General features: G+C 46.3%; 1 protein-coding gene and 2 long non-coding RNA genes across 9 annotated transcripts; 1 reads left to right on the plus strand and 2 right to left on the minus strand.

The window, feature by feature from the left end:
- Positions 1 to 14,093: 14,093 nt before the first annotated feature.
- On the minus strand, positions 14,094 to 76,806 carry Lamtor3 (Late endosomal/lysosomal adaptor, MAPK and MTOR activator 3). 4 transcript variants are annotated; one of them, XM_065438303.2, is made up of 7 exons: positions 76,608 to 76,786; positions 55,146 to 55,180; positions 52,708 to 52,766; positions 49,496 to 49,629; positions 41,758 to 41,821; positions 35,752 to 35,838; positions 14,094 to 14,212 (listed from the first exon to the last, which is right to left on the minus strand). In XM_065438303.2, the coding sequence occupies exons 1-6, from the start codon at positions 76,680 to 76,682 to the stop codon at positions 35,765 to 35,767; spliced, it is 441 nt and encodes a 146-aa protein (XP_065294375.1). In that variant the 5' UTR covers positions 76,683 to 76,786; the 3' UTR covers positions 14,094 to 14,212; positions 35,752 to 35,764. The 4 variants fall into 4 exon arrangements, with proteins under 4 accessions (XP_065294375.1, XP_065294378.1, XP_065294377.1 ...); XM_065438306.1 differs by lacking the exon at positions 76,608 to 76,786 and adding an exon at positions 55,443 to 55,517; XM_065438305.1 differs by lacking the exon at positions 76,608 to 76,786 and adding an exon at positions 55,377 to 55,453.
- Positions 72,007 to 133,652, plus strand: LOC135906717 (uncharacterized). 4 transcript variants are annotated; one of them, XR_010565814.1, is made up of 6 exons: positions 72,007 to 72,196; positions 72,269 to 72,467; positions 98,424 to 98,503; positions 111,611 to 111,709; positions 131,394 to 131,690; positions 132,610 to 133,652. It is a non-coding gene; the product is annotated as an uncharacterized lncRNA (long non-coding RNA). The 4 variants fall into 4 exon arrangements; XR_011507393.1 differs by having other exon boundaries at positions 72,007 to 72,184; XR_010565816.1 differs by lacking the exon at positions 131,394 to 131,690.
- Positions 133,653 to 170,178: 36,526 nt separating this feature from the next.
- LOC135906734 (uncharacterized) lies at positions 170,179 to 182,644 on the minus strand. Its single transcript, XR_010565822.1, has 4 exons — positions 182,312 to 182,644; positions 179,032 to 179,175; positions 173,412 to 173,567; positions 170,179 to 171,042 (listed from the first exon to the last, which is right to left on the minus strand). It is a non-coding gene; the product is annotated as an uncharacterized lncRNA (long non-coding RNA).
- Positions 182,645 to 288,358: the final 105,714 nt, after the last annotated feature.

Genomic DNA, 288,358 nt, shown 5'->3' on the forward strand with positions numbered 1-288,358 from the left:
AGGGATCACCTTCATGGAACACGAAATGATCGCAAAAGCGCCATCGAACACTGCACGGTGGAAGTAATCACGGGCAAGAGGAGGAAGGAGAGCACTTTCCTGGTGAACGTCTACAGCAATCCGTCCCACGGACAACAGAAATTCAAGGCACTCTTCCACAAAGCGAGTTCAGTCGCGGGGAGCAATACGCTCGTAGTGTGCGGAGACTTTAACGCTCCGAGCCAAGACTGGGGCTACCACAGAACGATGGTCAAGGGGAGAGAGCTCATGCAAAACGCCACTGACGTGGGACTGAACCTAATCACGGATCCGGCCTTTCCCACCAGGATCGGCACATCGGTTACGAGAGACACCACTCCGGACCTTACCTTCGTCAAAACCGGCGGAGGATCGAGAGAAGCAAAATGGAGGAACCCGGGCCAAGAGCTGGGCAGCGATCACTACATCGTGGAGGTCGTCGTACCGCTCGAACGCCAAGGCAACAGCGGCATAAGGAAGCATCGCATTACGGACTGGGACGCCTTTCGAAAGGCGTTACCCGCGGCGCAACTGGACATTACGGACATCGAGCAATGGGCGGCCAACGTCGTTGAGACGATGGAAGGAGCCACCAAAGAGCTGGAGACGGACGAACGGATAGACAAGATGGACAGTCGACTGGCCCACCTGATAGAAGCCAATCAGTCCATAAAGGCGAGGTGGCAGAAGCGACGAACCAACCGAAGTCTAAGGAAGAAGATCGCCGAGCTCAACAGGCAGATCGAGGTCCACTGCAGGGTGCTATGCACCCAACAGTGGAACGAGGCCTGCAACAAAGCCGACAGACAGATGCACAAGGGCAAGACGTGGAACATGCTGCGGCACCTCCACGATGAAACCAAGACCATGGATGAAATGAAAGTCGATGCCGCAGGTGGGGAACGATCCCACAACCTTCGCATTTCGCGAAGGTTGTGGGATCGTTCCCCACCTGCGGCAAGTTGTTTTTTCATCCACTTTCATTTCCATTAATTTATAGTTTTTTTTATTTCATTTCATAATGTTTCATAGTTTATATTTATATTTCATATTTCATATTTTATTTCATAACGAGGGTCCTAAATCCGGCAACATTGATGTCTTCAGGTAGCATGTGTGGGTTTATTGACCGGTTGCCTTCACCCAAAAAGATCCCGTTCTCGTGACGCCTGCGGTAGAAAGGATGTTCCACATCCGCCGCCAAGGTCTGTGAGTGGTGGCGCTGGCTAACACTCCCAGGTTTCGACTAGCAAACATAAACACCCTAGAAAGTGGATGGGGAAACGGAGCCGCCGTAGCTCAATCGGTAGAGCATCGCACGCGAAATGCGAAGGTTATGGGATCGTTCCCCACCTGCAGCAAGTAGTTTTTTTCATCCACTTTCATTTGCATTAATTTATCGTTTCTTTATTTCATTTATTAAGCCCAAGTAATTTCCCCTATGTGCTCTTTGGTGTCACTGTTTGTTGGCTGCTTAAGATATGACTCTCTCTCTCTCTCTCTTCTATATATATATATATATATATATATATATATATATATATATATATATATATATATATATATATATATATATATTCGCATGCTAAATGACCTCATTGGACCACACCGTTCGGTCAAGGTAAATGCATGTGCACATGCGGAAAAATAACAGCACAAGCAATGAGCCAGATCATTGACGTTCCCATAGAAGAAACAAAGATTTTGGTCTTTTCTTGCCTATGCACTATAGCTGACTAGACCCCCGGATGGTGAGGCTGACACATACGGTACTACCTGTAAGTAGCGAACGTAATTATATTGCAGCTGGGTACGTATTTCAAGAGAGGAGGAGATGCTTGAAGCAGGAGAACCTGGACAACGTGCTATTTCTGCACAAGAACATGTAGATCTTTGTCTTTTGCTGGCCTTCACACAGTCCTATTCTTGTGGCATCGTTTTCGGGTGCAATCTTCTTGTGCCACTGCGTTCATTTTAAGCGCATGTTTTATCTTTACTTCATAAAAAAGGGAGGAACATTTTATCTGCGATAGCCTGATGCATGGTGTGTGACCGCTTCATCATATAATTTATATTGTACGCCATGATTAAGTCTCATGTCGAAGTCAGAATATCAACAATTGACATTTCGTCTGATTTTGCTTGCTGTTCACCATATATAACCTTAAGCTTATTTATATTCTGCAACAAATTATTAATCAAGAGGCTCTTTTAAGAATTTGTAATCATCATTGTTTCCAACGTGAAATGTAGACAAGAGCATTAAACAGCATGCGCTAGTTTGGCTTCTATCCGCTATTTCATGTTAGTTGTACACTTTATTTAAAAAAAAAAAACATTTCGCTATGCTTTACTGCAATGACTTTTCATGTACCGCATAAGCAACATTTCATTTGTACTCTGGCCTATTACGTGAGAAAACCACAATATAATTACGAAGCACGCCGTAGTGGGGAACGGGTTCATTTCGACCACCTGGAGTTCTTTAACGTGAACCTAAATCTAAGTACACAGGGCGTTTTGCACTTCGCTGCCATTGAAATGCGGCCGCCGTGGTCGGGAATCGAAGCCGCGTCCTAGAACTTAGCAATACAACAGGTTAACCGCTAAGCTACCACCGCGGGTACAGCAACATTTCAATGCATGTACACCGGTGAGCAAAAGTATGCGGACCAGGGATTGCGCGATAAAAGTCATTTTCTCCCCTGTCTGTGAATGCAACTTGAAATTAAAAATTGCTGTCTAAACTTGGCCGTACGAATTTTCTAGTGCACTCGTCAGTTTCCGTTAATAAACGTTAATTACAATGAAATTATGTTTTAGCGGCGGCCCTGTGGTCCGTATGCTTTTGCTCACGGGTGTACACGGTGGACCTTTTTGAAAACGAACACACGAGCACGTGGCCTGCGCTCAGTGGTGGTAAAGTCCCTGAATAAAACTAAAAGGTAAGCGACATGCTTTTACCTTGCCGCCGCCGCGAGGAGCATGCGAGGAGGCAGGAGAGAAGGTCTGCGTCTCCCAACTGGTTGAGTGCCGTCACGCGGTATTTTTTGCACCATTTTCTATATTTTTTCTTCTTTTCCGCGTCTCGGCGCACTCACCACCATGACTGTTGGCCGTCGAGTTCCCGCGGCGAGGCTCTCGCAAGGGATTTCGGATATTTTGGCTAAGTTTCGTGGCTAACCACGGCATTGAAGAACTCAGTTTTGTTTTGTTTTATGTAAGCGATTAACTTTAAGATTACTGGAGGTGCAAACGGAGCTTTTTTCTTTGTTGACGGGGTATGGAGCTCAGGCATGGGTAAGCTTATACACGGGTGCTATTCGCGGTGCTCGTTCAGAGTTGTTTTCTTGATCGCACTATCGTCAACAGGTGTATGAAGCTATGGAGTGCGTAGGCTGTGTTCTGTCACATATCGTGCTAGAAACGTAACACGTGTTATTGTTGTAGTACTGAGAGTGCGTAGCTTTGTCAGTACATGCTTTTGTTAGGTGCTGCAAGCATATTTTGCGAGGACAAGGTTTTCACTACTAGTGCAAATGATTTTGACTATTGCGAGTAGGCTTTCTCCACTTTGTCGACTAGGCAGGATAAAGTCGTGCACGAGTTTGTTGGCTCATCTTGGATTGGAACTGCGCAAGGGGGGAAAGCGCTCATTGATGGAAACCATTTCCATGTGTAACTTTCGCGCTTGCATACGCTTTGTTCACAAATGAAGTACAGGTCCCACTGTGATGTTTGCGCTTGAGAGCCAGCGGCACCAGTTTGTCATAAAAGCGTAGGGTCAGTTTCATTGCACAGAGAGATAGATGCCAGCGACATGACGAAACGACGAGAATAGCTGAGGAGCTCCGAGTTGATCGCGCGCGTTTCTACATGACGCTCACGTTATACAGGCGAATGTGTCACGCGCCTTGCGTTCGGTCATCATGTTACTAAGATGATCAAATCATGAAGCTGCATAAGTTGGCCACACCGCAGTCGATAGGGTACATGCAAGTACACACGTACGCACTTCGAGCAGCGCAAGTGCATCCGAGTAGTTGAATCCACAGCTCCATAGCGCTGCATATACGCGAGTGCATCGCCTTTGGCGTGTACCGGTGAAACCCTCATCGCAGCACTTTCACGCCGGGCAAGTGTCTTTAGAAAGCCAAATAAAGAATCTGATCAATGCACGAGAAATAACTCGCGAACCGGTTTGATCTGTGCAAGACACGACAGTGTTTTTGCTACCTGTTCGAGATAGCGCGCGTACCTTCGACTTACATTCACTGTTGTAGATTTTGAAAATGATTCTGCGGCATTTAAGACAATTCAAACGCGACGCGAAATAACGCGACGCGCATGCAAGCTGCCGTGCGCCGCCCCCTTCAAAAGCCGCGAAAGCTGCACAACAGCTGCAAGTAGCACCATCTACAACTTTCATCGCTCCTCTGTGCAGCCAGCCGGCTCCCGCCCTTCAAACTGCCTCCTTGTAGCCACCGTGGCGTGGGTGACACGTGGGTGGAATTCACAACCGCCGCCGCATACCGACCATACCGGTGGCGTCATCGGTGAACAGACGATGCGCGCAAATCCGGCGCCATATCGTAGTGGTCGTCGCCGCAGAGCCCTTCTAGCACGGTACTGCGCTTTTCTTCTCACGCTTTCCCAATACCCTCCTCCTCCTTATTCCGCCTCATAGATCCGCTGCACCCTCTTCCTCCGCTTTCCTATCGCCCTCTCTTCACTATCGCAGTGTTTCATTCCCCGCTGTGCTCCACGTTCGCTCTTTCATCCTTCGCTGTGCTCGTTCGCTCGGTTACGCCGACGGACGCCGACGCTCGCTGCAGGAACGGGCGCCTAAGAGCTGAACTCCGAAAGAGAGGAACCTTAAACGGCAACCTATTCTCCGCAGTTTTCTTTTTTTTTTTTTGCAAATGGAATCGATTTAGACGATAGAGTAGCTTGAACAGCACTTGGTTTGAAGAATTATTTTAGAAGAACCGTGGCCAATGACGAATGTCTGCGGTATTATGCTACGTAGTCGGCACCACCGCGCGTTATCTACAGCCCAAGCGAACAGTTTCTTCCTCACTAGTCAGTGCGATAGCTAGAGCAGTGGAAATCTCCAAATTACAGATTACATATGGCGATCGAGCACAGACAACTGACGAAGAACGAGGAGAATGCAGCAGATGCGCTGACAATCGAAGTTTTTTTTTTCGCACCGCACACAGCGAATTATGTAAGAGCAAATGGGGGTAGCTTATTGTAACTGGGCTTTTATGTCGAAAGGAAAGAAAGAAGGACTAACATCGCGTGTCACCATCGCTGCGTGCCACGGCAAGAAAACTTAAGTAGCGACACATACTTCTTTGTCTCGTTTTATTTTTTATAATAGGATGTCGTCGACCTAAGTAATCACGGTATGAAGCATCAGTTTCTCGAGACGACCACAAATAGTTACATAACCTTTTAATGTGGGCATTTCAACACGCCTGCCAAGTGTGGCACGGCATCGGATGAAGTTCCTAGATGCTTGCTTCTTAAAAAAAAAAAAAAACAAGGCATCGCACAACGCACGGCATCGCATAAGCATTTAAAAACGCTGGCACAGGGCGTGCAACAAGATGCCCAATACGTCACGAAAACCGGGAGCCCTAGTCACGTGGACCTTGGTACACTGCACTCCCATGGGGAACCAGCGCTGGAGTTTCGAACTAGAGTTAGACTACATTTTCGAACTAGAGTTTTCGACTAGAGTTAGGCTTCCTAAATGGAGCCTATTGGCGACTCCAACTAAATGCTCGCCCCCTAGCGGCGGCGCCAAGAAACAGTTCGTCCAGGTTCAATCTTTAAGCGGTATAGGGCCTCTCACCACGGCATGCACTAGGCAGGGTGTCTACCAAGGTGACATTTTCAAATTCCTTGAGTTTTTCAGGTTTTCCCAGAGTGCCTTCGCAAAATTCCCTGAGTGACACAGAACTTTGCTTTATCTCAAGACGGGCTGACACCATGTCGCCCGATGCTGTCACCCTTTAGTAAGCATGTTAAAAAATTTAAAAAACGCCTTAATCCAGTTTGAATAATAAGGAGTAATGTTTACTTTATTCAAAATAAATAATTAAAGGGAAGAGTTAGTAAAATGCACGGCAAATAATATATCTTTGAAAAAAAAAATGGTAAAGCCCATTGCAAATCGAGTCGAACATTTTGAAATACGAATAAAAAAAACACAGAAGCAAACATTTTCGAAATGAGCTATATTTATCAACTGATAGCAAGCTCATTGGTATTAGGCCCGAACTTTTTCACAAGCGAGATTCCTTCAGCAGCTGGAAAGTCAACCTCAACTGTCTTGATATACTCCCAGCTCACGCACAGTGCCTCAGTGTTGCGTTTCACTGCTTTAAAGAGTTTATACTGGTTTGGGTGAGGGTCACCTGCACCTCGCCCTCAGCCAACGCTTTCCTTTTTAAGTTCAAGCTTCTTCAAAGAGGCGGCGGCGCAGTTGCTTTCCCGATCATTCCTCAGTGCGACGGTCCTTTCTGTTCTCGTCCTCGTTCTACCGCGCGTTCGCCCCACGGACCATTTGAAGCACCTTCTTGATCAGTTGTACGTCAACGTCCGATTTTTCCGACTCCCTAGGCGCCGCTAAAGCTTCCCAAAAATCGGGCAGTCCGAAAAAATGAATGCATGTCTTTTATTGCCCTTAACGGCTCAAATCGCCACAGGCACGTCTGAAAAAGCTCTGAATGCCCATTCGGTATATCGGTGCTCGTACTGTGACAGGAGACGGTGGGTGCGCGCGTGTATAATTAGAGAATACGTACTGTGTGCCGTGACAATTGACCCTTCCCACGCTTGTTAAGCTTCACCGCAATACTTCACGTAGGCTTCAGCACGTAACAATGCTATGCTGAGGCGAAGCTGCCTTTCGGGAACAGGCATTATGCAACGCGCCGTGCTTTCTAAGTTTCGAAGCCAACCGCGAGGAGTACAGAGGCGAAGTCGGTGCCATTGCTGACAGCGGCGAATTATTTCAACGAAAAACGCCGCACCCAACGGCAACAACCTTAGCAGCGAACGTCGAAGGTAGGCCTCGCGCTGCCAGCGGATCTGCGTGCGCGAGCGCCGGTTCGAGGCAGCGAGATAAAACGGCGGTGTTGGTTTTGATTAATGCCATTTCGGACATGCGGTCACGGCAAAAGGTCCGGAAAATCGGACGGCGAAGGGTTTTTGCGTCCGAAATTTCAGACGTTCTTATACATTGACTCTATGGGGTAAGTGGTGGTGCCGCGAAGCCATCCGCATTATCGGGCATGTCCCAAAAATCGGGCGTCCGGAAAATCGGTCGTTGACTGTGCACTGGCAACTCCTCCATCCGACGGCACGGCTTCAAAGACAATTCGTGACGATTCCTCTGTTACGCAAGCCAGCATTACCGCAGCTTTCATTCCCTTTCTATAAAATGACAGCTAACTTTCCCTGATAGAAGCACAAATTTCCTGAGTTTCCCTGGGTATTTCCAGACTATTCAAAATCCCTGAGAATTCCCGGTTTTTCCGGTTTTCCCGGTTGGTAGACACCCTGCGCGGCACGTTATAGGGAACTCCAGGTGGTCAAAATTATTTTCAAGTCCCTCACTACGCATAATAATCAGATACTGGTTATGGCTCGTAAAGCCACAGAATTTATTCTTTTTAATAAGTGAAAAGCGGAAGCACGATTATTTGGGACCAGGACTTACGGAGCCGCCATCTGTCGGGAGCGCCTTCCTTGCGTAGTATGCGCGATCACGCGGCGCGCTCCTCACGTTTCGCTTACGCTGCTCAATAAAAACACCACGCGGCAGCCCTCCTGGACATTTCTGCATGTACTCTCAAAACGAGAGAAGTTTTTTACTGTCGAAATAATATTCTTGGGCAAACTGAATGCACAGAATCGTTTACAGACGCTATCCATTTACCGAATGCGTACAGTGAACACCACTGCGCGCGGTCGCCGCGATGGAGTCTCCCGAACTGGTTTCTTGCGTGAAAAGTAGGCAAACGCTGAGAGAAAACTATGTGAAACATGTTCTTATAGTGGGCTGTCTGTATAACTAAATGGAGCATAACAGAATGAAGCCTCAATGCAGCGATCACACGGGTTCGCAGCGACCGACTGCGCGTCTGCATGCACGTCCGTGCACAATGTTTCACTTTCGCTGCGAGCTCGTTGTCGCACCGTGCCGCGAGCTTTAGGCCGCAGAATATGAGTATTTGACAGTACACGACCAAACATTGTTGCGTGGACGCTATCAGAACTGTTCGAAAGTAATTTCGCTATAGAGACTTCGACGCCTACGGCGACTGTGATGTGCCGTCGCGATGATTCGATCTTTTTTTTTTTCTAAATTCTTGGACGTTTCAAAATTATTTCTCAAGCTGCTCTGCACTGTATGTTTATCAATCTTCTCAGAGTGCGATTTCGCACTGCTTCTTTTCCGTAACCTACTGCATTAATTCATAACACTGACATGACCATATGCCATGCCTTTTTTAATGTGCTTCTTACAGCTCGCTTTCCATTCCAGTGAACTTGCCAGTATCTAGCATCAACAAGTTCATAGACCAAACCGTCATGATATTAGCCGGGCAGCGGGCGCGAGCCAACGTCCCAGTGCGCGTTTTCTGCTACTCACCAAACATCGCAGTACCGGCGCCGTAGCAGAAATCTTCCTCGCGGCTGTGCTTGCTGCATACCTGAGTTGTAGCCGATGGCTGTCTGCCGGTTCCCAGTTTCGCGAGCCAAACTTCACGCAGCTTCTTGTCCTGCGGCTACGTGTGAATAGGGCTGTCACCGAGCTCCGTTGCGTACGTCCGGCAACTGCGGCACCAAGTAGTAGCCTACCATGCTGCCCGCCTCCAAAGGCAGCGACTACCTATTATAGTGCTTTCAAATGTTGTCAAGCTGACACCCAAGGCGGGAAAGCCTCACCACTTAATCAGAACCGCAGCGCAGGTGGGACTTTAAACTTTAGTTTTCAGCTCGCATCGGCGCTTCCGAAGCAGCCGACGCGGCCGCTGTGCCGACGTGATACCTCATGCCACGTCACGCCGACGGTGGCGCCAGCTTTTCCAATGGTGGAGCTCGCCCCCAATACTGCCTAAATAGTTTGTTGAAAAACACATTTGCCTTAGTTCTGTATGTAAAAACCCATAATGAGCACAGCAATTTGAGAAAGAAGAACACAGCGACACATCTCACTAAAAGAAAGGGGATGTTTATTGCCAAAATATACGGCGCGATCTTTTTTATGTATCCTGGAATTTTTAAAAATCGCATGTTGCAGATAACATAATTCTAGTCATTGAGATGGATTACTCAAATAGGTAGACATTACTTGCACGAGAATTTAAAAAAATATTAACTTCCTAATTAATTACTTATTTAGGGCACATATTGCAATTTACGAACTGTAGCTGGCGAGTTTGCAAGGCGTATCCACTTCGAATGAATTTCCCTATACTGACACCAGATTGGATATGTACATCATCAAACTCGCCATCAAAATGCACTGTTCTGCTTACTTTCTTCCTTAATTTCAAGTGGATACGTTTTGCAATCTAACAGGCTACAATATGTAAATCGCAATGTGCCGCATTGTAATTATGAACTTAATTAACGAATTTTTGTTAATTTTTGAATACGCGTTTTGATTTCGCATGTTATTGTTCGCCTCTTCGAATATAGCAGTTAAAGGACAAGAAGGACCGTGATGTAGTTAAAGGCAGCTCACCAGCACGTTCAGGCTGTCTGAAACCACAGGAGATCATGCACACAAACGTGAGAGCATTGACAAAGCAAAGCTCAAGTTTATATACCCATTATAAACATCAAAACAGATCAGCTCAAGTTTACACCTGCGGCGGTTTTACTCCCATATACCATATCTTCACATCTGGCTGATACAGTCAGTACGAATGCTGAGCCGCAGTAAGACAAAACTCCTCAAGAGCGTTTTCCTAACATTAGGATGCTCATTGCATGGGATTGTCGGAAATGACACATTGAGTTTGAGCACGCTTCTCCTCACCTTGATTAAATTATTTAGATGACAAATGCTTGGTCCGGGCGAAAATTTTCTAGAGACCGTTTCACACGAATACACAAATTTAAGAATCATGGCTTAGGTGGCCAAGGTTGTTGCCAGCTTTAATTCTTTTGCTGCGTTCTGGGTTGCTGGCAAATATAAGACATGGGTGTCGTTTTTTCGTTGAGCTGGAGCACAAAGCGCACAGCGAACGGGCATGACGGAGTATTAATAGCGATAAAATAGTCAAGCCCCTTTTATCTCATGTCGCGAGCCCAAAAAGTCAACTTAGCGAACAAATGCCACTGCCGCTCGATATATAACAACAACAACAACAAAAAGGTCCAGCGGCCGTGCACGTAAACAGCATCGTTGAAATCACAGCCCCATCAGCTTACACTTGGACCAGTAGTAGTACTATAGAGGGGCTTTGGTTGAAATAAACACTAGGAAACACGACCGCGCCGCACGGACCAATTATATTGTGTATGTATTTGTGCGGCCGCTGCATAGCTCCGACACAATACGGCGGAGGTGCGGCGCGGGCCTGGTCAAAAGTTGGAGGAAGGAAAATGCTAGGAGGGAGCATCGCGCGATCGAAGCTAGACCTGCTGGCCCAACATGTGATCGCACGTCAAAAAGCGCGGTTACTTTGTGTTCCCGTTCTGCAGGCAGAGCAACGGCTGGACAGCTGAACAAGCGCGCACCGAATAGAACCTACTGGCATAGCTATTGGGAACCAAACGTTTCTGCAGATATCGGTTCTTGCTCCGTGATCTCGACGCAAGAGGTCATGTGTTGGGACACCTCTGAGCAAACGTATGGGCTTCACGGACCGTTCGCTGACGTATTACTCTCTCCTAACCTTTTCCTTCCTCCATGGGTCAAAGAATACAGTTAATATAACCAACTATAGTAACTCTATGGGTCAAAGGGTGTCACCACCCTGAACGGCGGGAGGCGGCACCGATATCGAGGCACCCTTAACGGGCCCCTTACCAGGTCTGGCCATATTGAGCTGACAAGCGCAGAGCATACAATGCGCGCTAACGATCGTGTTTGACAAAAATTACATCGCTACGCGCCGCGGAACGGTCAGAAATTTCAATCCGACCGCTGTTTTCCCTTTCCCTCGCGGCGACGGCGCTCCAAGCTGTACGGTGACGTAGCCGTGTCCCTGCGCCTACGTAGTCGTGGCCGCAGTGTGACGTCGCTCGTGGTGACACGTGACTTCGAGAATTATTCAAGGCAACATCTGTTGTGTGATCTGTTGCTTGAATTGACGAATTGAAGTTTAGAGAAATAAACACACAAACGGAATAACAGCGTGTTCTTGTTTTAATTCGCACCGAAGCAAAAGAGTTGTACTTCCGCTTCGTCTGCTTGTTCCCACGGTCATGCCGTCACGTGCACAGGTACGGAAACTATGCCATTTTCTACCTTGTTCCAGCCCGTGACCATGCTCTGCGATCCGCTTGTTTTGCCTCAGTAATCGTGTAGCACTGAATTATACCGTTAGTCATGTGTCCTTGTGCACAGCACGCAAAATCGTGCGCTGTGCGAAAGGAGACATCACAACAGCTAGCGCGCAAACGCCGTCAGCGAAAGTGGGCAGCGCAAAAAAAAGAAAGAGAAAGAAAAGGAAAGAAAAAAAGCGAGGAGAAAAAGAATGAAGGCGGGGCCCGTAAAGTATGCGTCACGATCCTCGAGGTCCGGTATGGGAGAACGCCGGGAAGGAATTTCACTTGTGGAGGCTAGACAGGGCGAGTGGAGAGAGTGTCTCGCTATGCAGTGGAGCTCGCCTTGTGAAATCATGGGTTCGCGGCACTGAAATATTTTCATCTCGGCTATTAATGAGCCGATTTGATATTTTTTTTTTTGCAGCAGAAGGCTCCCTGGAGGGCACTTAGCAACTTCCAGCGGATAACCAAAATTTGTTATGGGGCCTGGTGAAGGGGCCCTTTAAAGCCCTATACGGAGGGGCTTTAGCTGAAACGGAACGCCAGTACACCAGGTGTTGCGTGAGGGTAGAGGCCATCACTGTGACACTACGCCACCCCCTCTCTCGGAAGCCTGTGTTATCGGCGCGTTCCTTGTCCGCGCAAGCTTCCGCGTCATGGCAAATCAAAACGCGCCCGCTTGCACGCGAGTTCATAAGTGGAATGACCGCTCAGCAGACTTCAGTTGTGCTTTTAAAGTGATCACAACTCATAAGTGCTTAGGTATTCTCGGATTATTTTGATGGGACCTCCAGAGGGAGAGCTGTCTTTTAAATGTATATTCAAAAACATCAAGTAGTCCACCTGACATCAAGCCTAGCGAAAATCTTTAGCCTGAATCATCTGCAAAATCTTGCCCTAGGAGTGCGTGAACACAACTTGTGTACCTGAATAGCCCGACACCAGAAGACAGCATCAATGATTGCATAGAATTTGAGTCAATGGAAAAATTATAAATTCTGGGGTTTTACCTGCCAAAACCACGATTGAGGCACGCCGTAGTGGGGCTCCGGATTAATTTTGACTGCCTGGGGTTCTTTAAGGTACACACAAAGCATGGTGCATGGGTGTTTCTGCATTTCACTCCCATCATAATGAGGCCGCCATGGCCAGGATTGATCCTGCAACCTTGCGCCTAGCAGCTCAAAACCAAAGTCACTGTCGCCACTATGGCGGGCGAGTCGAGGGAAAGAAGGAACTTTTGGGGAGATTTCCTAGGCAGAATGAGACTCAATGCCAAGCCAAGCTGTTCTGTTCCAGAGAACAGCTTCCGGTGGAATTATTCCTAAATTTTCAGGGCTAGAAAGGAGTGTGCATAAATGGGAGGAGGTGCAAGCTGCTTTTGTGCCACCACAGTAAAACCAATGATAAAACTACGACGTGGTGCACTTGCTTTGACAACAAGGGCATATTCTGTGTGCAAACCCAGGCATCCATGGGGAGACTAGGCAAGGAACTTAATGCAGCTTTTAACGAAGGCTGTTCTGGATCACTGAAAATAAAATATTACCAAGAATGGCCTTCCATAAAAGGTCGGATACTGTGTCCTGTGACAAATGGTGCATGGCGAGGTAGCCTTTCTCAGCAAGAAACCATGGAGATGTAGCACAACTGACGAACTGATTGAAATAATGTGTGGCACAAATGTTTATAGTACTCGCAACGTGACAAAGAAATAGTTTCACACGATTTACATTGATGCAGTTCATTTTAGCCTTGAGTAAATCTGGACCCTTTATTTTTTTCCGATTCTTACACCAAGAGGAAAAAAAGCTAAATGTATATTTATTTTTTTCAATTTCTTTTTTGCAGGCCCTCGCATATATATATCTCCAATACACTTGGGGTAAACTTTGGGTGACATGTGCTGTTCATCTTGCATGCACTGCAATTATTGCCCAAGAAAGGCCTGCAGCCCTGGCTTTATTTTTTGGGATTCACCTACGACAGTGTTTCATGCGAAGAAGCCTTGTATTCAAGGTCCAATGGTATTAGAAGCAGGCAGTGTGTGCCTTTTCGGGCAACAATTATTGCAGTTTGCCTCCTACTTTGTTTATTGTTGTTGTGAAGTCACCTGCACAGATCAAAACACTCTTTTCTAATGTACACATCATTGAGAAATATTGTAGAGCAAGTGCTAAATATTATAGAAAACTTGCTTTTCTTGGCATTTCTCAACAGCCTCAGTGTATGCTGGCCTAGCAGGGAACAATGCTGAGTCCAAGCCTTCGACACTACACTGACAAGCAATATTAGCTCTGCAGTACAAAATGCGTTGTGCGTGGTTCACCACAGTGGCCATAGCTAATCCGGAAGTCTTTCAAAAGTGCAACTAGAAGTCTATAAAAATTCTCTACCTATGATTGCTTTACCACCAAGTCCAAGCTTGATCTATCGTTGATAGGTTTCAAGTACCCATGATGGAAAGTAGTTTTCCTTTCACATAACACAGTCATGCCCTAACACCATTGCACCTTCCTCCAGGAGAGAAGAAATGAAACAAGGCACAGCCCTTTTTAAATTCTAAAAACTTCTGCACAAGATATTTATTAGCAATAGAGCATAATAAATGGCAATAAAGCCATAATGGTGCAGCCAATCCAAACTGACACCGAAGAGTGCAGCATTGTGCCTGAAATAAAGCAGAATGAAAAAAAGAGACACCAATTACAAGTGGGAACAATGTCGAATGTGATTTGTACAAAAGAGCCAGTACACAGACCATGACTAATCGAAAAACATGTTAGAGGTTGCATACACATCACAAAAGCTACATGTCTCAGAAAATGTATTAAAACTTCCTTAAACATATGGGAAATGAGGTAATTAAGTCATTTCATCAGGAATGCTCATACGCCATGGCACACATTTTAAAATCACAACGTAGTAATTAGGTAACTAATAATTTTCTGACCGAATTAGTCAGTCAATAGATGCTAAAGCGCCATTTACCAGGTCCCACTGAAAATTTTGGTTATACACTAGAAGTTAAGCACCATCCAGGGACCATTCTACCACAAGAATTTTTAAAGATGTTTACTAGTACTGGTGTAGACCAAAATTGAAATGTTGCAGAACTCATGGTGCAACAAGGCAAGCTGCCCTCCCTAAACAGCACAGGCTGTTCCACTGCATCAACAAGTGCCTGCAAGCAGCATTCCTATCCTGCCTTCTCCCATATTACAGCTGAGGGTCGATGTGACACATGTCCGAACCTCCCAATTTTTCTTTCCCCTCTTCTGTGCGCTACATTCCAAGCGGTGGTTTTGCAAATGTCGCATTTCATGGGGATCCCCACATTCATGTTGCTGCTGGCTATTAGTGCATTGCACAGTGTTTGCATGATGTGGAAATGACTGCTGCATTATTATTACTGACGGTGGAGAGAGTGGTTCCTCCAAGAGGAAGGGCGTGCACCCTTTTGCTTGGATCTTCAGCTGTTTTCATGGCATCTATTGGTTTATTACTTTGCAAACACGATTATCACCATACAATTTATGCACATTTCAAATTCAATTCAAATTCTTTATTTTTCCATGAAAAGACAATAAAAGTGTCCAGTACTGTTTGGACCCATAGCCGTAGGCTAGTTATGGGTCCAAGAAATGAAATTCTATAATGCAGACACTTCGTCACATAAACAATAAAAACTTGGAAAAGTGAAGAGGGGGATATATACATAATACATATGACAAAAAGAAAGCATAACAAGAAACAGTTGATTCAATTCAAGAACATTGTGCATGTTATATTATAATAATATAATGAGATGCAAACAGCAGATAGATGTCTTAACATTTTTAATGCATGCGCTGAAAGAATTTTGTAGCTGTAAGTGCAAAATTTTCCGCGTATTTTATTTCTTGTGGAAGAGTGTTCCATATCTGAACACCAATGAAAGAAAGCCGTCGTTCTCCATAAATGTTGTGCGTGGGAGGTAGATTAAAGCTGCCTAATAATACATTTCTTGTAGTACGCGATGAAGTATGGAAGAGGGACATATGGAAGGGGTGGTTGTTTCTTACGATACTGTTTACGACAGTTGCTGTTTTTAGGAGGCGTAGTGAATCGAAGGGTAATATCCATAGATCGTGGAATAATGGGTTGCTGGGGTGATCCTGCTTAGATTGCGTTATGATTCGTAATGATCGTTTCTGCAATTTTCTGATTGGTTGGAGATAACTACTGTAGGTCCATCCCCATGATTTCAGACAATATGAGAGATGACTGTGGATAAAGGAGAAATATAAAATACGTAATGTGCTTGTGTCAAAAAAGTCACGTGCTTGAAGCAGTTTATAACACCCCGATGCCACCTTCGCCCCAACTGCTAATAAATGGTCTTGCCAGTGCAAGTTTCTATCAAAGATTACGCCAAGATATTTAAAACACAGAGTATATTCTAGTAGAGAGTTGTCAATACTAATGTTTACACAGTTGGCATCTACTTGTTTTTTGCGGGAGTGAAATATAGTATATTTTGTTTTCTTGACATTTACAGTAAGCTTGTTGGCTGAAAACCATTTAGAGACGTTTGCCAAATCTACGTTTGCTTTGGACTATATGTCCTCGATGCTATTGCCTGTAATTATTATAGCAGTGTCTGCACACATCCGCATTTCCGAATTTTAAGATACGTGGAAGGTCAAAAACGTATCTAGAAGAAAGCATAGGTCCCAAAACAGATCCTTGGGGCACGCCTGCATAAATACGTTGTGGTGACGAGACATTATTTATGACAACTATCTGATGACGTTCATTGAAGTAACAAGAAAACAAATCGAAAATCCGTTCCTGAAAACCGTAGTGCTTTAGCTTGTACAAAAGGATGGAATGGTTGACCATATCGAAAGCCTTCTTTAAATCTAGAAAGACTACAGCTACAAGTTTGTTGTCATTTAAAGCACAGTTTATAATGTGGGCTAAAGACTGCACCGCTGATGAGGTTGAATGGTTTGGCCGAAAACCATGTTGCTGTGGGCAAATTATGCTGTATTTGTGTGTAAAGCTTTTGACTCGATTCGCAAGGATTTTCTCGAAAAGTACATTAATGGCGCTGAGCACGGTATGGGTCGGTAACTAGAAGGGCTTGAGCGATCGCCGTCCTTGTATATTGGGACAGCTCTGGCTGTTTTTAGTGACGTTGGGTACGTGGCGGTTTCAAGTGAGTGATTGAAGACGTGGCATAATATTGGACCCAGAATACCAATATTTTCTTTTAATACATATGTACTGTAATTTCATCTATACCTGCAGCTTTATTACTATCTATGGTTGCTAATGTTGAGTGTATCTAGTTAAGTTCAATGTCATCTATACGAAAGTTGGGAGTGGGCTTGGTAACAAAGAGTTTATATCTGTATTATTTACATTGGTACCTGAAGAAATTCCAACAGTAGTGAAATACGAATTAAAGCTGTTTACAACATTCTGATCAACCACATCTGGAAACGTTTGTTTGTGTGGCTTGCCTATAACACTATTCGCGATTTCCCACAGTTTTTTAGAGTTACCGGAGTTCTGTTCGATTAAACGTGTATTCTTTTTTTTGCGTATGCATAACTGCCACAGATTTATTGCGTACCTTTTTGTACTGACCCAAGTAATAGCTGTTATCTTTATGCTGTTTCCATTTATTATACCAAAAGTCCTTCTGCTGCAATACTGCTAAAATCTGCTCTGTCATCCAGGGTGAGACAGGCAACTTATATGAGCGAACAGATGTTTTAATACTGCTGCTAGTTTTAATGCAAGTCAGGATGTCGATTAGATTGGAGTATTGTATGTCAACGTCATCGTGGTATATATGTAGTACTAGTGTCGATTAACTGGATATTCGATCTCAGCAAAGCGTAGTCAATCCTCGTAGTTACTTTGGCGTGCGTTAATTTCGGTTTTATGACATCTGTGACCGTTACATAGGTGGGGAGATGGTCTGAGATGGGTTGGTTGCATACACCGGCATTAAGATTCGAGGTTATATTAGTTAAAACATGATCAATGACAGTTGCAGATGTACTTGTTATTCTAGTGGGGACAGTGATCAGGTTTTGAATATTAAAGGACTCTAGTAGATACGTGTAGTCACTATAGTTTGTATGACTGGTGTCTGTTAACGTCACCACTAATTATAACCGGACCTTTGTGTCGTGACACTAGAGTGAAAAATATAGATTCAAGTTTTTGAAGAAATAAAGCTACAGGTGAACTAAGTGTTCGACACACGACACCTATGATAACAGAGTTGTCTAGTCTGATAAATAAGGCTTTGATATCAGATGTGCTGCAGGAGACATTGGGCAATGCTGAGTAGGTGTGACTGTTATGAACAAAAAGGGCTACACCACCACGGCGCGAAAGTGAATCATGTGGATGAGAAATTGTGACGTAACCAGGAATAACAACATCTTCACCTTTTCTGAGCCAAGTTTGAGATATTGCAATGACATCATAATGTTTTTGGTACTGAAGAAGATAAGCGAGAAGAAAGTTCAAGTTCCTTCTTAAACTGCGTATATTGCTGTGGAATATGTGCAAGCTACTATTGTCCATCTTCATGAATGCCATGTTTCTGCGAAGAGGTAGCTACGGCTAGGAATCAGTTACTAGACAATTTTTGAAAGATCATCTTCACATGTCATATGGACGACTTTCGAATTGTCTGCTTTCCTCACCAGGATTTTACCATTTGAAACCCAGGCAAATTTCCAGCCTTTTTCTTTTTTCAATTGGATAGTCTTGCCTAGCAAGATTTTGTTTTCGGGGCAGAAGTGGTCATTCACAAAGATCGGGTCGTTGTCCTCAAAGCCAAACATCTTTGTGTTCAATCGGTTTTTCTTGGCTGCTTTAAAGAATTTGTCCCGCACACACCTTGAGTTGAACTTCACAATTATATTTGGAAGCCCTGATCTTTTAACCGGAACTCTATGCGCAACATCTATGTCGCAAGCAGAGAGATCCAATTTCAGGCACTTGGCCACCTTCTGGACTGTGTCGTTTAAGTTCTCGTTCTCTGTCTCTGGCACTCCTTTTAGTTCAATGTTGTTGCGCCTACTGTATTGCTTCAATTCAACAAGATCCTTTTTTAAGTCCCCCAGGCTTTTCCTTAGCCTCTGGCAGTCTCCTTCACTGTCTTCCCTCCACTTCTTCACCTCAGTGAGCTCCTGGCATAAAGTCCGGATTTCGCTTTTGAACTCATCGAAGCTCTTACTGTTGAACTCAACGGATTGTTTCATGGTCATTGCGTCAGTCCTAAGTTCGGCTACGGCCTCAATAAACTTTGCTGTCAGTTCAATGAACAGCTTTCAATGTGCAAGTTCAATGTGCAAGTTGAAGCATGTTGCTTAACCCATGCTGTGTGAACTTTTTTTTTCTTCAGGAAACCACCAAAATTTTCAGTATCTTTTTTTAAGGACCGAATCATTGCCAACAGTTTGTTATTTGCAATACTAACAGTTCAATTGATATTTTCTGTTGTCTGTTTTCTAAATCGTTTCATGTTTTTGAGCTGCAGGTAGGCATGGCCATTGAAACTCTGTATAAAGCTTGACATTTCTTGGAACAAAAGTAAAGTATGATTTTGCTGTCCTCCATGCAACACACCACTTCTGATGCTATGAGAAAAATAACTTTCAAAAGTACAGGCAGCAAAGTGTTTTTTTGTTAAAACGTGTCTATGTGAGAGAGGCTGCCACAGGCTCAAACTCTTCTTCACAATCATCAATACTAAGTTGAAGCTCCAAACAAGAATCTCTAAATCCACCCAAGTCTAATTGTTTACTTCAAGTGAAGAAACATCCAAAAACACCATAATTCCAACACTGAAAAAGGTGGCCATCATCACTACAGCCACCCAACTCCACACTGCCATTTTTTAAAACCCATGGGAGCCAGTCTTTCGCTGTGCTTCTGCAAACTGTGCACATAAAAAAACAGTTTTCTGGGAAGTTGGAATCGAATAATAGTACAGCACTCATCCAAAATCATGCTATGACTGCCGCTCATCTGTAACACTTGGCAAATGAAAGGAAATCCCTGGAGGAGTTAGATTTACCAATGGCGAGAACGCATGGACAAGAAACAATCATCCTGAGCACAGGAAGGGCAGAAGAAATCATAACCGCACCCAGACATATAAAAAGTCAAGAGCACCAATTTCTGTGGAAAAATGATGAAACAATGTATGAATAGGTTTACTCAATTGTAGTGCTCAGCTATGTCAGTCGATTGGATACCAAAAAGATAGCAATGCTTGCTGGACCAGTCTCACAGGCCATGCTCCCCGTCACTTTGCAAGATTAAATATGGCAATTTAGATGTGGTAAAACTGTTTTGCAATTCGGATCATCTCTGCACTTGCTGCTGCCATGCCTATGATGACTAAGTCTGCATATGCCAGTGGTTGCAGCTCTTCACGTCCCATCTTAAGCTGCCCTGATTTAAAACCATTCCAGCTGTCCTTTCAGAGAAGCAGAGCTCAATCAATCTGATGACTAAGTCTGCATATGCCAGTGGTTGCAGCTCTTCACGTCCCATCTTAAGCTGCCCTGATTTAAAACCATTCCAGCTGTCCTTTCAGAGAAGCAGAGCTCAATCAATCTAGTCATCAACAGTCAAATTTCAACATGTCATAGCAATATCAATAGGAAAGTGTGACCAACTTGGATTAAAGCTTTCGTGAGGTCAAGCTGGAGCCTGGCTAATAACCACTGCCAATTCGCAAGCTGTTCTCAGTGGTGCAAGTTGGTATTGATGGGACAGCCTTCAAAGTGATGCATCTGGTATGGGTCAACAACACTTCTCCAGACTGCCTCAGCTGCCTCAAGACAACATGTCGAGGATGTGGAGATGAATGTTGTAATCTGCAGGTACGGCTGGCTGATCTGAAATTAGTTATTTCAGGGAGCCTTCCCCTCAAGGTTGGTTTGGTTAACGAGGTTACTGCTGTGCGTGGACAGGGGAGGAGCTCCCTCTTCAGAATGTCCCCATAGATGGCTGCCAGAATTGGATAATTCTTCACAGAATGTTTGATAGAATCCAGTCATGCCATCAGAGTCGGAGCACTTGTTCTTGCATAGTCTTTGTACAAACTGGGATGCAATTCATAGAACAAGTAACGCTGAACAATTCCTTGAAAAATTTAAGTATATGTACGAGATGCGTAAAAGAAATTGAAAAATTTGTAAGCTATGGAAATGCCTGAGCTATGCAATGAAATTAAAAGAAAGAACCAGTTACATTGGAGTCTTATGGCTTCTAGTAGTCCAGACGACCTAATGTTTTTAAACAATACACAAACTAAAGAGCTCCTGTTAGCAAGAAAAAAATGCTATTAACTTGGTGAACATTTGTCACTTTGACAGTATATAGGGTGTGTCCGGAAAGTAATGCAATGATTTTTTTTTCTGGCGCTGCTACTGGACGTACCACGATTGGATTGGTTGGGTTAGGTGGGGGGACTCTTAGCTTTTCATCACTGCCTAGCGCAGTCTGCTCCAAGCTCTGGCAGCATCAGAACTGTTGTTTCCGTGAACCTCCTGATAGTGCCCTGTCACGACGTGGGATGGCATCTGCACGCGAACAACGGCATGCGATCAAGTTCTGGCATTTAAAGGGGGCCGAGAATATGTGGACGATGAATCCCGCTCTGGATGGCCATCAACGAGCAAAAGTGATGAAAATGTGTCTCGTGTTCGTGATCTTCTTAACAAAGACTGTCAAATGAGCATGCCGTATGATAGCACAGACTAAATATCCCGAAAACCACCGTGCGCGACATCGTAGGCAACAATTTGAACATGCAGAAAGTGTGCGCCAAGCTGGTCCCCAAACTGTTGGCTGATAACCACAAGAACAACCGAGTGGTGATCGTGAGCGAACGTTTGGAATGCGTGCAAACTGAACCTTAGTTTTTAGACAGTGTCATTACCAGCGACGAAACATGGGTATTTGAGTTTGATCCTGAGACGAAGCGCCAAAGTTCCGAATGGCACACTTCGGAGTCCCCTCATCCCAAGAAGGCAAGAATGAGCAAGTCGAACGTGAAAACAATGCTAATTGCTTTTTTTTGACGCCAAGGGTGTGGTTTACAAAGAACTCGTACCCCAAGGGCAGAGAGTCAACGCTGCATACTACGTGATGTGCTCGAGAGGTTGAGAAAAAGGGTCCTCCGAGCGCGAAAGGATATCGCAGATACCTGGCAGTTGCACCATGACAACCTCCTAGCCACACTTCTCTGCACTTACGTGAGTTCCTAGCTAAGCACAATTGGGTGACGCTGCCCCAACCCCTCTATAGTCCCTGACCTGGCTCCGGTGGACTTCTTTCGCTTCCCAGGAATCAAGAGCGCCCTGAAAGGAGTCATTTTTGGGACCATCGAAGCCATCTATACCGCCGTGACACAAGGCTCTAAAAGAGGTGCCTGCCGAGGCCTTCCAAGATGCGTACAGTGCATGGCACAGTTGTTGGTAAAAATGTGCAGATGCCAGAAAAGACTACTTCGAAGAATTCTAAATGTTTGTAACAATATTTTTCTAGAGATAAAATTGCATTACTTTCCCGACACACCCTGTATATCTATCTATCTAGCTGCCCATGTCTTGGTGCTCTCATGGTCGTTTCGTTAACTTGGTATGTACCAAAATAGGCATAGTATGACAAGAGTGTATGATGAACATAAATAACAGGTCATGACATGAATGTCATGGCATGCATGTCACGTAGGTCATGAAACAACTGCCTAGGTCCTGGTGCTCTCATGGCTGTTTTGTTAACTTGGTAGGCTCTCGGCACACTGCTTCGCATAGCATTGATTCCCACAGGGCGTGGGATCTGCCAGTTTATTTTTTTTTTTAATTTTAGAACAGGACGACACAAGGTGGTCTGGAAGAGCTTGAATACTTTACTGAATACCGATCACACATAGAGGGGCACAGTCTGATTATCAATGGTAAGCAGCTTTCCAGTGCTCAGTTGGCCAACGCTTTCAACAAATGTCTGATGAATGTGGTTATTGACACAGCCTTGTCCAATGTATTGTATATTTATAACAAATTGAGAAATCTTTCACTCTGTGACATCAAGTGAGATTTTGTCAATAATTCGAATCTTCAATAATAGCACTAGTAGTGACATCAATGGCCCATTAAATTTGTTGCTGGTATTTTAGCACCAATTCGTGTTCAGACATAAAATTCCTATTTAGCTACATCTGTTTTTTTTTCTTTTTTTGGAGTAAAATGCAGATTGCAAAGGCAGTAATGTTGTACAAGAAGAGAAATTACAATGAATTAGGAAATTATAGACCTGTATCTGTACCGAACAATTTTTTCAAACGCCTTTGACAAGGTAATGCACATCAGGATATCAAATTTTGTTGAAAAATAGGAAATGTATTTATACAACACAAGACATGGGAATGTTTGTGTTCCAAACCATGGCGGCGGATGTGGAACATCCTTTTTGGTGCAGGTGTCACGAGTACGCACTCCTGACACCTGCGACAGAAAGGATGTTCCACATCTTCTGCCAGGGTTTGCGAGTGGTGGCGCTGGCTCACTCCCATGGTTAATTATAGTACTAAAACATAAATACCCTTGAAAGTGGGTAGGAAAAAGGCGCCGCGGCAGCTCAATTGGTAAGAGCATTGCAAGTGTAATGCGAAGACATGGGTTCGTAACCCACCTGGGGCGAGTTCTAATTTCATCCTCTTTCACTGCCATTAATTTATCCTTTAATTCAATTAGTAAGTACAAGTAATTTCCTCTATGTTGTCCTTGGCATCTGTTTGTTGGCTTCTTATGATACAATGATGGAAGCACTTTTATGATTAGGTCATTATTTCTTGTTTTATAGCAGAATGAACTACGGTGTTTTGAATGTGGCCATGCAGTAGTCACCAAAAAGACAAATGACGAAAACTAATATAATTATTCTTAAAAACTGCTCTCCATGTGGTGTGCTCCATGCTGCAAAAAGGAACATTCTTCTATCTGTGATAAGTACTGATGTATCACAATAGAAGGCTTGCTGGGTGTGCAAAATTAGTATTTCGAGAAAAATGAAGACAATCACCCACCATATAGTTTTAAAGTTAGTATATTATGGTTGAACTATTGACATACGAGATAAGAAACTTGGCAGATCAAAAGAATAATAGTACAGAATTCGAAAAAACTATTTTGCAAAGTTCGATCATTTTTGGTAATTTTTAGGCCTAAAGATCCATGTCTACCCTTAAAGGTCTCTTGAGGTTCACAGTAGTATTTTGGTAGGACCAAGCCACACTTTGTGGAGAAGGTGTTGCACCCTGTTTGTATGCTGCAGAAGTGCTCATGGGTGGTTGAGTTTTGACAACAGAATTTATAGTTATGCCCTGGCTGACACACTGTGATTATGGGCATCAACTTGCAGCAGTGTGGTGCAACCATTGACTGACACATGGGGAACGTTTTTTGGAACATTTCTGGAAACAATGTTGTAGCTGCATTGATTGCTGTGTGTGTTTTGGTCATATGTCTCTGCTAGGGTGACCACCTTCCTACTGGCAAAATGCGGGACATGCTGACCGGGGAGGGGGATTGACACAGCGTGATGAGAAATTAACTACAAGAATTTATTTTTTAACTTCTGGAGAGAAATTTTCTCTCGCAACGTTTTGCCATCCCTGAAGCAGAGAATAGAGTAACCGATCAGGTTGAGGTTCAAATACGTATCTGCGTAAACAAGACTATATTATAAATCACTGTAGTATGCTCCAACGTGAAACAAAGTTACTAATATCAACATAAAAATTTAGAAACCCACAAAATAGTCACTCACAAAACAGCTGTCACTTAGTTTTCATACGTTACTGATTAAGAGCCAGGGAAGTGCTCGACGCTGCAATTGTTTAACTTTCTTGAACTCATATTTCTTGTCAGATCGAACCGCCTCTAAAATGGCGGTCTGATCGCATGTGGTAGGTTTGCTCAAAGTTTGCCTTTACCAATACTTTAGCCTTGCTCAGGTCTACGCTGCATCAGCTTTGTTCACTGCTCCAAGCTCCTGTCACGATAGAAAAAATTCACTCCGCAAAAGCATTACAGTCGCCGACCGATTTTCCGGACTCCGAAAATTCGGACATGCCCGATTATTCGGTCAGCCTCGCGGCACCGCCATTTTCCCCATAGACCATAATGTATAACAACTGCCGAAAGTTCGGACACCTTGCAACCTCTCGTCTGATTTTTCGGACATTCCTTGAGTCAACTCGGTCGAGAGCACCATGCACCGACTCTGACCGGTGCATCGTTCCACTTGCTGAACGCCATTTTTGTTTTGAACAGAGCTTCCTTGCTGCCCCACGAAGTGGCCCTACTGGAAATCCCCGCTCATCATCATCGTTTCTGCCTGGTTAGATAGAGTGGCCCTGCAGCAGTTCCGGTTTCAGCTTAGTAAGCCATGTCAAGACAATCCAGCAGCTGATTTGTTTCTTCGCTGACGCTGCGAGCAGGCCGCGTTTTTCGTTTGTGCGACTGGTGTCGGCACGGTGGTGTTTGCTTTGTGTGCTGTGTCGAGGTTTCGGTGAGCCAACGCGGCATACGCAAACATCGCGTCGAAGGTCTAATGGCGCCGACAGTGCCCGCGCAGACTGCGCTGGGGAATGCCGGCAAGCGGGTGCCGGGAGGCCTAAGACTTGTCGCCTTCCGATGTGCTCCCTACTGACGCGGAAAATGTTCTACCGAGACCTGCGCAGTGGTTGCATTGCGATTTCCGGGCACCGTCTCATTTGACAGTTTCATAGGTGCTGACACTGCTGTATTGACATGCGCAGAACTCGACGACGGCAAGATCATTCGTCAGGTTTCTGCTGCACCGCCGGAGATGATGCACCATGCGCTACGCTGCCGTCGCATGCGGAGCATGTACAAGCAGTGACTGTGCTTTCAGCCGCTAATAGTGACCGTACGACCCTCTCCGAGATTCAGGCTCATCTGACTGCGCGTAAACGGAACAGTGTGCAACGGCGCATTCACGATTTCTTCCAAGCCTACTGCCGAGCCCGAATAAGTGCATGGAAATAAAGGATTTCTTTTTTTTTTCTTAATCTGCTTTTTCGGACACCTGTTTATTCAGACATTTTCGCAGACCCCGTGAGGTCCGAATAAACGGTCGGCGACTGTAGTCACTGGAATGCTCAGCACAGCTGACAGCACTACAGTCATATTTGGAAAAGCAGCACATTTGAGCAAGCTGCTCCACTTGTTCTCTAAACATTCTTTTCATTTTGCTGCGACTAGCTGCTTGATTACTGGCTGCACACAGCACAATTGATCATACAGCTCGTCCATGTTGATGGCCGATGTCAACTGGAATGCTGCAACAATTTTCGCAAGGTCACTGACAGTTAGTTTGCGCTGCAAGTCCAAGCACTGAGGTTGCTTCATTAAAGATGCGACGTTGCGCGCGCATGTTCAACCAGGGGCCCACTTCGGGGGAGACGGCGGGATGGCATGTGCAGCTGGCTCCAGAAGCAGTCGTCGCTGCCGTGAACCACACGGCTAGCTTTTTTGGAAGCTTGGAGTGCTTGCAGCTAACACATCCTCAAACAGGGTGGCCAGACACAGCTGAACTCGGGGCACTGTTAGCCAATAATAAAGTGTGCAATGTGGGACATTCTCGAAGATTTTCACATCTCTTGCGGGACGGGACGCAGGACAATAACCCTCAATGTGAGACAGTCCCGTGAGTTACAGGACGTGTGGTCACCCTAGTCTCAGCACAGTTCCCAGTGCTTTTGATGCTTCTGTAGGGCCTATGCACTGTATGAAGAATGTTTTTGTTCTTCATTGTGTCGTGTCATTCACTGATGGGGATGCTGGTTTATGGACAGCAAACCACTTGGCAGAACCTACGCTGCTTTCCCTTTCAGACAACTTGAGTCTTGTCTACTTTGAGAATACAGTGGAACCCCGTTCATACGTTTCTCACTGGACCGGGGGGAAAAAACGTAACAGCCGGGAAAACGCAACAGTGAGGAAAGCTCCGAAAATGAATGAAAAAAGTGCAGCTTCAACTATAGACAATTTATTTCCACAAAGTATGCTGAGGATTTAAAAAAAGTCCAGAATGGTGGCTTGCAGTTTTTTTCGCTCGCTAGAAATCACCACATGTTTCTCAATAGCCTGGAAGGCCGCATTGCTGTCAGCGTAGATGTGAGGTGCGACGTACCTGCGGAGGAGGTCCAGAGCCGCGACAGCTTCTCCAAAGCTAGGATTTGGCAACACCCCGGCATCATGCGGCTCGTGCTCGTCGCCGTCACCGCGTCACGGCAATGGCAACGGACGAAGGAATATCCGCGGGAAATTTTGCCCTCTTTGGCGTAATCATGCTAACGTGCTAACGATTGTTTAGTATTGCTGCGGAGCGCGCGCGCCCGAGCAGCTCGGTTGCGCACAGCTCGGCGTGGGAGAAATGTAAACAAGAGAGGAGAGCTGGCCCAATAGGTGGAGCTACGCCACGAGCAACGCCAACTTCCGGTTTCACTTTAGCTCCACAAAGAGTGACGTCAGGGCTTCTCCCGAGTTTTGTTCCTCCGTGAGTCGACCCGTCCAACAACCATGCGGTGACCGTAATCGCAGTGATGATAGTGAGAGCATTTTTCACGAATGGCCACTTAAGCTGCCTCTCCAACTGGCGTGCGGCTTGCAGCCATTTCCATAGCCAAGCCCGGCTGAGCCCAGCCAAAACTCGTCAAAAGCCAAAATGGCGGTTGGAGCGCGTTGCCTACTTTCGCCCAGGCGGGTTCGCGGTGCTAAGTTGCGACGTATCATGCGGCAACGTTTTCACAGCTACTACGTAACAGCGGGGTTCCTTATACGTTGGATCCTATGGAGGCTATGCCGGGACCGAATGAAAACGACGTAGCAGCCGGGAAAACGCAGCAGTGAGGAACGTAACAGCGGGGTTCTACTGTACACATCTTAATCAGTAGCTGCACCAGCAGGCTTATTGTGTGAACCTGCTGAGCTCTGCCGCACACACACAAAGCTTGTCTTTGGTGAACAAGGCAGTTTCAGTAAATTTTTTTTTAAAGGACCCTTCACTTCAGGGGTACTACTGTATTCACTCGAATCTAACGTGCACCTTTTTTCCGATAAAATGGGTCCAAAAATTGCATGCATGTTAGAATCGAGTACGACCCTAAATCCACATTACCATATCGCCATCAGCATTAAAAAAATGGTCACCTCGTACACGCTTCTAGGCTAGCTGCTGCAGCTTCCTCCATGTGCATACCTCCATGCTGTACGTGTAACCAGGCGCTAGTGTAACCTAGTCTACTGCCTGTCTTCCCGTTTTCTGCATTTATTGAATCAGCACAGAAGCGCCAACTGCGAAGACACGCCAAGTCCACCATGATGCCACATTTAAAAGGAAAGTTATCATGTGCGCAGAGACGGATGGAAATCGGGCTGCATCACGGGCGCTAGGAGTTCCCGAAACTTGCGTGCGGGACTGGCGCAAACAGAAGGAGAATATTTTCGCCAGCAAAGCAACAAGGAAAGGTTTCAGTGGACCGAAGCTGGGCCGCTTCGCCAAAATAGAAGAGCTGCTCGCGGAATACGTGCAAGAGTAGCGAGCGGCACAGCTGCCTGTGACGACCGATCTGCTCAAAGTACAGGCGATGCAGTTAGCCCTACAGAAAGGGCTAAGGTGGAGTGACTTCAAAGTGAGCAGGTGCTGGCTATCAAATTTTATAAAAAGAAAAGGCTTTTCTGTTCGAAGGCGGACAGGGATATGCCAAAAATTACCCGAGAATATGAAGAGAAATTGCACAGTTTTCAGCAGTACGTTTTGAAGTTGCACCGTAGAAACGGCTACCACTTCGGACAGATTGGAAATGCCAATCAGACGCTGCTCTACTTTAACATGCCTGCCACCACAACCATTGAAAAGAAGGGGGCGAAGCAAGTGCGTGTTTTGCCTTCCGGCCACGAAAAAATTAGTCACCGCAATGCTTTGTTGCACTGCGGATTTGCACAAGCTGCTGCCGTATCTTATCTTCAGATGGGAGACGCTCCCGAAAGGAATCTTGTTTCCGAGTGCCGTGATTGTGCGTGCAAATGAAAAAGGTTGGATGACCACGGATTTGGTCGTTGACTGCATTGATAACGTTTGCCGGAAGAGACCCGGCGGCAGTTTGGGCCTGCATGGGATGCTTGTGCTCGACGCGTTCAGGGGCCACCTTGACCAGCACATCAAGGACAAGCTGGCTGCATGCAACACCGACCTTGTCGTGATAACCGGCAGCATGACATCGCAGCTAAAGCCGCTCTATGTTTGTTTGAACAAGCCAGAGAAAGATAGAATTCGGGCGCTCTACACCGAATGGCTTGTCAGTGGCTACCACAAATTCACGCCCACCAATAAAATGAAGTGTGCCTCACTGCAGGATTTTGCTGGATGGGTGAAAGATGCATGGTCCATGATCCCGTCTGCCATGGTCAACAAGGCCTTTAAAAAGTGCGGGATTTCCAATGCCATAGATGGCACTGAGGATGAAATGCTTTGGTCTGTTGACAGCAATAAGGTATAAGGGGTGGGTACAAAATTCGACATTAAACATGACCAAGTAATATTATATATATATATATATTCCAGTATATGCACACACATATTTGCTCACATATGTGTATACAGGGTGTCCCAGTTAATTTAGACCAAGATATTAAAAATACCCAAGAGCTCTAGAGAAATCGTACCGACTGCATAGTAGCTGTAGTCATATGTACTTACGGCCAGTATTTTTTTCATCACGAAGCATTACTTAATCATTTTTAATTAGTGAACTCTTTAATTATTGCTTGAATCATAAACACATCAATTACAAAGTTGTAGGGCACCTCAAATAACCTCCGAATCAAACATTTGTTTAGTGCTCAGCTTTGCCTCGGTTTTTCCAAGAGAAAACAAAAGCGTACAAAAATCCAACATATGAAATAGACGCGCTCGCGCGCCGCTACTCAAGCGCTCCCAAGCGAATAGCCACGGATACACGACTTCACTAGCGGCGGCAGCTCGATGCAGAGCTTCACGCTATGCGATAGTCGCAGCATCAAGAGAGCATGCCACTGACGCATTGATAAGCGTAGCGGAGCCTCGTACGATGTGGCGATAAGAGAATGCAGCTGTATATCTTTCAATGGTTGCTCGTAGGCACTTGAGTAGCGGCATGCAAGTGCGCATCTATTTTGTATCTTGCGCATTTTGCAGGCTTTTGTTTTTTCTTGGAAAAAACAACCAAAGCCACTTCAGCACGAAATAAATGCTCGATTCGGAGGTTATTTAAGGTGCCCTACAACATTGTAATGAATATGTTTGCGATGCAAGCAATAATTAAAAAGTTAAAAAATTAAAATAAATTAACTAATTAATACTTTGTGATGAAAAAAAAAATACTGGCTGTAAGTACATACGACTGTCACTACTATGCAGTCGGTGCGATTTCTCTAAAGCTCTTGGGTTTCTTAAAATCTTGGTCCAAGTTAACTGGGACACCCTGTATACATACGCACATATAAATACACATAACATATATAACGAAAATTCAAGTACAACTTAGTTGGAGAACGTCAGTGACGTGTTGCAAAAATATGGGTGGGCGGGTTATGTCGACAACGGCAGGAGGGAGGCAGTTCCAGTTTGCCGCCATGCAAAGAAAAAAATGAAGCTAAAAATGATGTTCGTGAATGCAGTCGTGAAACATGGTGTGCATGGCTGATCAGGTATGGTATGCGTGATGCAGGCATGATATAGGGCACTCGATGAAGAGTAGAACTGTAAAAACTTGTGGTAAAGACAGAGGGAAGCGATGTGCCAGCTTATAACGAGGTCTCGATGCCCAGATAGTAATTTTATGCGACTAGGAGCATTCTGCAAATGACATTTTTGGAAGTCTAAGGTTTTATTAGAAGCTGATATGATGTTATGCACATGCGTATGTCAGATCAGGTTATTTGACATAGTGACGCCGAGGTATGTATAAGTGTCAGTTGACTCCAGAGACAAATTTTTACCATATTTACTTGATTCTAACGCGCCCTCGATTGTAATGTGCTCCCGTTTTCTGCGACCAAAGAAAAAAGGGGGGAACGAAATGCTCTCGATTGTAACACGCACCCGCTGACGTGACCTAAAATAAAGAAAGGTCCTTTACAGTACCGCACACCTCGTTCTTTCATGCAGAAATACAACTTTCTCTCATTAGGAAAAAACAGATTTACTCCCAATGTACTAAGTCGAGATTAAAAAAGAAAGTCACAGTTTCGCCAGAAAGGCGAAGCATCGATTACGATAGCAAATTAGTAAACAGCTATATGGAAAGTAAGGACAGTAGTTTTATCGGCTATATAAACTTTTAAACATTCGCTTACTAGCTAAATTAACAAGTGTGGTGTCACGCGCGCACGAGCAAACATGAACACGTCTCATTTAATGACCGCAAAAACTTTTTATCAAAATGCTGAAGCGAGGAAGTGCGGTAGCAGGAGCGAGGGAATTGACCTTTGTGTGGCCTCTCGCTTCAACGCAAACTAAGTGACGAGAACACAGTGTGGTGTGCCTAGATGCGCAGACTCTTGTCTCCGTCGCAGATTGCTTTCAAGATAGGGGCTACGCGGCCGCGCTGTATGTAGCAGCCGCTGGTGTCTAATGCCTCTCCTGTTTCTGCCAGTTCCACAACTTTCGGGAACTCCGAATGCCCGTGATGTGGCCATATTTCTGCCCGTTTCCGCACACGTGATCGCTTTCCTTTTAATTGCAGCATCAGATTGAACTCTGCATGTCTTTGCAGTCAGCACTTCCATGCTGATAGAGCAAATGCAGAAAACGGTAAGACGGATGGTGCACTAAACTAAGCCAAAGAAAGCATTGCCTAAGCACACGTACTGCAGCACATGGAGGAAGCTACGGCAGTTAGGCTCGAAGCGCGTACAAGGTGGCCATTTTGAAATGCCGACGGTGATATAGTAACGCAGATTTTGGGTCATATTCGATTCTAACATGCATGTAATTTTGGGATCCGTTTTATCGGAAAGAAAGTGCGCATTAGATTCGAGTAAATATGGTAATTGTGTACGGAAACTAGTGAATTATGGCTGCTGGTGAAAAGCATGCTTTTACATTTGTTAACGTTTAATGTCATTAACCAAGTGGCACACCATTCTGAAATATTTGCAAGGTCACTCGGTAGGGTTATCTGATCGGAAGTGTTTAGCGCAGCACGGTAGATAACACAGTCATCGCCAAACATACGTACATTGCAGAATACATGCAAAGGTAAGTTGTTGATATAGATTAAAGATGGGAGCGGACCAAGAACCAATCCCTGAGGAACGCCTGACATTACTGGAACCAGAGTGGCTAAGTGATTATAACAATATATTGTGATCAATTAGCGAGAAATTCTGTAGCTCATGTTAAGACAGTAGGATGTAAATTTATACTGAAGAATTTTGCAAGCAATTGTTGGTGAGGAACTTTATCAAAGGCTTTAACATAATCAAGAAAGATTGCATCAGTCTGTAGGTTACCATCCAGGTTGGTGTGGATATCGCGTACGAAAACTGAAAGCTGTGTTTCATATGACAACTCCTTGAGGAAGCCATATTGTGAAAGATAAAAAAAGTTATTCCTGTAAAGCAAATTTATTATATGGGAGTAGATAACATACTCCATGATTTTATAGGACGTGCTTGTTAAAGGGACACTAAAGGTTACTATCAAGTAACGTTAAAGTGATATAGCAATGCTCTAGAACGTCTAAGGCGTCAATATAGTCGTGAACAGAGCTTTAGTAACCAAGAAATTGAGGTAAATGCATGACACGATTTGAGAGCCCCCAGCAACATTCCAGCACTAGCCCGATGACGAAAGCACACATAATTTACGTCACTAGTACTCAACTACTCGTATTAAAAAGATCATTTCATAAGGTTATAAGACAGAAGAAAAGACTACTTGCATACTTCTGTTCGATCCTAAGAAATAACATTTTGACGTTACCCTTCAGTAATATGGGTGGTCGAAAGGTTTCGTTTTCGCTCGATTCTGCGTGCTCGACTGTTTGTACAAAAGAAATGCTAAAATAAATTGACTCGACTTGACTTGAGTTGACTTGACTCTGCGCTGCGCGCACTTTGTAGTTTCAGTTATGCTGCGCTGGTTCTGCTGGCTCGTGAAACTTGCAATTGGAACAAGCAGTGAGAATGCCACGTCCATGTGATGTCGTGGGATGCGTGAACGGTCCGCGGAACTTGGCCAAGCGCAGTTGCAGCGGCGAATCCAACGTTACTTATCACTGTGTGACAATGAGTAAACCTCTCCGTTCAAAGCGGTCAAGTGCCGTACCTCTGCCACAGCGCATTGGCAAAGAGCCGAAAAATCACATAGTGTGCTCGCTGCACTTTCGTCCAGAGGATTACGAGTTCAACGCCGACTTACTGAAGTCGTGTGAAGTGACTTTCAAAGCAATGCCTTCCCGTAGCGCTGTTCCGTCAGTCTTGCCTGCATTCTTTGAAGCGCAAGAACTGCAGGTCGAAGACCTGAGTGCGGCATTTGGTGAGTGTGGCATTTGGTTTTCAAGAAGGAAAAGCTACAAATGTGCGAATATGTACAGCCATGACATACAGTTGCCGTCGTGGTAGTACGCAACGAGGCTGGCCGCACGAGCCCTCAGCAGCAGGTCACATTCATCAGTGCTTAAATCGCTGAAGTCGAGCCTAGCATCGCGAGCCAATGTGTCGTTGGCAGGGTCGTCCATTGCAATGAGCGTCAAAGTTGGGGCTCCACACGCGAGGAGACCGGTTTGCAAGGCTGTGGCAAGAAGCATAGCACGTCCTACGGGAGATGCGCTACAGGCATGGTGTACGAAATTCCCCTTGAGTGCGGCAAGTCCTATATTGGACAGACTGGACGCTGCATAAATGAACGAGCCAGGGAACACAAACTACATCTAATGAAAGATGGCGTGGCACATTTGCCTGCGCACTGCAAGGCCTGCATGTGGACACCACGGTTTTCTGAGATTAGGATTCTTGGCAGAAGTAGATTTCAAACAGCACGCGAGCTGATGGAAGCTTACTATACAAAAAAGAAAGGTACAACTTGCATTAGCGATACATCTATCGTGCTCTATAAATCGGAAACTAGATGGTTTGACCCCTAGGTGACGTAGATCTATGAACAGCCAGCGCATGCGTGTGTGTATATATATATTCATGGGTCACAGCCCAAAATTAAATCAGTTGGAAGTGCCGCCCATGTTGTCTTTATGTGTCTTCCTTTTGTGGGTATTCAAATGCGGCAAAAACATGTCTTTTAGCAAGCACCAACTAGGCCAACAAGCAGTTCTGTTGCTACAACATGCACTTGGTGTGTGCGAGCCAGGCCCCGGTATAAAAAAGGACTACTCCAGTGTGCGTGGAAGTCTCCTAGTGCTGGTAGCGAGTCTTTGGCCAATGATCCTGAGGCCATGCACAAGCTTACTTCCAGTCATTTGGACACTGTGTGGACATTCCATGTACTCAAGAGTGCTTTTATTAGCCCCAAATACGATAATCAGTTGAGTTCTTCATTTCCAGCTGTACACAATGTCAGTACCGCCAACCATCCAAATACTGCTCCATTGGGACTTCAGCCCGTGCTGCCTTCCACTAAGCCTCCACAAAGACTGCATATGCTCCTGGCAGAAACAGCATGACAAGCTGCTAGCTACGAATCAGACACACCGCACCTTCTCAGGGTCGAAGACTGGAAAGTTTGCTCGTATGAAAGAAGTCCTCAAATATGTTAGGAACCTGCAAAAGGAAGGCTGTGCCATTTCACATGAAATGATCAGGACGCATGCATGAGCCACAGAGAGAAAGCATGGCACTGCCTGCATGGATTTTAAAGCAAGCCATGGATGGACCACATGGTTCATGCAGTGACACGGCTGGCTGGCTGCCTTCTTGGTATGGGGAGAAGATCCTCGCTTTTCACAGATTTGTGATATGCCCGTGGCAAGACAGAGAGTTTATCTTCTTGCAAATCAGAAACACCGATCAGGCACTGATACACTTCGGCATGTTGATGAGCGGGACAGTTGAGGGAAGAGGAGCACAGAGTGCGCTTGTCAAAACAACAGGTGCCGAAAATCAGTGCTTCACCATGATACTTGCGATAACAGAAGACAGCCCAGAAGCTGCCATGGTACGTTATCTTCAAGAGGAAGACTATATTGTAGGCAAAGTTCCCAACGGCCATACACGTGAGAGCCCAAGGAAAAAGTTGGATGTCTACTGATTTAATCGCCAATTGGGTCTGGACTGTCTGGTAAGGACGACCTGGCACCGTGCTTCACCCATCTCTCCTTGTGCTTGACAGTTTTCGCAGCCACCTGGAAGAAAATGTAAGCTGGACACTAGAGGAACTGTGCACCAAGACTGCCATCACTCCAGATGGGTTCACTTTGGTGCAGCAGCCCCTGGATGTGTGTGTGTGAAAAAGCCTTACAAGGACAACGCGTGACGCTTGTACCTGGACTGGATGGTCCAGGGAGGGCATGCTCTGAACACCTACCAGCAAGAGCAAAGGATTGTCCAGCGAGCTAGCGCGTTTCTGGATTTTGGATGCATTGCGCTTACTTTTATTTGACTCGACTGCAAAAAGCTTCTAAGAGACTGGTATCACAAATGCTCTGGACGGCAGCAAGGATAAGCTGTTGTGGGACAACAATATGGAAGCGGTAGCCAGTGACCTGAACAAAATGTCTTGCGATTCTAATGCGGAGTGGCATCCAATTGTGACGTGGAATAAAAACGCTGTCACGGTTTGCAAATAGTGGACATGTATTTTGCAGCAAAGGTAAGTTATCTAATGCATTTTTAAAATCATTACTGTATTAATTTTCAATTTTTCCTGTTTTGAAAAACTTCCCATAAAGTTTACCCCGTACAGAAACGCACCCTCCCACTTCCGTTTGAGGAAAAAAACTGTGTTCATTACAGGAATATATTTAGTATACTTATTCCCGAAATTTCCACTGTGGACAATACATCAACTGCAGCATGGTTGAGAACATAACTACTCAGATCACAGTGAAAACAGCTTTGTTTTTTAGAGTGCTACTTGAGAAGTTTGGAAACTTACCTGTTTATATGGGTTAAGAAGCTTCAACAACACTCCTTAGGGTTTGCGAAACTGTGTTCAGCTCCTCTTCAAGGTTCAGTATCATGCCTAAAGAAAAAAAGACACAAATATATTACATACAGTATTCAAGTAGGCTGCATACACAAATATATACATTACCCTGCTCTACAATGCTACATGTGTTAGAGAGAAACCATTAGAGAGAAATGTCAAATTATGCATACACCATACAAACAGGAAAATGCTGCACCCAACCATTCTAAGCCCTCTTCTAATCTCTCGAGAATTGTATTAAAGAGAAAAATAAAATTGCTGAATTTACAGACAATCGGATAGTACTAAGCATTTTACCCAGTTCAAAGGTTCCATTCTACTACCGTTACAGCAAGAGCCAAACACCTTACTAATGAAGTGCATTGGACTTCCAAAATCCTTTTGGGCTAACGGGCACAGTAATACGAAAACAAGCGACATTATATTAGTGTCTGATAAAGGAGAGCTGCGAGTAGTGTTGATGGAAGATGGTGCGATATGTACATCATGTCATTGGCAAGTTCAGACAGCTTGAAATGCAAACTTTGCCAGGCTCACTGATGCACTGGCTGGCAGATACAGCAGGAACAACTCTTGCAGAAAGGCTGCATTAACGAAAGCTCCTGTGCCATCACGTCAGAGGTAAAGGAGAAATTATGAAAGGTGTCTTGTCCTCTAGCTCCTTGATATTGAGGAGCTGCTGCGTGTGCCGATGCATAGGTGGCATGAGGTGCCGTAGAAGAGCCTCTTTGAGCACTGCATATGGAGTATCACTCAGCGATGTAAAGAGGATGCCATTGAACGTAGCCTGTAGTGAAAGTGCTTCAGGCTGGTACTCATAGTTGCGAACTTCCCAGGTGCGATTTAGGCAAAATTTGTTCTCAGCTTGGAAAAAAAAAAGAAGAGCTGTGTCTTCGATCCACCACGGTGGTAGCATGATGCAAGTGGTAGCACCAACAGCACTCACGGGAGGCCTAATAAAATTTAATTAAATTGTGCGGTTTTACATGCCAAAACCATGATCTGACTCACGGGAGGCCTCAAATGAGTTATGTAAGCAAAGGTAGTTGCATCTGCAGGCTTCCGAGAATTCATGGCCACTTGTGCTAGACACCATACCTTTGGTAACTGTGGGCTACTGGAATAGTTATAAAATATACGACTTCATTTTAAAGGTTCCCTGAAATGGTTTTTGCCTTATGCATAGACACAGACACTATCTATAAAAGAATGCTTTCTCAAACAAGCACGAGTGGTTAAACGTCTCATGGCAGCAGCTGAGGGAAACTGAATAAAGAAACGAAGACTCGAGAGCGACAGGTTTCAGGTTCAGGTTGGCCACCTCCGCATTCTTCAGAGTTGCGTCCACATCCATAACGCTTTGCCTCGTCGCATTTCGGGAACATTTTCCAGAGAAGAGGCCCTCCAACGTGGTCGCTGACACTAAGGAGTAGGTTGTGTTCAACAAGGAATCCCGTAAACAAGCACTCAACACGTATGACACTGTTGTCGCAGTTGTTCTGGAGAAAGTTCACTAAGTTGTCTTGCTGCTCAGCAGTGCGAACATAGCTTTGATGCTTCGCCGTAGAAACGTGCAGTTTGAAGTCGCCTTCGCCACCGTGAGGCACCCTGACGTCGCGTCCACACGTCGTACAAAATGCGAAATGTTCTTTTCTTGATGTCAAAAAACACCTACATTCAGAAGTGTAAGATCGCAAGAACTTCTGCAAATACCTTTTCTTGGGCTCTGATAGCGCCATGGCATCAAACACATGAGGTTTCTAACTTTACATGGTGCACCGCACACACGGCGTAGCCAACACTAATCATACACACAAACAGCAGTAACAATGCACCATGGAGGAAGGCATGCGTGAAATGCAAGTGCTATATTGGCTCTGGCTTTTATCGGCTTACTAGGCATCGCAGTCGGCTGCTTAGTCTATAACATGACATAGGAACATGGTGTTAAGCAGTTTCTTTTACCGCAGAATAGACAAATGTTTATGGTGCCACGGATGCTCATCGTTACATAAGAGTACATATTGTTTAACTGGTAATGTAATCCGTGGTTCGACTGGAATTTCCTTGCGATTAAAATGTTATTTCTGTCCTCTCTTCCTAGTTTTTTGCAACCCGGTTATAACAATTACTGCTTATAACAATGAAATTTTCTTGGTACTTGAATACACTGTTCTAAGCGGGTTTGACAGTATTAAGTCCTTTTTGTGTTTTCGATCACGAATATTGGCACTGCAAAATCATACTAAACAGGAACGTATTGAGGTTGTACAGCACAACCAATGCAAAATTTAGGCAAGGTGCACAATGTAAATGCACACTACTTACACAACAAGTGCACTTCAGTGGTTCAGCACGCTACGATATCTTTAGCACAAAATCTGTACAAGACTAATATGGAGCCTTAATACGGTAAAACCTCGTTAAACCATTGTTGGATGGAGCTCAGAAAGTGCATACTAAATGGTAGTACCACTTAACTGAAATATCATGAGATCGCCTACTTACCTGCCAAAAACACAGCTCAGAGAGAGTGCGATGAAAGGGCAAAAACATGCAGTGCTTATTCACTTCGCGCAACAAAAGTCTCGTTATTTTCGTTTGATGCTACTGCAGCCTAGCAGCGACGACAGCAGCGCCAAACTTACTGAAGCTGCGAGAGAGCTTGTAAGCCAGCCCCCTCTTCTCGGCAAACACTCGCGTGGCAGATTCCTCGTTGCTATTGCATATTCTTCGTGCACAGGCATGGCAGCGCTGGAGAAATCGCAGGGTGCCTTTTTCATTGCAGGGTGCTGTTCTCGTCGTGATGATTGCATTCATGAGGCTTATGTAACGCGAAGCTTCTGCCACTGTCAGGCCTGAATCGTCCATGCTGTCGCTTTCTGCGTCTTCTTCATCACTGTTGTTAGGTGACACCTCGGCAGCAGAGGCAACGATGGCCGAAAGTTAAACCTCGCAGCCGACATCTTTTCACGGTTGCAGCAGCATTGCCGACCAATTTCTCCTTTGTGTTTCAAATGCCACACGCCGTAGTCAACGATAGATCCCTGTCATGTGCGAGCGGCGACTTCTTCTTGCCCCGTTCGATAGCATGGACGATGTCCAATTTTTCTTGCTGAGCAGCTGCTGCTTTTTATCCAAGCTTCGGCATGACGTGAGTGCTTGCTTAATGGAGGAAGGCAAGCATAGGAGAGGCCCTGGCCAGCACGGACATGTTGGAGAAAGTGTAGCGGAAGTCACATGCTATTTTTCGCAAGGGAAGCACTGGGGCTGCAACCCCAAATGTCAACGTTGCCATAGCAAGCGCGCTCCTGAAGCTCCCGCTGCTGCTCTCTGCCTGTGGAAAGTGCGGCAAGGTATTCGAGAACCTAGTCTTTCTCGCAGCACATTCTCTTCGCAAGACAAGCCGACTTTGGAGCGTAGTGTGTAAGCTTGAAAGTTGCATTTAGGATCTATGAGTGAAAGTGTGAGCCAGCAACAGAGACACTCAAGTAATCACGGCACAGGTCTTCGTCGTCTTCTTCAACATGCCATGTGAAAGCACAGGAGCATGTCTGCTTCACTATAACTGTTACAGAAGTTTTGTAGGCTTTGCTCTGACACGCATCAGCAGCACACACTTTCGAGGCGAAAAGGGAGATGGCACACCAACATGGCTGCATTTCCGGCTTCAAAAACGTGACGTCAGGGCCTCTCCCATTTTATTTCTTTCCTCCATGCCTTGCTTGCATGATGCCAAAATGATGTTGACATTGATGTGGCTTCATGCGCAAATGCACAGGGCACTTGGAGACCTTTGTCTCGTTCTCTAAGGCCTATAGTTCTGACGGGCTGCCTGATGGGGACGACGCACCCCCATGATTGTGCGACAAAAAGTGGAAACACTACGTGTTAACTGATACGTACGCAATAAACTGGTATGGTTTATGCGGATACAAAACGCATTATGTTCAATGGCGGCCGAGTCGGCGATTTGAGTTTACTACTTCTAAAATGATACTACTGGTTAAGCGAGCACGGTTTAACGAGGTTTTACTGTACCTGTAAAACTATCAAACAGCCCCACTTGCCATTTTGTGGAATTACTTCCGCATAAAACACAACGTGCTATTTTATACAATACAAGTCCCCTAGCTGAAACATAGGCACAAGGTTCCCCATGTGTGAATGCTGTTGAGGACAACAGGTTTATTGCAGCATGTTCACTATACTGTTTGTACTGCTTTCTCGGCACAAATTTACAGAACTATAGGCATTTTCTTAACCCACAGTTTTATTGCTTCCCACAGTCAGTACTGCAACATATTCACATAAATATGACATATAAAGTAAGAGAGACATTTTTGCGACTAGTTCTGCAGTTCAGATACGGACTACTGAGTTTGTATTTTACTGAAGTAAGTTAACTTGAAAACAGAACTGACATTTTTTTTCCAAATTCTAGTTAACTCTTTCGCTACCACTAAAGAATGTGCCCGATCTCAGTGCTTTTATATTTTAGCATTTCATTTTAAGATGTAGCAGTTGCAACATATTCTGTGATACATATAACATTATAGCCTGACCACTGGTGTTTTTAATGGATGTACAGCAGTAATAATTGCTGGGACAATTTTTCTCAATTCTAATGTGAAACTTTACAGAAGTACCTCAAGAACATGAAAGCAATAATTTGCTATTTTTAGCATACGTACTAAGAGTAAAAAAAAACATTAACTATACAAAATATACGCCTGGCTCCTAGAGTTCCCAACTTTTGTAAGTGAGATCACAAAAAAAAAAAGTTATTGTGAAGATTCGTTAGCGTCACTACTAGCCATAGTGATGCCCATGCTGGGCGGAAGGCAGCAGCTTTGCAAATGTAAAAACAGCTAAGTTGCTTTTGTACGGGGAGTATGTTTTTACTCATTGCAGCATGCATCTGGTCCATTTTTTAGTGCATCCTTTGGGCTTACAAAGCAATGGCTGTCATGTCACGGAGCATGCAGAAGCCTCCTACTATTCGATTTTGGTATTCGATCAGCTTTCCTCTGCAGGTAAGATGGTCTAATGTCCATTTTACAGGCTCCGGAGCCTCCACGTGCTTTGTTCAGTTCTCGTACAATGCTGTACAGTAATGTGGTCTGTTACACAACATTGTAGAGTAATGAATCACTTGCACAGGCTGTGTTCGAGATGTAACAGATTAGACTGCTAGTCAAGCTTTGGTCGAAGGTCGGTCTGAAATCGACTGCATGCTCTTGTGCGAGTGAAAACGCCATACGATGGGAAGAATTGCTCATACTAATAATTTGTACATAACTGTCAAAACGCTGATGCATAAAAGCAACCCACGGTGGTAAAAGTAAAGTTGAACTTGATACCAGACAAACACAATTATGAAAATAACACATGCTCATGAGCATCTACCACTGTTTGAGACCTCTTTAAAACCACCTACACATCGGATCGGAAAATTAACAACCCATGGGAAGCTTCTGTGCCTTCACTATTGCTGTCAATTAAAAATTATGTTGCCAAGTCAACCAAAGCACAAATTCTTTGTCTTTTTATTGAAGAAACGCTAGGAGCACTGCAGGCTAGTTTCGACGATACCTCCAGTCGAAGTTTTATTTTTCAAGACTCCCTAAGATGCCAAAAAAGTCAAATCTGACAAATATGCAGTTAAAGTTGAGTCATCATTTCAGACAGTTCATGATGTTGCTAGTATAGAATTCCAATGAAAATTTCTAACGTATAGAAAAACTGTTGATCAAATTGATCAATTTGTATAAGTGTGGTAATGAAATAGTTAACTATGTTGAATAGATGTGATGCTAATTAACTGAAACTCAAGAGTGACAAAAAAAAAAGAACAAGCTCTTAGAGGAGCCCAAAAGAAACAGCCTTTACAGTGAAGCTGGATCCCATTAGAATGCACTGACAAAGTAGACCGATGACATGCACACCTACCAGTGTTTGCTGAACTGCTTGCAACCAGTGTGATGGTAACAGGATGCCTGTTGAAACTCACCACCTGCACAGCAAAAGTAAGAATGGTGAGCTCTTCTTTTCATGCACAGCTATTTCTGGTGACAGTTTTTTGTTCACCAGACAATTGCCCAATGCAGGGCTCAAATTGCAACTTTAATGGATATATCTTAAAAAAACAGTCCCAGAAAAATGTGTTAGAAACAACAAGCTCTACAGAAGAAGGAAAACAAAGAGGCTTGACAAGCAAAGGCAAGTTTGTGCCACCACAATGTCTATAGAATGAGCAAATCCTCAAACTAAACTCTATCTTACGTTATATTTTCTCAGCTTTAATGCTAGCAGAAAAAAAGTCTCACGGCAACAGCATAGGTGGAGCTGCTTTAACACTGGTAAAGGAGATACACAATTAATGTGCGCACCACTACCCCTAGCGACCTTGTGTTGTCTACTTGATGTGCAGCTCTCCAATGTTTTAATACTGCCACAGGAGCATCAACAGGCACGTCAGTCTGCGCCATGTCAGAGTGCACCTGTGAAAGTTGCGAGGGTAGGTGCATGCATACAGAGCATCTTACCGTCCAAGCATCATCTGCTAGGCTAGACCACTGAACCCGGCCTAGCCCCCTGCTGTTTATCAGCTCATCCACCATTGGCAACTGCTTAATGTAACTACTGTATGAACAGGAACACGTGCGCATATTTCGGTTTGTGTTGGAAGCGGACAAGCAGTTGGAGATATCTTGAGCTTAAAACAGCCTAGCACAGGATGCACAGCGCTTGCATAACAAGCACAATTATATGGTTCAGCATACTATGAACTACACATATAAAGCAAAAAAAACTTGGAAATGCTATGCAACACCTATACAAAATATATTTACATGTAAGAATAAGCAATAATACAGCATTTAAAGAGGGGGCATTAAAGGTGATTGCACCCTCAATGTACACCGACACTTGTCTCACATGAGGGAAAAAAAAAAGAGTACAATGCTTTGCCATGCCATACCGATATTCGGATGCCTGTGTACATCAGGCAGTCAATCTGGCACTACAGTACAGCAAAACGCTTTGATGCAGGCATGTTGGACACTGTATCGGACATTCAATTATACAGTGCATCTCATACTTTTGTCACACACCAGGCATCCGATCCAGCACTACAGCACAGCAAATCACCTCAAATCCAGCTGGCATTGCGGTGCATTGGATGCTATTTCGGACACATTCCGTGAAGTCTCCTACTTCACGGCAGCTACCTTGGGGTGCTACAGGGCTGTTAACTCGAGGGAAATTTTCCAGAGTAAGGTAACTTTCAGGTCTATGTGGGAATAAGTCAAATCTTGCTAGTTTGATGAAAATTTCAAGCTCTGTATTTAGCTGGAATTTTATACGCAATTTATATTTTTCGAGATAACACTGAATATCAGCGGTATTGGCTACATATGGGTTATTCCCTCCAGCCATTTGGCCGTTTGTTGTGCTATCATCAGGCAACACTGAAGCACTACTGAAACAACTTTTTTCTGCTAGAATTTGCAATATCAGCATAGTGGTACGGCTCCCACCGCCGTTCCTGCTTACAGCATTGACAGCTTGATGCAAAAGGTGTGCACAATAAAAGAACACCTGACTCGTGAGAGTTTCCATCTCCCAGTAACACTTCACCTCGCTAGATATGCTTTGGCCACGGTCTTAAACCGCAGAATTTTGCTAAATTTACATGAGGCATAAAGGCTACATAACAATGTTTCTCATCATAAAAAATGGAAGTGATGAAGAAAACAACGAATATTTAGTACAATTATTTTGGCAAGTGAGGGAAGCTTCAGCAGAAATGGGGAAATTTAAGGCGTTCGGTAGGGAAATTTTAACTTTCCATGTTGGCAGCCCTGGGTGATCATTATACATTAAGCAGGTCTAATGGTTAGAGCATTGTGCTGCTGTGCTACACAGCAGAGGTTCAATTTTACTGGTGGTCATGCATTTATTTTTATTACAGAGGTCCTAGGTGAGGTGAGACAGGAACCTACCCACCCACCTGCCTACCCACCCAACCCACCCACCCACCTGCCTACCTACCTACTTACCGCAATGTGCCTGAAATGAAGCAAAGAATACTTTGCATTAAAAACGAGTGTGTTTGAGGACATCCATGGCTGCAAAGTTTTCTAAGGGCAGTCAAAGAAAGGTGCATTCACACCACCCATTGAACGCAGTCAGGTAACGGACCCAAGGAGTGACTCGTGGTGACTGGTGTTCACAATGGCCCTGCCCCTTGCCACCCTGAAATGTCTTCGAGCACAGTTCCACTCACGCCAGAATTTGTCTTCATGATTAAGCAGCATAAAAGCCGGGACTCCAAGAGCAACATCAATTCGCCACAAATAGGCAAAACTTTCTCCCACTGAAACCAGTGGACCACAGGCAGATTTAAGTCTTCTATCATGCACACACTTGCCTCTTACTGCTTTTCACTTGTGTTATTCTCACCCTCTCATCACCTATTTTGATGAAAATCTTGCTTAGAGCTACTTTAAATGCATAGCGGCATTGTCAGCTGTGATTTAAGAGTCGCTGTCACAACAAAATGAGAATAAAAAGCAGCTGGCAGTGGCATGCAAAAAAAAGAGTGTTGGCCCATTCTGACATCCTGCTCTTATGCCGCTGATTGGCTCAGTATTCTTGCAACTCATATGTGTAGATGAAAAATTGAGCGGCGAGTGACTGATCCAAAATTGGTTGCTTTTTGACTAAAGCGACCATTTGCAAACCAAACTGGTTGTATGAGATTCGCTATTGTGAATGCACCCCAAAAGTATAAACTTTTTAAAAGGTGCACACACAGTGCACACAGGCTCTCAACTAGTCCATGTGGGGACATTTTCATAAGGAAAATTCAGAGATGATGCTGGCATGTAGGAATTTGGACTCTGTGATGTTACACGGGGTTTCAAATAGACAAATTTAATATTACTTAGCTACAGCAACATGTTTCCTCTTGGTGTAACTTGAAATGTGTACCACAATGCATTTCAACGTGTGCACACATAAGCTAGTGCAGCTAAGATCACGAATATTTTAAGTGACGGTGCATACGGTATAATGCATTCATGGTGTGGTGTGCATCGTCCAATACTTTGTACTGCACACATCGTCACATAAATTAAATTGTTTGTCTTATTAGTAATATGATACCTAACAAGCTTAAAATTCATCATCATCATCATCAGCCTATGTTATGTCCACTGCAGGAAGAAGGCCTCTCCCTGCGATCTCCAATTACCCCTGTCCTACGCCAACCAATTCCAACTAGCCCTGCAAATTTCTTAATTTCATCACCCCACCTAGTCTTCTGCCATCCTCGACTGTGCTTCCCTTCTCTAGGCACCCATTCTGTAACCCTAATGGTCCACTGGTTATCTAACCCATGCATTACATGACCTGCCCAGCTCCATTTCTTTCTCTTAATGTCAATTAGAATATTGGCTATCCCTGTTTGCTCTCTGATCCACACCGCTTTCTTCCTGTCTCTTAATGTCATGCCTAACATTCTTTGTTCCATCGCTTTTTGCACGGTCCTTAAATTGTTTTCAAGCTTCTCTGTCAGTCTCCAAGTTTCTGCCTCATATGTCAACACCGGTAGAATGCATAGATTGTACACTTCTCTTTTTAATGATAATGGTAAGCTTCCAGTCAGGATCTGACTATGTCTGCTAAATGCGCTCCAACCCATTTTTATTCTGTAAATTTCCTGTACCTAGGTAAACATACTCCTTCATAGACTCTAGAGGCTTACTGGTGATCCTGAACTCTTGTTTCCTTGCCCGGCTATTGATCATTATCTTTGTATACTGCATATTAATCTTCCACCCCATTCTTACACTCTCTCTGTTAAGGTCCTCAATCATTTGTTGTAACTCGTCCCCAGTGTTGCTGAACAAGACAATGTCACCTGCAAATGGAAGGTTGCCAAAATATTCACCATTGATCCTTACTCCTAAGCCTTCCCAGTTTAACAGCTAGAATACTTAATCCAAGCACGCAGTAAATACCGTAGCATTGGAAAGATTGTGTCTCCTTGTCTGACCACTTTCTTTATAGGTATCTTCCTACTTTTCTTGAGGATAATTAGGGTAGCTATGGAATCTCTGTAGAAACTTTCCAAGATATTTACGTAAGCACTCTGTACTCCTTCATTATGTAATGCCTCTATGACTGCTGGTATCTCTACTGAATCAAATGCCTTTTCGTAATCTATGAAAGCCATATAGAGAGGCTCATTGTACTATGCGGATTTCTCGATTACCTCATTGATGACATGGACGTGATCCATTGTAGAGTACCCCTTCCTGAAACCAGCCTGTTCCTTGGTTGACTGAAGTCCAGTGTTGCCCTTATTCTATTGGAGATTATCTTGGTGAATATTTTATGCAATACTGGAAGTAAGCTAATCGGCCTATAATTTTTCATTCTTTAACGTAAGCTTAAAATTATTTAACACCAACTTCTTCACTTACTATCAAATATGTAAGAAGTTGTGTTGCAACTAATTAGCAGAAGTGCAATGCCATTAGCTGCAAGAAACACTAACAATCTGATGAGCAAGAAGAATCAGGGGAACCGTGGGGCTCAATTTTTGTTTACTACTAACCTCCATATGAAGCCAACAGATAATGAAGTTAAACCAGGCAAATTCAATGGACATCTTGGAATCTATGTGAACCGAAGCTTTCATGAAGCACTTAATCAAACCCTACAACTCTGCCTATTTCACTTGTGTGTCTTTGGCGCAATGGAAACTGGCGTGTGCACATGTGCTCTTGCGCACTTGCACTACGCAATATGACACACAGTGCGATCACCTCAAAGAGCTAGTTGGCTATGTTTGACTGCGGCCTAATGGCTAGAGCATCTGGCTACTGTTCTAATGGTACCAAGGATCGAACCTCCATCGGGCAGGCAATGCAATTTTTTTTTAGTACGAGCTATTCGGCAAGACAGCGGCAGCACCCAAAAGTCACGGTCAGGAAAGTCTGGGACGGTTCGCAAAGAAAGCTTCATTTTAAAAGAATTTCCTTGGCTTTATTGCCTGTTGGCCTCAACCACTGTTATCAACAGATAAATTAACATATTGTTACGGGGAGAAGAGAGGCTTCAGCTATATTTAAGGGTGTTTACAACACGCCCACAGGCACACAAGAAAGCAGTCCGCCAGACATCAGAGAGAGTCATCATCTTCTGTACTGTCCTCAGCTTAGTCACTGGCAGTGCTTGGTATCATGACCCCTGGAGGCAAAGGTGCCGTCCTAGTGCTTGCTAGATCATCCAAGTGGTATCGCTTGGGGCGGGTGAGTAATTAATAAATTATGGGGTTTTACGGGCTAAAGCCACTTTTTGATTATGAGGCACGCTGTTGTGGGGGACTCCGGAAATTTGGACCACCTGGGGTTCTTTAACGTGCACCTAAATCTAAGTACACGGGTGTTTTCGCATTTCACCCCCATCGAATCCTGCCGTGGCCGGGATTCGATACCATGACCTCGTGCTTAGCAGCACAACACCATCTGCCATCTGCAATCTCCCAGTACATGGAGTGAAGGTCTATCGAAGAAAATATTTTGCACCATGTAAACAAACGAGGGTGCCGTCTATCCACAGCAGCTAAAAGCTAAACCACTGCAACAGGCTAGCAACACATAGAAATAGAAATTTAACTTCTAGGGCTTTTAAGTGCCAAAACCCCAATATGATTATGAGATACATCATAGTGGGGGGACTCCGGATTAATTTTCACCACCTGGGTTTTCTTAACGTGCAACCAATGCATGGAACATAGGCATTTTTTGCATTTCACCCCTATGAAAATGCGGCCGACACAGCCAGGATTTGATCTCATGCCCTTGGGCTTAGCAGTACAGCATCAAAGTTACTGGGCCACCACAGCAGGCAAGAAAACAGACTCCTCGTGTTAACACCAGAGACAGATGAATGCCAATGCATTTGGGAGATCCTATCATCCGATGAACTCCTACAAGAAATTCGCATTGAATGGACTGCTACTTCTCTGCTGCAGCAGTGATCCCCTGCTCTTCAGGCACACCACCTTCTCGCTAGGCTTCTTGGCAAAACTCAATTCACACCATGCATGCCTCTTATAGCGAGCGCAGAGAAAGATGCATTCACTGGTATGCCCAGCACGGCCTATCAAGTGCAGAGGATAACACATTTGGGGCCACAAGCAGCGCAACTGCATGAAGAAGATGGTGCAATTGGTGCACACCTGGCACAGCATGGCTCCACAACAATACAATTGCCTTACCTCACTTCCTCTGCTCCTTCCAACTACGGCACCAGTGATGTGGCCCGACACTGGCATTATTGCCCGTTTCCTTTTCTCTTGTGCTGTTTTCCTCCTCTACCTTTATTTTATTATTAGGCACTTCAAGTTGCTTTGTTCTTCTGGCTTTACATATTGCATTAACATCAAGATCTGAATGCATTGAAAAACTGCAAGACAAACATTAGTTAAGCTGAAATACAACCTCATAACGAAACGTGATATAATAAAGTAATGGAGATAGCTAAGTAAATATGCAATTCACCTTGAAATACATATTGAGTTTCATGTACAATCTAAAACGTTGTTTTAACAAAGTAAAATTGTCCTGCAAATGAATATAATGAATGAGTCCTGTCTCCCAAGCCAGAACGCTTTCTGCATGGTTTGACACTCCTTCGGCATGGCCACATCAAACTTCCCACATTGAATACACTGTCAAACAAAACTGGTCTTTCTCAACACCATGCGCACACAGTGGCTCACTATCAACATGGCTTCCAAGATCAGGTGGCGTGCGGTGTCTCATACAGATAGTGATCTGATGGCGTCTCGTGCCACTCAATCTTAGAGGCCATGCCATCACCATTGCACTTCTCTCTCACTGCAGCATGCCGGGCATGTTGGCGCAGCAAGGTTTATTAGCTGCTGACTACATGGAGAGTGATGGACATGGAGCAAAGAAGGCTTTCCTTCATGCCGATGGAGATTGTGCTGAAGCTCATTGTTCACAAAGCGAGGCGCAGGCATAAGCAACATCAGCAGATGACCTGCTGCAGTGTCGGCATGCCACGCTATGTTGTGTGCCATTTGCTGTTCAACCATGATGGACTTCATGGTGCAGCATGCTGTCTCTTCAACCACATTGCCATTTCACCGGTTTCAAAATAATGGTAACTAGCCAAATGGAAAGCGGAAGACTAATGCAATGCAACAGGGACCACATTTTCAGACAATTACTTTTGGGGATCCTTCTATTTTTGCGAGATTTCTAGTGACTAGCACCGCCTGTTTTGACTGCCATGGAAGGCAATGTTAGTGGCACTGTGATAGGAGAGCACACCTGGCATTATATCAAGAATGCTATATCTAGAAGATGCGGAGGTCTTTGCTGTTGTTTTATTAAAATTTCATCACATATGTAGTTGCGTAGAGGTTCAGTGGGCTGCAAAGCTGTCTCCTTTCTTTGCATGTTTAAAGTTGTCTGCCCAATTGGGCATATAGAGTATCACAGGGCAATTTGGATGTAACTAATGCAACTCTGAAAGTTACATCTAAATTAGATTTGAAGGTAATTTCAGCTCCCCCTTCGACTTCATTATGACGACGTTCGAGTGTAGTGAGAGTAAAAATTGGCGATTCAGGACGGGTACATACCTGATAGTTGCCATAAGAGGAAATCATCTTGTTGCATTTGCCCAGGCCCAGCTTGTTGCCTTGAGACATGGCCATGCCCACTGTTGCAAGAAAGCCAGGCCTCAAGGCATGCTCAGGTGCTCCATCTGTCGCAGCTGCACATTCAACCATGCATAGTGTAAGTTAAGCACATGACATGTCTAGCTGGAGGCTAATGCTAAGGCCACCTTGCCAGGGTATACAAGAGTAATGCACTGCAGTTGCCTCACTAATTTCACATGTGTATTACCATATTTACTGAATGCTATCATCACTTAGATTACCAACACATTCATGTTTCATAATAAAGGTTTGGGTCTAATGTCTCTAATCTGCACAGTGGGCTATGAGTGCCACATATTCCGATAAAGTTTTATTCATTCAGCGAACTTAATTTACACTGCTACTTTGTCAACATACATCACCATAAAGATGTGACTCAACATGCTCAGATATATTGACCAGTGGCTTCATGCCACTAAAATGTCATATTTCAAAGTAGCATAAGTTGCAATAAATGTCAGTGGCATCACTTTTGCAATATCTGCGCCATCACCCCCCTAAACCGCTGCCCGAAAACTCAACTTTTTCCAAAACATTTACTTCGATATTTACTCTTCTGAACTCAACCATGCACTTCAAGCAACTTCGAACAAGTTGCTGGTGTTGGCAATGGCTACGAGGTTACTAGTTCACTGAAAATCAGTGCAGCTTCATTTATGTGAATGTCATTTGAACCATGGAAATGGAAACCAAACTAAATGCTTCTCCGCTGTGAAATTTTGCCATGAAATAAACTTAACCGAGTCTGGTTTAGCACAAGTAAATGGCAAACTTGTCTACACTGACTTGTCTCGGCACTATATTGAAACCAGCTAGTGGCCCATGACAACTCTTTTTCTTAAACAACAACGGCAGTGCTGTGCTGGTCCCTTTGAAGGAGGGTTGCATTAGTGTTAAATGCTTTGGTGATGACATGGGCATCTCCTTTGAAACAGAGCAGTGGCACTTGCCATCAAGGCAGAAAGCTGGGCTAGTTGGTGTGACATCATTATTCAAAAGACTAGTGCAAATAACAGGGACACAGATGGAGGAAGCGACAGGCACTTGCCAGCAAGCTCACTCTACAAACCTTTTTAATAAATTTAAATCCTTAAACATCCTTGTGCTCTAAGCCACATTATCCACTCCAGAAAACATGCTTCATAGCGAGTTATTGCTTCCTTTGTGCTACCCATCTTCTGGTCTTTTCTACTAGTCTCCACGGCCAGTTTCATTCATATTTTCCCAACTGCCCTTAAAACCTAGTGCCTCAGTCAAGCTTACTACTTCCAGATCTATGCCTAGATGGATACTCTGACATTCTAACAGAATAAGCTCCATAGATTGTGCACTATTACCACATGTTATGCACAGGCCGTCTTCATCTGAAAATTTTCTCCCCATAACTATGCATTCTCAAATAACCTGAACTGGCTTGACACAGCAGGGCACTGCTTTTTGAATTATCATAGAACTTCTCCCTTCAGATTTCTGTTTTTGCTGTTGGGCATTAACTCATTGCTGGCTTCCTCTCCATTGCTCCTATCCAATAAACTGCTCCTGCATCTCTGACTTTACATTTAACATCCTTTTTTCTGCCTGCCTGCTGTTCACCTCGTTAGCATAATATTTAGTGGATAGTGTCCATGTTCTTTTTCTCCACTGTACCGTAAGTAAATGATTTTTTCTGTATGGTTACTTAAATAACCTTGCCATTTATCAATTTCTGTTCAGGTTCCACAGTTGTTTTTTGAAGCGAATTTCCCACTGAGCTTCTTGCACTTCAACGGAAGCCCAGCCCATGTGTGCCTGTACTGCTTCATCTGTGGTTTTCCCTTGCATCCACAGTGGTAGCCTTCTGATGGCTCTCCGATTAATCTCCAGTTCTGTCTGCACTTCATATTTTAAGTGCCACACTGGGTCAACAAACATAAGCTCAGGAACCATTACACCTTTCCATGCAACTCGTATTGCTTTATATTTGCTGAATTCCCATGATGCTCTGTATTTCCATATTGCCATGTTTCAGTTGCCTTTTGCATTGATTACTTCATGTTTATGTAATAATTCCCTCTTTGATTCATACTCCTAGGTGTTTGTACTCAACTACCCTTGGTACCTAAAAATATTCTCTGGATTGTGATCAGCTGATCAGTCCTGTCATAAGCACCATGAAGCCAAATCTATTTACACAAAATTTAAATTCCAGTTTTGCCCTCCTTTCCACATATATCACCTAGAAGCTGCACAACTCTCCAGTTACCAGCTAGTAGAACACTGTAATACGCATGCATTAAGCCTGGACAATGTTGCTTCACCACCCTCCATACCACCTCATTTAGATGAAGATTAAAACCTAACTTACTTGCCTCTAGCTTCCTTTCTATGTTTCCCTATATTAGAAAGAGGAGTAGTGATAATGGAAAACGTTGGCACAGACCCTTGTAGATCTATACCACTGTGTCATTAGTTAGCCAACACGGCACCCATGAGCACTCCCAAGCAACGTATCGGTATCACTGACAACAAAGCCAACTTGTCGACCTTGCTAGTTGTCAAGTTACTAGTCTTCCACAACATAGTTTTGGGACAGTGTGTGAACAAGGTGTTTGTGCAGACATGACAAGGGGGCAACATTTCAGAAACCTTGCCACATTTTGGCATCACTGGTCATTTCTTGAGTGCACATGTGAAAGACTGAACACGTAATCCCCATTACCTCACCACAAGTGCAAGAGCAGTAGATATACAACACCACAAGAGTTTTAACGACTTTCTTGTAGTCACTTTGCATGCAGACATGAAAATGATTATTTATTTAAACAATTAGCTTTGCAAATGCTTTTATCTGCCTTTACACCCTTCTCCAGCAGGTCATATACCGGGGCACTAAGCTTTCTACATCTCCCACAAAAAATGATACTGCAAATCACCACCACCAACTCCAACAAAAGCATACAACAGCATGATAACGTCACCCCGACAACAAAAAACATGCAGAGATACAGCACATGCCTACTACTTGTGAGATAGTACTTTCGATGGAAAATATCTCCGTTTGTATGGAAAAAACTTGGTTGCTGTAGAATTCCGCGAGTTAAGTTTACCAATCCCCGTGGAGATGTGGGGCTGTCATAGCTTTAAGGCATTACCTTTGATTAGAGGCACACCGTCTCGGTCTGTGAATACAATAGCCTGGAGACCTTGGACCCTAAATATGAAGAAAGAAAAAAGATGGATAAGTGCTACTTATTGTTTTACCAGAAAACACAGACAAGAGGCTCAAGTTTTGTATGCTTGATATATCTTTATCTCGAAGATGACAAGCATTGTTTTCATATTCCAAGCCTGTAGAAAGGAAGGAAGGAAGGAATGAAGGAAAGGGAAAAGTAGGAGGCAGGGAGGTTAACCAGAATAATGTCCGGTTAGCTACCTTACACCGAGGGAATGGGAAAGGGGAAAACAAAGATGACAGGAAGAAAGAGGAGGGAAGGAAAGAAGGAAAGCAGCGGTGAGTTCACTGACGCGTGTGGTCTAATAAAAATTGCACTAATAGTCACAGACGTTCACACAAGCCCGTCATCCTCAAGAAGCACAAAAGCGGCTTCACAGCTTTATGGGCCGACGAGCGATGGGGGCGGTATTCCAGCAGCACCTGCACGGAAAGTGGCCGATTGTCCAGTTTTGGAGAGCGTTAGCAAGTTCTTGTCTTTCTGGAGCATATTGTGGACAGTGGCATAGCAGGTGGTCTATATTTTCTTCAGTGCCACAGACCTCGCATGCTGCGCTGTCGGTCACTCCAATTAATGTAGAGTATGCCTTTGTAAAGGCAACTCGTAACCAAAGGCGACAGAAGTGTTGCTTCACGTCGAGGAAGTTCGAGTGGAGGTCGGAGTTGTAGTGAGGGGTTTAATCAATGCAGTCGTGCAAGTCTTAAGTTTGGCGAGTTCCACTCAGTCAGTGAGAGACTGTGTGCCAGGTGTCGAAGCTGCCGTACAGCGTCTGTCCTCAAAAGCGAAATTGGAACGCTGTGCTCTTCTTGATGTGCTGTGCAGGCAGCGTTTTTGGTGGAATCATTGCCACTGATTCTACAATGGCCAGGTACCCATTGAAAAACAACCTCGTGACCTTTTTGTTGGACGTGATGGTGAAGTTTCACGATTTCGTATGTCAGCTGTTCGTGACATCCGCGTTGGAGAACTGGCTGCGTGCACTGTACTGCCGCTTTTGAGTCGGAGAATACAGCCCATTTTCTAGGTCTTTCAAAATCAATTAATTCCAGTGCACGACGCAGAGCTATTAGTTCTGCCGCCGTTGAGGTCGTGACATGCGATGTCTTGAACCGCAGCGTTATTCCTCGCATTGGTACAACCACCGCACCACCAGAACTGGAAGACGTAGTCAATCGATCGGTATAGATGTGCACGTGGTTGCTGTAATTTTCATGCAAACGGAGTAAGCTCAGCTGTTTTCGAGCAGGGGATGGTAGATCTGACTTCTGTAGTCCTGGAATCATTATATGTACTTGTGGACGGCTCAAACACCACGGAGGAAACACTGGCTTGGCTGCAGGTGCGTACCCTGAAGGAAACGACGCACAATGTGCATAAATGTCAAGCAGGGCCTTTCAGCAGTGAGGCTCGCCAGGTGGCAGGAAGGGGTCCTAGCATAATGTCTCAGATGCATACGCATTGTCTCAACTGTAATGTGCGTTGTGATTGGGTAATCCTGCGCAATGGCAATGATTTCAGCCACTAAAGCACTGCGTGGTAAGCCAAGACATCTTAAGGGCTTGGGCTTGAATGCTCTGAATAATACGCAGGTTAGTCTTGCAGGTGTTGCATATTGCAGGCAGGCTGTACCACAGGAATCCAACTAACAATGCCATATACAGCTGTAACATAGCGTGTATAGATACTCCCCAACTTTTTCCTGCAAGGAACCTGAACAGGTGACAGATAGCAGTCAGCCGCTTTTTCACGTAATTCACGCGCGGAGTCCAAGACAGGTCTCTTGTCAATTACGACTCCCAAGAACCTGCGACTTCTGCTGTATGGCACAAGTTGTCCGTTAATTGATATGCCGTAAACAGATATTGGCTTCCTCGTGAATACTACCATTGCGCACTTTCCGCATGAAATTTCAAATCCTTGCTGACGAACGTAGCAAGATGATGACTTGTGACATTACAGCCTATAATGTCACAAGTTACGTCGACGAAAAGAACCATGGCACAGAAGTGACATTCTGTCGCCTATGGCCCGTGTCTGTTTACGTGTATCGCACGCTAAAAAATGTTCTCATGCAAAAGGCTGGCTAGCCGTAATTTTGAACTCCAGTGTCGTCTGCTCTCTATTGTCTCGTCTTTTCTGTGTTGCTCAAATCGAAATATCTCAGTAACAACAAGTAAAATCTTGATTTTGCTGAAAAATTAAAAATAATGAGTCTTACTACACGTGTCACGACACGACAATCTCATTATTTGTCCTTGGTTCTGTAAACACCATTACCTCAATTCACCGATGTTTACACCCGTTTACCAGCACAAGAACATGCACACGCAAACAGAACAGCAGAAAAGTTTGCGTACCTGGATATCAGTTGAATGAGGTGCTTCTTCAACTCCTGCAACGGCACAGAAAAGTCGTAAGGGTCTGGGTAAAAATACACTCGTGACATTTGATGGGCGGATGCATCGCAGCAGCGACAGCGCAGCGCAGGAACTAAGGAGTGCTAAAAACAATCAGTGATTCTAAAGCAATTATAATTGGCCCACGCATTTAAGCTACATGCAGCTCTCTGTACATTCCAGCTCACGCACCGTTGGCTCCCAAATTAACAACCTTATTAAAACCATACATCAGGAGTTAAAAATCATATGACTTACATCGGCCATCGTGTTTACATCGGATAGAATCCGGCGCGCCACCGCTCAGAAATGACTCATACTAGCCGCTAAAGAAATTGCACAACAATATCAACTAAATATTAATTTTAATTTAAAGACATGCATAAAAAAAAGCTAGCTTTATTTTACTATGCTGTAATAGTAAAAGTACTTACAAAACCATTCTTTAAAAAAAGTGTAACTTACCACGTCACTAAGAAATAATAAATGCATTAATAAATTATTAGCTGTTATTTTACATTCAATACATTGGTGCTGCCAACTTATGTGATGTAATGTGACGATATTTAACTATTTATTTTGTACTGCCTACCCCGAAGACCGGTACGGCGGTAGATTTGAAATAACAATCACTCGTCGTTTGCGTCTTCTGTTTACTTTCTATGGTGTCGCCTTTAACCCGGCCAACGGCCAGAAGCCACCGTGTCATGTGGTTTCTGCAGTAAGCCCAAAACGCTCATGCTAATGATGAAGGCAATACGGGACGCCAGCTTTTCGCACCGAAAGCGAGACATAACTGCACTGCAAGTTTCCCTCGAGATTCGAACGGCCGTGTTTTAGTGCATGCTCAGTCATTGTGCTGAGCCTGGATTCTGTAAATTATCAGATTCATCTCAATACATAGCCTTATAGCCCATAAGGCAACGTATTGATAACTTACAGAAGCCACGCTCAGCACAATTAAGCACGTACTATAACACATGGCCGTTTGAATCTCGATGGAAACTTGCAATGTGTTTTCATCAAAACGATCATGTCTAAAGGCTTTGAATGAGCTCTAGCAGAGACGCAGCGATGTCGGGAAGTTTCGCAGAAAGCATAGAATCAGCAATGTCGTTTCGTCAATAAAGAGAATGCGAGAGAGGAAGAGAAAGTAATGTACAGAGGAAAATAATGACAGGCCAACTGTTTGTGTACTAGCGGACGACTGACTTTATGTAGCAAATTAATGAAGGGAAAGCTACGGAGACAAAGCATGCGCAATTAGGAGCGCTCCTGAAAATAGTCCCACATTCACACCCGCGTTAGTTTTAGCAGGGGAAGAGACACCATTAACATCTTTACAATAGCAAAATAAAACAAAATACACCACTGAGGGTAAAATTTGACTTGTTTTTCTGTTTTTCTCTTGCTCGTTTGTCGTTTGGGAAAATGCGTAACCGTCGCACGTGGAGGCTACGCTAATTCCCCCAGTTCCTGTTCCAAGAAACCAAACGCCCAAAAGCACTGTTAGCGCAGTCTAACACTGCCGAAATACTTGGCGCAGTAAAACATGGGCAAAAGATCCACTCCAGTAACTTTCCCTTCATTGCCACAGAAACTTAGCCGCGAGTATAGCATTCCTATGTGCACGAGCTTTTCCATTGCCTAAAACAAAGTGGCCGAAAAATTTGGCTCCACGGTCGTGTTCCCCACACCTCGGCCTGGGGGGGGGGGGGAGGGAGCGGGGACAGAGTGGGCCTAATAGCTAATATGGCCACATCAGCAAACAAGCCTATACGAAGAGTCATGCCGCGAAGTTCGTAGGATGTTCACAAACAGGTCTATTACTGTAACTTGACTGAAAAATGACAGCTGCGTCAGTTCCTTGTCTGTTTCATATTCTGAAAAAGAGCTCGGATACCTCTGCAGTTCCAAGCTGCCGTGCTCGCGTTGTTGGTTTGGCGCCTTGAACTCGAATCTTCGAAAATTTCAATTAAATAAGAAAAGAAAACGCCTTCTCCCTCCTACGCAACATTTTCTCTGTCTTTCCGGCGCCACTTCGACATCTTCATGCAATTGCTATCCTCTCCCTCCCCCTTTATTTTTCACACACACTTGGTCTCCAGGGCTTACTCAGACGGATATGGCTCTGAGTCCTAGTGAATTGACTCATTAGTTAGCCGACCTATGTCTATGGTAACTCTCCCGTTTTATCTGAGGCGAAAATAAAAATAATTATAATGACTGTGAGTAGGAAGGCGGTTTTGTTCGGCAAGTCATTTTTTATCGGCAGTGCACATCAGCACTTGCGTATAGTAAGAGTAAGTTAACTTCCTAAGCTCAACGGTTCATGTTGCTATTGGCAATTGAAGCACGCCATTGCCATAGAAGACATACCCATTTACTAGGAATGCAGAGACAAATACGGAAAGTGCGTTACCATATATGATTTCTGTTTTGCCTGGGTTGCCACGCGGCACAATGTCGGAATGAAATTAAATATAAGCATGGAGGCCTGTTTCATGTAGATATAGCGAAAGCAACCTATAAAATGAGCCACCGTTCATAGTCTTCAGGTTGGTCACTTCTCAACTTCACACTCTCGCGGACTTTCTTTGTCCCAGGACACTCCCAAAGTAAATGGAGGGCATCAGCTGCCGATGTAGAAAGGGACCACTTCGGACGCTGGACTTCGTCTACACATGGTTGACCACAAGTGCAAGTTATGGCTGCTGAATGGGGGGGGGGGGGGGGGGGAAACCCGGCCCGAAGTCTCCGGAGACAGACTTCCTCCACCCGAGCAAGACTGTGGGAAATGGAGCCCACATACGGGGAGATGAGGGCATACGTGTTCAACCGTACGATAGATTTTTGGGCAATGAGGACATGACGGGGGTCAGAGGGAAGTGAACAAGGCAGTACAGGTGACGCATTTGAATGCAGATGCATTCATTGCATCTGCATTGAATGCAGATGCAGAATACAGATGCATTTGAAATGAATTTCCAGGATGACACCAGTTTCGAGATATCGTTTCCCAAAGTGTGGGACGAAATAGAAGGGCGTTCCAATTAGTTTTGCGCTTCAATGCCTAAAAGAGCGTCTTGTTAAAAAATTAAGTGGAACGACAGTGCATTCTTACGGCAAGTTTTATGGCGCATATCTGCAAACTGGTGTCACTGTGGAAATTCATTCTAAGCGGATACGAATTATATATATATATATATATATATATATATATATATATATATATATATATATATATATATATATATATATATATATATATATATATATATATATATATATATATATATGCTCGTGTACCGTGCTTTGCGTGCGCGTTAAGAAACTCCAAGTAGTCAAAACTAATCCACAGAGTGTTTCACTATGCGCCGTCAATCATAACCCAGTGTGCAGGTGTTCAGGACGCTAGATCCCGCAAATATTTTTTTAAGACAGTCGGCGCGGTACTATAGCTTTGTCGTATATGAGAGCAGCGTTACTTGACTGATGACGTCATCTACGTATGCTGACTACAGTTATCGTGTTACCTGCTGGTGCAAAAGATCGAAGCTCATGTGAACCAGAGTTGATTAAGTTTAACAGGAAAACGACCCAGACACGGTTAAATGTAGTCGTACGGTTGCACGTCTGACAGTCATGCAAGTATACGGCAAAGATCGAATGTGTTATGGGAAAAGTATAGCCATTTAGGATTTTTTTTTTTCCGTGAGCAGTCTTCGCGCAGTATGATTAAAGTTTTTAGGGAATTTAAGACTGCGCAGCATAGAAGTGCCGAAAAGGAGGGGCCGCTTGGACACTGCATTCCCACCCCACAGCGACCACCTCATTTGTTTTGACTGCCATCAAACGTACGTGGCGTACTTGGAGTGATGAACGGCTATAAATTTCAGCTGTCCGTGGCCGGCAGAGGATGGGATGATCACGCAGGGCGCGCTCGTCAAGGGCGATCATAAATTATTTTATTTTATTATTTTTTTGCTACTCACATACGACAACGCAAGGCCCAGCGCTCCTGTTAATCGATAGAAAAGAGAAGAAAAAAAAAAGAAAGAAAAGCAGGCAAGCTATAGCCACGAGTGCGCTAAAAGAAACAAACAGTCCTCATGAGAAATTCACGTCGTACACACGCGCGTGTACACAGAAGAGTATACGGGCTACGGACTGTAGCACACGCACACTGGTTCCGCCGGGGTTCGCCGGCGGGGCTGCTTCGCTCGAGCTCCCCAGAGACCTGCGAATACGGATGCCCGAGCCTATCTTTGTAAACGCAACCTTTTCACCGCCCAATGAAGTGAATGCTTTACGAATCGTGCTGTTCCTGCAATCTAAGGGCACGTACAAGTGGTATTCCTCGTCCAGTTCCCCCGAACAGTTAGTGTAGTCTTCTTTTATTTATTTATTGTTTGGTACTGAGGGTTGAAAATGTAGCGTTCGAATGAACGCCCTGCCTGAAAGCCACCTCAACTGGAACTTTGTTGCGAAATACTTTGAGCCTCGTGTATGGGTCTCCTGCCTACCAAGCAGGCAACAGCACGCGGGAGCGCCGCGGTGGTGTTGGCGCTGGCGAAAGGTTGTAGCACAGAGAAGGTGCCTCAGAAGTGTGCACTATTTCTTCTTTTATTATTCTTTTTGCCTGCTTCTTGCGAGGAAACTGAATGTTTCCTTTTTTTTCTTCTGCACGAATTCCCGCCACACTCTATTATGCCCTGAAGTTTGCGGCTGCGATCAGGGAGCAGATTTTCTCTTTCTTTGAAAAAAAAAAAAAAGTCGATTTAAAGCGCGGTACGTACACGTCCGCAAAATCGGCCTTTTCGCTGCCTCGGCAAGCGCGGTATAGTGAAACATAAGTTCGAGAATCCTAACGTTCTGTGTACTTTACGTCGGAGGCGCTTGCGCAGCCACTGGGGCTTTCAACGCAGCCAGATGCTATACACGCGCGCTCAATGGGGTGCCCGGGTCAAGAAAACGTTGCCGCTTTTCTAGGTCTTGCCGAAATCACCGAGCATGTGCTTCCAAGGCTTGACGCGTTTGTTTATGCGCGCGCTCCCACTGAACCGTCCGGCTATAGGCTCTATGCCGCGACGCACCCTCCTAACTGGCCGTCAGTCTTATCAAGTGATGCAACAACTTTGCACACCCATTTGCGGCCCCTAAAGGCGATGCCAGTTTCTCGTTCTTCTGTGTCATTTCTGCAGTTCTTGTTCTTTTTCAAACCGGAGGACTGCAAGAAGTTCAGGCAGGCTGAAAGTGGCAGTGCTCATGATTATTTGGACGCCCATGCAGCGACCGTTTTTACTAAACCGAGAGATGTATAGCGCTGTCGATCGCTAGCGTCTGTCACCAGATAGCGTTACAATGAGTGTTAGTTCGCACTGAAGCGATGTATACCGACTATACGTGCGCGCGTACAAAAAGTCGCGTGCGTGGAAAGTACATACTCACGACTATATACCATGCCAAATACGAATGAATAAAGTACGTAAACGTCTACCCAGAGTGACAATGAACGAGAAACGTGTACATGGGGAGGCAGCTGCAAACAGTAGCTCAAACTTTATGGCCCTCCTCCCGAAAATAAGATTGCCTTGTCGCCGCTGCGTGACGTCACCGCCCGAAACTATCTGTGCAAGCTTTAAGCGCACACGCCGGGCTATTAGCTAATGGTACGTATATTTGAGTGATCGTTTGAGAGCGCTCCGGCAGGGCGTCGAAGGTCGTAAAGAAACACCCCTAAAGCGGTATTACGAGAACAACTGGGTATGGTAGTGAAAATATGGCTTAATTATTGTCGGTGGATCCCGCTTAAGCTAAACAGTAACGCTTATATAGCGTATATACTCGAAGATAGGTCGAACACAACTGTAAGGAGACCCCTATGTATTGAACTCACCGATAAATAAAAAATAATCATTTGAATATAGATCGACCTATATCTTTTAATAAAAACGAAATACATTGAGCATGACAAACCTTTACTTACCGTAAGCTCAATTACTAAATCTCGGTATACATAGTCGATGCCGTGGCGATTGCCAGAGAAGTCATCCTCATCGGACGCTTCGCAGGCGTCCACGGCACCCCAAACGACGTCGTCCTCGGTGCCGTCGAGTGTGTTGGATATGCAGCATTTATTAAAGTCAGTCTGGGTAATCTCCAGACTGGCTTTACGGCGGGCGTGACAAAGGAACTCCTCGAGATAGTTCGGTACGTTTGCTAGCTTTGTTCGCGAATAAAGGTCGAGATTCGTTGGTGCGAATGAAGGATATTGGGAATGTTCACTTCTGTTGCGTCGTTTGTTTAAAATGCAACAGTGTGCTCCCGCAGATCTTCGTTGGCCTCAGCGTAAGCAAACAGTGTTTGATACTGAAAAAGGGGGATGTGCTGGGATTGCTTTTTCGTATCCCACACGCCACGTCAAGTGAGAGACACAGCGAGCGGCGTCAGCAAATAGTATACGTATGTCATTGATGATGCTAAATTGTGATTTGATGTGTAAACAAGGCCAGTCGCGAGATGATCAGGTGATGTGCTTGGAAGCGTATACAAGACGAGTCCCGAGATGATCATGCGATGTTGTACTTGGATGTGTTTATTGAAGTGAAACTCTCTTTGCCTCTTCCTTTGACTTTTACACTGCGTCGCGGGGTTGTTTTCAGAAGGAGCGTCGCAGAGAGGAAAGGTGACGGGAGAAACTCGTTTGGACGTTTCTATCGCATCGCATCTACACAATGCCCTCTGGAGCTCCCTGGGCGTCGTCACATTAGCCTCTTGATAGCTGTAATTATCCGTGACCACCCCAGAAAAAGCATTGCAAGAACTGTAGCGCTTACCCTTCTACTAACGTGCTAGTACAGATGGAGGTAGATAGAGTGGTAGAGAGGGAGCAGGGAGAAGGAGCCGATAATGGGTAGAACCGATCCTACCGACGCAGTCGCGAAACGAGTCACTCTACGTTCACATACATGGGGGAGGGAAAATGCGACACGACAGCCAGTTGCGGGCGAACTGGATAAATTTAAGTTCAAGCGTACGGTACAGTACGTTCCTTCTAATGCTGAAAAATAAACAGCATGCAGACTTGTCAAGCGGACAACTGACGCAGGGCGTGCAAACGCAAAGCCGCATTAAAGGGACACTAAAGGTTACTATGAAGTCAAGTGATAAAGCAATGCTCTAGAACGTTTAAGGCGTCAATATAATCGCGAACAGAGTTTTAGTAACCAAGAAATTGACGTAAATGCATAACATGATTTGAGGCCCCCCAACGACATTCCAGCACTTGCCCGATGACGAAGGCACTCCTCATAATTTATGTCACTCGTACTCAACTACTCGTATTAAAAAGATCATTTCATTAGGTTATAAGACAGAAGAAAATGCTACATGTCTACTTCTGTTCAAATCTAAGAAAAATAACACTTTGACGTTACCCTTTAGTAGTATGGGTGATCGAAAGATTTTGTTTCCGCTCGACTCTGCGCGCTCGACTCTGCGCCGCGCGCGCTTTGGAGTTTCAGTTGTTTCGTTATCGCGTCGTGCTGCGCTGGTTCTGCTGGCTCGCGAAACCTGCATTTGGAACAAGCGACGAGAATGCCATGTCCATGTGATGTCGTGGGATGCGCGAACGGTCCGCGGAACTTGGTCAAGGGCAGTTGCAGCGGCGAATCCAACGTTACTTATCCCTGTGTGCCAACGAGTGAACCTCTCCTCTCCGTAGCTCTGCCACAGCGCGATGGCAAAGAGCCGAAAAATCACATGGTGTGCTCGTTGCACTTTCGTCCAGAGGATTACGAGTTCAACGCTCACTTACTGAACTTGTGTGGAGTGCCTTTCAAAGCAATGCTTTCTCGTAGCGCTGTTCCGTCGGTCTTGCCTGCGTTCTCCTAAGCGCAAGAACAACTGCAGGTCGAAGACCTGAGTGCGGCATTTGGTGAGTGCGGCATTTGGTTTTCACGAAGGAAAAGCTACAAATGTGCGAATATGTACAGCCATGACACACAGTTGCCGTCGTGCCATGTGAGAAAATGACAATGATCAGCGCTCTCAGAGGTTACGAACAACGGCGCAAAACAAAGCCTCAAGTAAACACGTCTGCCTGTGTCTTCTGTGCACTAGGCGGACAAACAGCAGGGGTGTACGCAAGGTACATCGAATCACCACTCTCCGATTGGATTAAACGTTGAAGAAATTAAACGTCCGCCGTCAACATCACCGCTAATTATCCTAAATCAAAGCAAACAGCACAAAAAGCTTCGCTTACCTCGATTGCCACAGTGCGTGGGACCCGCATAATTTATTTATTTATTAATTATACATACTCTCAAGGCCCGTAGGCGCTACAGGAAATAGTGGAAAAAGGAATGCAGAGCAATGAAATACAGGATTAACAGATGGCATGGCAAACGGCAGCCTTGAAACTTGAAGCATCCGGAAAAGTGGCGTCCCATGCAGAAATGTATAGTTCCAGTCAGTGCACGCGCAAAGTTAAAACGAGTCATCGTACGCGCATACACGGCGAGTCACGAGATGGAGACGTGATGTTGTGCTGGGAAGTGTATACGTAGAACACGACACGAAAATAAACCGGGGGAGCTTCTTGTGTCACTCAAGTTCACGGCATTTGGACTTCATCCTGGGAGAACGCCAGATGTGCTCCTATAGGCGTGGTTCTAGGATGGAGTCCAAACGCTGTGAAATTGGGTGACAGAAGCCGCCCAGGTTTATTCTCGCGTCGTTTTATATACACTTCTAAGTACATCACCGGATCATCTCGCGTCTCGACATGTATACACATCGAAGCATAACAGCATGATCAAGGACAGACGTAGCTGTCGACGCTCGCTGTGTCCCTCACGTGGCGTGGTACGTGAGATGTGACAGAGCAATCCCAGCCTCTAGGTCAGCCTGCAGAGCAGTGTTTCCTATTGATCGACGTGTCATAGAGAACATCCCCATAGATTGTTTCGTAATGGAAATATAGTGTACACCGAGTTGGGACGTCGGAAAAATTCTTACATGTTATTTTATTTTAAAAAAAATAGAAAGGAACGAGGTTTCTTTGCAGGAGTTTGTAAATGCACGAGCCAACTCTACCGCATACATGCATTGGCCTTCATGGAATGGAGCTATACTGAGGTATCAACTAATGCGTCGAATTATATCTTAAGATACAAATAGCGAGCATCGTAACTGTTACAGTTAGCCCACTAGCATCTGGCATCTCAAATACTTTTCCGTCTCAGTATCTGTACCACGAGACAACCTGAAGGTATCTTTTCTCAGGCCTGGATCCTTCAGTGCACTTTCCTAGCGCGTGAGTCACCGCGCTGCACGTTACGTCACAGGAATACGTTGTCGCTGAAAGTGATCGATTGAGAATAGGGCCGCAGCGGTGCAGCCTTTTCCCACGGTCGACTGCGCGTCTGCTCTCATGCGCGCGGAGTTGCATGCGCCAAGTCTACTCAAAGCCAATGCCTGGCAAGATGAAAAGGGCGCGGCATTAACGCTCAGCGCTCTCAGAAGCATTGGGCTTTCCACAAGCGGAGGTAGGAGGGAGATTGTACAGAACCAAAGGGGACAGTACGTCTGTGCGCTGAAAACGGCGGTAAGAAAGAAAGAAAGAAAGAAAGAAAGAAAGAAAGAAAGAAAGAAAGAAAGAAAGAAAGAAAGAGAGCGAAGGAGCGTCTAGACCGATGACCGAGATGGTGCAACAATTCTCGCACGGCTGACTGATGCTGTGCTTCAGCTATCTTAGGAGGGCTACGATGTAGCGAGAGAGCGCGCACGCTGAGCTTGCAACTTTGCTCTAATTGGACGTTCTGTAGCAAGCTTTGCAGAGAACCGCTTTGCGCGCCATCCAGGGTGCGTCTCGCACGTGCGGTGGCGACTGATGAACACGGGGAAAATAAAGAGAGAAACAAGAGCAGATTAGATTGGAGCACGGTCACAGAGAAAGGCTCTATGGCACGGTCATTACACGGGGAAGCAGAAGAGCGCGAATTGTCGAGCGCACTTGGCACAGCGGCAGCTGCCGAGTAAACTGCACGCAGGAACCTTCGCACAAGTTGGTCGTGCTCTGAGGGAAGAGAGTCCGAGGTGGAGTTGCAGCGGCAGTTGTGCGTTGCCGTGCAAATGCGCCCGTAGGGTTGGCGGTTGTCATTTGCACGTATCGTCAGCACAAAGTGAAACGCGACCGGGAAAAAAAATGGGACTCGCGCTCGCACGTGATTACCCAGGAAGGGCACTATCGCATCCCTGTGAAGCTAGTAGGTAAACGTGCTGCAGTCGCAAAGCTCTGCGTTTGATCGGAAACACGTCAATATCTCACTCACTGGCGGCTGTGAGAACGAAAGGTGTGTTCTGACTTATTTTCAGTCGGCCGTTCAACCTGTGGTCATAGCATGTTTTCCGTCTATATATGTGTTGCCGGTGTGCTGGCGGGTTCTATTTTACCAACGTTAAGTATTAACACGCCTTTAATGAAAACGTTTATAGGTTTATTCACGCCAAGGATGCCTACCGTTTCGTGCCCTGAAAACAACCCTGCACGCTAACAAAAAAGTTCCCAAGTAGCGAACATAAAATGAGCATAGAACACTCATGGCAGCTACAGAGTCCTTTTCAATGTATGCCACAGGGCTGGGATGCATGTGTGTTTCGTTGTATTGCAATTCTGGCCATACATTGAAGCTTGTCTACTTTTACGTTTAAGGCAGCTGGTATTGCGTGGGAATTCATTTGGAACGCGTCTCTGCGACTTAATGTCCCCTCTCGTCGACGAAAAAATGCTAAAACAATCAAATATTACCGCTATAGGTCACTCTGCTATAACAACGCTGATGTGCCGTGTGACGTCATGCTGTTCCCGCTTGTGAACAACACGGATTAGGCTGTTTTAGCAGAGCGTTTTTGACGGTCCGCTCCGCTCAGCGGGCTAGCGGAAGCGCAAGTGCGCATGCGCGACCCGTTCAGCAGTGAGCGGGCGAGCGAACGGGAGCCCCCTCTCCGCTAGAAAGCTTTCTCAGCGGAGCGCGGCGAGCGCGTCAAGCGGGTCCAGCGAAGCAAAATGGCTGCCCCCAGTGCTGCTGGCCCGCCAACGAGGTCGTTTGAATCGGGATTTGTAAAGCGCAAACCTAGAGTACACTTTAGGAGACACGAAGATTTTCTTCTACTTCGGGAGGTTGTGGCCATGATCCCGTTCCAGAACCCTGCCATGTGTGCACGTTTGTTTATGCGGACCACGTTTTAGGTGTACTGAAAGAGCAAAAAATTTTGCCTTGGCTACAACACAGCGTAACGGCTTTGTTAATGTAAGGATTATATATATTTATAAGAAATGAAAATGCAATGTATTGCGTGAAATGCCTTCAGACATTTGAGTAATTCCAAATATATTATTTTATTGCGGCAATTCTTACAACTTGAATATTATGTTCATAGCGGTTTTACCTTCTGCGGCAAGGTGGCACGTCAGGCAAGCACATGCCTTTCGGACGCAGCCGGGCGCTCCGCTAACACTGATTCTTCGTCCGCCGCTCCGCTAACTGTGAGCGGGTACGCGAGAGCGGAGCGGACTGTCAAAAACGTTCTGCTAAAACACTCTATTATCTCGTGCGTATCACGAATTTTGTGACGCCAGAGAAACTAAAAACATGCAAGGTGATGGAGGCGCACAATTGTTTAACCAGTGGATGGTTGCAAGAACCAAGACAGTTTGACGAATAATAATATTTGGGGTTTTACGTGCCAAAACCACTTTCTGATTATGAGGCACGCCGTAGTGGAGGACTCCGGAAATTTTGACCACCTGGGGTTCTTTAACGTGCACCTAAATCTAAGCACACGGGTGTTTTCGCATTTCGCCCCCATCGAAATGCGGCCGCCGTGGCCGGGATTCGATCCCGCGACCTCGTGCTCAGCAGCCCAACACCATAGCCACTGAGCAACCACGGCGGGTAACAGTTTGACGACGGCTGCGACGTTGTCGCCGGTAGGGTTGCCTGCATGTGTCTCTGAAGCTTGCGTGAGCACATAGCAAATTGCACGCGACAATTTTCTCGTAAAGATGATAGCTGCGCTTTTGGGTTTATTAAGTTATAACTTTATTATATACGCGAAAACACGGCAGAACCGATCTCACAATGACTGTTTACGTTAATGCGATTAGCATTGAAGCAATGTACCGACACACCGTATTGCTAACGGTGAGACACAACATGCATGAAGCATGTAGGCCGCCGGGCTCCTCTATCGCGCTTCGATGATGATGGTGTTTATGTCATGTCATGAATGTCGCGTCAATAATATCAGCAGTGCATGTTGTTCTTGTGATGCCATGTCATGGTAACTCATGCATGTCATGTCACGCCATTGCATGCACATCCTGATATGTATCTAATCAAAGAAACGACCACGACTGCATCACGAATAAGAGGATGGATAGATAGATAGATAGATAGATAGATAGATAGATAGATAGATAGATAGATAGATAGATAGATAGATAGATAGATAGATAGATAGATAGATAGATAGATAGATAGATAGATAGATAGATAGATAGATAGATAGATAGATAGATAGATAGATAGATAGATAGATAGATAGATAGATAGATAGATAGATAGATAGCCCATTAACGGCGCCACGCCGCGCAACCCTGTAGACCCGTGTATAGGAACACGGACAACCCAACAAAACTCTCTAAAAAGAAATAGTTAGAAGGTTATTTAGCGTTTATTTTCATTATTATTATTTTTAAAGATTTGGCCTCATGTTATGCTACTGGCGAGCAACTTAGAGAACATCAAGTGATCGCATTTACACTACCTCCCTCGCAATATGCTCTTCCAAGTGTGTAGCCTGTCTCAGAAATAGGTATGCTATTAGGAAATATGCTATCAATCTTATTTAGTCGATATTCAGCTGCAGCTTTCCCTCGAGCAAGAAGTACTCTGATTTCGATGTTCGCGAGCTACAAACAGACGCACGTCGTCGGCTGCGCTTGCATCGATTTTGTCATGAAAAAAATAAATAAATAAAAGACGATGCCAGGATGAAACTCACGAAATGCGAATTATTCCAGAAAAAAATAATGGAGCCGGACACGCCATGTAATGCGTAGGGTATTTCCTGTGGACCACTAGAGTGACAGAATGGACGCCAAGGCTACACAATGACAGCCTATGTCGCTGGCCCTTCGCGATGCACGGCTTTCTTCGAAGATAAAAGAAATATTCACTCATCCGCCAGCGTTGTATCGCTAACCTAAAAAACATGGACTTCAATCACGGAACGTAGGCAAGAGTGAATACTGCTCGTTACACAGAGACAAAGAGATGGAGTAGCGCCACTTCCTGGCATAGTACGTTTCTCGCACTTTATATACAGACATACGCCCCAACTTATATGTAAGCTTACGGTCACTCTATCGTCAAAGTATGAAGAATAAGTGAATGAGCTCACACTTAAACAAATGTGCCAAAGAATGGGTGACGGCAACTACACCGACAGCAGGAATGTTCTATGCTGACCGTTTCGTGACCGTCCACAGAGTAAGCGACTGTATAGCGATAATAAGTCTTCGCTGAAAGCTTTCGCAAAGTACAGAAAATCTGCGTTCCAAGTCCCCCTTGTGGAAAGCATGAACAAATCTATGGCACCTGAGCACACCCACGAGTGATTAGGCAGAAAATGAACAATCAAGAGAGTGAGTACACTGAGGAACATTACTGAGTCAGAAACATGACAAGCCGCTACTTCAATGTGCTTGCTAAATAAAGAACGAAGAGGAAAATACAGTGATCGTAATTCAATTTATAAAAGGAAAATTTGGGCAGCTTGGAATATATTTCTAGCCCCGCTTTTAGCACAAGCACCGTATAGGCTGTTCGTACCGTTTGGACAAGGCGTAAAGAGTTCCAAAAGCGCCTACATGTCCTCTGAAGCTATAGCCAAAGATTCGTGTCATCTACCGAGTCACCGTCTACGATATCCGCCGAAACAGAGGCTTGGTGACCTGCACCGGGCGTCATGTACATTCTTTGTAAGCACGGAGGCAAGCAATAAACGCGTCAACACGTGATTACACATGGCGGCGTGAATAAACATCGCCGTGAAAAGGCCCTACATGAGTGCGCGAATAACCTGCACCCATGAATAAGTCTGCTACAATTCTTTTTCAGCCATCGAGCCACTGACATGCTGTAAAGAGGCCGGGGACACGAGTTAATGACTAACGACATGAACGAACGAACGAACGAACGAACGAACGAACGAACGAACGAACGAACGAACGAACGAACGAACGAACGAACGAACGAACGAACGAACGAACGAACGAACGAACGAACGAACGAACGAACGAACGAACGAACGAACGAACGAACGAACGAACGAACGAACGAACGAACGAACGAACGAACGAACGAACGAACGAACGAACGAACGAATGAATGAATGAATGAATGGTAAGCAGTAGGTGCCTGTAACCGCTAGAAAATAATTCGGTGGGCAAAGAACACGGAATCGTGAAGTATAAACAGCCACCACAGCCCCTATGCACGGAAATAAATCTCCGAACCGAGCCAACGGAGACGGAACTAAATGGCTTGAAGGAATGAGGCGGGGAGTCATGCGGAGGCCTCCAAATTTTGGTCTTGGAACGACCGAGACGGGAGACGAAATACGGCGAGGACGTGCCCTGGGAAAAGGCTGCACGGCACCCAGACGCTACGGTTTCGCTGGACCTTTCCACCCTTCGTTCTCGCTCAGAAAACGATCGTGGTACGCTTGTCCGTGCCTTGTGTATAAGTGTTTTTCCGCGCCATTAGGGCTCGAGCGTCACCGCTTTTCTCTTTTATGGGGCGCGCGCGCACTATTTCTTCGCGTAGCTTCAAGCTTGCACAGCTGAGCTCGAGCCGGAGAGTAATCAGGGATGTTTAACCAATGCTTGGAGCAAAAACAAAATTGATAAAGCGGTACTTTCACGTAATTCACAATAAAAATTATTAATCAAAGCAATTCTGCAGAAATCCGGCAAGCGGACGTAGTTTCAAGAAAAGTCAAGTTATATTCTTCCTTCAAATTGTGGTTCAGAAAATGCTACAAATGCAGTCAACTAGGGACATCAACAATCTGTAATTCATATTAAAAGAAAAAACTAATAGTAAGACTTGGGTGAGTTCGCGTACTGCATCTGGTATGGCCGCTATGGATGTGCATGTGCTCTAGCGAATGAGCTGAGCATTTGAACCACTGGAAATTTTTAGCGTACAGATAAGTTCATGCGTGGGGTTCATGCCGACATCTGTTTGCGTCCTGGGCCCGTATTCACTGCATTACTTTTGCTTACCTACACTTTGAGATTGCCCGGCGCACGAACGGCATCCATTGTTCAAGGAGGTTGTGAGGCGCCATCCAAGGCGACAGCGAATGAGAATCGCAAGGCGAAATTTTGTGTTTACATGGACTCTGGTTGGCTCACTTCGTAGGGCGATTGCCGCAGCTTATCCCGCTTCCGTTCGATTCTCGGACCAAGACAAATGTTTCGTTACAAAGGTATCGGTAAGAAGTGAAAAAATGCTACTGAAATGCTACATATGGTAATGTTTCCACCCGACTGGACCAGAAAATTCAAACCTTCCTCTTGCTTTAATTTAATGCAAGGTAACATTCGTTGAAGGTGCGCACAAACTTTCCGTCTTTTTGTTTGTTTGTTTTTCAGGACACATCGTCTACGGTGGGAGGCAAGGTGCTCAGCCAGCGAAGGGCAACTACCACAGTTGAGATCTTAGATCGCTAGTTGATCTTGAGACTGCATCTCACCCGCAGCCACCTCTTCCATACAATTTTACACCACGATCTGCCACTAAGCCTATAACCTCGAGCCGTGGCCGATACTCCTTGCTGTCCTAACCAGCAGGGAGCACTCTAAAGCTCTTAGGCTCGCTTCAAACTTTCATATAACGCGAGTTGTAATTTATGCGTACCTGAACCCAACTTGGGATATGTCACTTTTTTATACCTTTCTTTCTTACTGTACTTGTTAATATTACATGTTCCACAGCTCTTTATTCATGAAACCATCCCCGATGTTTCTTTTTTTCAAGAATCGCAATTTATCCATGGACAGAGAAGTAGCGAGAAGGATGCACGGTGTTGTGCCATGCCACGTGCCTATCATCGAGGCGACCGGAGCTCCCACTTCTCCGCGACGAATCGAGAATTCGACGAGAGATACTTCAAGAAGCACCCAGCCATGTCCGATGCGAATCAAGAATTCGACGCGAGTGACGTCGGCACCTGCCCCGACTGGTTCCTGCCCCTCCATCCACGCGCCCCCGCCGCTCGTGGATGGAGGGGTTTTATTCCTGCCGACGATGAGTCGCCAAAGGCGACTTATGCCCCTGTCACACTGGACGTTGTCATTCGGTGCAACGAATGTCATTCGCCCGCGGAGGTGCTACACTCGAAAAATTAATGTCATTTGGTGGCGATATGAATGGCACTTTGCTTGTTTGCAAGTTGCTTTGTTTAATTATATGAATCATTCTGTTCAATGTTCAGTAAAATTTCGCGCCAATAAAAGCTTATCGGACATCTCTGCAATTAACATTCTTTTTTGTGTGCGCATGTGTCGCACAGTCAAGGCCCGAATGCTCGCTTCAAGCATCGCCTCGCACAGGGTCTCCCGTGTCGGGCGCGCGTTTGTTTTCCAGACACTGCTGCGGTGTTGAATAGCGTGTACGCACTGCGTTGAGTGGCGCTAGCAGCGGGCACCTGGCGCAGCACGCGTGATGTTTGGGTTCAGTGATCTTTTCAAGCAACAGGCCAGCATCTCGCTACGGCCAGTCTCTGTTCTTTCGGAGCTCTCACTAGACCAGTCGAATTTCAGCGCCGGTGTAATGTGCTGCAACCAACAATTGGTTTCGCGCCGCTCTGCATAAACAAGCACTTGACATTGACGATATGGGAAACCTACACAGTGTTTGGTAAGCATGCAGGTATGCGTTACGTTCAGTGCCATGACGGCGTCTGCATCGGCCGCCATCTCAGAAAATCTTGCACTTGCGCAGGCTGCAGTGCGCTCTGTCCAGCTCAAATTGCGACACAGCGACGTCAGCAAAGCAAGGGGCGTTTTTCTGCAGAGCCTGCCATTGAACGCCCTAGAACGTCATTTGCTCCTTCTCTGCGCCGAAGTCTCCACGTTGAAACAGCATACCTGGACACGCGTAGCGACACAACTGAATGCTCGTTTTTGCGAGTATATGCCATGTGAGTACACTACCTCCATATGCTGTGGAATGGCGTGATTTGGCTTCAGCAAGCAGGACCAAAGCGCGGGCGCACCCTTTCTGGCTTCCGTCCGTGTGTGATGGTCAGTTCTTGGGGCAGTGTATTTTCTACACGCGCTTTGATTCATTGTTCTGCGATGAAGACTTTAGCCGAACGTGAACTTTGCAAAAGGTCTTTCAGGGCAATATATGAGGCCACCGCGAGGGCCGTAGAAGCTTTGGAAAGTTAAAACTAAGCATTTCCTTCTGACGAAAACTGCATCCGTCGCACTGAACTCCCAAAGAAACGAGACACTACCTGATGGTGCAGATGTGCCTAGTCGGCGAATTATAATAGCAGCTTTTAAAAAAATATTCTTAGTGGTGGAAAAGGTCACCCTACTGCATTTCCCGAAAGGATGGCGTCTCACAAAGAAACGGTCCCAAGGTTATTGTTTTCGGTGAGAAACCAAGTCGTTGCACTCCAGCGTAACAAAACGTATACACAAAACTAACTAGTTGTTTCCAGGATATCTGAAATACAGAATATATATAATTTGAACAGTCGTGATCAATAGTTTGGGTGCCAAAGGTGCCGCGATCGAAATTTTCTTTTTTCGCAGCCTGGGCATTCCGGCTGAAATCAAGAGCGCACGTGTACGCGCGCGTGTTTGACCAACACAATATATTAAACCAATTCCAGGCCGCGGAGCAGCGCTTGAATACATTAAATTTTTTTGCCGGTGCCGGGATCACTAAACTTTTGATCGCGAGTGTATATATTACCGCCAAGTTTACCCCCAACTTTCATCCACATAACAAACAGAACGAAGCCACATTACTGCTGCCAGTAGTGATTTCTTGCTGTGAAATTGAAACTCGAAGTGTATAGGGTGTTTTCCTTTTTTTTTTTGCAGAAAGAATGGTAAAATAAATTAAATTTTGTCGTTTTACGTACCAAAGTTCCGATCTTAATACAACGCACGCCGTATATGTGGGGGACTCCAGAATAATTTTGACCATGTGGAGTTCTTTAAAGTGCACTTAAACCTAAGCACCCACGAATGTTTTTGCATTTCGCCACAATCGAAATGTGGCCGCAACGGCCGGCATAGAGCTAACACAGAGCAACAGAATAAAGCAATGTGACTGCAAAAAAAAATATATTAAAAACGAAATAAAGAAAAGAGAAAAAAGAAAGGAGAGTCATGGCCCGGATGTACAGCAGACGTTTTACCGTGAGCAGCATAGTGTCTATTAATTAGATCGTGGTTCTGGCACGTAAAACTCCCCAATTTAATTTTTTGATAGTGGCGTATGTGCGAGAAGCTAGGGTGCCTGGATGCGCGTGCGAGCAATCTCGGCACCCTACGGGGAGTGTGCACGGCACCCATTCCTTACAACAACGGACGATATTCAAAATTCCATAAAAGCTGACCCGCATGGCGTGTTTTGCACGTGAATCTAGCGCGTCGTTGGCTGTCCATTGAAGTTTCTGAGGCTGGTATAAGTGAGCACATGTGTTTTCGTGTGCGTGATGGGCCCTCTGCGAAGTCTCCTAGTCAGCCTTCCTGCACAGGCGAAATTCCTCGCGCGAAGATAAAATTGGCACAGCACTACGGAGAAACAGCGGTGGCCAGGAGGATTGTTTTCAGAAAATCAATAAAATAAAAAATGATGCCGCCACCCGATAGGACATGAGCATTCCATGAAAATGGCGCGACACATTTAACAAGACTCACGTCTATATCAAAGCTGGCTTTCCAGCCCAATGATCCAGCCCGGCCGAGCGCATGAATGTGCGCTCCCACATTTTAACTTGGCGGTGCCAAGTCACGTTAGGAGCTGCACATTTGTGCCTCATGCTGAGCGCTAACTTTTCCGTCGGGAAACCGCAGCATGAGTCATGGAAACGGCTTCCTCCGCTTGCTACAGAGAGTGCGTTACGGCACCACTCAAGGTTTCAGCAGTTTCAGCGCCTGCGCTTTGTTCCTCCACACTTCAAGAAATAGTTTCCTTGAAAATGCCACGTGTGGGATCCAGGAGTGCAGTTTTTCAGTTGCTACGATCGCGCCACGATCACAGGACGAACCCTGTGAGATTAGGAAAAAATGTTCACTGACGCCTTGTGCAAAGTACGGCGTCGCCAACTCCAGTCTTTGGCCCATCTTTCGTGTTAGAGTTCGCGCCGCCAAGAACATATTTACATCACTAAAGGCCTGACATTGACTCCAAGATATGGTGGCCTGCGGTGTCTAGCGAGCGCCACTCGATCTCGCAGGCTATGGGCCGAATGGCTCAGTTGTTCCCTTCATATTTCCATACAGGGTCGCGCCTTCAGAGGCATGTGTATCACTGGAAACTCAGCGAAAAACAAGCTGCCCTTGCAGGGTGTGGAGTTTCGCAATGAAGCACTTGAACAATGTGAACGTGGGGACGTGAATATTAAGGATAAGAAAGGAGATGAAATTCACGACGAGGCGATCCGGTGGCACATGGGAGGAAGGTGCACACATGCTGCTGCATGCAGTGCAATGCCACAAAGCGTGCTGGCAGGGTCACTACGTCCTGTTCTGGAGCAGTAGAGAACAGCACGTGGAGATGCCCCCACTTTTCTTTTATTTTGTTCTCGCCGCCATGGCTAAAATATTTCGTTGTGGAGGGAAACTCAACTGGGGGTACCGGAAATGGATTAATGGTATTCAAGGAACGATAAAAGTTTACTGTTGTATCGCAAGAGAAGCTGAAATATGACTGCAATAAAAAGCATGCAATATGAATGACATAGGTGTGCAAAAAAAGAAATGGCAGTTTCGCCCGAAAGGCCAAGCGTCGATTGCGATAGCAAATTAGGAGGCAGCTACGCGAAGTAAGGGTGGTAGTTTTATCGGCCCTATAAACTTGTAAATATTCGCTTACTAACTAAATTAGCAAGCATGGTGCCACTGCGCACAAGCAAACCTGAATACATCTCATTCGATCACCGGGGAAACTAGCTGTCAAAATGCTGGAGTGAGGAAGCGCGGCAGCAGCAGGGAGCGAACTCTACTTCGTGCTGCCTCTCACTTCAACGCGAACTAAGAGACGCAAACACCGCACACACGAAGTTGTCAGCACTCAGTCCCCCATCGTAGATCGCTTTCCATATAGGGCCCACGCGACTGCGCCATACGCAGCAGCAGCCCGAATAGAACGCCCCCATCTCGCCTTCCCATCCACCCGGTGTCTAGCGCGCGAGATTGAGCCGCCATCGTCGGCTCACCGTAGCACGCTTTCACTCGCACATACATTAATACGGTAAGCGGGGACGATCACGCGTGGACCTTATGCGGAACTTCACGCTGACGCCGGCGCAAGAAATGGGTCTGTAGTGTACATACAATTGCTATCACAATAACTTGAGGAATGCCCAAACGGTTGAGAGCATCGTGCAATAAGCCCGGGTACTACTTGTATCCTAGTCGGGAAGATATGTTTTTCAAGCTGCTGAAGCTCACACGCATCCACGTCGAATGAAGAATCTGCTTAGCATTCGCAGCAATGCGCATTACGAGTTCATGAAATATTGACAGCCCAAGCCGTCACGTTTCCAACCCAATCATACTGTTTGTTTCCCAAGCAGGCGAATTGAGTATGGCCTTAAACGCCATCACTAATAGCAGAACTGTAAGCGATACTTCACTTTATTTCCTTAAGGGCATCATACTTAGGACAATACACAAGGGGTGGGAGTAACACAAAAAGATAATTCATGAGGATGACTATGTCGCACAAAACGTCGCGACTGCGTCAAGAAAGATTGACGGACCGGTGATAGCTGGCGATACACAAAAGATGTCGCGCTATCGAGACATCGTGTTCAATCCACAGGATCACGCTTCTCGTATTATCTGATCAGAGCGAAGGATGATAGTTAAAGAAAAAATGGCATACACTTAGGACACAAAAACATGTCTACTGACTCCAGCGATCGTCTGCTTGTAGTAACTGCTCACTGCAATGCTGATCCGTGTTTACCAACACACACTCTTTCCCACACAATTTGCATGGGGTCCAAATATATACCCTTGCGGGCTATTATTCGCTCTCTCGCATTTCTTTTCAGCGCCGCTGTGGTAGTTGAAAACAAATGAATACTGACCTCTAGGGCTGGTCCAAACTCGTCCACCGGCTTCATCCATCGCGAGAACAGAGACAACAGCTGCGCTTGCGCCATCGTACTTGAGTGCGTGCGAGTGTGGCGTCCGTCCAGTAAGTGTCACTTGCGTTCGCAGTTCGCCCGTTCGGCGAGGCAGTGGCGCTCTCGTCGAGTGACAAAATTTGAGCTTGGGCTCCCTGTATCGTTCCTTCCCTCTCTCTCCCCTACCAGATTTCCGCCAATGGAACCCATCGCTGAATAGCTAAAACATATCCATGCAGTGACGCCAAAATTCTGGGAAGCGCGTGTTCTGGGAAGGCAGTCAACGATGCATAGTGGAATACCATTGTTGACCGCGAAGCGTGGAACTGAAGTTTCCCGCGCTCTGCGCCTATTTTTTTGCGATGCACCCGGGGTGTTGGATGGCACGGCATCGTGTGACGGGCATCCGGCGGCGTACACGTGATCCCCGCGGGATGCGAGCCTTCCGTCGCCGCGAGCATGTCTTTGTTCTCTCGCACTTCTCCTCCGTCTAGACAGTCGCGTTTCGTCTGGATGCCCGAAATATTTAACCACTTGCACACTGCGCTGAATGAACAACTACGCTATAGGCTTGTAGGTAGGGTGCAAGGCACGATGCGGCTTGGTATTTATTAAAGCGAAGTTTTCTTTGTCTCTTCCGTCGACTTTCCCACTGCTGCTGCTGCCGATGGTGTCCGGCACACCTCGTTGGAGGGTGGTTCAGAGCGTGTCTAAACAAGACAGGAGCGAGTCCGACGAAGGGCGGCGGGAGAAACTTGTTTTCACCCCACCATGTCGAATGTGCACAATACCCTCTCAAGCTCCCTGGCAGTCGCCACATTAGCCGCTTCACCGCTGTAATTATCCGTGACTCCTCTCCGAAGCATTGCAGAAGCTGCAACGCTTCCTTTTCAACTAAGGTGCGAGAGGACGTAGGTACAACAGTAGAAGTAGGGAGGAGAAGAGGGAGCTCCCTGACAAGGGAGGGGGGGGGGGGGAAGGTGACCAGAGAAGGCCAGAAAACCCTACTACTACACGACTGCGGTTGTGGGGAAACTGGATAAGCTGAAGTTCAAGGTACGACACAGTACGTTGTTGCTATTTCTGAAAAATAAACACCATGCAAATATGTCAAGCGGTATAAGAGCCGCAATAATTAACGCGCACCGCAGGGTCCAGGCGACACTACGGAAGCGGTCGACCGTCAAATCAACACTTTTGCGCCCGCCGCGGTAGCTTTGCAGCTATGACATTGCTAGAGGCCATGGATTCGATCCCAACCTTGACAGCCGCTATTCGACGGGGGCGAAGTAAAAAAACGCATGGGCACTTAGATATTGGGACATCTTAAAGAACACCAAGGTATCAAAATTAACCTGGAGTCCGCCACTACGACGTGCCTCATAATCCAATTGTGGTTTTGGCACGCACAGTCCCATAATCCAATTCAAGTTTAGTACTTCTGCCACAATGGGATGTGCCATGCGAGGAAATGACTATGCTCAACCCTCTCGGAGGTTATGAAATACGGCGCACAGCAACGCCTCAGGAAAACACCTCACCCTATGTTCGCTGTGTACTACGCGGACAAACAGCCGTGGCGCACGCAGGTAACGTTTAACATCAACTCAACGCTCTCGTGTTAGACTAAACGTTGAAGAAATTAAGCTTTAGCCGTCAAAATCATCGCTAATTATCGTCAATCACAGCATCCAGCACGGAAAGCTTCGCTTACATCGATTCCCACACTGCATGGGATCTGCCTAATTTAATTTCTTGCTTCCCCTTTCTATTTTTTTTTTCGCTTGCCGAGGATGGGGGCCATATTCGTGGTTTTAAAGCGAAGTTTTCCTTGCCTTTTCTTTCGACTTTCCCACTGCTGCTGCTGCTGTCAAGCACACCGCCTTGCGGCGAGGGGGGGGGGAGGGTGCTTCAGAGCGTTAATATGCATGACAGGGACTAGTCAGAGAGGGAAGGCAACAGTACAAACTCGTTTTCCCCTACCGCGTCGAATGTGCACAATGCCCTCTGGACTTCCCTAGCCATCGCCAAATTAGCCTCCTGACAGCTGTAATTATGCGTGACTCCCCTCCGAAGCATTCCAGAAACTGCAACGCTTCCCTTTCTACTAAGGTGCGAGGCTAAAGGGGACGTAGATACAACTGTAGAGAGAAGGGAGGAGAAGAGGGGGGGGGGCAACGTGACGTGAGAAGGCCAGGAAACCCTACTACTACACGACAGAGGTTGTGGGGAAACTGGATAAGCTGAAGTTCAAGGTACGATACAGTACGTTGCTGCTATATCTGAAAAATAAACATGGAAATATGTGAAGCGGACAAACTACGCAGGGCATGTGGAAGCAGAGCCGCATTACTTAAAGCGCACCGCAGGGTCCAGGCGACACTACGGAAGCGGTCGACCGTCAAATCAACACTTCTGTGTCCGACGCGGTAACTTTGCGGCTATGGCGTTCCTAGAGGCCGCGGATTTGATCCTAACCTTAGCAGCCGCATTTCGACGGGGGCGGAATAGAAAACGCACAAGCACTTAGGTTTCGGGACACGTTAAAGAACATCACGGTGTCAAAATTAATCCGGAATCCGCCACTATGGCTTGCCTCATAATCTGAGTGTGGTTTTGGCACGTACAACCCCATAATCAAATTCAAGTTTAGTACTTCTGCCACAATGGGATGTGCCATGCGAGGAAATGACTATGCTCAACCCTCTCGGAGGTTATGAAATACGGCGCACAGCAACGCCTCAGGAAAACACCTCACCCTATGTTCGCTGTGTACTACGCGGACAAACAGCCGTGGCGCACGCAGGTAACGTTTAACATCAACTCACCGCTCTCGTGTTAGACTAAACTTTGAAGAAATTAAGCTTTAGCCGTTAACATCATCGCTAATTATCGTCAATCACAGCATCCAGCACGGAAAGCTTCGCTTACATCGCATCGCTTACATCGCTTACATCGCTTCGCATGGTATCTGCATAATTTGTTTTTTCATTTTTTTTTTCTTTTCGCATGTACAAATTCCAGGCTTTTAGTTTACGTTGAGGACACAGCCGATAATAGTCGCATTCCAGTAAATGTATTGTCTTTTTCACGTTTCCGGAGAATTTGCTATAATACCGGTGGCCTTGGGCGAGCGAGCATCGTGCAGCCGAGGCTTATTTCAGTGCAACGAGCGCCTGCCGCGGTGGCTCAGTGGCTCCGGCGTCCCGCTGCTGAGCTCAGGGTTGCGGGTTCCATTCCTGGCGGTCTTATTCCGATGGGGCTTGAGTGTAAAACCGCTCGTCTACATACATTTAGCCGCATGTCAAACTCCCCGAGTGGAAATAAATCCGATATAATATATCCCACTATGCCGTTTCCCATAGTCCGTGAGTTATTTGGGACGTCAAACCCAATGAGTACAACGAGAAGGTACTTTGAAAACTCCAGTCGAGTTTTATTTTTTTTCTTCTGAACAGCCGTATAGACAGTGGCAGCGGCAGCTCACATTCAGGCTTGTGGAAATACTCAGCTCGAATAATTTTCTCGGGGTCAGCCACGTACTGAAACCTCATGGTCCAAAGAGTAGCTCTTCGATTTTAGAAGAGCGCCAAGGAAGAAATACCGCAGAAACAGTTATAAGGCACCCATTGGCCTAATTTTTCACTGTGCGCGGACGTCTCCGAATGTGTTTCCGTGTTTTCGGGATTATTGTTATTCATACATTTCTTATTACTTCAAGGAACCCATCGATGGGACTTAAGATGTGGGGCGAAAAAAAAACCGGCAAAATCGATGGCAATAGTGTTTATTATATAGATGAATCTGCTTCCCTAAAATAGCAGTTTTGAAGCGCGGGAATTTCGTGAATGACTGCTACTTCACTTGGAAGGATATTCCAGTCTCGTGTGGTTCGCAGAAAGAAAGACTGCAGACATAAGCGGAAAGTTTTCATTGTTACGGGGGGGGGGGGGGGGGGCGACCAGCTTTCTGAACCCCACACATATATTTCAAGGAAATGTTCTGTAGGTCCCGTGCACAGGTAGTTGAAGAAACGAAGGGGGCACACTTACGAAAATTGCATGTTTAATGGTTTAACGTTTCGGCAATGGCACGGCCTTCGTATGAATAAAAACCTTTTATTCTGACGAAAGCCGTGCCACGGCCGAAACGTTAAACCATTAAACATGCAATTATCGCCAGTGTGCCCCGTGCCTTCCAATCTATTGCGCATGAGAAGTCGCATCCAGCCAGTTTCGTGTTCGGCTGCTGCTGTGTGCTGGTCCTCTATCTTGCTGATACCACACGAGTGGAAGACGTGACAGCGGGACTTCGCTGCGAAACTCATCCACCTCTCCTTCAAGGATTTCGTCCACATAACACTGTCCAGTCAGTGAATGATCGAAGAAATGGGACTGATTATAGCACCGTCGTAAATTCCGCACATTACATTGAGCGACCACGGGTACTGGTGCCGATTGCGCTTTACCCAGTGCAGATTGGAGTCCCTCCAATAGTGTACATTATGCAAATTTATTCAGGCGTTTCTACGAAGATTGGCTTCATTTGTGCCCGTGATGCTGCTCAAAAAGTCCGGTGACTCATCGGCTTTTGTGAGGACCCCCCAATTCAAGAAATCTAGTTTATTGTACAGGTCCCTATCTTCCAAGAATTGGTGCTGGTTAAGGTGGTACGGGTGAAAGACCGTCGTTTAGAATCCTCCAAACTGATGACTTTGAAATTGGCACGTGGGCGGCCGCGTCCCGCACGCTAGCGTGAAGGTTTGAGGCCGTAAATGCTAGAACATCCGCGCATATAGGCTAGGACTCAGATGGAGTCCTCCGGCGCTGTTTCTTGAAGCTGCCGGTTTGTCTTAGGTTTCCATCATTTCTGATGATAGTCGACGCGCTCGGTCTGCACTTCCATGACTCACATATATTTGCGGCCTTCCTCTTGTCATTTGCAGCTCCCAAGGCAAGGATCATTTGCTCTCATTAGAGAAAGACATGGTGACTGGGACGAAACAAAGCATATTTAAACATTTGCATTGACGTTGTCAATTCGCTTTTGTGGTGATAAGTATTGTGGCAAAAAAAAAAAAAACATCCATGCACTTTATCTACGCTAAGACAACAGCTCTCACAGTTTGTTTCCAACTAACACCAAACGCGACGTGTTACTTCGGCCGAGGCGAGGTAGAGAAGGCACTACCTTGATCACAATGTTTTTCAGCGAAGCTGTATATGGTAAGCCGATTCGTCCGTCCGTCCGGCTGTCGCATGTACAACGCAAACTCCTCCGGCGCCACTCCATGCGAATGCACGAACAAAAAAACAAAAACAAAAAAAAGCGAAAGAGAGGCACGAGATTGGCTGCGCCGTAGTGAGGTCGTTGCTCTCCGACGCAGCCGAGTGGGCGCGCAGCAGTTTGTTTCCAGCTCCGAAATCGGTAGGCCATGTGTCATACATACCAGTAGCGTAGCGAGAAATTTCCTTCGGGGGGGGGGGGGGGGGCGGGGGGCTCACATTGCAGCTCGGTCTCCTCCTTAAGAGGAAGCTTTAGCTCGGGTGCTCGTATCAAAATACACGTAGAGGGAGAATTCGTTTTTCTCGGCAACCAATGCACCAGATTTGACGAGGTTTGTTGCATTTAAAAGAAAAACGTAAATTCTAGTGACTGTTGGTTTCGAATTTTTCATTTAGGTTGTCAATTCTTTATTGAAAATTCACCAAAATCGCAAATTTTCAGAAATCTAAACTATCTATATTAACTTATCCAACTTATGCAAGTACAACCTTTATTAACAAGATATATCCTGAAAGAGAGATACCAATCAATTGCGAGAAATGTAATGGCATCATTACTCTGGATCACATGCTTTGGCAGTGTCCTGTGACTTTCACAGACTGACAAGGAGACTGGTGGGGGCGAGTTCTACACAGTGGAGGTCTTTTCGATCAAGTACAGGCCGTCCAGAAGGCCCATGATACGGCGGTAAGGTTAAACCTTACTGTCCCGACGTGGGAGCCGCCTGCGTCAACCTAAGGGTTGATCTTCAGGACATTAAATAAAGTTCGTCATACCAGAAGAAGCCAACAAACATTGACACCAAGGACAACGTAGGGGAAATTACTTGTGCTTAATAAATGAAATAAAGAAACGATAAATAAATGGAAATTAAAGTGGATGAAAAAACAACTTGCCGCTGGTGGGGAACGATTCCACATCCTTCGCATCGTTTCCCACCTGAAAGCGGAAGTTTTCAATGTTCCCACAAAGGGTGATCAACGCCGTCAGCGCTCCACGTGGCCGCTGCATCCTGCGGTGCTTGAAGAAAGGGCGCTTTCCTCCGTCTTCCAAGTACTTGCACAGAAAAAAAAGATATTGACTCACAGCGCTGGAAAAGAACTAGGAAGCTTACCAGAAATTATGCCCCCGGTGTAGTAAGCAACATGGCAACAAAGAAAATTAACCGCAAAGTGATAGAGGCTAAGACAATCTCCTGGGTGGCGGAAATGGAAAACAAACCGCTTTGAATAACTATCCATCTTACTATATCGTGAAGAAGCTCACTTCAGCCGCATTTACCTCGCGTGGCTTCTCTTTAGTAAAGGGCTGTTGCACCCAAACACCGCGCAGCTGCGAAATGCAGCAACAACGGTTTAAGGATCACATGCAGAACAACGCCCGCCCGTGCGCAGCGCCAGTACGACCACCAACGTGGTGCCAGAGTCCGCGGCGACTCGCGCCAATGAGCAACACTAATTAATAATATATGGGGTTTAATGTGCCAAAACCACTTTCTGATTATGAGGCACACCGTAGTGGAGGACTCCGGAAATTTCGACCACCTGGGGATCTTTAACGTGCACCTAAATCTAAGTACACGGGTGTTTTCGCATTTCGCCGCCATCGAAATATGGCCGCCATGGCCGGGATTCGATCCCGCGACCTCGTGCTCAGCAGCCTAACACCATAGCCACTGAGCAACCATGGCGGGTGGGTGTGAGCAACACTGTCCTCTGTACAAACCTTTCATAAGGTATAAGTCAACGAAGAGCGCTCTCGCTTTTAGTGCAAGATGCCGCCAAGCAAGAAAATGCCACTTTCAAGAAGGGCGCGGGAGGGCATGCGAAAAATGCAAAAAGACCGAGGAAAGCGAACAAGATTTGCGCAGCATTGCGTAACATTGGGACAATCTTATTGCTATGCATCCCCTAAGTAAATGAGGAGGACTGGGGGAAATATTTGAAGCGCAGGATTTTTGGCTTTAAAGGGGCCCTGACACATTTTTTTATCGAAGTCGAGAAATGCAGTTGAGGCTAAAATAGAATAATTTCGAGCGAAGGAACAAGAAATGAGGATATGGCAAGGAAACAGGAATGCATGATCGCGAGTCCGCCTCTAGAGTTTGTGCGGGAGTACGCTTATTTAGGCCTATTACTCACATAAGACCCTGATCATGAGAAGGAAATTTGCAAAATAGTAAAAATTGGTCGGAGTGCATACCTGCCGTATGCATTAGCAACTCCTGAGTGGAAGCTTACCGCTTTTGTTGAAAATTGTACAATGTTTTTTTTAAGGAGTTACTTTCATCACATGACTCCCATCATAATACTGCTGTTAATTTTTGTTAACAATCATCGCACTCATTTGTTCTAATCGGTTTTCCCGCTCGTAAATAATTATGGGAATTAAAGCTTTATGGGTGATCACGCTTTAGATACCTCCCATAATTTACTGCGCGAAATCTCCGAATCACGAAGGTTGGTACTTGGCGTATTATGGGGAAAACACACAGTGTCATTTTTAGAGTGTGTGAATACTCAAACTGGTGCCTTAATAGATGTGATTTCAACTGATAATTGAGCGGCCGGGGTGGAGTGCGAAATTATTACGTAACAGACATGGTGTTGCAGTTATGAACATTATCCTATTATTGCACAATAAATGAAATTCATGCAGTTTCAATCAAGAAATCATTATTCTACTTTTACCGTAAGATATAATAATCACGGTAAGTGTTACTCGTACATAGGACAATATCAGACTAAAACCTGAACAAGAAAAAAAGGATGGCAACATCGCTACAGCTTGTAGAATTTTACCGTAAAAAAAAACCTATAATCAAATCATGCCCATCGAACGGAGGCTAGTGCACTCAACAAAACCGTGGTAACATTTTTATGCAGAACGTTGCAAACGAAAGATAACTTCAAAGTCTCAAATTTGAAGTACAGCATGTAGCAGCGACATATTTATAGAACATTCATTCCACTTTAATCAACATGGTGGCAGCGCAAAAAGAAAATCCCCCCAAAACTCGACAAGATAATTAAAATACTGTTTACACATCGCGCTAACTGCCACTCGGGGAAGGAAACGCGCGTGTAATTATAGGTACGACACCCCACTCTTCAGTAGCAATTCGATATGTGTATCGAATTTGATTTAAACTTAGAGTATACTCGAAGATTACGAAAATAATGCAAATTATCGTCAACGTGCGCCAAAAACACATCCATGCCCTTCCTCAAGATTGACCATATGGTAGCGCATGCGAAAGTACTTTGACAACGAAGCTTTATTGCGAATAAAAGTATTAAAATTTCAGTTCATGTGCAAGACCATGTCTATACGATACTGAAACAAAAGTCATGGCCAGGGATGTCCCTGTGCGTTTGTAGCAAGGCCAGGCAGGTCGGGTGGCTTTCTCTCATCTGTCATCGCAGCTATGTTTTTAAGCGGCGGTGGGTGGAAAAAGACCCTTCGGTGCAGGCAACGCTGACACTGATAGTGACCAGTATTTGCAGAAGTGTCTTGATCTGAGGAAAAATGTCACCGTCGCAAATGTATAGAGCGCTTCAACAACAGTCTACGAGATGTCCGTTCCTTCTCCGATTGCGCGCTTCCACTTTTCCCGTCATAGCCGCGGTTCGTTATCGGGGCGTGCTTTCCAATGAGCAAACCATGCTGCTGGAGAATCTCCGTTACTACTTTTGCGTTGTCTTCTGTTATAACCATATACGGCCAAGACGGCACAAAGACGAAGAGCCCGCCGACTCCAAAAGTTTCTCTAATAAGCCTTGATTTGAGGTGTGCCAACATATTATCCAGTTGTGCCAGTTGTGGGATGTGTACCGACAGTAGCGTACCAACTATTTCTCGAGAAGGGGATTGGGGGGGGGGGGGGGGTCACACCACAGACCATCCAACCCTCCCCACTCTCTCTCTCTCCGAGAGACAGTTACTGCACTGCACTTTACCCCAATTATTTCCTTCCCCAACAAGAACCTCTCTCTCTCTCTCACACACACGCACTTATATATATATATATATATATATATATATATATATATATATATATATATATATATATATATATATATATATATATATATATATAATGTGGCGGACTAAAAATGGTTTGAATATGCTTTCAAAATTATATGAGCTGAGGTAAAGCGGTTAACAAAGCGCAATGCACATGAACACACTGTCATAGAACTATCTCATCGTACCTTTCTGCGTCTAAAACACATGCAGGAAGGCGATGGTATCTCAACCTGAATGATGAAGCATATCGCACGCTTGCTATATCCGACAGGGGCGTAAGAGCCCGAGGCAGTTCTCGCCCGGTTGATTTGTATCCTCGCCAAAAAACGCGAAAACAAGGCACTAAAGCAAGATGCTATGAACAAAAAAGGTAATAATTCTTCTCGATTGAGGGCTGTCCGTTCATACGGATCCAGTTTACGGTGGCAGCTTCTTTCCATTATTCAAGGCGAATAGGAAGTTTTATAGCGCGGAATGCTTCCGCATGGGCGATATACTCTATACGGATCGGCCGATAAAATGTGTCAGCAGAAAGTTCGAGCGGTTCGCGTAAAGTCGAGGTCGACGGAAGCTCTCTGACCTCGTGCAGATAGATCAATTCGTGATGGCCATACTTTATGGAACAGAATGTACGTTTAGGGGTCGCGCACAGCAGCTCTATAGTTTCGACAGTTCGGATCCGAGAGAACAGGGGACTGCCGCATCATGCTGCCCTGCCACCAGTCCATTGAGGGAACGTGCTTATTCAGCTGGCGGGTGCATGCTGGGTGTTCAGTCTCAAGAGAACTCTCCCGCTACCACAGCAAGCAACGTGCTATGTCACGTTGCTTTTTGTATATATATATATATATATATATATATATATATATATATATATATATATATATATATATATATATATACAAAAAAAATTAAATTGTAGGGTTATACGTGCCAAAGTCACTTTCTAATTATGAGGCACGCCGTAGTGGAGGACTCCGGGAATTTCGACCACCTGGGGTTCTTTAACGTGCGTCTAAATCTAAGTACACGGGTGTTTTCACCCCCATCGAAATGCGGCCGCCGTGGCTGGGATTCGATCCCGCGATCTCGTGCTTAGCAGTCCAACACCATAGCCACTAAGCAACCACGGCGGGTATATTATATACGATGATCTTATTTCACAATGCCATTTGTCAGTTCTGTCTCGTAAAGTGTCTGGTTCTGGAGCGGTCCTCTCCTCCAATATGGGAGTTAGATGTGGCGTATATTGAATATCAAGTGAAAAACAAACACACGAAGATATGGTTGAAGTTGGCAGACAGTTATATATAGAAACGATTCAATTAGCATATTGGTCAATGTAATGTGCGTTTGTTTAGCACCAGAAAAATGTCTTTGATTAAGAAACGTTTTACTGATAATGGGGCCCCAGGTGCTTGATTCGTGAATTAATCCTAGTGCAGACAATAACAAATAGAAAAGGCAAGACGCGTCCGGCGGAAAGGTTCTGACGGTGGTGTTTTTTTTTCTTTTCCATCTTTTTTTCAGCACGGTGTAGAAGTTAGTTGAATTCGAGGACCGAGTGGAAATCAGTTGCCTTGCGAGGCCTTTCGCATGCAGATCTAGAGCACAAAGGCTGTCAAATATCCTGATATTTCTTGTGAAATGCGACGGTCATATGTCCAGGAGGGAAACTTACTGTTTCTCTCTCTCTGCCTCTCACACATAATCACACGCACGCACGCGCGCTCTCGTTCGTTCGTTTCTTGGTTCACTCACTCACTCACTCACTCACTCACTCACTCACTCACTCACTCACTCACTCACTCACTCACTCACTCACTCACTCACTCACTCACTCACTCACTCACTCACTCACTCACTCACTCACTCACTCACTCACTCACTCACTCACTCACTCACTCACTCACTCACTCACTCACTCACTCACTCACTCACTCACTCACTCACTCAATCAATCAATCAATCAATCAATCAATCAATCAATCAATCAATCAATCAATCAATCAATCAATCAATCAATCAATCAATCAATCAATCAATCAATCGAATGTACACGTGGTGCATCGCACGGGAATATAAAACCCTTATAGCACCCATCGCAGCTCCGTTGGCCGGCATGCTTAGCATGGGCAAATTTGAATATTGCCCGAGTACAAGGTTCGGACGATGACTGCACAACTGATGGGTTCAAACTGCATTTCTTCTAGTCACAGGAGCTGTGAGAGCTGTTAAAGACATAGCTTTTCGCACGCCAGCGCGCGCGAACTTGTTCTCGGATGTTCGTGCACAATAGTGTTTTAGATTAGGGGACGCAAATGGTTCGCGTACGCAAGAACTGGGGGTCACAGTACTGCGCATGCGCAGACCTCTACGTCTGGGTCTGCGCATGTGCAGTACCATCGCCCCTAGTCCTTGCATATGCAAGCCCTTGCGTCCCCTAACCTAAATCTCTCCAATGACAAAGATAGCGCACGGCACATGAAAGGCGCATAGGTACCTTGCAGCGGCTAGAGGGTGCTACGACACTCTCATTTATCACCCTTGCGCCGCCGACACCGGCCGCTTGAGACGCGAAGAAAACGAGATATCATAAAGGTTTTAATAAAAACCACAATGACCCACATTTCATCGCTCCTTTGAATTTTAGGCCCGTATATGCACTGAGCTTCGTCGGGAATGTTCGCGCTTTTAATCTCGATCACAGGCATGCCTATCATGTACACTTCGATATTTTCACATCTAGAACACTCTTACTGCGTGATAAGTAATTGTATGGGTCACGTCATTATGTTCCTCTTATTTTGCTTCCATCGCTCACCAGGCTATGTGTGTTGGCGGTGTTGTCAACTAAGGAAACCTTCAGCACAAGGTGCGTATAGAGGAGCGCGAGTGGCTCTGGCATCTGTGGAACTAGCGCGACTGGCAGATGCAAATCAAGAACGTGGCTCCGAAGACTCCAGAGATTCGATTGCCGAGCTTCCCGCCTTCAAGCAGGGTCCGCTGAGGCAGCCGGCGGGAATCCTTCATACAGTTTTTTAGAGCGCAGCTCTTTGGCGTCCGTTCCTGGGTTTCGCGTCGTCGTCGTCGTCGGCGTCGTCGTCGTCGTCGGCGTTGTCGGCGTTGTCGTCGGCCTCGTAACCAGCTCGCCGACGAATCTGCTGCTCCGCCGCCGCGCATGCGCGCTGTCGGCTCTCCGGGCGAGGGAGGATGATGGAAGGGAGGAGGAGAGACTGGAGGAGGGCTGGCTACACAAATGGCTCTTTGGCGTCCGTTCCTGGGTTTCGCTTCGTCGTCGGCGTTATCGTCGGCCTCGTAACCAGTTCCGCCCCCCTTTCATCCCCCCAGCGCTAGCAGCGACCGACTGATACCGCTTTCGTGAGTCCGCTACCGCACTCACGAAAGACGTCGTGCACTTCCTGCAACTCGCATTAACCGTCCATCGATCCACACCGATGTTAGTAGTGGGGGACTTTAATGTTGACATAAAGACAAACAGCAATTTCCTAACACTAATGCGGGAGAACATCCCGTTCCTCTCGCTCGTAACGCGTCCCACGGCTGTGACAACCTCGCGAGGCACTTGTATAGATCTCGTCTTTGAGAATCAAGCATTGGTGTACCAAGTCGAACATATATCAGTCTATTTCTCCGACCACAAAGCTTCCTTCATGACTGTCAAGAACTGTTAGTGGAGTCTTTGTTAAAGGAATACGTGTGAAAAACAAAAAAAAAATTCTGTGACAGCGCATACATGTGTTGCTCGATTTCTTTGCCTCAATCTATCGAAAAGGTGAAACAGCTTATTTGCTGCGCTCAAATTTCGCATTAGGAAGTAACGTAATCGTCGGTAATTTTTTTTATGTTGGTCGAGTAAGCATCTGCAAACTAATGATATCTGTGAAAGTCCAGCATTAACTAAAGAGCCAACTATAGGCTCCAGCAAATACCAACTAGGCCAATCAGCAGTTCTTCTAGAGTAAAACTAAAGTTATTGTTTGCACATCTCGTGCGCCTTTAGAGGTCCGCTCTTAACAACACACGTTGTTCGTGATGTGTACGTACCAAGCGTTGTTTTAGATCTGCTAAAATAAGTAATTTTCTTTTTCTCTCTTTTTGTAGCCTCCAGATGTATCGAAAGACAATGTCGCAAGCGAAACCGCCACCCCCCTCTCCCGAGCAACGCTGGGCGACAAGTAATGTCCTGTGAACTCGTATTTATAAGATCGCTCGGAAACAGGGACGTCGCCTACGAAGAGTGCAGATATAGTCTTTCTTCACTGTTATGCAGCGGTATATCCTCCGAACCAATGATAATTCAACATCTCTTTTCGGTTTCAGCTACTCCACAGCCCATGACCTTGTCCTCATGCAATGACGGCCAAACAGTGGACCCTCCTCCTCTTTTGGACATACCATGGGCCGAATAGCTCACTTCACCAAGTCAAAAAAAAACTTTGTGGACTATTCTGATGGTATAGCTCGTCTCATGGCTCTCATAAACCACTTCGTTGAAACCAGCAATCATTGAACTGGCCCGGTTTCCGAATAATTATTTTATCCAATTCTATCAAGACGTCCAGTAGCCACTCATAAGCATGATTTGCCAGTTGAATGCAGGTGGGGCCGTGGGGCTTGTCTGTCCTACCAGAGCGCGAAGTGAAATGGAGGGTTATATCGGATTTTAGTCGGTTCGTTTTCTGGCAGTAGTATTTCCTATTCCAGAATATTTAAGCGCGGTGTCGCGTAAAGAGTTGTATAAATATTTATGTCATATTGTTCTCCCGGTTCCACTGTATCAGCTCCTCAAGAACGTTAGCGATAAAATAAATGTGCTGAAACAGACAAAAATTAAACTGGTGCGCACATTGTCTTCGAATGAGATGCTGGCGTTTTGTCCGTTAATACTCGTAAGTAGATTACTTAAAAGGGGCGGTTCGTTTCACGGTTTCTTGTGCCGCTAACAAGGATTGATTGAACATGGGTTCATGGATTGCCGCCGTGGAGTGCTTTCTTGAATGTCCTTCAACACGGGGACTCCCATGAGGAGAGACAGAGAGATAAATAGACGATGAAAGACAACAAGGCTAACCAAACTAATTGGCTTACCTCTAATGGGGGAAGGATAATGTGTGCAAAATATGAGAAGGAAAGAAACAAAGATGGCAGTGAAAAGAAACTGTCCGCATAATTACCCTGTTAATTAGTATTTTCTTTGCTTTTCTCTTCTCTTTTCTCTTCATCTCTATTCTTTTATCATTTATGTGAAATGAAGTTTGCGCAAGTTATTTATTAATATGTTATTTTATGTTTTGTTCTTAAATACCTCATTTGTATTTTGTTCCAGTAAGTGTGATTGTTCATTTGCGCACTATTCTTGTTTTATTTTTTATGTGTTTTTTCTTTCCTTCTGTATTTTTTTCTTTGAGTAATTATTTGTCTAACGTATCTTGCCGCTGCCCTATACGTGGCCTAATGCGCTTTGTGGGTAGCTGCCATAGCGGAGGAGCATCGTTATAGACATGCTCTATGAGGTACATAGAAATCACTGGGTCGGTCGTGCAGCCCACAAGCTTTCAGAAAAACACAGTGGCGTCTTTTTTAAAGCCAATGGGACGGGACGTTGTCTTGAAGCAAGGTCAAATGCGTTTTCCGTGAAGGGACGGTTGTCGAGTGCGTCAAGTCAACACCAGGTGGTGTTGGTCAAGTGCGGTGGGGTGCACCGCGTTTTGCGCATTGAAGAGAGGACAACCAAAGTGAAAGTGCGCAGCAGTCTGTTTGCGTCCACAAACTGCACATGCGGGGTTATCGAGATTTCCAATGAAAACGAAGTGTGTATTTGTGAACGCCACTACAAGCTATCGATGATATATAATGATTAATTTACGATGTGGTAAGACGAACCGAAAGCGGAGGTGTTGGAAATGCTCCAAGAAACAAAAACGCTGGTTCATGAAGTCAGCTGAATTCCATTAGGCCCACGCAAGCTCTCGTGCAAGATTATGCGCTGCATCCACTGTAGAAAACGAAATGACAGGACAGTTGATACTATCATGCGTCTATCGGGCTGCTGCATCTGCTTGCTAACTTCCAATGAGAAGGCAGTGACTTGGCAGCTGTTGAAAGACGATGTCGTGCAAGTCGCTTCTTAACTACTTGATGGCGAATCCTATTCAGTATGTCATCGACATGTCAGACCGCGGGACCGGCACATTTGGAGGTAACGGCAAGACTTAACGACTCTACGAGGCCAGCGATGCTTTATGCAGCAGGTAAGATTTTGCCAGCAACGGAGAAGCTGTACGCGAGCTTATTTAAGCCAGCTTAACCACATGCATCTTATACTTAAAAAAATAGAAAAAAAGCGTGAGCCATTCCACTCTGTGAAGGTGGATGACCAGCGAAGCTGCTTAGCACACGACACAGAGGTGACACAGAATTTCGAACAACGGTACGAACACATTTATTGTCCTGATCGGTGGTCATCGTGACCAGGTACACACACATTCTCGTATCACCTCTGTTATTATTGGCGTAAGCATTTCGCTGCCTACCCAACGAGAAATTTGCCCGTCACGTAGGACAATTAATGGCTGATATACCCTTAAAGGGCCCCTCACCAGGTCTGGCCATATTGAGTTGACAAGCGCATTGCGCGATAACGATCGTGTCTGCAAAGTATTACATCGCTACGCGCCGCGGAAAGATCTGAAATTTCAAACCGAACGCCGTTTTCCCTTCTCCTCGCGGCCGCCGCGCTCTAAGCAGGAGGATGACGTACACGTGCTAGCGTAGTGCGCCTACGTACATGTGTCTGCACTGTGACGTCGCTCGTGGTGAGACGTGATATCGAGAATTATTCAAGGCAACATCTATTATTTGTGCAATATGTTGGTTGAATAGACGAATTAAAGCTTAGAGAAATAATAAAACACACAAACCGAATGTCTGCATGTTTTTGTTTTACTTCGAACCGCAGCAATAGAGATGCCCTTCCGTTTCGTAAATTTGTTCCCACGTGGTGCAGTCGCGTGCGCAGACACCAAAACTATGTCATTTTCTGCCGTATTCCAGCGCGGGATCATGCTCTGTAATCCGCTTTTGTCTGCCTCAGTATTCGTGTAGCACTGACGCATACCGCTAGTCAGGCGTCCTCGCGCACAGCGCCAAAAATCGTGCGCTGCGCAAAACGAGTGAATGACAACAGCTCGCGCACGACAGCGTCAGCGGAAGCGCGCCGTGCCGCAAAAAAGCGAGGAGAATAAAAAAAAAGTGAAGGCGGGGCCCGTGACGTAGGTGCCACGTGATCCTCGATGTCGGGTATGGGAGAATGCAGTTGAGGAATTTCGCTTGCGGAGGCTAGACGGGGCAAATGGAGAGAGTGTTTTGCTTGGCAATGGAGCTCGCCTCCTGAAATCACGGGTTCGCGGCACTGAAATATTTCTATCTCGGCTGTTAATGAGCCGATTTGAAAAAGTTCTGCGGCGGAACGCGCCCGAGAGGCCATGTAAAAACTCCCAGCGTATAACCGAAATTTGCCATGGGGCTTGGTAAGGGGCCCTTTAAGCAATGGCTCATACCCCCGTAAGCAAGCCAAAAAAAAGTATCTATCTGAGAGTCTACTGATCTTGAAAATGGTGCATATTCATGACTAATCTAGTGAAAATGCATATCCAAGTGATGAGACCTATAAGCTTTTGCATAGAATGAAGCGATTTTGCATGAAATTCGGGAGCTGAGTACAGGCAGATTTGTTGACGGACACGAAAAATACACGGAACCCTAGCCATAAACAGCCTCGCTGTAAAAAGAAAGACGCAATGCTTCTACCATGACCATCCATCAAATTATTCAGTTTCTTCAAGGCTGTTTCGACGACCTTAAAGCCCACCGTAAAAGCTAAACTGCAGCCTTTCACTCTTTTTTTCTTCTTCACATCATTGCCACCCGAACGTGCTTGTACGCGCGACGCTGCAAACGCACAACCAGCTGACGCTGGATTTGCCATCATCTGCACTAAGAACAGCGGCCGAGCCATTATCACAGCAATCGGCCTGCCGGATCTGCTTATTACACCCCCTGCCGCAACGAGTCGTTGTGTTGGTGCCTCCAAGTAGAGAAACATGTGCGCGCACCGTACACAATGTAAATAGACAATTTTAAATGGGCACTACGAGAGTGAACCCGTGTGTTGAACGAGCCACCATTCGCGAAACAGGCTCGCGAACAGAAGAAGCATTAGGGCGGCAAGTGCGCGCGGGTCTCCATCATGTCGTTTGTAATGCGTGAGTAATTTCGGGCACTGCTTGGCGGCGGGGCCGACGGCTTGCGGCTGTACAGCGAGAGAGGGTCATTACTTATCACTTGAATGGAGGAGAAGGCGTACGCTTTAACGTGGACCGATCCAGGGACAAAGCCTCCTTCCGGTACAGCTATTCCCCATTGATAAGAGTTTGCCCAAGAGGCAGAATGTTTCGCTCATTTGCATGCAATTCTGTTCGCATTGCCCCATTTTGTTCTTGCATGCGTGTGCGTGCAACTCTGCCAGTCTGCGTGTGCAAACGAACGCTCTCGGGCCGGTTTCGCCAGAAAAAAGAAGGAAAGAAAAGATTTGAGCCTGAAGGCAAAAAACGAAGTCATTAGGACAACTGTAACGACGAGTGGGCGCCGTATTTCATTATTCGGTAATTTGCAGAACAGTGGCGCGTTTTCCTTTTCATGGAGTAGGGGAGAAGGAATAACACAGTCGACTTTTCCTCTGCCTAAGCAGATCAGCTTATTATTTTGCAGCGAGAAAAAAAAAACAAAGAAAAAACGAAAAAGAAGAACACATGGGAAACTGCAGGAACGTGTCCATAATAAACTTGTGCTTTCCGATGCCTGCCTGCGTTAGGGTTGACATCTTTAATGAGGGCGTCATTTGTTGAAAATGCTGGATTCGAGTCATTAAAAACTTTTGAATAGCGAACTGCTGCTTCTGAATATTGTGAGACGCCTTTGCCCTCACAATAAAAGCAAAAAAAAAACACTCCGAAAGCAAGACATTAAAAACATAAAAAAAGTAACTAAACATGGTGACACACTGGCCCGACGCCAGCGGCCCATCGAAATAATTATAGGTTTGATTTCGGCCAGTCTTGCTTTTTGTTGAAGTGCCAGTCCCCGGTGAGCAGTCAGCATGAAACCTTCTGTCCCTGATAGCACAAGACTCTACGATATCATCAGCTCGCATCGACGTGAATAATGTTCTGCCCGAAGCCATGTTCCCACAGATAACAAACATATGGTAACATTGCTTCGTTCAAGTATAGATGGGGCTTAACGTCCCAATGCAACATAGGTACCACGGGAGGCGGTTTAGAGCGAAGGGCTCCGGGTTGATTTTGAGTGCCTGGAAGATTTCTAACGCGTCCCCAAAGCTCGGTAGAGTGCTTTTGCGCTATAGGCTCAAATCTAAATGCAGTCTCCGTCGTCGCCGCGAATTGAAACTCTGACCTTACATTCAAGAAATTGTGACTTGTTGTGAATGAGACGGTGCGACGCCAAATGTACCGTCACGCGCTGGATAGTACCACCACTTTATGAACAATGTTTTTGCGGCATCATGGCGCGCTATGCCGTGTACACAAACGCGAAGCGAGGTGTTCGCCCATTCGCAAGAGTCATCACTTGTACCTGGAGGAATTCCCAGAGCTGCGTACAATGATGCGTTGCTGAAGGAGAAAAACGGTTCCCGCGCAACCATACCCGTCATGGTTGCTTAGTGGCTATGGTGTTGGGCTGCTAAGCACGAGGTTGCGGGATCGAATCCCGGCTGCGGCGGTTGCATTTCGATGGGGGTGAACTGCAAAAACGCCCGCATACTTATATTTGTGCGCATGTTGTCAGAGTTGTCGGATGATCCCACCGCTGGCATACCGTTCTGGGAGTTGTCGGACGGCCTCGCCGCTGCCTCCATTTGTAAGCGTTGAAGGACGTAGACAGGAACTTAGGCGTACAGGGTTTATTTACAGTGTTTACATTTTAAACGAGAGATACATTTGACAGTGTAGCGTGGCTCCCAATTGGAGCACGCAAAACGAAGCATACAACATACGAGCACGACGCTCCAAACACACTGACGAGTACGCAGCTCACGACGACGAGCACACTCTAGCAGTCGACAACAGCTGCTTATAAACACTCCATTGGTCCCTAGATCCCTAGGTGAGGGAAACGTTCGAGTCACCGTAGACGAGCTGACCAGGCACCGTAGGCGAGCCGACCAGGCACCGTAGTCGAGCCGCCTTTCAGCTGGAGGGCACACACACCCGTACGCACTTTGGCTTTGCCGAAATCGAGTTGAGCGCGTCCCCGTAGCCAGCTGGTCACGCCTGACCCCAGCTGGTGCCTCTAAATTCCAGAGCTGGCTTTCTCCTGTAGTCACCACTTCTCCGAACGAGGCGCATGGTGGATTAAGGATGTTCATGGTCGGTTAGCGCTGTCGTCCTCACTGGTTCTCTGAAGGGCGCCACCACCGCGGATCGATCGGAGCACGTGCAGCGGGCTGAAATAGCTTTGCAGAGCAGTACCCCTGCAGGCCGATCCTAACAACGTTAAAGCATTCCAACTGGTCAAAATTAATCCGGAGTCCCCCACTACGGCATGCTTCATAATCAGACCGTGGTTTTGGCACGTAAGCTCCATAATTTAAACTAAGCAACCATGACTAGGGGCTCTGTTCAGTGCTTAACTTACAACCTCAGTAAATCTGCAACCTCGTCTCCTTTCTTTTGTGTGCCAGCGTGTCCTTTCGCGTTACCAAATATAAAGACGTATCAACTAGGTCGGTATTCTATCCTACTGCTCTCTTCGATATAGGGCTAGGGCCTTCGACATCCAAGATGACTGCCTGACGAGATATAACATGTTCAATAGCTGATGATGATAAAATAATGATGATGATGAAATGATAATTCTTTTCCAGGATGATGGAAGCTGCTCTTAGCATGCAACCCTGACCAATATATTTTGGACTCTTGAATTTATCACAATGTACCTTTCTGGCACTTGCAATGTAGCTTCAGTGCTGTGCTTATCCTCCATATTGAATACACTGAGTTCATAAACCTTCAACCAGGAATTCATCTAAACAGTGGGCTTTAAGGGGGAGTGAAGCAACAGTGGAAAGCAGGTAAAGTTGATGACACTCGCATTTTATGTGCCAGCAATGAGATCTATGCTCTGGATGAACTTGATGTCACCATAGCTACCGGTAAGCAGCACTGAAAGTACCCTCCGAATTCCTGACCTCATTGAATAAATGTGAGCTGGAACATCAACGGGAAAGTATTCTTCTGCTATCCACCGATGTGGCCAATGCTGCACGCTGCATCGCTGCAGTTATGTGCCGAATAGTGGAGCGAACGACTAGAGCTCGCGCTGTGTGTCAAGTGGATTTTATTAAAATTAAATTGTGGGGTTTCGCGCGTTACAACCACGATCTGATTATGAGGCGCGCCACAGTGGGGGACTCCGGAAATGTGGGCCACCTGGGGTTCTATAACGTGCACCTAAATCTAAGTAGACGGCTGTTTTCGCATTTCGCCCCCATTGAAATGCAGCCGCTGGGGCCGGGATTCGATCCTGCGACCTCGTGCTTAGCAGCCCAACACTATGCCACTAAGCAACCACGGCGGGTCTGGATTTTATTACAGGAACATGCATGTCAGCGCTTTTGAACGGGAACGAGAATGCTGCATGGTCTTGCGAAGCAAGCCTCTTTCACATATTTGCACTAGTGAGCTAACAATAAAGCAACTCGGCGTAAGGCAAAGGCAACGCCAGAAAACTGGAAGACTGCTCAAGTTCTTACAGGCAAGGTCATGAGACATCTTTCAATGCAACCTGACGAGAGAGCGAGTAAAATTTTATTTGAAAGAAGTAAGAGGTCGGCCTGAGCTAATGCGCTCTAGCCTGCTACTCTGCACAGGGGGGAGGGGGAACGGGAACATAAAGGTGTGATGAGGGATGATGATGATATAGAAAGAGGGATGCGCAACGGTGAAAGCAAGTTCAACATTCTGATGATAAACATTCAGAAATCTCATCCATGAAGCCACTATCGGGTTTCGTATCTAGTCTGTAGTCACTAGATCAAGTGAACCTAAAGATAAAGGCGCTAAGCCAAAGCTGGTGTGTGTGCTGATCACGCAGGGGACCTGCGTGATCAGCACAAGCATCAAACAAAAGTTTTACAGCATGTAAAGAGCTGCGATAAGCGGCTCCAGCATGGCGAGCACCTGCAGGACACCTTTAATTAGCGGCCGAATTCTGGAGACCACCGAGAATCACGCGCATTTACTCTACCAGGTGCTTCAGCATTCTCTGAACGCTTTCTTTCTCATTGTGTCGATCTCCTTGCTTGCCCGTAGTGCTACCGGTTTCAGTGGCCCTATCATTCTTGGCTTCATGGCGCAGAGGACCACAGGTGCCTGCTGTCATAGCCGTGGGTCCAGAGGGCAGCAAAGGATATTCCGTGTCTGTATAAGCCGGTGGAGGTGAGTATTCGCCGCGTGCTCTCATCGACCTTCAATTAGCAGTAGGCGCCGTTACCGTCCTCGACGCACGCACAGGCAGAGGTGGTCGTGGCGCCTGTGCGCCGCTGTGTAGTTCTTTTGAAGCGGCTTTGTGATGCTTCTTTCGCGAGCGTTGGTCACTTTGGCGAACAGATTGAACAGCCTCTTTACGGGAAGACTGGTCTCTTGCCATTTTTCGAAGAATATGAACTTCTTGTTTCATCTTCGGGCATTCCTTCGAAGTCGCCTCATGAGAACTATAGTACAGTTGGGACATTCTAATGAGGACGACTCACAGTCGGCGGTATTATGCTCTCCGCCGCAACGCGAGCAGGTGCCTTTACTTTTACAAACAGCGCTTACGTGTTCTATTTGTAGACATTTATGGCATTGAAGAGGCCCATGAACGAATGGTAGTACACGGTGTATCACGTGGCCCACTTTGACAGACGCTGGTAATGTCCAAGAAGCAAAACATTATGCAGATCCCGCGCACTGAGGGAATCGATGTAAGCGATGCTTTCTGTGCTTGAAGCTTTGATTAACGATAATTAGCGGTGATGTTGACGGCTAAAGCTTAATTTCTTCAACGTTTAGGCTAACACGAGAATGGTGAGTTGGTGTTAAACGTTACATTGCGTGCACCACTGCTGTTTGTCTGCGTAGTACACAGAACACACAGGGAGAGGTATTTGCTTGAGGCGTTGTTGTGCGCCATATTCTATAACATCTGAGAGGCTTGAGCGCTGTCATAGATGGATGGATGTTATGAGCGTCCCCTTTGGAACGGGGCGGTGGGTTGCACCGCCAAGCTCTTGCTACTGTACTGCTTAAAGGGAAGCTGAAACACTTTTCGAAAAAAATGAGTTCTCTGCGGCATTCTACAGTTTTGAGTCTCCTGAACACAAATATCTCGTTCAAAAAGGGCGGAAACAAGCGCAAGCGGCTGTTTTTTCATGAAAACGCGCACCAGCGCCTCAGGGTATCGCGCGAACGCCGCTGTTGCCCGTGATTGGTCGGAGCCGCTGTGACGTCAGTGGCGGCAGTCGCCGGTCGGCGCCGCCGTTTGAGAGCGTAGCACGCTGTTCTGTTCTGGCTGCATAGCTGAGTTGTAAGCATTATGGAACGTTCTCGCTGTCTCGGACAGCTTGTATTTTCGCCGTACATGTTCGAACCGACAGCCCATACGGAAAACGATGGCGGCAACGGCGGCAACGACGATGTTGAGTGTGCCAAAAGCGAGAGCGATGTGTACACCTCGCGTGCTGGAAATCTTAGCTGTTACGTATGCTTTTTTTTATGTAGTTGCACGTTCCAATGACGGGAGAAAAAATTCGCTAAAGTGTCACTGGGAACTTGCTGCTGGAAGAATGCCGAAGCACTAACTTCTCATTAGATTGTAAACACGGGTACAATTCCGCGATGTCAAGCACCTTGCCGCTGCTTGTCTGAAGTCCCGTGGTTTTCTGAGCGTTGATACACGATCGCGAACATAAGTGCCGCGTTTCAAAGCGCGCACATGCAGTGCTGCGAGGTACAGTCATGGAAGTTGCTTATCATACACATCCAGATCGAGATGGTCAGGGGGATTATATGTGCACTATTCAGAATATGGTTCGACGACTTTGCGATTGTGGCTCGATCAAGAATCGGTATGCGCGCTCCATGCTAGTGTTGACATAAAGATATTAGGCAGTTTTTGCACCGCCGTGTGGTAAACATGATAACTGCAACCGTACGTCGAATGTCACTAGGCAAGCCTATACTCAAATTTATACCTCAGGTGCAACGCTGTGGAAGCTACGCACGAAGTCCGGTTTCCAAAATTTATTACTGCGCGCGTTTCCGTCTATGGTTCGCAGCGTGCCAGCGGCATTTGCTCGCGCGAGCATGCACGTGAAGCTGCCGCGACGGGCTGCAATTAAAGAATGCCGAAAAGAAAATTGATTTAAAAGAACGTGTTAGCAGCCGTATAAGTACACGGATTGTTTCTATGGGGTAAATTCTTTTTTTTTTCATTCAGAACTGAGCTTATATATAAAAAGTTTTCTCAAAAATCGGGTCAAGAAACACCGAACTTTTTCTAAGTGCGAACGCAGCCACTGCAAGAAGTATCTCAAGCCTCCACAGCGTTGCACCTGATGTATGAAACGGAGTATAGCAACGCTAGCAACAACGCGTTTCCGCATTTGTCGTAAGGCTATCCGGCTATCGCGGAAATGGTCCGAGCACAGCACAGTTGATTTCGTCGGCACGAACTTATCTCTCCTCACCGCACTGCGCTGCAAGCTTCTTGTGCTTCGGGAACCTGTGAAACACCACATCGTCTCGCCCGCGTGTGTTCGCGCAGCCGATTGCTGCACAGAACGAGGGCATGTTGGGCGCCCTTGGCTGTAGGCACTCACGCAGCACAGAAGGAAAGAACAGTCTACGAAAATCGCAAAACAAACGTGAGCGGCGGCGGCGGCAAATCTCTCGTAGCGTCGTTCAGTAAAGCGCAGGACGGAAGGAGGCATGCCAGCGCATGCCAGCACGCCGGTCCGGCAGCTCGGTCCCCGCCAGTGACGTCACTCTCGCCGGTTCTCTCCTCTGGTAACCTCCTCACCCGGCGCTCCGGGAAGCGATGGGGGCGTGTCCGCGGGGGTGATTTAGAAAGCGATTTCCGCCCCTTATATTAACAAAACGAAGAAAAAAATTTCGGAACCGTAAATTATTAGGTCTGTTCTTCCCAATCCCAGCAATTCATGGAAATTGAAAACCGCTTCAGCTTCCCTTTAATGTCCTACCTAGGTTAAAAAAGAAAAACAAAACACTATGAGCTCCCACAACCAAATTTTCTGATCCCCTATTGCGAACTTTGCTTTTGTACGTCTCCGTTTTTTTGTCGTTTCCCTACTTTTCTTCCACCAATCTCCCGATCGCCTCGTACTAATCTCTATTGCGGGTATGTTTACTTTTCCCCTGCTCTCGCTGAGCCCAAGGGCTTCAAGCAGGCCAGTGGTGCCTAAATCGACCTCTGGGCAGATATCTTCACATTGTTAGATATGGAGCTGGTTCCTGCGATTACTTCGAGTTCCCCAGACCACATCGGATTGCAGCACAGCTAATTGAGGAATGCAGAAGCAGGAAAGCGCATTCCAGAGAAGCGGCCGAGCAAACAAGTTTAAGGCAACAAGTTTACGTGCCAACAAGTTCGTGCGCCGCCGGGATTAGCAGGTGGGCATCCGACAATGAAGCAGGTGCAGCCCTCCCCTTCTCCTTGTTCGAAGTCCATTGCCAGTCTGCGAGGCAAGACCGCAGCAAGCCGCCAGGTGTGACACCACGACACGGGCGCCTACCATTGGCTGCAAGTGGCGTCATCGGAGTGGACTCTCCCATTGGTCAAACATGACGTGACTTGCAGTGCTCGAAGGGCTTATAAGAAGCCTTCCAGAGAGACCTGAGCATTCTGGGACATGCCCTGATTCCCTGATTCACCTCTCTCGAACTTCTTGCCGCGGGCCGCAGCGTCCGAGTTGCTGCCGGCCCGTAATGTCAGTACGACTGTTAATTGACGCTCACCCCTCCTGGATATAATGTAGAATAAATCCTCCCAAGTTTCTGGGTTTTTCATCCCGGAGCCCGTCCTCCAACCCCTACATCTGGTTGGCAGCGGTAGGATCGCCTCCGAACGCATCAGCTGGTGGCAGCACTACGGATCAACCTTCGTCGAGAGAGATCATAAGGAACCGGGAAGAGCGAAGAAGAGAGAGCCTTCGTCGAAAAAGGTCCGAAGAAACTGGGAGTAGCGAAGAAGGAGCGAGCCTTCGACCCAGGGAGTCCGGAGGAGCCGGGAACAGCGGACAAATGAACCGGATGGCAGGGTGCTGCAACCGTAAGTGAGCGCGTGGTTTTTTTCCTTATGATTCGCCAGACTCAAAGGTTGTGTGTTCAATTTTGATAGTTCTGGGAATCGGGAATTTGTTGCATTGTGTGTTTGCACAAATTAATTAAGGAAAACAGTTTTAACCACCTGTCGGGGCAGCTGCCATGGATCTTAGAAGGTTGACGAGGTTAGACTTGTTGTTGGTGTGCGACGATTTGGGTGTTGAGGTGGACGAACGGATGAAAACGCCAGCTATCATAAAGGCGATTGAAGATAGTGGCAATGATGATAAAAGCATTGAGCTTGCTTGGGAAGTGATACAGGAGCCACGGGAGCGTGCGCGTCGTGTACGTTTGCGAGAGCGACGGGAACTTAGGAGTGAGCATAAGCGTGAAGCACGCGAGAATGAACGGAAGCAGGAGCTTCAAGAACTTACTCTTAGGTGTGAGCGTCGCGCACGTGAGTATCAGGAACGTAAGCATGAGCGGGAGCAAAAGTATGAGAGAGAGAAGGCAGCACTGATCAAAGAGATACGGCATTGTGATCAGTTATTGGCACAGAGAGAACGGCTGTCTGAGAATTCTGTGGGTAGTACAGAGCGAAAGAATGAGGAAGTGTCTAGCGGACTTTCGCCAGAAGCCGACGAGAAGAGTAGTGCCTGTGAGATTGGCTGCCGATTCATAAGTAAAGGGAAAAGGCTAGCTGCTAACGATGCCTTAGTGGCAACAGAGGCCGTTAAAGGCCGCAAGGAGAGCGACGAGGTGCTGTGCCAACAGATGACTGTGGAGACAGCTAGGCCAGCTGCGAACAAATTGGCACAGTTACCGCGTGTGTGCGTCGCTGGTAATGTTAGCGAAGTTGCTAGCGAAGAAAAGGGTACTGCTGACCCGACAGAAGCGAGCACCCATGTAGAGCCAGATCTGCGTGCAGAAGTAAAGTGCGAGCTGGACGATGCAGTTGAGAATAGTTCTCGGGGTGGCGAGCTCCGTAGCTCACGAGAGAACAACTGCATTGTTCAGGGATCGGTGCGGCTCTCCGCCAGTCTAGATAGCCTAGAGAGGGATGGTTCAGTTAATAATCATTCGGACTGTGCGCGTGAGACAGCGATCGATACCGACGGGCTGTGTGCCGATGCACAGCGTGAGCTGGGCAATGTAGTAGAGGGCAGTTCGCAAGAGTGCGAGTTGTCTAACTCTAGTAAAGCCTGCTGCATTGTTCCAGAGTCGGTTGAGCTGTCCGCCAGTCGAGGCAGAGAGAGTGTTGATTTAAGTGAGAATCACTCAGACTGTGCGGGTAAGAGACCGATCCGGGCCGACGAAATGTGTACCGGCCAGCACGAGGCACGAGAAGGCGACAGGAAAACGAGTGCAAAGAGAAAGCGCCGCAGGAAGAAGCGCCCTAAAGATAGGAATGCGGTAATTAATGTAGCGCCGCCAAAGATGGCGAGAAACCCAAAAGGGCAGGGCGCGAGGAAAAAGGTGCGGTCGTCACGGACGATGTTGACGCATCCAAAACGAGCGAGCCACAGGTCAAAGGGGGACCGCGAAGAATGTTCTGCACGGACGCGGACAAAGGGCACGAGGCAGTTAAGCTCCTCGTCGTTCCGTAGTTCTTTTCACAGCTCAGCGTGCAGTTCGAAGAAACGCAAGGTGGCAGGACGAGACCAGGTGGGGAGTAGCGACGCGGTCAATCGAGTTCGTGTTGAAAGCGGGGCGCCAGGACGCAAATTGGCAGGAGACCGTAACGTCTTGGGGGAGCTGATAGTGAATCAGCCCTTTTGTTGTCTCTCGGCAGCCAGAGTAGCTTTGAAACTTCGGCCACCTCGGGTCAGGCTGAAAGTATGAGTCAGTCGTAAGCAATCGGAAACGGGAAGCCAAGAGAGCTTCCGTAGAAGCAAAACGTGTTATTTTGTTTTATTTTTGAGCATCGGAAAATTTCGCGATTTGAGACTAGGATTTCTTTCAATGTGTAAGGTTTGAGCTTTGTTTGTGTTTTCGTTTGAGAAGCTCCGTGATTTGAAAGATGAGGTTTATGTAAACATGTAGTCTCGCGAGATGCTCATTAATAAGTAGATAGGTTTTTTTTGTGTGTGTGAGTAACCTGAGGGTCAAGGTTACTGTTGAGAGGCCTATCGTAACGCGCGTGTGTTTTATTTAACCTTCTTTCTTTTTAAGTGTTGAATTTTCTAAGGTTAAGCGCGTAGATTTGCAGTGAGTGCATGATTTGCACGGAGGAGCGTTCTTAGTTCCATTAGCGCGTGTCCTGTGTCGACGGAAGGAAGCAGATTTATGACTGGGTTGCTCGTGTGTGTTGAGGGCAGCCGTATTCTGACTTCTTTAGTGAACGTGCGTGGAAAGAGTTAGTAGAAGACGCATCATTTTAAGAGTTCTGCGGAGTGTGTAAGTCCCGCGAGTTTAATTGTTCGTTTAAGTCACGAGTCCTAGAGGGACTAAAGGAAGAAACGTGAGTAAGCATAATGAAAAGTTTGCCTACAACGCAAGTACGCGTTTTGTTTAGCGACCACAAGGCTAGTGCGCTTGTGATTACGTACTTGTGAGGTTGACCAGATTGTTCAGTGGCACCATTACGTGCGATGAGTACGCCACTGCGATAGATTGGAAACATGCTGTTCGTGTAGTTAGGCCACTTATGTTATGTTCGGCTGTTTTCATTTGTTGTTTGCATCGTCAATGACCCTTTTGTTTTGCAACAACAATAGTACTCTGGTCTTGTCGGCATTCGAGGAGAAATGGATAGCTGTTTGGAAGGGTGGTTGGAACTGTTTGGTAAAAATTGGGGGAAATAAAAGATAAGAGTGCATTTTGACTCAGTAATAGCCTGGCGAGTCAGAGGTGAAGAGCCTGCGCTTACGCGTGGTGCAGCGCTGTGCTGTTTTGTTTGTTTGACGTTTGTTCTCCAGGGCCAAGGATCCCGAAGTTCGTCAAACGTGGCTCGACCCCAGTACCCTGCAGCTTCTATCAGCGTTCTTCATGGCCAGCGAATTGATTTCACCGGCCATTCAGAACAACCGGGGCGAGGACGAGCTGTTAGATATGGAGCTGGTTCCTGCGATTACTTCGAGTTCCCCAGACCACATCGGATTGCAGCACAGCTAATTGAGGAATGCAGAAGCAGGAAAGCGCATTCCAGAGAAGCGGCCGAGCAAACAAGTTTAAGGCAACAAGTTTACGTGCCAACAAGTTCGTGCGCCGCCGGGATTAGCAGGTGGGCATCCGACAATGAAGCAGGTGCAGCCCTCCCCTTCTCCTTGTTCGAAGTCCATTGCCAGTCTGCGAGGCAAGACCGCAGCAAGCCGCCAGGTGTGACACCACGACACGGGCGCCTACCATTGGCTGCAAGTGGCGTCATCGGAGTGGACTCTCCCATTGGTCAAACATGACGTGACTTGCAGTGCTCGAAGGGCTTATAAGAAGCCTTCCAGAGAGACCTGAGCATTCTGGGACATGCCCTGATTCCCTGATTCACTTCTCTCGAACTTCTTGCCGCGGGCCGCAGCGTCCGAGTTGCTGCCGGCCCGTAATGTCAGTACGACTGTTAATTGACGCTCACCCCTCCTGGATATAATGTAGAATAAATACCTCCCAAGTTTTGGGTTTTTCATCCCGACGCCCGTCCTACAACCCCTACAACATTCTAATAAAACATGCTCCATCGTTTCCCAAGCTTTACCGGAGCCAAGCACATGCTTCTTCCTCCTTCTTATATCTCGCTTTATAGGTGCGTGTTCTAAGCCATTCCTATCTCGCTTCGAAAAGTAATGAGCTTTCCTTTGAGTTATCGTAAACTGTTTCTTTCCTGATTTCGTTTTTTCCTCTTAAGTAGTTACTCATGGCAGGTTTCTTTTCCATTGCCACCACCCATGAGATTATTTCAGCCTCTGACTTTCCGCTTGACGTTCTTTGTTGCTGTGTTACCCACCCTACAGGCGGCATACTTGCTGGTAAGCTTCCTAGTTCTTTTCCTCCACTGTGAATCAATGTTTTTCCTGTACGGATACCTCCAACACTCTCCCAGCCCATTTACTTTCTTCCATATTCCTCAGTCGTTCTTCATAATCAATTTTGCTGTGAGCTTCCCTCACTTCAACACTAGTTCAGCCCATATCACCCTGCACAGCTTCATTTGTAGTCTTCCCGTGAGCTCCCAATGCGAGGCGTCCCACTGACCTTTGGTTCCCATCGGGTCTTGATTGTACCCCTGATTTAAAGGAAACAACCGCATTTCCAAAAGCAATTTCTGGAACCCTTACACTTTTCCGCATACCATGGAGCACCTCGTACCTATTATATCCCCATCGCGCTCTGTGCTTCATTATGGCTGCATTTCTCTTCCCCTTCACTGTTACTGTTTTTTGCTGTATTTCCATTTATCTATTGCCTTCGTTTATCCATATACCAAGGTATTTATATTTTCTTACCCGAGGTATTTCCTGGCCCTGTGTTGCCACTGTCTGTTCCCTGTTTTCATTGAATACCATAACACCTGATTTTCTAACACTAAATTTCATACCTAAATTGTTGCCTTCCTGTCCACAGATATTAGCCAGACCTTGCAACTTACTTTGCTTGTTGACAAGCAACACAATGTCGTCCGCATAAAATACACCTGGAAGCTGCTGCTCTACTACTGTAGCCGCCTGTTGGTATGCGAGATTAAACCCGGTATTACTTCCTTCGTCATTTCCTCACATGGCATATCGTATTGTAGCAGAAGTATTAAACTTGAATTGGATTATGGGGCTGCACGTGCAAAAACCACACTGAGATTATGAACCAAGCCGTAGTGGCGGACTCCGGATTAATTTTGACACCGTGATTTTCTTTAACGTGTCCCAAAATCTAAGTGCACGTGCGTTTTCTATTTCGGCCCCGTCAAAATGCGGCTGCCACGATTGGGTTAAAATCCGCGACCTCTAGCAATACCATAGCCGTAAAGCTAACACGGTGGGCACAGAAGTGTTGATTTAATGGTCGACTGCTTCTGTAGTGTCTCCTGGACCCTGCGGTGCACTTTAATTAATGCGGCTCTGCTTCTGCACGCGCTGCGTAAGTTGCCCACTTCGACATAGTTGCATGGTGTTTATTTTTCAGAAATAGCAATAACGTACTGCACCGTACCTTAGAATTAAGCTTATCCTGTTTCCCCGCAACCACTGTCGTATAGTAGGGGGGTTTCCTTGCCTTCCCACGTCATCTCCCCCTCACCCCCTCTCTCCTCCCTCTCCTTCTTCTCCTCTGCTTCTCCTCTCTACATTTCTATCTGCGTCCCCTCTGGCCTCGCACGTCAGTAGAAAGGGAAGCGCTGCAGTTTCTGCAATGCTTCTGAAGGGTGTCACAGATAATTACAGCTGTCAAGTGGCTAATGTGGTGACGGCCAGGGAGCTTCAGAGGGAATTGTGTACATTCGATGCGGTGGGGTGAAAACGAGTTTCTCCCGTCGCCTTTCCTCTCTTACTCGCGCTTGTCATCTCCCGAGGCGGTGTGCGCGACAGCAACCTACAGCAGCAGCAGTAGTGGGAAAGTCGAAGGAAGAGGGAAAGAAAGCTTCACGTTAATATGAACTTGATACATCCGGAGTTTCCCAAGCAGCGAATCTCAAGGATGCGCACCGATGACCTGAAAAGTCTCTTGAGGTCCGCATACTCGATTTCAAGCTCCACGTCAGAAATAACACCAGTCGTTGTCTCCTTCCTGTAAGTGATAAAGGAGCGGACGGGGATTGCGCTTAACTGTGGAATGGTCTTTAACTTCTCGTGTTGCGGAATTTTTCACATCTATTGTCAGGATGTTCTTGCGAGCGTTGATCCGGATCTCGTTTATTTGCCTAGAGGCCACACTTTCAAAATATTCGGTTAGAAACTTGCTGCTGAGGGAGCAACTTGCTTCTAGTTGTTGACAAATTCGACTTCACTCGGCCATCTGCTAGCCGCGTGGTTAGTTGAGATGATAGAGCGGCTGTCCCGGAAAGGCGGTGGTCCCGGGTTCGAGTCCCGGGTTCGAGTCCCGGACTAGGACGAATTTTTCTTCAACTGCGAGGCTTTTATTTCGAGGGACCCGTATGGGTTTCCGTTGTAGCAATTGTTAGGATTGGGTGTGCCCTTTTCCCTTAATTAATTACTTCTCTCCACCTTGTAGGTATCCCGCACAACTATTACGGCAAAAAAGTAGACTATGATAATGTAACTGAACCTGCGCTATGGCAATACTATTTAGAGGCAGGCTTGAACTATAGGTCAGAAGCGGACGCTATGGTAGGTCTTGCTGTGCATATCCAATATAAAAAATAAATGCTTGTATATAACTGGTGAGTGCGCGCTTGCTGTCCAGTTACCGGTCCTATTCTCAAGTCTGCTTTCAGTGGACCCACTGGCAAGCCAAATTATTCGACTGCAAAACGGGAAACCGGGTGACGCGATGCATGCAAGGTACACTGCCAGAAACGATTTGCACACACTTCACTCCGACTGATGTTCACAGCTGGTTACTCCCACCAGTAACTGAAATTTGTCATAAATATATGTCATTATAGATTCATTTGTTCTCTGTACTTCCAAGTACGTGCATGCGTCTTTTTTTTTTTCGTCGCGGAACGCAGTATCTTAATTCTCCCGCTGTTTTGACGCTCGGTGTATGTCGGCGCCCGCATCACCTAACTTTTCACGCAGGCGCCGTCCAGAAGTAGGCCGCCACCACAACGTAATTAATAATGAGTGGCGAACGCCCGAACGCCGGCTAATGACATAACGCTTTAAGTAAGAAAATTTAAGTGTATACCGGCGGAGATTAACCATAAAAGCTCGTTCCGGTCATGAAGAGATAAGCGATACCTCAAGAACGCCGGAAAACCACGAAAAGGTATCCATACGGAAGCGTATAATCTCCGGCCGCATGCTGCGCTAAGCAAAAGACCTGCTTACAAAACAAGCCGCACGACACTGCCGCACCTCCAGTGCCCGGCTCGGTGTGCGGCGAAGTGACATTAACGAAATTATAGCAGAAACTGGGTGTTTGGGAGTGGATGCGCTGTCTTCGGCAACTCCAGGAATGGTGAACACCAACAATTATTAGCAAGGAAATGTCCTCCAGATGATGTCCTTAATCCAGTAGTTTCGTGTAGCTTGAAGAATTGAGGTGCTTTTAAGTACTAGCAGGTGTCTATGAGATCTGAAAAAGAAAGGAAAAAAAGAAGGCATCAGGAGAGAAGACACGTAGCCATAGCGCCCGTCCAGCGGCTGCAAATGCCACAGCTGAGTATGTACCCGCACGCACTCATCACGTACTCGTGACGCCTGCGGCAGAAAGGATGTTGCACATCCGCTGCCAAGGTTTGTGAGTGGTGGCGCTGGCTAACACTCCCAGGGTTAGCTCATGTAGTGAAACATAAGTACCCAAGAAAGTGGATGGGAAACGGCGTCGCGGTAGCTCAACTGGTAGGGCATCGCACGCGTAATGCGAAGACGTGGGATCGTTCCTCACCTGCAGCAAGTTGTTTTTTCATCCACTTTGATTTTCATTAATTTATCATTTCTTTAATTGAATTATTAAGTACAACAAATTTTCCTCTATGTTGTCTTTTGTGTCATTGTTTGTTGGCTTCTTATGATATGATTAATGCAAATCAGGCCCGTCGTTTAAGGCCCTTTCTTCTGGTTTCTTAAGTAATAGGAAGATACCCTTGACAACATCACACCCAGTAGAGTCGGCACCATACTGGCGCTAGACGTAAAGGACACCTGCGACAACGCCTCACACGCAGCGATTTTAGAGAACCCCGGTGGCACCCGTTGCACATAGCGGGCGTACAACTAGGTATGATCCTTCCTCAGCAGGCGCGCGGCAACGACAGGGCGGGGTCAGCTCAGATCGAATGGCCTTTATTTTCCATAAACATACAATTTATGGGGGACTTAAAAAAAAGTTGCACAGTGCAACTTGACGGGCCTTAAAGGGCAACTCCGGCGTTTATTTAACCATGTTAGGATGTTGTCATTTTCAAATGATATTGACGGTCCTGTCACCTGTAGTGTGGTTCAATGTGCTTAGAACTTCATCAATAATTTTAAACGACCAATAAACGGACATACCGAAACCGAAACGGGTAGCTGCTTCGTGTGACGTCACGATGAGTGAATGACGTCAGATACTACACTACCATAATGTAAGCACGCAGAACGTGTGCTAAACAAGCAGTGCACGTGGCGCCAACCCCAAAGAAGCGAAGCTGATGATGTCTCCTGACGACACAGGGCGCTTTTACAGTTTCCGAACTAGACAGCGGTAACCTAAGCGACGCTTTCAGCGACAGTGGGTTGTAGACTCTGACGTCACAAACCCAAGGGGGCCTGTAGAAAATCATGAGTCCGGAACGCAACCAATCTTTAAAATTCATTTTCAAGAAAACTAAATGATTTGCAGCCATATAGTCCGGCACAAATAATCAGAATGCAAAAGAAAACATATTCAAAATTTTATTGATATTCAGTGAACATCGAGAAATCGCCGGAGTTGCCCTTTAAAACCCTGTCTGAGGGCAGCAGCGGCAGGCACAGGTTCATAGTAAGGTTCGTTGCAACGCAACACAAGAGAAGAACAAAATAAGGTATAAGACGTCGACACGTCGCTGTCTCTCAACTGATCATCAGTTCAGAAACAGCGCCGTCTCGTCGTTTTATACCTTCTTTTGTCCTTGTCTTGTGTTGCGCTGCAACGCACCTTGCTATGAATCCCAACCAACTGGCCCAACTTGCCGTTCTGATGCAGGCACAGGCACTGATTCAGGACAGACAGCACAAACAATACATTACAACAGAATACAATGTTGGCATCAACTTGTGACAGGCAAAAAGAAAAGTTTGAATATAACAAGAAACACCACAAAAGATCAGGCAATCCGCAGCTTACGCATGAGAAAAAAGCAGTAAATTGCAAAAAGCACCATGAAACAGCAAATTCACTCATGATCAAATTTCGCTGAAAAGCTCATACAAATGCGAAACATGGCATCGGGTGACATCGATGTTATTGCGCATGAGTGTGTTTAACAGGCGTGGTAAGGGATGATGTAGCATTTGAAAAGCGTAGTTTGTTCGAGGACGTGGCACATTCCATTGTTCGGGTGGTCGTGGACTGTACTCTGTTCTGTTTCTAATTTACTGCGTTAGCGACGTAATGTATGACTGGTTTTGTTTCTCGTCTTTACGATAGGCTAACGACAGCCTGATGTCTAGCAGAGAGCACGGCATGAGTAATTTCAACTGTTTGAAGAAAGGTGCAGTATGAACATCTGCTGGACCATTACAAATGGTAAGAATTACCCTTTTTTGAAGCAGGAATAATCTGTTTAGGTTGGTAACAGATGTCGTACTCCACACCAGACAGCAGTAGTGTATGTGACTCAGAAAGAGGATATTGTATAAGAGGAGTTTGACTTTGCGTGGCCCTGGTTTTAAACTGAACAGTATTCCAGCGAACTTGCGCGAGTTTTCCTACAAGGAAGTCTACGTGACCAGTCCATGTCATATGGCTATCAAAAAACACACCTAACGTTTTCGCAGACCGGACAAGCTCAATTCTTGAAGAGCCTATTGAAATGTCAATCTCTAAGTTCACAGGTTTATTTTTAGCTTGAAATAAAATAGCTTTGGTTTTTCCAGTGTTAAATTTTAAGCCATTGTCCTGTGACCATGTATGTATTTTAGCAAGGGCAGAATTTGCCGTCGAAATTAGGTTTACAATATTGTTTGACAAAAAAGGCACGCAAGTATATAATCTGCGTAGATGATATATTTAGGTTCGCTATCCACAAAAACAAGTTCATTTACATATGCATTGAAAAGAAGGGTGCCCAATATGTTCTCTTGGGGAACTCCAACTTTTACTTGCCTGATCTGGGAGCAGACACCATTTATTTCGACAAGTTGACTCCGCTGCTTTAAATAAGTTTTCACTATATCTAAAGTAATACCACGAATACCGTATTACTCTAGCTTCTTTAATAAAACTTCATGATTAATAGAGTCAAGCGCTTTGCTGAAGTTGTTTATAACCCCATGCGTGAGCAGTTTTAATTCAAACTTTCTCAAATCAATTCTTTCTGTTCTAGTAGGGCAAGCTGGGTTGACCTTACTCTTCGAAAAGCCTACTGACAGTCAGTTTACAGGCTGTGTTTTTCAAAGAAATTTGAAATCCGCTGAAATATAATTTTGTTAAGTCCTTTTGAAAATGTTGGAAGTATAGAGATAGGTCTGTAATTAGATAACTGAGTTTTATTAGCCTTTTTAGCAGATCAAGTACTTTAGCGATCTGCATTTTGGCAGGAAATACTCCAGATAGCAGACAGAAGTTATAACCGTATACTAGAACAGGTACGATAATGTCTAAGACGTATTTTACAGGTGTCATCAGTATACCATCAAGTGTCACACGATGTCGTATAACGTAACTCGGAAAATAAGTGAATTAACTCAGATTCATTAGTAGGATATAGGTAAATACTACCGGGGCATCTGACCTGAACATAACGGTCCGCATTTCTATATGCAGTTATGCCGGGTGCACAGATAAAATATTTACTAAAACGATTGGGCAGCACTTCATTAAGAATACTAATACCGTTTTTGAAGATCTCAATACTTGTATGTGAGGACGACACTCGATTTATTATAATACTTAGTTTTCTCCAAGTTTTACGACTGTCATTTTGACAAGACATGAAGTATTCATATTCATATGATTTCTTAGCTTTCTGAAGCTCATTTGCTAGCTTATTACGGTAACGTTTAAAAATGTGTAGATCAGTTGCATTACGTGATTTCAGAAACTTATTAAAGAGTATGTTTTTGAACTTTATTTTGCGAAACACGTCATCCGTGATCCATGGTTTGCGAATATGTGAATATCGCTTGCGTTTCGTTTGCAGAGGAAAGTTTCCCTTGTAACACGTGCTGAAAATCCGCAGAAATTCTTCATACCCTGACTCGGCATACTGTGTGGCATATACATCACTCAAGTTGAGTGATTGGATCTGAGTGCGAAAAGATTCTAGACGATTTGGTGTGATCAGTTGGCTGGGTGCAAGACGCTGTCCTTTCTTTTTGGTGCATCGTTTAAGGCACAAAAAAATGGGCATGTGGTCGCTCAGGCTGCACGAAAAAATTCCGGCCTTTATGGTGGCCGTATACAGGAGCATTAGTTCTAAACAGATCCACGCAAGTGCACGCGACGTAGCTTACTCGCGTTGGTACGGAGATAACGCTGGGGAATCCGTGCGACTGAAGCAAGATATGAAATTCACGAGTCGAGTGAGTGTCGGCTAACATATCAATATTAGAATCGCCACCCCAGGTGATGTCATACTTGTACATAGAAACACACATAAATTTTCGAGGAAACAGAAGAAACGTGGGATATTCCCACCCGGTGGACGATAAAATGTGGAGTAGACGCTTCTGCCACACAGAAATGATAGAACTTCGTAATCATCGGTGACGCATGAGAATTCTGCGATGTAGTCAACATTATTACTATCGCGAACTAGTAAGCTCACACCACCACCGCGAGAGGTGGTCCTGAATTGATTGAAACATTGATAATAAGGCAAGTGCCAATCAAGTGAACTATGATTGTACCACGTTTCTGATAACATAATGAAGTCAAATTAAAAATTAAGGCTGCTAAAAAACACGTCTAGCTCATCTTGTTTGCTTCGAGCAGACTGACAGTTTAAATGAAAACATTTAGCGGATAGACTGTGTTCCAAACCGATGTGATTAAGAAACTCTGTAGGAAATGCCCAATCTGGACTAGACATGGTGAACTGATGACATGCAGATTGACTCATTATACCAGACTGTTAAGGTCAGTTGCGTGCTTTACCACATGTGCAGTATTACCTTGTTCTTTCCGAATAAGGATCTTTCCACCGCGGCGCTGGAGAAAATTAAAAACATTTGCTTTTGCCCATTCTTTAGCCTTCTTAAGCAGAATCCTGCTATCCGTCACATATAGGCCAGGTTGAACAGTCAGAAATTATTTTCTTTTTTTCTAACCACTTATTGAGTAGCATCTGGTTCGAAAAACGTATGATAATGCCAGGAATTTTATCCGCCCTAACTGGCAGCCTGTGGATCTCAGATATCGACTGATCATTCAGCATGTCTAGGTTGAGCTTTGATGCGATAGCGTTCCTTTCGGTGAGCAGGCATTCGTTTTGAACGTGCTGAAGGCCATGAACCTCGAGGTTCAACTTTCTGCTCTAATACTCGAGATATATTACAGAAAAGGCAATGTACTGGCACTTCGGCGACAGAGCCAGCTGTTTTTTCGAACTTTGAGACCTTGGCGGTAAGACAGTACACGGACGACATTAGGGCGTGGGCAAACGAGGGTTACTTGGGGCAACAAAACGACGCCTTACATATGGCGGCAGATGCCATAAGCAGCTTTGTTGAATCGTGTGGCCTCTAGTGTGCCCCTGAAAAATCGGCAGTCACCATGCTACGGTGGAACGCACCAAGATAAGAGCAAGAATACCCGCCGAAGGCCGACGTCTAGGTGGAAAGTACACCCATTCCGAAGGCCAAGCAACAGCGCATTTGCTCTCTGTCCTGTTCTCTTTTTTTTTTGTTGCACATCCTGCGCGGCACGGTTATAATTCAAGTGGGAATCAACTAGTCTGCAAGAAATTATTGTAGCGCATATTAGGGCTCTAGATACACAGTGGTGGAGGGAATGCCACAACATTGCAGCAGTCAAGCAGATCGACAACACATCTCGCACCTCATCCACTAAATTACCAACAAGTGGTATGAACTTAAGGAGGTGGATGTGATCAGAGTAATCCAAGCCCTCCTTACCAATAGACTCACTGACAGCATGCCATATCTTACCCTCACCCGCAGTGAGACACGCAAGCTTAACGTCCTCGTTCGAAAAACATACAAGCAAGCGAAGGGGCCTCTTTCAGGAACCTCTCTTAAACAATTAGAAAATCTCGGCATGTACAACACCATAGAAGAGATAACAGAGGCACACCTATTGAGCCAAGAAGAGAGACTCACGCTCACGGAACTCGGAAGGGTCACCCAGCGCCGGCTCGTCTACTCAACTCCTGACAGCCCAGGAGTACGAAAACAGCGCGTCCCACCAGACATCCGTGAATCTCTCTACATGGCACCCATTGCGAGAAACAGGCATGTCGTCAACCATAAGGACAACCGACGAAAACACGCAAAAATCTTGCAGAAAAAGCACGCCAGTTCCTCTGACACCAGGTTCACGGACGCATCTATCGTGATGCGTCCAGACAGAGAGAGACAATCCAGACAGAGATGCTTACGCCGTCAGCGTCGTGAACCAAAACCTGCGGGGAGATCGCCGCGGTGAGTGTTGCACATATATACACTACCGGTGCGGAAGAATTGGCCATCGCGTTGGCCATTGGCGAAATGCCTGGCAGAGATCAGGGCATTGTGCTCAGCGACTCACAAGCGGCTTGCAGGAATTACGCTAAAGGAAGAATCTCACGAGTAGTACTTTCTCTCCTATGAACGTCTACTCTGCCGAAAACAACCACGATCATCTGGACCCCCGGTCACGAATCTCTCGCTGGGGAATCTCTCGTAAGGAAATACATCTACTTAGGGCAGGTAGTGACGGCGGATCCGGTTCATGAGACTGAAATAATCAGAAGAATAAGAATGGGCTGGGGTGCGTTTGGCAGCCATTCACAGATCATGAACTGCAGGTTGCCATTATCCCTCAAGAGAAAAGTGCATAACAGCTGTCTTACCAGTACTCACCTACGGGGCAGAAACCTGGAGGCTTACGGAAAGGGTTGTACTTAAATTGAGGACGACGCAACGAGCTATATGGAAAGAAGAATGGTGGGTGTAACGTTAAGGGATAAGGAAAGAGCAGATTGGGTGAGGGAACAAACGCGAGTTAATGACATTAAGTTGGAATCAAGAAAAAGAAATGGGCATAGGTAGGACATGTAATGAGGAGGGAAGATAACCGATGCTCATTAAGGGTTATGGACTGGATTACAAGGGAAGGGAAGCGTAGCAGGGGGCGGCAGAAAGATAGGTGGGCGGATGAGATTAGGAAGCTTGCAGGGACAACATGGCCACAATTAGCACATGACCAATGTAGTTGGAGAAGCATGGGAGAGGCCTTTGCCCTGCAGTGGGCATAGCCATGCTGAGGATGAGGATGATGAGGAGGCGAAAATCTTCCGCAAATCTAAAAAAAGGCCAAGTGTGACTTTCTGTTTTTCGATGTTCTCAATTATTTTATCTTTCATATCTAGAAGGGCTTGCTCTGCTGAACTATTTTTTTGGAAACCGTATTGGTTACTTTGAGATTACATTATGTTTAGTCAAGAAACCACCACACATTGAAACAGCTTTGAAAATATATTTAAGACCGATATTGGCTGGTAATTTCAGACTCGATCTTTCGCAACACCTTTATAGATTGGTGTTATCCGAGCAGCTTTTAGCGCGTCAAAAATTTCTGAAGATATTGACAAATTAGCAGCGTAAGCTAGAACGTCACTTATTTCGCTTGAGACATATTTAATCGGCTAAGGCCGGATTTCGTCAGGTCCTGCCGAGACTGCACTCTTCATTTTGTCTATCAGATTTTGAATCTCAACACCATCTGTGTGTCGCAGAAAGATAGAGTGAGCCACCGGCGGGATATCGATTGCATGAACCACGCATCTTTCGCCTCCTCTTGAGACACATGATCCAGCCTGAACAAAATGTTCATTCATGCTCGTCATTTCACTTTTGTTCAGCAATGGTATCTTTGACTATTGTTCAATACAGCGTTCAATATCAGTTTTGGTTCATTGCTTATGTCAGAAAAAAGTGCAAAAAAGAGGTGAGGCGTGCATACAGGGCACAAGAGAAGAGGTGTGGACAACACGAACGCTGTGACACTTCTCTTGTGTCCTGTCTGCAAACCTCACCTCTTTTTTTTGCACAATGAATCCTTACCAACTAGCTCAGCTTTCTGTCGTTCAGAAAACAGTTGGTAGTTATCTTGTTTAGTTTTCTTCAGTTTGCTTTGTAGGTGATTCCTGAACTTTTTGAATGTCGCGAGCTATAAGTGAGCCAGGCCAGCTCTGGCAGATAGGCGTTCCGAGCGCGTGCATCAGAGCTCGGGCCATGCCTCACGCTGCAGGCTGTAGTTCCAGCAGCCGGCGAGAGGCGCCTCATGTTTCTCCCCCTCGCGGCGTAAAGAAGACCCAGGGTCTAGGCGTGTAGACAATCGCAGGAGAAACAAAATCTAGATTTGGGGTAGCCAGATCTATATAGCTTGCATATTAACAAGGGAACTTCAAATAAATATGCAGTTGATTTCTTGTCGAGACTGCGAGGCACAAGCACGGAACGTAAGGTAAAGCCAGGTAATAAGCCTTTCACGTCTGCAGTAGGTTCCTACAACGCATAGAGGTGCGTTTGTTTATCACGCATGGACATCACGCCAGTGCTGCTGTAACTCCTGACGTCGATACTTTCATCAGATATGTAGACTTGTTAGAGCTCTTGTTCTCCCAGGTCAATATTTTTTACGTTGCATCGTTGCAAGACCGGAGGTGCGCTTGAAGATAACGAGGCCAGCCTGCGCCTGCGGACTTTTCCTGCGCTAAATATAACATAGCAAAATCAGCTTTGCAACGGTCGTCGCGGCACACGAGCAATTTTTGCAACTCACTGTGGCAGCTCGTGACGCTCTCGCGGTTGTAGTATAGTGCGTAACACCCGGGTGTGAGCTTTGCGCAGGCAGAATTGATGTGTCAGCGCCAGTGGAAATTGTTGTCTAAAATAACGCCGGGACATTTAAATTATCGAGCGTTCGAACACGATATCGTTAATGACAGACGGTACGTCAGCATAACTGAGTATTTTTCTTTGTGAATATAATCTAGTATATTTAGTTTTTTTTGTTACCTGTACATTTGTTCGCTGTAAAATAGGTATTATTTTATCTAATTCGGAATTAGCTATTCCTTCTATAATTCTGAGACGTTGTCAGCAGTAGTAACAATTGCGGCGTCTTGGCGCACACTAGTTTCGGAGTTACTTAATTTCTGCGGCAAGTCGTTGGGGTAAAAAGAGAAAAAGAGTGGTCCAAGGACGGACCCCAGCAGTACCACTGTGAGTGTAAATTGTAGTCACGACACAATATTGTTGATTGCTACTACGTATTGGCAGCTGTTAAGGCAACTCGATAACAGTTCATAGATTTGGGCCCGAAATCCCTAATGCTGTAGTGTCTAGGGAAGGATGCTGTGATCGACCATGTCGAACGCCTCTTTTAGATCAACGAACACAACTATTACAATGTGGTTCTTATCTAAGGCTGATTTAATTGTGTTAGAGACAGCACTGCCGACGCCGTCGAATGTTTAAACCGGAATGCATGCTGTTCCGGGCAGAGAAAGTTATATTTATTAGGAAATTAATACATTCGACTTACTGTCATTTTTTGAAATATGTTATTGATAACGGAGACTACTGAAATTGGCCAGTAGCTTGACGGATCTAAGTGATCCATCTTTTTTATAGAAGGGAACAATCCTGGCAGTTATTAAAATCTGGCACGCTGTAGCTCAGATACTGATTCTCTTGAATCTTCCCGCGTAGGATTGGATTGCATTGAATTTGCTCCTACGATGGTGTATACCATGCGGGGGATTGGCTAAGATTTGGATGGTATTAGGAAGATGCTGTTAATGCTAAACTTGGTAAAATTGTCTGGAGGAAATGAATAAAATAACGGTTGAACAATTTAAAAGAATCGCCATGAAATAACTATGAATTCTTCCGCGGCTGAGCAAATATATTTGCGGCACTTACCAAGAGAGGAGGCCACTAGTGAAAGCATATTCAAAAATGGAAAAGCTTAAACCAAGTTGTCTGAGCACTGATTCTAAAATGTTTTTTTTTTCTTAAAACGGTGGCAGAATAAGAAAAGTATGATCTGTAGTCTCATCTTCTCCACAGATTGGGCATAGAGGGGTGTGCGCCACACCTGCCCTGTGACGATAAAAGTTTAATACTGGTGTTTGTAGAGCGCTACACTTGTCTCCTTCACAGGCGGATTGCCGCAAGTTGTAATTGCAGCACTGAGTACAGCCAATGCTTGAGAGATATTCATTCGCTAAAAAGCCCCCAGACAAGAACTGTGATACGCGTTTCAGAAATGTGCTTCGTTAACGTTGGCGTTCCAAGTTACCCTTTGGCCAAGATCGTTATATTATGTCCTTTGAATAGTTGTGATCTCGGAAAATGTTTTACCGATATCGTCAAAAAGAAGCGTTGGAGGGAACGCGAAATCTAGAAAAGAAGAAAACGACTGACTGTTTCAGCAAAGTGCCTCAAATTTTCGCGCGTTGCTCGGCACGTCTCGGATTGGCTTGCTGTCAGGCGTTTCGGGGCAAAACTCGCGCATAACGCACCAAACCGTGATGCTTGCGTCTCTTTTACCTCGGAGTTGTGCAGGCCGTGCGAAAGGTTGTATTTATAGCGTACACGTCTCCCAGAAGTTGGGCACAAGCATCACATTCGGTCAAAAGAACTACAAAAAGGGGGAAAAATAATATAGTAAAGTAAGATATGGGCGCACAAGCGCCATACCTTATTCTTTTTTTTCTCTCCCGTGCATAATTTCCAGGTACGGACACTGCAGAACATATGAGTGGTCGTATGAGCAGTGAGAGTGAGTGGGTCTGTTAGTAATTCAAACTGCGCGATGATTAACGACAACTGCGCTGCGGTGAAGCGTGCTTGTTCGATACAGCACGTGCCTGCCATAGCAAGCCACGGCTGCGCCGAGCGCGTCTGACGTGCGTTGGACGCGACCCGAATACGCCGGTGACAGCGAAGAGGCAAGCAGGCATGCAGTCAGGCAAGAAGAGTGCCACTGAAAGACGCTGATTTTGGCGCGGCCTCGCAGCTTCCATGCGTTCTTCATCCGCGTCGAAAAACGAATAGAACGCCCGGCCGGTAGTTGCTATCCTATACGGGAGTTTGTTATACGAGGCGCAATTTCGGCTTAGCCCTTTCATTTGCTCAATTTCTTTCTTTCTTCTCACATAAAAAAAAGAAAAAGCAGTTGGAGTAGGCGACGCGAGCCTACGAATTATATATACCCGAGCGTCTTTTGGAACAACAACATCTTTCTGTTTTTATTGTACGCCCTCGTTGTTCACGTAGAAAAGTGCAAAGAATATGAACAGTAATGTGCAGAGTAATACACGAGTCTAGAAAAATAAGCAAGCAAAGGAATAAAAAGCAAACGCAAAAAAAGAAATCACCATATCCCCTCCCCCCTGTCATCCCCCCTGAAAAAAAAGGAAAACATTCTTTTTCTTATTTAATCAGGAGAAATAAAAGTTGTCAGACGCAAAAAAGAGAAAGAAAAAGAAGGAAAAGAATGGCTGGAAGGAATTGCAGCACGAAATGGAGGCTTCGGCTTTCGGAAGCGGACTCGCTATGCTCTGCGTCGCACCGCTTTGTCAGGAGAAGAAGATTGAAGGCGGTAGCCTTTGAATAATGAGAGACCTTTATTCATACAGAAGCACTCGCAACGTGACTGCTAGATCGGATAGAAAGCGCCGGCTGACAGTGGCAACGATGTTAAAAAGACTCGCGGAAAGCACGCGGACAATTCGAACATAACGAGAAAAAATGAAGGAAGTAAAGTCGAATACCTCAGGCGGGTTTGCAAGAAACATTGTTTACTGCCTTCGCCCAGGAAGTGTCTTGTGCACAATTGAAAAAATGAAGGAAGTAAAGTCGAATACCTCAGGCGGGTTTGCAAGAAACATTGTTTACTGCCTTCGCCCAGGAAGTGTCTTGTGCACAATTCAATGTTTCTCTCTGCGTTGTTTCGCCGTTCGCAGCACCGCGGGAAAGAGATGCACGGTGCGTCGAACGTTGTAATCAAATCACTATACCACTCACAAGATGCTTTTATTTCGTAATAGGATATTAAGATACCAAAAATCGCATTGTTTGATGCTTCATTATATTACCTGTAACATAAGGTTAGGTGCATCTTGACTTGGTTTAGCGCACGAAAGACGAAAAACGAAGAAAGAAGATGACAGGACAAGGCGCTTACTCACAACTGAAAAAAATTATTGAGAGGAAACAGATATAAGCACTCACATAAAGGGGGACCTCGCATGCGTGTCAAGGCACATGAATGAAGCATTCAAAGGTCAATCTTTATAAATATGTTTAAAGATGGTCTAAGTATCAAGAAAATCAAATAAAAAAAATTAAATTATTGGGTTTAACGTGCCAAAATCGCTTTCTGATTATGAGGCATGCCGTAGTAGTAGTAATAATTTAAGTAGTAATAATAATAAGTAGCAGTAGTAATTTCGACCACCTGGGGTTCTTTAACGTGCACCAAAATATAAGTACACGGGTGTTTTCGCATTCCGCCCCCATCGAAATGCGGCCGCCGCGGCCGGGATTCGATCCCGAGACCTCGTGCTCAGCAGCACGACACCATAGCCACTGAGTAACCACGGCAGGTGAAATCAAATTATCATGCTCCGAAGGGTGGCTAACGCAGTCATCATCTCTTTTCTTTAAGTGGTAGGCCTCTACCATTTCATGAGTTATCTGGTTATTGCTCTTGAAGATAATCTAATTTTCTTTCAAAACAGGATAACAGCCCCTGGGCCCCATTGGTGGGGTTGAGGACGTGAAGCTCTCACCGCTACATTTTATCGTCGGTGTGAATTGAGGCCGAAATGTGACCAATCAGCACAAACTGAGACAATAACGGAAATAAATAAATAAATAAATAAATAAATAAATAAATAAATAAATAAATAAATAAATGAGCAGACTTCAACGGCTACTCCGGCTCTGAACGTATTTACTACGACAGCAGCAGATTCTCACAGCCGATACTGCCATGTTTTCAGAAACTTAAGATACACACAACATCGTCTTCGTCCGCTATATGTATAGTAGTGCTGGTTGTGGCCTCCAAAGTACATGCACAGATGCCACAACTTTCAGCTTTTATTGCGCACAATGCCTAACACTAATTGCGCGGTATGGCGCAGTAGTTATAGTGCGTCCGGCTTAGAGTTGCACATTGCCACACACATACGCACACGCACGCACGCACACATACACACTAATACAAAGACACATAAGATGCGTGCGATTTTATGACCCAATACGCGCCATGAACTGCTCACGTTTCTTTCCCATCGCAAAAGTTTTGTGTTATCCAGCTTCCCGATAACGTGCATATAAGTGATGTTTCTTCCGTGCAAACTCCAATTAGCTATTTGAGATGGTTTGAGACAATTAGCCCGTATGTAAGGTCGCATAGCACGTGCGCGCGCCAGTTTCCATTAGACTGCAGGAAGAAGAATGCTATGCGCGAATAATATTCAACCTTATCACTATTTTTCGAATGTATCACGTCGCATAGCAACAAGTTCGTTCTAGTAGCAGTTTATCCCATTCTTCTCTTGCGACAGTTGAGGCTTTAAGGCGCTTTGTTAGACTGCATGCAGCCACTTTTGCGACCGGCCCACACGCCCACACTTTCCAATCCTTTCCTCGTTGCAGATAGCGCTACCTAGGCGCTGTCAGATATTGTATCGTATCGGCACGTGTGCGCATCTGTATGCGCAGTAGCTATCAATAGCAGCAGCCAAAATCACGCTGATAGCATGCAGCTCGACATCGATAGTGTCAACAGCGGTGCCATCTCCAGGAGCAGGCGATCCTGACAGCATGTCCGCCGGTGTCAGCTTTTTACCGGGAAGGAAAGTAAGTGGGTAGTCGTACCGCAACAATCTCGGAAAAAATCGCTGCATCCGTGGAGGCATTTCCGATATCGCCTTTTTTTGCTATGTCGATAAAACGGCGATGGTGACTTTCAAGTATCACTCAGCGGCCATAAACGAAGTGGCGAAATTTTTCGCAGCCGAACACCAAAGTGAGCGCTTCTTTTTCGATTTGAGAGTACCGTTGTTCGGACGCTGTCAAGGCTTCAGAGGCTACCGGCCTCCAACCATCATCATGCCACTGCAACAGAGCTGAACCTACGCTGTCCTGTGAAGCATCTGACGTAACCTTTGTTTCACCCGCCGTGGTTGCTCAGTGGCTATGGTGTTAGGCTGCTGAGCACGAGGTCGCGGGATCGAATCCCGGCCACGGCGGCCGCATTTCGATGGGGGCGAAATGCGAAAACACCCGTGTACTTAGATTTAGGTGCACGTTAAAGAACCCCAGGTGGTCAAAATTTCCGGAGTCCCCCACTACGGCGTGCCTCATAATCAGAAAGTGGTTTTGGCACGTAAAATCCCATATATTAAAAAAAAAAACCTTTGTTTCCCTGTATGGGTCGAAAATCGCCTAAAGTGGAGCTGCACTCAATGACCTGCATACGTCAGACCATTCGTTTTCATGCTCGTGCGTCCATTCAAAGTGCACGTCGTGCTTAATCAGAGATCGCAAAAGCTCAGTTCGCCGCGTCAGGCTCGGTACGTATTTGCCGAAACAGTTCATAACACCGAGCATCCTTTGGACAGCCGGCAGGGTTGATCCAAATAGGCCGCGAAGCTTCGGGCGAAAAGCGGTTCAGTACAGATTGTCACCGACATCAGCAAGGGGGGTTATGGGAGCAGCGATTGAAGCGCGACTATGTTTGAAGGGAACAAACATTAGGAAAGAAAAAAGCGTTTTTGTAATTCAAGCGAGGCACAGTTAGATTCATGCAACGAGAATAAAATTGCTGGTCAATTTTATATATTCGTGACGAGTTAAGAAAGCACAAGTTTATTCCATTTTATTATCATTAATAAATGCATTTATTTTCGGCGCCCATCGTTAGAGGGGGCGTTGACGCAACTATCACTCGCAATGCAATGCACGTCTTGAAATGGGCAGAAAGGTGCACTCGTAAAGTTCACCTCTTGAAATACGCCCCCCTCACAGTTTGTGCTTTCTTGCTTGACGAAGTTTGTCTGAATTTGGTGACGTGGGTAGCTTCATCGCTTCTTAATCTGTTCAGTCAAAAGTAGTGAGTTACGACCACCAGATAATTGTGTAGTTGTTTTCGTGCGACTGCGCCGGCCGACGGGCTTGGCGTCCGACGACAGGATCAGCACTCTACACCTAAGGCTTTCGTCGGCCTCCAAAAAAAGTATGTTCTGTGCAGGGGTGCGATTTTGACAACCGTACGGCTGGCTCTTCCTGCATCGCTTTCCGCGCTGAAAGCTCGAAACGCCCATCAAGTCGAATGGCGGGGCATTTGAATATATAGCTCCAAAAGCAGGCCAACAAAACAAATTTCGCGCCTTCGAAAACAAATTACGTCACTTCTGCTTTTAACGGACATGGCGTCACATTATTTTTTCTTCCGCTGGAAGTGTTCCCACCACATACAGATGGCGCTAAGCCCCATGAACCGCCGATGGACCGCCATGTTTTGAACGTATGGGCTCCTTTGGAAGCTTCGCTACTAGGTATATTTACCTTGCAGCCTTTTTATTTCGGGGTACCGGCAGATCAAATACGCTAGCAAGTAATGATGGGTCTGGCTTGATGCCGTCCCCATTATGGTCCCAAGAACGTAATTTCTTGAGCTACAAACACGCACTTTGAGGGGTTAAATGTTAGTCCCGCAGTCTCGGCTGCGTTCAGAATGCCTTGCAGCCGCTGGTCGTGCTCTTCTCTTGTCGCTCCCCAGATAAGCACGTCGTCGACATACACACGAATACCAGACAGGCCATCAAGTATTTAATTTAGAGCTTTCTGGAACACCTCACTGGCCGATGCTATGCCGAATGGTAGCCTAAGGAAGTGGTAATGGCCAAACGGGGTCGAAAATGCGCACAAGGTTGATGACTTCTCGCTTAGAGAAATTTGATGAAACCAGGCATTAGCGTCTAGACGATAAAAAAACGTTGCGCCTGCCAATTCTGCTTCGATGTCCTCACGCCGCGGCATTTGATAATGTTCCGTTTTCAAGCTCTCGGTAATTTTTTTCTGGGATCAAGACATATCCTGAGTCTCCCGTCTTTCCTTTTTTCAAGAACTGATGAGCTTACCCAGTGCGTCGCGCTGCTGACTTTCTTGATAATGCCTTCTTGTTCCATTCTGTTTAGCTCAGAACGCAGCGCTTGCTGGAGGGAGATGGGCACTCTTCGCGCCGGTTGAACGACGCGCAGGGCGTCATTGCGAAGCACGATGTTGTATTCTTTTGGGTAATCTTTGTGGGGCTTGTGGTTACACCTTCGACATTGCATTGGATTAGACCAAAGCGCTCACTGGCTTCCAAACCAATGATGGAATAGTCGTCTTTATTGACGACGAAGAACCGGACCGAATCCTGCTGGTTATTGATCAGCATCGGTGTTAAAAATGTCCCGCAGTGTTTTATGATGCTTCCGCCGTAGAAACGTAGGACAGCCCCACGAGGCTGGAGAGTACCGACGCTCAATTTGCGATAGAGTGATAGTGGTATCAGATTCGCTTGGGTTCCGGTGTCAACCTTGAGTGTTATGTCCTGGCCTCCAATCTTGGTGTTCATGAGCCAATCGCGGTGGAGGCCGACGCTGCTGACGGCGACGTCCAAGACCTCAAATTCGTCGTGGACTTGGTGTACGTACCTCACTGATCTCGACGCTACGACTGCAACATGAGGCAAAGTGATTTGGTCTGTTGCAGTGGTGGCATGTCTTTCCGTATGCCGGACAACGTCTTGGAGCGTGAACCCAGCCACATCAAAAACACTTGACTGGTTGCCGCGGAATTGCCGGGACGCGTCTTGATGTTACCGCTTTTATTTCGGACTCTTCCTTCACCTCGTTGTATATCTCGTTCTGATGAGATGTAGTCTTGACTAGTTGCCGCGTCATCATTGAGGTACATCTAGATATTACTGCGTCTACTTCGGGCTTTTCCTGAGCCTTCTGCCACACCTCATTCTGACGAGCTACTGTTTCTGCCGCTTTGCACGTAGGCTTTATCGAGGTTTAGGCATTTATCCCTGAGGATTTTCTCCCGTATAGCCGAAGTGAATTCATCCCAAAGACGATTTGGTCCCGAACGGTGCTGTCCGTCGAAATACCGATGTTACAAAGCGCCACTTGCTTCTTGAGTTTTCGCAGGAATAGCTCGAACGGCTCAACCTCAGCCTGTAGGCGTGTTCGGAACACATACCTTTCGTGGGCTTCTTTTTCTTGTTCGACGCAGTACTTTGTGTCTGTCGACTTCTTCAGCAAATAAGAATAGACGACGCAATAGAAGTTGTACACTTATATTGCGTCTTCACCGGCTACGCTGAGCAGGACTGCTGTCTTTGCTTCTTCGGACCTAGGCTTGTCAAGGCCGGTTGCCTTTAGAAACAGCTCAAACCCTTGTATGAACGACTTCCAGTTCTTTGCACCATCTCCGGATAAGCGTAGCGGTTTTGGAGGCTTGATGGATTCCATCGTTGACGTACTTCGTCGCTTCTGGCCTTGTGGTCGCTGATCCCACTTCTGCACCATGTACCGCGTGGTGTCGTCACTCGTCTCCGAGAGGACTGCTCGACGCCTTGTACGTGGAACGGCGAGTGGCTCGTATCTTAAATTAGTGCTGCAAAGGGTTGTGCAAGGAGAAGTGGTGGAAGGGCCATTAGCTTCAACGGTTTTGAGCTGTCAGTAGTGAATAGTATACTTCTCAAAGGCATGAAGGGCTTAATACCAGCAAGAATGCGAGCAGAAATGTTACGAAGAATCCATGAAGAGCATCTGGGAACGCGAAAATGCAAGGCAAGGACGAGACAATTAGTCCACTGGCTTGGTATCAACTGTGATATAGAATCACTTGTACAAAGGTGCGCTATCTGTAGGTGGCATGCCTACAGTCAACCAGCTGAGCCACTCATGCTCTGGTCGACGCCATCGCAGGCGTGGTATCGCGTGGGAGTTGATATTTTTCAGTACAGCGGGAAACACTACCTGTATGCTTACGATGCGACGTCCAATTTTCCAGATGTGGACCAGCTGCATGACCTGTCAACAACATCCGTCATCGATAAACTCAGCGCCATGTTTGCAAGATACGGCATCCCGTCACAGGTATGCACTAACAACGGCCCGCAGTTTGCAAGCCAAGAATTTGCTCAGTTCGCCGCACCGTATGGCTTCGAGGTGACGCAAGTTGAAGGTGTGAGACACAGCACCTACGCAGACGACATCACGATATGGTCCACCGGCGGTAGCGAAGGGCAAGTGGAAAGCGCCATGCAATAGGCCGTAGACGTCACGGAGCAGTACCTGCTACCCACCTGATTCAGGTGTTCCCCGACCAAATCCGAGCTTCTGCTTTACAGAAAACAAAGAGGGGCCACACCCAAGGGCTGGAAACCAGTCTCGGAAAGTGACATTCGCCTGTTCACTCGGAGCGGCTACCCGATACCCAGGGTCGACACCATCAGATTTCTGGGTATGTTCACGGATTCGGGTCGCGGCAACGGCACTGCGTTGCACAAGATCATTGCGAAGACCGACGCTTTTAGCCTAGTGCGAAAGGTCACGAACAGACATCGTGGCCTCAAGGAGGATAACCTGCTTCGGCTCCTCAACACCTTTGTGCTGTGTCACTTCACTTACACGGTGGCCATGCACAACTGGCCGAGCGGGACAAGCTCAATGCACTTATGAGAAAATTCGTCAAGAGAGCCATCGGGCTGTTCGTCAGAACGGATACCGAGGACCTCCTCCTGCTCGACATGCACAACGCCATGGAGGAGATAGCCGAGGCTCAGGAACGGGCCTAGCTAACTCGGCGGTCCACCACGCCGGCCGGCAGGCGTGGTGGGAGATCGGACTCGCCCCATCAAAAACTTGGCTGACAACACCCAAATCCCCAGAGAAATAGGGGAGAAGCTCGTCGTCGCCCCGTTGCCCCACAACGTTCATCCCGTGCACAGCGCAGGTAATCGCAAGGCAAGAGCATCGAATATACTAAAACAATGACAAAATCAAAGCAAGCTTAGTGGATGCAGCCGCGAACCGAGACGGCAAGGCTTCTGCGGTTTCCGTCATGGACACACTGGGCAAAGTCAACGGTGCCTCGGTCCGGACGATGGACCCCGAGGTGGCCGAGCAAGTTGCATTGCACTCGCCATGCAAGACAGGCGGAGAGACAGGGTGTATAGCGATTCGAGAGCGGCACCCTCAGGTCATTCCAGAAAGGCCGGGTAGCCTGGCAGGTAGTTCAAATTCTGAAAAGCGCTAAACACGGTGACAGCTCCACACACTCCATCCTTTGCTTCCCTGCCCACGTCGGGGCGATTGAGGGGGTTCCTCTCAACCACAACGAGTCTGCTCACGAGGCTGCGTGTAGCTTTACTGACCGCATTGCCCTCTGATCGGGCGACTCTCTCCCCGTACACAGAGACGCTCCTATCACGCACAATGAAATGACTAAATTCTTTTACTTAGAGAGATACAGGGAAAAGAGGGGAAAGGCGGGAGATGTAAATTCAAGACGATAAGCAAAACGAGAACAAGATGAAAGCAGGAGCCCACGTTTCGACAAGTGGACTTGTCTGTGAACAAGTGGACAAGTGCACTTGTCGAAACATTGGCTCCTGCTTTCACCTTGTTCTCGTTTTGCTCATCGTCTTGAATCGTCGCCTCTAGAAGGGTTTTCCCACCGCCTCACTTTAAGCTAAGCAGGCCGCAGGCGGTCACGCTCAGACTCTTGCAAACTAACCCCTACTCAAATTCGGCGTCCCTTAACAGCATATATCCTGACGTTTACTCGAATTGTTGTTGCGTGGCCTGTGATGAGGCTGCTACTTTGTCTCACATGCTCTGGGAGTATGGGTCGCTGGGCCCGAAGTTCACCAAGGTAGAGTGGGACGCGCTCCGGCGAAGTCCCGTCTTTGAAGACGAAATCCTGGCCGTCCAGCACACCCGCGATCGGGCCGGCAGGCTGGACCTGTCCGTCGCGTCTTGAGATTAGCTGGGTGTGCGTTTTATCGCATTTTGCTGGACCCAATAAAAGTGCACTCACTCACTCACTCACTCACTCACTCACTCACTCACTCACTCACTCACTCACTCACTCACTCACTCACTCACTCACTCACTCACTCACTCACTCACTCACTCACTCACTCACTCACTCACTCACTCACTCACTCGCTCGCTCACTCGCTCACTCGCTCACTCGCTCACTCGCTCACTCACTCACTCACTCACTCGCTCACTCACTCGCTCACTCACTCACTCGCTCACTCACTCACTCACTCACTCACTCACTCACTCACTCACTCACTCACTCACTCACTCACTCACTCACTCACTCACTCACTCACTCACTCACTCACTCACTCACTCACTCACTCACTCACTCACTCACTCACTCACTCACTCGCTCACTCGCTCACTCGAGCACGTGATGTCAAGTCCACGATACCCGTACTCATACGGATTAGCCGAGAAGGGCGTGCAAATTGTAATGAGGACCTTTAAAGAGATCACAGAAGCAAAAGAAGACTTTTGGCTAGGTCTTTTGAATTACAGAGAAAGTCCTTTGAAAGATGGGCGGTGTCCTGGCGAATTCCTCTAAGGTAGACGCCTGCGGACCCTACTTCTCGATTGCACGCATCGTCCAGAAATTCATGTAACGAAACACAGCCAGACCATTCGAAACCCCCGGCCAATGCCACCCCTCTAGCGTGACGATGTCGTGCCAGTCAAAGAAAAATTGTGGTTGCAAAAAGCCACGGTTGTAGTGCCAGCGGGTTCATGGTCCTTTTTCGTTCGAACGGAAAACGGTAGGACCATTCGACGAAATCGGCGCCACCTTCTGGCAACAAGGGAAAGCCTGTGTACAGACCTGTCTCGCAGCGACACTGACGACGAGCGAGATGGCGAGCAAGTTCTTTCATTGGCATCGTCAGCGACCACACACACAGAAGTTGTAACGGGACAAAGCCCGCCAACCCCAGCGCTTAGAAGATCCTAAAGGCAGTCAAGACATTGCCAGCGACTAACGTATGACACTAAATTTAAACAAATGGACATACGTTGAACCAGCTTCAGCAACTTTCTGTAAGAGAGGAAGATGTATAGTATCGGCACGTGTGCGCATCTGTATGCGCACTAGCTATCAATAATAGTAGCCAAAACCACGTTGCTGTGTTTATCAAATGCTCTCTTCCTTTTCCTGCAATAAACAACATTATTCCCTCTTCAATTGGTGTCCCACTGTTTAACATGGGGAACATCAATGCCGATAAAGATATTGTACTGCCTTCGGTACCCAGGCCATAACAGTTGTAAGTCTGCAACATCTGCCATCGGCCCATGTTGTAACGTTTCTTTGCCTGAGTACGAAAAATCAATCGCCATGCTATCGCCGTATAGCCAGACTATCGTCATCGCCGTCTGCGTCATCACGCGGCTTTCGTCACACACACGCTCGCGTCAGACGCACAATTGCTAGCCTTGCACAAAGATCTAGCAAATCTTAGAAGAATCCAAAATGATGCTTGATGATGCCTGTAAAATACTTCAGATAACATCGATTTCCACAGTACATAGTAGCTGCTTAATTTTGTTTCTTTCTGTTACGATTTTGGTTTCCGTTTATAAAAAACAGCTCTATTCAGGTCAACCTCATAGCTAATTACACTTCCAACTGGTTCTGATCGGTTTATGGTGGTGTACTATGCCCACAGAATAATAATTTAAAAAAAAAACTCGGAGGGTGCTTAAGCTTCGCCTCTAAACCCTGTTTCCCATGCAAGCGACGGCGCCCCAGGGGTGAATCTCCGCATGGCTGCCATCGGCTGTTTTTGAGGAGTCGCTCTTTCGACGGTTGCACCAAGGTCTTCTTCAGTTGCGGCCATAGCAGGAAGGCGTAATCGGCGTGGAACCGGCAGTGCTATGGCAATGCCGCTCACGCATGTTCTACTTCTCGTGCAGGTTGTATGTAGTTCCAGAGCGCTTTCAACAGGCCACGAATGCGACAACCACAGGATTATGACCAACATCGCCGAAGTATTCGCATGCAACAGCGACGAAATCTTCAACGCACACGATCGTGGACCGGTGACGTCTACTCCAGTGTAAACCGGCATATGTCCAACCACAGTCAACGAACCATGGTTCACAGCCACTTTCTCCGGCCTACAAAAGGCGGCAGACTGCCGTGTCCCTTTGGGGCGTGGAACCGGCAGTGCTTTGGCAATGCCGCTCACACATGTTCTGCCTCTCGTGCAGGTTAGTGAATGCATAGCATGTAGAACATTTGCAGTTCTTATCCTGCCGGTTCCACCCCGTATCCTGTATAACTTTGTACGTATGCATTCCGACGCCAGAAACCGCTCAAGGCATCGGATTTTGTTGTTGCGTCGTTATGCCTTTTACTTCTTATTGTTAATACTCCGTGGTGATATTGAAATGAATCCCGGCCCTAGCACTGATGTGACACTACAGAAAATTTTGCATGGGCAAAATGTGATTGTTCGAAAGCTTAAAATTATTAAGGCGAATCAAGCGGAACAGAAGGCAGCTATAAATGATTTGACTTCACGTGTGTCGTCAATTGAAGTAAAAATGTCAGTATTACCAGACTTAGAATTCGCCGTTACTGAGTGTACCGCACACTATGACGCACAGCACGGGGTGATACAGCTGCTCCAAAATAAGGTCGATGATCTCGAAAACCGCAGTAGGCAGCACAACCTCGTGTTTTACGGCATACCTGATACAAATATTCGCGAATCTTGGTCATCATCTCAATTACTTTTGAATGAAGTATGCGCAACAAAATTGCAAGTTAACCCTGAGTCGATCGAAAAAGCCCATCGACTTGGGAAATTTCGAGAAAGGAAAACGCGACCCTTGATCGCAAGGTTTGGGTCTCTGAAAGAAAAACATTTGATTTTAGGAAAGGCCAAGAATTTGAAAGATACAGGTATCAGTATGCCGGAAGACTTTTCCGAGTCAGTGCGCAAGAGAAGGCGAAACCTGTGGCAGTTTGCTCAGGAACACAAAAGTAAGAACGCACGTGTACAATTAAAGCGTGACATACTTTAGCTAGACGTCATCAAGTACAGCTATGATGACCTTTCAGACAAGGTTGTGCCGTGAAAATGACCCAATCAATCCTTATCGACTTCACTTTCCTTTTTGGTAGTCAACTGTAGGAGCATACAACAGACACACAGACGGACGGACAGACGGACGGACAGACGGACAGACGGACAGACGGACGGACGGACGGACGGACGGACGGACGGACGGACGGACGGACAGCGAACTTTATTTAATCCTGAGGAGCTACTGTCAGGACCTCCTAACGGGAGGCCATTGTAGCCGCTGGCCGCGCCCACGTCAAGGACAGAACGCCGTGACGCTCCGCTCTTTCCTGGGCCCTCTGTATAGTCTGGGCTTGCTTTCGGAGTACCGTGCTTCTGATGGCCTCCTCCCATTCGGCTTCGCTGGAGAGGAAAGAATAGAAATTATCACGGAGGTGGTGTATTTACCTTGGTAGACCAGCGCATTCCTTCTACACGCATAAATATTATAGAGGACAGGAGGGAAACTGTTTGGTGTCAACTGAAACTCTCGAACGGCAAATCACTATCAGTCTGCTCCTTTTGCCGGCCTCCAATTGGTTCAGCCAGAGAATTGTGTCATTTCACCACCACAGCTACAAAAATCACATCCGATAGCGTCATTGTGGATGGGGACTTTAATCTACGTAATCTCAACTGGGCCGCTATTTTGTAGCGATGCCTTATGCCTTATTCTATGCTATTCTTATCATCAACCACACACGGCCGCCTGATCCCGTTGATAATGTGGGCAGACCGTCGCTCTGACTACTGGCCAAGCGCGAAAAGCCTGAAAAAGCATAGAATCGGAAAAGGCATCGCTACAAAATACCGGCCTGGAATGAACAGCCGATAACCTCTGGAAGCTCCCCTAGCTTCAAATCTGAAATTGCCGATTTTATGAACCTCCTTTCATTAAGACGAACTGTGCGGAAACCTACGCGACGAAGTCATATCCTAAATCTTTTTTTTTTCACGAATATGCCAGAAATGGTCCAGAACACTGAAATATTCCCAGAGATAAGTGATCATGGCGTCGTGCTATGCGAAATAAATATGAAACATGTAAGCGTTTACAATGAGAAGAGTCGGTGCATGTACAACTACGCCAAGGCTGATATCCAAACAATCAATACTTCACTGGAAGCGTATTTCGTTGTGTTCGAAATACTTGCGGATGAGTATTCTGTGGAAAACCTATGGGTTATATTTAAAGAAAAAATCTTTGAACTGCGCAACCGGTTTGTTCCGTCGTGGGTATTGACTAGAAGGCGTAATTTATTAGTAAGCCATGGTACACTAAAGAACTGGATGTTTTAGTGAAGCGTATATAGGCAGAGAATTTACCGTTCATTCAAACGATACCCTTCTAAAGAGAACTTATGTAAACTAAAACAACGCGGGAAGTAAACAATGCTACAGTCCAAACAAAATCAGCCTACTATAAACAATAGAACGTAAAATAAAGCAAAGTCCGAAGGAACTTCGGAAACATATAAAACGAAATAAAAAAGACAACATTTCTATCCCCGTTTTGACCGATGGCGATGTTACAATTTGTGACGCCATGAAAAAGGCCGAGTTGTTCACTCTTTATTGTACACCAGTGTTCTCTGCCCCAACAGATCCTCGGAAAGATCTGAAATTGTTGAAACACGAATCCATACTCATGGCCTAAAATAGTGATCGAAGCTTGGGGCATTGAATTACTGCTTTGTGAATTAAATTGTGCAAAATCTGTGGGCCCTGACTGTTTACCCAATTTTATGTTGAAGTCTTGCTCTCATATAGTGTCAATGTACTTGAAAATTATTTTTGAGAAGTCCTTGGAACACAATTCACTTCCGGCTGATTGGAAAATGGCATCGGTCGCTCCTATACATAAAACTGGTCCGTGCAACGTTATCAATAACTACCGTCCCATTTCACTGACTTCTATGTGCAGTAAAGTTCTAGAGCATGTTTTATATTCTGCAGTAGTCAAACATATAGATAGTAATTCGTTATTTAACTCAAATCAGCATGGATTTAGACGAGGATTATCATGCGTCACACAACTAGTAAAGTTCACACATGTCTTAGTGGCAGCCCTGGACGACTAATCATCGGGTGACTGTATTTTTCTTGACTTTCAAAAAGCGTTTGACACCTTTTCACATTACCTGTTACTGTAAAAGCTGACCAGTTTTAGTATTAATGCCCATGTTATTGCGTGGATCGCCGAATATTTACGCGAGAGGGGACAATATGTAGTCGTAAACGGTGAGCAATCTGTGGTAAATAATGTTACGTCAGGGGTACCTCAGGGATCAGTTCTGGGGCCCCTTCTCTTTCTACTTTATATCAATGACATTAATGAAAATGTACAGTCCCATATTAGGTTATTTGCAGATAACTGTATATTTTACGGTAAAGTTACATCTGAAAGTGACTGCTTCGTAATTCAAAACGACTTATATGCCATATACGAGTGGTGTGAGCGATGGGAAATGAAACGGAATCTCGAGAAAACGGTGTGTATGAGGTTCTCCCCCCCCAAAAAAAAACATCCTGGGAAATTTGAATATACGATAAACTACTGTCCAGTAAAAATGGTGTGTGAATATAAATACCTAGGCGTTTACTTTTGCCCCTCTTTATCATGGAATCGGTATGTGGATTATACCGTAGGCAAAGCTTGTCGGAGCTTGGAATTTTTACGACGAAATACACGTGCGTTTCCACAACAAACCCGGGAGCTACTATATAAATGATATATAAGATCTGCACTCGAATACGCATGCTCTGTGTGGGACCCTTCGTCACTAACTAACAAAGAAAGACTAGAAAAAGTTCACTCCTTGGCAGCAAAATATGTACTAGATATAGTAATGTATGACAGGCAGTTTAGTGCAACTAAATCTAAAGCGATGCTAAACTGGCTATCTCTCCAGCACCGAAGAGCGTCGTTTCGACTGAAGCTTTTGCACAGCATATATCTCTCTCATACTCGAATTCCGCGTGACTTGTACATAAACCAGCCTCACTACACATCAGCACGCAAAGATCATGAACAGAAGATAAGAGAATACAAATGTAATACATCGGCCTTTAGCAGCTCTTTTTTCACAAGAACCGTCAGTCAGTGGAACCGACTTCCTTCCTCAGTTATAGGAATTTCTTGTCCTAACAAGTTCTTTTCTGCATTAAAAGCAATAGAATCGTTTGATCACTAAGGCTTGATAAACATCGCATGTACGTCTAGCAATTATAATGACCTATAAAGAATACCAGTTTCAAATGACATTTTCTTTTAGTGCCTCTTTTTTCACTTTGTCGCATTGTATCTTAATCACAGCATTTTTTTCAACTTATTTTTAGCTTTGTTTATTTTTTCTATTTCATTATGAGTCTTTGTAATCATTGTGCTTTATGTACTTTTTTGTCACATGTGACATGTGACATCTGCAACGTGCCTGTGTCCGACGTGGCTGCGTGCAACTTGGTTGGGTGCTTTTGTGTCGGCGTATAATAATGTGTCGTTCACTTACACAAATTTATACAAACCTGCAATTTCTATGCTTGTTTCTTTCATCTGACCCCCCCCCCCCCCCCCCGCTGTAATGCCTGAATGGGCGCTGTGGGTACTAAATAAATACATAGATAAAATAAATAAAATATCACACGCAAAATACCTATAAAATAGGATAAAATACTAACATTGTTTTGCTGACAGTAATACCAAGAAAAACACAAGAACTTTCTTATAAACCTGCATAAAAGTATATGAAATGCGTAACATGTTCATTACTACCGAACAAAATGAAAAAGACATGTCAGAATAAAAATAACATTGTACTAAAAACGAACATACACATTCTCACATTATTTTGCATTTGGCCACAAATTGAGTAACGGTGGCAAAGGGGAGCAGAAGGTTGTCAGCTTTTGCCGCAGCACATAGAAAACATTCGCAGAAAGGCCAATTGTTCAATCAAAGACCAGGTGAAATAAGCCAACAACACGACTTTTGTTTCACCACGAATGCAATGCTTAGCAGTAAAATTCCGTCACTTAAGGCACTAAGTCATACCTACTGTGCACTCGATCTTTTGTGTAATAAACATGAACTGCAAAAATCTGCACATAGGACACTTGCAATGCTCCTGCTTTCCAGAAAAAAAAGTATCACGCCTACACATGAAGGTTGTTCGCGCGGTTTTCCCATCGGCAATTACTGAGAAAATACATAAACACGAACAGTAATTTTTGAGCTGTCAGTACGTTTGCAGAACGGTGACGCACAGAAAAAGCAGTGAGGGCGGAATGGAAAGCTGGGCGAGTTACTAAAGTTGCAGATTGAGACTTGGCACAGAAAAACAAGTCATAGACCAGGTGATGATGAAGAGGAACATCTGTTTGTCAGTTTTCTCTACTGGTAAGAATGAAGTGTAGCACAATCAAGGCGCAACGACGTCCGGAGACTCATGGAGCACACACATGCACATTGCCGTGTTCGTGTACATGCGTCTTCTTATGTCCTTGGGTCTGCGCGCTCACCTGTTGTCCTTAGGCACCCGGAATAACCTTGCAGGGCTTGTTTTTCAGCTATTCGTGCACCCCTGCACGATGCACGAGCGGTGCGTATCGTGAAACGGGTGAAACATCGCGGAGCAAAAGTACGCAGCTATCGAGGACTACGAAACCGACGAAACTGCCCACGCCGGTCAATGCACAGCAGCGCACGCTTCCCGATAACAGCAGATAACGAAACACGAAACTTCATGCAGCGGGCTAAGCTGGCGCCGGGCCGGCGGGCGTGCGTGGAGACAGTCGAAAGTGAGGGAGTTGTGAGGGAGGGCAAGGAGAGGAGTTTAGAGGAGGGGCGAAAGGGCAGGCCTCCTGGATCGGCGCGCGTGGGCGCGCTTCAATCTAGGAGGCCGTGCGAGGGAAGCGAAGTTGCTTTCCCGCCCTCCTGATGGATGGCGACCATTACCTCTGCCACCGAAGTGGCAGAGTTTCCCGAGGCCGGGCGGCGCAGCCATGGTCGCGGTGGCTGAGCGGCAGCGTGGTTTCCGCGTTTTGCTCCACATTTCCATGTTTTGGCGCGCTTGAGCTGCGGGTTTCATCGGTGTACTAAGTTGGTGCTCCACTTTCGTGCTTGCAAACCTTGCAAAAAATAAAAACGCTGTGCATCGAACGGTTAATACAACTTTTTCATTCACATACATGTCTGCTTAAGCTGTTTACAGGTGACCGCTTAAAAGTCTTGCTAAGTACACGCACAGAGAATTAGCCACATGGAAACAAATGAATGTGTTGGTTCGTATTTCCGCGATCTTGGCTTGAAGCACGTGCACGTCTGCCAACAGCTCTTGTTTTCGAATACCGCAAGCATTCGGGTGCCATCTCGGCCACCTGGATGCAAGAGGCCTACGGACGGCTTTCAAAGAAGCTCGCGTCTCTTTTCGCCCCTAGGCATTCGAGTAGAAAGGCGGTGGCCCTTGTAGAGCTCGGGGTAATTCAGCATTTAAGTCAAAAACCTGACTAAACTATGAACACGCTAGCTCGGAGTTGTAGAGAAGAAAAAAAAAGCACCAAATGCGCTTCTGTGCGGACCCATATGTGGTAACCATCGGGGCAAAAATCAGGCAAGAAGAAAACAGCACGTAGGGACAATTTGTCTCCAAACAATGGAACTCGAAAACGACAGATGGAAACAAGCGGCTATTCGGAGGCACGAACTGACACAGCCAATTCGAGCGACGCCGACATTTACTTTACGGAAATATGCGTCACTTGCGATGAGGAGTACCTTCGGCTTCAGTACATAATTTCTTCCCAAAGAACCCTCCTATTTGTAGCGTGAATCCTTCATTTTAGCATCCCAAACAAGTGGACACTGCACAACTTGAGTGATGAACAGCTCGTCGAAAACCGCACGAGACACTGCAAACTGGCAGCGGACGTCGCCTGCTACAAATGACGTCTGCTAGAACCGTATGCTCGGCGCCACCTAGAACCGTTGCTCCGCCGCCGACCATGCCTCCCTACATCACGGAAGTCCGAGTTTAGATCTGTATGCTATCACATTAAAGGAAAACTGAGTATTGCTCGCCCTGCGAAGGAATGCGCTGGCTGTGGCCTAATGTTCATATTAATGAACGCCGTGTTCATTAATACGCATTGTATCGTGTTCATGTGCCTGATATGCGGCATTAAGGGCCCTGAATGTTTTACTGTATTATTTTCGTCAGGACGCATGTGACTGCATCTATCTTGTATGCATTCCATAGGAAGCGCTTTTCTTTACCTGCCAGCGTTCCAATGAAACTGGTTCGTACTGGCGGGTTTATTTCGTTTATTTCGAGTTGCCAGCGTTCCACCCATGCATTGATGCTGCACCTCATGTTTCGTTCTTTTTTGTTATCATGCTGCCGTGCAGCTTCAGCGCTGGGTACTTTTTGAGTCGTTTGCAGTGTACGAGGCGCAGACTCGGAGATTCGTGTCATCAGCTTATGCACTTGGCAGGAAAAATCAAACTATACGCTTGTAGCATAGCAAAACTGCACGTTGCACAGCTGTCATTTGCAAGACAGCGTTAAGAGCAGAACTTATTCTTAAATGAGTTCAGAGCCAAATGAATTTTAATAGCCTGCGGATTTTTCGTGTTCGCAGTATACCTGTTCCTGCTCGATAAATCCGATGTTAAGGTCACTATAAGCAATGTATTTTAGACTGATAACGTGCATAGAGTTCGGGTGTTACCCTTCAGGGCTTAATTGGCTGTTTCAGATGTTAATTTAACCCTGCTTCAGTGTACGCGGGCAAAAGCAACGTTTGCGGATTATTTTTTGTGCGACAATAGTGTTACCTTTTCGCTTACAGAATGATTACGAGGACTTCATCAAAAATGAATTTCTCTCGAACTGAAAAATTCCCGTTTATTCGAGAGAAAGCAAAGGTATTGGTGGCTACTCGTACTAGAAGGTGGCAACAAGGATATGAGGAAAGAACAGAAACAGCGACATGTTCGTATACTCACCAGCGTAATATACCATTTGGGATTACTGCTGTCTGCATTGTTGTACAAAACCGCGGCTCATAAAGTACAACGACTGAATGAAGGGAAAATCAGACATCCACCCGTTCGTAGCAATTGCTACAGTGGAAACCCATACGGGTTCCTCGAAAGAAAAGCCCCTCTTTCTTTTCTTCTTTCGGCTTCTTTCGGCTTTAGGCTCCTCTTTCAAGGAACCCCTATGGGTTTCCTTTGTAGAAAATGCTACGAACGGGTGGATGTCTGATTTTCCCTTTATTCATTACTTCTCTCCACCTTGCGGGTTTCCGCAGAACTACTATGTCAAACACTTGTATTTGCTTCGTGTTGTCGACAAATTCGACTTCGCCCTGCCATCTGCTAGCCGCCTTAGCTCAGATGGTAGAGCGGCTGTCCCGGAAAGGCGATGGTCCCGGGTTCGAGTCCCGGACCAGGACGAATTTTTCTTCAACTCTGAGGCTTTCCTTTCGAGGAACCCGTATGGGTTTCCTCTGTAGTAATCGCTACGTACGGGTGGATGTCTGATTTTCCCTTTATTCATCACTTCTCTCCACTTCTTTGGCTGCCGATGTTGTTGGGCGCAGCTACTCACACGCAGCAGATGAGATCCATTGGTGGTGGATGCAAAAAAGTAGTGCCGAACTGTAAAAGACAGGGTACGCTCGTAGGCATCGTCGGACCGAAAAGATGAAACAAGACTGATTACCAGAGTGTGATGGATGTTTGCGTCCTTTCTCGGCCACAGTGATGCCGCTTCCCTAACGAATTACGTTGACCAATGCTACCTCGAACGCAAAGTTAATTAGGCTCTTAGCGATACCCTTGTCAGCCATGCGTATAGTGACATTCAAGAAAGTTGTATCCATCCATCCATAGTGACATTGGCCGCTATCTCAGCAACGTGGGACCAACGATTATCTACGGCCAGATGTAAACATGCTTGTTCAATAAACTAAATCCATCGCCTGACGAGACATGTGATCGGTGAATTCGCTACGAATGGAGGCAGCGAGTCTCATGACCAGACGGCTGTAACAGTAACTGAATAAAAGTTGAATGAACTTGAAGCAAGGCAGTCACAGGCCAAAGTAAGTCCTGGGAAAAATGAGTCATGGTGGCAAGTTTTTCATTCGGTTATTCGAAGCGCATCACGCTGATTAAAATCGCTATACTTTGTAACGTGATGTCGCACGGCTACAATTTGAAAAGCGAAGAATATTATTTTTGTCGTCGGTCTGCTGATAATTGTGGTCCAGTTTTGAAAAGTCCGTTTGCGTGCTAAACTTTCCTCGCACCGGCAAAAGAACCCGCCGTGGTTGCTCAGTGGCCATGGTGTTGCGCTGCTGAGCACGAGGTCGTGGGATCGAATCCTGGCCATGGCGGCCGCATTTCGATGGAGGCGAAATGCGAAAATATCCGTGTACTTGTATTTAGGTGCACGTTAAAGAACCCCAGGTGGCCAGAATTTCCGGAGTCCTCCACTACGGCGTGCCTCATAATCAGAAAGTGGTTCCGGCACATAAAACCCCATAATTTAATAAATTTTAAAACCGGCAAAAGAAGCGCGAAGACAAAGCAATTTCTTGTCAGCCGCAGCGGGTACTTTGCACTTACACTGACTGAAGAAATATTTGGATGAGAGACGCAGAAGCGGCCACTGAACAACAAACTTTGCGAAAGATAGCTGCTAGGAGGCGGGAAACGGAATGTTGGCTGTTCGCCGTACAAAGCGTTTATTTAGCGGGCGCCGATGCCCCTCTGTTCGAACTGGGGAATTAAGATTTTAAAACAACACGACCGCGAATGGCGCGTAGTGTAAACGGTGACCCTGATCAATGCGTAAAAGGCATGGCCGCACAATCGCAGAGCCAAACGAGGGCTCCAAGCAGAAATTCAACGTGCATGACAGAATGCCAGAGCAGGAGAGGTGGAGCGCCAACGACGAGCTCTTGAACGAGAAGAGGCAAAGGTTCGCAGTGAGGCGGACGCACCAGCCCATTCTTCATGAACGAAAAACGTATCGTCCGTGATGGAAAAACAATGACGGATTGAGAGCGCCCAGCACCATATATCGATACATCGGTGTTATCGACGTTATGCGACTACTTCATTAATGACACGTTTATTGTCGCATATATGCGATAATAAACGTATATGTGACAGCAACGTAAATATACGTTGCTCTGTGATTGCGTTAGAGCAACGTTATCGTTAGCTTTGCGGAAGAACTTAAACATTTCTGTATGTCAGCGTGCATCGGCCGCTAAGCAACGTAAGTGCAATATTTGACAATAGGCCTGAAAGACTGGCATATATTTGTGCTTTCAATGGCTGTGACTTCAAAAATTTTATGCCAGCGTATTGACCATCATCTACTAATTCACCGCTGTCTCCTCAAGCAGTCATCCTACCTGTTTGTCGCCAGTCGATCGTTCCCTCCCCGTGTTCACGACCGAGGCTTCCCTCGTTGCCCCATGAGGCTAGTATACTCAAATTTACGAGTCCGCTGTGCCTTGCTATACTTGAGCATTTACGAGTATGCTAATGAGAATGCGTGTACACAATCTATCGTATGCGCCCTGTGAATCCTGTGACTTCAGATTCCTTGATATAGCTATATCCGGCTTTTCTACCATACAACCCATGTCACTCTTGAGAGTGTCAGCTGCTTGAGAGAGTCTGATAGCGCAACGTGAATACGCTTGACGAATGCGTGTATCCTACACTCTAAGAAAAGTTTACACCCTTTGGCTTGCCCCTTCTGCCACACAAAAATAATCGTCATCTGCCTTGATGCGTTTCCTTTCTTTATCGCTGCAAGCCCGGAACTTTCCAGTGACGAACGGCACGCGCGTTATCAGAAGAGGCACTCCAAAGGGTGTAAACTGTTCTATGCTGATAACGCGCGTGCCGTTCGTTACTGGAAAGTTCCGGGCTCGCAGCGATAAAGAAAGGAAACGCATCAAGGCAGATGACGATTATTTTTGTGTGGCAGAAGGGGCAAGCCAAAGGGTGTAAACTGTTCTTAGAGTGTAGTGGTCGAGCTTCTCGACTCGACCAAGATATTCCTTTATTTTAAAGTGACGCTTGCTTCGCCTATATTTCCCCTAGTGTGGCGTGTCTGCTTGGCTGTTGTTCGGTTGGCTGCTGTCAGGGCGGATATTTTTGTGTATGTATGTATGTATGTATGTATATATATATATATATATATATATATATATATATATATATATATATATATATATATATATATATATATATATCCAAGCTTGGAGTGGCGCGTGACACCGGCAAAAGAAAATGCCGAGAGCTAGTGGGGCTATACTAGTCCAGGTGGAACCAAACTAGGAAGGCCCACTAACGTTCATAAAACACTCCCTTACCAGAAAGCGAATGACCTCCATGGTACTGCATTCTGCCACTACCTCCTTCATTAATCCTGCAATTAAACCATGGCCCTCAGTCCGCAGCAGCTGCGGAGAAACTGACCAAGGCGACGGTCAGACCTGCAACGCAGCAGAGGGTGCTAAGAAGCTCTGGACGCGGACAGGCTGCCCCTGGTAACTGAACCTGGCAACGTTCAACACACGAACCCTCTCGAGTGAAGTGAGCTTAGCAGGACTCTTTGAGGAACTGTGAGGCATGGTGTGCGGTATTATTGGCCTCAGTGGAAAAAAAAGTTAAATTATGGGGTTTTACGTGCCAAAACAACTTTCTGATCATGAGGCACGCCGTAGTGAGAGGACTCGTGAAATTTCGACCACCTGGAGTTCTTTAACGTGCACCTAAATTTAAGTACATGGGGGTTTTCCCATTTCGCCCCCATCGAAAGGCGGCCGCCATGGTCGGGATTCGATCCCGCGACCTCTTGCTTAGCAGCCCAACACCATAGCCACTAAGCAACCACGGCTGATTTGGCCTTAGTGAGGTTAGAAGAACTGGTGAGGCTTATACAGTGCTGACTAACGGTCACGTCCTCTGCTACAGAGGATTCGCCAGATAGAAGCAATGCGGAGTAGGAGGAGGAGGAGGAGGGGTAGATTTTAATGAACAGAAAGGAGGAGAGGTCGGCCTGGAGAGCGTGTCTCTAGCCTGCTACTCCTCAATGGGGAAAGGGGAAGTGGGAAATACAGGGAAAGGTAGGTGGCGGGTGACTATGTTATGGTACAATGAGATACTATATACACGTTGTCCAATATGCGGGTGCGCACTGAAGACGCATACACGTAAGGGTAATCTTGTCCATACAAAAAGCAATATTGTCCCAAAAAGCTATTGCGCAAACACATTTCGTACTGACTGCATGTCTCACAGCTTCTAAAGGCGATCGTCTAGACCAGTCTCACTTAAAAAGTTCAAAAGTGATTTTATGGCACGTTGGGCAGAGTGAACACTCCTCCACGCGCCCAAAAGCTTTTCTTCTGAAAAGGGGCGGGATTCCAAGCTGTCAACTATTGATTTGAGTGTTCTTCGTTCGGCCGCATATTGAGGGCACACACAAAGTACGTGAGCTATTGTCTCGAGAGTGTGACAGACGCTACATTCAGGGTCCCGTGCTTGTCCAATCTTGTGAAGGTATCGGTGGGTGTATGCCACACCCAACCGTAATCGATGAATGAGTGTTTCCTGGCTTCTCCACAACTGAAGTGGAAGCCGGAGGATTCCCAATCCATAAGGACATAGTGGGAAACACTGACGAATTCTACAGCATTAATGAGAGAGTAGCGGTATTCGTAATAAAGCTAAGTAGGAGATATAGAATAAATGTAGTGGAAGCCTACGCTCCAACCTCCAGTCACGATGATGAAGAAATAGAACAGTTTTATCAATATGTTGAATTAGCGATGAGAAAAGTGCAAAAGTATACTGTAGTCACGGGCGACTTCAATGCAGAAGTGGGGAAAAAACAGGCCGGTGAACAAGCAACTGGCAACTACGGCATCGATTCTAGCAACACTAGAGCAGAGATGTTGCTAGAATTCGCGAAAAGGAATAAATGAATACTTTCAAAAACGTAGCAACAGGAAGTGGACCTGGAAAAGCCCTAATGAAGAAACAAGAAATTAAATAGATTTCGTACTTTCTGCCGATCCCAGCGTAGTGCAGGATGTCGATGTGTTAGGTAGGGTTAAGGGGGTGCAAGCAGGCTGTTCGAAATCAGGCACTTCGAAAAACTAAATGCATGTCTTTTACTGCGCTTAAGGACTCAAATCGCCACAGACACATCCGAAAAAGCTCTGAAGGCCTGCCAATACACTTATTAGGCATATCGTTGCTCGTACTGTGACAGGAAATGGCGGGTGCACGCGTGCATAATTGAGGAATGCGTACTGTGACCCGTGAGGATTGCCCCTTTGCCACACTTGTAATGCTTCACCGCAATACTTTTGCGTATGCTTCACCAGGTAACATATGTGTAGTAAGGCAAAGCTAACGTTCAGGCATCGGCATTATCCCACGCATCGTGCTTTCCGAGCTTCGAAGCCAGTCGTGAGAACCACAAAGGTGGAGTCGATGCCATTGCTGACAGCGGCGAATTCTTTCAATTGTTTATTGATTTTGGTCTGGCGCTTTGAAGCGCATTCGGAGGGTACTTGCTTTGACCGGAGTGGCCTGGCGTTGTTCATTCTCGGTTGTTCCAGTGAACCTTTTCAGGGCCGAGCAGCAAGGAAGACCACCGGCGGAAAAAGCGGCAAAGCCTATCCCCCAAATCAATCAACGAGGTCGCTCAACTAGCGCCTCCAATCGTATGACCTGCGTCGGACAGCTCAACTTCTGGACACACTGTCCGGCGGAGGGGGGGCTGTTGTGGCACAACTGCGTGCCTACATCGAGACAACGGCCTTCTCCCCCCCCCCCCCCCCCTCGTTCTTCTGAAGAGGTTGCCCGTGTGACAACCTGCAAGGTTCCTCGAAACTAGTAGCCCCTTTCCGCGGGTCAAACTAAGAAGTTTTTACCCGCCGTGGTTGCGCAGGGGCTGTGGTGTTAGGCAGCTGAGCACAAGGTCGCGGGATCAAATCCCAGCCACGGCGGCCGCATTTCGATGGGGGCGAAATGCGGAAACACCCGTGTACTTAGATTTAGGTGCACGTTAAAGAACCCCAGGTGGTCGAAATTTTCGGAGTTTTCCACTACGGCGTGCCTCATAATCAGAAAGTGGTTTTGGCACGTAAAACCCCATGCAAAAAAAAAAAATGAAAACTGAGAAGTTAGGGGGCAAGGAGCCCTTCGATGAATCCACTGACAGCCTTCAGAATTCCACAGAACTGCTGACCCTTTTCCGTGGAGACCAGTTGGACTTCTCCCGTGACGGAAGAGGAAAGCGACGCGGTTGACGTCAGCACCATCCGCAACGGTTACCTCGTTCCTGCCAAGGGGATTTAAGGCGGAACCGACCGGTTGTTATGTTGAATTCAAATGGCAGATCGTGAGCGCTCGGCCGGATCACGAACGGAGCGTGTCGCTGCGGCTGAGATCGCTCTCACCATATCTGCGTATGGAATGCGAGCGCTAACGCGGGAGCACTTAATACCGGGAAATCAAGTGAGAGGCCGCTAGGCTAGAGGTGGAATTAGGGTGCCTCGATGCGCGCGCTGCCCTCCGCCGCCGTCGCGCGCATCGAGGCACCCTAGGTGGAATAGAGAGGAGAGCAAGAGCTTGGTGGCGCAACCCACCACCCCGTTTCAAAGGGGTCGCTTGTAGCATTCATCCATCCATCTGGATTGTCCCAGCATTTCATGCGTCACTAGGAGCAGGACCAATGGATGGTTTGCAAAAATACTGCTGCGCATGCACGAACACGGCTGTCACGAGTGCCCTCTACATGGTTAGATACGAGAAACAGACGAACAACCAACGCAGCCCCAGCGCGCCTTGAGACGCCGATTTGTGGTGGTTTTGATAGTGGTATTTTCGTGAAAAGGCCGGCTAGTTGTGTTGAGTATTGTGCACAAATTGCTTCACTAGCAAACGGAGCACGAGTTTATTTCGGTTTCCGTCCTAGAAGAGCTATCCGCCGAGGAAAGCAGCATGGATAAGCGACGGCCGGAGACGCCATCACAGCACACAACTTGCTCGCTCCTCGCAGAGCCGGTTCTCATCGCGCTATATATATATATATATATATATATATATATATATATATATATATATATATATATATATATATATATATATATATATATATATACTTGCGGCTACTGAATAGTCATATATGCCAGCGCCGCGAGGGTATTTCGACCTGCAAGCTTCGAGACACCCTTAAACGCAGCCACATTTTGCCGGAATGTGGAAAGCTCAAGATGGACGAGGACGGACAGCGCTTGCGAAAGCGCAGTGGTGTCACTCAGTTGTCGCTGACATGTAATTATAATATTATAAAGCGATGTCGAAAATGCACCTCATATGACAGTCAGCGCCCAGTACTACGCCATTGAAGCGATCGAAACACCATCCGAGAACAGTTGGTGTCGCCGACGGGCAGCGCGGAGCGACCACCGTGCATGCATGCGACGGAGTTCACCTGGTTTGCTGTTTTCTGCCGACGGTGTACAGATATCCAAATGTATTTTTCACTTAATTGGCCAATTAATATACATGCATGCATTAAAGAATTCGCAAAGGCTATGCGTTCAATTAATTGCTAGCACAAGCTTCGTAACCGGCGACACCCACGGCCAGCGAGCAAGGCCTACCGTCTTCATCGCTGGCAGTTAGTGCCTACAGTCGAGAGAACGGCGCGCCGTTTGAGACTTTCCCGTATTTACCGTACGCGAAAAAGGACCAACGTAATAAGACAAACGCTTCCTTAAAACCTTGCTTTCTTGCAGATGGGCCATATTAGTACGGTAAACTCTCCTAAGCGGAACATATCACGCTCGGCGCGTTGATTTTGTCGGTAGCCGCCGATCGCTCGAACTGGTAAGCCTATAGACCGTTTTTTCGTAGGCGCCGCCATATTGTGAACGCAGTGGCGCCGCCTATGAACAGCGCCATACTGGCTTGGGTGAAAGCGGTCTTTCGCACGGCAGGTATACGCTCGGCGGCAGGTTCTGGCGTTTGTTTTCGTGGTCGTGCGGTTTGTTTAGCATGACGTGCGTCTTCCACGCGGTAAACGGTTCTGTGAGACGTGCTGAAGTGGTTTAAGGCGTCATGGCCGGAATTTCTGCTGGCGTTGAGGTGGACGGAGCATGCAGCGTGATGTGTGCGCGCAGGCATATTCGTGTCTACAATCAGCCTCGGAGATCACTAGTGCATTTCTGAATGTTCCAATCACTAATGTGACCTTATTGCAGTATTATCCTCTATTCCTGAGCTGCGATTTAGAATCCATGAAACATACGCGACGATCTTAACAGCGTGAGTTTGGGTACCGTTCTGCTACGATAGGAGCTGTGATGTTATACTTTGACAAGCGTTCAAACTGTTCGCTGCAGGTTACATTGCGTGACTACTTGGTTCGATGGATGAGGTTTCCGCCCCTGAATAAAATAGTTTTGGCAACTGATAGCAGCATACCTTACAGTCTGAATTACGCTTGTCCAGCAAAGGGACTGTTTACGAACGGCACGAGCGTCCTAACCAGTGGTAGGTGCTGGATTATATATATATTTGTCCTATATACACCGCATGGTCCAAGCATACCGCATCAGCGGTTATATATTTATAAACGTTGTGCGGCATGACCATGCGAGGCCCTATTGCGGCGTTAGCCCGTTTTCTCTTGCTTTTTCGAGAAGGAGGATGATAACCGAATTTCTTTTTCGGTATTGTTCGTTCCGTTCTCTACGACGCACACACACGTATTACGGAAATTTTGTCCTCAAAAATAGGCATCGCATTCTTTTTATGCGATCTCCCATATATATTTTGTCTGTATGCAGGCAAAAAATGCAATGCCGAAGCGCACAGCTTACATATGTGCCGTGCTGGTTCACCAACCGCAGTGATCGCTGTGCTGAGCAGCGCCATCGGCCTCATGCAGGAAGGCTACCGTAGACATATGGTAACTTGAAGCCTACTAGACTTGAAATGCGCGAGAACGATGCCGGTGCATCACAAATATTTTATTGCGCCTGCCGCTTAGATGTTTCGTGGTATCCTTAGGTTGGCCGTGCACGAGCATGCGCTCTTATGCTTTATGTTTTACTCCCTACGCCAAGCGATCAGATATTGAGCAGATTTACCATTTCATGCTGCTAATACAGAGACACCAGTTTTCTTTGTTGAATTAAAACTCATAAAAGCAAAATAGTTCACAACACATACACACACCGCGACTGATAGATAATGTGCGTACACCGCGGCTGATAAAACGCGTCACATTTTTGCGCCCCCAAAAGATATTTCCGCCTACTGTAGTTACCGATGTACCGAAAGCAATGCACAACGCTGCTTGAAAGCAATACTTTCAAGCAGCGCCGCGCCGGATCGCCCAAGCCAGAGAGGAGGAAAGACTCTCCGCGCGCCCTATCCTCCTCGCCCGATGAAACGGTCTATAGCTCCCGGTTGTCGAAACCGTAGCCGACGGCGCTTGCAATGAAAATGCCGTGAGTCATAGAGCGTTTATTTTCGTGAGCATTTTAGCGTCTGGACAATTGTGTCGCGGTTCAATGAACACAGATTTCGTTCTCTCTACACTCTGTCGGCAGCAAAGAGCAAATAAGGCGAGCCGCCTAGCACGGTGGTCGCTGCGCGCGGCCAGCCTGCGAAACCAAGTGTGGACACTCGGCGACACATCGGCAGTGTGTTTCGACGACGTGCACTCCGCTCCTTGTTGAAGGAGTACATGTGACTCGCATCAGTCCCATGCTGGCAACAGCAGCCTCCGAATATACGATATTTTTAACGTAATCTTCTTCCTTCAGTGCCGAGCTATAGATGAGCCTGGCGAATAGTGGCAGTTATAGAAAGCAGATACTGGCACACGCGATCAGTTTCAATGGTGCGCTTCAAGAAGTCGAATGTCCATGTCATGTACGAAAACTGGAACGGAGTGACGGCGTCTTCAATTATTTTTACCGCAGTAAATATACGCGGTTGCCGCGGCAGAGGCCAGGCAGAAGCCGAGAAACAAAACTCGCTCTCTAACCACACACTCTCGCACGCAGAGCGCTGCAATTTCGCCTGTTGAGGAATGGAACACCTCATACTAAAATGTGATGGTATCAATCCCGATGTCGATGCGGCCACAGTCACGCTTCCTGAGGCCCTAGGGTTCAGAGATAACAATAGTCATGTAAATAAATATGCAGTGGAAATTAGCAAAAGGCGATTGGAGGATTGGTGGCTCAAAAGCAGAGAGGTGACATAAGGTTAAAAGGGTAGGAAGACGTATTTAAAGAAAATCGCGAATTTGAATAACACACAACGCAGGTAAACAAAAATAAAAGGCAAAAAAAAAGCTGTGCAAACTGCCATCACCCCATTTCAAAGGGGACGCTCCTACCTTCCATCCATCCATCCATTGTGCGCCAGATGGCGCTCACTATTTTGCAAACCGTCCATTGTCAGATGTCTCTATCTAGGAGCAGGAACAAAAGCGTGAGGCGCAACGCAGCGTCCATGTTTTCCTTGTCTTCCAGGCGCCCGGGACAGGAAGCAGACGCGGGTGAAGGAAATAGGTGACGCGGGCTTCTGGTAAAATCTGCCGATTTCGGCGGTGCAAATATTGCTCCCCAGAATGATCCGGAATCGGCGGCTGGTCCCAGTCTGCCATTGGAACACACAACTCCCGCTCCCATTCTGCCATTGGAATAGGATTGCTCCATACAGAGCAGAAAAACTTGATCTGGATCTACCATTAGAATTCAGCATTAGACAGAGAGTCGCCACCGGCCCCCTCATCGGTCTAATGCGCTCTTTGCACCGCCACCTGTATGCTATTACCTGCTATATGTACAGTCCCGGACAGAATATTATGGACCATCACATCTAAGAAAAAGCTGAATATCTCCGCAACCTCACAACGCAATTTAGTATTTGCATTTTGGACCTCCACTAGAATATGCTAACAACGTTGTCGTGGGTAGTTTTACTGGTTACTGCTACAGGCTGCTCGGGAATTGAACGTTTTCGGAGATCCCGTGGTCCATTTTATTCTGTCCGCGACTGTACATACTGCATAAAGCTTTTTGTCTCCTCTTCGTCTGCTCCAAGAGTCCGTGCCTCGCCTTCAACCCCGAGTAGCAATAGCTGGGTAATAGCTAAGGAGTTCCTCCCACGGCGCCTCGAAAACACTGCTTCGCAGGAGCAAGCGTCCTAGGGTCTTCACCACAGTTGTTTCAGTCGGCCGTAGCGGCGAGCTCGAGGCGTTGCCTGCGCGCTTGCGTCCACACACAATCGACGCGCCACCGCTATAGCAAACCCGCCCGTAGTTGCCGCGAAATATTGCGCGCGGTGATCGCGGGCAGCTTGTCCCCGTGCTTAATACGTGGGTCGGGGTGCTACATGTGGTTGGAGGTGGCGTCGGATGGTGAGGCGCATATGTCTTCGCGGTTCAGAGGAACGTCGGCGAGCGGCTGCTTGCGGGCGCTTGCCAGAAGCTCGAGCGTCGGCGCGCTCGTTGACGAGTACACCGCCGTGGCTTGGGACCCACTGCAATGGAACCCTGACACCTCTCTGCGCACGTGTGGTGAGTTTGCTGCGTATCTCGCGCACTAGAGGGCACCGCGGCCTTTTGCGTGCAAATGCGGCTCAACGCCGTGCTCGAGTCGCACAAGAGCGTGCCTTTCAGCGACGTCGGTGTCACCACCACGAGCAGGCTGAGTGCTAGCCGTACTACGTAGTATACGTTTCTGTAGCAGAGAAGGCAGTCGTAGTACAGCTTTCGTCGATCTTGACTCGAACATAGTAACAGAATATGGAGGAAGAGAGAGCATAGGGGAAGTGAATTGGGGGGAGGGGCGGGTTATGTTTAATTGACGTTTTCCACGTCCGCTGGGCCGTGTGTGCGTACCTGTCTAACACTTCCAGTCAGGCGTATCTACCGGGGGGAGGGGGTCAAGGGCGGCACTTGCCCCCCCCCCTCCCCTGTCATATGTGGGGTGGCACAGTATGTCATTTGCCCCCCCCCCCTCACCTTCGAAAGCGGGCACTTTCGGCTGCACGCTGGAATGTCCAACAAAACTACATCTAAAGCTAAATTTTATTTCTTAATATAAGTAATGCATTTCTTCACTACGCATCCCCTGCTTTGATAGCGAGGATTGTCTTTTGTACCTTCTCGGGACGCCCTGTAGCGGAGGACGCGTGGTATTCGCCATACGCGCTAGCGTTGCGGAGGACGCCTGGTGCTGGGCAGCTCCCGCCCTAAAAAATATCAGCTTGCGCAACTTGCACCATGCCCAGTTTTTTTGGGACCGCCATATCCCTTTTTTTTTCCGTATTCGAAAACACAATCAGCTTGCTACCTTTAATTTTGGGGCGAGGTATCGTGCCTACCCATGAACTTTGATTGCGCGGTTTTCCCATTGGCAATTAATGAGATAATACATAAACACGAAAAGTAATTTTTCAGCTGTTAGTACGTGTGTAGAATGGTTACACAGAGAAAAAGCACTGAGCTCAGAATGGAAAGCTGGGCGAGTTACTGAAGTCGCAGAATGAGACTTGGCACAGAAAGACAAGTCATAGAACGGGTGACACAGAGGAGGAACTTCTATTTGTCAGCATTCTTTACCGCTAAGAGGGAAGTGTAGCACAATCAAGGCGCAATGGCGTCCGGAGACGCATGGAGCACACATATGCACAAGGCCGTGTTCGTGTACATGCGTCTTCTTATATCCCTCGGTCTACGCACTCACCTGTTGTCTTTAGGCACCCGGAAGAGCCTTGCAGGGCTTGTCCTTTTTTTGAAGTATTCGCCATGGAGCACACATATGCACAGGGCCGTGTTCGTCTACATGCGTCTTCTTATGTCCTTTGGTCTACGCGCTCACCTGTTGTCTTTAGGCACCCGGAAGAGCCTTGCAGGCCTTGTTTTTTTGAAGTATTCATGCACCACTGCACGATGCATAAGAGGTGTGAGCCGTGAAACGGAACATCGCGGAGCACAAGCACGCAGCTATCGAGCACCACGAAACTGACGAAACTGAACCCGCCGGTCAACGCACAGCAGCGTTGACAAAAACATACACAAGCATTGAGTGTGCACCTGTAGCGTCAGTACGGAGGCTTCGCAGCACCGGCGACTCCATGGCTAGACGTACGGCGTCTGCTTACACCCCCCTCCCGCCTGGTGTTTCTTGTTTTGCTCCTAAATGTGTGTCACTCTTCGCGTCTCCTCCGCCTTTGCGGGATGATAGAAGGAGTTTGGAAAGGAAACTTGGGAAGCCTCGCAGGCGATGATGGGCGAGCGCGAAGCATTGGGTACTATGCGAACATAGAGAGAGAGAGAGAGATAAGGGAGGGGAGAAAGGCAGGAAGGTTAACTAGACTGAATCCAGTTTGCTACCCTATACATGGGGAGGGGGATGGAGGAGTGAAAGACAGAGAGAGAAGACATGAGTCTATATCGCACTTTCACGTGCACTAAGCTAGATGCAGCACATCTGCAGTCGGACACTCAAGTTTGTTGCCTTCAGGTACTCAAGGTACGCTCGAATGGCTTTCTTGGCTAATGAACTGCGAGGCCAGGCTCCGAAGACCTTTCCTTCTGTGAATGGCCTATCATCCAGTCTATTCAAGGCATACTGGAGAGTATGACGTCGGTTATCGAAGCGAGAACAGTGGCACAGAAGATGACTGATGGTCTCTTCCCACTTGCGTTTAGTGCACACCCGTGAATCCACCATTCCAATACGATCGTTGTAGGAGTTAGTGAATGCAACTCCTACCCAAAGCCGGCACACCAGTGTCGCGTCACATCGGGAAAGAAAGGTTTCCTTGTAATTTCAGTTTCAGTGATGGGTCGAGATTTTATAATCGATGGTTAGAGCTGCGGTGTATGCCAGTAATTGAACGTGATGGTACGAGAGAAATTACGATGCTCTCGTGCAGCGTCCACTCTCGATAAAGGTATAAGGAGCGTCGGTGCTCCAGCCTGGGCGCGACGGGCCGCGTCATCGGCGAGGTGATTACCAAGGACGCCACAATTTCGCGGCAGCCCCTGAAAGATTACATCATTTCCTCGTTCAGAAGCACAATGGCAAATTTCGTTAGTTTGGGACACCAGCTGTTCGTAATTACCACGTCGTAAACCTCCCAAGCTTTGGAGGGCTGTTTTCGAATCACAAAGTATTGCGGATTTGCTAGGCGGTTTCTTTTCCATGATATTCCACAGCAGCACGAAGAGCGGCCAGTTCGGAACCTGTAGATGTTGTGACATGTGAAGTCTTAAACTTGATGACGACCGATTGAGATGGTATAACAATGGCGCCCATCGAACTTTCCGAGACCGAACCGTCCGTGTAAACATGGATTCGCTTAGCGTACGAACAATGTAAAAGTTCCAATGTGATCTGCTTTCGCTTTCGCCGTCACCTTAGTGAGAAGAGTCAGGTGCCGTAGCCAGAAACCGCGGCGCCGTCGGCGTCGCGAGAAGCGAGCGCGATCGACGTCGATTGGCCGAGTGCCGAGCAGTTAGCGTTTCTTTCAGCCTCGTGCGCTCGATTTTCTTTTGCTGACGTGTGCAAGCTGCTTAAATCGAGCGTCCGCGCTGTTGCCCTGTGAGGATGTTGCCCTGTTCAGTGCAACTGAGGGAAACTGTCAATGTCATGGCTGCGCACTGGCTGTGCTACGCGCACGTCTACGCTCGTGTGAAACTTGTGCCATGATTGCATCACAACTGTTGCACCTGTGTAGCAACCCTTCACCTTTGAAATCTTCAGTACCCAGCGCTGTCTTCTAGAGAATTGAGGTGAGCCGGACTGTCGGCAGTGCTCGTGTATCCTAGTTAGGTTAGGAATCGCGTTACTTTAAGGTTGTTCATGCTGAATTTATGGCGCGTACTATTTCTCTTACAATGCAATCTTGGCGAGCATGCCTCACAGCGTCAGGAAAAACTTGCCTAACCGAGTGAACAGCTAGTATTCAAATCGTGTTACTTTCATTGCGTTTTGGATCTTTTCAGTTAAATGTTATTTTCCCGCTACGTACTTTTAGCAGCGCGTTTGATGATCACGCTGCTGGCTCATTTTATAACTGATTTCTAGACATTGTGATGCACAGTAAATAAGGTGATTCATTGTATGATAAATATTACGTCATTTTTCTTCCGAGATTTGTAACGTATACGTGTGCATGGGCTCTATATCAGACTGTTGATGTTTTGTTTTTTAATTTTTATACACATTCATCATTGTTTGAATGTTTGCAACATTTTGTCGCTAAATTAGCACGCACCATTTATGAAGAAAAAGGCCTTATTATCCGGTTGCGACTGGAGATTTTCCCTTTACAAATTCCTAAATCAGTGCATGTGTACGTCAAAGGAGGCTATTTTGTACATTTTGCGCGTACTGAATACGGATGAAAATAAAAGCAAATGGGAGCGCAGAGACGGACGCGTCGAGGCGTCGCACCACTCTCTAGATCTAGCGTAGCCACTGCCTACTAAGATGGCAGATGCGTGAGCTTGCTGTGTCTGCCTAACATTAAACTTCCCTAATTGACGTTCGTGTAAAAGCATAAATTGCTGGATCCCACGTACCAGATAGTCCATTCCTGCCTCTTCATGATATAAATTGCTCGTGCGCCATGCAGACAAGTCTCTACCGCCGGGCGACGTGTGGCCATAAGGCTAGATAAAGTGGACTACGCCAAACCGGTTCGCGAACATATATATATATATATATATATATATATATATATATATATATATATATATATATATATATATATATATATATATTGACACGTGTACTTATCTTTGTCGGGCGACCACGTTTAGCCACCTAACAAATGTTATCGCGCACAGCGCGGGACGCGCTTGCATGTATCCGAACTTTCTGGAAAGTTATCGATGCTTCTATCCGCTGTCTGTTGTCGCCGAACCTTGTGTTATCTGATTTCATCGCTTGACGCGAATGGTGTAGAACTTTGTAGAAGGCATGCGGGTCCCAACGTTTAGTCTGGAACATTCGATGACTGCTGTATAAAAGCCGACGCGCTTGACCCGCTGATCAGATTTTCGACGATCGCCGAGCGTGTTCGCCGCTATCGTTGCGCTATAAGTGTAGCCTGATTTGTGGGCACAGGTTCGCCCAATAAAAGTTAGTTTTCTTGTTCACAGTATTGCTACTGTCTTATTCAACGTCACCACCACGTGACATCTGGTGGAGGTGCTTGTGCGTTCATGTACCGAACGCCCCCGCAAAGCCGCGACCCAAGCCCGAAGCCCGAGGACAGAACCAACATCGCCGAAGACCAGCGTGCTAGCCGCAGACTGCAAGGACTGCGCCCAGAGCACGGACTTCTACCTGAGACGACAAAGAAGATCGTGGTCAAGACAACCCCAATGGCTGCCCAAGCGTCCCCTGTTATCCTACAATTACCTCGGGATCCACCAACCTTTCATGGAGCAGCGACTGAAGACCCGGAATCATGGCTGGAGACCTACGAACGAATCGCAACATTCAACAACTGGGACTCCGACGAGAAGCTGCGGCATGTCTACTTCGCCTTAGAAGACACCGCCAGAACTTGGTTTGAGAACAGGGAATCGACCTTGACAACGTGGGACCTGTTCCGTAGCGGCTTCCTACGCACCTTTACAAGCGTCGTGTGCAAGGAAAGGGCTGAAGCTATGCTGGACGCCCGAGTGCAGCTACCAAACGAGAACGTTGCCATTTTTACGGAAGAAATGAGCCGTTTGTTCCGCCACGCCGACCCGGATATGGCCGAGGAGAAGAAAGTCCGCCTACTGATGCGTGGGGTAAAGGAGGAACTTTTCGCCGGGATGGTAAGAAGCCCACCGAAGACCGTCGAAGAGTTTCTTTCTGAGGCGACGAACATCGAGAAGACACTCGAAATGCGGAACCGGCAATTAAACCGCCGTACAAGCTCTACCCACTACGCAGGAATTCAATCACTGGCCACGGACGATCTGCGCGATACTATCAGGGCCATTGTGCGCGAAAAACTGCGGAAGGTCTTGCCTTCGTCGCAGCCTCAAGTGGCCTCGATCGCCGACATCGTAAAAGAAGAGGTGCACCGATCGCTTGGAGTTCCTCAAGTGCAACCAGAACCGCCGCAGCCTCAGCCGCAAGCGATGAGCTACGCCGCCGTCGCCCGCCGTCAAGGTCCCCTTCCACGACCGCGCCAGGACCCCGTAACGCCGCAATTCCGTCGACCAGCACCGCCGCCGCCAGCACGCCCACCCGTCGCCCAGCGCAGCTATCCGAGGAAGACAGACGTTTGGCGTGCTCCTGACCACCGCCCGCTCTGCTACCACTGCGGAGAAGCAGGTCACGTCTACCGACGATGCCCGTACCGAGAGATGGGACTGCGAGGTTTCGCCGTCAACGCGCCGCGTCCACAGCTTGGAGAGCGCCCACGTGACATCGCCGATTACCTCGCCGCCACTCAGTGGAGCCCTCGACGACCGTCCCGTTCGCCGTCACCAGGCCGCTACCTGTCGCCGCAGCGCCGACCGTACACCGGCCCAGGCCGGGGCCGCTCTGCGAGCCCATATCCGGAAAACTAAAAGCAGCAACCGATGGAGGTGCGGTTGCTGTTCGTCGAACTGACGAAGGTCCTCCGCCGCCGACGAAGACGACGAAGAAACCATCTCGACGACCTAATGACGACACGCCGCCGTCCCGAAGAAGTCGGGAAGCCAAGACTACACCGACGAAAGACGACTTGACGACGCAACGTTCCAGCTTTAGTTCAACACGACGCAGCCGTGATCCGACGCCAAGACCCAACTGCAACGCCAGACAAAGAACAACCGACCTCGACGTGCTTCTCGACGGCCACGCAGTCACTGCCTTAGTCGACACAGGGGCCGATTACTCCGTAATGAGTGGACACATCGCCGCCCAGTTGAAGAAAGTTAAGACCGCATGGGAAGGCCCTCATATTCGAACCGCTGGAGGACACCTCATCACGCCGACTGGGATCTGCACGGCAAGAATAACCATTCATGACCGGACTTACCCTGCCACCTTCGTTATCCTCCAACAGTGTTCACGAGACGTCATTCTCGGTATGGACTTCCTCAACCAACACGGCGCAGTCATCGACCTGAAGTCGAAGTCAATAACACTGTCGGAAGATCATGCGATACCGCCGGAGAGCCCTCGTAGTCACCACGCCTTGAGTGTGCTCGAAGATCAAGTGAGCATCCCGCCTCGCTGCAGCATTGTTATTTCGGTCAGCACCGAAACACCCGCTGACGTAGAAGGCGTCATCGAAGGCGACCAACGTCTACTGCTAGACCGTGAAATTTGCGTCGCAAGAGGGATCGCTCGACTGCATGGAGGGAAAACTGAAGTGTTGCTGACAAACTTCAGCCAGGAGTTCAAGCACATCAACAAGGGCACGACGATCGCGTACATCGAGGAAATTCTGAAAACAAGTAATGCGTTTGTCCTCTCGGATTCCGCCGCATCTACCCCGACGACTATGGTTCCCGAACCAGACTACGACATTAATCCAAATCTCCCTATGATTAAGCAACAGGAGCTCAGAAGTCTGCTCCGACGATACAAAGGCTGCTTTTCGACGTCATCGAGGATTCGACAAACACCAGTCGCCAAGCATCGCATAATCACCGAGGAATGCGCTCGACCACTCCGTCAGAGCCCTTACCGCGTTTCGCCGCGAGAACGCGAAGCTATAAGAGAACAAGTCGACGAAATGCTGCGCGACGACATCATCCAGCCGTCGAAAAGCCCGTGGGCATCCCCTGTTGTCCTGGTGAAGAAAAAGGACGGAACCCTGCGTTTCTGCGTCGATTATCGTCGTCTGAACAAGATCACAAAGAAGGACGTATACCCCCTCCTACGGATAGACGACGCATTGGATCGGCTCTGCAACGCCAAATACTTCTCGTCCATGGACCTCAAGTCTGGCTATTGGCAAATAGAAGTCGACGAAAGAGATCGCGAAAAGACCGCCTTCATCACCCCAGACGGCCTCTACGAGTTCAAGGTTATGCCATTCGGACTGTGCTCGGCGCCTGCAACGTTCCAGCGCGTGATGGACACGGTTTTAGCAGGATTGAAGTGGCAGACCTGTCTCGTATACTTGGATGACGTCGTCGTCTTCGCCGGAAATTTCGACGTTCACCTTAGGCGGCTTGCAACAGTACTAGAGGCCATCAGGTCATCAGGACTTACTCTGAAGCCGGAAAAGTGCCGCTTCGCTTACGAGGAGCTTCTATTTTTAGGCCACGTCATCAGCAAATCTGGAGTCCGCCCCGACCCGCAGAAGACAGCTGCCATAGCAAAGTTCCCGCAGCCCATCGACAAGAAGGCAGTGCGTAGATTTCTTGGCATGTGTGCCTACTACAGGCGATTTGTCAAGAACTTTTCACGCATCGCTGCGCCGCTGACGCAGCTAACTAAATGTGACGTCGAGTTCAAGTGGGAAAAGTCGCAGGCCGACGCATTTCAAGAACTCAAACGACGCATGCAGTCGCCGCCCGTACTTGCGCACTTCGACGAGCACGCCGATACCGAAATCCACACTGACGCCAGTAGCCTAGGCCTCGGTGCCGTCCTAGTCCAGAGAAAAGATGGACATGAACACGTGATAGCTTACGCTAGCCGGTCGTTGTCAAAATCGGAAGGCAATTATTCTACAACCGAAAAGGAATGCCTCGCCATCGTTTGGGCTACAGCGAAATTTCGCCCTTACCTATATGGCAGGCCATTCAAAGTCGTCAGCGACCACCACGCCTTGTGTTGGCTAGCGAATTTAAAGGATCCCTCTGGACGGCTGGCACGGTGGAGCCTCAGACTACAAGAATACGACATCACTGTAACATACAAGTCCGGTCGAAAACACTCAGACGCCGATTGCCTATCACGTGCCCCCATTGACCCGCCGCCGCAAGATGACGAGGATGACGACGCCTTCCTTGGAATAATAAGCGCGGAAGACTTCGCCGAACAACAACGAGCGGACCCGGAGCTTAAAGGCCTGGTCGATTATTTGGAAGGGCACACCAACGTTGTCCCCAGGGCATTTAAGCGCGGATTATCTTCCTTCACGCTTCAAGACAGTCTACTCGTGAAGAACTTCTCACCAGTCCGCGCCAATTACCTTCTTGTTGTCCCGTCAGGACTTCGTCCAGAAGTATTGCACGCCCTACATGACGATCCGACCGCTGGACACCTCGGATTTTCCCGGACACTATCGAGGATACAAGAAAAGTATTATTGGCCGCGCCTGACCGCCGACGTCGCCCGTTATGTCAGAACATGCCGAGACTGTCAGCGACGCAAGACACCGCCGACAAGGCCAGCCGGATTACTACAGCCAATCGAGCCTCCTTGCCGACCATTTCAGCTGATCGGGATGGACTTGCTGGGACCCTTTCCGACGTCAATAACCGGAAATAAGTGGATCGTCGTGGCGACGGACTACCTCACCCGCTTCGCTGAAACAAAAGCACTGCCGAAAGGTAGCGCAGCCGAAGTGGCGAAATTCTTTGTCGAAAACATCCTGCTGCGGCATGGCGCCCCAGAAGTCCTCATCACCGACCGAGGCACGGCCTTTACAGCGGAGCTCACCCAAGCCATTCTGAAATACAGTCAGACAAGGCACAGGAGGACAACGGCCTACCACCCGCAGACGAATGGTCTTACGGAGCGGCTGAATAAGACCCTCGCCGACATGCTAGCGATGTACGTCGACGTCGAACACAAGACCTGGGATGCCGTCCTGCCGTACGTAACATTCGCTTATAACACGGCGGTACAAGAAACAACACAGATCACGCCATTCAAGCTGGTCTACGGCAGGAATCCGACGACGACGCTCGACGCCATGCTGCCGCACGTCACTGACGAGGAGAACCTTGACGTCCGTACCTACCTCCAGCGCGCCGAAGAAGCCCGACAGCTCGCCCGCCTGCGGATCAAGAACCAGCAGAGGACCGACAGCCGACACTACAACCTCCGACGACGCTTCGTCGAGTACCAGCCCGGTGACCGTGTTTGGGTTTGGACCCCTATACGCCGACGAGGACTGAGCGAGAAGCTTTTGTATCGCTATTTCGGACCGTACAAGATCATCCGACGTATTGGCGCACTGGACTATGAGGTCGTGCCAGACGGTATTTCGCTATCACAGCGGCGCCGCTCACGACCTGAAGTAGTCCACGTTGTGCGACTCAAGCCCTACTACCAGCGTTAATGAACTTTGGGGCTTCGCGACTTTGTTTCTTTTTGTTGTTGCTTATGTTTAATAAGTGTCCTTTTGTGTTTCACTCTCTTTGCAGCATCGGGTCGATGCTTTTTAAGAGGGGGGTAATGACACGTGTACTTATCTTTGTCGGGCGACCACGTTTAGCCACCTAACAAATGTTATCGCGCACAGCGCGGGACGCGCTTGCATGTATCCGAACTTTCTGGAAAGTTATCGATGCTTCTATCCGCTGTCTGTTGTCGCCGAACCTTGTGTTATCTGATTTCATCGCTTGACGCGAATGGTGTAGAACTTTGTAGAAGGCATGCGGGTCCCAACGTTTAGTCTGGAACATTCGATGACTGCTGTATAAAAGCCGACGCGCTTGACCCGCTGATCAGATTTTCGACGATCGCCGAGCGTGTTCGCCGCTATCCTTGCGCTATAAGTGTAGCCTGATTTGTGGGCACAGGTTCGCCCAATAAAAGTTAGTTTTCTTGTTCACAGTATTGCTACTGTCTTATTCAACGTCACCACCACGTGACAATATATATATATATATATATATATATATATATATATATATATATATATATATATATATATATATACCAGAAAAAAAGCAGTTCTGGGTCCGGGTAAATATTCACAGTGAAGTAGACGCGCGTATGAAGCGGTTTATTGACGTTTCGGCCGGGGTCCGGCCTTCATCAGAATACATTGCATGGTGTCAGTACAGTTAATATACATGCGCTTATCAACCAAATGAAGATACGTTAACATGAAAAACGAATAAAATGGGCGAACAAAATACATCCGAATCGTTCAAAGGGTAGCTGACACGTGTATAGACCGATGGCGATTGAAAACATATAATCTAAGATACAAAGTATAAAAACGTACCGAAATGAATTGTAAGAACCAATCGCCACGTGACAACAAAACGTCGATATGCGCTCAATATGTGCTATGTTATCAAGCAAACACAGACACAGAAAAAGGGGAATAGCGACGTACTAGTAGAAGAAGGGACAAGTGACGGGCTACAAAGACAGACAACTCAATTTTCCTACACATTCATTCATACCACACGCGGCAGTATCAAACTTATAGATAAGGAAGGATTCGCGGGTTTCTCTATCATAATTTGAGCGAAATCCAGATTCAAGCAACGTGACTTTCAGTTTATCAAATGAGTGGTCAGGAAGATGTACGTGTTTTGAGATGGGCAGGTTGGGCAACGTGTTAGCGTGGGATTTATGATTGTTAAAGCGGAATCTGAAAGGCCCTTCTGTTTGTCCGATGTACCGTTTTTTGCAGAGCGTACATTCAAGCATATATATTACGTTTTTTGTGTCACAATCGAAATCGCCTTTGATTTTTAAACAAAAGTTTGAAGATGTACTAGTAACCTGTTGCGATGTGGCCATGTAGGGACATACTTTACATCGCGGTTTTCGACAAGGATGGCATCCGATGGCATCAGGGCAGTCAGTCTTAGATGATGATGCTAGTATATCTCGAATATTTCTAGCTTTACGGTATACTGCTTTAGGCGGATCAGAGAATATGTTTTTGAGGCGTTCACTTTGCATTAGAATATTGTGGTGTTTCTTTAATACATGCGAAACATTTGAGACTGACGCAGTGTGGGTTAGGACAAGATTTGCCTGGGGTGAGGGAGTCGGTTTGTTCTTAATGCAAAGAAGCGTCCTTCGGTCATGCACGTCTGCGCGTTTTATTGCCTCGTCGATTAATTGTGGTGGGTAATTTTGTTTGGCTAAAGCGTTTTTTAGGGTACCACAATTCTTTTGAAACTCTGATTGCTCAGAACAAATTCTATTAAAACGTAAGGCTTGGCTATAAGGAATGCTGGTCTTGCAATGTTTAACGTGACTGCTATCGAAGTGTAAATATTGACATCTATCTGTCGGCTTTTTGTATAAGGCAGTAGATAGTTTATCATTTAGCACTGAAACGCTGACGCCAAGGAAGTTAATAGTAGATGCAGAATACGTGTGAGAAAATGATATAGATGGATGGGCATTGTTAAAGTCAGATATGAAAGAAAGCAGTTCCTGTTCCCCATGAGGCCAAATCAGAAAAATATCGTCAATGTAACGTTTGTAGTAAAAAGTTTTTAAGGTCCTGGTTAGCAAAAATTTATCTTCTAGCTGACCCATAAATATATTGGCGTAGTTCGGGCCAATTCGCGTACCCATAGACGTCCCACTAATTTGCACATAGTGTTGTCCTTCAAATTCGAAGTTATTTAGTTCCAAAATAAGGGCTAGCAAACTTGCCAATGTGTCGCTGTCGATGAGTTTCTCGGGTGATACACATTCGTAGCAATTGACGACTGCCATGATGCCATCAGAATGTGGAATGTTAGTATACAAAGATGCTACATCAAGTGTGACCAAAAGAGAACCTTGAGGAATAATGAGATCGATTATATCCGACAGGAAGTGGGTAGTGTCTCTTACATAAGAGAAAAACGTAGCTGGGATATTACTAATCAGGGAATCTACGTAGCTGGACAAATTTTCTGTGACTGTACCTATACCAGAAATGATGGGACGACCTGGGTTGTTTATCTTATGTATCTTAGGTAAAAGGTAGAAACGATCAGCAACAGGACTTAGTGGAATTAGAGAATGAACCGCATTGTCAGGCACCTTTTTCTTCTTGACGAGATCTAGCACTATGCTTTTGATCAGAGATTTATATTGCTCAGTGGGGTCATGATCAAGGCGTTTATAGAACGTCGCGTCTGCTAGCTGTCTGTGGGCCTCTGCGGCGTAATCGGACTTGTTCATTATGACAACGGCACCACCTTTGTCAGCAGGCTTAATGACGATGTCTTTGCGAGAGGAAAGGGTATCTAGTGCTTTCATTTCGCTGGCGGACAAATTACGGCGGAAGGGTGCTTGTTTTTGATACAATTGCAGAACGTCTCGTTGTACTGCTTTGATATACATGTCCAAAAATCTATCGCGCTGTGTGGGAGGGACCCAGTGCTTGCCAGAGGGTAACGCCTGTTTCGAATCGCTTGAATTGGAGCGGTCATGGAAGTATTCGCGCAAGCGTAAGTTACGGGCGAAATTATCCAAATCTTTCAGTAGTTGAAATTCATTATGTCCACCTGTTGCTGGACAAAAATTAAGACCACGACGTAGAACACTGCACTCCTCAGTTGTTAGCTGAACGTCCGAAATATTAACAATATTATTTAGCTCCTGATGGGCAAACCTACTAACAGAGGATGACGAAGAAGTGCCGGAGTGTACTTCTAGAGGTTTGGTTTGAAAAGGGGCAGAGTTGAATACTTTGTTCTGGCTTCCAGAAGGGCACACAACACCGTCACGGGACAGTTTGTTGGCTTTAAATGCGTAGATTTCATTCCGTTTTTTGGTTGCGAATGCCTCTAACGCGGCGGATTGGCTAGAGGACAAGTTCAAGCTCGCAGCAATTTGACTTTCTTGGTTCATGAATTTCTTACTGGAAGAACGATAGTGATCTAACACGACACGGGTGAGTTGTAGTGAAGCATTTGTTAGTATGTTATCCCATCTAGCTATATTGCGCTCAGACATGTCCGACAGAGCGGGTTTTACAACAATACGGAGACCCTTTGGTGCAACAGCCGCAGCTAGGTAGGTATTTAGCGTATCTACATGTAGAGCATTGCGAATTCTTTTTTCTGTAACCTTCCTTAGCCTTAGAAATTCATGCGAACAGAGGTAAGAAATGTTGTTACCGGGAGACACAGCCTTTAGTCAATTTGCCGGTGCATCATCCACGGTTTGCGTGTGGGCTCTGCGAAACTCGTAGCGGGGACCTTTCGGGGAGGAACCTGTAGCGTCCTGTGCTGAAGGCGACTGTTCAGCTGACGGAGCTATCACTGCGGCGTTCTTTGGGCGATTCTTTGAAGTAGCCTTCTTGCGGTTCTTTGGAGCAGCCTTCTTGCGATGGACCTGTGTCTTTCGATTGTGGGGTGATGACTCCTTTTGAGAGGGACTACTGTTCGTTGTCTGTCCTGTCAATAGCGCCGGGTCAGAAGATGGGCCTTCAACGCTCGGTTCCTTGGTGCAGTGCTGAGGCGGATTGCTGGGAGCACTGTCTGACCAAGAATGGTACATAGCACTGGACGGCTTGTAACAGAGGTGCCGAATGTGACAGGCCATGAGTGAGACGCCTTCGAAGTTCGGGTGCAAACCATCAGCTGCGAGCACGCGGTGCGGGGGCAGCCATTCGAACCCATGGTCCAAGAAAAATACTAGTCGGGAGCGACTGCAGAATTGTTTCAACAGGGAGTTGAAATAACACGCTTCTTGGTTAAAGCAGCGAACAAATGTGGCGCTGGGGTACCCTCGTCAGCGGTTCCTGGTCCTTGGCAGTACGAGAGTGGCATAGATTCTGGTGATTTCAGGACGTTCCTTGGCGATGTGATCGATGACTTCACAGTAACTTTGGAAAGCTTCTCGGGCTGATACTCGAGCTAGGTCGATGGTGCCTACATGAAGAACGATTGTTGTGGTGTTCTGGGGGACGAAATCCAATAGTGCTGGTACGTCGCTGATTGATGCACCGCACTGAGACACAAACGCTGGCGTTTCGTTCACCGCAGGATCGAAGTACTGGTAAATATGCTTCGTCTGGGAGTCGCCTACAACGGTCACTGACGGAGCTCTCTTTGGGTACTTCCAGTAGACGTGCTTCAACGCGGTCTTCTCCGGAACCATTGTTCCGATATACCAGAAAAAAAGCAGTTCTGGGTCCGGGTAAATATTCACAGTGAAGTAGACGCGCGTATGAAGCGGTTTATTGACGTTTCGGCCGGGGTCCGGCCTTCATCAGAATACATTGCATGGTGTCAGTACAGTTAATATACATGCGCTTATCAACCAAATGAAGATACGTTAACATGAAAAACGAATAAAATGGGCGAACAAAATACATCCGAATCGTTCAAAGGGTAGCTGACACGTGTATGCTCAGAATTTGTTCTGAGCAATCAGAGTTTCAAAAGAATTGTGGTACCCTAAAAAACGCTTTAACCAAACAAAATTACCCACCACAATTAATCGACGATGCAATAAAACGCGCAGACGTGCATGACCGAAGGACGCTTCTTTGCATTAAGAACAAACCGACTCCCTCACCCCAGGCAAATCTTGTCCTAACCCACACTGCGTCAGTCTCAAATGTTTCGCATGTATTAAAGAAACACCACAATATTCTAATGCAAAGTGAACGCCTCAAAAACATATTCTCTGATCTGCCTAAAGCAGTATACCGTAAAGCTAGAAATATTCGAGATATACTAGCATCATCATCTAAGACTGACTGCCCTGATGCCATCGGATGCCATCCTTGTCGAAAACCGCGATGTAAAGTATGTCCCTACATGGCCACATCGCAACAGGTTACTAGTACATCTTCAAACTTTTGTTTAAAAATCAAAGGCGATTTCGATTGTGACACAAAAAACGTAATATATATGCTTGAATGTACGCTCTGCAAAAAACGGTACATCGGACAAACAGAAGGGCCTTTCAGATTCCGCTTTAACAATCATAAATCCCACGCTAACACGTTGCCCAACCTGCCCATCTCAAAACACGTACATCTTCCTGACCACTCATTTGATAAACTGAAAGTCACGTTGCTTGAATCTGGATTTCGCTCAAATTATGATAGAGAAGCCCGCGAATCCTTCCTTATCTATAAGTTTGATACTGTCGCGTGTGGTATGAATGAATGTGTAGGAAAATTGAGTTGTCTGTCTTTGTAGCCCGTCACTTGTCCCTTCTTCTACTAGTACGTCGCTATTCCCCTTTTTCTGTGTCTGTGTTTGCTTGATAACATAGCACATATTGAGCGCATATCGACGTTTTGTTGTCACGTGGCGATTGGTTCTTACAATTCATTTCGGTACGTTTTTATACTTTGTATCTTAGATTATATGTTTTCAATCGCCATCGGTCTATGCACGTGTCAGCTACCCTCTGAACGATTCGGATGTATTTTGTTCGCCCATTTTATTCGTTTTTCATGTTAACGTATCTTCATTTGGTTGATAAGCGCATGTATATTAACTGTACTGACACCATGCAATGTATTCTGATGAAGGCCGGACCCCGGCCGAAACGTCAATAAACCGCTTCATACGCGCGTCTACTTCACTGTGTATATATATATATATACATACATACATATATATATATATATATATATATATATATATATATATATATATATATATATATATATATATATATATATATGTATGTATGTATACTGTAGGAAGCGAAAATGAACCACTAAGAAATCACCGCTCGTTGAACCCCAATCGGGCCAGCATTGTTTCTTTTTTTGGGGGGGGAGGGGGGTACACTCTTGTTAGATTATCAGTAAACGCTGACGAGTGGGAATGGACGTCATTATGAGCGCGGACGAGTACGTGTAAATGTGAGCAGAAGAGTTTGCAAGTGAGTGCTTGGCAGTGCAGGTTTCTAGGCGTTAGTGTGAACGTGACTTGAAGCGCGAGCTCTGATATTGCTCTGTTTCAGTGGTCCTTTTTGTGAGCTGGAAATTCACATGAACTGTAAGTCTATGGAGTTCGAGTCATACGAATCAAAGGATGATTCCATGAGATTTAATGTAGTCCGATGCCATGATTCAGATAGTGTGACTGTGTCCGTGATTGAGCGTGAATCCGCAAGAGCCTGAGTGAGTGTAAGTCCGTGTGTCTTTGATGAGTCTGAGTCCCAGTGAACATGGATAAATAGGATATTGGTGAGTGTGAGTCCGAGTGAGCCCGGTTGAGTAGTATTTTGGTTAGTCTGATGCGAGTCATCTCTAGGCAAAAAATAAATTTTGTGAGTGAGTCTGAGTGAGTTTCGTCTATTTTTCCGACCTATTGTTCTCGCTGTCTCGTCGTGAGGGAAGCCTGACTTGTCAAGTTCATTCACTCAATGAATATGCTTCGAAAGTGAAGCGACCGGCGAGGTACGTTTGTCTGCACCGATATATCTATTTTGCAGCAACAACAACAAAAAAAGAGAACACGATGACAATAACTCGGAATTAGCTGAGTGGGCGCTTTCTGCACTCTAGAATGGAAGCACAATACACAGACATGCTGTCGACAAAGATATAGTTCCAACAAAATCAAAGCTCAGGCCTTGAACGAGAGAGAAGTCTAGAAAAGTACAATACGCATAAAACATGCTCAGTTTATTGCTTTACGCCGGACAGAATATTTCGCTTTATGGCTTTGGAACAAAATTTGTGAGGCTAGATCGAAACAAGAGCAAACTTACAAAGGCTCATAAAGTTTGGCGCAGACATTTGCGATGGACTAAATGTTACTGTGACCGCGAACTGCGTCCTGCTTGAATGTGCAGTCGTCTACATTATACAATACTCGCATGCACGGCTTCACTTTACGCGATGCCCATCGATGCAAAAGCACAGGACGCGCCGGTGACACTAAACGAAGGGCCACATTTCTTCAGCAGGTTCAAGAACGAACTCGGACGCGTGACCTCGTATATTATTCGTCTCATGACCGACCGTCCTCGCGTTTCGCCATCCCCGAATTTACACGCACGGCCCGTGTACCGGTGGTAATAATGATTGAGAGGCCAAAGGGGTCGGCGGTAAAACCCGCACCGGCGAAATGGTGGCCGCTGTGAAATACGCCACCGCTCCTGAAAAACGATGGGAAAAAAAGAAAACTTTATCCTTCCCTCGAAGCGAGTGCGTTTCTTTCGCCGCATCGTCGTCTGCTCAGAGGTCGAAACACCGATCCGTTTCGCAAGACGGAGTGGGTGCGACACTGCGTGACGAGAACCACAGACGCCTCGGGTTACTCTGGGTACACGCGACGCCTTCCCGTCTGCCGTGTCACGACGACGTCATCATGCGTGATGAAATGCCGTGGCATGCAGGCAGACTAAAGGGCGAACTCTGCGATAAGGGAGGTGGCTGTAGTTTATTGACACTTTCAAGGGCGTCTTCAGCTCCTTTCATCCAGGGGAGATTTATGCCCAAAGCAGTTTAGAAAACGGAGGCTAAACTGGCACGAGGGGTGCAAAATGATCATGTCGAACAATCAGCGGGAAGAACATACGTGTTTGCTCTTCGTCATCATACGCTAAAACAAGTTTAGTTCGTGAGGGTTATGGGGCGTTTCCACGTACCCCTTCACCGCTCTTTTATTTCTTGTTCATCTCTATCTAAATGCAATACTCTTGATATGGTCATTATAGCTTATTAGCTTGTGTGTAAAATGTCATGGGCTACAATTAGCACATGACCGGGGTAATTGGAGAAGTATGGGAGAGGCCTTTGCCCTGCAGTGAGCATAACCAGGCTGATGATGATGATGATGATGATGATGATAACGTCATGGGAACGCTTTTGATGCTTCATTCTCACCAGAGCATGCCAGCATATAGACTAGGGTGTAAGCTTATGGATATTATATAGCTATTTTCCATTCAGCGTGTATGCACACATAGGTGTAAATAGGTGCCAACGTAGACTGAATTGAGCACATGCTTTCAAATTGCCCACCTTGTCGGCAGGCCGGTAACGGCGGGATTTGACGAACAGGGAGCCACGGAATTGGGCTTCGTGACTGACAAATACTACGACTAGGACTGACAAAACAAATACTACAAGTTTGTGAGTTGCTTCGTTGCAACAACTTTTTTAACCTGCAGTTTAAATTTTGCACAGCAACCTCCTTACTCTTTCCCCTCTTTCTCCTAACGACGAGAACTATTCCTAACGATCATCGACGTAACGAGAATATGGCCACAAAAATAAACTAACAGAATCTAATACCTGTATTTTTAAACTTGGTAACCTTGACGTGAAAACAGCGATCTCAAAGCCTGTAGATATGGCATGTCCTACAAATTCACCCGGCCAAACCATTTATTGAATGAATTTCATGATGCTTTACACAACGAAGCGCGTTTCAAGAATAAGGGCTTTCATGTGATTGGGAGACCATCTTCCCTGCATAAAGGGACAAGAGCAAACGGACGCATGGCTACCGTCTTGAAGGTTCTGTGAAGAATGCACTCGACATATGCCTAATACCAACACAAGGAAAAGTGGCGCTACAGAGCGGACGTTATTGCAGTGGATGTCGTTTATCTATTTTCTTCACGTCTCACCTTTGATGATATGCACTTTGAGGTCCATTTTCCAGTCTGTCGCTTCTGAATGAATGCTAGCGCGCTGTGTTTGTACGTGCATCAGGGGCACAAAGGACAGGCTTGTGGCGAAGCCAGCTTTTGTGTAGCGGTGCAGCGAATAACACTGGAAAGGCGAAAGAACCGTTCTTGTGCAAAGGTCACATAAATATAGAGGAGAGGAGGGCGAGGTGGAGGAGCCTTTATATTTGAGACCTCTCGTGAGGACGAGAGCAGTCACTTTCGTTATATTGGTTTCCGTTTTCTACTGGTAGAATGCTATATAATTCTAGGCCGCGTGATTTATGGCCCGTTGATGCGTGTTTGGCGGCCATTTATTATTGCCAAAGGGCTTACGTAACCTACCATTGCACTATGGCGATCGAAGCGATGGCAATATATTTGACGTGCCACTTTCCGGTGTCGCCTCTATCGATTATTAAACAGCGTGTTCAATTCGAAATGACGTCTGCATTTGATTATAGGGTGTTTTGTAGCTGTGAAGCCATCTGCCACTATAGTATATATAACTTTACTTTCCTTGTAATTGTTTACCTAGTCTGGTAAAACGCAGTCAACCTGGAGCCATTTGCTGCACTTTCGTAGGTGCTTGCTGCGGACGTAACGATTTGTTCGAAGGTATAGAGGGCACTTGCCTCACTCCATGAGCACCAGCGGGGCTGAACCGATGCTGCACTTTGCTATTTTAGCTGGAGCCGCAGCCCACTTCGTTTTCATCTTGTGCGAGTTCGCAAAAAGTAATGATAACATTGTCGTGTCTTTAAGCTTTTAAGTGTTGCGGAGACTGTGAAAGGGATACGTCTGCAAGTATATTCATTGTGAAAGTTGAGGCCAATGAGTTAAAGTTTCAAGGCTCCATTTAGCTTTAGAGGACAACTCTTGCCGGCGGGGATGAAGGAATACGTCGATACTCTTCGTTCGGGAACCTCCAGGGAAGCTTCCTGCGATAAAGACATCGAATATTTATTGCCGAGTTCCTTTTTTTTTTTTGAAACGTCAAATTGCTTTTGCCTGACAGCGGGTCGCGACCTACCTGCGGGCGAGGACATTAGCTATATCACTATCCCCCTTGCCGCTTTTCCGTGACCTTTTTGCCGCGGTACGTGAGAACGTATTGTTGCACTTTCCTGTAGACTTAGCTTTAGTGGCGTGTTTCATTTTTTCATTGGAATGGGTTCTATTAGACGAAGTTGTAGCCCGGGAACTATTAAGAGCCGTTATGTGCCTCCAGTTCCCATGGATACACTTCATAAGTAGAACGCAGTGAAGCAAATCCATCAAAGGGCAGCACGATGTCATGGGCGCTTGCTACGACGCAAGAAATTTTTTATGCAGGAGCGACGACAATCACAGATGTGAAAACACATTGCCTTTGAGCCTATGATGAATGGGTCAGATAGCAAACACTACAGTGGGCATTGCTTTCTTTCTTGTTTCTTTTTTTTTTTTTAAGGCGGCGTTGGCTGCCAAAGAGGAGGTAGCGCGACTGTTTCTTACTCTTTTTTGAGATGACGGGTTTTCCTGCCTGTGCTGAAACTCGCAGTTTTGCTAACGTGACTAAGCCGGAGACAGACCCGGTTTTGCTAGGTTAAAGCAGCCTGAAATTTTCGCAACGGCACCATCATCCCGCGGGTAAACTGAGGGGGATATACAGCTTTATTTCTCACCTCAGGTGTTATACCCGTGCCTGCTTTCGCTTTGCCTATAACGTGGCATGGCACATATGATATTAGCAACCACGAGTATATAGTCTCGATTTCAGATGCAACTTACATTGGCTGGGATTTCAATAGTGTGCCTTCGTCATGTCTGCGTTCCTGCCACCGAAACTTTATCTGCAGTTGAAACAGCAATTACAACCGCACCCAGCAGAATTAGATCAGAAATGAAGGCGCATAGAGATAACGATTGGAACACGTCTCACGTCAATCGGCTGGCAGCAAAGCATTTCGTGATTTTGTCTTGAAACACAATTTGCAATTTCAATTTTTTAATGGGAGAGACGCGCCACCCTTACTCCCACCGCTTCTCACTGCTCATGCACGACACACAAAATGCATGGTTCATAAAAAAAAAGAAAAGAAAAGAAAACAAGAACAATATTTCCTGAGACGACCGAGTACGTAGACGCAAATGACGTTATACGAATGCCTCGTCATGGTCGAAGGCCTCCATAAGAAAAAAAAATGAATAAAGAATTACGTTGCTCTCTTGCTTGCTTAGCGGACAAAGCGAGGAGATAGAGAAACGAGCAATGACCTGCTCAATTGACGTCGCAGGCCTACATTGGGAGAGTATAGAGTTGGGCCTCAGATCGGCGCCGATAAAGGCACGCCTCAATCGTTCTATACGGCCGTTAGTGCAACCGGCGAGGCAGCAGCTGAGTCTATTCTCACGCAGCCACTGGAAAAGCGGTTTCGCCAGAAGCGAAAGTTGCAGCGTAAGCTCGATAAGAAACACGACCTTTTCTTCTTGGCCAGCTCTGTCCTGCACTTTGGCAAGGAACCCATTGGTCATTGCTTCTCGCGCTGAAAGACGGACAGAGACACGCCGAGATCGTTCAAATAAAAGGAATCGTTCGCTCTTCTTGTTACGCAAATACGAAGAGGGAAATGACCTTCGAAAGGACGGATACAAAGTGAACTGAGATCGCTCTCTCCTTATAGAGCCGGTCTGGCAAATTATGCTATTTCCATTATCTGCTTTTTATTTGCGAAAAGGCGAGTACTGTAACGTATAGCAAACGTTAGGAAATTGTAGCGTAAAAGAAAGTTGATGAGCCACTATTCAATTACATGTGTTGACAAATCACGAGCGAACGCGGACAATTTGCTGCGAACTGTCACTTTGAACGTTGGCGAGAGCAACTGTGCCGCTGCTGGTCTATTACAGGGCAAAGTAGCGTGTCGGTCAAATGACAGGTTTTGCGGACAAAAAATTGAATCCTTTTGAGAGAGAAACTGTGCAAAGAGTGTGTCGGACTTAAATATCTTCTTCTGCGACCTCTAGTTACATTTAACAGATTACATGCCATCAGAGAAGACACCATCAGAATACAGTGTTATCAGTTTGCTGAAAATGACAAAATTTCTGGCAAAATGTCTCAATGAAAGAAACAAACAAGCGAAGAAAGTAGTAATGAAATGAGAAAGTAAGGGCAATAAAGAGCGAATAGGTGGACGACAGGCATCTCAAACTCTTGGGTTGATATTCAAAAAAATTATTACGCTAGGGCAGATGCCAGACAATCGATCTGTTGGAAATATTGTTAGCGAACACGGCCGCCTAAACGCAAAGAGCACTTACGAACCAAAATGTTTGTCCATTTGAACGCTGGTGTTTACATCTGTCCACGCTGTCAATAGAGATCCGCCCCATGGCGTGCCGTTTGTGACCGCCTTGCCAACGGTAGCGTGATGCCTCTCTCGTGCGGTGAAGCGAATCGAAGTCGGCGCTGAAATCTAAACTGTGGGAGCAAAGAGAGATAGATGGTGCTTTTGGTATTCTTAGGAATCGTTGCAGCGAAAATCGGGAAGCGACTGAATGTCAAGATGTCATATGCCTACAGAAACTGCGGCCTTATTCGGCAGCTTTTCTTCAGTTCCCAAAGTTCTACTGTCCGAACATCACAACCATTTCGCCTGGTATTGTTCATATTGTAAATAATTAAGTCTCTTACAGCAATTTACGTCTGTGATCTTAAATTTTTTATGTAATACCCCCCCTTCCTCCCGCAAGGTGTGAATCAGGTGCAAATAAATAAATAAATAAATAAATAAATAAATAAATAAATAAATAAATAAATAAATAAATAAATAAATAAATAAATAAATAAATCTGTCGATCGCAATAAAGGTTTCCAGTTGAAAGTGAGCGCTCGTCCTTGTCTGCTCTTCGGTTTATGTCCTCGTCATAAAGTAGCGCTGTCATAGGTTTCGAGAGTGCCTCTAACCTTTCACCTTAACGCACGAGTTGCGTGTAGAAGGTGTGATAGGGTTTCTCGAACTTAAGCTCAGCACTCCTGCCCATCATTTATGCTGGAAGTCTAAGCCACACAGAAGAAAAATAACTACCTTTGTTGCGCAAATCCGCTCATATCAAGCTATAGTAAAAAGTACAGCGCAAATGTGTTTAAGCAATTCCCTTATAGTGAATGTTGCATCAACTCTGCGCACAACAGTTTTGTCTCAGGCGTGCCACGTCAGATCAGCGGCCTGTAGAAAAACAAAAAAAACAAAAACAAAACAAAGGTCGTCAGTGGTGCATGTCATGCGCGGGGTCGAGTTTGACAAAAGAAACATTGCTATACCACCTTACATTAGGGTGTCCCAACTAACGTTAGCCAATGTCTTAAACCGAGAATATAGAACATACGGCGAGGCAAGCAAAGGTATTCTGTCAGTAGTGACGTACTGCGCCAGGATGACTTTTTCATAATTGAACTATCGCTAATTGGATGAGATTAAATAAGACAATTTTTAATTACGCCATTGAGGGCTAGCATATTGATAGAAAAGTACTAATTGTGTTTTAAAACAGCCTGAGCAGTTTTTTTTTTCTTTTACTGTGCTATGCCTCGCGTAACTAATTTTCCCGCGTTACGAGGAAAACGCGCGAAATATGGAAATAGCCGCACGATTATGCGACCGCGCGACACGAGCGGTGCCAGGCGTTGCTCGGAAGAGCGAGCTCAGCCATCCTCCTCCTCCTCCTCCTCCTCGATGCCGCTGCGAACTGCATTGGCTTCGCGCGGAAAAGGCAGCTCGCAGTTCGCGGCGACCACCGCCAGTACCGGTGCTATAGTGTACTAGATAGGGCATTCTAGTACACTGTAGTACACTGTACACTGTACATACACTGTACACTGTAGTACACTGTACACTGTACATACACTGTACACTATACACTGTAGTACACTGTAGTACACTGTACACTGTACAGTGTACCTATTTTAGTAGACTGTAGCGGTGCCTCGCCACTTTCACGAGGCCACAGGCATTGAGCAGAGTTCATTCTTCCCAGCAACCCCTGGGACCGCTGGTGTCGCTGCACGCGGACTCGTAATCATGCGGCTATTTTCATATTTCGCGCGTTTTCCTCGTAACGCGGGAAAATTAGTTACACGAGACATGCCACACTGAAAGCAGCCGAGTCGGGTGTTTCAAAACACAATTATCAAATTTCTATCAAAATTCGCGCCCTCAATTGAGTACGTAAATTTTTGTTATTTAATCTCTAGTTGTCGATAGCTCAATTAAGAGGGAGCTTAAGCTCGGGCCCAACTCCGATGCGGCCTATTCAAATACCCGTACAACGCAGAAATGCTTTTCTAAGATAACCCCTGGACCGATTTTAACGAAATTTGTTGCGTATGAGAGAGACAGTTAAATTCTAGTGACTGTTGGAAGCGGAATTTCGATTTAGGGCCTGAATTTTGTTAAAAGAATTTGAAAGGATTCGGAAGTTTAAAAAAAAATATAAAAGCACGAAGTTTATAAATTAATAGCTCTGCATCAAGAAAAGATATCGCAGTGCTGTTAACGGCATTCATTAGATCATTCAAAGCGGACAAATTGTATGTGTTAATTTATATCTTACCTTAATTTGTTACGTTCTGTACAAGGGTTCTGCAAAAGCTGTATTTACATATTACTGAATTTTTCTAGATTCATGCGTAGCATAATAATTTTTTCCGCTTTAGATGTACTATCACAAGCAATTCACAGAATTGTGATATCATTTTTCCTTGTTGAGTTACAGAGTTGTAAACCTGATAGTTTCGTTTTATGAAAATTTTCTATTTTTGCCAATTTTTATTAAAAAATTGACTACCTAAATCAAACATTCGAAGCCAACAGTCCCTAGATCTTAAGTTTTATTTTAAATGCAACAAACCTCGTGAATCTTGGTGCAGTGGACGCCGAGAAAAACGAATTCTTCTTTTATATGTATTTAGATAGGAGCACACGAGCAAGAGCTTCCTCTCAAGAAAAAAAAAATCATCTTTGTGCGGTACGTCACTGCTGACAAAATGCGATTGGTTGCGTCCTCGTATATTTTATATTTTATTTGTAAGAGCTTGGCTAACGTTAGCTGGGACACCCTGTATACAGAGACTATCACACAACCTAAAAAAAAGAAAAAGAAAAAAACACATATCAAGCTCTCGAACTGCAGGCCAGTTAGTGTAGCATTGTCAACGATTAAATAGCGCAACAAAAAAGGACGGCGAGCAAGACGAGCCAACGCGAGCGCTAGGCCTGGTCTGACTCTCCGTCCTGTCTATGCTACTATATTATCCTAAGCTAGGCCGAAAAGCAGGCGTGGATATTACCCTTTCCGCTATACATAAGCTGTCAAGAATGCGCACTTCAACAAGCCCTATCGACAAAACGACGCATAATGCAAAGTGAAACATTGCCATCAGTATGTCTCATGTGTAAAGGCTGTGGCCTATCACATCTTAAGCAGCCCCTGGTAGTCCAAATTAACCTGGAGTCCCCCACTACTGCCTGAAATAGTAAAGACTCTGAAAGAGCCTCGACATTTTTCCCCAGGAAAAAAAAAAGAACTTTAAATGAAATAGCCGGAAGGCGCGTTGCTTCCAACGTCTTTATCGAATTGAGCTCACGCTCAACAGCAAGTGGCTGTTGAGTTACAGCCATTGCAAGGTACAGCGTTTTGTGTTGAGAAACAGCGCTGAGCAAACAACTTTCGAGTTATTCTTGGAACGTGCAACAATAACGTGACCTTTTTCTAAAGTCAAAATAGAACTGGTGCATAAATATAGCTCAGGCTGCTGGCAGTGGCGAAAAATCACTGCCGCCAGCCAGAGGAATCGTGTCTTACCGAAAGAAAGAATCGCCAAAACTACAGATAGCGGCAACAGTAGCAGGCTTGGAAAGCACACATTCGTAAAAGAACGTATGTTCCCAGAGTCTCACTCTTGCGCCAGACAAAAGTGCGAAAGGAAGTCAGTCATCGAAGCTCTGCCTCTCAGTGTGAGCGAAAGAAAAGAAACACCTACGCAGAGCGGAGAGAAATCGCCATTGAAACGTGGTAAGACTTCCAGAATAATTTTCGTTTCATCAGTCTTCGAAAATAACTTGAATGGCTGCTTTTACCACCCAGATGCGTGCACTGGAAAAACGCCTGAGGCTATTATTCGATTGATCTCGCCAAATGTGCTGTTTCTGTTTTGTGGAAATAACTGTGCAGTTTTGGATTCTTTTATTTCTTTCTGAATATAAGATTTCGTTCGACCGAGAACTTAAGTGCGGGAAAGTAGCGTTGGATCCGTAACGCAAACAACCCTAAGTCATCCTCGTCGTAATTTTAAGGTGCGTTTGCAAATCGTCGAAGAGCCGGCATTTTCTACTTTCTGATCTTTCTACCGAAATCAGAAGCTTCGGCTTTTATTTTTTTTTAAGGAAGTGAAAATAAAACAAAGAGATACAGTCACGCTAAACTGTTGACGGCTACTCTTTTTCGCACAGTAGTAACAATAGTAATCGAACGAAATATCGAAAGAAAAGATGAAGCAGCGTCACAGGTTAAAATATCTACAGAATACAATTTTATACACACACGAATATATAGAGATATCACACCACCCTGAGTCCCTACATATAGGCGTATGCAGAGTTATAAACACATACACGATCTCGTGATGCGGTATGGGATGAGCAGGTGGACAGATGAGGAAGAAGCACAATGAAATAAAGCACGCACAGAGACACGAGATTCAAAAACAAGCTTGTGGTTATGTACTTTAGCGTGATGCATGCTTGGTTTATGGGCTTCAACGGACACTTTTTTTTTTTTTGCGAACAAGCATGTTCAACAGCTACACAATAAACTAAAGCTTGTTAATGATGATTATTACATTGCCGATTATGGTATGCATTAATATGAGAAACTTGATCGTATTCGAAGACAACTCCACTTTTTTTATCTTTCAGAACTCTTGCATGCCGGTATTTGTGATTCATACGCCGATTTCGCAATAACAGGCATAAACACTCCATCAAATGCAGCTTATAGTGAGGAAAGTCGCTCCTTAATTCCTTGTTTTTCTAGCCGAGAGCAGCGATGGAGTTATTATCAGCTCTTCCCGGCGTATACACAGTCAGCCACGTCACCTGGGGGGTTCGTCTTTGTGTCAGGACTCCTGCCTCTGAGAGCGAGGTTGTATGGCGTACTGCGTGTCAAATTTGCTTACGTATATATCGTAAGCAAAGAAAGCCTTGGGAGATATGCAAAGGGGGAAGGCAGCTGGGGAGGATCAGATAACAGCAGATTTACTGAAGGATGGTGGGCAGATTGTTCTAGAGAAACTGGCCACCCTGTATACGCAATGCCTCATAACGTCGAGCGTACCGGAATCTTGGAAAAACGCTAACATAATCCTAATCCATAAGAAAGGGGACGCCAAGGACTTGAAAAATTATAGACCGATCAGCTTACTGTCCGTTGCCTACAAACTATTTACTAAGGTAATCGCAAATAGAATCAGGAACACCTTAGACTTTTGTCAAGCAAAGGACCAGGCAGGATTCCGTAAAGGCTACTCAACAATAGATCATATTCACACTATCAATCAGGTGATAGAGAAATGTGCGGAATACAACCAACCCTTATATATAGCCTTCATTGATTACGAGAAAGCATTTGATTCTGTCGAAACCTCAGCAGTCATGGAGGCATTACGGAATCAGGGTGTAGACGAGCCATATGTAAAAATACTGAAAAATATCTATAGCGGCTCCACAGCCACCGTAGTCCTCCATAAAGAAAGCAACAAAATCCTAATAAAGAAAGGCGTCAGGCAGGGAGATACGATCTCTCCAATGCTATGCACAGCGTGTTTACAGGAGGTATTCAGAGACCTGGATTGGGAAGAAATGGGGATAAAAGTTAATGGAGATTACCTTAGTAACAGCCAGAGTGCGGTCACGGGGCTTGTCCGCAGTTATCGATGCGATGATCGGCACGATGATTCTTCGGCTGTCAGCCAGGCGTGCAGGCGCAGCTCCGATGATATCCCAAGGCTTTCGTGATATCCCAGTGGCTTCCTGTGAACAAGCGTAGAATTTTGTAAGAACGCGTTCAGTCTGCCGTCCACTGCTGCCACTGCGTGATGCGCTGGCTTTCACTGAAACCTGGTATACTGAATCGAATGATGTTGTTCGCTTTCCTGGTTATAGGTGAATAGAATTTATGAATGAATAGAATTTATTGATAGGAAAGACAGAGAGGTCGACCTGAGCTAGTGCGCTCTAGTCTGCTACTCTGTACTGGGGAAGAGGGAAGGGGAGTGAAAGTATTGGGATGGATGATGATGATAAGAGAAGTGGTGAGTGCTTATGTACATGAGACAGTTGCCTCGCTAGAGCCGCTCGTCGAGCTTGGTGTCCTGCAGGAACTTCAACAATGCTTTTGTGGCACGCATTGAAATTGCAGTGTCAGGCCATGGACCGAGAATAGCTTCCTCCGACAGTAGTTGTCTGCCAACGCTGGCTAGGAAACTCTCTAACGTCCTTCGCTCCAGCATATATGCTGGGCAGTCGCACAGTATGTGTTGCAGTGTTTCGGGCATCTGGCAGTGTACACAATCAGGGCTGTTCGATTGGCCGATGAGGTGTGCGTAGCGACGGGTGAAAGCAACGCCGAGCCGAATCCTGTGTAGCAATGATGTTTTGCTCCGTGTAAGCTTCGGGGGCAAACAGAATTTACCGTCTGGGTCAATCATACGTAAACGTCTGTGAATGTTATCAGAGTGGGCTCTGTAAGCCTTTGTAAGGTCCTGCATGAGTGCCTTGATCATGGAGTTGGTGTCAGGTCGCGAGTAGGCAATCCGTACTTCATCACATGAAGGGGAGGCCGATCTTGCCTCACTGTCAGCGAGTTCATTACCAAAAACACCACAATGGCTAGGCACCCATTGAAAGGTGATCACGTGGCCACTTAACTCGGCACTGTGATAAAGTTCGACGATTTCCAGCACGAGCAGATAGTATGGTCCTTTGTTTAAAAAGTATTTTAGCGCCTGTAGCGCTGATTTGGCATCGCACAATATTGTCCATTTATGGGGTGTCTGCGTTCTCATTAAACGGACAGCCTCCCGTATTCCCGCAAGTTCCGCTGCCGTAGATGTCGATTTGTGGTCTAATCGAAATCGTTGAGTAATTCCAAATTGTGGGATGACAAATGCGGCCGTTGTGGCAGATGGCGTGACCGAACCATCGGTATATACTTCTACAGTCCCACTATATAAAGTAAATATATGGGACAGGGTGAGCTGCTTCAAGCCAATGGAGGAAACGTGAGATTTCTTCCTAATTCCGGATATCTGAAGCCTCACTAGTGGTCTTGGCAATGTCCATGGAGGTGTCGCGGGGATGTCGGTTACCTGGAATCTTGCAGGCACAATGCTTGCGTGACATGCAATAGCTTTAGAAAAAGCACAGTCAAGGTTGATGCTTGGAAGCGTTGACAGTGGATGGCGTGAGTGTCTGGTTAGCAGGCGAAGATAGGTTCGCACGGGTTCACAAGACCTGTATATGTCGATAGGACAAGCCCGTGCTTCCGCTATTGTGCCCTTAGTTGACGTGCAGCGTGGCAAGCCAAGACATATCCGTAGTGCTTGAGCCTGAAGGCTCTCCAGCGTGCGTATACAAGATGACCCCATGTTAGAAAACACAGGCATGCTGTAGCGTACGTAGCCCACAAAAAGTGCCTGGTACACTTGGAGCAAACTTCGCTCAGATGGCCCCCATCTCAGTCCTGATATTACACGAAGAACGTGTATGAAGTTGGTCAGTTTAGCCCTAAGCGCAGTAACATGTTTGGTCCAAGAAAGATTGCGGTCTATTATCACGCCAAGAAATCTGTGGTGGGTGACTAAAGGGAGCGCCGTTCCGTCGACAACGATTGGATAATTTGACATCGATTTGCGCGTAAATGCCATGACTGCACACTTAGTAGCTGAGAGTTGCAGGCCTCTACGGCGCAAGTACTTCGCCGTTATGGTAACCGCACGTTGAAGCCTTGCACGCACTTGCGGACGTGTGACCCCAGATGACCAAATACAGATATCATCCGCGTACGTACTGATACGCGCTGTTTCAGGTAGCTCGTCTGCAAGGCCCACCAGTATCATATTGAACAATACTGGGCTAAGGACACCACCCTGCGGAACACCCCTGCGAACTTCATGTCTATCAGTCTCGCCATCCGAAGTGGACATGAAAATGGTGCGGCCACTGAGGTAACTCTGCAGCCACGCATACATCCGGCCACCAACACCAATATCCTCAAGCGCCTGAAGAATCGAATGGTGGAAGACGTTGTCGTAGGCACTTTTGATGTCCAGAAATATTGCGCATACCAGACGACGGCGTCTCTTTTCCTGTTGAACAGAAGATACTAGGTCGATCACACCGTCAATAGATGATCGGCCTCTTCTGAATCCATTGATGAAATCAGGAAGTCCACCACTTTTCTCGAGTAGCCATTCCAGTCTGCTCAGTACCATTCGCTCCATCACTTTACCGACACAGCTTGCCAAGGCTATTGGTCGATAATGTGAGAGATCCTGCGGGCATTTCCCAGGTTTTAGCAAAGCCACAAGACGACTGCACTTCCAGTGATTAGGCACAGTTGCTGTGTCCCACGTAGAGTTGTAGAGCGCCAGGAGAATTTCTCGAGCTTCTACTCCAAGATGACAAATCGCGGAGTATGTAATTCCGTCTGGTCCTGGACAAGTTGATCGGCGGGAAGAAGATATTGCAGCGTCGAGCTCGTGCATGGTAAAAGGCGCGTCCAGACGGTGATCACTAGATGACGGGAAAGTCAATCGTGAATGGGTTGGTATATCGTTCGAGGAGCTCACGAGTAATTTGCAAAAGTCATCGGCGACCTCAACTTCACGCCGGCCTTGCCGTATGGCCACAGCACTGAACGGGTGAAGCTGTTGTGGAGGCGAGCGAAGGCTTCGTACAATTTGCCAAATTCTAGATAGAGGTTTTCTCGGATCCAGAGAGCCACAGAATGATCTCCAGCGTTGTTTGTCAAGCTTGTCAAGGTGGCGCAGGACATGACGCTCAAAGACAATTCGCTCAAAGTACTCTGTTAAACTCTGCCTGTTCAAGGTATTCAGATCGTCGGTAGCTGTGGTAGGGACGTAAGCAATAGTGAATGATTGCTTACCGCTGTCCTGCCTGGGCAACGATTCACTGTCTGTTGATGTCCTCCTGAGTTTTCTCTTCAAACGGCGACCCATGGCAAGTGTGAAATCGTTGTCCGAGTCCATTTCTTCAACCGTTGAGCTGTCGGAAGATTCAAGGGCGACAGTGGAAGGGCCAGTACGGTCCCTTGTCTTCGATGCAGCCAGTGGTGGACGACCAGGGTCAAACGCTTGGTTGGGATTCCTATCCCCCATCCTGGAGGATGACGTTGTGCCCTTTGCACAGTATCTGATGTTGAAAAACGTCCGAGACACAGGAAAATGAAGAGACCACAGCTATAGGCGTTCTTCTTCCGAGGCACTTCTTCTTCCTCCCCGGTTATAGGTGTGAAGCGCTGTTTAGGAAAGCCAAAAAAGGGGGAGGTGTAGCTTTGTACATTAAAAACAGTTTTTCTTACGAAATAATGCCACAGTGCACAGTTTTGAGCCCTTCGTACGAATCACTTTTTATTCAGACAAATGCATTCATCTTTGGCGTAATTTGTTGATATGTTGTTGGCCGACGGCTTTTCCAATATAATCACAACGCCTACTCGTATCACAAGCTCCAGCGAAACACTTATTGATCTATGCCTAACAAACAGTGATATTGGTGGTACCACGGCAGGAGTACTCCTGAGCGACATCAGTGATCACCTGTCAACCTTCTGCTTTATGGAAAGGTCAAACAAACAAACATTCGAACATACTAACCCGCCAAATAGTTACCGTGTTATAAACCAAAGCAAAATTGAATACTTTCGTCAAATCGTCTACTCTGTTGACTGGAGCCAATTGCAGCGTGATGAAGATCCTAATATTTTATACAACAAATTCTTGCACAAACTGACAGAGTTGTATGAATGCGCTTTCCCAGTTGTAACAATAGCAAAGTGTAGAAAAGGAAAGAAGGCTTGGATTACACGAGACCTGCTCAGGCGAATCAGGGCACGAAATAGGCTTTTCTCCAAGTTTATAAAATCTAAAGACTTGACAGTTTTGAAAGAGTATAAAAAAGTTAGAAATCAATTAGGTGCAGATATAAAGAAATCTAGAATTCAATACTACGCTCATAAATTTTCAGATATCTCCTTTGACCCTCAAAAAACGTGGCGTACAGTCAAAGATCTTCTACAGAAATCAGAAACAAATATACCTACACAAATGACAATTGGAGGAACGGTTCTGAGTGGTAAAGATCTTGCCAACGAGTTCAAAAGACATTTTTTGGCATTTGGAGATTTTCCTGCCGGAACGCCCAGTAATATTGGAAAATACATGGAACATAATCTTCAGCACAGCCTTTTCTTATATCCAGCTACTCCTGCAGAGATTACTGATATTATACTAGGTTTCAAGAATAACTGTTCTTGCGGTTTTGATGGCATAAAGGTAGCACCAATTAAAGCAATTGCTGACCTAATAGTTAATCTACTTTGTCATATAACAAATCTAATCTTGACAACAGGTATTTTTCCCGAAAAAATGAACATGGCAAGAGTTGCTGTTTTGTTTAAAGGCGGTGCTGCCAATATAATTGGTAATTATAGACCTATATCAGTTCTACCGTTGTTTTCCAAAATAGTAGAAAAAGTGATTAATACACGGATTACTACCTATCTTAACAAACACAAGTTAATCTCTCCCAGCCAGTACGGATTTCAGAGGAAGAAATCAACTGAATCTGCATTGCTCAGTATTAAGGATAAACTTATTAACAACATAGAAAATCAGTTGTACACATTAGGGGTTTTTCTAGGTTTCAGCAAAGCGTTTGATTCTATTAAACATAATATACTTCTTAGCAAACTACCGCATTATGGAATACGAGGCACTTCACTTAAATTATTGCAAAACTACCTTGCGGTCGTTCCCAGTATGTTGTTATTAATAATGCTACGTCTAATTCTGAGCTAATAAAATTTGGGGTTCCTCAGGCGTCAATCCTAGGACCTACTCTGTTTCTTTTATACATGAATGACATGGTATCTATCCCACAAACCCCTTCTATTATCCTTTACGCTGACGACACAAGTGTATTTTTTTCTGGTGAAAATCTAGGTTCCTTAATCCCGCGTGTAAACTTATGGCTTCAGAATCTATCTGACTGGCTTGTTACAAATGAACTCTCATTAAATGTTGACAAAACTAAGTACATTGTTTTTACCCCTATTAACAGACCTGTTTATATTAATAATGATGTGGCATTCGAGTCGCGACCGCTAAAGAAGGTAGCACGAATTAAATTTTTAGGTGTTCAGTTTCATGAAAACCTTCGTTGGTCTTGCCATATTCACTATATTAAGCGTAATATTGCACACTGTATTGGTATGCTTAATAAGTTTCGCTTATTGTTGCCTCGTTATATTCGACGTCAACTGTATTTTAATACCGTTCATTCGCGACTGCATTACTGCCTGCTTGTCTGGGGCACCACTACTAGGTCTAACATGGAAAGCCTCCACAGATTACAGAAAAAATGTGTGCGCTTTATTGAAAATCTACCACAACGTGAATCAACATCTGTATATTTTTCGCAAAATCGCATCCTGGACATTGAATCACTATACAAACTGCGACTATCAGAGCTTGCATATTCAGATTTCAAAATTGACCCACAACTTTTCTGTTTGAGGTATACCAAACATGAATCCCACTACGAGTTTAGGAGAACCAACTTCACCAAGTTTAAATGCAGGACGAATTACGGGACACAACTGTTAAATTGGCAAATTCCTAATGTGTTAAACCTTTATCCTGCTCTGATAGACTTTATGGAAAACTGTTCCTCTTTGCCTGCTTTCCGAAACCAGGCCAAGAAATTTTTCTTAAATCGTGTATAAACCAGTTAGAAATTTGTTTCCTTTGTTCTTTTTTGTCAAGTGAATGCGTGTGAATGAGTGTCAAGTGAATGTCAATGTTCTTTGTTTTTCTACGGAAGCACTCGATTTAGAGCATCCTTTTTTTTCAAGTGAACATATTTGTCATGTGAAATTTTTTTTTTTGTCGTATGGGAGATGCAGTTAGGATTCCTTGCTTTGTTTTTTCTTTTCTTGGTCAAGTGAACATGTTTGTAGGTATTATACATAATTAATTAGATTGATTTGAATGTACAGTGTATGTATATTGCTGTATGTGAATTGTTATAATCTTCCCGTAAAAAAAAAAAATTGTACTTCGCAACTTACCATGTCGAAACTGTGCCTGCGTGAATTCAGGGTGTCTAGGGCCTAGTCAGGTGACCACGTGTGTCACCTTTAGCCCTCTTCACCCGGACAACTGTATATTGTCTAAATTTCAATAAAGTCAAAGTCAACTTGCGATTCGCTGATGATATTGCCTTGCTTAGTAACTCAGGGGACCAACTGCAATGCATGCTCACTGACCTGGAGAGGCAAAGCAGAAGAGTGGGTCTAAAAATTAATCTGCAGAAAACTAAAGTAATGTTTAACAGTCTCGGAAGAGAACAGCAGTTTACAATAGGCAGCGAGGCACTGGAAGTCGTAAGGGAATACATCTACTTAGGGCAGGTAGTGACTGCGGATCCGGATTATGAGACAGAAATAATCAGAAGAATAAGAATGGGCTGGGGTGCGTTTGGCAGGCATTCTCAGATCATGAACAGCAGGTTGCCATTATCCCTCAAAAGAAAAGTGTATAATAGCTGTGTCTTACCAGTACTCACCTACGGGGCAGAAACCTGGAGGCTTACGAAAAGGGTTCTACTCAAATTGAGGACGACGCAACGAGCTATGGAAAGAAGAATGATAGGTTTAACGTTAAGGGATAAGAAAAAAGCAGATTGGGTGAGGGAACAAACGCGAGTTAATGACATCTTAGTTGAAATCAAGAAAAAGAAATGGGAATGGGCAGGACATGTAATGAGGAGGGAAGATAACCGATGGTCATTAAGGGTTACGGACTGGATTCCAAGGGAAGGGAAGCGTAGCAGGGGACGGCAGAAAGTTAGGTGGGCGGATGAGATTAAGAAATTTGCAGGGACGGCATGGCCACAATTAGTACATGACCGGGGTTGTTGGAGAAATATGGGAGAGGCCTTTGCCCTGCAGTGGGCGTAACCAGGCTGATGATGATGATGATGATATCGGAACACGTTATCTCTAGGAATCGAGCGCAAGGACGGCAAATACGGTTTCGGACCGGGTCGCACCATCCACTATACGCGCCGTCCATTCCACCTCGCCCTGCTAGCCCGCCCACACGGCCCACCATTCAGTGGCACTCACACTTCAGTTTTCTTTATCGGGGAGGAACTTGACGCGGAGCTGAACACCTCCCTGCTAAATATACAATGTCATCGTGGAAAAAATACGTTTTTGAGCTTGTGTGCGGCGCCACTCTATGCTCCAGACCACCTCGCGACTCTTAGATTCAAATTTCGCTTCAGTGAAGAGGAAGACGCTGGTATACGGCTCGAACAGCTTGGTCGATGGAGGGTCGACATCGTGCTCTTCGTGCCTCGTACGGCGATTCGAGTATATTGGCAAAGTGATAAAATAATGTTAAGGAACGCCTTACAATGGGCGTACAGTTGGAGGCACGACCTTTGTGCAGCAGCAGAGAAGGCGAGTGGAAAGCATTCACAAGATGCGCTTCCGAACGCCAGAGGGCGTCAGGAAGCTGTCAATTATTCAGGAACCACGGCACTTCCCCTGACACATTGTTCTTATCACGTGTTCTGCATTTCCTATCAGAAGACCATGCTGGAAGCGAGAGAAAAAGTGGCAGAGGGAGAGAGAAAGCAGAAACAAAAAAGAATGAATCACTCGATGGCCAAACTGTGGTGCAAGAAATAAAAGATGACTCGTTATTTGTGACTGTTAGCTTTTTTTTGTTTTGTTCTGAAAAATAAAGGGCGCGCGCTTTGCGCACTACGTGGGGTGAATGGAACAATGGATTGTGACGCGTAGCAGTGACACTAGGCTCTTGCTTTTCCGGAAATTGTGGGAGAAGGGGTTCCGTGCTAGCCCACCGTAAATACTATCGCATTGACAAAGGGGCCATTGACATACATCGAGAAGCGTACTTCGGAAAGTGAATTTGGAAAGTGCCGCCTTAGTTGGTGCGAACCGAGGTATGCAGCAAATAAAACATAATCGCAGTGCATTTTACTTACAAATGATTTCACACCATCTGTTCCTTTTCATGCTGTTATTCTTAGTTTGCTATTTCCTATCCGACAACTGAAGAAAGAAAGATGGAAGGGTTCCTAGTATATTACGAAAGCGAACCTTTATGCACGGACGAACTTTGCAACACAGCTTTCTTTGTGCTTGTTAGGCATTGCTTTCTTGTTATTGTTGTTGTCCTGTCACGAGTCTGAGGACTGCCTACCAGAGTATTTGGGGGCAGTTACTTTAACTGCTATCTTGAGGTGGAGACTCCTCCTCATGCAACCTCCAACCATGCCCAAACAAGAGTAGCTCGGTGAATTGCCACTTCTGTTTCCGGGCCCAGCTTTCTTCATTTTTCACATATGTTTCGATTGCACTCGCAAGAACAGACGCTGTAGCAGCCCTTTGCTCCGTGGCATGGGATAGTCTATTGGTTTTGTGGAATTCAACGAATTACACGAACAGTCGCCTACGTTCCCTGTCTCCTGACTTGAAGATTTACCTACCGCCTGGGCTACCAAGATGTGAAGAATCTCTTTTGCACCGGATGTGGCTTGGTGTCGCGTTTACCGAGTCATATTCAACCATAATTGGATGAGCCCCTACCTGTGACATTTCTGGCTGTGAAGAAACAATGGCACATATTTTTGTGCATCTCCCCCCGTTATGGTACCCGGAGAGGCAGGTGATGTGTGAGGTGTTAGAGTGACTGGACAGTCGCTTACTGTCAGAGTACCAGACACTAGTACAGGGTTCACAGCGGGTGTGTGCACTGAAGGCAGCTAGAGCGCTAAATCGCCTCCAGCGGTCTGCGGTCTTGCGAGATCGGCTGTGATAGCGACGTGTGCCGGCATCAAAATTTTGGGCGCCGATTTTTTCCGTTTCGCAGCTCATCTTTCTCCCTTCCTAGCTCTTTAAATCTCTTTTTTCTTTCCACTAGTGCAGGGTATCAAACGGAGCTTTTTAAGCATGAAATGCTTTTAGCTCCCGTTGTCGGCGACCTTCAAGTGACCTTGAGCCAAAAGCCAGAGCCGTTATCCGGGCAAGTTGCGAGAACGAAACGAGATCATTTGGGCAACCAGTCAAAACTTAGGAACACGCGGTCTCTGGCCCCCAACCCATTTGTAGAGGATCGCATTACATACGCGAGTTACTGTCCAAACAAGTTTTAAAAAATATTGCTTCCGAGTTCTTCCTAATGTTTGTTCGCAATATCACTCAAGCTGTAACTTCTAGTACCCTGAAGTTTTATTCGCCATTTCCAATAGCGGCGTTTAAAAAGGCAGATACAGGGCACCATACACTTGGTTGTCATCTTTTGGCGCTGAGATAGGGTTGCCTGTACTCTTTTGAACGCCAGCGGTCCGTGAGTTCCGCGGCGTGGGTTCTGCGTCGCCTCGAGAGATGGCGCCATGCTGCGTGGCGCCTCCTTCAGGTGCTTTTCTTCTTCTAGCTGGCCCGTGCGCTCTGTCTCCCTGGCGTCTTTCGCTGCCTGTCGTGCGGTCTTCAGCTGGTTTTCTTCTTCTAGCTGGGCAGCGTCCATATGTACCAGTGCACAGTATGGCGTGGTGTGCTGCGGTGTGGTGTGGTGGACTGTGCCGTTGCGAACATGCACTATACCCATTTTAAGATTGTGGCTAGAATCACCTCCAACCAATCTACTTTGCCGGTTGCCACGTCATGCTTACATCTACTGTAGATTACGGGAGAGCCAGCAAGTTTTTCCGGTCAGCTTCACTGCCATTCCATTGCTTTTTTTCTCCCTCTTTCTCTCTCCTTTCTTTCGCCTCACTGAGGCACTATCGTGTTGAGGTGTTCTTCCTCATCATGGCTGGCAGATGGGCTGTTTGCGTCACAGGTGAAGCGATACCGTTACCTGGGTCACTTGGTCTTCTTTATCTTCTTGGCCGAGGTGCACTGCTGTTCCTTTTCCTTCCTAAGGAGGGAAAGATAATAGGGCAATTTAGAAATTGCATGCCCAAGCGGCTTCACGTGCCCAAAAACCCTAAATACCGCTTGTGTTCTTTTGTACTATTTTTCCGTTCTTTTGTACAGCCAGTCGATACCGTCTTCTATATTGGAGACCCCTATTTCTATGACTCTCTAACACCTCTTCTAACGCGTAGTCGAAAGGCGGGCAAGTAGGTACACGGGAGCGTTATGTCTGTGAAGACACGAGACAACGAAGAAAAGAACATACTTGTGCTCACTTCTAATTAAGATTATTGAAAAAAAAAGAAAGTGGGCGCGACTGTATGCATAATACAAGATGAAAGGTAAAATTAACAACTAAATGGTGCGTGCGTATATGTGGAAACATGTGAACAGGAAATGACAGAAAACTGTCTAGGAGCAGTGACAAGCATAAAAAGTCCACCTTCTTTGCCTAATACTGCAATACGAAGCTCAAAGCAAAATGACAACAGGTGAGCGTGCTGGAAGGGCCTTTGGTGGCAACCTTTGCAGTAGTTTCGCCCCCTGTACGTCACATCGCACAGAGTTCCTTAAGCGAACGATCCTATAGGCAGTTTCGGCATGGGTAAACTGTTTTGTATACCAAGCGTACGAAGTGTTAAAAAGAACACACATTTGACTCCCTTGCGAATTATGAGAGAATGGAAAGCGACGTGTTTTGAAGTTATAAATAAATATAGGCGGGCAACATGAGCGACGACACGGAGTTCCCCAGTAACTATATAAAAATAACTAGTCATTGCTGCTGTAGAGAGAGAGAGAGAAAATGATAAAAGAAAGGTAGGGAGGTTAACCAGGACTGAGCCCGGTTGGCTACCCTACACTGGGGAAAGGGAAAGGGGGACGGAAAGATGAAAAGAAGAGAAAGTCCACTGGAGATATCAGTCGGTCACGCAGTCCGAATCACAGGCGCTCACTCAATCCGGTCGCTTTCAAATATCGCAGCAGCGCTTTTGTGGCCTTTTGTAGCTGCGATATGCGAAGCCATGGTCCCAAGATCTTCTTCAAGGTGAACGGCTTCCCATCTAGCTGATTGAGAGCTGTACAGAGGTCTTGCCTTTCGTTTTCATAAGATGGGCAGTAGCACAGTAGGTGTTCTATGGTTTCCTCGACACCGCACGCATTGCACTCTGCGCTATCAGCCATTCCAATCAGAAATGCATAAGCATTTGTGAATGCGACTCCCAAACGTAAGCGGCACAGCACTGTTTCCTCATTTCGCGGAAGACCTGGTAACAGCCGCAGTTGCATAGAGGGATCGAGGGAATGCAAGTTATGGTGAGTGAATTCAGATGTGTGCCACTTCTCCAATGTCAAAGGGTGCGCTAGCTTGCCTAAGTGTAGGGCTGCGTCGGTCCGCGATAAAGGTATTGAAACAAGGGTTGCTCCTTCGTGTGCGTTTCTAGCAGCTTCGTCAGCGAGGTCGTTGCCGGAGATACCGCAATGACCAGGCAGCCACAGAAACACGAACGTCGTGTCCTTTCGCGATCATGAGATGGTGCATTTCTCGTATCCCCGACACGAGTTGTTCACATGACCCGCGACGAAGAGATGCCAGAAGACATTGTAAGGCCGCCTTGGAATCGCAGAATATAGCCCACCGATTAGCCGGTTGGTTATTAATATAATCAACGGCACCTCGGAGAGCAACAAGCTCCGAACCAGTCGATGTTGTCAAATGAGAAATCTTGTATTGGATGCTTAATGATCGTGATGGTATAACCACTGCGCCGGTGGAGCTGGTCTGAGTGGAAGAGCCATCCGTATATATGTGTATTCGATCAAAGTAGAAAGTGTGCAAATAATCCAGAGCTGCTTGCTTCAAGGCCAAGGTAGGCAGGTCGGTCTTCTTTCTTATTCCTGGAACCGTAAGACGCACTTGAGGTTGTTTTAAACACCACAAAGCTGAGGTTGAACGTGCAGAGGGTGTGAAACCCGATGGTAAGGAGGCACGATGGATGCTGACCTTGTTGGAGAAGGATGGCTGTGGTCGTTGTTCCGGCAGGCACGCAAGAGAGCTTGACTGCATCCGTGAAACATGACGAACATGGACTCTAAGCGTTTCGGTACTAATATAAGTCGTGATCGGATGGTCTTGAGCCATTACAATGGTTCCAGCTGTTGAGGCGCTGCGCGGAAGGCCTAGGCAAACACGTAGTGCCTGCGCCTGCACGCTCTGAAGTTCTCGAAGATTTGACTTGCATGTTTTAGCAAGCACGGGAGAACTGTAGCGTAGGAATCCGATGAACAGTGCTCGACATAACTGTAGCATGGAGCCCACTGACGATCCCCATGTTTTGCCGGCGATGAACTTGAAGACGTGAACAATAGATGTGAGCTTCTTCTTTAAGTGGGCAACATGAGGGCTCCAAGTGAGGTCTCGGTCTACAATGACGCCCAAAAACCGGTGATTTCTCTTGTAGGAGATACGCTGACCATTGATGCATACCAGATAAGGAGTCATCGCTTTTCGCGTAAAAGCGACTAACGCACATTTTTCTGTTGAGATGGTAAGGCCTTGTGCGTGAAGGTAGTCAGATGCCTGTGTTGCTGCTTTCTGTAGCCGTGCGCTGCTGTAAATTTATCATAAAGTATAGTTTGAACCAGGGTGTATTAAATAAAACGGTTAAATATGTGGACAGGGTCCGGCTGTAAATTGAGAAAAATAAAACGAAGAAATTGTTAACTATCCCGACCCAAGAAGAGCAGACGTTCGAGCGTAATATTAATTTTCGTAAGTGCTTTCATATACTACAGCCTTCATGCCAAAAGCTCTCTGGTAATCGAAGCGTCCTCTTACTTGATGCGGTGTACTCATCAAACATTGCGTATTTTGTTTTCAATATACGTCGGCATCAGAACTTCTCTAAAAGAACGAAAAGAAAAGAGAAAAAAAACTCTCAGGGCAGAGTGAATGAAGCATCTGGATCTATTAGGTCAAGTAGCCTACTGAAATAAAAATAAAACAGTCAAAGTGCGCAAATGCCAAGCAGGGCACTGCAAAGCAGGGGCGCATGAATTCGAAGCAGTAACAAATACTCATGAGCATGGCGCGAGCCTTGAAAGTCCTTTAGACATGTGCCTTATGTGCAGGATGTGTCAATTGGGCCCCCAAAAGAGCTTGTCGCTTTAAAGAGCTCGTTTCTAAAGCTTTTTCTTGGTCATATCATTGGGAGAAGGGTAAACGCGTTCTCTGTCTTCCACTGGGTCAGTGCTTTTGAGAGAAACTTCCACGGTAACCCGCGCGAATCACTACAAACTTCGTACACGGGCTTGTAAAATATACAGGGTTTTCCAATTATCATGCACCAAGATTTAAAAGTATGATGCAAATGCCACGTAGCTGGACAGAACTAAGGTAATGTTGTTTGGCATCGCTTGGAGATACTCAGATTATTTTTTTCATTCCGCCTAATTACATAATTAGTTTTAATTAATTAATGAACTTCTCAAATATTATAATTAGATTAAATGTGTCAATGAGGAAATTGTAGAGCAACTTGAAAAACACGCAATACAGTTTTCTGTTGCTCAATACCTGCTACATAAAAGTGTTTTTACGAGCGTCAAAGAAGCCGCGAATACCCGCAAAGTGCCTCGAGCGGCTACTCGCGCGGCAATTTTGCGTGTGGAGGAAGCATCGTACGGAGTAATGTACCGTGCGTGATTACATTGTTATTTCATGAATGTCCTTTTTTTTGTTTAACTAAGCCCTTCACTCCCACGTCTCTCTGACATTAAGTGTAGCACTGACTGAAGTTTACCAGTACGGTACATAACAAGTGTTATTTCAAGGCTGTGTTCTTAACTAAGTCCTTCACTCCATTCACTCAACCCCCCCGCCCCACCCCGCCGAAAAAAAAAAATAACACGTGTGTAATACGCGCGTGTAACGAAATCACTGGTTATTGTCCCCTTGAGCAACTCAAAGTGTCTTTTAACTATTATCTTAAGCCATTAATAATGAAAATGAAATAATAAATGAAAAAGAACTGTAGGTTGCTGCAGCAGCAATTTTTATTCCCAGCATTGCACATTCACAACGCTTACGACTACTGCAAGGGGAAATTCAAGTGACCGACCTGGATCGGACATAAGAAGTAATGTCGACATGGCACCTGCAAGTTTTCCCTCGCTGCTGTGTCTTTCTCCAAGTCCACTGTGATCTGTAGAGCATTCCTCTCCATGAGGAAGGCTGCCTCGAGGGAGGTTGTTGGCAAGATAATCCTGGCTATCAGCAAAGGAGTCAGCGTTGCTGCAGGTAGAGGTCGTCTGGTGTCGCCTCTCAATAGGCCTGGCGCTAACGATATACGAGTAGGCGCGATATTGCAAGGGCGGCCAGGATGCGCTAGTGCTGCGACCATTGGCCACTGCAGTGATTAAACAGTCAAGAGCCGCGAAAAAATCGGGCTCCACGCTTGCGTGCGCCAAGCCACAACTCGAGCCAACGAAACGTAGCACGTGCAAACAAACGGACACACGAGCGGACGCGTATAGCGGCTGTCAGCGCTGCGAAAGTGCTCTGGCACGGCGTGAGGCTGGAGTGGCCTCGCGAGTAGATTGCCGCTACATTTTTGTTCGCGAAAAGAAAGTTGTCCTGTTTTAAGCGCTAAAGGCAAGGGCAGCGCGAGAAAATGAGCCAGTTATTATACAGCGATGACGGAGTTTAAAGTCAGCTTTACTGCGACTTCTTGTTCTGACAAGCGTGCATCTCGTGCATCTTTTACAAAAAGGGTGCTTCGTGTGCGTCTCGGACTTCTCACGTGGGGTTGTTCCGAAGCCTGCTTTTGTCTGAGCCCATCTTTGGTTGATTTATATGCTCCATGTCAGCAGTGTACGGCCGTAAGCTCTTTAGCATGTCTTTGACACAGTTTCCCTCGTCGCCATCGTTCCTGTCAAGGCTTCCTTTTTGATGACAGCTGTCATAAACTTTCGCCACATGAACGGAAATCTTTTTGCACCGTCTAGTCGAGGTACTGGATTTCGCAGCTCGTGTTTACGGAAAAGCTTATATTGTAGCTTTATGCTAACAAAGGCCACGTAGGACAGCTACAGGAGAGATTGCGCTGAGTGGCATTTCGAGCAGCGCCTTCTTTCCTTTGATATTATTCGGGTCGGAGGGCAGGTATATCGTGTTTTACTTTTCTTTTGTTGATGCGAAACCATCGAATGGCCCACTGAGAGAAAATTCCGTTGTCTGTTGCAGCAAAACGGCACCTAAATTCCCTTTCGCTGCGACGCCACGTCAGGTGCGGGCCTCGACAGAGCGGAGCGGGCGAAAGGGAAAACACCTTCCGCCGCGCAGGCATGCCAGGTCTTGCATAAGGGTATCGAGGCGACATCACGTCAACCTCGCAAGCCTGTGTTATCTGCGCGTTCCTTGTCTGCGTAAGCTCTCACCTGCGTTCGAAATTCGCCTCGGTAACCGCTATAATGGAATAATGGCATATATAAAAAATAAAATCAATTCAAAAGGAAAAACGTTAGCGGTAGTGAATACCGAACCTACGACCCCACGCTCGGAAGCGGAACGTCTTACCCACTGTGCCAAACAAGTGCCTCCTAGCTGGCAGCCCTGTGCACGCTGAGTTATGACATCATCCTACTCCCTCTCTGCCTTTCACCTCTTGTTTTCTTTCCTTCCATCGCCAAGCCCGGCGTGACAGAAGCGGTGACGTCAAAATCACTGCGGCTTACCAACGCCTCCTAGATAGCACAAGGCCGGTGCACCACAGAGTAACACAGTAAGCGTAAAGAGTGGACACTCCTATAGGCGCCTGCGGCCGACTTTAGTGTTCCTGTATATACTACCTGCGGGAGCATATACAGGAACACTAGCCGACTTTGGCTCTCAGCGCACCTAGCAGAATCGGCGAAATGCACCAGCCTCCAAGATGGTCGCGCACGCCGCCGCATCTCGGAGGCCCTAATTTTAGTTTCGTTTGTTATTTTTTTTGTGTGACCCAGAACGTTGCTTAAATCGAATAATTTCATACAGGTGCTTGTGCCACTGTTTATATGTTGTGACGACGATCACACAACGGTGTTTCACTTCATGTTAGTTTCATTTAAATTCATATTGGCTGGTTCAAGCTGTAACTTGGCGCACCAATCATGCCAACTGTTGAGGAAGTAGAACTTTATCGCTTATGATATTGTTACGTAAGAAGACGCAAATGAAAAGCTATATACAAGTATATTTACAACGTAATACGCCGCACTTGGCCAAGAGGCAACAGCCCGCGCTAGCCTCCAATCGTTGTCGTCGTCTTCTAACTGCTCGCCTCTTCGTCATCGGTAATACTATTCCGTAGCACTACCCCCGGCGGCAAAAGCGCCGTCCCGGAGCGACTAAAGGCCGGACTTGGAAACAGTGTAGTAGGCCTTGAGCCTACTGACGTGCACGACATCACTAGGTGCCACAGTAGATGACGCGGTTGAGCTCACAGGGGCAATTTCGTACGTCACAGGCGTCACCTGGCGCAGCACGCGGTAGGGCGCTGTGTATCGCGAAAGGAGCTTTTGTGAAAGTCCGACGTGACGAGAGGGCGACCACAAGAGCACGAGCGCACCAGGCGAAAACTGTACGTCACGGTGGCGGGCGTTGTACTGACGCTGCTGAGTGGTTTGCGGGTCCGTCAGTCGAGCACGGGCAAGCTGGCGTGCATGGTCGGCGAGAGCGATGGCGTCGCGCGCATACTCGCTTGTTGAGATCGAAGCAGGAGGAAGTGCCGTGTCAAGGGGCAAGGTCGGTTCGCGACCGTAGAGCAGATAAAAGGGAGAAAATCCGGCGGTGTCGTGCCGGGAAGAATTATAAGCGAATGTGACGTAAGGAAGGGCAATGTCCCAGTCGCGGTGGTCCTTGGAAACGTACTTTGACAGCATATCGGTAAGAGTACGGTTTAACCGCTCTGTCAGGCCATTGGTTTGAGGATGGTATGAGGTAGTCAGCTTGTGTTGAGTGGAGCAGGAACGTACAATGTCGGCGATAACTTTGGAGAGGAAGTTACGACCACGGTCAGTGAGCAGCTGTCGCGGGGCGCCATGAAGTAAGATAATGTCACGCAAGAGAAAGTCCGCGACGTCAGTGGCGCAACTGGTAGGGAGATCCCGCGTGATAGCGTATCGGGTGGCGTAATCAGTTGCGACGGCTACCCATTTGTTCCCAGAGGATGACGCGGGAAAGGGACCGAGGAGGTCTAATCCAACACGAAAGAACGGTTCCACAGGGACAGTGATCGGCTGGAGATGACCGGCAGGCAGCACCTGAGGTGTTTTCCGACGCTGGCAGGTATCACAGGCAGCAACATAGTGTCGGACGGAGCGAGTGAGACCAGGCCAATAGAAGCGGCGGCGGACGCGGTCGTACGTGCGGGTTACGCCAAGATGTCCTGCAGTAGGTGCGTCATGCATCTCAAAGAGCACAGTCTGTCGTAGATGTTTTGGCACGACAAGAAGAAGATCAGATCCGTCAGGGAGGAAGTTCCTTCGGTACAGAATGCCGCCCTGGAGGACGTATCGGCGAACGGATGCGTCGGTAGGTGTAGAGCGCAGACGCTCGATGAGTACTCGCAGCGATAGGTCTCGGTACTGCTCATCGGCGATGTTAGCGAAGGCAGACACAGAGAAAATGCCGTCGGCGGTACTACTGTCGGCGCCGTCAGGCTCGTCTACCGGGTAGCGAGACAGGCAGTCAGCGTCCTTGTGTAGTCGGCCAGATTTGTAGGTGACAGAGAACGAATATTCTTGGAGGCGTAAGGCCCAGCGACCAAGTCTTCCTGAAGGGTCTTTCAATGAGCATAACCAACAAAGCGCGTGATGGTCTGTGATAACGGAAAAGGGTCGGCCATATAAGTATGGGCGGAACTTCGCAACCGCCCAAACTAGGGCCAGACACTCACGCTCAGTGATGGAATAGTTGCGCTCCGCGGGTGAGAGGAGCCTGCTAGCGTAAGCGATAACACGGTCGTTGCCGCGCTGGCGTTGTGCCAGTACTGCGCCAATTCCGTGACCGCTGGCATCAGTACGAACTTCGGTAGGCGCAGAAGGATCGAAATGGGCCAGAACGGGAGGCGTTGTGAGAACGTCGATTAGATGCCAGAATGCAGAGGCCTCGTTATCGCCCCACTGGAAAGGGGCGCCTTTTTTCAAAAGCTCGGTTAGTGGTCGTGCTATGGCCGCGAAATTTTTCACGAAACGGCGGAAGTAGGAACAAAGGCCGATGAAGCTGCGCACATCCTTGACACACTTCGGAACAGGAAAGTGCGTAACGGCATGGATTTTGCCTGGGTCCGGTTGCACTCCGTTCGCGTCAACGAGATGCCCAAGGACGGTAATCTGGCGACGGCCGAATTGGCACTTCGATGCGTTCAGTTGCAGACTGGCGCGACGAAAAACGTCCAGGACTGCCGAGAGGCGCTCGAGGTGCGTAGCGAACGTTGGGGAGAATACTATGACGTCGCCCAAGTAGCACAGGCATGTGGACCATTTGAAACCGTGAAGAAGGGAGTCCATCATGCGTTCAAAAGTGGCAGGAGCGTTACATAGACCAAACGGCATCACTTTGAATTGATAAAGACCGTCCGGAGTTACAAAAGCAGTCTTCTCGCGGTCGAGATCGTCCACAGCAATCTGCCAGTAGCCGGAGCGGAGGTCAATAGAAGAGAAGTAGCGAGCACCATGGAGGCAGTCAAGGGCGTCATCGATCCGAGGTAGGGGATACACGTCCTTTTTGGTAACCCTGTTAAGGTGCCGATAATCCACGCAAAAGCGCCATGAGCCATCCTTCTTTTTCACCAGTACAACCGGTGACGCCCATGGACTACATGACGGTTCTATGATGTTATTGGCAAGCATTTTGCGAACTTCAGCGTGAATAACTTTACGCTCAACCGGTGACACTCGATACGGGCGGCGATGAATAGGAGGGGCATCGCCGGTATTAATGCGATGTTTAACAGTTGTAGTTTGGGCCAAAGGACGATCGTTAAAGTCAAAAATATCGTTGTAGGAAAACAGAACGCGGTAGAGCTCACGAGCGTGCTCGGACGGCATGTCGGGCGCAATCATTTTCTGTAAGTCGGCGATGGTGCAAGTTGTCGACTGAGATGGTAGAGGAGGATCGGCTGAATGGCTGTCTACCTCAATAGATGCTATTGAGTGATCTTCGAATGAGCAAAGCTGGGCCAGAGACATTCCGCGTGGCAGCACTTGTGTCGTCAAGCCAAAATTGACCACTGGCAGGCAGACGCAATTAGCCGTAATAGATAAAACGGTATGGGGTACCGTGATCCCGTGTGTAAGGAGGACGTCTTGTATAGGAGCCGCGATATAGTGACCGTCGGGCACTGGTGGGGATGACACTAGGTCAACGTAAGTCAGTGCCGTAGGTGGCAAGCGAACAAAGTCGACGGAACTGAGGCAACTGGGGTGTGGTTCAGCGGGATCCAGAACAGGCAGGTCAAGGCGGAGAGTACTGGCGGAACAATCAATGAGAGCAGAATGTGCGGAGAGGAAGTCTAAGCCGAGGATGATGTCGTGGGGACAGTGGGCGATGACTGTGAATAGCACGACTGTTGAGCGATCGGCGAAGGAGACGCGGGCGGCACACATACCAATTACGGGGGCTGTTCCGCCATCGGCGACACGGACAACAAGCGTCGTGGCGGGCGTGATTATTTTTTTTCAGGCGGGTACGAAAGTCCGCGCTCATTACCGACAAATGCGCCCCAGTGTCTATAAGAGCAGATACAGGAACACCGTCGACTTGCACGTCAAGAAGGTTCAGATGAGTGGGCAACGTCAGTGGAGGATTTGGTGGCGTAGGGAGCAATGCAGCGCCTCGAGGCGCTGCATCATTCAGTTTTCCGGCTGGGAGCGGCGTCCGAAGGGAGTCGGCGAAAAGGAGCGACGGGGCTGGGGAGAGCGAGATTGTCGTCCTTGGGGCGAAGCTGAACGAGAATAGGGGCAGTTCGGCGCAGGAGAGTCAGTGGCGGCATTATCGGAGCGTGCGGCATAAGGACGAGAAGGGCCACCCGAGGGGCGAGAATAGGCAGTATAAGCAGACCGGGTCGGGGAAGTCCAGCGGCTTCGACAGTGCCGAGAAATGCGCCCGATGCGACGGCAGTGAAAACAAATGGGCTTGTCGTCAGCAGTGCGCCATTCAGCTGGGTAGCGGAAACGTGGTGGGTAAGACGATGCGGGACGGGGCGGAATCGAAGAAGCCGGATGGGTATCAGGGTGATGGGCCGAGCAGATGGTGTGAAGGCCCATGTTTTCGAACTCCTGGCGGACAACTGCCTGGATCAGGGAAACCGTGACTGCCGGTGCGTTGGTGGGGCTGGAGTCGAAGGCAGCCGGATAGGCGGCCTCAATCTCACGCTGAACGATCTTGGTAATATCGCCGGTGTTGTTGGGACGAGGAGCGTCGGCACAGGAAGAAGTCGCTGGGTTGTTGGGCAAACGGGCAAACTGCTGATCGATACGTCTGCTTTTAGCGAGTTCCAGGCGGCGACACTCTTTGATAACAGCATCCACCGTCGCAACGTTGTTGAATACGAGCAAGTTGAAGGCGTCATCGGCAATGCCTTTGAGGATGTGGGATACCTTGTCTGACTCAGGCATGTGTGCATCAACTTTGCGGCACAGAGCCAGGACGTCCTGAATGTACGTGACATAGGGCTCTGTTGACGTCTGCACACGGCCGGAAAGCGCCTTCTGCGCGGCAAGTTTGTGACCGTAGGGGTTGCCGAACAAGTCTCGGAGCTTTTGCTTGAACGAATCCCAACTGGTGAGCTCCTCTTCGTGCGTCCGAAACCAAACTCGAGGTGTGCCACCGAGGTAAAAGACTACGTTGGCGAGCATGATAGTAGGGTCCCACCGGTTATTGCGGCTGACGTGTTCGTACAGGCTGATCCAGTCGTCGACGTCGTCCCCATCTTTGCCCGAGAATACGCCAGGATCACGAGGAGCAGGGAGAGAGATGTAGGTCGTCGAAGTGGCAGGAGGGGTCGGAGGCGGCTGAGTCGAATTGTCATCGCCGGGAGCCATGAAGCTAGGCTCGACGTACCGTCCACTGCGAAGCTCCGTGACGAGGTACAGGGAACGTCCACCTCCACCAGATATGTTACGTAAGAAGACGCAAATGAAAAGCTATATACAAGTATATTTACAACGTAATACGCCGCACTTGGCCAAGAGGCAACAGCCCGCGCTAGCCTCCAATCGTTGTCGTCGTCTTCTAACTGCTCGCCTCTTCGTCATCGGTAATACTATTCCGTAGCAATATTGTACGTCTAGTAACTCACGCCAAATAGGTGTATCGCGCCATGTTCCTTAAATATAAATCAACTTGCTGCACAGTCAAGAACACAAAAATAGCAGACAACAATTAATTGCAGCAAGGTTGTAAGAGGCAGATACATGAAAACGGTTAAAAACAGTGAAATGCAAGTAGTACAGGTGTCACACGGCGCGCTTTTAAACGCGCTCAAGCCCAATCCCATTAGAATTTCTCGGTCGCGATTGGTTCTTTTGCGCAAGCTGCGCGATGAAGCCAATAGCAGTCGAGAATTTCGATCCGGATCGGACTTGATCGCGATCGAAAATGGTCGTCTGACACCGGTATAATGGAGAATAGTCGGAAATTAATGGCGTGATGGCAATAGCTTTGCACAAGCAAAACACATAGAAGACGTGTTGCAAGTATGGAGATAATGAAATAAAAAAAAAACTGCACATACATGCCAGCAATTTGCTCAAAATGGTATTGTTTTGGAAGGAAAAAAAATATGACTTTTCTTGTACTTCTCCGAAAGAGGGTGAATTAAGGTAGCAAAATTATGTGAATGGTTGATGTGTCAAAATAAAATGGCTGCGAAAATAATCTGACGGCGTCAGTTGGACTGTTTGGAACTGTTGATGAGTGTGGCGACCCTGTTAAAGCCGACCCTTGGTACCATTCGCTGGAAGATTGCGCTCCGCAGTGCGCACTGCGCTGTCGACCAAGAGCTTGTCAGCCGAGACAATTTTCTATAACGTGAGCGCCACTTTGTTGCTTCTAATTCTTTAAGAGCCGAAATGTGGCTGTGGCGGGTGATGGGTTGTATCTTGGGATAAGCCAAAACACCGACTCGTCGCTTGGCCAATGATGATGTTCGCCTGGACTAATTTGGAGTCACCGATAGCGAAGAGCAGGACGAATCGGCTACAGAGCTCGAAGCGCGAGTAGGGCCTCGAGATGAAAGAATGTAACGACTCTATTGCACTGCTATTCCTTTTTGCTCTTCGCCAGGGGTCCGAGCGGCGCTTCGCCCTCGTTATGAACGGGATCGGCCTGCCGTGAACAGCGGGTGATAAGAAAGGAATGGAATCGAACGAATGGGATTCTGACGTTTACCGGCCTAGTGCTGTAGATGGTGCAGACGCACTGCTGGGCGTGTCGCTTGCGCGAGATAAAATAGGCTCCATGTTTTCAGCAAAGGGACAGAGCGCGGGCGAAAAAGAATGTAGACTACAACGTTGAAATTACTGCTTCATTGGTCGCCGTTCGTCATTTGCTAAGCAACTCATAAAAACTTGGCCTTGTCAGGATTTATCTTGCTTTATGAGAAAATTCATACCAGATAGAGCTTGCCGTTTTTTTTCTTTTTCTTTCTTTTTTGGCGGCACGAACCGTGGCGGCAGCGCCGCCTAAACTTCGGCATGCCACTTTCTGAAAATTGTCGACAGACCTCCCGCAGTTCATGACATATAGACAGGATGCGGTATAGGGCTGCTCAGTACGAAGCGCGACTGGGGTAAATGGAATTCCCGTGTTGTGAACACGTCGATCCATATTAAGAAGACATGAACCAATGTACACAGTAGGAGTTCAACAGGTGGTAATAAAAGCAATAGGGGGTAATCAAAATTTCTTCTGAAGCTTTTCGAGGGCAAACGTAGGTAGTAGTCTCGTGTGTGCTTCCTTGTTTTTTAAGGGTTTGGACGCCCACTTCTTATTATTACGTACTTATGCGTGAACATTGTCTTCTTTGTAAAGTGTACTCTTTCTGCATTTTCATATTATGTAAGTCTCTTTTTTGGTTGTTATGAATACATTACTACTCTTTTCATCTCTCTTTTGTTCCCTGCACTGTGAATTCCTAGAACTAATCCTGTATTTTTTACTCTTTTACTCTTGGAATGTATTCTCGCCCCTCCCCTCTGCAATGTACAGCTATGTACCTTGAGGGTATCACCAATAAATAAATAAATAGTCATTGGAGTGTTAACAAGATGGTCGCCTCGACGACAATCAGTCGCAAAGGACACTTTCGTGAGGGGTTTGTGAACCTTTGCACTATTCTTTTCTTGCACCGTATTTAATGTAGTTTACTTGCGGCATTATGACAAAAATAACAACAACAACAACAACAACAACAACAACAACAAAGCACCGGTGCCTGTATGGCTAAGCTTGGTTAGGCAGAAACAATCATAAGATTGCTCCTCTATTTCATAACTTGCATCTGAAGGACATCGATTGGCTTTGGAGTTTGGAACAGCAAAGAAAAAGAAGGTTTGCGCACTCCTGATTAGCTAAGTGAAGACGACGTGGAAAAATATAGAAAAAGACAATTCAATAATGCACCTCAAGAGCGCGTAGGTCGATAAGCACTGCGTTAAACAGCGGCGGGCCGCGCTTAATTTATTTGTTCTTGTTGCCATCACAACCTTGCATTTCATTGTCTTAATCGCCCAGGGCTTCCTTTACCCATACGAGCAAAGACAGAATCGGCTTACGGGCGAGACCTCTGCACTTCCTTACGTGTGCCGTTTTGGCGTAACGGAACCCGGGTCGAATTCCCTATTCGCTGAGTGTTTCGCGGTCGTTCAGCACATTTAAGACACGTTCAACGTATGTGCACGAGAATGATGCTTATTGCACTTATGGCCATGATACCCATGTGCCTAATCGCTGTTGACCTCTTTCTCGACAGAAGGAAGTCTAATTTTCTCGACATATACACGTGGCACGTCACGAAATGCTTGACGTAAAGACAGCCTTCCGCTCTGTCAACTTGTAGTCCTTCGATCGTATAGGATGCTTTCTTTTAGATGACTTCCATTAGGCGCCAAGTCTGGATACTCCTAATAGCTTCCGCGATGGAGTCACGATGTCGGGCATCGCGGGCTCAGAGCGCTGCTTTGGTTTGTTGGTTGCTTTGCTAACGGGCGACTAGTTTTGAAGCAAATGTCTAGACATAGGATATGATGGAACGTGCTTCGGTTGGCTTCGATTCATGACTGCAGAGAGAACACGTTGGGACGGATGTCGCTGTTTGTAAACGCGATATTTTCATCCATTCATATTGCTCACAGGGTAATGTATGAAGGCGGAAAGTATACAATGAACTGCATAAAGCTATATAGGCGCGCATATATACTGATTATGCACTGTTCAGAGCGGGAAACGCCGCGGACCATGTGATTTGAGCGACACTGCGGAGAACTTGCGGTTCAGAGTAAAACAAATGCTCTGGACTACAGGAGAGGGAGAGAGAGAAGCTCTTTATTGAAAGCCAGAGATTTTTTCTCTTGATGACGTGAAGAGTGTGCTACAACCAAATGTAGCGGACCTCGTGGTTTTGTGGTAGTGCGCCTGCGTGTCATCAAAGAAAGATGACATTATGAGGGCACACACTATACACTTTGACGCAGTAGTTCTGCGGAAGCCTGCAATGTGGAGAGATGTAATTAATAAAGGAAAAATCGGACGTATACCCGTTCGTAGCCATTGCTGCAAAGGAAACCCGTACGAGTTTTCTTTATTTTTTTCCCTACATTAACACTATACACTCTAAGAAAAGTTTACACCCTTTGAGTCAGATCTTGCCACACAACAATAAACGTCATCTGTCTTCTCCGCATTTCCTTTCGTTAACGCTGCGAGCCCGGCAGTGGCGTAGCTAGGTCGTCTGGCACCCGGGGCCCATAGGTCTTCTGTCACCCCCCCCTCCATGTGTAGCCCGCGGAAAGAGGGGTGTCAACAAAACTCGAAAGAAGCAACTGTCGGCCACTGATGCTACACACAGTCTTGTGCTGTGTTTGTCAATGAACACCTGTGCTCTGAATTGAAAAAGCTTTTGGGCATGACAATCGCACGAAAAAGGGAAAAGAATTGGCGTTTCGCTTGGACATGGGACGGCAAGATTTGGGCTAGAAAAAGTGAATCCTCACGGTAGTTGCAAATAACGTCATGTCTTTGATCTAGAAAAAATTTACTAACCAAGGTTTCATGGTTACTAATGAGGACGTCATGTCTGGAAGCGCTACGCACGCATCATATCTTGCGCCGCATGAAGTTGGCAGCCTGTATGACAAAAATAAGAACTGCCTATCTTTTATCCATTTCAATGAGCAGTGTGCCCGAATTAAAGAGGAACAGATTCTTGCACTGATCGCTACGTTTGGCTTCGTTCCTGACATACTGATGGTGACAGAAACATGGTATCAATGTGAATAAAAAGTTCTTAAGTTACCCAGCTACGCAACCTTTTTTATGAATCGGTCATGTCGAAGAGGAGGTGTCGTTATGTTAATGGCAAAAAGCACACTCCATTGCAACATTGGTGCATCTTTTACCCTTGTTACGTTGGATTATGAAGTGCTTACTGTTCAGTGCAATGATAATGTTTTCTGCAACCTATATCGACCACCAGGATCGAGCACGCAGAACTTTCTATCTTTTATGGAAAAATGCTTGTGCTTGGTGACTGATGATGGTTACAGGTTAATTCTGGCAGGCGACCTAAACATTGATTCTTTAAAGGCTTCTACTTCTCGAGAAGAACTTAGCAACACAATCGAAACAAATGGTTTCGAAAATGTTATAAATAGTCCGACTCGTGTTTGAACAGATATACATCGACATTAATTGACGTCTTCATAACCAACATCCACCATTCTAACATTTTATCTGGTGTTGCGAGTGCTCATATAAGTGATCACCTTCCAATATTTATTTTCATGACCCAGTGTTCATATTCAACACGCATACACCGTTTCCCACAAATCGTTCGTGATGTCAGTATGCAAAGCCTGAAGTATTTTCGTGAGGCAATATCGCTAATAGATTGGTCAGAACTGATGCGTACCAGTGATCCAAAAACTGCTTATGAATACTTTTGCGCTAGGTTTAAGTATATATAGCTATGATAGATGCTTCAAATACAAAGTAGTTAAACCGGCACGTAAAGGCAAGAAACCATCGATAAATAACAACTGTGTCTGTGAAATTCGCGCCAAAAACCGCCTCTACAAAATTTTTATAGACACTAGGACTGAAAAAGCTTTGCATGAATTTAAGGTACAAAGGAACAAAGCAAATAGTCATTTGCGTAGAGAGAAGAGACAGTATTTGGATAATTTGTTCATTAATGACGTAATAAAGATATCTGATATTATCTGGAAGCCTACTAATGGTTTTCTTGGGCGAGGAGATAGGAACACGACTATAGGAGAAATTACATTAGGTGATAAAGTTTTATCAAATTAGACGCTTGCAAATACATTTAATAACTATTTTATAGCCTTAGTAAACAGTACTCATGATCCTAATTCCTTGAATTATTTTGGCTGCAGGATTAAACAATCTCCATTTTTAGCGCCTACTACGGAAAATGAGGTATTTACTATTTTATGTCTATCAAAAACAGCAGATGTTGTGACGTCGACGCATTCGAGATCATGCCAACTAAGCATGCCCTGGACTTGATTCTACCTGCATTAGTACACATATTCAACTTGATATTTTCCAGGGGCTCATTCCCCAAAAGACTTCAGGTTGCGAAGGTAGTAGTTTTATACAAAGGTAGGGATAAAAACGAGTTAACTGCCGCCCAATATCGGTGTTGCCCATTAAAGGTGTAGACAACTAGTACATGCCCGCATGACATCGTTTCTAATCAAACACAACCTGATCACTAGTATGCAGTATAGCTTTGTGAAAGGGCAGTCGACAGAAACTGCCTTACTTACTCAAAAGGAAATTATATTGCAGTCGTTTAAACAGCAATTATGTACTCTGGGTATCTTTGTTGATGATTCGAAGGCTTTCGATTCCATAAATCATGCTACACTACTCAACGAACTAAAACATTATGGTTCTCGTGGCGTATTTCTCGAATTAATACAGTCGTATCTTCAACACTGTACGCAAGAAGTGATCACAGAACGATATGTGTCGAATTTAAAGCCAGTTGACGCGTGAGTGCCACAAGGAAGTACCCTAGCTGGGGCCCCTGCTTTTTTGTATTTATAATAATGACCAAGTTACTATTGATAATAAAGTGAGATTTATTATGTACGCGGACGACACAACTATTCTGGTTATCGCACCGAATGCCACAGAAGCTATCGGTATCGCAAATGAGGCCCTAACAAAACTGTCCTCGTGGTCAACCGCAAGTTCACTTAGTATAAATACTAAGAAAACAACAGCTGTTCTGGTCAGATCGAGAAATCGTAATGTCGCTACAGACTTAACATTACAACTTAATAATTCTATTATTCCGATTGTGCCTACTGTTAAATGTCTTGGTGTTGTATTCGAACAACATATGTCGTGGAACTTGCATGTGGATTTAGTCGCTGCTAAAATATCCCGTGTGAGTGGAATTTTGTGCACGTTAAGATATTTTCTCCCTAAAAACATCAAGCTTCTCCTACACAAGTCCTTGCTTCTCAGTCAAATTAACTATTACCATCCTGTTTGGGGTACTACGACACTTTTTAATATCACCACATTACACAGAACAAAAAAAAAAGAAAAAAGAAAAGGCCGTCCGTAGTATTTTGGATGTTCCCCAAGACATACATACGTGGCCACTTTTCAAAAAACTGAATTTACTTCCTATGCCTGATATATATGAGCAAACACTAATTCACCGGCATAAGACAGGTATTAACAGAAATAATAACACGTTAAATACTATCTTTAACTTAAAACGCACAGATGGGAAGCTAAATACGCGCAGTTGCGAACTCTGGGAGATGCCGCGGGCAAGGACTAATTACACCTACCGAATCTTGCGCTTTACATTACCGTCTCGTCTAAACAAAATCTACGCTGTATAACTTTCATTATTGTGCTTTTCTTTGTCTTTTCTTTGTTTCCGCAAAAGAGAACACATTTTTTTTTGGTAACAGTGCATTTGCCGAATTGTGCATTGCAGTATGTATTGTGCGACACATATGTCGATTGCATATACGTATAATGTGCATTGGTAATTAGCGTTAATTCTTTTTTCTCTCGGTTACAATTGTACGTGAGCGCTATATGTACTATATATATATTCTGTTTCACCTAAATCAATATATATATATATATATATATATATATATATATATATATATATATATATATATATATATATATATATATATATACATATTGTAACGTAGTTTGAAGACGGAGTCTTACAAAATAGATGTTTCTCTTTAATAGCGGGCCAGAAGAAGAGCGTGCAGGTTACGCACTTCATCGTCTTTCGTGGCGTCGACCTTTGCACGCGCCTTCCTGCGGTGCGGGAGCCCCACATCTTTGTGTCAATTGTCCCCCATGCGAAAAGCGACCATCTCGGTCGCGTCAAAAAGTTCTTTCAGCGACATATGAAATGGAGCTCCTCAGGTGCATCTCGGCGTTCACGTACGCGCATAGTATAGTTCCATGCGCACTACATGGACAACTTGAATGCGAGGACGACGACGGAGTGAACCGGGGTCAGAACTGCAGGGGACCACTTCGTAGGTCACGTCACTGAGGCGGCGTGTAACCTTGTAGGGACCAAAATACCGGCGGATCAACTTTTCCGAGAATCCACGGGATCGGACGGGCGTCCAGACCCACACGCAGGCGCCGGTGTTGTAATGGACGTCGCGTCGACCCTGGTTGTATCGAAGGGTGTCGGTATGCTGTTGGCTCCGGATACGATGCCGAGCAAGCTGGCGTGCCTCTTCGGCTCTTTGTACGAACTCTTCCACGTGTTCGCTGGTCGGGCTATTATCAGCCAGAGGTAGCATGGCGTCAAGTGTTGACGTGACGTGGCACCCGTATACAATCATTACTCAAAAGACTAGCGCAAATAACAGGGACACAGACAGAGAAGACGACAGGACGAGCGCTAAACATCAACTGAGGTTTTACTGCGAGAGAAGGTATATATATATATATATATATATATATATATATATATATATATATATATATATATATATCGGTGGTGCATGTGGCACACAGGGCTAAAACAATACAAGCACAATCTAATCAAAATGTGACGAACTATTCCGTAAGTACATTCTTTCTTTTTTGGACAAGGCAAGTGATGTCGAGCTGACACAGTTATCACCTTCCCTGTCAATGTGATATGCCTCACAAATGTCGCGTCCCCACCTTGTGCCTCCCTTACCAAGCACACACGTGGTATCAAACGCAGGCTGAACTAAGAGGTTGAAACCACTTTAGTCATTCGCGAGCCTCGATTGTTCGTTGACAATTCCTCACGTTCGCGCTAAGCGGAGTTCTCCTTTGGCGGCAACGCATTCCTTCGAACTGGAACATCTCGAGACTGAATATGCTCGTCATCTTCAAATTTTTACTGATGGCTCTGTGGACAACGTCAGAGGATCTAGTGCAACTGCTTTTCACATTCCCTCTTTGAAGTATGGTTGGTCTGTTCGCTTCACTGCAGTCGTGTCCTCCACAACGGTTGAAAGCGTTGCCATTGAGGCAGCTCTAAAGAAGCTACGGTTTTGTACGCCTCAACCTGTTGGCATTCTTACAGATTCAAAATCTGCCCTTCAAAGGCTAGAGCACGGGTTCCCTACTAATGCCTTATGTCTTAGCTCCCTACGCTCGGTGCATGATCTCCATATCAAATGCTTCTGCATACGTTTCCATGGGTGCCCTCGCACATAGGTATCAGGCAACGAGATGGCGGACAGCCTCGCCCATATAGCGCTGTCTGGGAATCCATTGAGAAAAGTGCCTCAAGCGGACAAGAGACTCTTCAGAGAAGCGGTGTTGTGCCACTTCAGTTCTTTGTGGAGCTCACCTCACAAGTCATGTGTGACCAAGGCCCTCAAAAGAAACTAAGCCACTTTACTGCTCCGCATTCGCACGGGCTCTGCTCGTACCCCTGCGTGGATGTGCAAGACTGGCCTGGCGTTGTCTCCATTATGTATAACGTGTGGTGTGTGCGGTGACATAGGACATTGCCTTACGTGCTTTACTCTGTATAACGCGGAAAGGAGCGTGTTATTCGGGTCCCGCAAGAAGACGGGAGTTCCTCACAGTTCTATTCAGGACATTGTTTTCTCGCGCGGAAACCAGTTATGTAGGAAGGAGGTTTCTCGCCTTCCTTTAAATTACCTGCAGGACACGGATTTGGCCTCCACATGGTGACCTTAGGAGTCACTATTTGTAATTGTGAGGTCTGTGACTGATTTATGTGATTTATTTATTTTAAGTGTCGCTATGGTGGAGCAATTGCCGGCAGCAACTGCAAGGCTAATCCCACCAGTAGCCTACAACCACTCAACTCAACTGAACTCAACTCAACTCTCGCTCAGCCCTCCTTAACTTCAGCAAAGGCCGTATTTCTGCCCAAGCTCTTCGCACCCTTTGCCAGGCATCTCACTCTAAAGACTGCATGATCTCTCTGAAATGGATCCCGGTCCATGCTGGCCCTGTCAACCCACACCTCCCCAATCTCAATGATGTCACCCACTCCATTGCGCGAGGCCTAGTGTACCACGTCGGAGTCACTGGAGACGAATTGGACACCAGGGACAATCTGACCATTTATAACGATCTCGTTAAGGTATTTTACCTCAGTCGCCGAACCTTCCCTCCACCTCACGCCAAGTTCAGCCGGGCGCAGGCTACCACCCTGCGTCTGCTTCAAACAAACACGCACCCTTCAACCGCCCGCCTCCACCTTATATGCCCAGACGTTTGCACTACCCCCAACTGCCGGTGCTGTGGCATTCACCCGGCTACGCTTCCACGTATGCTGTGGGAGTGCCCAGCACAGTACACACACATCAACACTACGACGCCCTCGTCAAGGCTGCATGAGGCTCTGCGGAGCTCCGCCCTCGACGACCAAACCTGGGCGACCCAGCACGCCCGTGAGGCGGCGGCGAGGCAAGCCCTCGACGTCCCCTCATGGGAGGCTTAGGCCCGGCCATCATAAAGTACTGGTTCTACAATAAATGTTTATCCCTCCCCCACACCCCTGCAAATAAATATTGACGCAATTGAAGAAACAAGATCATGATAAAGCTTTGTTTGGTGTCTAGTTTAATAAAAAAATCTCTAAATTGTGCCTACAGCAAAGCGCCGCACGCGTTATGCGTATATAGGCTGTCACGCGGGGGATCTTGCTTGCATTAAAAGAAAGAAAGAAAGAAAGAAAGGAAGAAAAAAAGAAAGAAAGAAATCACACCTGCGTGAAAGTCTTAAAGAAAAGCCTATTAAAATTAAACGTGCGCAAAATTATTCTTGAACTTTACCTCCCTGCCTTTTCTGCCACTCTGTCTAGATTACCCGTTCATGGTGTTCTGCCAGAATACAGCAATTCGTTAAACGTTGTCTTTGCTATCAATTACAAAAAGTTTGCCGCCTCTTAGGTCACTGTTAGCAGAGTCCTTCAATACTTTAGGACCCTGCTACTAGCATACGCTGGCGTTGGTGGCGGTTGAGATTTATATCAGCGCAAGCACGAGCCCGTGCAATGACGAAAAACTGAACGCTGGAGAAAGGTCCGCGCACGAGAGCACGGGATGCGAAAAAATTACACCGCCTTAGACAGAGTACCACTGGACAGACTGAAATAAAGAGGCGATCTCTGTTGGCAAGCGAAGCAAAAGTACACACACACAAATTAAAGATAGGAAAAGCACACTTTAGGTGAATGAAAAACAATTAACCACCGAGCTAAAAGCATGCAAGGGAAGAAGCGATAAGAGAGAGACCAAAGTAGAAGTGTAAATCTGAGAGGAACAAAACAATGGCAGAGGCCCGAGTAGCGGGAAGTGTAATAAAATGGACAAAAGTTTAAAGAGACAGAGAAAAGAAAAAGAACTGAGGCGTGTTTGAAGGAGGAAACGGACGAAACTTAATTTCAAAGGTATAAACGCGGCTATCACGGCCATGTAGAAGAAAGCGTAATATTGCCGCATGTTCGCTTACGAGACGAGCTTAATTAGCTGATGGCATGCGCGGCAATATTATGGTCAATGTACCGTGTCAACGAAGGGAATTGAAAAGCAACTTTGTTAGCCCTTACAGCGCCTCTTTCATGCGAAGCAATATGATTACCTTTATATATTGTGGGTTTTATATACTATGGACCACAGCTGCCACGGTAGTAGTGGACATATGTTAATTAACGAAGAAATTTGCTGCAATGAAGAACTGAGCTCAGGCCTTCGTATGAAAAACTCAGCAAGCTTCATTCGCAGCATGGAAATTGTAACCTCCTCTTGTGTGCACAAGATGTACCCAGTTTTTTTTTTTTCATAGAAGCTAGAATGGATGTTGTGGCAAATTTTCGCGGTATGTCGCTTCCCGATGGCATATAAAGTCATCCATTCAAAGCAAGCACGACAGGCACGCACGTAATTGACAACAAATTGACGAGCTCATACTTGCGAAAACAGCGCAAGAAATAAGACAAGCACTGTACAACTTCCTTCAAAGGGAGTGCATGCGCAAGGTTCTATACTTGCAATAAATGTTTTTCTCTCTGCCAGTAAGACACTTCGCGCACCGTGCCATTCTTATTGTTCGGCCCCTAATCCTTACAATGTGCTGTAGCGTACGCATTACTTTACGAATGGTGCTGAATTCTCAATATCTCACGTTAGCGAAAAAAAAAAAAAGAAGTTACTGGCCGGCCGCCTTCGCTAACATGTCCACGTCGCAATTCATGTGAGGCTATTCTTACGAGGCGATCGCCCGTATGAGCTCCTTTTTGAATAGGGGCCCAGCACCACGTGAAATGGGCGGGAAGGCTAGCGGTCTAATCATTCACACTAGATCTGAATAAGCAGTCCCCCTGTCTCTTTCCTAAGCTGTTGTCATAACCTTGAAGAGACTGCTTTGCTGGAGGCATAAGGTGTATACAAATGCAGTAATTACATCCTGGGGTTTTATCGTGCCAAAACCACAATATGATTGATTATGGGGCATATGCCATAGCGGGAGACTCGGGATTAGTCTTGACCACTTAAGTTGGCTTTAACATGCACACATGTTTCCTCTCACAGCACATATTTACACTTCACCGTCCATCGAAAATGCGCCGCCACGGCCGGGACCAAACCCTTAATCCTCGAGCTCTGCAGCGCAACGCCGTAGTCACTTGGCTACTGCAGCGGGTATACCCAGTGCACTGTAAACGTTATTTAGATGCAGCACTGCAAAGGGACACGAACGCGAACATGAACGAGACAGCGCTTCTAAAGACTTGTTCATTTCACGAAGAAACAGATGGCTAGTAGATGTACGCGCCAAAACGCCCATGCGGATGGAACTGTGCGCAGAACAGAAAAAGAAAGCATAAGAAAACCATAAAGGAAAAAAAAGAAAAGAAAAACGAGAAAAGGGCACAGCAATGAATTTCGTATTGTGCAACGTGAAATATAAATCCCTCGCGTGACCTCATATTTTAACACTTTGCCTCGACTTCGCCTTTTGGAACCAACTACGCTATAATATGCACATACTCCGGATTTTTCTGGCCGCAGAAAAGAGAAATTTGCAACCAAATAGAAACGCTGTATCCCACTAATGTCATTCCAGCTAGCCACAACGCAAGCCCTAATAACTGTACGCGGTTCATCCCATGCAATGCACCAGATGGCATTTATTGCACGTCATAAGACTCCCAAAACATATTCAAGTAATCACGCGTATATGTTCGCTTTCGAGCAGAGAGTCCTGGAGTGCCGCCCTTTACAATCGTCACCCCACCCGTCGGTCAAGGCACCCTTGAAGTTTTTACGTTCGAGGGGCCCTAGAGAGACTATAGTTCTCACGGACGTTTCCCACCTCCTTTATTTATTTTTTCATGCCTTTGCTTTATCTTTCAGCTATTATTTCCATCCTTCATTTACCCTTCCCCTTCCCCCAGTGCAGGGTAGCAAACCAGAATCTCTTTCGGTTAAGTTCTTTGCCTTTCCCACCCCGTTTATGTCTCTCTCTCTCTCTCTCTCTCTCACGCGCCTAAGGTAGGTTTTAGTTGTTTTCTTTCTTGCTTTCCGCTCGTGTTTCGATATACTGTATTATAATTGCAGTTCTTCCTGTTAGTGCTTCAAATACTGCGCTTGGTTACACAGCGTTCTACGTGTCCACCAATCGGAGAAGTCACAGGTTCTTGTGTTGTGATCGACAGAGACTTCTCATGGACTCCTCACGTGAACCACGCGAAAAAGGAACTGATTCATATATGTCATCTGGGGCCCTATAACGTAAAACTATTTCAATATGTTTTTATTCCAATCTCCTGACGTGAAATTTGCGTAACCGCCGACGCAAGCATCAGGCGGTCACCCGCAGGGTTGTCTCAACAGACCAATCAAACGCTCTCCTCGTTCACAGGAGGTCACTTTTGTTTGCTCGAAAACGAATAAGATTGCCTACACTGAGCGGCTTGTCATATCTAATTGGCTGACAAGAGGTGAGGAGCACGCTGAAGTGGAGAGGGATTCGATGGTGCCGAACCACTGCACTGAAAATCGATAACCGGATGAAGAGGGTGGTGCTGGCGTCTGTGATTGGTCTGCTTTCCCTTACTTAAATTATGGTGGCTTGTCGACAATCGCGGCGGCATGCAACGGATGCTTAAGAATGACACCAAAACGGATCCTCATCAAAGAAGAGTTGGCAGAACGAAGTCGTAAACATGCCGAAAGTGCTCGAAAACGTTACACGGCCACTCAAAAAGCTTTATTACACGCAAATAAACACATGCTCTCCGGCAGGTGCGAGTAGCCAGTGCCTGAGCGATCGGTGGCAGCCATCTTTTATTCCTTTCGGAACGGGGCAGCCTGCGGCTATTCAGAAGAAAATTCAATTTTGTTCAGCATATTAATGCATCTTTAACGCGTAAACGTCCCATTGATGCGGTGAGCTTTTGCGGTTTTGTGACATCGCGTGACAGGCAGGCGAAGTGGGTGCATGCAGCCCGAAAACTTTTGACCAATAGCCGAGGGCTAATGGCGAAAAGGCGTCGAATCAGAAATAACTATTTTTTTGTTTGGTCAAATCGTGCGCATAATCAGTGTGTACACGTCATATCAGATGGGGAGCTATCGCGGTTTTCGTGACGTCGCGTCACAGACAGGTGAAGCGGGGGAGGTCCAAAAACGTTTTTCACCAATCGTCGAGGGCTGATTGCAGAATTGGAATAGAACAGTTTGGAATAATTTTACATTATAGCGCCCCTGTGGAGGTTCCTTGCAGGAAAGAACTGGGGGGTGTCCACACAATCCGTGTTACAGCTGTACAGGGTGTTGTTCGTTGGGTTGCTCCGGTACAGCCTACCTGTAATATCCAACACCTGCAAAACCAATTTACGCACAGTTCAGAGCGTTCAAGCCCAAGCTCTGAGGATATGCCTTGGATTACCACGCAGTGCGCCTACGGCTGAAATTATGGCCATTGCTCAAGATTATTCAATCACAACGCACATCGTCGTCGAGACAATGTGGGCACATGTCAGGCACACTGCCCGGACCCCTTGCCACCACCTCGCCGCACTCACCGTGGAAAGACCTCGCGCGTCATTTAGCACAAATGCCAGTGCATAATGCGTCTCGCTTACATCGGGGTACACGCCTGCGGTCAGGTCATTGTTTTCTCCATGGTCTTTGTGCCGTTCTGAAGTACACCTCAGAATTCCAGGACTTCAGAAAAAGTCAGATTTACCACCACTTGCACCAAAAAATTGAGCTTACTTCTGTTTTACGAGAAATACAGTAGCCACGTACACATATATACTGATGAATCAACCACATCGACCAGTTCTTGAGGTGCTGTGTTTATACCGACAAGAGGAGTAACAGTGCGATTCAAGACGTCACATGACACGACGCCCACGGCTGCAGAACTCACGGCTCTGTGTGGTGCGCTTCAGTTTATTTACACAGAAAATCCGGGTACATGGGCCGTGTTTTCCGACTGGAGACCGGCTTTACACAGCATGTAGTTAATTCTCAGACGTGGAGCTCACGAACAGCTAACATACGAAATCGTCAAAGTTCATCACGACGTCAAACAGAAAGGGCATGAAATTATTTTCCAGTGGCTACCTGGCCATTGCGGGATCAGTGGAAATGATCATGCATACAAAGCTGCCCTAGAGTCACATCAAGAACAACACATCGTTTCCATTCCTCTTGCCAGGACAGACGCTGCAAGGCAGCTTCGTCACCTGGCACGCAAGCTCTCTTTAAAGGGACCCTGAAACGATTTTGGCGATTTTCTACAAACGTACTGAGTCGTTAGAGTAGGTTCTTCTGATCATTAATTGATGCATCTAAGTGCTCTGCGTAAAGCGTGTAATTTATTATAAGGTTTTAAAAATACACATCGCTGCCGATCGCAGCGCACTGCTCGGCGGAATTTTAAGCCGCCCCTACCCATATGATGCAAATAACCCATATTACGTCACATGGGCGAGCTATCTGATTGGCTGACCAGGGCGCGTGCTCGATAATTTTTCCAACTTTATGGTGAACAAATGATGCTCGTAATAGTTGGAATGTTAGTTACTTTGTTTTTGTAAAAAGAAAATAACTTAAAGAGAATACACAAGAATAGTTTTTTAGTACACTTCAGCACTTCCGGCACACAGCAAGTGTCGTCTGCTTGTGTTACAACGTACTCCATTTTGACGAGAGCTCCGCGGTCAGAGTCGGTCTGAGTCTTTTCGCGAGCACTATGATTCGACTTTGTTGCCTTGTGGACTGCAAACCTAGCGACCTGCAAACCGCGAGTCCAGTATTAGGGCAAGCGCAAGGGGACAGGGTCTGGCCGCTTGACTGTGCCGGGATGAGCCACGAGATGAGCAGAAGGGCAAATGTGAACGGTCTGCACGGTGCAGCCACCTGGTGGCACAGAGCTCAACCATACACAGTAGCAGCAACGAAGTGTATTCTTTGCTGCTGGTGTGTATTTTTCGCAGGAGTGTAATCATCAACACGTTGATTTATAAATGTTTAAAATGCTTTACACTTGGTTAGAGCAATATTAGCGCTTTGTTTGACTGGTTAAGCGCTGCGCCAGCAAGTGTCTGGACCGTGCAGACCGATCAGGCTGCTCACGTACGTCTACGCTAAAGTTCCTTCATCAGCTTGAGTTTATGCCTCCAGTCATTTGCCGAAATGACCAGCTTGCCTGTTTTTAGCGGAGTACCGGACACGTTCGGCGCTATATGTATACGACAGAATGCTCGCAACGCACGCTGCTTCGATAGCTCTTGGTCTACGGCCAAGCGGCTAGCGGAGAGGTCTCGCGCGGGAGGGGGCGTGCTCCTAAACAACCGGAAGTGAGCGATGTGACGTCGCATCGTGACGCTGAACCAGTGAAGGCGGAGCTTAGCGCCGCTCGCTCGGCGAGCGAGTTGAGGAGGAAAAGCATAGCTAGGGAGGAGGGTAACTTCTAATCGCTTGCAGCTCCATTAATACGTAACGCTTCACTTAAATTGTGGCGCGAATGTTCTACTTAAGCTGTACCCTACGCGCCTACAAAATTTGTCCGAACCGTTTCAGGGGCCCTTTAAGAGTGGAACCCCCCAAATATAAGGCACAGCAGGTTCTACGAACTGAACCCTTTGCTACAACTCCGACCTCCATCCGGGCTTCACCTACGTGAGGCATCGATTCTATACCGGCTGTGGTTGGGAGTGGCTTTCACGAAAGCATACACTACTTTGATTGGAATGACCGACAGTACTGCATGTGACGCCTGCGGCGTGGAAGAGAATATCGAACATTTATTGTGCCATTGCATCGATTTCAGTCGGAAAGACAAGCATTATCTATCGCATTGCGACGACTGGACGATCGGCGGTTGTCTTGTGCAGGTGCTAGTTGAACACCGCCCTCATCGCTTGTCGGTCCACAAAGCTGTGAAGGCACTTTTGTCTTTCTTGAGCGTGACTGGCCTATGTGAACGTCTTTGACTCGCTCAGGCCTTCCGCGTGCGTGCGCGAACTCACCGCGGCTTTCGTCCCCCTCCCCTCCCTCTCTCTATCTTATCTTTTTATTCCTTCTTTCCCCTCCCCCAGAGTAGGGTAGCCAACGAGACGCATTTCTGGTTAACATCCCTGCCGTCTCTCTTTATTTCCTCCTCCTCCTCCTCCTCCTCCTCCTCCTCCTCCTCCTCTGCTTCTTCTTCCTTCTCATCGCTCCTAGGCGACAGCGAATCACGATATGCACAATGAGTGCAAATATTTATTCTCAACTTGGCAAATGTAAATGCAGTTGAATCTTGCTGGCCTGAAGACAAAAGGTCCTCCTGAAGCGGCCTCTCTTTTCAGACGGCCTCGCTGACAAATGCGGAAGACAGGACGGGTAGCGCAATTTGTCTTGGCAACCTGAAAGGACTCGTTCGCCTCGGTTAGAAGAAAGAGGCCATTGTCTGAGTTCACTGGGACCGTTCTTGCAATCGGCAAGCATGAGCGATTTCTGCGAGTGAGTCTGCTTATGGTTCTGAATAGGGCGTCGATCGTGTTTCCTCCGATCGGTAGAAGCTTTTTTTAATTTAATTAGACTGCAGTCAGTATAGAACCAGTCACTTTTTATGAAAGGGTAACCCGGCTTAAAACGCTCGATTGCTGTAATATTACTCGTATACGATGGTTTGTTACAATTTCATTGCAAGCAAATTACGAGCATATTCGTGCTGCGTCACCCGGCAAGAGCATCGGCGTTATTGCTATATATGTGTAGATTCGGCGCTCGGGATAAGCGAATTGAGTGGATTAAATATTTTCAACATCTGAATCCAGCTGCGCCTAGTGCTAACCGAAACTGTTGGGAAGCATACTGCATTGCAACCGCACGGCGTCAGCGCGTACTCCGGTATGGGTGTAAAACATCGGACTCGCCAGGTCAACGCAATGTCTGACTTGAAAGTCTCGCGCTGACGTTGAATACTATACGCTTGAGTACTTTGAACTTGCAACAGAGCGCATATCAATGGTTGAACCACTCCAGCCTCTCCACATGCTACAGTGTGAAGGACGCGTGCTGTTTTCGGCTAGTATGCTGGACATTCAGGAGAGAGGTGTCCTGACTCGTCTCGAAGCTGTCAAGTGATGTGGACTTAGCCTGCGACTGGTAACGTTTGTCCGCCTCATTTCAGGGCGTTGTGTCGTTGGTCGGGCGGTCTGGCCTGCAGCATCGTGCGCGGTATGGCTCACAGCCTGCGGGTTTGTGCCCTGTTCCGCCCCGCTGTGCGCGTTTCCTTGCTCACCCGTCTCGCACTGCGCTTCTCAACAGTGACGAACTGAACATGTGGAGAGCTTTTCCGCTTCTTAATCTCTCCTGGAAGAAGGCGCTCGGGCGGATCAATAGCCAGTATGTCTTGCAAGGTTAGATCTGGATGCAGCCAGTAACGTCCTCCTTCTCTACGAGCATTAACAAAGCTGTTGAACGCAACTGTTCACTTCGTAGCATATCACTCGTGCGAGTCGCATTTATGATGTGAAAATACATTCGTAAAAATGATTAGCAATATGCTGATCCAACGCACGTGCTGGAATTTATGCGAAGCGAATCCTTCGTAAAGCCTTTAATTAAATGCTTCACAACTAACGGCTATGCGCACACTTTTGTCTACTTTCATTCTTGCAATGTGCAATCTCATGTTTATTCACCAGAAAGGCCACATACTTGTCATATAATTGTTAGATTTTGCACTGAATCATTCGCAAGCTATGCCGAAATGCAAACTCCAAATCAGGCGGATTCGCAGTTTCAGACATATGCAGCGAAGTCACAAGGATGCGTGTCTGGTTAACCTCCCTGCCTTTCCTCTCCTATTTCTCTCTCTTTCTTGCGAGGGAAGAATCGTGATGGCAGGTGCATGCAAGGAAAAGTACGGCACTTTTCAAGTAACATTTAGAGATTCTTTTAGGGAGTCATCTGCGTCGTCTCTCGTTAGCCTTGCAATTATTTCGGTTGCTTCGCCAGGAAGAACGGTCAGAATCTGTTGTGGCCAACTTTCTAGCGCCAACGCGTTTTTCTCGCAGGTTTGTTCAAAAGTAGCGAGAAACAATCCCATGTCATCGTTTACCTTGTACGACGGCATTAGATCTGTTATTTTTACTCCTGCTTCACTTGAACGTCTTTCATTTATTGAGATGTTATTTGCCGATTGCATGGCCAGATCCAGCTGCACGTCTAGTTCTTTTAGCTTTAGTTCATGAGCTCTCTGTCTTTCTTCTGCAGCTGCCTCTGCTCTTCTCGTTCCTTTCATTTTGCAACTTCCCTTTGATCAGCTCTCTGCCTTTCTTCTACAGTGTTTCGTTCAGCTTTCTCAGCTCTCCGTCTTTCTTCTGTAGCGTTTTGTTGAGTTTTCTCAGCTCGCTTCTCTATCTCTTCCCATGCTTCCGATATTTCGTCCACAAGAGCCCCGCACTCCTCAGTCGCCTCAACAAGCTGCGGCTTTCTCTGACTTTTCCCGACCTCAATTCTCCGCTCAATAACAACTCTGGTTTTTTCCGTTTGCTTAAATCCATGGTCAATCCCAGAAAGAGCACTTTCTTACTCTGCTGTGACGTGAGGAAGCTTTCAGCAGGAGCCTGCACGTACAGAAACTAATTTCTAGTTTGAGAAAACACACCAGCTAAAATTTGGGAGAGAATAGAAGAAGAGAAAGCAAGGGTAGGGAAGGCAGGGAGGTCAACCAGAACAGCATCCGGTTTGCTAGCCTACACTGGGGGTGGGGGAAAGGGGAATAGAAAGGGGAAGAAAGGGAGAGAGTCAGCACTGAGTACATGTGGGAGGGACACCTTACACAATGACACTATAAGCGGTCTCTTAAGCCCGTGCACTTCAAGTACCGCACTAGTGCACGAATCGCTTTTCGAGCCAGTGACGGTTGTGGCCACGGTCCGAGTATCTTTGACTCGGTGAATGGTCTCGAGTCTAGTCTGTGTAAAGTTGCCCGTAGAGAGAGGCGTTGGACATCGTAGCGAGGGCAGGTACACAATAGGTGCTCGATGGACTCCACGCACCCACAGGAGTCGCACATCGGGCTCTCGGCCATTCCCATACGGTAGGAGTATGCGTTCGTGAACGCCACTCCCAACCACAAGCGACACAACAAGGTTGCTTCGCCGCGGGAAAGGCTAGATGGCAGTTGTAGCCGTAGCGTGGGGTCCAGTTTACGTAATCTGCAATTGAAGCCACTTGATGTCCAGGGATCTTGGGACTTCTTGCGCGCAAGTAGGCGAAGTTCTCTGGCAGCGTCCGACCTCGCCAAAGGTCCCCAAAACCTCCCAAAATTTGGGAAATTGTCAAAGAAAGTCAAGCGCTCACCATTCTGCTGAAGCCAGGACGAAGGGTGGAGTATCCCATTGCTGACAACCAGTTAATACGATCTCGACCACGGGACGTGGGTCTTCACCGCAAGAATCAGGAAATGACGACGAAGCCGGGCATCGTGATGATGAAAAAAAGGTAGAAAATTATGTATTCACTTCACTGGTGACTGTAACTCAGCTCCGAGTGTCGAGTGCTTCTGATAAACTCGGGGGCTGGGCCAGCTTTAAATAACCCCTTGCGGTCTTGTGGTCGTCGCTGTCTTCTTGGGGAACCTCTGGAAGTATTAGTGCTTTCGTCAGGCTCTGCCGTCGACGACCTCCTGCCCTTCGGGTTTTCTTCTCTTGGTCTTTCTCTTTGTGTCAGCTCGGGGAATAAAAGGGATTTCACTGTTTCGGAGAATAGGGTAATTATGTACATATGGGGACGCCCGCTTGAACACTTCTCACACTTTACAGGTCGATGTCGAGGCTTATTGTAACAGCCTTTTCTACGACGAGGCAAATTATCTTGTCATGAGAACGTACGCCTGAATGTCTCTCACACTTCACAGCTCGATCATAACACTAGTAAGCCGCTTCTTCGGGCGTCCGGACTTTCTTAGGTCTCCCCATGGCAGCAGCATGTACGCACGGGGTAGAGGCGGCGATAGGTGTGTCGCCACACCGGCTGTAGTTCTAAGCTTTTACTCACATGTGACGTCATGACTCTGCCCTACGCGCGTGAGGTGCGAGGAAATTACGTGGCTCGGTGCTCTCGCAGGTGGTTGCTAGGCAACGCGAGGCGTTGAGCAGCTGGGCTGAGTTTTCTGGTGATGCTCCACGGCGGAACTAAAAGCTTAAACAGCTCCTCTGCTAAAACCAACGAGGCAAAGCTGAGCACGAAACAAATGCTTGACTCGGAGGTTATTGGAGGCGCCCTACAGCTTTTTAATTGATATGTTTGCGGTTCAAGCAATAATGAAGAAGTTCACAAATTAAAACCATAAATAATTAATACATCGTGATAAAAAAATACTGGCTGTAAGTGCCCAAGACTAGGGCTACTATGAAGTCGGCACGATTTCTCTAGAGCGCTTGGGGATTTAAAGAAATGTGGTTCAAGTTAACTGCAGGAAACCTGGTATAAGGTTATGTAAGCCACTTCAAGGGTACTTCCATGTAACACACACACACACACACACACACACACACACACACACACACACACATATATATATATATATATATATATATATATATATATATATATATATATATATATATATATATATATATATATATATATTGTTGTGCTAGAGCTCCCAACAAAGGTTCGCTTTGCCGGTATGCGGCTGAAGCTGGGCGCCGAACGAATTCGGCCGGCCCGACGGCGGGTCGTGTTCGGTTTACATCCGGTGGCGCCGCCGGAGCGGCGCCGTTGAACCACTTCACCGGGATCACCTGATGCAGGTGCCTCTCGTCCATTCGTCGAAATTCGCACAGCAACCCGTGGTGGGTCCTGATTGGAGGTTCGAGCCGATGGCAACTGCATCGACTCCTGTGGTTATAAAAGCCCGAACCACGGGACGACGACGACGACAGCAAGCAGAGGCGTGCTCCTGTTTCTCACCGCACGCTTTAGTGCGAGTCCATTATGCCCCGGCCTCTGAGCCGTTCATGTAACGCCCTTGTACATACTGCGTATAAATGTTTCGTTTATTCACCGTAGCCTTGGATCCTCCTTCGCAACAGTGGCGGCAGCGTTGAGGCGTCTCCGTCACAACAATATATATATATATATATGTATCGTCGACATGTTTCTTTCAAAAGCACGAGCTAGCGCGCCGGCAATGAAGATGCGAAGCGATGGTGATGGTTATGTACTGTTAGGATTGGGGGCTCAATCCCACCGTTCGTAACCAGTTGTCAAGATTGGAGTCGGACATGAGTTAGAAGGTAGCTGGCCCATGCCGTTGTCCAGCTTATCCACGCTGAGGACGCTGTTGAAGGGAAGGACTGCTTCTCATCGACAACGAGGACTATGGGTTTATTTACAGTATCTACATAAGGACGATGCAGTTCATCAGTCTAGCATGACTGCGAGAGAAAATGCACTGAGCAGCCGCACAACAGCGGTTTGTAAACACTCGGTCCTCCCTCGATCCCAAGGTGAGGGAAACGTTCGACAAGACATCGTAAACAAGTCGCCTCTCTGCGCGAGGAATTACTCACACACTTCCACACAGGTTCACGGTCCTCAACCGACGTCAGACGGACTTCGTAGAACTCGGGGCTTATTCCAGGAAAGGCGCCTTTTATTCCCTGAGCTGACCCCCGCAGCGCGGCTGCCGGTTGCCCATTGTCTTGCGCCTCTGAATTACAGAGCTGCCTTTCTCCTGTAGTCGCCACGAGTGTCAGCAGACTATGACGAATCCTGGGGCCCCCGTACTGCAAAGCCATTCTTGCTGCAGAGAGACCATGACGACCCGGCAAATCTACCAACAATACGTTGGGTGCCAAACGTGGCCCACCCTGCTGTCGTCACCGATTCTCCGAACGAGGCGCATGGTGGATTAGCGCTGTCGTCCTCGCTGGTTCTCCAAAGGGCGCCGCCACCGCGTGTCGGTCGAAGCACGTGCAGCGGGCTGAAATAGCTTTGCAGAGCAATACCCCTGCAGGCCGATCCTAACAGTACAGATGAGGAAGATGACGTCCATAATGCTCACACTAATTGCCCCCGTGGACGGAAGCGGCCAGCCTGCCCGCAAATTAAGGTAGCGTAGAGCGCCGATGGAATGGCTTCAGGCGGGAAACATGCACGACATCTGTCCCGCAGTAGCGTTGGTCAGTAGGTGTGTCAACAGGTGTCACGTGGTAGTTCACTGGGGAGGTCTGTTCTGTGACAAGGTAGGGGCCGGTGTACCAAGATTGGAGCTTTCCCCACAAACCATGCATTCGCACAGGGGTGCAAAACAGTACGTTGTCGCCAGGGCGATAGAAAACAACGCAGTGAGTAGCATCATAATGACTCTTGCGGTCTTCGTAGCTCGCCTCGGTGTTTATGCGAGCATAGTGGTGACGTATAGGGCAAGACGGGACAGAAACTGGTCGCAAATGAATGGAGAAGCGTTGGCAGTGTAAGACTAGAAAAAAAGCCTCGAGGCTGGAGGTTGGGATGGCAGCCATAGACCAGGAAAAACGGAGAGTAGCCTTTGGTCTGCTGGACAGCGGTGTTGTAGGCAATTGTCACAAAGGGGATAATGACATCCCGGTTACAATGGTCAGGTTAGGTATATATAGAGAGCATATCACTGAGCGTGCGATGAAATCACTCTGTCAGACCATTGGTTTGGGAGTGGTAACCTTGGTAGCCGTGGTTTGGGAGGTTGCCTTGTGCGCGGTGTTGCAACCTCGGGGAGTTTCATCAAGCGTGTTTGAGACAAATTCCTTGCTGCGGTCAATCAAAAGGACGCGAGGGGCTCCGTGGCATAAGCAGATAGCTTGAATGAAGAAGGCAGTCACTTCCGAAGCAGTCCCTGTGCGCACAGAGGTAGTTTCCGCGTACCTCGTCAAGTGATCCACACCAGTGATGGTCCATCAGTTGCCGTCCGCAGTGGCCGGGAGAGGGCCATAAAGGTAAATGCCGACGACAGCGAAGGGTTCTTCTGGACAGGGTAGTGGTTGAAGCGTCCCGGCGGGTGCAGTGATAGGTCGCTTGCGGCGTTGGCAAAGAGGCCACGAGGCGACATATCGAGCTACGCTGGTTGAAACACCTGCCCAGAAGAATAGGCTGCGGATGAGCTCCAGGGTTTTGTGGTAACCCAAGTGGCCAGATGTCAGCTCGTTGTGAGAAGCCTGGAGAACTTCAGCACGAAGAGAACGCGGAACGACAGGAAGCCATCGATGGCGCTCCGGGTGAAAAATGTAGCGGTAGAGAACATAGTTCTCTACTTTGAATAGTTTGAGCTGTTTTCGATGTCTGGAGTTAGGTGGGATTGAAACACCAATGAGGCGATCCATGACGTCGTGGCAAAATGGATCAGCGTGCTGGTTAGCGGAAAACAAAGAAGAGCAGCTGGATGGCTGGTGGGTCAGGGAACCAATAGGTATCACGGAAGACGCGACGTCCGTGTGACCAAGGTGACAAGGCGACGTAGCGTGATGGAAAGATGGCGGTAATGGGCAGCGAGAAAGTGCGTCGGCGTCTTGGTGCTTTCTTCCAGACCTATAAACGATCGAAATCATAGGCTTATAACCTGAAGATACAGTGGCCAAGGCGTCCGACAAGCTTTTCGATCGTTGGCAACCAACATAAAGCCTGTTGATCGGTAACAACAGTGAAATTCCGACCGTGGAGGTATGGGGTGAAATTTCGGCATGGACCATGCAACAGCCAGATACTTCTGTTCGGTAATTGCGTATTTTTCCGCGGAAGTCGATGCGCAGCTTGCGTATGCGATGACTTCTTCGCCAGCGCGGTCGCGCTGCTGCAGCACGGCGCCAATGCCTTGGCCGCTGGCGCCAGTGTGCAGTGGAGTGGTTGCCTTACCATCAAAATGACAAAGGACCGGTGGGGAGGTAAAGGCGCGCTTAAGTTCCTGAAAAGTGGCTTCGCACCGGTCGCACCACTGGAAGGAACTGAGGCTGGCAAGAAGTCCGTGCAGGGGCGCGGCTATAGTGGCAAAGTCCCGGATGAAATGTCGGAAGTACGAGGCGAGACCGAGGAAGCTACACAGTTCTTTTGCACGAAGTGGGCGTGGAAAGTCGAGCACGGCGGAAATCTTATCAGAATCAGGTTGAACACCGTATTTGTTCCCAAAATGGCCCAGAATTTAAATCTGTGTGCTGTGAAGCGGCACTTCTTGGTGTTCAGTTGAAGACCCACACTTGCAAGGCACGTGCGCACTTTGTCGGGAGGCTGCAAATGCTCAGGGAAACTCAATGAAAAGACGACAATGTCGTTGAGATCACATAGGCAGGTTTTTTTGCTTGAGGCCACGAAGAACAGTGTCAATCATTCTTTCAAACGTTGCGGGAGCATTGCATAAGCGAAAAGGCATTACCTTGAACTCGTAAAGACCACCATAGCAGAAAAGGCGGTCTTAGTCAGCTTCATGCATTGGAATCTACCAATAACCCGAACGAAGATCTAGGCTGGAGAAGTGTTGCGCCCCTTCAAGGAGGTGGAGAGGTCACAGGGATCCTAAAACACTTCCACCACTAGACAAGCAACGGTTTTACTTAGCGCTTTTATTCGAAGAGCACGAGCTAGAGGGCCGACAATGAAGATGCGAAATGATGGTGATGGTTATGTACAGATGCGGAAAATGATGTCCATAATATAAATGCTCAGAATATATATGTCCACAGATATATCCGCTGAAATAGTGACCGACCCAACAGCAACCAGCAACCAGGCAGCCCGCCAAACCCGCAAAAGTAGGCAAACAAAGCTTTGCTTCTATAGTTGAGTACGAAAAAGAAATTCGCTATATGCTTGGCAACACAATAGTGCAAAGTATACCGAATGTTTAGCTTGGCCCTTCGAGTCGAATAAATTCAATGGATACATCTTATTTTCATTCAATAAAAGTCACTATTTCGATCATAGACATTCGCAATAAGGAGAGTTGCTAGAGATCAAGTTTTCTTGCTTACGAAAAATGGCATCAGAAATCTTAGGAGCCTGCGAAGGATGTAAAAAGATATATAAACATAAGCAGGCAAAGAAACAAGAAATGCAGAAGAATTCATGCTAGTGGACGATAGCGGAAGTCTGGAATACGCAGAAGGAAAAGCATAAATATACAAAATCTGGTCCGAGGACAGTAATATTAACGGCCGCCAGACTTCGCGCCCTAGTTTGCTCACTAGTTCTCAGCCCATGTTATAAGACTCGCGTGTAGGCACAGAAAATACCCGGGAGACATTGTTAGCGGCTATGAAAAGACATTGTGTAAACAGCGGCCAGGGAAATGAAGCCGCTCGTTTCGAGAGAGAGCACAAAAGAAGGATTAATGTTTGCTTCCTAGGTAAGTACGTAAACAATGGGCTTTTTCGGAAAGAATTAAAGTAATGTGGAAGCTTATAGAAAACGTATTGAAGGCTACGAAATCATGTCGGTATGAGCCATAAACAGAAGGAGCGTCACGAAAAATACGCGTATAGGCGGAACTACAATTCACGAAAGTTATAAGAAAACTTTTGAGAAGGTCTTCGCTAATGAATGAGATTTTTATCAAACATCTCTGCAAAGTGCGTTTCCCAGCGTTCCGCGCTGCGGCCCCACTTTATAATCAGCTGCCGGAAGCTCTAGAGCCAATGCGATTTGAGTAATGCTTTCAAGTCTTCTTCGTAGGCACTCAAGGTAACTTCAGTTAACTTCATTTCATGCGGCACTTTTACGTTAAAAGAGGTAGGACGGAGGGTTACGCTTCCCAGTGCCGTGCGCGTAGTCAGGTTAATTGAACGAGTAATTTGAACCCAGTTATGTCGGTCTACATTGTCATTTTGAAACGTAGACACATGAAACTAGACTTTTACGAGAACTCTCCAACTTTTCAAAGTAAACATGTGCCGAAAACATATACTTTAGAAGAGTTAACTGCTGGGCTAGTGGGTGATCTTGCGTACTGAAAAGATTTTGCGCCGAAAAACAACACACACGATGCTGAGCTGAAGTTTCTATCGCGCCTACTCTGATAAAACCTTGTACTCCATGTTGCCTTGTACGCATGCGCGGTGTTTTGGAGGGCTATATAGGTCGAGTGCTTTCACCCTCATTAAACAGTTGAAGTAGCGCCCGTGGTGTCGTTGTCTTTCTTCTTGTGTGTGTTGTTTTTTGGCGCAAAATCTTTTCAGTATGTGCCGAAAAGTATGCAACTTAGAAATTAATTAATATAATTATATTAGTGAATGCATAGATTCGTTTTTTCTTGCAAATGACGTCCGCCTTGGCCGATAATTAATCTATATCAATGTAACTCAAGTAAATGCTCAAAGCACCCTTTTTCAGAACGTGTTCGAATTGAAATGAAAAGAAAACTGGACCCGTACTTCGCAAAAATTCCTTACGCTAGAATTTTTCGCAAGAGAAAATTCCAGCCAATTCTGACGCTGGGCATACAGTTAGCGAAGGTAACCGGCCAATGGCCAAGAGCACTTCGGAATGTAAAGCTTTGGGAATTCTACCCTGGAAACTTAAGCCAGACTACGATGACCATTTTTGGGGGTGTTCATCACCTTCCCTAAATTAGCCTGAAGGCTGTTTTTCGTAAATATATTGCAGTTTTGGTAATGGCAGATGGTTCCGGGTGAGTAGGAATAATTGAGCTAATTGCTTTAGGCGGTTCGCTGTGGGCGCCAATCACCAAAGCCTGCTTGATGGAGCAGCGGAGTAAAAGTAGTCGGTATATCGCGACGTCAGGGCTTAGCTACCTCACGGCCCGCTTTTTTAAGACCAGACGCAGCGTGCTTACTGGACTCTCAGCTGCCGTCAGTGGCCGATTGATGAGCGAACACAACCGAGATGCCGGCTCACGGAAAGAACAATCGGCTCCGCTTTCTTCGTTTCTTGTAGGTTTTGCAGTACGAAATGAGAGCGATGGAGAGAGAGAGAGAGAGAAGAGCACCGTGGATGCTGTATACGTTACGGTCTTCCCGCCACTCAAACACGCCCGCACAGGTTCGCTCTAAGAGGTACTCGCGTAAGACGACGGTGAACGACGAGCTATCACAGAGTGTATATACATGCCCTTGACAAACGTTCACGACACCTCGTAAAACAAATCCTCGAGGTGCGCACCAACCACAGGCGGAGACCTGAGCCCGCTGTCGTTTTTGCAGAGAAGATGCTCGGGGAAGCGCGGACGGGGGCTTTAGCGGAGGGGTCTTTGCCAGTTGGACGTGCCAGCCCTACGGGATGGAATCCGGCGTGGGTTGCTGCTGCTGCTGACTGAGGTGTGACTAGAATGGAAGAGCTCTTTTCCGCAGGCAGTCAGCTCGGCGGGAGAAATCACCGGCTATTTTACAACGCCATGCGTCTCTACACAGCTTTTACGGAAAGCGGTAAAAAAGAAAAAGAAAAGAGAACTGTATAATACGAGGTTCTCCGTTTGGCTTTCACCTCGCGTCGAGCTGTAACGTGATTCTTATTTTCTAGCACTTTTTTTTTCTTTTTTCCCTACCTCGTACACTAATACTTTGCGTTACGCTTTACGTCCAGTGGAAACGCTACTTTTTGCACGTGCATTCGGAGCCCCCTGTCAGTGTCAATTTACCGTGCATACGATTTCCAAGTGGCAGTAAATCTCGCCTTAATGTCACTACTACTTCCGGACACGGCACATCGCAGTCCTAAAAAGCTTCCAGTTACCAAAGTTTATATGGTACACTATGTCGTATATCACTAGGAAACAACACTTTCTGTTATTTTAGGCGTTCCGGCTACCGTATCAAGCCCATATTATAGCAAAAGAAAAGAAACGGACAGATTTAACGCCATGTCGGAATATAAATGACGCAAAGTTTGCATGAATTGGTGAGGTAGCCGCACAAGCGGATGACACGCTCACGTAGCTTCGTCGCTTGTAGATGTAGCTCTGCGTGTCACTAGGAAGAATGCGATGTACGATGCTTGTCGAAGGAAGGATGTCGGTGAGAGCGTGTATGCACAGAGAAGTGCGACACACATCAAAATACATTTAAAGCTTCTGTACTCCTGGTCCTATAAAAGCAGGTTTGCACACAAACTAGGGGACAATAATACGTAACTTCATGGCTGTCATGGAATGCAGATACCAAGTCGCCCAAAACAGTATCATATTCAGTTCCGTAACTCTCATGGCCCATAACCATCATGGCCCATATTGGCCCATAACCTATCTGTGGGATTGAACAACAATCGCCACATACCCAGTGACACATACCAAATGGCCCAAGAATAGGGTAGACTCAATATAAGAATATTGACACGTGTACTCGATCGTTCATCTTTTACTGGTGACCTCTTTTCACCGGCTACCAAATGTTAAGTGTTTGCGCTCGTTGCAGGACGCGCCTGCATGCATTTGTATTGCAAATCTTTCGAATCTTATTGATTGTTCTATCCCTTGTCTCCTTTCAGCGAATCTTGCATAATCTCGTTCTGGAAGGCACGCGGGTACCAGAACCTTCGACGAGCCATGCATAAAAAAATTACCGACGATTACGTTACTTCCTAATGCGAAATTTGAGCGCAGCAAATAAGCTGTTTCACCTTTTCGATAGATTGAGGCAAAGAAATCGAGCAACACATGTATGCGCTATCACAGAATTTTTTTTTATTTTTCACACGTATTCCTTTAACAAAGACTCCACTAACAGTTCTTGACAGTCATGAAGGAAGCTTTGTGGTCGGAGAAATAGACTGATATATGTTCGCCTTGGTACACCAAGGCTTGATTCTCAAAGACGAGATCTATACAAGTGCCTCGCGAGGTTGTCACAGCCGTGGGACGCGTTACGAGCGAGAGGAACGGGATGTTCTCCCGCATAAGTGTTAGGAAATTGCTGTTTGTCTTTATGTCAACATTAAAGTCCCCCACTACTAACATCGGTGTGGATCGATGGACGGTTAATGCGAGTTGCAGGAAGTGCACGACGTCTTTCGTGAGTGCGGTAGCGGACTCACGAAAGCGGTATCAGTCGGTCGCTGCTAGCGCTGGGGGGATGAAAGGGGGGCGGGGCTGGTTACGAGGCCGACGATAACGCCGACGACGACGCGAAACCCAGGAACGGACGCCAAAGAGCCATTTGTGTAGCCAGCCCTCCTCCACAGTCTCTCCTCCTCCCTTCCATCATCCTCCCTCGCCCGGAGAGCCGACAGCGCGCATGCGCGGCGGCGGAGCAGATTCGTCGGCGAGCTGGTTACGAGGCCGACGACAACGCCGACGACGACGCGAAACCCAGGAACGGACGCCAAAGAGCCATTTGTGTAGCCAGCCCTCCTCCTCCCTTCCATCATCCTCCCTCGCCCGGAGAGCCGACAGCGCGCATGCGCGGCGGCGGAGCAGCAGATTCGTCGGCGAGCTGGTTACGAGGCCGACGCCGACGACGACAACGCCGACGACGACGCGAAACCCAGGAACGGACGCCAAAGAGCTGCGCTCTAAAAGTCGACGGGCTTGACCCGCTGGTCAAATTTTCGACGATCGCCGACTTTGCTCGTCGCTATCGTTGTGCATTGAATGTCACTAGCTTTTAAGGGCACAAGTTCGCCCAATAAAGAGTTAGTTCGTCATACACAGTTTTGCTACTGTGTTCTTGACCGTCACTACAAAGTGACATCTGGTGGAAGTGCTCTCGCGTTAGTGTACCGGACGCCCCCGTCAAACCCACACCCCGAAGACAACAATAGCGTCGCCCCAGACCATCGGGCCAGTTGCAGGCTACAAAACCTGCCCCCGGAGTACGGACTTCAACTTTAGACGACCAGGAAGATCGTCACCAAGCCAACAATCACAATGGCAGCCCCAGCTTCCCCCATCGTGCTGCAACAGCCCAGGGAGCCGTCGACCTTCCTCGGATCATCGTTCGAAGATCTGGAAAAGTGGCTGGAAACATACGAAAGGGTCGCTACATTCAACAAATGGAATTCCAGCTAAAAGCTGCGGCATGTATACTTATCCTTAGAAGACGCCGGCAGGACGTGGTTAGAGAACCGTGAGTCAACCCTGGCAACGTGGGACCTCTTCCACGGCACCTTCTTGAACGCCTTCACGATCTTCATCGGCAAAGTGAGTGCTGAAGTGATACTGGAATCCCATGCGCAACCCCCAAACGAGGACATTGCGATCTACACGGAAGAGATGAACCGCCTGTTCCTCCGGGCCGACCCGGGCATATCTGAGGACAAGAAAGTTCGCTTCCTAATGCGTGGTGTGAAGCAAGAGTTTTTCGGCGGATTGATTCGCAATCCACCCGAGACCGTCGAAGAATGTTTAACGGAAGCCACGGACATCGAGAAGACGCTGGAAATGCGCACCGGGCAATATAACCATCAAGTGCTTTCGCCGAAGAGCGAAATCCAAGCACTAGGCTCCGACGAGCTCCGGGAGACCATCGGAGCCGTTTTACGCGAACAGCTGCGCAGGATGTTATCTTCGATGCACCCTCACGTAGCCTACATTGATGACATCGTTCGAGAGGAGATCCTGCAGTCACTTGGAGTCGCCGAATCGCCGCAGCCTCAGCCGGAAGCGATGCCTTACGCCACCGTAGCCTGCATACATTCGATTCCACTTGATTCGATCCTTGCGAGACCGCAAAATTTGACTCAATTATCCGATATATGGAATTAACAAACACATGCAAAATTAAGGAATTCAAATGTTTCTTATTGCTTGAAGTAGTCTGCAAAGCGCGACTCAACTATCATGTGGCTAAGAGCTCCGACAGGTTTAAACGCCTCCACGTTGGAGTGTCGCGTTTCTGGCAGTGTTGTCTTCAGTTAGTGGCTCAGGAACCTCAGCACTGTCATCGGCACTGTCCAAATCTTCAAAAGAGACGAAAGTATTAGCGTTGTCTGCTGAATTTCTTGTTTTCAAGGTCTCAGTAACTGCTACGACCATGAGGGGATGCCACTGGGGGTCGGGTCAAATTGACCGAAGCGGCATGCGCTCGCGTTTGAACCAAACGTGTTTTCGTCACATAGCAATGTAAGGTTTTTCATCTGGACTTTCCTATGTGTACGAATTAAGCGAAAATTCAAATTAGCCGAGGCGACACTAACGGGAGTCAACTGTGTGTGTATATATATATATATATATATATATATATATATATATATATATATATATATATATATATATATATATATATATATATATATATAAAGCTGGCAAAGACAGCTCCGCTTTAAAAAAAAGCACAGAATAAGTTCAGCACCATTCCGCTTTCCGCTCCGTGAAGGCCGATGACCAACGCAGCTGTGTATATGGCGATAAATATGTTGATAATACATATGTTGATTGAAAATAAAACACACATACCACAATGAATATCGTTTTTCACGATTTGTTTGTTGTTTTATTAAATTGCATACTCAACGTTTCTTTAATTTTTATCCATGTTTTGGTTGCTCTTTTGGATTCATCATTTTGTCACCGAGGTGACTATTGCTTTATGATGGCTATGATATACGGCCAGTAGCTCTGTGGCGACACTGGAAAAGTTCTGGGCCAATGTGAGGTTGTGTATGCACGACCGATGACGCGTTCAGGGTATACTTGTGTTCGTGTAACGTTGAAGGCCGAACCTTTCCAAGAAAAACTCCACCAACCACTTTCAATCTGGCCGAGACACGTCTATGTTGAAATCACCCACAATTACGATGGGAATGGAGTCGGTATGGGTGGTCCAACCAAAGGTTGACGTTTGCGGCACGATCTTCGTCCGTATTACGTGCCGCCCGCTGTCACCGCGCACATTCGCGCTTCTGTTCACGATGGTGTCCTTCGTAGGCGCGCTGTTCTTCCGCAGTCCTCACCGCACGCGGCCTACCTATTGCACGGATGGAAAGGAACTGAGATAAGGTTATGTGGTTCGCCTATAGAGCCCGTGACGTCAAACCACGGTCATACTAAATAGTGTCTATTCCGGTTTTACTTTTTTATTACATTTTTTTATCACTATATATTTTGACACTTCTCACGATTAAACACAGATGGGGCATTGCCAGCGATAGGCTTTTGCCTGATGCTTTAGTTCTTTTAGCTCTGGGGCGACCGCAATCTTTTTTTTACATACGCACACAAACCATCAGAACCTAGCGTAAACCAGCTCCGCTGTAAAATCTACAACGACACGCTTTATAAATATCTTTCTGAAAAATGGGTTCCGAAAACAGGTGCGCCAGACGGCGGTGAAAGTCGCACATAGGCGGGTCTGCTATCCAAGGACGGAGAAATATGCGCCCTTGATGCACTGCGTGTAATATCGCGTACGCCTACACATAACGCTGTTTCGAAATCAGAAATGCCAATGAATTAACACAACGAGGCTTAAAACGTGTTCTATACTTCTAAGGACACTTTCAGTTGGACCCATTCTGCAAAGTTGATTAATATGCGCAAAGTGTGTTAGAGAAAGCAGCTGGGACATGGAAGTCTGGGCGATTGTTCCCGGCATGGATATGTCGTCATACAGTGAGCTTTATTCTTTCAGTCTTCGTTTTTAAAGTGAGTTACAATTTGCATCATACAAATTTCTCCAATGGCTGGATGTTTTATATGTTCAGTGCGCGCGAAGTGTAGTCCACTCAGTATTTTGAGAGTTAAGGCATGAAGTTTTCACTGGAAAATTTAAGGATTTGTCTATTATGCTGCTGCGCGTGCTTAAACACTGAAGAAGACAGAAATTTATCATGGATAAACTTTTTACGCACGGAATCTATTGGCACCTTAAAGGGACAGGAGTCGATCATCCTCATCCACAGTCGCCTGTGGATGAGGATGAACAGAGGCTGAACAGCTGAATAGCGACTTCGTATTCTGTTGTACGTCTTGTGATAGCCGAGATGACCAGCCGTCGGATCATCGTTCTGAGATTCAGGTTCAGGTTTTCTTTAACTTGAGAGCCTCACATTGGAGAGAACGCGGTACGACGAGGGCCCACTTGTTGTCATCGATGTGATAAATGTAGCATTATAAAACTCCGCATTGAAATTTCAGTCGTTGAGGTTGTCGACGAAGCCGGGCGTTCGGGGATGAAGAGGAGCGTCTCATCTCTCGGGTATAGTGCAGCAGCGTGGGTCGGCACGTTGGTGGGAAACAAAGACGGATGGACGGTCGGGCCTAGCGAGTACAGCGTTGCGATGGGTAAAGACAGTGACGATGGCTCGGTGCGTACCCTGGCTCGGAAAAGCGATGGTGAGTGATCAGGTATCAGAAGAGGATAGCGAGAACGAGCATCAGCGTCCTGGGGCTTCTTTCCATACCTGTGGCTTACATTTAAGCGAAGCACCCAGCGACCAAGGCGACCCGATAAGTTCTTTAGTGATGAAGGCCACCACAACGCGTGGCGGTCGGTAACGACAGTGAAGTGGTGGCCATGGAGATGTGGACAGAATCTTCGCGCTGCCCAAAAATCAGCAAGGCACTCCTGCTCAGTGATCATGCAATTCTTCTCTGAAGGGGTTAGAGAACGACTAGCGTACGGCCAGAAAGTATGGCCATATTGCAAGAGAACGGCACCGAGACCATGACCGTTACCGTAAGTGCCAAGGGCCGTGGGTGTGGTCAGATTGAAGTGGCATAGTACCGGGTTGGACGTGAGGACGTGTTTGAAAGCCTGTAAAGCAGCTTCGAAGTTTTCTGATCAAACGATGGGTACGGAATTTGCGTGGAGGTGATGGAGTGGGGATGCAAGCGCCGCGAACTGGCGTATAAAGCGCCGGAAGTAGGAAGCGAGGCCGAGGAAACTGCGCAGGTTGTTTTGACGCAGTGGACGGGAAAAGTGGAGTACAGCGTCAAGCTTGTCAAGGTCCAGTCTACTTCCTCTTTTGCTGACCAAGTGTCCCAGAACTTTGATGGTCTTGCTTGCAAAGCTCATTTAAAAAAAAATATTTAGCTGTAGTCAAGGGTGGGCAAAACAGGCAAGCACTTCGTCAAGGTGCTTCAGACGTGAGATCGTGAAAGAAAATACTATTATATTGTCAGGATAGCATGCGCAGCTCTTTCATTTCAGACCAAGCAAGATAATGTGTACCATGCGCTTGAAAGTGACAGGCGCGTTGCAGAGACTGAAAGGCATCACATTGCAGGAATGCAAGAACCTTAGATGCGTCAGCAGAGCATGTCACCTTGCATGTCTTCCACACTGCTTTGAGCGACGTGCGGGTGAGGTTGTGTTTTTTTCTGCTGGTATGGTGAAAAGCAAATAATTACGGTGCGTCGCGATATATGTTTTGCCCACTTGCTTAAGTCATGCCTCTTCCACTGCAAGCTGTACGTCTGCACAACTCCTTGTGAGATGAAGCTATAAGATGCTAAACTTTGGCACCTAGTATGCCAAACTTGCATATACTCGTGATAATTAAAAAAAATGGTTTACAATGGGTAATAATTGGATTCAACTTCATCAATATAAACAGGAAAGTTCGTAACGCAGTAATATATGTTACAAGAATTATCTGGTTTATTATGCGCTTATGAAGTTGTGCCTGACAGCGTAATACAGCTTCAATACCTATAATGCTCTTTGAGTTCTTCAACCTTTCTGCTAGTGCAATAGTTGGAGAATAATTCTACTGAGTAAAGTTTGCCCGCGTCTTCCATCGTTCTTAGCCGCTGTGAAGGCGTGGATCTTAGGCAGCTGAGACATCGTGCCGCTATCTGCAACTGAGGACACATGTAGCTGAACGGGCGTAAGAACGTGAAACTTCCCCGAAGGATTGAGAAGATTCGGCCCAGTTTGTGAAACAGGAGTGAACAGAAAAAGCTATAGTTACTGCAATTATATTGCAACGCGGATACTCGAAGCTACCCTCGGATTAGTCTACGAGCAAAAGACCTCCCTAAATATAGGACTCCCGGCCTTAAATCCCCTTCGTGGGGTGGGTCCACCCCCAAATGACGAATCATATCCCGAGTTTCGGAACGAGAGCACCTTCTGCTTGCAGGACGCCATCTTCCTCTCCCAGAGTTTATCCTCCCACGTGTCCTTGGCGTAGTCACCATCCTGTCCGGTACGATGGCGCCTCGGATAAATTGGGTGTGCTTCGGGCCCTGAGACGAATTCGCCGCAAGGAATACCACCGAGACCACAAAAGATGTCTCTGCAGTTCGCCGTAGCTTCAGCTTTGCCGATCATGCGCCGAGCAGCTGATGATGAATCGCCTAGCTAAGCATGGTGGCTCGGCTGGGCTCACGAAGAGTTGCAAGTCATGATGACAACACAATTCAGTTCATTTATTTTTTCTAACTAACACTGAACCACTTGCATAACTTTCATGAAAGCTCACCTCTCCCTTCCTTCTCTAGCATGCCGCCGTAAAGTTGAAATACTATTTTTATTTCATAAGCTGTACCATCATATTCCATCATACCACACTTCATGGCGCCCCAATCATCGTCCACAATACGTATCACACCACATCGATTATGGAACCGTGCAACATAAAGTATTTTTTTTTCTGTCTTTCATTCTGCGCACGTCCATAGATTGGAACCACCTTCCTGCAGAAATTGGGGCCATCCATGATAATAAACATTTTTCATGAACCATCAGCTAACATTGTATACGTATAAAGCAATGTTGCCTTGTAAGAAGGAGTTGTAACTTTTGCTGTTTATATTTATCGCGAAGTATTATACTTCTACTTACCTCTTTGATGCCATGTGACCCTGAGGAAGCGTACACATAATAATGCGAAGCTTCCTTTGCCGGTTCCTCGGACTGTGCGTGTGCTGAACGCTGGCAACTGTCTGGCAGGATAACCCGGTCACTCCCAACCAGTACTGAAGATAACGCTAACAGAAGTCGCTGGTATCGTACGTAAATAAGCGCACAAGTGAACTCCAACACCAGCACACCGTTTTCGTGATGCTGTCGTCGTCCCACTATTGTCTTCATTTCAACACTTTCTTTTCATCGTCATCATTAGATCCTCGTTATTACTCTATTGTCATGAAGACGTCATCGTTATGTAGTTGTCGCTCTTTCGCCGTAATTCCGTCATCATCATGCCGACGTCATCATGAAGTCGTCATTCTATCGTCGTTATGCCTTCTTCGTCATTGGGTCGTCTTCATGCCATCTTGGTTGCTTCTTCGACTTCATTACGTCGTTGTCTTTCAGCGTCATCATCCCGTTGTCATCACGCCGTCACCGTCATGCCACTGTCGTCATTCATTAGCCTTCAGTCAGTCATCGTCATTACTTCGTCGTCATTCTGTCGTCATCATGCCATCATCGCGGCCTCCTCTTGGCGTTTTCGGCAACTGCGTTCACCTTATACACAATAGGACATTGCGGGAAATTTACACCGCGAAGCTACTGCTTGACTTTTTAATGAAGCTTTATTCGCCTCTACCACCACTAGCCTAATGTAGACGAGCCGCATATAAAAATATTGAAAGATATCTATAGCGGCTCCACAGCCACCGTAGTCCTCCATGAAGAAAGCAACAAAATCCCAATAAAGAAATGGGTCAGGCAGGGATATACCATCTCTCCAATGCTATTCACAGCGTGTTTACAGGAGGTATTCAGAGACCTGGATTGGGAAGAATTGGGGATAAGAGTTAATGAAGAATACCTTAGTAACTTGCGATTCGCTGATGATATTGCCTTGCTTAGTAACTCAGGGGACCAACTGCAATGCATGCTCACTGACCTGGAGAGGCAAAGCAGCAGGGTGGGTCTAAAAATTAATCGGCAGAAAACTAAAGTAATGTTTAAAAGTCTCGGAAGAGAACAGCAGTTTACGATAGGTAGCGAGGCACTGGAAGTGGTAAGGGAATACATCTACTTAGGACAGATAGTGACCGCGGATCCGGTTCATGAGACTGAAATAATCAGAAGAATAAAAACGGGCTGGGGTGCGTTTGGGCGCCATTTTCAGATCATGAACAGCAGGTTGCCATTATCCCCCAAGAGAAAAGTGTATGTTGTTTACTTTACGCCGATGTTGTTTACGTTACGCGTAGGCCTAGCGCGTCCATCGAGTTCGTAACTGGCGAGCGAACGAACCCAGCTGAGAAACTCTGTCGAAGGAAATGAATTTTCAGGTCCATTTGGTGCTGCAGTGATCTCGTGTGACTTCGTGTGATGTGTGATGTGATGAATGAACCGTGTGGAACTTGGGTTGGTCAACCGCGGCGTGTTTCGTGTGGTGTCGGTTGACTCAAGTTTCACGGGCAAGCTCTGCCCTGTTTCCTGTGGCAAAGATGACTTCCGAAAGCGAAAGACACTGGTAGCCGAACTATGGGAAGTACTTACATAATCAGCCGTGCCGCCCATTTCAGCTGACACTGCGCTCTCCTGTTCGGCATGTGAATCCAGTTCAGTACTAGTTCACTGTACTCCTTCACTCACTTCTTTCAAGTGTATCCGTATTTCGGGCTAGTTGGGGATAAATCGCTCGTGTAGCAATCAAGAACACTGACACACTGAAGCATACGTGACAATGCAGTCATGTTTGAGTCAGTGTGTCCTTATACCTGAGCACAGCAAAAAGAAATTATCTATTTGCAACGTGCGCCCCGTGTGCAGTGCATAGCAGGGCCTGCATCATGCGAGACCTATGCATGTAGCAGCGTATACCATGGTTGCTGCGATGCCTGCTTCAGAAGCAGCAACTACTGAATCAATGAAACTGTAATTGATTTTTTATCTCAGTTTTTGTCTATGGAAAGTGTAGATGGTGTGAGTGCATTGTGGGGAAGGTGAAAAGGTGTCATCAGTGTTTTGTGCAGTCTGTATGCTTAAACTGCTGGAATCCCTTCAGCTTCTACTAAAATGTTTCTTGCTGCGATACTATAAATTGTAGTCAGCACAAAGATCTACTCAAAACCATGTTACTAATGCATCTGTGCAGAATGTGTTTGATTAACAAGTTAACAATTCCACAACAACAATATGCCGATGCACAGCATATGTGATTGCAATAAATACATTCTGTAAAGGTGAACGACTGGGCCTACAATAACAAACTTTGTAGTAGCACTGCAAAAAGTGCTGCCATGCGTATCAGCCACAACAAAGCTGCTGCACGTCCAACCTACTTCCTTGGAGGCACCTCTATAAAGACGGTTCGGGCCCTTCCCATTCTGGGTGTAACATTTAGCTCTTCACTCAACTTTTGCGCATACGTCACCAGCACTGTATCTAAGCATCAGCCCATTCTTGGGTTTCTCAGTGGCTATGGTGTTGGGCTGCTGAGCACGAGGTCGCGGGATCAAATCCCGGCCACGGCGGCCGCATTTCTATGGGGGCGAAATGCGAAAACACCCGTGTGCTTAGATTTAGGTGCACGTTAAAGAACCCCAGGTGGTCAAAATTTCCGGAGTCCTCCACTACGGCGTGCCTCATAATCAGAAAGTGGTTTTGGCACGTAAAACCCCAAATATTATTATTATTATTATTCTTGGGTTTGTGTCCCGTGTCTCCCTTCTCTGATGACGTAAGGTTTTCCGAGCACTCTACGCTTCTATCATTGTTTCACGACTTGAGTACTGCTCATCAGTATAGTTCCCGTACCAAACTCGCTATGCTAACAAACTTAAGCTTGTTCAGTGCCGGACAACACCCACTCTCTACTCCCGTCTTTTCGGTTGTCGCAAGCTCATGCCAGCCTACGAGGATTGCCTGAAACCCCTCAAGTAGCACACCCTGCAATACCAGTGCAACATTGTACTAGTCTATACTGCACGGTGCTTAACGGCTCTCTTCAGTTCGTTTGAACAAGTGGTCAGCACAGCCTGAGTCCTCATCGCACCTCTATGGCCCGACACCACAACTTCATGATTATATCTGGCATACAGAGCTTTCTCTCCACCCTCCTTGGCCATTTGGATTCTCCTTCCTTGGAACCAGACTGAAGTGGCACTCCTGTGTGTTGTGCACCCGTCGAATGTGTGCGTGTGTGCTGTGCTGTGTTATTGAGCAAGTGTGTGTGTGTGCACGTGGAGGGGAAAGAGGTGCCTTCTGCATCCTACGAATTCCTGCTCTAGATGGCTGGTTATCAGACGCTCTAACATACAGGCATCAGCCTCTTTTTTTAGTCTAGAGTGCCAAGTTACCACTAAGATTATTATTATTATTATTATTATTATTATTATTATTATTATTATTATTATTATTATTATTATTATTATTATTATTATTATTCGAATCATCACTACGACCACATCGGTTGTGTTGAAGCCAGTGTGACAGATAATTCAAAATATTTCTGGAGCTTTGTGCGCTCTCACTCTTCTAAAAAGAGTGCCAAAGATGTACGTCGTCTTTATGAAAATAGTGGTGTTGTCTCGAGCACTGCTGATGCTTTTGCAGAACATTTGTTTGCTATATGGTGTGAAAAATGCTTCAAGTAACCTCCCTTCTCAGTCTAGCACAGCGTGTACGCTATCAGTCGATGAAAACCTTGTTTTCAAGTGTATGAAGTGCCCTAAACCTTCCCTTTCTTGTGCTGTTGATGGTATTTCTTCCGCAGAGCTTAAGACGTATGGAAGCATACTTGTTCCCTGTTCTCACGAGCATCTTGAATAGTTCCCTAAAGTCTAGTACATTTTCTAGCACTCGGAATGTAACATAGACATTGCCCATGCACAAATCAGGTGCTAGATGTGCAGTTCTAACTGCTGACCTATATCTCTCCTCTGCAGTGCGTCAAAAGTGTTTGAATCGATATTGGATTCCTTGCTTTCTGTTAGTGCTAAGAGCATTTTAATAAATGAACAGCATGACTATGTGTGCCGACGACTTCGAACTATTTGAGACTGTCAACAGTGTTCACCACTGCATCGACTTCCAGAAAGACATTTTTTCACTCTCAAACTGGAGCAGAAACAATAAGTACGCTTAAATGCTTCCCGTACTATGGCATTAAGTTATATGCGGAAAACGCACCATGTGAAATTTTGATACACCCTACGTGATGCTCCACTCCTTAGGGTCGATGAAATGAAAGATCTTGGTGTGGTAGTTCGACAAAATGCTAAGCTTCTCTTCACATAGATAATTACACAACATGCCCTTCAGGCTCCTGGAATTGCATGCCGTATATTGCATGATTTACCCTCATCTGTTGTGTTCCTGAAATCCTGCTGTGTGCCTCCAACTACTAGAGTATGGCTCTGTAGGAGGTGGTGCAATGAACAAATCTAATTCTGACCTCATTGAAAGCATCCAGAATAAATTGATATCTATCTTAAAGCACCACTTTTGCCATTCTGGCGACCACAGTTGAACCTTCTCAAATATACTTGAACTCGCACCTCTAGATTCAAGATTTAATTAATCACACCTGTTGTTCCCGTATAAGGTGGTCCATGACATTATACATTCCCTGAAGCTTCTTGATCATATACATTTGTTCGTGTCGCAACAGTATACCAGGTAGCACTGCGCATTCGTTTCCTGGCCTTTTTGCAAGATTGCGCTATATAAGACTCCACTCCAAAACATACTTCAGAGTTCATTTCCTGTGTTTTGTGTGTCTGTAGATAATCAAGTAGGATTAACTCCCTTTTACTTTTCCTCGTTTCTCACTATTTTTTTCTCTAGCATTTTTTTTGTTTACCACATTCATATTTTCTGTACATTTTGTCTCACATAGCGCTCGTTAAGTGCACCAGTACAAAGGCTCTCTAGCTATTTCTTGGTACTACAATAAAGATTTGAATGATCGATTATTATCGTAGTATAAAATCGTGCTTTTTAAGTATGTACTAGTATACTATTTCAGTGCAGTAGCTTTTGTACAATTAAAAAAAAGGGTCAAAAATAATATGCTATGTGCCTGATCATATGCACTGTGCTAATAATTTCTTCTGAGTTTTAATAATGGCTGGCTACTGTATCCACTGTTATGCAATAAAATAATATGCCACAGCAATTAGTGCGTGCCTCGCAGAACAAATTGAATATATCGTTCTCAGTCAAATCATCATAGCAGGCTGACAACAATAAACTGAATTTTTTTTTGCGGTGACGAAGTGTATAAATCGTGAAAATAACCTGTTTATATATTTCTTATATTTTTCAAATGAGCTGCTCCCATACATTCGAATAAGCGCTTCAATAGTACGACTTGGCAAAGGGAAACGAAAGACCCCTATTAAAATCCTCCGATTCTCAAGCTTGTATTATCTGACGGTATGTCATTTCATTAATGTAAAGAAAGGCAAACTTGACATGTGGAAACCAGTTACAATAGGACATGGCGCTTACATTCTGAAAATGTTTTGTAGCAAACACTCAATGTGAAGGCCTCCAGACGCGGTGTTGATGCATCAAAACAACCTAGAATAATAGAGGTGCTCCATGGGCTAGATTTGACAGAATCAAGAATCGGGGGCAGACAAGCTACGAATTGCATAAATTTTAGCTATTCTAGATTTTTTTTTTGTGAGCACTAAAGGTGTTTCAACTCTTTTTTGCTGCTTTTCTCAGAACACACTTTTTCACGTTTCTTTCATGCACCAACAAGCATAATTATATTGACACAATGCGTTATCTTATCCGGTGACGGTATCTCACCGGCTAAAAAATGTGAAACGTTATCGATCGGTGCAGGATGCGCCTGAACGTATCGGAAGTTTCGCGAATTTTATCGATGGTTCTGTCTATTGTCGACAAACCTTGTTAATCTGATTGCATGCGTGACACGAATTGCGTAGTAGCTTCTGGAAGGCGCGCGGGCACAAGCGAATAGGCTGTAACTTTCCACGACTGATGTATGCAAACCGACGCGCTTGACCCGCAGATGAGATTTTCGACGATTGCCGACATTGCTCGCCGCTATCGTTGCGATTGAGTCTGCACTATTTATTTACCGTCACTACAATGTGACAATATTTCCAACACAGATTTTTTATGTGATACTTTGCACGCCTAATTCTTACCTAGTTGGCTGTGCAATGAGCTACCAAAAAATGAAATGGTGCAACAGTTTTTGATATGATATGGCATCGTGATGCAGGTGTTTGCAAAGCGATCTTGCAGACGACGACGCGCGAGCGCTGATGTTGATATTTTGTGCACTATTGTTACTTCAAAAATAAAAACAAACTGTTGCCACAGGCGTATATTCATTATTCAAACGTGTTTTTTACATCTAAAAGCGCATACAGATCGCTAACTTATTGTTTCAAGCTTAGTTTACAGCAGGCTGTTTTAGGACGGACTTTGACAGATGAAGACAAAATAGTCCAGCAACAGTGCGCCGCAGATGAGGAGTGTGCTTCGGAGCGCGTCAGAGCTTCTGTCCAGTGGTTGCGTGCCCTCTTCCTCCCACCAACGCGAAGCGAAGCGTTCGCTTGTCGGCGCGCGCCGAAGCTTGCCGACGCGTGCCAGTGGTTGGGGCATAAGGCGAGACCGAAAATTGTACACGATCATGTCACGGACGACGCAAGAACGAATGGTTGCCATGAAACACGTAGATTTGGTACTCGCTCTCATGGGCAGATGGCGCGACACTGCTTCCGTCTCGCACCGGCACTTCTGACACGATGACGCTGCGGATTCAGATGAAACTAGCACTGTAAACGACACCTCATCGATCTTCTTCTGGAGGAAGCGAGATCTGCAGTCCAAGTAGCGTTGCGTGTGGCCGCCGATGGACCTCCATCGGCGGTTGGTAGTAATGAAGCGAACTTAAATCAGCATGTACGCTGCAACGAACTTGCTGACAACTGGTTGTCGACCAACCCAAGCATGTCATTGTTGCCGGTAATGTCGTTTGGAACCTATAGTTCCCGCAATCATGTTTTTATCCCTCTTGAATGCATACTTGGAGTGGGTTTCGACAAAGACATTTTGGTTTTGCGGCCTTAGGTCGTATATACTTTGTAACGACTGTCTTCACTTTTCATTCTCTGTGCCGCTACTGGCTGGCTCGATGATAGCCCCTCGTTATCGCTAGGATCAGCAACTGGGCGGAAAGGATAAAAAGGAACGGATAGAATCGGAGGAAAAAAAATTGCAAAATAGAGCCGCAATCTGTCAATCTTTTTTTTTTGCACTCCTTCATTTCATATCATCAATCGCGAGGAATGGTCTACCTCGGCAGTAACATTGGCGCTGCGGCGTACAAGCAAATAACAAAAGGCAACAGGAACGAAAAATAAAGGGGATTTTTACAAGGCACCGTTACTTTTGGAAAAATAAATATGGGCCGTATAGCTAGGTGACAGAAGTCGGTGCTCGATGCTCTCACTGCCCCCGCGGGCTATGGAGCACGACGTCGCAAAAAGAACAATAGCAACGGTAACAACAACAGACCAACACCACAGCTGCGGAGGAATGCCCTCAGATAAGTTTTTTCTTTTAACCTCACTTCGGAGGGCTGCCAAACGGCGCCCTAAATGCGTTGGTGGCCGGTCGTCGAAAGAGAGAAGCGAAAGAACCTTTTATGTGGAATGAAAGTTTCTTCACTCTTGTGGCTAGTGCTCTTTTCCCTCTTTCTTCCTTCCTTTCTTTCTTTTTTGGAGGTTTAAGGTGCTTTGTAGCTACAGCCGTTTCTGTTTGCCTGAAAATTCAGCATAATCAGCTCGTGCCGCAGCTCTATAGCGAACAGCTAGCCGCCAGCATTTAATAGCGTACAATATTTGTTTTTATTATTGTTTTTATTTTGTGAAAAGGAGTAGCCGTCACCGTTATAGGGAGACCATACAACGATTTCTTTGATATTCATATCAATTTAAAACAAGAACAGAAAAAGAAACATGTGGGCGCTTGCATGGTGATATATAACACCACTGATGGCCGTCACAATGAGGCGTCATTCCACCTGCGGCGCGTCTTTGTTCCTTTACTGTGACGAAGCTTTTGTTTAACAAATAATGCCGGTCCGCAAAAACGGAGCACGGAATTGTGAAAAACAAACCCCCAAAAGAAAGTACAGACATGTGTAAAGTGCGTCCTTAGTAAAACATCAATCCTACGGAAACTCTAACAGAATGTAAAAAGAAACGAGGACACCTAAGCACTTCTTATGAGTTGTGAATGCGAAAGCATTAATGTCCAATTGAACACCGCTGAGCAGTCCTTTGAGTTTTGCGCTGAGATTAACGTACCATAGCGATACGTGCTGCCCGAGCCGGCAAGTAGCATCAGCATCCTGCGGTGCCAACGCCGCATGCCACCGACGTCCTGCGCGGCGAGGGGCCGAGGAAGCAGTAGCGGCCACCAAGGCCGGCAGGCGCGCGCAGTCACTAAGCCTAGTGGGGGCGAGAGAGATAGAGGGATACGGACCCTGTGCGCCGGCTTTCAGGATCGCCCGGCGGTGTCGCGGCCCCGTATCTGCTCCGTCGAGGCTCGCTGGCGGCGTGGCGTCGCAGCGATGCCCTCTCCCCCGCAGCCAATGAGAATTTAGGCGCCGTCTTGCTGCTACAGACGCCAGTTTTTTGAGCTCAGTAGGCCATACGATGCTTTCACATAAAAAAAAAGAAAAAGATGCAGAACAAGAAACGGGAAAGAGTGAGTCTCGCCGAACGTCGATGTTTAATGACGCTCAGGGCGTCCTGGCGCCGTTATAGATTTCGATAGAGTTTGTTTCCACTGTGACAAAACCGAGAAGCGGAAGAATGATTGCGCAAGTGGCGGTGAATTCCCTCCGTCAAACGGTACGGTGCAGGAGTGCGTCGAATGACGGCACACTAGGTTGATTTTGATGTTGATACCTTGATACCTTGATGTTCTGTCAACAGTAGGTTTTTTTTTTCTTTAACTACTGATGTGACTTTCTTCCAATATGCTTTGAACTTCTCGCACACACTAGTTATCTATGCGCTGTGGCTTTTCAAATGTAACGCTCTGCGGATAACGTGTCTGCCCGCACATGCAAGTTGCAAAATGATTATTTATTTATTCAGTACTACCAGTTCTCGACTAGCAGCCGAGGCAAAAGTGGTACACCAACTGTCGCTGATTGTTTGATTCAAAGTGATGATTCATGGACGTGCTTCGTTAGTTTCTAGTTATTTGGTTATTTATTTATTTAAAATATTCTTAAGGTTAAAAGGCACTATAGAGGGGTGTGATTACACGGAATAGTTATAACAAAAGGTGTTATAAATATAAAACAAAACAACGCTACACATTCGTGAAAATAATTTAAGAAAGGATCACAAACGTAACAAGCAAACAGAGAAAGTGAATAACTAAGCGTTGTTTGGATGTGTCAAAAAAGCAAAAAAAGTTACATAATATTGTACTGCCAGTGTATTGTAATTTTAGCACTTTCTTATTTAATGTTGTTTTTATTGGCTAAACTTTTGGGATAGCCTACTATTTTTGCAGCCAAATTTCCCATATTTCACAGCTAATAAAGAATATGACGCTAAAGAATGCTGCAAGAACATTGAAAGCCGTCACAACTTTGAGGTGTGCAAGTAGCACTAAGTCAGTGATGACACCAGTCTGTGCAACTAGCACGGTCACAGCGCTCATCTATCTATCTATCTATCTATCTATCTATCTATCTATCTATCTATCTATCTATCTATCTATCTATCTATCTATCTATCTATCTATCTATCTATCTATCTATCTATCTATCTATCTATCTATCTATCTATCTATCTATCTATCTATCTATCTATCTATCTATCTATCTATCTATCTATCTATCTATCTATCTATCTATCTATCTATCTATCTATCTATCTATCTATCTATCTATCTATCTATCTATCTATCTATCTATCTATCTATCTATCTATCTATCTATCTATCTATCTATCTATCTATCTATCTATCTATCTATCTATCTATCTATCTATCTATCTATCTATCTATCTAAATACTTTCGCAATATTGCAGAACATGACCCATTTTCGAATGATAGCAATGTCGTTTGTTTAAAAACTATTCTTTCGTCATCTGGCTTCTTAGTTATCTCCGGAATAGTAAGGCCCACTTGTCACTGGTGGAGACACCAAAAGAAAGGTGAAGGTCAAGCTGCTGGTGTATATCCTGATAGAAAACAGTGTTTGATGAGTCGCGATAACATCTAAAAATAACTTCTACGTCTTTGTGAGGGCGAGAAGGCGAAGGGGTGATCGGGAATGCGGGAAAGGGGTCAAATGTGCGGTCCTTAGACAATCAACAGCGATGCATGTTGGCATTGGATGATCTCTGACAAGCATGATTGTTGCAGAAGTAGAAGCACATCAAAGTAGTCCCAAGCAGGCGCCCAGTGCCTGGCCCCGTAAAGCTCTCCAATGAGCGAGCACTGGACCCGCACGCTTTCGAAAAACGCTGGCAGGCTGTAGCGTAATAATCCCCGAAATATAGCTCCGTGGGAAATCACGGGGCCCATCGGTATGCCCCATGCTATTGATAGTGAGAACAATTGTCAATAAAACTTACGAGGCAACGCTTCAACTCTTCGGCCGAAGTTACCCGGCGCGGTGGACAGTGACTAAGCGTTGCGCTGCTGAGGTCCTAGGTTCGACTGAGGGGCCGCGTTTCGATGGGGGGCGATATGCAAAAAAGAAAACAAAACGCTCATGTACCGTGCGTTGTGTGCACGTTAAAAACCACAGGTGGTCAAAATTAATTCCGGAGTCCTTTTCCACTATGATGTCCACCGAAAGACACAGGTCCAGTTTGCTACCTTGAAATGAGGCATGGGTGAGGGCGAAAAGATCAGAAAAGTGATCAGGACTGTTTACTCCTAACTTCGCTACGTTAGAACGCACAAAGTTTTGCAGGGGTTCTCATATACACAGGACTGGCAACTGCTCCGGTCACATGCCTACGGGATTCGAAAGTGCTTGGCAACAGCTGTTCAATAAGCTTTACTAACATGTCGAAAACGCTCCGTGCAGCGACACATAATCGAACGAAAGCATGCGAAAGAATTAGGGTAACTGAAGGGGCTCGAAAGAGTGACGTAATTGCCGACAAAACCGACATCTGAAACTCATTTCACCGAGAAACGAAATGACTTTCCTTTTCTGTTTCTCACAATATTGACTGCTATACTGCAGTAATCTTGGCACTAGGCAAAACAGTGAAGTTGCAAGCAACAGTCGGTTTAATAGGAGTGGGGCTCTATTCTCGACAGGCATGGCGGTTGCACGGCCTCCATTATCCGCCATGTTGACTCTCTCATTGGCTGTAAAGACGTCACGTGTTTTAAAATTTGCGCCGAGAAGCGGAAGTGTTGCAAAATGCAATTTTGCGTTTTCATGAATAAGACAAAACGTGATGTGAAGCTGCAAATTTATCGACTGATACATTTGTCTGGTCCTGGGAAGCTATACTGCGACGTTAGCGCTTCAAAAAGAAAGTGAGCGGTAGCGTGCAGAAGCCAGTACAATGTATCTGCAATTTCGCGAATATGTGATGGCGATGCAAGATAGCCGCCATGTCAGCTTGCTGACTGGCTGAAGGAATATGCCGTGGGGAGCGTCACAGGAAGGGCCTTTTCGTAAACGTCGATTTGACGTTGCGTGACGTTGCGCGGCGCCGCCATTGCAGAGATTTTCCGCCATAACTTGTGGTGCGACGAGCCACGCGAATTATGCTAATGAGCAGCCATATGCAATGGCGACCGGGAGGCACGCGTATCACCGCATTTTCCCGTCGTTTGGGGCAATGAAACTCGCTTGTTCATAACGCGTGCTCATAGAATTTGCATCGCTCTCAAGTGGTGTTGGCATTTGTGCTTTGGGCCATCGTTTAAAAACGAAAACATTTATTTGAACTCATATTGGTTGAACATCGGAAAGCTTCGTCGACGTTTTCCATTTTTTCATTGCTGCGATTGTATTGTAATCAAGATTAATTGACTTTTCGCATCATCAAAAGTGATAAAAACGAAGGCTTTTTAATTTATAAAAAGAAACGCACGCAAGGCGGCGCCTTGAAGTTTCCTCACGCCATGCGGGTTAGCAACGAAGTGAACAATAGATGGCAGCGCCGGCGCTTGGGTCGCGCTAGTGGATATCTCTGGCGCGCGCAACGCTACCGGTGATACTCGGCCATTTCTCAGCCAGTCGAGTCCGGCTGAGTCACTTGCGTTTCGCGAGATAGCGATAACGCGGCGTAGAACGTGCGCTCACTACCACTGATAAGTCGCGTATGTTGTCCCAAGGAAGAAAACAAGCGCGTTGGCGCCAATATACGATGACTCATTACGTTTCCCGGAGACACGCATCCTAGCTAATGAAGCTGACGACGGCTTGTGCGCAGCAGACGACAGAAGCGAGAAGCGTTTTCGACGCAATAATCGTACGCTTTGAGCTAGCTGCTCTATTTTTACTTGGGAGCTTAAAACTGTTTTGCTTTATCAAGAACGTTAGGTTCAGTGCCTTCATTTCAGTTTCATAGGCAAAACATCTACTTTGCGTCACGTTACGAACGCAAAACAGGGCCATCAGCGCCATCTTGTAAGCGTCGCGCCTACGCCATGCTTCGAAGCAAATGGCGGAATGTCCAGAATAGAGCTCTTGAAGTCGATTCAGATTGCAAACTCCAGTCTTGTTTTCGTATACTGCGCGCTGCAGTCACATCAATGGCCCTAACCGAGACTACAATTTCCCGTGTTCTTTCATTTTGCAGTGCAGACGAGCAACTCGCTTCGCAGCAACCATCTTGGCGAACTACTTCTCTTATGGCGTGCAGTAACGCGACAGGTTTCACTTTCAAGTTGCCTGCTCGTGCTGCAATTTCAGCATATGCTGGCCCCCAACAACAACGGCAAGAAAGGGAGCATTCTGACTGGGTTGGCCTATATACGCGTTTGGGCAACGTTCCAGAGCTTCATTTGCGGCAACGGGGCCCTTCGAGACTGATGCGGCGGTTATTGAAAGCATGAAAGTTATTCCGGCCGCTTCCACAAACCGCCTCGCTCAGGCGCTTTCAGGTCATTTTGAGTGAAAACTGAATGTAATAAGAAGTCTGGCAGTCCTTGTGCCATTCACTGAGTTCCTTCTTTCTTTCTTTCTTTCTTTCTTTCTTTCTTTCTTTCTTTCTTTCTTTCTTTCTTTCTTTCTTTCTTTCTTTCTTTCTTTCTTTCTTTCTTTCTTTCTTTCTTTCTTTCTTTCTTTCTTTCTTTTATTCCACAGGAAATTGAACGCTTCCTGAACTCTGAAGACTTCTACAGGACTCCAAGTTCCGAAGTGTTCGTGGCCACTATTTTAGCGAATATTCAGCAGTTCGGCGCCCAAGATAATCATCTGCCTGTCACAGAATTCGGCAAGAAGGCAGATAGAGGCATTACTGTAGCAACACCGCGGAGCGCACAACCACTGTGCAGCGCTTCTCTATTCCGGAGCGACGTTTCCGGAAAACCGAGTACATTGGACGCGAAGGAAACGACGCGCTGTAGAGGACAGGCCCATCACGCAATAGAACAGAATGAATATTGTCAGTTTTGCTTGGATCTCCGTGGGTCACAAACTGCTTCTCAGCCGTGCCTCCTGAAACCAATGAAGATCTCAATTCATTCGCGCGACTCAGCGGAGGCCCGGTAAGAAATGTGCAATGAATTCGTGAATGCCAACGTTTTTGTGTGCGTTTCCTAGGAGTGCGTCAACATCAGCCACATACAAAACAAAAGCGTATTGCGCTCGTGCTGTGGCACAGTTCTCGCGCTGTGTCTGTGACGGGAGACCCGCAATCGAATGTAGAAAAAACAAATATCAAGCATAAAACACCGAACGCACATTGTGGGAGTTCGGCCCAACGGAAGCAACGCTGCAGCAAGTATTGGAAGGCGCAGCAATCGCGATCAGTAGTGGCACATACTCTACTTATCAGCGATAACAAATTACAGTTAGAAAAATACAAAACGCTAATCCTTGGGTTGCCTGAAATGTGCATAAATAAAGTAAACAATAATCATGTTTAATTTGAAGTAGCGCTAGTTTAATTTCTGCTGCATGATCGAAACAGTTTTTACATATTAACGTTTTCCATACGAAAAAATGTCAATGCGATCGCATGTACCGATCTGGGGGATCACCCAAGGAGCGACGGGTACGTCTAAAATAAATAAGAATAAATGAAGAAATGCAATCCTAAAGATTGCAATCCTAAAAATCCTAAATTTGTCACATTGCCTAGTCCATGTACGCGAGAGCACATGCGCTCGCCAGTTTCATTTACGTCAAAGACGCAGGAATAAAATGGGAAAATTTCTAGCAGTTCATGAACCACTTCACCAAAGCTTCGCTTCACAGAGATTTCAACACGTGCGCTGGAGCTGCATAATATTTTTTGCGATATTTGTAATTTAAACATATTTGGCTGGCTTGTGGTACTCCAAATAACAATAATTAATCTGTAAGGCAAACCTACCATTATAAGTAAGCAACTTCAAAGAGGTGGGTATAACATATCTGTTAGGACATACAGCACCAGTTACGCTGCTCAGTTTAAAAAAAAAACTGATGTGTTAATCACAATGCGTATTACACAAAAATAGTGTTCCCAATATCTTTATACTGTCCTCTACTTGAATATGTGAAGAGGCAAAGGTTAAAGCCTCAACTAACAAAATTTGCGTGCCCCTTGCGCGAGAAAGAACTGCTTTGGGTTTGCTAGAATTTACAGTGAGATTATTTTCCTTATATTAGCTGTTCTAGGATTTAATTGGACCTGTTAAATAGGTCTTGACAAGTGGATAAGGTCAAGAATATTCTCGTATCATCCGCATACGTTATCTGTTTAGCAAAATAACGGAGGTACGTTCAATGTTATTTGAAGGAGGCGTCATGAACTGTGGATACAACGGCCTGTATACGGCATCGACATGGTCCCTGTAAGAGCGTCGCTGTGAAAATCCACGTGGATAAAAAAATACGACAGAACCGATGAATACAGGTGTCCAGAAATATTTTTGCCGCGTGGAATTGCGGCATATTTCTGCGAAAAAAAAAGAATTGTTGAAATTTCAGGCCCTGGGGAAATCAATGTACGCGAAACATTACGGGGATCGCTGGATATCTAGCTTCGTTTCAAGTTCCGCAAAGATTTACCGGATGGCAAAGAGTGTCCGTGTGAGACAAGCAATTGTGCGAGAACAATGACAACGCAATCACATGGCCGCGATCCCGACAGCATGACGACGTTAACGATGTGATAGCGTGACACTTGTTCTATGCCTCCTCCTCATCAGTGCTATGTTCTTGTCAAGGCGCCACTGAGGAAGCTACGGCACGCGTATAGCTGCTCTCTTTCGTAAGCAATTATTACTCTATCACTTCATACACGAGACAATTGTGTCAAAGTGCTAGATATTACGAGAGAAGGTGAGTGGTAAGGCTGAGAATTATTCACTCGTTCCGCGTCGGCGTGTGTGGCTTAATGGGTATAGAGAATCCGGCTATTGCACTGGGGGACAGTGGCTCGAATCTCACTGTCGTAAAAATTTTACTTTTATTGAATAAGCCCTAAGCGAGCCGCCACAGGAGCTAAGCTACCGCAATATACCCGATAAGAGACAAATAGTACTTCGCATTTAAAGTTTCCAACGAACGGTATCGAACCTGCGTACCACAGCGTAACAAGCGTAGATTACACATACCAAAGCAGAAGCTTCGCATGCAGTCGGCTGCTGCGCCGTTCAGCAAATATTTCAAGTCCTTGGAGTTTTCACACCACACAGCTTTTGTTAGTTTAGGCATTTGCAAGTGGCATTTCTCGCGCAATATACACACATTCTACACAAACTTAGCATATATAACATATATAAAGCCAGCAGTCACCCTCTAAATGTTGTTTCAGCAAGAGCTAGTCATCAGCCATGTTGGCACTGATTGCAATCGAAGTAAGTTGCTGAATTTACAACTACGCAAATGTCTTCGCAGAGACAAATCTATACCGTTTCCTATTACGAGCAGACTATGCAACATGAGTATATAAGAAACACGACCTTAAACATATCTGGAATCAGGATGTCTGATGCGGCACAGTACACGCACGCTACCACGATCACCAATATTTTTTCTTCCTTTTTGCCTAACTAATACAACACGAAGTTGGGCCTTCTTTGACCATCCGTCTTTACTTAATCCGCTCACCAGGACAGCGACCACCATCGTCGTCAGGCCACCTCAGTTTCACAGTATACCATAGGACGGAGAAAGAAGAAATGCGGTCAGAACTCGTCCACGAAAACTATCCATGTACGCGAATAGCCGAAACGCGTCATGAATGAGGGGTGCACTGCAATCGGACTCCTCTCTTGCACGACATGGTGCGCCTTGTGCCGTCACGTTGTGAAGGCCGTATACCCAGTGGCCCATACATGGCGACCCAAGTTGGCGTCAAAGCGATTCATTGAAGAGTGGCACATTCACAGTGGCACACGCCGAATGGTCCCAGCCGCACATACCCAGTGGTGCACATACCCACGTGAACGGCCAACATTTTGGGCTGCACTGCTTTTGAGATTTGGCCACATTTTTTGTGGGATAGCGAGGTAGCAAGATAGCCGGAAAGAAAGCTGGTCTGACAATGCCAACAACGCTATTCGCATAAAAAAAAAGAAAAACTGGCTTGCGGTGTAGCCACTTCAAACTCCAGCTGAAGCTCATTAGCCCCAGTACAGCATCTAAGTTATTTGTAACCAAACAATAGAGCCACGACACGATGCCTGTATATATCTAGTCGGCTCCACGGGTATCCCTAAGGCGCACAGACATGTTATTATATTAAAACAGCTTATTAGATTAAAATATTTCATTGTAGAAGTTTAAGACAAACCTATGTTATTACAAAACATTACGTGTTGCAAACGATAATCGGCAAAAGGCCAAGACAGCAGTGAAATAAGCATTTATGCGCATGAAGCGGAACTGTCCACCACCAATAGGTGGGGATTGAAACTCTTATCCCAGCGGCAGTGCACACTCGGGAGCCGGACGCGCTAACTACTCGGCAGTGCCGTAGCCAGGGGAAAAAAGAAGGGGCGTTACCGGGCTTCAGCGCCGCCCCCCCCCCCCCCTCCACAAAATGTTTCCGGCCGGCACTCTGCTCCCTTTTATGCTTGGCATGTCGCCTATGAATAAATGCGCATATGCTTCAAACGGCCGCCCCGGACAAGTACAGAATGGTAAGCGCCTTCAGGCGGACCAAGGGCCCGCTCAAGGTAATACATGTATTATTATGCTCCAAGCATGGGAAACTTAACAGGGAATAAAGGCACCTTAGCCCCCACCACCGAAAAAGATCCTGGCTACGCGCCTGCTACTCGGTTATCGCGCTACATTTACGCGTGGCCATTTTTGGAACGGTTTCGGCGCCACGCAGACTATAATAGCGCTAGTATCTGCGCATGTTTTTTGGAGGCCACAAGAGGTACCACTTAGTTTAAGAAAACGGCATTGCGCGAAAAGAAATTGCTGAGAACAATGTCGGTTGTGAGAACCTGCGGCTGTCGCGGTGAGTTCAACGCCAGATGAATTGTTGAAATCTCCATTTGTTTCATGCATTGAAGCACAAAAGTAACTGGAACACTAATACATTTCGACGCACACTTTGAAAATTAATATTTCGGAACTGGTGCTGTCCAGAGAATTCGATCCAAGTGGATACGCCGTGCGAACTCAGCGGCTATAATTCGTAAATTGAAATATGTGGCGGGAAGTAACTAATTCAAATATCGATTAGCATAATTACGTTAATTATTCAATTCAAAATTTTGATTTCTAATAGAAGTAATGGCCGCCTCATCGAGTAATTTAGATCAAGGGTTAGAATTGTGCTATTTGCCACAGGTCATTTTTAATAAATTTGGTAGAGTTAAAAAAAATACCCTATATAATATGAATGAAGTTATTCTGGACAAGTTAAACGAAAATCACTAGTTTGTAATGACTAGGGTCTCGTGCGGCTGTTGCATACTTTGCCATCTCTTTTTCTATTACCTTCTATTCCCCTTACTCCCTTTCCCCAGCTCAGGGTAGCCAGCTGGTCTGAGAACTGGTAAACCTTGCTGTCTTTCCATCTATTCCTGCTTCCTTCCTTCCTTTCTGGAGTGTCTTATAAAGCTGTAATTTTAAGGAAGATGGAGCAGCACAAAGGTTACGGCCAAACATGCGGTGAGCATAGTTAATGCATTCGGTATATAGCGACCAAGTTAATATAGCCATGATGTGGACTCTCTGGTACTTGTAGGAGTTTACAGATTCCAACGGAATGTTATTGTGACAGTACGGAAGTGGGCTTTTAGTAGTTTTGGATAAAAGAATGACTTTACGATTTTTATTGTCTAGGTCCAGCAACCATTTCTTGCATCGGTTAGATATAGCATGTAGCGCGAATGACAGATCGCAATACATTATTGTCGTCATCGATACTTGTTTTTAAAAAAAAATCATTTGATTAGAATTGTTTATCTATACTCGTTGTTTCAGCGAACACTTTCAATTTTTTTAAAATTTTCCTATGGCAAATAGCACAGTTTAATTCATGATCTGGTCTACTTGAAGCGGCGGACATCACTTGCTCAAAAAAATTGAAATGCATAGTCGATTAATTGACAAGAATCACTAACTGTATTTTAACTAATTACCTTATAGCACATATCGCAATTTACAAATTCTAGCCGGGGAAGACGCAAGGCAGGTCCACGTGGAATGAATTCACAGGATGACACCATTTTAGAGATATTAATCCCCGAACTTTGCGGAGAAATGCATTGGAGTTCCAATTAGTTTTGTGTTTGAATGCATGCAACAACGTTTTAAGAAAGTAAGTCGAACGACAGTGCATTTTTACCGCAAGTTTGACGGCGCATATATCGCAGATGGTGTTATCTGCACAATTATTTTCAAGTGGACATGCATTGCAGTCTCACCCACTAGAATTTGTAAATTGCAATAAGTGCCATAAGGGAATTACATAAAAATTTAATCTGTGAATTTTTGTTAATTAGTCGAATATGCATTTCAAATGTTTGCCCAAGTAATGTCCGCCTCTTCGAGTAGACTAGCTCATGGACTGGAATTTTTCTACTTGCCACAGGCAATTAAAAAAAATAGAAATTGTTCGCTGAAACACCCTGTATACTTTGGTGCATCTGAGTCTATCTAGCCTCTTGCGCCATCGGGATGCCTTCGTAGTCGTTTCCTTACCTGAATATACAGGGTGCCCCAATTATGATGCACCAAGATTTAAAAATGGGCAAATGCTACGTAGCTAGACAAAACCAAGGTAATGTTGTTTGCCGTCGCTTGGAGGTACACAGATTATTTCTTGCATTGCGCCTAATCAAATAATAAGTCTTAATTAAGGAATCAGCATTTCAAATATTATAATTCCGTGAAAATTGTCAATCAGAAAATTGTAGAGCACCATGAAAAACTCCCGATACAGCTGTCTGTTGCTCAATACGGGCTACATAGAAGTGTTTTTCCGAGCGTGAAAGAAACCACGTTCGACTGGCCGCTCGAGGCACCTTGCGCGTGTGTGTATATACATACATATATATATATATATATATATATATATATATATATATATATATATATATATATATATATATATATATATATATATATATACCCGCCGTGGTTGCTCAGTGGCTATGGTGTTAGGCTGCTGAGCACAAGGTCGCGGGATCAAATCCCGGCCACGGCGGCCGCATTTCGATGGGGGCGAAATGCGAAAACACCCGTGTACTTAGATTTAGGTGCACGTTAAATAACCCCAGGTGGTCGAAATTTCCGGAGTCCACCACTACGGCGTCCCTCATAATCAGAAAGTGGTTTTGGCACGTAAAACCCCATAATTTATATATATATATATATATATATATATATATATATATATATATATATATATATATATATATATATATACACACACACAAACACATATATATCTTTAAGTTACCACTAAGGACCCTCTGGTTGAGGATATTGACACGTGCACTTATTTTGACACGTGTACTAGTGTTTGCCTTTCACAGTATTGCTACTGTGTTCTTCGACGTCGCGACCACGTGACAATATTACTAGATTTGTCTGGTACAAATGAGTGTAGGCGTATACAAAATTCATAAAAGAAGTAATACAATAAAATATAATGCAGTAAAATTTACATAAAAAGTGCAATCAAAAATAATACAGAATTGTAACAAAAAAGGATATAAATATTGCATATATATTTACACGTTACATGAACAACACACATGCGTGATAACTCGAGTTATTGTTGTCAAAGGAGAACGAGTCAAGAACATAGTAAAACAATGGTACAAAATTCGGTAGCGATTAAAGTACAGAGCAAAAGTATAAAGTGGATTGACTAAAAGTGCAGAATACAAATAAGCATATAGGAAAACAAAGTGGTGAATTAATTAGCACACTGTGTAAAGAACAAACCAGTGGAATAGTAATCAGGCATGGTTGCATGTATGTTATCATGAATGCGGTCATGAAATTTGCTGATGTTAGTTTTTGTAGTGATGTCTGATGGCAACTGGTTCCAATTCTTTCCCTTTCCCCAGTGTAGGGTAGCCAACCGGGCTCAGTCCTGGTTAACCTCCCTCCCTTTCATTTATCATTTGCTCTCTCTCTCTTGATGTGCGCGGTATGAATGATTCAGCATAGTGTTTTGAGTGGTTTATTATCGGTTTTACATTGTTAGGATGGTCGCGGCGAGGAAAGATGGCTGCTGGTTGCTGGCAAAAATCGTCATGGAGAGATGTGTGATGATAAAGTTTATGGAAAAGTGATAAGCGAGCAAGTTTAATAGGGCTATCGTTTAGTTTGTAGGGTGAAGGTACACGCCAAACACGGTTTGTAAATGACATAGCCTTTGTTTTAGCTGTGGTTAAGTGGCATTAGCTTGGTTTAGCACAATGAACTTGTCGTGTTAAGGTCGGGCTGTAATGTCAACTGGCCGGTCATGCAGGATAAATTACGATATATGCCGCAATCATCGGCGAACAGTCTAATTTTGGATGACAGTGAAGATGGATGACCGTTAATAGAGATCAAGAATAGTAACGGTCCAATCACACTGCCCTGGGGGACACCAAAAGTGACGTGTCCGAAAGAAGAGGTAGTGTCATTAAAAGGGGTGAATTGCACGCGAGCTGATAAGAAATCTTTTATCCAAGCTATAACGTTAGGGTGAATGTAAAGCTTTTCCAATTTGGTCAGTAGTAGGTGGTGATCGAGGGGTGCGGTAAAAAGCCTCTGAGTAGTCTAGAAAAATTGCACCTACTTGCAAACCTGCGTCTATGGTAGAATGAATATGAATCAATCAATCATTCAAGTTTTATTTTCACCACAGACAATACATTGTTACTGCGAAAATAGGGGGCCAGAGAAAAAAACTGCATCTGTGCAGCTTGACTAAGCTCTAGCCACCCGTACAGCAGCAGTGACACGACGATTTGTTATCTGGATTCAGTTATATAAACATATCAGCAAATAAAGAAACGATCAGACAATCCCATCACAAATGACAATTACAAGAACAATTAGAAGCACAAGCAGTTTCAATACAGTCAAATAAGCAGGTCAAATAAGGTTTTGTTAGTAAGGGCCAGAACGTCCACATTTTTCCGGTCTAGATCATTTAGTGTAGTTGCTAGGGCGTAGTCAAGTTTTTCTTTCCCATAATGGGTGCGCGAGGAGGGAACGTAGTATGGCGGTTGATATCGGAAAGGGTTGGAAATTGTGCTTTTCCTGAGATTTGATAATTCTTGGAATAGTTCCACCCTACCTAATGTGGCGTTTTTATAGGTTCTTAATAATTTGTATTTGTATATATTGTGGACTTTTAGAATTTTATGTTTGTGAAAGAGTGGTTCTGTGTGTTCTAAGAACGAGGAATTTTCTATTGATCGAAGTGCTTTTTTCTCAATAAGCAAGAGTTTCTGCAAGTTCGATGATGTCGTGTTTCCCCATATTAGCATGCAGTAATGTAAGTGACAGTTAAAGAGTGCAAAATATAACATCTTTTTAATGCTGACTGGAAAAAGTGTGATGGTTCTGGCTTAATAAACCGGCGGCTCTACTTAATTTTGGTAATAAAGTTTTCACATGTTCATTCTAAGACATGTTTTCTGAGAAAATGACACCTAGAATTTCAACAAACTTTTCTATTTTAATTTTGAACGGCCCGAGAGCAATATGGTCGTCTATATTTTCTAAGGTGCCTGGGGGGCGAAACAACGCACACTTAGTTTTTGACTCATTAAGAATGAGCCTATTGTTCTGGCACCAAATCTGCAAGTTGTGACAGAACGCACTTCCTGTGGTCTTGTTTATATCATGGATGAAGCCGGCAAGTTGCATGTCACAAGAATATCCTCTTAAAAAAACGGGCTGGTATTTGAATATAATGTTGCGTTCTTCGAGGTAGTTAATGACTTGAGAATGTATAATGTATTCTAGAAGTTTACAGACAGTACTGGTTAGTGAAATGGGACGATAGTTGAGTGGAGAAGACCGCGGGGCCTAAATATCGGGATAACTTTAGCTATATTCCAGTCATTTGGAATGGAACCAGTTGCTAATCATCGTGAAAGAAGTGCACAGAACAGTGGACATACACTAGGGGATACACTTTTCAGTATTTTATTGCTGATACCAATGTGATCCGAAGCAGATGAAATTTTTAGTTTGTTTAGCAGGGAAAAAATACCAGCTTCAGTGATGGTTACCTCGGGCATATGCATAGTGGTAAAAAAAAAAATTAAGCTAGTGCATGTGGCGATGTGTTCGTTAGTAAAAACTATACAAAAGTATTGTTAAAATCATTAGTGCACTCTTCTTCAAAAAACATCATTAGCACCTGTAAGATAAATTAACAATATAATTCGGGTTAATGAAGCTGCAGAATTTGCGAGAGTTATTAGCAAGCGCAGATAACAGGTCATGGTTAAATATTGGCGTTGTGTGGTTCTGAGCAATAACTGATACTTCTTATCACATACTTTGTAACGCTTCCGCGAATCATAAAGTTGGTGCTTCTTTGCTTGTCTGTACCACCTTTATTATAGTGCCCAGAAGGCGCCGTAGTTTAAGATTATATATCTATATATATATATATATATATATATATATATATATATATATATATATATATATATATATATATATATATATATATATATATATATATATATATATAATATAGTACTCATACAATATAATGTAATAGAAGTTGAATGAACAAAAACATACTAAAATTTTCAGATTTGTTACGACTGTAGTATTACTGATACAGCTTTGTGCAAGATATAGCACACCATGAAAATGGCCGAGTGGTATTGCTGCCGTGGGCGAAAAACAAAGCCTCACTGACTGTGTTCTTGTTAGCGCGATGTGTGGAATAAAACAAAGTAATTGTTTCCTGCCTTCAGGCATAGATGAACGCAGCACTTTTTGAATCTGGTGGCAATTCTTGGTGCAAGATGGCCGCTTACACCTTTGCCTCTTTTCATCAAATTCTGGCCAGTGACCACTTGGTCACATTGGACGTGTTTGGGAGGCAATATGGCAGCCAAACCCCGCGCTTTGTCGGCTTGAATCTGGGATTCGATATCTTGAGAAGAAGGTCTTCCCCTGGTCGCTTCTTTGGGTAGGCACTTGTTATTAGAGGTCAGACATTCTGCAATTTCTGTATTCAATTGAGCAGGCCGAGTGAGCAATTGAGCAGGCCGAGTGCAAAAGCTATTACCGTGTACTGGGGCGCTGTTCTCGACACGCATGGCGGCTGCACGGCCGCCATTATCTGCCATGTTGACTCTCTGATTGGCTGCGGAGAGCTCACGTGCCTTGAAATTTGTGCCGGGAAACGGAAGTATTGCGAAATGTAATTTTGCGTTTTCATCAAGATGACGAAACGTGACGTGGAGCTGCAAATTTTATCGACTAATACATTTTTTGGTCCTTGGCAGATATATTATGATGTTAGCGCTTCAAAAAGAAAGTGAGTGGTGGCGTACAGAAGCCAGTGCAATGCATCTGCAATTGCGCGAATATGTGGTGGCGATCCAAGATAGCCGCCATGCCAGCTTGCTGATTGGCTGAAGGAATCTCCCGTGAGGAGCGTCACAGGAAGGGCTGTTTCGTAAACGTCATTTTGACGATGCGTGACATTGCGCTGGGCCGCCATTGCTGAGATTTTCCGCCATAATTTGTGGTGCGACAAGCCGCACGAATTATGCTAATTAGCAGTCACATACAATGGTAGCCGAGAGGAATGCGTATCGCCACATTTTCTCCGTCGTTTCGCGCCATGAAAATATTTTGCTCATTACGCGGGCTCATAGTATTTGCATCACTCTCGGACGGTGTTGGCATTTGTGTTTGGGGCCATCATTTTTTAAAAGAACGCGTTTATTGGCGGCGAGGAGTTACGGAGTCGCCTCTATCGGAAGCGCCTCGATGCCGTAGTATGAGGGATCACGTGACGCGCTCCTCATAGGTTTTGCTGTCAGCGCTCACTGAAAACACCACGCGCGAGCTCTCCCGGACATTTCTGTAAGTACTTTCGAAACGAGAGAAGTTTCTTACTGTATAAATAATAATCTTGGGCAAGCTGAAAGCACACAATCGTTTACAGCCGCTATCTCTTTACCGAATACGTACAGTGAACGCCACTGCGCGCGGTCGCCGCGATGGAGTCTCCCGAACCGGCTTCTTGCGTGAAAGGTAGGTAAACGCCGAGAGCAAACTATGTGAAATGTGTTCTTATAGTGTTTGTATAACTAAATGGAGCGTAATAGAATGAAGCCTCAATGCAGCGATCGCGCAGATTCGCAGCGACCGACTGCGCGTCTGCATGATTGTCCGCGCACTGTTTCGCTTTCTCCGCGCGCGCGTTTTCGCACCGTGCCATGAGCTTTAGGCCGCAGAATATGAGCATTTGACAGCATACATGCAACCATTGTTGCGTGGGCGCTATCAGAGCTGTTCAAAAATAATTTCATTGTAGAGACTTCGACGCCTACGGGGACTGTGATGTGCCGTCGCGACGATGCAATCTTTTTTTTCTTCTAAATTCCTTGACCTTTCAATACTATTTCTCGAGTTGCGTCGCACTGTATGTTTATCGGCGTTCTCAGCGTGCAATTTCCCGCTGCTCCTTTTTTGTAATCCAGTGCATTAATTCATAACACAAACATGACCATATGCCATGCTTTCTTTAAATGTGCTTCTCACCGCTGCCTTTCCACTCCACTGAACTTGGCAGTATCTATAGTATCGACAAGTTCATAGACCAAACCGTCATGACATTAGTCGGGCAGCGGACTCAGGCGAGCGTCTCAGTGCGCGTTTTCAGAACATCGCAGACCGGGCGCCGTAGCAGAAATCATCCTCGCGTCTGTGCTTGCTGCATACCCGAGTTGTAGCCGATGACTGTTTGCCGGTTTTATGTTTCGCGAGCCAAGCTTCACGCAGCTTCTTGTCCTGCGGCTACGGCTACGTGTGAATAAGGCTGACACCGGCCTCCGTTACGTGCGTCCGGCCCTGCGGCACCGAGCAGTAGCCTACCATGTTGCGCGCCTTCAAAGGCAGCCACTACCTATTGTAGTGCTTTCAAGCGTTGTAAAGGAGACACTCGAAGCGGGAAAATTTCGCCACTAAATGAAAACCGCAGCGTACGAGGGAATTTAAACTCGTTTTCAGCTCGCTTCGGCGCGCCCGAAGCAGCCGACGCGGCCGCTATGTCCACGTGATCCCTCCTAGCACGTCACGCCGACGGTGGCGCCAGCTTTTCCAGTGGTGGAGCTCGAGGCCAATACGAAATAATATTGGTTGAACATACCAAACTTTCGGCAATGTTGCCCACTTTTCATTGCTGCATTTGTATTGTAATCAAGATTAATGCCTTTTCGCACGATCAAAAGTTATGACAATGGCGTCTTTCTAATTTATAAAAAGAAACGCACGCAAGGCGGCGCCTTGAAGTTTCCTCCCGCGGTGCGATTAACCAGCGAAGTGAACAATAGATGGCAGCGCCGGCGCTTGCGTCGCGCTAGTGGATATCTCTGGCGCGCGCAACGCTATCGGTGATATTCGGCCGTTTCTCAGCCAGCCGAGTCGGGCTGAGTCACTTGCGTTTCACGAGATAGCGATAACGCGGCCTAGAACGTGCGCGCATCACCACTGGTAGGTCGCGTATGTTGTCTCAAGAAAGAAAACAAGCGCGTTGGCGCCAACTTACGATGACTCATTCCATTTTCCGGGGACACGCATCCTAGCTATTGAAGCAGACGACGGCTTGTACGCAGCAGATGACGGAAGCGAGAAGCGTTTTCGACGGAAAATTCATGCGCTTTGAGCTTGCTGCTTTATTTTTACTGCGGAGGAAAACTGTTTTGCCTTACCGAGAACCTTACGTTTAGCGCCATCATTTCAGTTTCTTTAGCAAAACGTCAAGTTGGCGTCACGTTACGAAAGCAAAATGGGGCCATCGGCGCCATTTTATTCACGTCGCGTCAACGTCACGCACCGAAGTAAATGGCGGAATGTCCAGAATAGCGCCCCTGGTGTTGTCATGCACGTTTTAGAAGCTCGGGTGGCTAAAAATAAATCTGAGCCCTCCACTACTATACGGCACCACTTACCGCGCACATTTGTCTACGTGTGGAATGTTGGAACAAAAACAAAAAAAGCACGCCTTCATTGTCGCGTGCAGCTGCGGTTTTGGATAGAAGCGGTCGCACTGAAGTTGAATAATGAAAGCCGAAAGCAAGATAATCATTTAAATTCGTAAACATTAAATGAAAAATGGAAACACAATAGGCGTCTGAGCTGGCTGATGGTTCTTCATTTTAAGGAGAGAGAGCAGCATCGCACACACCTAAAACACTAAGAAGTCTGAGCCTGGCTGTTTTCTGATTGTCCTTTGCGTGTTGAGTTGTTGAATTGCCGTTTTGAAAATGAAATAAGGAGCTCCCATGACGTTTTTGAGCACAATGAGAGCCTTTAGAATCTTCAGAGAAGATTAAATGCTTTTAGAGCCATCGAAAATCGTTCCAAATAAATTTTCTAAAAAAAAATATGTTGAGGAAGGTTGCTTGCCGGGAGTCTTGGTACCCGTACATTCAGATATCCACGACAAACCAGCGCTGCAGTGCTCATGTATGATACGGAAAAAAATAAATAAAAAGGAAGTAAGCAAGTCGACGAGGCGTACGCCATGGACTGGAAGGAGGTACAAGATCCAAATGTTGAGTTAGGACTTGCCGATATCAAAATATAAAAAAGAAAAGCGAAATAAGAAAGGTTGAATGCCGAGGAACAAGAAAATGAGGACGCAGTAGAACAGGACTGGCTTTGTGAAAAGTCGCGCGGATGAAAGACATATACGTGACCGGAAGGAATGCAGAAAGTGTAGAACTGTGCCTAACGGATTTATTGCTTGTCTTTAGTGATTCTTATTTTCTCGTTTTTTTCTCTCTCTCTCGCCCTCTTACCACGACAGCAGCGGAAGAATGCTATACCGAGGACTTCGAGGCTGGAAACTGCGTCATGTGTTTATATACGCTGCCGATTTGGGGCGGTGGCCCTATGGTGACGGCGCGGTCGCGAGAATCTGCGGGTAAAATCTATCGAGGTGTCATTTTTCTTCCAGCGGCGCCAGGATGATAAATAGTTCGCTTGAAGAGGGATTTCGATTACAGATGTGGCAGGTTGGACAACGAAAAAAAGAAAGAATATGGCGACGACTGAAAAGACTCAAACGCGGCAAGCGAGTGAAAAAGAACAAATAGAAAGATCGCATTAGTGAACGCTCTGTCAGAGGCTGACTGTATGCGTCAGCAAGGCTTCGCGGAAGTGGAGCGTCGAACACCAGAGGTGCTGGGAAGGTCAGAGGGCGTACGTCGACATCTCTGCAATTTTTCGCCCGTATTATTTGACTTATTAATGGACGCCAATCTACGATGAAAGACACAGGGTCGTTTCGTTTTCTACCACGTTCTTGGTGCCGGCCAGTTGCGAATCATATCTTGTAGATTTAGACGCCATCAATGGGTTTGTTTCAGTTTCCCAAAGCTACACCAGCGTTATGGTATACACCGTGGAGGAGGGCTCCGCGTGAACTTTGGCCACTTGGTCTTGTCTAACGTGCATTTCGAAGAGTTGACTGTTGGGCTAGTTGGTCGTCCATACTTGAAGTCGCAGCTTAGCGCGAATAAAACCACGGAAACAAGAAAGCATACAGGCATACAGGCATACAGGCATACAGGCATACGCAAGCATACAGCGCTTGTGTCCTGTCCCTTACTTTGTGGTTGCATGTGTTTGCGCTGTAAACAGTTTTATTTCAAGAAAGACGGACAAGGACAAGCGCTACTCACGACTGTTTCTGAACTCACAAACTCACAAACAAACAGTTGTGAGTAGCGCTTGTCCTTGTCCGTCTTTCTTGTTTCCGTGGTTTTATTCGCGCTAAGCTGCGACTTCAAATATGGACGTGCATTTAAGTCGAGGTAAACGAGCGTTTCTGCATCCCACTCACATTGGGACGCAACGACGGAGCCACCACGGCGGTTGTTAGGTAGGACGCTCATAAATATAGAGCCGTCGAATTTGTCATCGAACCTGCGTAAAACGACGTTATTCAGGGCTTTTTGACAAACTTTATTGCAATGAAGACGTCGTTCATCGTTCACAACACAGGCAGATGAATGATCGCCCATTAAAGCATTCAGAAAATAATATGCACGAGTAGCTGCGACGCGCTTTGGGCGCTTCGTAGTCTGAGAATTAAGCTGCGAGGCTCACGGCGTCGTTTGCTGCCAGTGCGTTCGCTGTTCGTTATCTTTCAGGTGCAGGAGAGAATACAAATTTACCTGGTGTTTACGTAACTCTTGAAATTGATTTCTTTGCCAGAAAGAGGTGAAATGGACTGACTTGATTTATTCGATCATATGGGAGATGTTTGCAAATTTTGCCGCCGGCTTTTCAACGACATTTGGTTCTTTAATAATGTACAGTAATGCCATGAAGAAATTGGCAATTTAAGAACATGCGTTCCCACATACACATAGTGACGAGCACTTAGCGTCAGTGCGCTTAAATTTACGAGCAGTGTAGTTGGTGTGACAAGATATGCGGCACAATGCACACATAAGCGTTCAGGCAAAGAAAAGACGCAAGTAAAGAAAACGATGGCATATACCTAGTAAAAATTCAATCAAAAATGCAGGGACATTTGCGTTATGAATGCAGGAATGGCGAGCAAACAAAGTTATATGCACTCAAAATACATATATGTATACAAATGGACAAAATAATTAAATTTAAGCATCGAAAACCGAAAAAAAAGAAGAGATTACATAGGCAGAGACAATGCGGTAGTCCGTTAAACAACTTATTAATGGATTCAGAGCTCTTGCTTGCTCTTGCCGATCATCCCACGACTGAAGCGCTTTTCTACAGTAAAACAGTCGAAATGGAACAAAGTGAGAAGAATGCGAGGTTTAACAGTAACGCGGGAAATATTACTGAGGAAAGCTTACGGGAGATTACTGGGTCAAACCACAGCGTTGACTTGGCAAGCTTGTAGATCATCGGCGTGTCAGAAATCATCATTAGCCTATTTTTAGGTCCACCCCTTATGAAAATGGTTATGCCCTTTATGTTTACTGTATGTTTCCCGCAGTTCACATGAGGAAATGTCCTTTATGTTTCCTCCATGTTGAAATTTCGCCACTGCTTTTATGTTTCCTTCGTGTGTCCTCCCTTTATGTATCCCTTATGTTACCGTACTTTATGTTTCCTCCATGTTGAAATTTGGCCACTGCTTTTATGTTTCCTTCGTGTGTCCTCCCTTTATGTATCTTATGTTACCGTACTTTATGTTTCCTCCATGTTGAAATTTGGCCACTGCTTTTATGTTTCCTTCGTGTGTCCTACCTTTATGCATCCTTTATGTGGCCGCAGTGATGAAATCCTGTATTTTACGTAGACATGCATAGATGAAGAGTTCCGTGTGCACATTTTATTTTTATAAACATTTCCCGAGTTAAAAAGTTTTGCATTGGTTTTCAATGTAAGGTTACTGTTCCCTACATGATGCAGCGCACGGATTGGAACTCTGCTATGGCACAGAAATTCATGCCAATTTGTTCTAAAATTACAAAGTAATTAGACTTCATAGATTATTTCAGTATAAGACTTGGAGTGCCATGTGTACGTTCCTCACTGCAGTGCTGCTGTTCTAGTTATGTCTTTGTTACTAATATAAAATGTAATGTTTGGATGGAAAGATCAGGTTGGATCAGTGCTCGCACTTTTAAAAGAAAGTTTTGACTATATTTCGAAAAGGTTTGTCTGAAACTACGAACAGTTTATTGGACTATCTGGATGTTACTGCAATTTGCCACGTCTGCTCACAGCAGACCTCTGGAATGTGGTGCTTGGGACCTGAAACACAAAACAAAAGCCAATCTTTTTCACTCATTCAAAAATATTCATATAAGCAAGAACAGCCTGGCCTGTACGCACACAGCTAAGAAACGTGGAGCAGTCAAAAACAGCTCATAAAAAGATTGGGCAACACAGAAGCTTTTAACTAATTGTTGTTTGAAACAGACTGAGCTGCCAGTCCACTCAGGTACTAAACTGCTCACAAATTCTTTTAAACATTTCTGCAGCAGCTGCTAAGTAGTACATGACATTTAGGAGTAGGCAACTGGCCAACAAATCTTCGTGTGCCTGCTTGTACAGATGTCTCGTAGTTATATCTCAAGTGGTTACGCTGTTATATGGTAAAATTCAGGCGGGAATAAAACCAGCAGCAAACATCAGACTACCTGGGAAATTATCACCAAAGCTCAAATATCTAGTAAATCAAACGAACAATCGATTACGAAGGGTCTAAACACTAGGCCGCGATTTTGTAGCGATCCCTTTTCCGATGCTACTCCCTTTGCTCATTGATCTGACCGACATTCGGCTATCGTTATTAACTAGAACAGCCAGCCATGGAAGGTGGGTTATAAGAGTGGCAAACATCGAGCGGAAAGCATCTCAAGAAAATCGCATCCCTTATTAGGCAGTGCTACAAGCCACTGTCTTTAACAATCGCAGGCACTGACATCCTGTTCTTCGGATGAAAATATTAATGAAAACGAGCGTCTGATTGACATGCCTCGATTAAAAAGAAATTTCGCTGTTGTTATGTCGGTCTATATTTGCCCTACAATATAAAAGACAAATACGCGAGCACGTCGAACACAAACAATGCAGACAAGTTCTCGCGAAGCTGGACTTCAAACTGAACACTATCAATAAAGTAACCTTCACATAAGCTAATATCTGTTCAAGTGTCAAACATCGCAGTCGCGTGCCAACTCGCGATCCCCGTGACACGTCGACATGTATTACACACGTAACTTGCGGAAATTCATATCTACGGAAGGATTTCTTGCCGGGAAACTACCGAGAAAACAGTAACTTTCAGCGTTTACGTAAATATTTGCCCATTAAGTCCAAACGATCAGCGGTGGTAGCACATCACTCCATATAGCAAGTAAGCGGTAAGAAATAATACATTTCACGGAAACTCCCCTCGTGAAACGCTTTGCTAAATGTGCAGAGCAACATGGTCAACCTACGCTCAGAACGTGTTCTGTTGTCGTTCCACAAAGCTTACTACATGAACCAGAAGCTGTGAGAATGCGCGCAAGCGTCAGACCTGCTTACCTTCAATGTGGTCGGCAAACGGCTCCTTTGTCTCGCAGGCACCACGCGACGACGCTCTTTCCGGTGCGAACACTGTCGAATTGTCGATGAACACCCGCGCACGAAAGCACAACTTTCAACAAATTCTTCCACGCACCATAATTCGAAGCCACAGTATCAGGTATTCCACGAGCGAACGCGGACAGGCGAGAACAAAGGCAGCTCGGACGGGTGCTGTAGTACACATAAGACACTGGCGTATCACAGGAAACATAAGGCGAACTAATGGCGTTACACGAGTCCAGAGGTTTCTTGATGGTTAATGCACACGGTACGGATCACAGTTTGTTTAGGCACTTCGAAAATATGATTAAATTACCGTGTAACTGCAACGAGCACTCTCACCACTCGCAGCAACACAACGTGGCCCAGCTCACCGTCAACCGTTACACTGCGGGAGCGCCGCACTGCGGTTAACAAGTGAATTTAGCCTCCGAGATCTGCATTTCCTTTTAGGGCGTACATGTTGAAAAAGCCCGGCCTTCGAGATTTTAAAAAATCGTAGCTGGAAGGAAGGCTGGTATTTAAACACAAATTATTGAGTTTAAAGTGTCTTGGTGCGCTGCCTTGTTTTTTAAAGTATATACAGAGATTTTAGACGAACTATGCACGAACTTTTGCCGGCGGACGCGAGCCAATCAGCGCGCACCATGTGCAGCTCCATGCGGTGTGCGGGCAGCCGCGGTAGCTGTGACACCCACCGATCAGAAATTCGGAATCGCCACACATATACACGCTTCTTATGGCGCCCAGTGGCGTGTTTTTGAGAATGTCAGGCCTTATCTTGAGTAGGTGGAACCATATTTCCCGTAGCGTAAGGAATAAGGGCAACAAAATGTGGTGATGACAATGAAAATTTGAATTCAATAAATGGATCAATATGGTATAAGTCCGAGCTCTTAGAATTCTGGTCAAACCAAGTGTTTCTAGACATTTTGAGAGACGTTGTCCTTATAATGCAGCGCAATTCATCCTTTGATATTGGGAGCGGAGATGTATCATCTTTGAGGTGTGCTTGTCGTGCTGCTTCATCGGCTGCTGTGTTGCCAGGAATGTCACAATGCCCTGGTATCCACTGGAATGCTATTGCATGTTTCGCTTCGCTTGCCTTTGTGAGGTTTTTAAGTGTTTCATATATTATACTGTCACTGAATGTTTTCCCCTTTGTGTTGCAGAGTGATGTTAGAGCCGCCTGTGAATCACTGAAAATTACCCATTTTTGCGCATCTCTTACTGACAATATAAATTTTATCGCACCTAGGATTGCGAACAGTTCAGCCGTTGTAGATGAAGTCGCACGAGTTAACTTAAATGATTCTTGTTTGTTGAGGTGTGGTATAATGAATGATGAAGTTGAAGAGGTTGCTGTACTGGAGCCATCTGTATAGACGTGTGTGTATCCTGAATACCGCATATATATCTGGTACAGCGCTAGTTGTTGAGCAGCTCGAATGAACATGTCTCTTTTGCTGAATATCCCATCTACTGACAATTCGATTTTTGGAACTGTAAGCAGCCATGGAGGATATTCGATGTCTGAGTTCCAAAATTCATTTCTTGGCAATATGTGAAGATTTTCTTGAATTTCTATATGAACATAACTTCTATCTCGTTTCATTATGTCTAGAGCCAATGGGTGGTTTTTATGCTGGGTTTGAAGACGGAAAAAATGCCGGCATGTTTCTGTAGTTCGCATAACTGGAAATGGTGATTGGCGAGCCTCAGCTATTACAAGAGAACTAGAAGTCGCTCGTGGAACTCCTAGACATAGGCGTAGTCCTCTAGCTAAAAGTCTTTGAAGTCGCTCTTCTGAAGTGTGGGAACGTCCGTGTAAGATTGGCGCGGAATACGCAACTTTTTGTCGTATTAATGCATTGTAAACAGTCAGCATGGACGATACTGATCCACCCCATGATGTGCCTGCAAGTCTGCGAAGTACAGTTACTACGGCATTGACCTCGTTTTCGAGTTTCTTTATATGGGGTGCCCAGGATAGCTGCCTATCAAGTATTATGCCTAGAAATCGATGCTGTTTGACAATCATTAGAGGGTGTCCTCCCAGATTAAGAGTGAAATTTTTTAACTGCCTTCGAGTGAAGGGCAATACAGCTGTCTTTGCGTGTGATAGTACCATTCCTCTCTCTCTCAAAAATGTGTTGATTATATTTATGCCGTCTTGCAATGCCATTTGAAGTAGTTGAGCATTAGACCCAGATGTCCAAATACACACATCATCTGCATACAGTGAAAATTTTAATTGTGATGGCAGCCTTCTTGGTAAATCAGCCATGACGCAGTTAAAAAGGAAGGGGCTGAGTACGCTTCCCTGTGGTACTCCCTGTTTGACAACATGTTCAGCACTCTTTCCTTCACCCGTCTGAACAAAGATTTTGCGACCTGATAAAAATTCAGAAATCCATCGCAAGGACCTGCCAGACAGTCCAAGTTCCAACATGCTTCGCAAAACATGAACGTGACTAACAGTGTCAAATGCCCTCTTGATGTCTAGGAATACCGCTATAGTCATGTTCCCACGTGCACGCTCGTGCTCCACACAGGTTACTATATCTAATATTGCATCCATTGTGCATCTATGTTTTCTAAAACCTACTAAGTAGTTGGACAGCACATTCGTTTCATTACACCACCACTGAAGTCGCGCGTCAATCATTTTCTCCATTACTTTGCATAAACAACTTGTCAAACTAACAGGGCGGAAGGATTCAAGGCACAAGGGCGTCTTACCAGGTTTTAAAATTGGTATGATTCGAGCGACTTTCCAAGAGTCAGGTACAGTGTCCTCTATCCATAAGTTATTATAGATGTCTAAGAGAGCATTTGTACCTGTCGGTCCGAGGTTTCTTAGCATATTGTACGTAATGCCGTCCGGCCCAGCAGCGGACTTTTGGCGACATGATGCAATTGCACATTGAAGCTCGCTTAATGTGAAAGTATGATCTAATTGAGGATGTTGGGCCCAGTAGCAAGCAGTAATTTTGCGCTTAGCCAACACTACTGAAATATCAAACTCTGCACATTGCGATGAGAAAGCAGGTCTGGAAATAAGCTCACAAAATTCATCTGCAACTATTATTTCACACGTGTCCCGTGCTACAGCGAGAGCACGAAATGGGAAGCTCTGTGTTACAGGTCCGCTTAAAGAACGAATTACTAGAAAAATTCGTGGGACAGCCGTGTGAGGAGACAGCGTGCCGCAGAAGTCGCGCCAGCGCCGTTTGCCTAGATTTTCCATTCGTCTGCGCATTACATTGTGTATTTTCTGAGCATTTCTGTATGCTTCTAAACTTCCGCTCCGTCGGTAAGCTCTTTCGGATCGGCGTCGGATGGCTCTTAGGTGTTCATATTCTCCGTCAACTGCAGCATAATCTTTTGGAATTGGGACCTTCCTTGTGCATATGTTCATATTGTCCTGCAAAAATTCTGTAAATTTTTCCACTGTTGCATGTTGATTAATTTGATCCGTTAGGTGGTACCGAAAAGCTTGCCAGTTGGTTAGTCTGCTGTAACGCCTGATATCACAGTACATGCTAGGGTGGTTAACAAGGATGGGAAAATGATCACTTCCGCGCGTTTCCATATCTGTTGTCCATCCCACACCATTCACTAGATCATGTGAACACAGGGTAACATCTATGCAGCTTGAGTAATTATATCCACGAAGGAATGTTGGCGACCCATCGTTTAAAACAGTCAAGTTGCATTTATCTATGGCGCACTCTATAACGTTACCCCGTGCATCACAATGATCACTGCCCCAGATGATGTTGTGTGCATTGAAGTCGCCACATATAAATACATTAGAATGAGCTATCTTGAAGATATCCACTAGCGCTTCTACTGAAATGCGGTTTGAAGGTTGTAGATATAGATTAATCACTGTTATACAGAGCTTGCCAAAGGATACTTTACATGCGATGTATTCCGGGAAGTCTGAATCACTGGACTGAATTTGATAAGATGGTAGGTCCTTTCTGACACACAGGAGCACTCTGCTCACAGCACCTTGACGAGAAGTCTTGTATATCACATAATTTGAGAGGCGAAAGTCGTCATTGATTCCCGCCTCTTGAATACAAAGTATTGGGAAGTTGTATTGCACAAGTAGTTTACGAAAGTCAGCACACTTCCTTCGAAGACTGTTGGCATTCCACTGAAATATGGAGACATTTTTGTAGTGGTTATTCATGTAGTGCCTGTCGCAGTTTGGGCCCGGATTGTTGACACAATAGTGCTTCTAGAGGTAACAAGGCTTTCACTTCTGGTAGGTTGTTTGCTTCCGGCAGAGCAGATAGGATTGCCTTAAGAGCTGCGAAAAGCATTGGCAAGATCAGTTGTGTCACCGATGCTGTGGTATGCTCGCTATTAGCTGGTGTTACTTCTGCAGTAGATGAGTAAGGTCGCTGAGAGGAATGTGTGCGAGTACTGGAGCTTTCTTGTGTATTACTGTCTGCCTGTTGTCGTCTGGGTTTCCGTAGCACTGATGCATAAGACTGGGAACTTGACTGTGATCCTCTTGATTGGTCTCTTGATTGCCCTGTTGGCTGTTCTCTAGAGGAGGAATAGCTTATTGGTGCTCTTGGCTGTGGTGGTTCCGGTGCCCGCTGAGGTGAGTGATCTGGCACTGGATGAACAATCTCAAGGTTTGGGGCGGGTTCATTGCGTCGCGGTTGTCTTCCATGGATGAGCTCATGTCGACGCATTTGTGCCGCTGCTTTTTTCTGAGGACAGCCTGAGAAGGAGGCGGCATGGTTCCCCGCACAGTTTGCACATTTAGGTTGAAGAACTGATTTGCACTCCTTGTGGTCATTATCCTCTGAGCAGATTTTACATCGACGTGTGCTACGGCAGGTTTTCGCCATGTGCCCAAATCTCTGGCAATTATAGCAGCGAAGTGCTGGTCCCAGGTATTCCTCGACAGGGTGACTGGTGAAACCCAAGTAAATTCTTCCTGGAATAGGGCGATCGTCTCTGAAAGTCAGAATTACCGTGTGAAGCGGATGTGACTGTACTGCTCCATCTTCTTGGCGGGAATACCTTATCTGTCTTCGTGCCGATATAACTCCTGCGTCTTTCAAGAAGTCTAGGAGTTGTTCGTCTGTATACTGCAGAGGTACATGCTTTACTTTGCCAACGTTTCGCGTGTATGACTCTGGGATGAAGGGCTTGACTTCCAGGCCGCCTACACTTGAGAACGTCAAAAGGCTTAAATCAGCGCTAATTAAATTAGACCGCAGACCTTTCAGTTTAAGGAAAATTTTGGGCCCTTGGCCAACAACGGCCTTGCAGAAGAGTGCTTTAAAAGCACTAAAGAGTTTTCTTGAAGACAGCGGCATTGCTGGAAGTTATTAGCGCTTTCATTGTTCTCTTCATTTCATTGTCACTGTGTATATCCATCTGTTTGTGAATTATGTTATGTTGACTGTTCTGTTGTGACTGTATGTGATAATGCATTTACATGATGTATGTACCACCCGCTGACTAGACAATGTGTTATTAGGCGGAAATATCTTTTGTACTTTTGAGACTTTCATCTACAAAAGTGTGGAGACATATGCATTGTATTTTGTATGTACCATGTGTTCCTTACGTCATAGTGTTCCTGTGGAAACGTTGCGTGATAAGTCATGGTGCTTGTGTGGAAAGACTATTTGATATGTAACCTTGAACCTTGTACGATGTGTGACGGAACCACTCAAGAGATGAGGAGTAGCCGGCGCCTTAAATTGTGCGCCAACATCTCCTTATATCATATCAATAAAAAAAAATGTGGCGATGGCTGGCTTGCAGCGGCAGCGGAACTTCGGCCAAAGTGAAGCAGGCGTACTGCTTGCATGCTCGCGTAATCAAATACGGCCATACCCCGCACACAACTTTCATACTCAGCCAACTCACAATTATAAATTATTCAGTTGTACGCCCAAGCAAGCATTTACGGGATCCGCGCTGCCCTTCTTCTACGCGTGCTAATATCGACACAGCAGTTACTCGTACTTGTGGTCAGCGCGAAAGCGACGAGAACAGCTACTTAAATGGTTGTATAATCATATACGCTCACTAGCAAAGCGGCAGATTGGCCGCGGAGGCGTCCGCCTCTATTGCGGTTCATGTAGCGCAAGCCATCGAACATTGCGCGTCGTGCCACCGCGTCTCCAGCCGCCGCGCAATTGTTATTTGTCGTGAGGGATTATTCGCTGCATGAGGCTTTGATGTACGTATGTAGTGTTGATGGCGCGTGGTGATTAATACGGCCAAGATAGATAGGGAGGGGAGGCAGGTGCACCCCCCCCATTTTTTTTTTACTTTGATACGCCAGTAGTTAAAGTTAATACATCGTTCAGGTAGACGATCTATCTGTAGCATGTGTAAAAAGATAATCACTATATATAAGCGCACTCTATCTTACCTGGATGTGCACTCGAGGGAGTACACAGCCAGGTAACATAGAGTGCCCACACAGGTAACATAGTGCTCAGATATATATATATATATATATATATATATATATATATATATATATATATATATAAGCCAGATATATAAATTAAGTAGATTATTTCCCAAACTGGAGGCGAAGCGGAGCATCTGAAAGACGCCTGCCATGAGAACCGTCTTAAACACTCAATCAACTATATTTGATAGCCTAGCTGGCGCACAACTTTCATGAAATTCGTGCATATCAGGTTAAATACTGCAGATTTCTACATATGGCTTGCTACTGGAGAATAGCAGGTTGAAAAAGTAAGAAATACTTTATATATTAAGAGAATGCATGGCATAAATCATTATATACACCATCCTATTTCATGGCATGCTCGATTTTCAGCACAATATAGCCACAATTAGTGCCGGTCGGCATGTCTAGTGCGAGGGGTGCAAGCAGTGCCTTTTCCTTGAATCTGCCAGTGACTAACATACAGTACAGATAGCTCTAACTGTACTATTCGCAAAAGATGCTTACTGCGCACATTCTGTTACCTACATGTGCACTCAAGTGCACATGTAGGTAACATATAAAGAGTACATGCACCATATATAGATTAATGCTCTATGTTACCTACATGTGCACTCAAGTGCACATGTAGGTAACATATAAAGAGTGCATGCACCATATATAGATTAATGCTCTATGTTACCTACGTGTGCACTGAAGTGCACACCTAGGTAACATCCCGCCGTAAACACAAAGGGCACATACTACAATAAATAAAATAAGGGTTGTTTTCTTGGGGCAAAGGAAAGGATAAGTCAAGATTTAGTACTTACAATGACTCTGCAGAGTGTATCAACGGCTGTCACAAAGTACAGATATATCTGCATGTATTATATGTACAGACAGTTGTTATGTGCACTCTATGTCACCTACATGTGCACTCAAGTGTACACTCAGGTAACACATAGTACACACCCAGTTAACATCCTGCCGTAAACATAAAGGACACATCCTAGAGGCATAATAAAGGTCACTTCCTCGAGGTATACGTTAGGATGAGTAAACATGTGGTACACACAAAGTTGGCGTCCCGGAGGTCACACAAAGGACAAGGAATCATAAAGGTCACATAGGCCACAAGAAGGAAACATAAAGGAAACATAAAGGTAATGACCATTTTCATAGGGGACCGCAGGACGAAGACCTCTCCCAGTGATCTACAATTACCAATGTCTTGCGTTAGCTGATTCCAAGTTGCGCCAGCAAATTTCCTAATTTCGTCATCCCACAAATTTTCTGTGGCCCTCGACTGCGTTTTACTTCCCTAGGCATTCATTCTGTAACTCTAATGGACAACCGGTTATCTGCCCTGCGCGTTACACGGCCAGCCCGGAGCCATTTTTTTTCTCTTGATATCAACTAGAATATCGGCTATCCGCGTTTGCTCTCTGATCTACACCACTCTCTTCCTGTCTCTCAACGCTACGCCTAACATTTTTCGTTCCATCCATTGAGGAAGGAAAGCGTAGGAGAGGCCCAGACCAGCACGGGCGTGTTAGAGAAAGTGTGGCGGAAGTCACGTGCTGCTTTTCGCAAAGGAGCACTGGAACTGGAACACCAAACATCAGTGTTGCCATAGCGACCACGCTACTACTTTAGGCCTCTGAATAGTGAGATACGTTTCGTTCGGGCCATGTTTTTCTCGCAGCACACTCTGTTCACGAGACAAACCGACTTTGGAGTGTGACGTATAAGCTTAAATGTTGTGTTTAGGGTCTATGAGGCTCAGTGGCAGCGAGGAGCATATAGACTCAAATAATCACGGCGCGGGCCCTCGTCGTCTTCTTCAACGTGCCACAGAAAAGCACAGGAGCGCGTCTGCTTCATTAAAACTGTTACAGAAGTTTCGTGGGCTTTGTTAGGACGCGCGTCGGCCGCACACACTTCCGGCGGCTCGTAGCAATGTAAGTTCAAAACTCGCGCCTATCTGCTCCGGTGAGCTGATTGGAGGCGCAAAGGGAGATGGCACACCTACATGGCTGCATTTGCGGCTTCAAAAACGTGATACCAGGACCTCCTCCTATTTTGTTCCTGACCCGCCGTGGTTGCTCAGTGGCTATGGTGTTGGGCTGCTGAGCACGAGATCGCGGGATCGAATCCCGGCCACGGCGGCCGCATTTCGATGGGGCCGAAATGCGAAAACACCCGTGTGCTTAGATTTAGCTGCACGTTAAAGAACCCCAGGTGGTCAAAATTTCCGGAGTCCTCCACTACGGCGTGCCTCATAATCAGAAAGTGGTTTTGGCACGTAAAACCCCAAATATTATTATTATTCGATGGGGGCGAAATGCGAAAACACCCGTGTACTTAGATTTAGGTGCACGTTAAAGAACCCCGGGTGGTCGAAATTTCCGGAGTCCTCCACTACGGCGTGCCTCATAATCAGAAAGTGGTTTTGTCACGTAAAACCCTATAATTTTTTTTATTTTGTTCATTTTCTCCATGGTTCCATCGCTCTTTGCGCCGTATGCAGCCGACGGTGAACAAGGTCGGCTGCATCGTGACTGGCGACGAGGAAGCCGCAGGGCGTTCTTTATCTCATCGGCCGCGCTCGGCCAGCAGCATGCATTTTCGCTGTCATCCGACGGGTGCCGACGTTGTTCGCTTGAGAACGCACGCTTGAGAGCAGCACGATACCACTGCGCAAGCGCTCCCTCACGTGGCTTTTTTCATATTTCGCGGGATTTTTCTGCAGCCCGGAAAAAAGGACTACGTGAGACGTATCTTAAAGGAAACAACTCGATCGGTAGATTCTAAAGGTGCTCTACAAATCTGCGTATCAAACTTGGGGTCCTCAGCCAATAATTGAAAAGTTGGGTCATCATCATCATCATCAGCCTGGTTACGCCCACTGCAGGGCAAAGGCCTCTCCCATATTTCTCCAACAACCCCGGTCATGTACTAATTGTGGCCACGCCGTCCCTGCAAACTTCTTAATCTCATCCGCCCACCTAACTTTCTGCCACCCCCTGCTACGCTTCCCTTCCCTTGGGATCCAGTCCGTAACCCTTAATGACCATCGGTTATCTTCCCTCCTCATTACATGTCCTGCCCATGCCCATTTCTTTTTCTTGATTTCAACTAAGATGTCATTAACTCGCGTTTGTTCCCTGACCCAATCTGCTCTTATCCCTTAACGTTACACCTATCATTCTTCTTTTCATAGCTCGTTGCGTCGTCCTCAATTTGAGTAGAACTCTTTTCGTTAGCCTCCAGGTTTCTGCCCCGTAGGTGAGTACTGGTAAGACACAGCTATTATATACTTTTCTCTTGAGGGATAATGGTAACCTGCTGTTCATGATCTGAGAATGCCTGCCAAACGCACCCCAGCCCATTCTTATTCTCCTGATTATTTCCGTCTCGTGATCCGGATCCGCCGTCACTACCTGCTGCCTAAGTAGGTGTATTCCCTTACGACTTCCAGTGCCTCGCTGCCTATTGTAAATTGCTGTTCTCTTCCGAGACTGTTAAACATTACTTTAGTTTTCTGCAGATTAATTTTTAGACCCACTCTTCTGCTTTGCCTCTCCAGGTCAGTGAGCATGCATTGCAATTGGTCCCCTGAGTTACTAAGCAAGGCAACATCATCAGCGAATCGCAAGTTACTAAGGTACTCTCCATTAATTTTTATCCCCAATTCTTCCCAATCCAGGTCTCTGAATACCTCCTGCAAACATGCTGTGAATAGCATTGGAGAGATCGTATCTCCCTGCCTGACGCCTTTCTTTATTGGGATTTTGTTGCTTGCTTTATGGAGGACTACGGTGGCTGTGGAGCCGCTATAGATATCTTTCAGTATTTTTACATACGGCTCGTCTACACCCTGATTCCGTAATGCCTCCATGACTGCTGAGGTTTCGACAGAATCAAACGCTTTCTCGTAATCAATGAAAGCTATATAGTTGGGTAATTAAGCTTAATTAATTTATGAGTTATGCGGCAAACAAACAATTGTCTGAGTTACTACAGGCTATTGCGAATATTGTGCGTTCGGTTCAATTCGCTTCCGACGCGCCTTTCATGTTTAAATTCTTGGCTCAAGTTATGCGGGACACCCGGTATACCTACCTCCCCCACACCCGGTCTCTTAGTTTAGGGTAGCAAACCGGATTTCACGTTTTAGTTAAGCTTCCTGCCTTTCTTCTTTCGTATACAAGATGCTTGTATATAAAGATCTTCGTATATAAAGAATCTTACATTTCTTCGTATATAACCATCGCGTTAATATTGGCAATGCTTACATATCAGCTTAAAAAGTAACAAGCTTGAAAGCTTGTTAAAAACTCTCGGCTAATTTATTTCATGTTGGTGATTTTTATATTTGTAAACTGTGACCTCATGTACCTGCAAAACACTTCTAGTTAAAGTTTAGTGGAAGGTTTAGGGTATTTAAAGAAACATTGGTCGTTAAAATCTTAAAGTCTAAAAGCTTCATTTCGAGGCTGCCGTAAATGGAGACCCTTTCATTGCAGTTACCCTTACAAAGATAACCTAGATAGTTCTAGCCTCACCAACGATTCTTTTTTTTTCTTCATCAGAATCGAAATACGGTAAGTCTGGCCCAGAAAGGGCCGGCTATCCTAATATAGCGATTCGAAAAAAAAAAAGATAATCAAAGTACAAAACAATGTCAGGAGCCTATAAGAATATAGAAAAGTACTAATATATTGTCACGTGGTAGTGACGGCGAAGAAAGAAGCAGTACGGTGGAATACAAAACTAGCTTTTATTGGGCGAACCTGTGCCCACAAAACAGGCTACACTTATAGCACAACGAAAGCGGCGAACACAGTCGGCGATCGTCGAAAAATCTGATCAGCGGGTCAAGCGCGTCGGCTTTTATAGAGCAGTCGTCGAATGTTCCAGACTAATCGTTCGGACCCGCGTGCCTTCCACAAAGTTCTACACCATTCGCGTCAGGCGATTAAATCAGATAACATAACGTTCGGCGACAACAGCCAGCGGATAGAAGCATCGATACCTTTCCAGAAACTTTGGATACATGCAAGCGCGTCCCGCGCTGTGCGATAAGATTTGTTAGGCGGCGAAACCTGGTCGCCCGATAAATATAAATACACGTGTCAATACCCCCCTCTTAAAAAGCATCGTCCCGATGCTACAAAGAGAGCGAAACGCAAAAGGACACTTATTAAACAGAAGTAACAACACAACGAAAAGAAACAAAGTCCAAAGGTCAGTTACGCGAAGTCCCAAAGTTCGTTAACGCTGGTGGTATGGCTTTAACCGCACAACGTGGACAATTTCAGGTCGTGAGCGGCGCCGCTGTGACAGCGAAATGCCGTCTGGCACGACCTCGTAGTCCAGTGCACCAATACGTCGGATGATCTTGTACGGTCCGAAATAGCGACGCAAAAGCTTCTCGCTCAGTCCTCGTCGGCGTATAGGGGTCCAAACCCAAACACGGTCACCGGGCTGGTACTCGACAAAGCGTCGTCGGAGGTTGTAGTGTCGGCTGTCGGTCCTCTGCTGGTTCTTGATCCGCAGGCGGGCGAGCTGTCGGGCTTCTTCGGCGCGCTGGAGATAGCTAGCGACGTCAACATTTTCCTCGTCAGTGACGTGCGGCAGCATGGCGTCGAGCGTCGTCGTCGGATTCCTGCCGTAAACCAGCTTGAACGGCGTGATCTGTGTTGTTTCTTGCACCGCCGTGTTATAAGCGAATGTTACGTACGGCAGGACGGCATCCCAGGTCTTGTGTTCGACGTCGACGTACATCGCTAGCATGTCGGCGAGGGTCTTATTCAGCCGCTCCGTAAGACCATTCGTCTGCGGGTGGTAAGCCGTTGTCCTCCTGTGCATTGTCTGACTGTATTTCAGAATGGCTTGGGTGAGCTCCGCTGTAAAGGCCGTTCCTCGGTCGGTGATGAGGACTTCTGGGGCGCCATGTCGCAGCAGGATGTTTTCGACAAAGAATTTCGCCACTTCGGCTGCGCTACCTTTCGGCAGTGCTTTTGTTTCAGCGAAGCGGGTGAGGTAGTCCGTCGCCACGACGATCCACTTATTTCCGGTTATTGACGTCGGAAAGGGTCCCAGCAAGTCCATCCCGATCTGCTGGAATGGTCGGCAAGGAGGCTCGATTGGCTGTAGTAATCCGGCTGGCCTTGTCGGCGGTGTCTTGCGTCGCTGACAGTCTCGGCATGTTCTGACATAACGGGCGACGTCGGCGGTCAGGCGCGGCCAATAATACTTTTCTTGTATCCTCGATAGTGTCCGGGAAAATCCGAGGTGTCCAGCGGTCGGATCGTCATGTAGGGCCTGCAATACTTCTGGACGAAGTCCTGACGGGACAACAAGAAGGTAATTGGCGCGGACAGGCGAGAAGTTCTTCTTCACGAGTAGACTGTCTTGAAGCGTGAAGGAAGATAATCCGCGCTTAAATGCCCTGGGGACAACGTCGGTGTGCCCTTCCAAATAATCGACGAGGCCTTTAAGTTCCGGGTCCGCTCGTTGTTGTTCGGCGATGTCTTCCGCGCTTATTATTCCAAGGAAGGCGTCGTCATCCTCGGCATCTTGCGGCGGCGGGTCAATGGGGGCGCGGGATAGGCAATCGGCGTCTGAGTGTTTTCGTCCGGACTTGTATGTTACGGTGATGTCGTATTCTTGTAGTCTGAGGCTCCACCGTGCCAGCCGTCCTGAGGGATCCTTTAAATTCGCTAGCCAACACAAGGCGTGATGGTCGCTGACGACTTTGAATGGCCTGCCATATAGGTAAGGGCGAAATTTCGCTGTAGCCCAAACGATGGCGAGGCATTCCTTTTCGGTTGTAGAATAATTGCCTTCCGCTTTTGACAACGACCGGCTGGCGTAAGCTATCACGTGTTCATGTCCATCTTTTCTCTGGACCAGGACGGCGCCGAGGCCTAGGCTACTGGCGTCAGTGTGGATTTCGGTATCGGCGTGATCGTCGAAGTGCGCAAGTACGGGCGGCGACTGCATGCGTCGTTTGAGTTCTTGAAATGCCTCGGCCTGCGGCGTTTCCCACTTGAACTCGACGTCGCATTTAGTTAGCTGCGTCAGCGGCTCAGCGATGCGTGAAAAGTTCTTGACAAATCGCCTGTAGTAGGCACACATGCCAAGAAATCTACGCACTGCCTTCTTGTCGATGGGCTGTGGGAACTTTGCTATGGCAGCTGTCTTCTGCGGGTCGGGGCGGACTCCAGATTTGCTGATGACGTGGCCTAAAAATAGAAGCTCCTCGTAAGCGAAGCGGCACTTTTCCGGCTTCAGAGTAAGTCCTGATGACCTGATGGCCTCTAGTACTGTTGCCAGCCGCCTAAGGTGAACGTCGAAATTTCCGGCGAAGACGACGACGTCATCCAAGTATACGAGACAGGTCTGCCACTTCAATCCTGCTAAAACCGTGTCCATCACGCGCTGGAACGTTGCAGGCGCCGAGCACAGTCCGAATGGCATAACCTTGAACTCGTAGAGGCCGTCTGGGGTGATGAAGGCGGTCTTTTCGCGATCTCTTTCGTCGACTTCTATTTGCCAATAGCCAGACTTTAGGTCCATGGACGAGAAGTATTTAGCGTTGCAGAGCCGATCTAATGCGTCGTCTATCCGTGGGAGGGGGTATACGTCCTTCTTCGTGATCTTGTTCAGACGACGATAATCGACGCAGAAACGTAGGGTTCCGTCCTTTTTCTTTACCAGAACAACAGGGGATGCCCACGGGCTTTTCGACGGCTGGATGATGTCGTCGCGCAGCATTTCGTCGACTTGTTCTCTTATAGCTTCACGTTCTCGCGCCGAAACTCGGTAAGGGCTCTGACGGAGTGGGCGAGCGCATTCCTCGGTGATTATGCGATGCTTGGCGACTGGTGTTTGTCGAATCCGCGATGAGGTCGAAAAGCAGCCTTTGTATCGTCGGAGCAGACTTCTGAGCTGCTGTTGCTTAATCATAGGGAGATTTGGATTAATGTCGTAGTCTGGTTCGGGAGCCATGGTCGTCGGGGTAAATGCGGCGGAATCCGAGAGGACAAACGCATTACTTGTTTCCAGAATTTCCTCGATGTACGCGATCGTCGTGCCCTTGTTGATGTGCTTGAACTCCTGGCTGAAGTTTGTCAGCAACACTTCAGTTTTCCCTCCATGCAGTCGAGCGATCCCTCTTGCGACGCAAATTTCATGGTCTAGCAGTAGACGTTGGTCGCCTTCAATGACGCCTTCTACGTCAGCGGGTGTTTCGGTGCTGACCGAAATAACGATGCTGCAGCGAGGCGGGACGCTCACTTGATCTTCGAGCACACTCAAGGCGTGGTGACTACGAGGGCTCTCCGGCGGCATTGCTTTATCTTCCGACAGCGTTACTGACTTCGACTTCAGGTTGATGATTGCGCCGTGTTGGTCCAGGAAGTCCATACCGAGAATGACGTCTCGTGAACACTGTTGGAGGATAACGAAGGTGGCAGGGTAAGTCCGGTCATGAATGGTTATTCTTGCCGTGCAGATCCCAGTCGGCGTGATGAGGTGTCCTCCAGCGGTGCGAATCTGAGGGCCTTCCCATGCGGTCTTAACTTTCTTCAACTGGGCGGCGATGTGTCCACTCATTACGGAGTAATCGGCCCCTGTGTCGACTAAGGCAGTGACTGCGTGGCCGTCGAGAAGCACGTCGAGGTCGGTTGTTCTTTGTCTGGCATTGCAGTTAGGTCTTGGCGTTGGATCACGGCTGCGTCGTGTTGAACTGAGGTTGGAACGTCGCGTCGTCAAGTCGTCTTTCGTCGGTGTAGTTTTGGCTTCCAGACTTCGTCGGGACGGCGGCGTGTCGTTATGTCGTCGAGATGGTGTCTTCGTCGTCTTCGTCGGCGGCGGAGGATCTTCGTCAGTTCGACGAACAGCAACCGCACCTCCATCGGTTGCTGCTTTTAGTTTTCCGGGTATGGGCTCGCAGAGCGGCCCCGGGCTGGGCCAGTGTATGGACGGCGCTGCGGTGACAGGTAGCGGCCTGGTGACGGCGAACGGGACGGTCGTCGAGAGTTCCACTGAGTGGCGGCTAGGTAATCGGCAATGTCACGTGGGCGCTCCCCAAGCTGTGGACGCGGCGCGTTGACGGCGAACCCTCTCAGTCCCATGTCGCGGTATGGGCATCGGCGGTACACATGGCCGGCTTCTCCGCAGTGATAGCAGAGCGGGCGGTGGTCGGGGGCTCGCCAAATGTCCGTCTTCCTCGTATAGGTGCGCTGGGCGACGGGTGGGCGCGCTGGCGGCGGCGGCGGTGGACGACGGAATTGCGGTGTTGCAGGACCTTGGCGCGGTCGCGCAGGGGGGCCTTGACGGCGGGCGACGGCGGCGGCGTAGGTCATTGCTTCCGGCTGCGGTGGTTCTGGTTGCACCTCAGGAGCTCCAAGGGATCGGTGCACCTCTTCCTTCACGATGTCGGCGATAGATGCCACTTGAGGCTGCGACGAAGGCAGGACCTTGCGCAGTTCTTCTCGCACAATGGCTCTGATGGTCTCTTGAAGGTCGTCCGAACGTAGTCCTTGGATGGCATGCTGCGGCGTGTGCCCCTGGCGGTTATATTGCCGGGTGCGCATCTCCAGAGTTTTCTCGATCGTCGACGCCTCTGCAGAAAACTCAGCCACAGTCTTCGGTGGGTTACGAATAAGTCCGGCGAAAAGGTCTTGCTTGACGCCGCGCATCAGGAAGCGAACTTTTTTCTCTTCCGACATTTCCGGGTCGGCGTGCCGGAAAAGACGGGCCATCTCCTCCGTGAAGATTGCGATCGTCTCGTTTGGCAGCTGCACTCTGGTTTCTAGTAGAGCTTGGGCTCGCTCTTTTCGCACGACGCTTGTAAACGTGTGCAAGAAGCCGCTTCGGAAAAGGTCCCACGTCGTTAAGGTGGCTTCCCGATTCTCGAACCACGTCCTGGCGGCGTCTTCCAATGCGAAATAGACATGCCGCAGCTTGTCGTCGCTGTCCCAACTGTTAAACTTAGCGACCCTCTCATACGTTTCGAGCCAGGTTTCCGGGTCCTCGAATGTTGATCCGCGGAACGTCGGAGGTTCCCTGGGCTGCTGCAGCACGATGGGGGATGCTGGGGCTGCCATTGGGGTTGCCTTGTCCACAATCTTCTTGGTCTTCTCAGGTAGAAGTCCGTGCTCCGGGGGCAGCTGTTGAAGACGGCGGCTTGCTCGATGTTCCGGGACGGCGCTGGTGTTGTCTTTGCGGTCCGGGCTTGTATTACGGCTTGTCGGGGGCGTCCGGTACATGGACGTCCAGCACCTCCACCAGATGTCACGTGGTAGTGACGGCGAAGAAAGAAGCAGTACGGTGGAATACAAAACTAGCTTTTATTGGGCGAACCTGTGCCCACAAAACAGGCTACACTTATAGCACAACGAAAGCGGCGAACACAGTCGGCGATCGTCGAAAAATCTGATCAGCGGGTCAAGCGCGTCGGCTTTTATAGAGCAGTCGTCGAATGTTCCAGACTAATCGTTCGGACCCGCGTGCCTTCCACAAAGTTCTACACCATTCGCGTCAGGCGATTAAATCAGATAACATAACGTTCGGCGACAACAGCCAGCGGATAGAAGCATCGATACCTTTCCAGAAACTTTGGATACATGCAAGCGCGTCCCGCGCTGTGCGATAAGATTTGTTAGGCGGCGAAACCTGGTCGCCCGATAAATATAAATACACGTGTCAATATCAACTTTGTCAAATTGTTCTTCCCACGACAGTGAGGGATTGTAACGCCAAAAGCCGAAGCAGAGCTATGCTTTACACGCTTAAAAATGTTCGCATCCTTTGAGGCTTACCTTGTCCCACAGCGATAATCGTCATCTATTTTTCCCGCATTTCCTTTCTTTAACGCTGCGAGCCCGGTACTTTCCAGTCACGAACGGCAGGCGCGTTATCAGTGGGACGCAGCATTCTCGACAGGAAAGTAGCGAGTGCATGCAGAATTTCCAGGAAAGAAAACGCAAGCATGGCAGATGACGATCATTGTTGTGGGACAAGATAAGCCGCATTTTTTTAAGGGTGTAGTTCGTTTGACGCGACTACTACGTGAGGGTCAATCTTGGTGGCGAAATTCTTTCACATACAGAGCGAGTATAGAAATTATTTTTAGTATTCTAAGCCTTTTTGTAACATACTTCTGCCAAATTCATTGCGCATGTGCGACGAGCGGTGGAGAATATGCGCGGCTAGTCGACAACGAAGCATGCGTCTTCATCACTACTGCCATCGTACAGTCTCAATGCGTGCAATTAGTGGTGCGTTACCGCCGTACCTGATGTCAAGGCGCCAGTACGATACGCTGAGTTTTGAAAACCGTTTCCGGTGTCGAGTCTTCTCTAACAATGCATTCCATTTGTCGAACTAGTTGTATCTACAGGCAACTTGAGATAATGATAGGAATAATCAATTGAGCGTGTAAACACAACAACGGGCATCTATAGTTCGGCAGGATAAAAAGAAAAAAAAATGATCTGGCCAAGTGCGGACAAGGTGCCAATTTAATTTCACCGTATATTTATTAAAAATATAATTATAATATACTTTTCACCGCCTGATTGATGGCCTATCCCCTATATATAGAGTGGGTTGCGCCCGTTTCACTGTGGAACAACAAGAACAACAACTCTTCGTACTCGGTAGACCTCTTTACCATCACCTCATTCGCTATCACGGTAGGCCTGTCTCTATCGACGGCAACCTTTTCTTTTTTCCATATAGACGACTTTATAAAATGTGGCGCCGGAATCGGAAAGGCGATCCTTGCGTCGCATGTTGAAGTTCGTCGTTTGTCTGTTGCAAGTGTATTGCGAATTTCTCTAGCGGCAGATCTCTGCGAACGCTTACGATAGCTTGCATTAAAAACATAAAGCGGCCTTTCGGCATTTGGAAATGTCAGTGATCTTCCGGTTCAAAAGCTAACGAGTGCGCGTAACGCCGTCACCGTTTACGAGCTTTCATGACCAGGATCGCTGGCAATTTTGGCCGTGTTCTGACGCTGTGTCACTGGAATCACCGCATAAAGAGACGGGCGTAGAAAAAGGCAGAACAGAAAGAGGCGCTCGTAAAATCGACAACACTGATCTTTCCGTGCGGCTCTCGACAACGCATCCATGTGCAGCTGTGTGCTTATTACCTATAGGCCGCTTATAGGGTTGCCGTACTTTGCTCCAGATTTTGTGTCGATCGAAAGAGGCGGGGAGTTGAGAGCTAGTGGTCAGCGAACTCATAACTGCTGTTCATGCAGGCCTGGGCGATCTCCTGAGTCAAGCCCCTTATTTACGAATCGATGGAAGTGATATAGAGAACTCCTCCTCCGATGAGATTACGGTCGTTACGGCTCCTGAACTGAAGAAGCTTAGCTTCGCCACGTGGCCTGCTCTCTTGCGTCGGCATTCTACGGACCTCGACATGGCAGCGCAACGCGCTCTGTGGTATAGAGACGAAAAACGAAAGAGTTGCACTT

The sequence above is a fragment of the Dermacentor albipictus genome, chromosome 1 (assembly GCF_038994185.2).
Source record: "Dermacentor albipictus isolate Rhodes 1998 colony chromosome 1, USDA_Dalb.pri_finalv2, whole genome shotgun sequence".
NCBI classification, from domain to species: domain Eukaryota; kingdom Metazoa; phylum Arthropoda; class Arachnida; order Ixodida; family Ixodidae; genus Dermacentor; species Dermacentor albipictus.

Excerpts from the sequence above, each read along its gene's own strand:
- Lamtor3 (XM_065438303.2), bottom strand. The coding sequence starts at position 76,682 with ATGGCGCAAGCGCAGCTGTTGTCTCTGTTCTCGCGATGGATGAAGCCG. Across the intron at positions 55,181-76,607 it reads AGTTTGGACCAGCCCTAGAG|GAGTTGAAGAAGCACCTCAT; the intron begins GTCAGTATTCAT and ends GTGCCGTTGCAG. Across the intron at positions 49,630-52,707 it reads CGGTGTGCCTCTAATCAAAG|CTGCGACAGATGGAGCACCT; the intron begins GTAATGCCTTAA and ends TTGAATGTGCAG.